The 288358-nt window shown below is 35.2% G+C and overlaps 9 protein-coding genes across 17 annotated transcripts in view; 4 read left to right on the top strand and 5 right to left on the bottom strand.

The window, feature by feature from the left end:
- LOC123528748 (uncharacterized) overlaps positions 1-987 on the bottom strand; it is a 3321-nt gene extending 2334 nt beyond the window's left edge. The window contains exon 1 of the mRNA XM_045308712.2: positions 46-987. Within this exon, the coding sequence (XP_045164647.1) occupies positions 46-514 (469 nt within the window). The 5' untranslated portion in view covers positions 515-987. The remainder of the gene's footprint in view (positions 1-45) is intronic.
- A 15080-nt stretch (positions 988-16067) lies between these two features.
- Positions 16068-49287, bottom strand: LOC123528736 (protein NEDD1-like). Its single transcript, XM_045308693.2, has 14 exons — positions 49206-49287; positions 43698-43850; positions 42781-42869; positions 42140-42256; positions 40301-40441; positions 36469-36695; positions 35858-36050; positions 34554-34650; positions 34253-34315; positions 30638-30739; positions 30113-30261; positions 26042-26246; positions 23766-24241; positions 16068-22853 (listed from the first exon to the last, which is right to left on the bottom strand). The coding sequence occupies exons 2-14, from the start codon at positions 43819-43821 to the stop codon at positions 22749-22751; spliced, it is 2088 nt and encodes a 695-aa protein (XP_045164628.2). The 5' UTR covers positions 43822-43850; positions 49206-49287; the 3' UTR covers positions 16068-22748.
- Positions 49288-63346: 14059 nt separating this feature from the next.
- Positions 63347-96056, top strand: LOC123530267 (methyl-CpG-binding domain protein 4-like). The gene is made up of 13 exons (XM_053522032.1): positions 63347-63472; positions 69798-69897; positions 70932-71057; positions 71346-72289; positions 73219-73257; positions 76100-76269; positions 77124-77286; positions 77864-77914; positions 78730-79353; positions 84709-84918; positions 85414-85563; positions 89571-89674; positions 90114-96056. Exons 2-13 carry the CDS (start codon positions 69872-69874, stop codon positions 90189-90191), a joined length of 2685 nt encoding a protein of 894 aa, XP_053378007.1. The 5' UTR covers positions 63347-63472; positions 69798-69871; the 3' UTR covers positions 90192-96056.
- Positions 96057-105047: 8991 nt separating this feature from the next.
- LOC123528737 (uncharacterized) lies at positions 105048-120194 on the bottom strand. 5 transcript variants are annotated; one of them, XM_045308696.2, is made up of 3 exons: positions 119885-120194; positions 112843-113091; positions 105048-107617 (listed from the first exon to the last, which is right to left on the bottom strand). In XM_045308696.2, exons 1-3 carry the CDS (start codon positions 119974-119976, stop codon positions 106042-106044), a joined length of 1917 nt encoding a protein of 638 aa, XP_045164631.2. In that variant the 5' UTR covers positions 119977-120194; the 3' UTR covers positions 105048-106041. The 5 variants fall into 5 exon arrangements, with proteins under 5 accessions (XP_045164631.2, XP_045164632.2, XP_045164630.2 ...); XM_045308697.2 differs by lacking the exon at positions 119885-120194 and adding an exon at positions 117098-117311; XM_045308695.2 differs by lacking the exon at positions 119885-120194 and adding an exon at positions 114408-114684.
- A 4458-nt stretch (positions 120195-124652) lies between these two features.
- LOC123528747 (sulfotransferase 4A1-like) lies at positions 124653-134825 on the top strand. Of its 2 annotated transcripts, none has more exons than XM_045308710.2 (8): positions 124653-124840; positions 127179-127346; positions 127638-127766; positions 128224-128321; positions 129021-129150; positions 131002-131096; positions 131813-131996; positions 133088-134825. In XM_045308710.2, the coding sequence occupies exons 2-8, from the start codon at positions 127190-127192 to the stop codon at positions 133192-133194; spliced, it is 900 nt and encodes a 299-aa protein (XP_045164645.2). In that variant the 5' UTR covers positions 124653-124840; positions 127179-127189; the 3' UTR covers positions 133195-134825. The 2 variants fall into 2 exon arrangements, with proteins under 2 accessions (XP_045164645.2, XP_045164646.2); XM_045308711.2 differs by having other exon boundaries at positions 124655-124816.
- Positions 134826-146143: 11318 nt separating this feature from the next.
- On the top strand, positions 146144-189877 carry LOC123528732 (zinc finger protein 184-like). The gene is made up of 4 exons (XM_045308687.2): positions 146144-146253; positions 171095-172458; positions 173384-174882; positions 176756-189877. Exons 2-4 carry the CDS (start codon positions 171207-171209, stop codon positions 177440-177442), a joined length of 3438 nt encoding a protein of 1145 aa, XP_045164622.2. The 5' UTR covers positions 146144-146253; positions 171095-171206; the 3' UTR covers positions 177443-189877.
- Positions 189878-192782: 2905 nt separating this feature from the next.
- LOC123528731 (uncharacterized) lies at positions 192783-202606 on the bottom strand. The gene is made up of 2 exons (XM_045308686.2): positions 195550-202606; positions 192783-195240 (listed from the first exon to the last, which is right to left on the bottom strand). Exon 1 carries the CDS (start codon positions 202458-202460, stop codon positions 195558-195560), a length of 6903 nt encoding a protein of 2300 aa, XP_045164621.2. The 5' UTR covers positions 202461-202606; the 3' UTR covers positions 192783-195240; positions 195550-195557.
- A 27124-nt stretch (positions 202607-229730) lies between these two features.
- LOC123528733 (myosin light chain kinase, smooth muscle-like) lies at positions 229731-259369 on the bottom strand. 4 transcript variants are annotated; one of them, XR_008366824.1, is made up of 21 exons: positions 259194-259369; positions 251380-251525; positions 249511-249655; positions 248551-248735; positions 247925-248271; positions 247310-247433; positions 244835-244970; positions 243490-243665; positions 242766-243020; positions 242026-242269; positions 241662-241744; positions 240602-240640; positions 239005-239140; positions 237496-237677; positions 236859-237061; positions 235701-235827; positions 235052-235187; positions 234271-234443; positions 233338-233745; positions 230129-230739; positions 229731-230095 (listed from the first exon to the last, which is right to left on the bottom strand). XR_008366824.1 is itself a non-coding variant. In XM_053522030.1 (20 exons), exons 2-20 carry the CDS (start codon positions 251519-251521, stop codon positions 230702-230704), a joined length of 3279 nt encoding a protein of 1092 aa, XP_053378005.1. In that variant the 5' UTR covers positions 251522-251525; positions 259194-259369; the 3' UTR covers positions 229731-230701. The 4 variants fall into 4 exon arrangements, 3 of the variants coding, with proteins under 3 accessions (XP_053378005.1, XP_053378006.1, XP_045164623.2); XM_053522030.1 differs by having other exon boundaries at positions 229731-230739; XM_053522031.1 differs by having other exon boundaries at positions 229731-230739; positions 251380-251522.
- Positions 259370-272127: 12758 nt separating this feature from the next.
- On the top strand, positions 272128-287630 carry LOC123528745 (OTU domain-containing protein 5-like). The gene is given in 12 exon segments (XM_053522029.1): positions 272128-272710; positions 274384-274477; positions 274814-274878; positions 275531-275687; positions 277021-277069; positions 277071-277133; positions 277135-277168; positions 278786-278845; positions 279752-279883; positions 280967-281156; positions 281720-281836; positions 282259-287630. Coding segments are annotated over 12 exon segments (1554 nt in total). The 5' UTR covers positions 272128-272284; the 3' UTR covers positions 282426-287630.
- Positions 287631-288358: the final 728 nt, after the last annotated feature.

The raw sequence follows: 288358 nt of genomic DNA, 5'->3' as shown, positions 1-288358 counted from the left end.
GCTATTTAAAGATGAAAATTTTAAAAATTATAAAGATTAACATACTGTTGGACAGACTGGTTTCAGGGTTGCTAGTGTTGTCCTTTGTCAGGTTCTCAAACTTCTCCGTCAACTCTGAATACAGATTACTTAGAACAACAAACTGCTGATTCAAAAGTTGATGATCTGAAGTTAAATATGTGAGAGTACTCTGCATTGCTGAAAATTCTGTAGATATATTTTGTAGTTGTTCACGAAGTTCTGTATTTTCTATTTTGGTATTGGCAAGTTCTGTCTCAACCAATGTGCTGGTCTGTGTCAGGTTTGCTAGTTCCTTCTTTAGGTTGTCGTTTTCAAGTTTTGCAGTGTTGTAATCCTTCTGTAGACTTGCTGCTTTGACAGATAAACTAGCTATTTCCAATTTAAGTGCTGTATACATTTCATGTAGAGAGGCATTTTGAACAGGTTCCTGTACTATAAATCCAGTTATAACCTTGATCAGTGTAAGGGTTATATAGCTTCTTGTTAACTCCATTATCAATATATGATTTAAGTAAAAGGCTCAGGTTTGCTCAAAACGATGTTTTGTAATTCAGTTAAGATATAATAATAAATACAGTTGACACTCGATATCTGGTATCAAAATGGATCGGGAATTTTGCCTTGAGATAACCAGAACTCAACTAACTTGTTCAATGTAAAGGCCTAGGTTTAGTTTTATATATACAGTTGAAACTTGGAACCTCAAATTTTAAGGAATCTAGTGATATCTGAAATTGGACTTAAAATGATACTTTGTGCACATGTTTTTGGGACAAGGCTTGAATATGTCTTTGAGATAGCCAAAATTTATAGATCAGCGAGTTTGAGATATTAAATTTCAACAGTATGTACAAGCACACATGAAATACATTCATGTTTTTTTAGCTCACCTGTCACAAAGTGACAAGGTGAGCTTTTGTGATCGCGCGGTGTCCGTCGTCCGTCCGTCCATAAACTTTTGCTTGTGACCACTCTAGAGGTTACATTTTTCATGGGATCTTTATGAAAGATTTGGTCAGGTGAACGTTCAAATGCATATCTTGAAATTGATCTCTAGGTCAAGTTCGAACACTGTGGTCACGTGCCATAAAAAACTAGGTCAGTAGGTCAAATAATAGAAAAACCTTGTGACCTCTCTAGAGGCCATATTTTTCATGGGATCTGTATGAAAGTTGGTCTGAATGTTCATCTTGATGATATCTAGGTCAGTTTCGAAACTGGGTCATGTGCGGTCAAAAACTAGGTCATTAGGTTTAAAAATAGAAAAACCTTGTGACCTCTCTAGAGGCCATATATTTCATGAGATCTTCATGAAAATTGGTCAGAATGTTCACCTTGATGATATCTAGGTCAGGTTTGAAAGTGGGTCACCTGCGGTCAAAAACTAGGTCAGTAGGTCAAATAATAGAAAAACCTTGTGACCTCTCTAAAGGCCATATTTTTCATTGGATCTGTATGAAAATTGGTCTGAATGTTCATCTTGATGATATCTAGGTCAAGTTCAAAACAGGGTCATGTGCGGTCAAAAACTAGGTCATTAGGTCTAAAAATAGAAAAACCTTGTGACCTCTCTAGAGACCATATTTGTGAATGGGTCTCCATAAAATTGGTCAGAATGTTCACCTTGATGATATCTAGGTCAAGTTTGAAACTGGGTCACGTGCCTTAAAAAACTAGGTCAGTAGGTCAAATAATAAAAAAACCTTGTGACCTCTCTAGAGGCCATACTTTTCATGGGATCTGTATGAAAGTTGGTCTGAATGTTCATCTTGATGATATCTAGGTCAAGTTTGAAACTGGGTCAACTGCGGTCAAAAACTAGGTCAGTAGATCTAAAATTATTAAAATCTTTTGATCTCTCTAGAGACCATATATTTCAATGGATCTTCATGAAAATTGGTCAGAATTTTTATCTTGATAATATCTAGGTCAAGTTCAAAACTGGGTCACATGAGCTCAAAAACTAGGTCACTATGTCAAATAATAGAAAAACACGACGTCATACTCAAAACTGGGTCATGTGGGAAGAGGTGAGCGATTCAGGACCATCATGGTCCTCTTGTTTTAGAAAACTGAAATAAATCCATCAATGTACAAATGTTACAACTGTTTTCTTGATTATGTTTTTAGTTGTATTTGTTAATATTCTAGTTGAAAACTTGACTTTATACAGCAAAACATACATGGAATACAACACACTGAGAATTAACAGCATCTGAAATGACATACTGAAAGAATTGTATTATTTCACAGAAAGAAATTTATGTAAAAATGTAATTAGTCTCTTACCATGTTTCTTAAGTTGAAAAAATACTTCACTGTGAGGCTTTTAAAGCTACACGCCCACGGTTTGAGTGAAATTTTCCAACATGTATATAGTATATATGACACTGAAAGCTGGTGAAAATAAAAGTTAGATATTTGTTTAAATGCAAGAAGAATGTTCATTTTCTACATTATTTCAAAAGCGTTGTAAGGGTTTACTATAACCTTCTGCACAATATTTTTGGTTAATTATAAGAATATCTTGCAAAAATCTTACGGCAATAAGTTTTTACGACTAGTCACCTTCAGAGTACTAGTACTCACTTTTACAGATTTTTCGGAGAAATTATTTTTCGCCTTAAATGTGTGGGTAAGTGCGTGCCTATGTATTTGTCATTTTTCATTTTATGAATTCAATGCCGATTAAAAAGGAATTAGTATCACTTCTTTATAACACAAAATCACTGATTTATACAGAATCAGGTCATGTTTGAAAGCCTAAATATTTTCTGGATCACCACTTCTAGTCAAGCAACACTTTTTCACATCTTGACTAAGATTAAAGGAAATCAATTGATAGAAAACGAAATTTACTTTGACATAACCAAAGTCGCACTATGCTTAACTTGCTTGAAATGGAGTCAAAGTTGCAATGAATTTTGAAGGGACATCAGAATTTGTTATATATACAGTCAACCTTTGTTTGCTCAAACTTTTTGGGCCTGGCAAAATTTGTTTGAGTTATCAGTAGTTTGAGCCATCTAACAAAATTCATTATACAGGGACTTCTTCAAGACCTGACAATGGGTCCCGGCGTGGGGCAATGTTCGAATTATCTGAGTTGGAGGAAACAAAGTTTGACTGTAACTCAAATTTCAAGACAAACCTGATCATAAGTCACCCAGTTACAGCTGTATAAGTATACTGTTATTTGTATTAAACTGATAGTTTTATCTAATCATCAAGATTTGAAGTATCAACATATAGACAAACAACATTTTGAGGTTATTTCACATACATGTTGTAATGCAATTTCTGTCGTTATTATGCTTCCAGAAGGAAGATATGTTGCTTTGTCCACTCTTTCTTCTGTGCTTTGGTCTGTCATACTGTCATTGTCCAGAGCATGGCTCTGACAGTACTGAATTTTTAGCCCACCATCATCATGATGGTGGGCTATTCAAATCACTCTGCGTCCGTGGTCTGTCCGTCCGTCATTCCGTCCGTCCGTCCGTTAACAATTTCTCGTTATCGCATCTCCTCAGAAACTACTGGGGGGATTTTGACCTAACTTTGTCAGAATGATGTATTGGTACCCTAGTTCTGTCTCCCTGAAAATCAGACTGGTTCCACAATTGTTTAGTGAGTTATGGCCCTTTGTTTATTTCTATAATTTACATATATTTATATAGGGAAAAACTTTGAAAATCTTTTTGTCTAAAACCACAGAGCCTAGGGCTTTGATATTTGGTATGAAGCATCATCTAGTGGTCCTCTACCAAGATGATTCAAATTCTTTCCCTGGGGTTTAATATGCCCCCCCCCCCCCCCCCGGGGGTCACATGGGTTATATAGACTTGTATAGGGAAAAACTTTGAAAAACCTCTTATTCAAAACAACAGGGCCTAGGGCTTTGATATTTTGTGTGTGACATCATCTAGTGGTCTTCTGCTAAGATTGTTCAAATTATCCCCCTAGGGTCAAATATGGCTCAGCCCTGGGGGTCACATGGTTTACATAGACTTATATAGGGAAAAACATTTAAAATCTTTTTGTCCAAACCACAAAACCTAGGGCTTTGGCATTTGTAATGTAGGATCATCAAGTGGTTCTCTACCAAGTTTGTTCAAATTATCCCCCTAGGGTCAAATATGGCCCCGCCCTGGGGGTCACATGGTTCATATAGACTTATATAGGGAAAATCTTTTTGTCAATAACCTACAACATTCAAATTTGGACCACATGTATGGTTTTGAGAGGCAAGATGAACCTTGACATGAGTTGACCTTGATTTTGACCTAGTGATCTACTTTCACATTTCTTAAGCTACAGCCTTCAAATTTGGACCACATGCATAGTTTTGTGCACTGAAAAAAACTTTGACCTTGACATTGACTTAGAGACCTACTTTCACATTTTTGAAGGTACAGGCTTCAAATTTGCATAGTTTTGTGTTCCTAAATGAAATTTGACCTTGATTTTGACCTAGTGACCTACTTTCACATTTTTGAACGTACAGGCTTCAAATTTGGACCACATGCATAGCTCTGTGTTCCGAAATAAAATTTGACCTTGACATTGACCTAGTGACCTACTTTCACATTTCTTGAGCTACAGCCTTCAAATTTGGACCACATGCATATAGTTATGTGTACCGAAATGAACTTTGACCTTAAGATTGACCAAGTGACCTACTTTCACATTTCTGTAGCTACAGGCTTCAAATTTAGACCACATGCATAGGATTGTGTACAGAAACAAACTTTGACCTTGACATTGACCTAGTGACCTACTTTCTCATTTTTGAAGGTACAGGCTTTAAATTTAGACCACATGCATAGATTTGTGTTCTGAAGTGTAATTTAACCTTGATTTTGACTTAGTGACCTACTTTCACATTTCTCAAGCTACAGCCTTCAAATTTGGACCACTTGCATAGTTTTGTGTACCGAAATAAACTTTGACCTTAAGATTGACATAGTGACCTACTTTCAAACTACAGCCTTCAAACTTGATGCACATGCATAGTTTTGTATACAAAGAAGTTTGTTCTTGAAATTGATCTAGTGACCTACTTTCACATTTCTCAAGCTATAGCTTTCGAATTTGGACCACATGCACAGTGTTGTGTACGGAAATGAAATTTTACCTTGAGCTAGCCAAGAAGTCTTGAAATTTGGAACACTCAAAAATGGCACATTGGTGGGCGCAAAGATCACTCTGTGATCTCTTGTTTTTATTGAAAATTGGAAATTTCAAAGAATTTAATTAGAGGAAGTATAGAAGACAACAACATAACGTATCTAAAAAAGGAGGGAACTAAAACTAAAAACAGAAATATCTTTAAATGACTTTTTCCTTTGAGTTACTTGGCAGATTTTTATTAAATTTTGTCCATAACATCCTTGAAGGTACTCTCACATTTTTTTTTCAGATGGGGGCACTTGACTTATGTTTTTTTTATACATAACACAGATATAACCATTTATTATTCAGGTATCATAAATATAATCAAGATCAAATAGTCAAGGTCAGGTGAGCTACTTAGGACCACAATGTCCCTTTTGATCTTATTGCAAAGAGCACATGTTTCCTTAGTGGCAGCATGCATTAATTTTAAGTGTTCTATATATATGTATCCTACTTGGGCTGCAAGTTATGGAACATGCTGCCTCCCCACATAAGACAATTGCCCAACATATCTAGTTTTAAAAGGGCGGTAAAGGACCACTTTCTTAAAGATAAGCTTCATTGCTGAACTTATGTGTTCTTTCTGTTATCTAGTCCCTGGTTGTAATGCATTTTTTTAAGAAATTATATTTTTACAATGTACTGTGATATTGATGTGATATTGGTGTCTATTTATTCATATGTCTTTCATTTAATTAAGAATCATAAATTGAGCAATTATAATTACATATGCATAACATATACGTTATTTTATAATAATGAACTCGGTAATTTTTTTATATATATTCATGTTAATGTTTCATGCCTCTCTATGTCAGACCATTGGTACCAAGGACCACAATGGAAATAAGAGATTTTTTTTCTCTTTCTTGTGTCATCCTTGATATTGATGTGACTGACATAGTTCATAACACATTACTTCATATGACAACTTTTATATGTGATTATAAATTTTATTATATGCATGTATTGTAACTATGTTATGTTTGCTCAATTATCGAAATAAATCTATCTATCTATCTATGTAATTTTTTTGTACAATATTTTTGTCGCTGTGGTCGAAAATGGAAAATATTGTTTCCAAACGTTGTATTGCAGTTTCTGCTGATGTAGGTCCGATCTTTTCCACAATAGGGTAAGGAGAATAGTCATCTGTAATGACCAATAAGTAATCCCTGTTTGGAAAAGGTCCACAAAAATCACAACTGATTTCCAGGAACACTTCCTATGGTAGTGGAGTTGGTTTAATAGGATCAGGAGTACTATCTGGCAATGCTGCTTGGCAGCCAATACACAGCCTGCATACACCCCCATCATTTTATCCATGTATGGAAACCAACAATATTCACAGAGTAACCCTTTGCATTTTGTTTGTCCTTGATGGCCTTCATGTGCAAGTGTCACTATACATTTTTGTAAGGACTCTCGTATGCACAGCTGTGTACCACATAATAGAATTTGTCTTTGATCCATAAATGCAATAGCAAGATCCTGATTCTTATTCAAGTTTTCATATAACCAGAAACTTTAATCTTTTTGACATTTCTGATTTTTCCAATCATTGGTTTGTATTGCATTTATAACACAATGTAACAAGCAGTCCGTTTTTGTAGCTCATGCTGCATCAGACAGCTATATTGCTGCAGGTACAGCATTATCAGTGATATCAAATTTGACATAGTGCTCTGCTACTGTGTTTGTTGCAAGCCTTGGATGTGATTGTCTAGAAATTGTAAACCCTTGAGATCGTTAGATTGCCTGGTCAGTAAATCTCCTTAAAATCATATGTTTGGAGCTTCAAACATGGTGATTGTTATTTTTTACTTGGTTGAAAATGGACTGAAGTGAAGCATAATCTTTGAGTTTGAATTGTTTTCTAAACAAATGTAAATGGAAATGATCAATCATAATCACTGCACCAAGGCATTCTCTCTCCATCTGACTGTATTTCTGCTGAGTTGTGCTGAAAACTTTGCTTCAGTATGACACAATTTTGCCTTTCTGGGTAAGTATACCAGAACAACCTACTGGGCTGCCGTCTACCCATAGTTCAGTATCTTTATTTGGATCAAAATATGTCCCAACTTTGTCGCTAGATAGAGCTTGTTTGAGTGCCACAGATGAATTCACATTCTGGTGTGTAAGCCTACGAAGTGGTTCTGTCAGTGTCAAATAATTGTCAATAAAGTTCGACAAATAATTCGTAAGACCCAGAAAGGAACAGATTTCTGATACTGATTTTGCTTTGGCCATGTTTTCTCACTGCTTCAATCTTAGAAGGATCTGGTGAAATGCCATTTTCTTAGAACACTTATCTGTAGAACTTTATTTTGTTTTGTCCAAATGAACACTTGTTTTTGTTTAGAGCAAGGTTCTTTTCTTGAAGCCGGTGTAGAAGTATCATGTTCGTCACATGTTTTACCATAGCATACTTTATCATCGGCAATATTCAGAATGCCTTTAAGACCCAGAAGTGCTTAGCGTAGCTCATTTTCATGATTTTGGAAAATAAATGGTGCAACTGAAACTCCGAAATTTGAACGTTTATAGTGCCAAAATCTAGTATATGTTTGAAATGTTGTCAGAATATAGGAACTTTAATTGAGTCCTATTTGATGGTACTATTTGATAGTTTTGAAATTTTGATAAATTTTTTTTAACAACAAACATGTTCATTGTTTACACAATTTCCACAAAAATACATTCAGTAATATTTAGGTATTGGTAAAAAGGCAAAAGGTTGGTTAGCTGTTTTGTTCAGGATAGGTCATATGGTGAATTTCCAGCTTTTGATTCTGGAGGAAGACCACATGTACCCCTTAGGGCGTAACATTTCATAGCAGATGGGCACCTGGGTAGGGCCACCAGTCTTCAGTAAGTTGCTGCATGGACATTGATAATGTGAAGTAATTGATATTTGTTGAAGACTTACGGAAGGCCAGTGCACCATGCTAATTGCCAACAGCTAAATGTCAATTACTCTATGCTAAATGCTACTTAGATATGTCATATGTCATGTACTTAATAGTGCCAATTATAATGACCTGTTTCTAATTTGTTCAAAACATATAGTGTTTTACCAGTTTGATTTGAAGCAATATCATGTATCGGTGATGGGAACATGGGACCGAAACACTACTTTAAAATGTTAAAAAAAAGTTTTTAACCGAAACAAAGTTATGTTATGAAGGCCAATGAATTTTAAAGGATGCATTCATCCATTGATATATTTAGTTCTTTATTTGAGTAAGCAGTTAGCAATAGGCATTTTGCATACATTGCTTCGCATTTCACAATTAACATTTATCATTTGACAATTGTGATTAGAAAGTAAATATTTGACATTAAGCATTTGGCAAATAGCATTTTGCACCAACTTTTTGGCATTTAGTATTTGGCAATTGGCAGGGCACCAGTCTTCCGTAGAAACTAACCTTCTTGTATTTAATTTAAAAAAATCCAACCTAAAAGTAAAATTCCTGTTCATTTTATGTTCAGATTTTGTAATCAACAAATTTTAATATCCCCATGAAATAGTCATTTTATTATTTGTTTACCATGAAATTAGATGATTTCACAGTATATTCTAGTTGTTTCTGCTGTATATAAATTTTCTTTTTATCAATAAATGATTATAAATGATAACAAGTTTTAGTGTTTTTTTCTGTGACATCTTACTGAAAATTTTGACGTCTCAAGGTGAAAAATTGTGATCGCTATGTGTCCGTTGTATGTTACTACTGTTAACGCAATAGAATTAATAATTTTCACCCATTGATTTTAATAAGACTTTGGTCTGAATGTCTTAAATAAATCTAAGTTTGGTTTAGAATTAGGTGATGCAAAGTCAAAAACTAGGCCACAACTAGGTCAAGTTGTTAACACTGGCCATAGCTTTCGCAGAAGCGGTGGTTCCAACGCAGTGACGTGGAGGATTTGTTGCAGAAACTGGATAAATATGGCCAGGTGAATGTAATTCCAGTCATTAATTAGTTTTCTAATGAGTTTTATCTTCTTTTTTTCACATTTAGCTGGAAACAACATGTGAGACAGGACTCTTCCAGTCACAAACACTTGTTCAGTGCAGTTCTTTGCCATAAAATTAAATGTAAACACTTCTGTACAGTTTGATGAGGGACTACAGTTTTGGAAGAATTTTGATTAAAAATAGTAGAATTTTATCGAAAACAACTCCGGTTTAAATTTGCACCATAGCGTAAGTATGACACTTGCATATCAAACAACAACGTCATCGTAATCAGTGAACTGTCATTGTAGGAATATAAAATAATTGACTGAAAAATGATTCCAAGGCAGAGGTGGTGGATATAATTGCAATGCATTAAAGGTTCTAGACTTCTGTTGTGTCAAAATGAATGCTGTCCATAGGCAGCAGCCAGCAAAATGCATGTTCAAATTTGTAACATGACATTCAAACATAAAACTGCTGTTTTTGTAGTTTTCAATGGAGCAGGGAGATTAACAGGAGAGTCAATGTGTGTTATCAGAGATTCTCACATTTTACATAGACGTGTTTCATGGCAAAGCACATATGTATTACTGCCCTACAACAGATAATCCAAAAGATGACATCAATGTTATCAAACAATGCTGACTTCCCTGCATATTTCATGAACATGTTAATGACATGTACAACATTCTCATTTTTAGCTCACCTGTCACAGAGTGACAAGGTGAGCTTTTGTGATCGCACAGTGTCCGTCGTGCGTATGTGCGTGCGTCCGTGCGTGCGTCCGTAAACTTTTGCTTGTGACCACTGTAGAGGTCACATTTTTCATGGGATCTTTATGAAAGTTGGTCAGAATGTTCATCTTGATGATATCTAGGTCAAGTTCGAAACTGGGTCATGTGCCTTCAAAAACTAGGTCAGTAGGTCTAAAAATAGAAAAACCTTGTGACCTCTCTAGAGGCCATATATTTCACAAGATCTTCATGAAAATTGCTCAGAACATTCACCTTGAGGATATCTAGGTCCAGTTTGAAAGTGGGTCACGTGCCATCAAAAACTAGGTCAGTAGGTCAAATAATAGAAAAACCTTGTGACCTCTCTAAAGGCCATATTTTTCATGGGATCTGTATGAAAGTTGGTCTGAATGTTCATCTTGATGATATCTAGGTCAAGTTCGAAACTGGTTCACGTGCGGTCAAAAACTAGGTCAGTAGGTCTAAAAATAGAAAAACCTTGTGACCTCTCTAGAGGTCATATTTTTCATGGGATCTGTATGAAAGTTGGTCTGAATGTTCATCTTGATGATATCTAGGTCAAGTTTGAAAGTGGGTCACGTGCCATCAAAACTAGGTCAGTAGGTCAAATAATAGAAAAACCTTGTGACCTCTCTAGAGGCCATATTTTTCATGGGATCTGTATGAAAGTTGGTCTGAATGTTCATCTTGATGATATCTAGGTCAAGTTTGAAAGTGGGTCACGTGCCGTCAAAAACTAGGTCAGTAGGTCAAATAATAGAAAAACCTTGTGACCTCTCTAAAGGCCATATTTTTCATGGGACCTGTATGAAAATTGGTCTGAATGTTCGTCTTGATGATATCTAGGTCAAGTTTGAAACAGGGTCATGTGCGGTCAAAAACTAGGTCAGGTCTAAAAATAGAAAAACCTTGTGACCTCTCTAGAGGCCATACTTGTTAATGGATCTCCATAAAAATTTGTCAGAAACAGGGTCATGTGCGGTCAAAAACTAGGTCAGGTCTAAAAATAGAAAAACCTTGTGACCTCTCTTGAGGCCATACTTGTTAATGGATCTCCATAAAAATTGGTCAGAATGTTCATCTTGATGATATCTAGGTGAACTTTGAAACTGGGTCACGTGCCGTAAAAAACTAGGTCAGTAGGTCAAATAATAAAAACAAGAGGACCATGATGGTCCTGAATCGCTCACCTCTTCCCGCATGACCCAGTTTTGAGTATGACGTCGTTTTTTCTATTATTTGACATAATGTCTAGTTTTTGAGCTCATGTGACCCAGTTTTGAACTTGACCTAGCTATTATCAATATAAAAATTCTGACCAATGTTCATGAAGATCCATTGAAAAATATGGTCTCTAGAGAGGTCACAAGGTTTTTCTATTATTTGACCTATTGACCTAGTTTTCGAAGGTACATGACCCTGTTTTGAACTTTACCTAGATATCATCGAGGTGAACATTCTCACTAATTTTCATGAAGATCTCATGAAATATATGGCCTCTAGGGAGGTCAGACGGTTTTTCTATTTTTATACCTACAGGCCTAGTTTTTTACCGCACGTGACCCAGTTTCAAAACTGACCTAGATATCATCAAGTTGAACATTTAGATTAATTTTTATGAAGATCCATTGAAAAATATGGCCTCTAGAGAGATCAAAAGATTTTAATAATTTTAGACCTACTGACCTAGTTTTTGACCCAGTTTCAAACTTGACCTAGATATCATCAAGATGAACATTTAGACCAACTTTCATACAGATCCCATGAAAAGTATGGCCTCTAGAGAGGTCAAAAGGTTTTTAGCTCACCTGTCACAAAGTGACAAGGTGAGCTTTTGTGATCGCGCGGTGTCCGTCGTCCGTCGTCCGTCCGTGCGTGCGTGCGTGCGTGCGTCAGTCAGTAAACTTTTGTTTGTGACCACTCTAGAGGTCACATTTTTCATGGGATCTTTATATAAGTTGGTCAGAATGTTCAACTTGATGATATCTAGGTCAAGTTCGAAACTGGGTCACGTGCCGTCAAAAACTAGGTCAGTAGGTCTAAAAATAGAAAAACATTGTGACCTCTCTAGAGGCCATATATTTCACAAGATCTTCATGAAAATTGGTCAGAACGTTCACCTTGATGATATCTAGGTCAAGTTCGAAACTGGGTCACGTGCCGTCAAAAACTAGGTCAGTAGGTCAAATAATAGAAAAACCTTGTGACCTCTCTAAAGGCCATATTTTTCATGGGATCTGTATGAAAGTTGGTCTGAATGTTCATCTTGAGGATATCTAGGTCAAGTTCGAAACTGGGTCATGTGCGGTTAAAAACTAGGTCAGTAGGTCTAAAAATAGAAAAACCTTGTGACCTCTCTAGAGGCCATATATTTCATGAGATCTTCATGAAAATTGGTCAGAATGTTCACCTTGATGATATCTAGGTCAAGTTCGAAAGTGGGTCACGTGCGGTCAAAAACTAGGTCAGTAGATCAAATAATAGAAAAACCTTGTGACCTCTCTAAAGGCCATATTTTTCATGGGATCTATATGAAAGTTGGTCTGAATGTTCATCTTGATGATATCTAGGTCAAGTTCGAAACAGGGTCATGTGCGGTCAAAAACTAGGTCAGTAGGTCTAAAAATAGAAAAACCTTGTGACCTCTCTAGAGGCCATACTTGTGAATGGATCTCCATAAAAATTGGTCAGAATGTTCATCTTGATGATATCTAAGTCAAGTTCGAAAGTGGGTCACGTGCCATCAAAAAGTAGGTCAGTAGGTCAAATAATGAAAAAACGTTGTGACCTCTCTAGAGGCCATATTTTTCATGGGATCTGTATGAAAGTTGGTCTGAATGTTTCTTGATGATATATAGGTCAAGTTTGAAACTGGGTCAACTGCGATCAAAAACTAGGTCAGTAGGTCTTGAAATAGAAAAACCTTGTGACCTCTCTAGAGGCCATACCCTTGAATGGATCTTCATGAAAATTGGTCAGAATGTTCACCTTGATGATATCTAGGTCAAGTTTGAAACTGGGTCACGTGCCATAAAAAACTAGGTCAGTAAGTCAAATAATAAAAAAACCTTGTGACCTCTCTAGAGGCCATACCTTTCATGGGATCTGTATGAAAGTTGGTCTGAATGTTCATCTTGATGATATCTAGGTCAGGTTTGAAACTGGGTCAACTGCGGTCAAAAGTAGGTCAGTAGGTCTAAAATTAGAAAAATCTTTTGACCTCTCTAGAGGCCATATTTTTCAATGGATCTTCATGAAAATTGATCTGAATGTTCACCTTGATGATATCTAGGTCAGTTTCGAAACTAGGTCACGTGCGGTCAAAAACTAGGCCAGTAGGTATAAAAATAGAAAAACCTTGTGACCTCTCTAGAGGCCATATTTTTCATGAGATCTTCATGAAAATTAGTGATAATGTTCACCTTGATATCTAGGTAAATTTCAAAACAGGGTCACGTACCTAGGTCAATAGGTCAAATAATAGAAAAACCTTGTGACCTCTCTAGAGACCATATTTTTCAATGGATCTTCATGAAAATTGGTCAGAATTTTTATCTTGATAATATCTAGGTCAGGTTCAAAACTGGGTCACATGAGCTCAAAAACTAGGTCACTATGTCAAATAATAGAAAAAACGACGTCATACTCAAAACTGGGTCATGTGGGAAGAGGTGAGCGATTCAGGACCATCATGGTCCTCTTGTTTTATTATTTGACCTACTGGCCTAGTTTTTTTAAGGCACGTGACCCAGTTTCAAACTTGACCTAGATATCATCAAGGTGAACATTCTGACCAATTTTTATGGAGATCCATTCACAAGTATGGCCTCTAGAGAGGTCACAGGTTTTTCTATTTTTAGACCTACTGACCTAGTTTTTGACCGCACATGACCCTGTTTCGAACTTGACCTAGATATCATCAAGATGAACATTCAGACCAACTTTCATGATGATCCATTGAAAAATATGGCCTTTAGAGAGGTCACAAGGTTTTTCTATTATTTGACCTACTGACCTAGTTTTTGATGGCACGTGACCCACTTTCGAAATTGACCAAGATATCATCAAGATGAACATTCAGACCAACTTTCATACAGATCCCATGGAAAATATGGCCTCTAGAGAGGTCACAAGGTTTTTCTATTATTTGACCTACTGACCAAGTTTTTGATGGCAGGTGACCCACTTTTCGAACTTGACTTCGATATCATCAAGATGAACATTCTGATCAATTTTCATACAGATCCCATGAAAAATATGGCCTTTAGAGAGGTCACAAGGTTTTTGCTATTATTTGACCTACTGACCTAGTTTTTGATGGCACGTGACCCAGTTTCAAATATGACCTAGATATCATCAAGATGAACATTCAGACCAATTTTCATACAGATCCAATGAAAAATATGGCCTTTAGAGAGGTCATAAGGTTTTTCTATTATTTGACCTACTGACCTAGTTTTTGAGGGCACTTGACCCACTTTCGAACTTGACCTAGATATCATCAAGATGAACATTCTGACCAATTTTCTTGAAGATCTCATGAAATATATGGCCTCTAGAGAGGTCACAAGGTTTTTTCTATTTTTAGACCTACTGACCTAGTTTTTGACAGCATGTGACCCAGTTTCGAACTTGACCTAGATATCATCAAGATGAACTTTCAAACCAACTTTCATACAGATCCCATGAAAAATATGGCCTTTAGAGAGGTCACAAGGTTTTTGCTATTATTTGACCTACTGACCTAGTTTTTGAAGGCATGTGACCCAGTTTCGAACTTGGCCTAGATATCATCAAGATGAATGTTCTGACCAATTTTCATGAAGACCTTTTAAAATATATGGCCTCTAGAGAGGTCACAAGGTTTTTCTATTTTTAGACCTACTGACCTAGTTTTTGATGGCACGTGACCCAGTTTTGAACTTGACCTAGATATCATCAAGTTGAACATTCTGACCAATTTTCATGAAGATCTTATGAAATATATGGCCTCTGGAGAGGTCACAAGGTTTTTCTATTTTTAGACCTACTGACCTAGTTTTTGAAGGCACGTGACCCAGTTTCGAACTTGACCTAGATATCATCAAGATGAACATTCTGACCAACTTTCATAAAGATCCCAAGAAAAATGTGACCTCTAGAGTGGTCACAAGCAAAAGTTTACGGACGCACGCACGGACGACGGACACCGCAGGATCACAAAAGCTCACCTTGTCACTTTGTGACAGGTGAGCTAAAAACCTTGTGACCTCTCTAGAGGCCATACTTTTCATGGGATCTGTATGAAATTTGGTCTGAATGTTCATCTTGATGATATCTAGGTCAAGTTTGAAACTGGGTCAACTGCGGTCAAAAACTAGGTCAGTAGGTCTAAAATTATTAAAATCTTTTGACCTCTCTAGAGGCCATATTTTGTTCAATGGATCTTTATGAAAATTGATCTGATTGTTCACCTTGATGATATCTAGGTCAGTAAAAAACTAGGCCAGTAGGTATAAAAATAGAAAAACCTTGTGACCTCTCTAGAGGCCATATTTTTCATGAGATCTTCATGAAAATTAGTGAGAATGTTCACTTTGATGATATCTAGGTAAAGTTCAAAACAGGGTCACGTACCTTCGAAAACTAGGTCAAGAATTTTTATCTTGATAATATCTAGGTCAAGTTCAAAACTGGGTCACATGAGCTTAAAAACTAGGTCACTATGTCAAATAATAGAAAAAAACGATGTCATACTCAAAACTGGGTCATGTGGGAAGAGGTGAGCGATTCAGGACCATCATGGTCCTCTTGTTTTTAGCTTTTTACATGCTCTATGGCATGCTATGACAGCATTAACACAGGTTTGTTGAAAGTTTTAAAATTTCTTGCAATACATTGGAACTCTCACCCTATTTGGCTGGGACATCAACCTATCCTAGAGGATCCTGCAGATGTTGTAACAGGAAAATGTGTATGTGCTATCTGTACATGATATAACAACAAACTGGCCAACTGAGAGTTCAGACTTCTGGAATATTCAACCTTTGGTCAAAATATTTCAGTGGAACTGGCAATAGCTGTGTACAGGTTCACAACTGAAATGCATCTGGATGGGTTAATATTTCAAAATGAAAGTGGTAATTGACAAAAAATACAAAAAGGAGTTTTTCACTGTTTTAAGCTTTAATTTCATTTTAGTATAAACAGTAACAAAATTGTAAAAAGAGATTATTTCATATAAATGCATTCATTCAAGTATATATCCTTCAGAAATATCAAGTGTCAGCACAAATCTGTCTAATACTTTAAACGGTAAGTTGAAATCTAGACCTCCATATTTCATTTGACAGTGTAGATCTCATTACCAGCTGACAGGATGTAATAAATACCTTAATATTCTCTGTTATAAATACTATTGTAAACTGGACAAATAAACTATGTATTAAAGCACAAAAAAAAATTGTGCATAAAATTTTTGTGTTTTTGACCAAAGCAGCTATTTTGTGGCAATATAAATCCCTGGGTTTCAACTTCTGAACACAACATAAATTTGAAATTTATCATTTGGATCTGATTCAGTAGATTCATGAAGGCCACAAAAATTAGTTCCCTATAAACATTGCCAAATTCACAGTAACTCTTTTTTGTTTCAAGAATTTTCATTGTAAGGATTCTTTTTTTGCACACCAGAGGTACTGGTCTCCGATGCATATATGATCTCTGATGGGACAACAAAGGGACTTTTACTGCATGAAAACTTTTACATTTCAAATTCTGTAGTTCCCTTAATTGTAGGCTGACATTACTGAAAACTTCTAAAAATACAAACAGAATTACTGAATATATATTATCCTAGAATTAAATGGAAAAAAGTGCTTTTTACATTTTTATAGCATTTTTAAAATGTTTATCAAAAAAAACAAAAAAAAAACAAGAGCTGTCTCCATAGGATGACACATGCCCCCCGATGGCACTTTAAATGAATAGTTATGGCCGATGTTCGAGTTTAGGACCTTTGACCTACGGAGCTGGGTCTTGCGCGCGACACGTCGTCTTACTGTGTCACACATTTATGCGTAGTTATTTTAAAATCCATGTATGAATGACAAAGATATGGACCGCACCTGCCCATCAATGCACTATCCCTTAATGTCTAAGTGTGACCTTGACCGTTGAGATACGGACCTGGGTCTTGCACGCGACACGTCGTCTTACTGTGGTACACATTCATGCCAAGTTATTTGAAAATCCATCCATCGATGACAAAGATATGGACCGGACACGCCCATCAATGCACTATCCCTTAATGTCAAAGTGTGACCTTGACCTTTGAGCTACGGACCTGGGTCTTGCGCGCGACACGTCGTCTTACTGTGGTACACATTCATGCCAAGTTATTTGAAAATCCATCCATCGATGACAAAGATATGGACCGGACACGCCCATCAATGCACTATCCTTTAATGTCTAAGTGTGACCTTGACCTTTGAGCCACGGACCTGGGTCTTGCGCGCGACATGTCGTCTTACTGTGGTACACATTCATGCCAAGTTATTTGAAAATCCATCAATGACAAAGATATGGACCGGACACGAAAAATGCGGACAGACTGACAGACCGACAGACAGACGGTTCAAAAACTATATGCCTCCCTTTGGGGGCATAAAACAAGAGGACCATGATGGTCCTGAATCGCTCACCTATCCCAACATGACCCAGTGTTGAACTGAGTATGATCTAGTTATTTCTATTATTTGACATAGTGACCTAGTTTTTGAGCACATGTGACCTAGATATCATCAAGATAAAAAATTCTGACCAATTTTCATGAAGATCCATTGAAAAATATGACCTCTAGAGAGGTCACAAGGTTTTTCTATTATTTGACCTAATGACCTAGTTTTTGAAGGCATGTGACCCACCTTTAAACTTGACCTAGATATCATCAAGATGAACATTCTCACCAATTTTCATGAAGATCTCCTGAAAAATATGGCCTCTAGAGAGGTCACAAGGTTTTTCTATTTTTCGACCTACTGACCTAGCTTTTGACCGCACATGACCCAGTTACGAACTTGACCTAGATATCATCAAGCTAAACATTCTCACCAATTTTCATGAAGATCCATTGAGAAATATGGCCTCTAGAGACATCACAAGATTTTTCTATTTTTAGACCTACTGACCTAGTTTTTGACCGCACGTAACCCAGTTTCGAACTTGACCTAGATATCATCAAGGTCAACATTCTGACTAATTTTCATGAAGATCTCTTGAAAAATATGGCCTCTAAAGAGGTCACAAGGTTTTTCTATTTTTAGATCTACTAACCTAGTTATTGACCGCACGTGACCCAGTTTCGAACTTGACCTAGATATCATCAAGATGAACATTCTGACCAATTTTCATAAAGATCCCATGAAATATATGGCCTCTAGAGAGGTCACAAAGTTTTTCTATTTTCAGACCTACTGACCTAGTTTTTGACGGCACGTGACCCAGTTTCAAACTTGACCTAGATATCATCAACGTGAACATTCTGACCATTTTTCATGAAGATCCATTGAGAAATATGGCCTCTAGAGAGGTCACAAGGTTTTTCTATTTTTAGACCTACTGACCTAGTTTTTGACCCCACGTGACCCAGTTTCGAACTTGACCTAGGTATCATCAAGGTGAACATTCTGACCAATATTCATGAAGATCTCATGAAAAATATGGTCTCTAGAGAGGTCACAAGGTTTTTCTATTTTTAGACCTAGTGACCTAGTTTTTGACCCCACGTGACCCAGTTTCAAACTTGACCTAGGTATCATCAAGGTGAACATTCTGACCAATATTCATGAAGATCCCATGAAAAATATGGCCTCTAGAGAGGTCACAAGATTTTTCTATTTTTAAACCTACTGACCTAGTTTTTGACCCCACGTGACCCAGTTTCGAACTTGACCTAGATATCATCAAGGTGAACATTCTGACCAATTTACATGAAGATCTCATGAAAAATATGGCCTCTAGAGAGGTCACAAGGTTTTTCTATTTTTAGATCTACTGACCTAGTTTTTGACCGCACCTGACCCAGTTTCGAACTTGACCTAGATATCATCAAGATGAACATTCTGACCAACTTTCATAAAGATCCCATGAAAAATGTGACCTCTAGAGTGGTCACAAGCAAAAGTTTACGGACGGACGGACGGACGGACGACGGACGCCACGCGATCACAAAAGCTCACCTAGTCACTTCGTGACAGGTGAGCTAAAAAATAATGACCTAACAGAATGCATTATGGAGGTCAAATTTTGAAAATAACGTTTGTAATGCCCTTGAACGGGTTAAGATGAGTGTTTTAATCTAATATGAAATATTTTCTTTTTTACATCATTTAATTCCTTACCTGGTATTTAAAAAAAACCCACAGATTTAACCATTTTTGTTGATTTTTTTGACAAAAATTTAAGATTCATCTGAATTGTTATAACAATAAATATCCTAAAAGACTCAAAGGAAATGCAACTTTCAGTGATATCTGTACCTTATATTCATCATATTTACATCACCGTAAAAATTCTGTTGTTAGTAAGTCTTGGCACTAAAGATATTTATCATTCCATTATTCAATTTCTGCTGTTTTTCTTCTAGAATTGTTATTATTCATATAAACTTTTTTCTGAACTTCAAAGTTACTACAACAATTTACAACAAGCTGAAATAAAGAAGAAAAAGCACAGAATTAAATATAATCTACCTAATTCCAATTAATCATACATCATTGTTCCTGATCAAGACAAGCATTTATTTAAGCAAAGCAAAATAGAATTACATTCTGTAATACGTTTGGACTATGGGATGAATTTTACTGGCCTGAAAATTATGAAAATACTGTACACATAAATCCAGCAAAGCATTTTGATATTTGACTTAAATCTTAAGTATGACTGAAAGATGATACCATTGTCTTAAATGTTATACCAGTACATATCAAACATAAAACAGGAGAACTTCTTTCATCTGAATGGTATTAATAGTTATAACCTTGACAGAACTAGAGCAGCAAATCAACTTAATAACAGAAGAATTCATTTTAAATTATCTTATATTGAAACAAGGAGCTGCGTTCAATAAACGCTTGATGCCCCCGGTGGCATCCTTGTCGATAGATTTTGCACCTTATGGTTCAGGTAAGTCTAAGTCCAAAATGAGGTCAAGGTCAAGGTCAAACTGAGGTCAGGTGATGTCTGAAGATGAGTAATGGTCACAGGTTACATCTGCATTAGTAGTGGATGGATAGCTCAGTGGTTTACACACTGGCCTTCCAATCCTGAGGTCGGGGGTTCGATCCCCGGCAGCTACTCAGGAATTCTCAGAAACGCTTTTTCAGTGTTTCCCACCCAACTAGAGGTGTACTGGTCAGGAACCCAGGCAATCCTTGCGTGTATCAGTGCTATACACTGGGCACGTTTAAGAACCAGGCTGTCTATTCGCAACGAGCTAGGCTAAGTTAGCCGGACAAGCCTGTATCTGATTTCTGATCTCTCTGTCATGGGGGCTTTGTCTCACTCTGTCCCTCTGGTCAGATCGCTCTGTGTCTGTACTAGTAGAGGAGGAATTATACGCCCTGTGTGGCTGCATTTGAACTATGTAAAGTGCCTTTGAACGTGAAACTGATCATGAAAAGGGCGCTATATAAATCATAATAATAATAATTAGTATCAAGTCATTGTAGTAAGGGGTATTGATGCTAGACGAAACGGTCCCATTTGGTTAACCAAGAGATGGCCGATATAAAGCAACCTAAGTCCAAAATGAGGTAAAGGTCAAGGTCAAACAGGTCGGGTGTTGTCTGAAGATGATGAATGGTCACAGGTTACATCTGCATTAGTATCAAGTCATTGTAGTAAGGGGTATTGATGCTAGATGAAACGGTCCCATCTGGTTAACCTCGGATGGATGGACGGACGAACGAACAGGACAATCACTATATGCTTCCCGCATCAGTAGATGCCGGGGGCATAAAAAGATTCTATAACAAGTTCCGGTAAAGCTACCTCTACGTAATAAATGCATGACTGGTTAACATAATGCGTTAGTTAAAGTGTGGTGAGATTCCACTAAGTTAGTACATGAAGTTATGCTAGGACTTCAAATCTGAGACAGATCTTCCACTATGATTTATAAATTTCTGATGATAGTAAACAACAGTGTGCACTGAGGTCAGTTGTTCTTCTTTCTATTGTGGGGCACCAAGAGGAAATCATCAAGTATTTTACCAATCATCACACGAAAAATATAGCAGACCAAGAAGTAACAAATACATCTCCTATATATAAACTGAAGTCACCCAATCCAGTGACAAGACTCGCTGCAACTGTTCCAGATTATTACTGAGGACTAGTCTACATTTCAAATTGAAGCTGTCCAGTGCTAACCACTATATCACCTTAATTTACATCAATGCACAAAGTAGTAGTTATTCCCTAAACTAATTAAATATGTATCTCTGATTAAAATTGTGTCATCGTAAAATGGTTCCTGTATCCTCATTCCCCCTCCCATGTTTCCATAACCCTATTTGACTTTGCTGGTGCCTGAACAATAATTTGTCACTGCTGGAACCCTGTACCATAAACACGTGTAAAACATTCAGACATTTTATGACCTGAAACTATTGCTAATCTGAATTACACAAATAATAATCCATAAATATCTAACTGACAACAATTTCAAAAGATGAAAGTATGAAAAAAAAATAATATCCTGTTACTATACGGTATTAATATCACAAATCAATTAGCAAGATGACAATCAACAATGTTCACTTATAGACTTGTACTAAAACATCAACAGCTCTTATTTCTACCTTCCAAATGACCCTTTGAGAGGACATTTAAAGAATAGTGACTGAAGCTTTAGTCATCTGCCTATTATACTTTAATGTCTGATTCATAGTACAAAAACATTTTACAGTTTGAAGACTGTGGACAATGATGGTCTGATCATTGTCCCTTTTCATTTCCATTTCATTTGTACATATATTCTTCTACAAAAGCACCAAAAAAATAATCCTTGTAAGGCTAACCAATGTATATAATTCTATATTACATCTTTATTTGTAACAGTTGCTAGGCCAACCAAAATATATACTTCTGTATCACATCTTAGTTAATCGTTGTTAGGCCAACTCAAGTATGTAATTTTATATTAAAACATATACTTCAACTTTACACCAGCTAACTACTCTTAGGCACTTTTTAACAACCTTTACCCAGTGATAGCTAGTACACTTACTGGCTATATTTATCATAATGAACGAAGAGTTTGTTATATCAAATGCACACACTAGCACCATTTGGCATATAAAAAGCTGAGGGGACTTTTTGTAAGATAATCAAACGGAATGTACAATATAAGAAATAAATTTCCTCAGAAGTTATTTTTACAAAACACTGTCTAGTCTGTTACCAAAAGTGCACTGGCTGTTTCTACTTGAAACAATAACTTATCCCTATCTTTTCAACTTTCGTAAAATAATCTGCCCTCTTGTTCATTCACCAAAAATGCAGTATCTAACACTGGAAGCCACATATATATTGCAATGTAGATCAAGTATATTGTCATTAATGAACAACACATTCTATATTGCTTGTCTTTGTGTAGTATATCTGTTCAATATAGATCTGCGCCATAAGAAAACCAACATAGTGCATTTGCCACCAGCATGGATCCAGACCAGCCTGCGCATCCACGCAGTCTGGTCTGGATTCATGCTGGTCGCAAATGCACTATGTTGGTTTTCTCATGGTGCAGCTCATGAATTTAATATCATCTAAAGATCGGCTGATGATCAGAAGTTCTTTTTCAATCTCTTCACTTCCTCCTGTAATCTCTGAACTTCACATACAAGATCCTGGTTTACCGAGTAACGTTCCAGAAGATGTAACATCTCTGTCTGTGAAGATAAAACGGAATGAAACTGAGTAAAGGAATGTATCTGAATAATACAAAATCAACAAAATAAAAACATCTGTTTTTGTGAACACACATTTCTGAGAACAAAAAACAAAGCTGGACAGAAAAGAAACTGTGTTTGTGAACTTAATGCAAACTAATTAATGTCAATGAAGACATAAATATTAAATGTCTCTGTGAACATGAAGCAAAGTTAGATAGAAAAATATATGTGTTTGTAACTTAAAAGCAAAATGTCAATGAACACAACTTTTAACATCTCTGAGAAAATACAAAAGATTCAGACAAAAGAAAAACTTCTGTTTGTGAACATAAAAGTAATTTGTCACTGAACTTGTGAACATTTAGAAACTTTAACTTCTCTATGAACACTAAAAGTAAAATTTTACAGATGAATTTTTTCTAAAATGTTCTGATAAGAATTGTGGTGACCATATATTTTAATGAGACTGATTTGAAGGAATTTGGTAATCTCCTAATCTCCCAAGAAACATTTTTTGTGTGAAATTATTAGTATCGGGCAGTGGTTTCTGGTGTCAAAGGAGATTTTACAAGATTTTCTTTTGGTTGAGTTGCCATGGCAACCAGAATGTTGCAAAGATACCTAGATATGAAGAAATTTGAAAGAGGATCACCCAAGGAAGATTCCTGTAAAGTTTGGTTGAAACTAGCTTTATGGTTTAGGAGATGATCTTAAATAAATTGTGGACAAGAGATGGATCAGAGAAAATAACTATCCTGAAAGTATGGCATGAGCACAGGTGAGCTAAAAATCCAAAAGTCAGAAAGTAGTGAACTTTATATCATTGCTAATTACTTTTTGAGTAACCCACCACATGTATTGACAGTTCAGAAATTTTGTAATTTTAGACTATTATATGTTAATTCTCACCTGGTGAATTTGAAACTGTATAAGCATTTCTGCCTGTAAGTTGATAATATCTCTATGTAACTGATCCACCATATCATCTACCTCGTCTCTCATCACACATCTCATATCCTTCTTAAAGTCTGATAACTCTTCCTGAACTACACTTCTAATTATTTCCGCTAACTGACCCATATCTCCACTTAACATTCTGGAGTTCGTTTTTCCATCATTTTTCACTATTCTGTCTTCTTTTCTGCCACTATGTTGGTAGTCAATGTTATTTGGCACAGACGACTGAGCGTTCACACCGTCTGGTGTTCGGGCACTACCATGAGCACTTCCTGGAGAATCATCGAGAGGCATGCTGGAAAACTGAGGTGAGGCACTCATACCCACTTGGTGATTATGGGCTTGTCTTTGACGTTTGAGCTCTGGGCTTTGAACACCATTAGCTGTACTGGAACCACTTTGGGCGAGGAATGAGTATTTTTCTTGGTCTGAAATGAAAATACATTTAAATAGAGGATACTACCCAGGTATCTATTTAACAAGTTGAATAAAATAATAAAATGCCAGGCTCTGCCAAGCATTTAATCAATTTTATTCAACACGTTTGAACAATTCAATTTGGAAAAACACAAATGTTATATTCTTTTTATGACCTGTAAGCTTTTCCTGCTAAAACATCAAATTTCTCCTTTCTTTACCTCTAACAGACCAAGTCAATTCGACCAAAGTCTCCTATACTTAAAACGATGTCAGTGTCAAAGCTTTATTACACTACAAAATGTAGTGTATTATCAAAATTATGTTACGGCTTTACTTCACTCCCATAATGTCAATGATGTGACAAAAAGATTTTAAGCAGCTGAATTCTATTTCTTATGTAAAAATCAAACTATGCAATATGGAAGTGATGAACAATTTGAACTCCATTAAAAAAGCCTTCCTCAAACCTGGGAGTCAAATGAGCTGCGCCATGAGAAAACCAACATAGTGCATTTGCGACCAGCATGGATCCAGACCAGCCTGTGCGTCCACGCAGTCTGGTCAGGATCCATGCTGTTCGCTTTCAAAGCCTATTGCAATTAGAAAAACTGTTAGCGAACAGCATGGATCCTGACCAGACTGCGCAGGCTGGTCTGGATCCATGCTGGTCGCAAAGCCACTATGTTGGTTTTCTCACGGCGCGGCTCAAATAGTTAACAAAAATGTCCGATTTTGTGTTTTCAGAAATTTTTTTCTTAACTTTAAAGAAACTTTGGATGAATCAAAACATAAACAATAAATTGGAAAAGACAACAGAATAGTAAATATTCACACGAAAATAACTGCAGCTGGTGTTATATTTATTACTGTTTACAATGCATTAGTTGTGTTTAAAGCATTACACTTTCATTGCACTTCTAACACATACAATAACAAGAGGGTCATTGACCCTAAAGCGCTCATCTGTGTACAAGGCTTCAAGTGTGTTTGTATAACGTAATAATACAAGTAAAGTGCAGAGTTACCGTAGGTTTCTTCTATGATAGCCTATATTATATACATGTCACACACATTTGTTAACCCAAGGCAATAATTTGAACAATTACAGTAGACAGTACAACTCTGATATCACACGCCAAATATCAAGGCTCTAGCTTTCATTGATTATGAGATGAAGACTTTCAAAGTTTCTTATATATATGCATATAGTATTAGTAAGTACATGTTACACACTGGGGTGTGGCCATTTTTGACCTTAGGGCAATAATTTGGACAATTATGGTAGAGAGTCACACTCTTATATAACATGTCAAATATCAAAGCTCTAGAGAAAAAGATTTTTAAAGTCTGATAATCGAAAACCTATTTTTAACCAAAAAACCCAAATGTTCAATGAACCAGAACCATTTGAACAACTTTGAAAGAGGGCTACCCAGAGATCACTTGTATAATGTTTCATCAAAATTCATTCACTGGTTTTGGAGGAGATGTTGTTTAAAGAAATTGTTGATGGAAAGTGACCACACCCTCTGGCGGCCATGTTTTTTGACGGATGAGAAAAATTTGAACAGTATTTGTAGAAGTTCACACAAGAACAATTTGTGTGAAATCATTTTAAAATCGGTCTAATAGTTTTATACAAGGAGATTTTATAAGTTTATACTATATACATATAGGGAAAAGTTGACGAAGGACGGACGACTTGATGGAGGCACACACGACGGACACAGCGTGATCACAACAGGTCACCATGAGAACTTTGTGCTCAGGTGAGCTAAAAATGCAACAAAAAAACAAAGTAAGTGTACCTGTTTCAAAGGCAACATGTTTTTGACTGGATGATATATTCTCATTGGAGGAGTGACTATCTGACAGATGTAAATGTTCTCTGGGAGAGGTTTCATTTGTTGTATGATCTGATACTGAGTGACTGGACATTTTATTGTAAACTCGGCTGGAATCGTACTTTTCCTCAACACTTGGATGTGTTACTTTCAATGAAGGTATGTTATTCTGTAAAATAAATTAAATCAAACTAGCTTATACCACTGGTACCAGACCAGAAAGAAAATAACTACAAAACATAGTGTACATGTGATATATAAAACCTTATGATATACTCAGTAACGGCCTAAAACACAATCCATTTAAATAGCTTGTTGATCACTTTGTGTTATATCCTCACATGCACCACCCCGGTCAATGAATTCAATGTTTTCTTCAGTCAGTATAAATACTGGTCTTTTTTCTCTTACTTTTTACAAATAATTCGAAAGCTGTTTTTCCTCTCTTTTAACATTCCCCTCCCCCCTTACCAACAGGTTTTAAATCAGTATGATAAAATATCAATAAGCATTCGAAAAATTATTATGAAAACAAGAGATCACAGAGTGATCTTGGGGCCCACCACTGAGCCATCTTTGAATGTTCCAAACTTCAAGACTAGCTCAAAATCCTTAAAGTAGGTAACTTTGTCAGAATCCAGGTCATCAGTCCTTGCATCCAGTTGAGAACTGTGAAAGTAGGTACTAGGTAAAAAACAAGGACAAATTTCAATTCAGAACACAAAACTATGCATGTGGTCAAAATTTTGAAGTCTGCAGCTTGAGAAATGTGAAAGTAGGTCACCAAGTCAATCTCAAGGTCAAAGTTCATTTCGGTACCCAAAACTATGCATGTGTTCCAAATTTGAAGGCTGTAAGTTGAGAAATGTGAAAGTAGGTCACAATGTCAAAATCAAGGTGAAATTTCATTTCGGTACACAAAACTATGCATGTGGTCCAAATTTTAAGCCTCTATCTTCAACAAGAGGGCCAAGACGGCCCTAGGTTGCTCACCTGAGAAACACACCATAAGTGTAAACATGTTTGACTTTCATGGAAACAAATATTCTGGCAAATTTTCATTAGGATTGGACCCAAAATGTGGTCTCTTGAGTTTAAACAAGTATTTTCTTTGATATGACCTAACAGACCTAGTTTTTAGCCCCAGATGACCCATATTCAAACATGGCCTAGACTTCATCAAGGCAATCATTCTGACCAAATTTCATGAAGATCAATTGACAAATACAGCCTGAGGCTGCCTCTATTGCATACACAAGGTTTTTCTTTGATTTGACCTAGTGACCTACTTTTAACCCCAGATAACCCATATTCGAACTCGACCTAGATTTCATCAAGGCAATTATTCTGAGCCAATTTCATGAAGATCAATTGAAAAATACAGCTTCTATCGCATACACAAGGTTTTTCTTTGATTTGACCTAGTGACCTACTTTTTGAACCAAGATGACCCATATTCAGCCGCAACCTAGATTACATCAAGGCAATCATTCCGACTTAATTTCATAAAGATCAATTGAAAAATACAGGCTCTATTGCATACACAAGGTTTTTGTTTGAATTGACCTCCTGACCTAGTTTTTGATCCAAGATGACCCATATTCGAACTCGACCTAGATTTCATCAAGGCAATCATTCTGACCAAACTTTATCAAGATCAATTGAAAAATACAACTTCTAGTGCACACACAAGGTTTTTCTTTGATTTGACCTAATGACCTAATTTTTGATCCTAAATGATCCATATTCGAAATCGACCTAGATTGCATCAAGGCAATTATTCTGACTAAATTTCATGAAGATCAACTGAAAAATACAGCTTCTATCACATACAAAAGGTTTTCTTTTATTTGACCAAGTGACCTACTTTTTAACCCAAGATGGCCCGTTTTTGAACTCGGCCTAAATTTCATCATGGCAATCATTCTGACCAAAGTTCATGAAGATCAACTGAAAAATACAGCTTCTATCGCATACACAAGGTTTTCTTTGATTTGACCTAGGCAATTATTCTGACTAAATTTCATGAAGATCAATTGAAAAATACAGCCTCTATCGCATAAACAAGGTTTTTCTTTGCTTTGACCTAGTGACCTAGTTTCTGATCCAAGATGACCCACATTCGAGCTCTGCCTAGATTTTAACAAGGCAATCAATCTGACCAAATTTCATGAAGATCAATAGAAAAATACAGCCTCTATCGCATACACAAGGTTTTTCTTTGATTTCACCTATTGACCTAGTTTTTGACCCCAGATGACCCATAATCAAACTCTACCTAAATTTCATCAAGGCAATCATTCTGACTAAATTTCATGAAGATCAACTGAAAAATACAGCTTCTATCGCATACACAAGGTTTTCTTTGATTTGACCTAGTGGCCTACTTTTTAACCCAAGATGGCCCATTTTCGAACTTGGCCTAGATTTCATCATGGCAATCATTCTGACCAAATTTCATGAAGATCAACTGAAAAATACAGCTTCTATCGCATACACAAGGTTTCCTTTGATTTCACCTAGTGACCTACTCTTTAACCCAAGATGACCCATTTTCGAACTCGGCCTAGATTTCATCAAGGCAATCATTCTGACTTAATTTCATGAAGATCAATTGAAAAATACAGCCTCTATCGCATACACAAGGTTTTTCTTTGATTTGACCTAGTGACCTAGTTTTTGATTCCAGATGACCCATATTAGAACTCGACCTAAATTTCACCAAGGCAATCATTCTGAACAAATTTCATGAAGATCAACTGAAAAATACAGCTTCTATCGCATACACAAGGTTTTTTTTTATTTGACCTAGTGACCTACTTTTTGACCCAAAATGACCCATTTTCAAACTTTGCCTAGATTTCATCAAGGCAATCATTCTGACCAAATTTCATGAAGATCAATTGAAAAATTCAGCCTCTATTGCATACACAAGGGTTTTCTTTGATTTAACCTAGTGACCTAGTTTTTGATCAAAGATGACCCATTTTCGAACTCAGCCTAGACTTCATCAAGGTTATCATTCCGACAAAATTTCATGAAGATCAGTTGAAAAATACAGCCTCTATCGCATACACAAGGTTGTTTTTTTATTGGACCTAGTGACTTAGTTTTTGACCCCAGATGACCCGTTTTCGAACTCGGTCTAGATTTCATCAAGGTAATCATTCTGACAAAATTTCATGAAGATCAGTTGAAAAACACAGCCTCTATCGCATACACAAGCTAAATGTTGAAGGACAGACAGACGACAGACGACGGATGCCGGACATCGAGCGATTACAAAAAGGTGAGCTAAAAATGTGGAAGTAGGTCACTAAATGTGGAAGTAGGTCACTAGGTCAATGTCAAGGTCAACTCATGTTGAGGTTCATCTAGCCACTCAAAACTTTACATGTGGTCCAAATCTGAATGTTGTAGGTTAAAAACAAAGAAGTAGGTCACTAGATCAAAATAAGTGACCTTGGCCCAAAACAAGAGAGATGACATCATTAATGAGTTATATGAAATTATCATTTTTTTCTTATTATGGAAACAGAGAATGCACCATTAATGAGTTATATGCAATTATTATTTTTATCTTATTATAGAAGCAAAGAATGCACATATTATTACTTATAACTAATAATTAAACCCAGAAATCTGAGTACCAAACAAATTAATCATCAATCTATTAGGGTAGTCCATCCACTGCTGAGGTGTAACAGGAAAATAATGAACAACTTGAATCATTATCTCATTAGTGTCTGCAGACTTTATGACCCTGCTACAGGTAAGGCCATAAAAAAACCAATTAACTACTTGGAGGGCCACTGGATATAAAATTATATTAGAAATCAAGATAAACAATGGGCTATAACTCATTTAAAAATTGTTGAACCATTCTGATTTTCAGGGGGACACAACTAGAGTACCAATGCATCATTCTGACAAAGTTTGGTCAAAATCCCCCTAGTAGTTTCTGAGGAGATGCGATAACGAGAAATCATTAACATCTGATGATGGTGGGCTAAAAAGGAAATGTTTTCAGTATACTTGGCTGTTCATTCTGTTGTAATCTAAGATTCCAGGACTGTTTCTGTTCTGCTCTGACAGGGGATACCCAGAGTAAGTCAAGGGAGATAACCCCACTCCACTTCCTGACCCTCGTCCTATAGCTTCATTTATTGGGGAAAATACTCCACCTAGAAAAAATAATACATGTAATTTTCATAAATTCAAAGTCATACTCAGTAAACTTTTAACATGATCAGATGTTCTCTTTGATAGACCTACAAATAATTATTTAAATTCATGAGAATGTTTCAAAGACTTTGTTATCCCTAAGAGTCTGGAAACTTGAAATACATTCGTGGATGCACAGGCTGGTCTGGATCCATGCTGGTCGCAAACGCACTATGTTGGTTTTCTCATGGCGTGGCTCAAGTGTTGTTTTCAGAGCAAACAATGATACTGTTGAACAAGTATGGCAGAATAAAACTTTTTTACTGAAAAGGTTAAAAGAAGTACAGTTTATTTTTCAGTATTACTTTTTCTGTCTAGTATATTTCATAAGATTACCTGAATAGCTGTCTCCTGCACTATTTCTTGCATTCTGGTTACTATTGAGAAGACTACCATTGGATCTATAGTCCATTTCCTCGCTAGATTGATCCTGGTATCCTGTAAAGTTTAACAACAATAATAATACTTGACATACAGTGAAACATTGCGGGGACTAGATGCTGTGATCTTGTTCAATTGCACCTAACATCTGTGTGAAGTTTCAACCAAGTATCAACATCAAATTTAGAGACCTAGTAATTTCCAAGCAAGACTTTAACCTGCATTTCCCAAATCCAACTAGAAATGTGTCCATGGGACACAGATGCCCCTGCTACATGACAACGGACACAGATCAGCTTTGGGAAAACAATATGTTGCTATTTAAAAACAAGAGCTGTCACTAATGGTGACAAATGCCCCCGCAGCACCTTGACCTTTGACCTTGACCTTTGACCTGGTGACCCCAAAGTCAGTAGGGGTTGTGTACTCAATAAGTACTATCAGCTCATGAAGTTTGAAGGTCCTGGGTGCAGTGGTTCGCGAGTAAAGTGCCTTCATGCAAAAAGTTAACACTGGCCCCTGTGACCTTGACCTTTGACCTGGTGACCCCAAAATCAGTAGGGGTTGTGTACTCAATAAGTAGTATCAGCACGTGAAGTTTGAAGGTCCTGGGTGCAGTGGTTCGCGAGTAAAGTGCCTTCATGCAAAAAGTTAATGTTGTGACGAATGAACGTACTAACGAACGAACTAACGAAAGGACAGACAGTTGAAAACTAATATGCCTCCCTTCGGGGGCATAAAAAATGCAAAAAATAACCATATATAATGTACAAATAAACATATATGCTTTCTTGAGATTTTTAGATACCTGTCTATCACCACATACATTAAAATACATTCCTAGGTCAGGGGCCATAACTCCTACAATACTGAATGAATCTGGATGCGAAACCCCAGGTGCACAACTGCACATGCTGACCAACATTCCTGTAAACTTTGGTGACTCTAGGTCAAATACTTTTGGAGCTACACGCGACACAACATTAAAATGACCAATCTTTAACTAAGTCTGGGGCCGTAACTCCTACAATACTGAAAGAATCCGGACGCGAAACCCCAGGTGCACAACTGCACATGCTGACCAACATTCCTGTAAACTTTAGTGACTCTAGGTCAAATACTTTTTGGAGCTACATGCGACAAAACATTAAAATGACCAATCTTTTACTAAGTCAGGGGCCATAACTCCTACATGACTGAATGAATCTGGACGCGAAACCCCAGGTGCACAACTACACATGCTGACCAACATTCCTGTCAAGTTTTGTGACTATGTCAAATACTTTTGGAGCTAGGCGCGACACAACACTAAAATGACCAATTTTTACCAAGTCAGGGGCCACAACTCCTACAAGACTGAATGAATCCGGACGCGAAACCCCAGGTGCACAACTGCACATGCTGACCAACGTTCCTGTAAAGTTTTGTGACTCTACGTCAAATACTTTTGGAGCTAGGCGCAACACAACATTCTCAGACGGACGGAAGGACAATGGCAAATCTATATGCCCCCCCACAAAGTTTGGGCATAAAAAGGGACATTACTGTGCCAAAATACAATTCACAGTTGTAGGACATGACCCCTGAGGATGATCCATCCAACTCTAACTTATCAATATCTGCACTGACTTTGGAGAGAGCAATTTGTATGCAAAATGTCAATCTTACATTTTCTAATAAGAAGTTTTAAACTTCATGTTATGAGACTTGATGCCACAACCTTGTGTTAATAGCTGAAAGTTCAGACTGAAGTATTAATTCTGCATCTACAATGTAGAGATAGGCCCTAAAATTTTCAATGATAGAATTACATTAAATAAAGTCTAGAAATTAATTTCCAAGTCCTTGAAATAACCAAAAATGATTTCACAAATGTGAAGTTTATGATAGTTTTGTTAATATCAATAACAGAAGTTTTATTTTTTAATTTAAAGTTGTGATCCACAAAGAATGACAACTCTTGCCTTGGGCTAGTACTTATAAGTAAAGATCTATTAGTTTACTTCCCTTGCAATTACACAATTGAGTGGAAAATGAAAACTGTTTAAGACACAATATCATACTTTTTTGCACAACAAAATCATTAAGGATTTATTCATTTGTGTTTGATTTACCCCTCAAGACATGGTTCCTACGATTCTGTCAACTTATATATGGTAAAAAATTAACTTTTAACAAGCCAATAATAAAACGAAGTACCAGTAGGTAAATAATAGTGCAGATAATACAGTTTTGCTTGTATCAAAATGTCACAATAGATCCACTTTTGTAATACAGAACACCTGGTAGGATTAGTAAAGGTGCAATTATATAGATCTCTATTTCCTATGCCTATACAATGGTTAAAAACATGATCTGTACACTGAAATACTTTAATACCCGCTTCACATCTACGATTTTTCATATGATTTGCGACGGATAGCACAAAATCGTAAAAGTTCACCGATTCCCCACATTAACAAGCTATTTAAGAGCTGTTTATGATCAAATTGCAATTTATTCCGAGTTATAACGATGCATTTACGACTAAAAGTACCGATTTGTTCCGAGTAATTACGGATCAATACGATCGTTTTACGAGCTATTTACGAGTTATTTACGAGCTGTTGCGAGTGAATTACGGAATATCATGATTCACCAAAGGCTTTACGAGTACATTACGATTTGTTTACGATTTGTTACGAGTAGTTGAGTGTTAGATATGAGTATTTACGAATATCATGATTTTGCAATTTAAATTTGCACGAAGGCGAGCGTGCTCTCCTCTTCTTGTTGACTATCTTCTTTTTAGGTGGCATTATTGCAGATATGATTGATGTCTCACTCCTCTGACAGCAACTGAAAGGAACTGTTCGATTTGGCAGCTTTTATACCTCTCATAAATCGTAAAGCAAACGTACGTTCTCGTAAAGTACTCGTAAAGTGCCCGTAAGAAATCGTATACCCCTCGTACCGCATCGTGAAAGAAATCGTAAGAACTCGTAAACACATCGTATTTAATCGTAAAACAAAGTCTTTACGATACATTTACGAGCGCTTATGAGTGGTTTACGTGTTGTTTACGATACTTACGACTTGTTACGAGCTCTTAACGAGCTATTCACCGATAATTCAAATAGCGGACGATCGTAAGAAATTTTTGACATGTCAAAAATATTACCTCAACGTCCACGATTGCTTGCGATCGTCTGCGAGTAGTGCCGAGCTATTTAGGACTACCCACGAGCTATTTACGATTGCATGCGACTGCCTACAAGTTGGCAAATTGTAAGGAATCGTAAGAAAAAATCGTAGATGTGAAGGGGGTATAACCAAAATTTTAAGTTAGAACAGGGCATATCTCTAAAAGTCCTGCAGATAAAGTTATGCGTCTTGTCATACTAATGTACATTGTCACTATGAGCAAGAATAGCAAATTTCAATTGAATATCTTAAGTAATGGAGATGATTTTGGTCTTATTAAGAAACTTTAACCAATGTAGACATGGACGTCTTGGCGAGTGCATTAGCCCCCTTATTCTTCGAACAGTCAAGCTTATAAAATTAAACAAGTAAAATGATATTCAATACCTTCTCTAAGAGGAGAAAACACATCCTCTCCTATTCCTGTTTCTGGCATGGGTGCTGTGTTTTCTGCAATATACAATTTAGCAATTACAACCACAATAAAGTATCTGCAATCTGGCGCATTTATCTCTATCTGTATCGGAAAATCATATCTTTTTTTCTGATTTAAACTTGAATAAGTCTACATAGGCTTCCTGGAAACTATCAACTGCTTTCATACCTTATTTTTTCAGACCAATTTAAAGTTAAGACAAATACATGACAAAACATCTATTACTATACTTAGGCAATGAATTCTGCTCACCTATATTTTCTTTTGGCATTGTAGGAAGTTGTCTCCCTTTATTTTTGAGTTGCTGCTTGGCTGCTACAGAAGTGGACTTATTACTGGATGGTTCAACCTGTAACAAGTGTGTTTAACTTATTGAAAATCAACTGAAATGATGACTTGCATATAAATGTTGCCAGTAATAAACAAGAGAAAAGGGAGTCTCAATTGTTTCAATCAGATTCTGTGAAATCTTACAAAGCAATTAATGTAAAGTAGATCTAATTAAATTTTGTACTGCAAAACTGTACTTGGATAAATCTGATAAAGTCAATAATAGGTGATGTTAGAAAAAATGAAGATGAAATCCAATCACAGACTAGAAAAAGTGCTATTAATTATGTTATTTTCCTTTTCAATTTTCCTTCTTTTGGCTCAATGACTCATTTAAGCTGCAGGGCAGTACTGTCTCAGCAAAAGTAGACTGGAGTAAGCTTGTAGTAACTTAATTCAAGGATCATCTGTATTTTCTTTCCAGAGATACATAATCTGTATCTTGGATGATATTAAGTTTTTGGGGACTTTTATGCCCCCGAAGGAAGGCATATAGTTTTTGAACCGTCTGTCGGTCCGTCGGTCGGTCTGTCAGTCTGTCCGCAATTTTCGTGTCCGGTCCATATCTTTGTCATCGATGGATGGATTTTCAAATAACTTGGCATGAATGTGTACCACAGTAAGACAACGTGTTGCGCGCAAGACCCAGGTCCGTAGCTCAAAGGTCAAGGTCACACTTAGACATTAAAGGATAGTGCATTGATGGGCGTGTCCGGTCCATATCTTTGTCATCGATGGATGGATTTTCAAATAACTTGGCATGAATGTGTACCACAGTAAGACAACGTGTCGTGCGCAAGACCCAGGTCCGTAGCTCAAAGGTCAAGGTCACACTTAGACATTAAAGGATAGTGCATTGATGGGCGTGTCCGGTCCATATCTTTGTCATCGATGGATGGATTTTCAAATAACTTGGCATGAATGTGTACCACAGTAAGACGACGTGTTGCGCGCAAGACCCAGGTCCGTAGCTCAAAGGTCAAGATGAATTATCTCATTTAACCTTTGCCTTGCCGAATTTTCAAAATCTATCTTTCAATTTAGGCAGTACCATTTATTATTCGACGGGGAGTTCACTGAAAATTTACTGACCGAAGACCACTGGTTGCAAAGGCAAAATCATTTGACATCAGTAGGCTAAAGGTTAATCTGATATGCTACTATATGTGAACAACCAATGAACGATTCAAAACTGGGAAGACAAATTCTTAATACTGATATATTACTTTTTGTTCTGCCTGGAATCTGAGACACTGTACAGACGACTTGTGGGCATCTAATGTCCTCACTGGCATAAGACCCATTCTCAAGTCATAGTGATATATCTTTCCTCTTGTAGAACCTACAGCTACTGTGACCCCATCACTTTTTGTGTCAATAGATGTCAGAGGGCTCTCTGCAGTCATTATCTTCACAACCCTAAATCAAAAAATAAATCTGATGAAAAATTCTAACAATACCTGAAAAAAGTTCAGGCTGTTTATACACGAGTTTTTCATACATTCTTTGCAAGAGAATGTATACAGAGTAGTTTGATGTTGTAAAGTTTAAACCTCTAAGATTTACATAAAACTATTATCATAGTGTAGCATAAAATGTATCACCTTACAAGAGAAAAAGCAGATGTGAAATAAGGAGTCAAATATGTTTGTGGCATTCTGCTTATAGGAAAAAGTGTTTAGACTTTTGAAATATTTTGTATATTACAAATGTAAAGGAATATCTATGCTTATTTTCAAGATGAAAATTATTGTCCAATAGTCTAAGGAAAATTATTGTCCAATAGTCTAAGAAACACTTTTTTATTCCTTTATAAAGTGCAAAATATAAACATTACTTTTTGGTCTGAACATCATGGCAGGCTATCCTTTTATCAAGGCCAACAGACATAAGGAATATATCGTTGATAGGTGAGAAGCTAAGGCCTGTGGTCGGTGCACGATGGCATGTGAAACTGTGAATAAGCTGCCGGGTGTTAGCGTCCCAGAGATTCACACAACCATCATCAGATACAGACCCAAACAATGATTTTTTGTAACGGCTGAACTGTATCTGCTTTATTGCCTACAAATATCAAATAATAATGCTCTTAAAATTGTTCAGTTAAATACCGTATTTTACGTACAAACATATAAAAACTAACTTTAATTTTATGTTTCCTGTCTGTAAAAACCACTTTTAAGCAAAGAAAAAAATGCAATTTTCATTCATTTTAAGGCTGAAACTAGAATGTGTCTGTAGGACACAGGGTGTGCCCCCCCCCAACCCCCACTGGCACATTTGTCACAAATAAAGGGCAATAACAAATGTTTGCAGTCTTAATGGGGTATAGCCTCAACAAACATTTTATGAAAAGAATTCATTATTCTAGGCCCTATACTTTTTGAGCTATGAGCATCACAAACAAAAAATCCACTATTTTGGCTATTTCAAGGGTCATAACTCTGTGATAAGAGCTAAGAGTCTCAAGAAGAATGCCAAGTGTGCAAGGTCACATCATGTAAAGACTCCAGCAAGGTTTCCTGAATTTACATCTAATATAGGCACATAATTAGGTGAAAAAAGTGCATTTTTTTACTATTTCAGGGGCCATAACTTTAAAAATTGGGAGTGGAGCCAGCCAAAAAATTACAGGTGTGCAAGTTTATATCATGATAAAGACTTATGCAAGTTTTCAACCATTTATATTAAATACTTTTTGAGCTAGGTGCGTCACAAGGTGAAAATGTATGTTTTTATTTCAGGGGCCATAACTCTAAAAATAGGGGGCAGACCCAAATGAAAAATAGGAGGTGCGCAAGTTCATATCATGATTAAGACTCATGCAAGGTTTCATGAATCTATAACAAATACAGGCTGTCTAGCATACCCTGACAAAAAATTAGGGCTAATTTTAGGGCAATTTGTACAAAAAAAAGGGGCTAAAATTAGGAATTTGGTACAATTTTAAGGAAATTTTAGGGCTAAATTTAGGAATTTTCAAATTAAAATATGGACTTTAAAGACCATGTAATGTGCTTACCTTTATGTGACTGACATAAAAGTAACTCACAAATAGTGCTTTATTTACAGAAAAGACGTCTACCACTGGTAAACTGCTTTGAACTGTGCTAAACTGTTTTTTTCTGAATTAGAAGAACTTTAAAACAACATTTAAAACATTTTCTCTTTTTGATCATTGCAAAAAAGTTAAAAAATTAGGAATTTTAGTGAAAAAACAGGGCCTTTTTAGGAACTTCCTTTGATTTTAAAAAAAACAAGAGCCATGTCAGACATGGCTAATCCCCCCACCGGGCATATCATAATTGAAGGATGTGGTCCGCATCAGGGGTTTTAAGATGTGGAAGAAAGAATAAGTCAGTAGTGAGGTGGTTTACTGCTAAATTTTATTAAGTTTCATGAAGAGTATAGCTATGATGTTTTTCTATATGGCTACTGTAAAAAGAAGGAATGGAAAGCTAACAGGGAACAAGAGTGCCAGAATGTCACAATATATGCCCGTCAAAGCAAATTTCTTTACTCTAGCAGCTGTATTTGCAAATGGAATGTTAATTTTGTGGTTGTTTAGTAATCATTGTAAGTCTTTTGTTTTTTAAAGTCCACAAAAAAACTCCTTACTAGGTAGAGATACCTTATATATAATAAAATTAATAAAATACACCTAAAACTGGAGAGTAACATCTATGCTGTACCACAGAAAAGTGGTCTTGTTTTTTCCCTAGGGTCAATTATAAAAATGTTACAATATAAGTTATTTATAGTAACAACTAAGGGAAGTTAATCTTTATAAAAAAAAAAAAAAAAAAAAAAAAAAAAAAAAAAATTGCAAGTCCACACAAAAATCTTTATCAGGAAGAGACTGGTCAAAATACACCTCAAAATTGGATTTAGCATGTTTGTTGTACTACAGAAAAGTGGTCTCGCTTTTTCCCTACGACTAGTAATGAAAAAGTTACAATAAAAGCTATTTAAAGTAACAACAAAGGGAAGTAATTCTAAAGAAGGGAACTGCGCATGACACTTCGTCTCATGATGGTGTATAATTGTGCCAAGTTACATCAAAATCCCTCCATGCATGAAGAAGAAATGCTTCGGACAAAGTCATTCTTGTATCTGACCTTTGGCCTCTAAGTGTGACCTTGACCTTAGGCCTAGTGACCTGGATCTTGTGCATGACACTCCGTCTCGTGGTGGTGAACATTTGTGCCAAGTTATATCAAAATCTCTCAATGCATGAAGAAGAAATGCTCCGGACAAATTTTTTTAAGAAAATATGATAAAGGGGAATAACTCAAAAAATAGGCAAGGTAGAGTTATTGTTCTTGCACACTGCACTTCCTCCCAATGTGTTCTATCAGTGTATGAAGTTTGAAGAAAATCCCTCCAGTACTTTTGGGGTTATGCTCCGGACAAAATGTTTTAAGAAAATATGATAAAGGGAAATAACTCAAAAAATAGGCAAGGTAGAGTTATTGTTCTTGCACACTGCACTTCCTCCCAATGTGTTCTATCAGTGTATGAAGTTTGAAGAAAATCCCTCCAGTACTTTTGGAGTTATGCTCCGGACAAAAATTTTTAAGAAAATAAGATAAAGGGGAATAACTCAAAAAATAGGCAAGGTAGAGTTATTGTTCTTGCACACTGCACTTCCTCCCAATGTGTTCTATCAGTGTATGAAGTTTGAAGAAAATCCCTCAAGTACTTTTGGAGTTATGCTCCGGACAAAGATCGTTGCGGACGCACGGACGGACGGACGGACAGACGGACGGAGAGCATTTCTAATATCCCCTTCACCTTTGGTGGGGGGATAAAAAAATAGGAATTTTAGCCAAATTGAAAAAAAATAGGAAAAAATAGGAATTTTAGGGACACTAGACAGCCTGCAAATACTTTCTGAGCTAGGCATGTCACAAGGTGAAAATGTGCATTTTTGACTATTTCAGAGGCCGTAACTCTGAAAATAGGGGGTGAACCCAAATGAAAAATAAGAGGTGCGCAAGTTCATATCATGATTAAGACTCATGCAAGGTTTCATGAATCTATATCAAATACTTTTTGAGCTAGGTGTGTCACAAGGTGAAAATGTGCAATTTTGACTATTTCAGGGGCCATAACTCTGAAAATAGGGGGCGGAGCCAGATGAAAAATAGGAGATGTGCAAATTCATATCATGATTAAGACTCATGCAAGGTTTCATGAATCTATATCAAATACTTTTTTAGCTAGGCGTGTCACATGGTAAAAATTTGTGCATTTTTGACTATTTCAGGGGCCATAACTCTGAAAATAGGAGGTGGAGCCAGACGAAAAATAGGAGGTGCGCAAGTTCATATCATGATAAAGACTCATGCAAGGTTTCATCAATTAATAACAAATACTTTTTGAGCTACGCGCTTCACGAACTTCGGACGGACAGATGCACGCACGGATGCACGGACAAGACCAAATCTATATGTCCCCACCACTCATTGGGGTAGGGGGCACAAAAATATGCAAACAAACTTTTTTTTCAGATACTTTAAGCCATGTTATACATGTGCCAGCTGGGTTTCTTAACCCTTTATGCTACATCTTTATTGCTGTTTAAATCAAAGTTTTAATCTCATCTGCCACTACAGGACAATTTAAAATATTTTGAAGAAAGCAAGAAGGAATAGGTATTCATATACCTGAACATTTGGTGCAAGCAAGGGTCTACAACCTTGTCCTGTAACTACATTATATATAATTATCTCCCCTGTTTCAGATCCTGAAGCAATTGCACTTGATCCCTGGTTGAATCTTGCACATGTAACTGGTCCTTTGTGGCCCTGTTAGCACAAAAAGATATTATCTTAAAAATACAGTAATAAAAATATTTGCACTGGCATACATCGCATTTAAATAAACAAAAACAAAATTATCTTGAAATACATCCATGACAAACTAAATGCTTTCATAGGAGGTTAATATTCACAGGCATGCAACAATTGAGAAACTCACAATATATCTGTATTAGACACTAGAACTTAGAAAGAAAAATACCATGAAAGTCACAATATGGTCAGTTTTAAGTAGACCAGACTTAGTTTGAGCACTTTTATTCTATACATGTATAATGACAGGGCCATGACTGTCCACTGGAGTTCCACTGCTGACTTGAAAAATTCTGGAATAGTGACAAGCAAGAAAAATACTTGTGAAATTATTTTGAAACTGGACTTACGGTTTCTGACAAGAAAAACTCTCTAAATAAACAATGTAAGAGAAGACATCACTCTTTGGTGGCTATATTTTTGAGAACCCATACTAATTTTGTATATGGTCACCAAAGGTATATTTCTGTGAAATCATTTCAATCCGATCAGCAGTCCAAACAAAGATGATGCTCATGATATTATTTGAAGATTTTTCTGTTTCTAGTTCTGCCAGTGGAATGATATGAAGGAACATATGTATGAAATTATTTTGAGATCAAGCCAGAAGTTTCTTTTAAGAAAGAAACTTTTCAACTATAGCCATCCCCTGCCCCGTGTCAGCCATCTTTTTTTAAAATAATGGAATGATTTGAAGGGAATTGTAGGTCACCTCAGAAACATTTGTGTGAAATTATTTTAGAAAAAAAGCTTATGGTTTTAGGATAGGATTTCTAAACTCTTCCAAATACCCATATACAGAAAAGTAGTCCCATCCCTTGGCAGCCATGGTTTACATATATTACAAATCAATGTAGCTTATAGAAATTTGGCAGGGCACCAACCATGTCATACTTCAGTCAAATAAATTTGAAATCAGGCTAATAGCTCAGTGGAGAATATTTTAAAAGCATTGCATATATAATCCCACTGCCTAGCATCCACGTTTTTGAACAAAATGAAAGAAAAAAAATCCTTTGAAAGGAGTAACAATTACACCCGATTCTATCTCGATTCTATCTCTAAACTGAGATCAGTATTTTAGCTAACACCAACCATCTCCACCAATTCTGCTACATGTCTGTATATAAACTACAATCTACTTCAGATATGCTATTCATCTACCAGACACATATATCTGTGTTATTTGCCAATATCATTATGCTGTGGAACTCTGGAAAACTATCCAAGGAGCAAACCCACCTCTGCTCTCAAAAGATTTTCCCTATGGTTCCCTACATGAGATGGTACCAGCTGGTAACACATTTCTGTAAATCATTTATTTATTTAATATTTATTTATTTTATTGGGTTTAATGTCATACTGACACAATTATAGGTCATATGGCGACTTTCCAGCTTTGATGGTGGAGGAAGACCCCTGGTGCCCCTCCGTGCATCATTTCATCACGAGCGGGCACCTGGGTAGAACCACCAATCTTCCGTAAGCTAGCTTGATGGCTTCCCCACATCAAGAATTCAATGCCCCGAGTGAGGCTCGAACCCACATCGATGAGGGGCAAGTGATCTGAAGCCAGAGACCTTAACCACTCAGCCACAGAGGACCGTTCTGTTAATCATCTGCCTAATATCATTATGTAACATGAAGGTCTACCTTGTATGTTTTACTGATCTTGTGTGACTTCAGATCCCATACAGAAATTAAACCATCTGAAGATCCATTGAGCAAATATCGTGATGTATCATTGACATCTATACACATACAGCCAGGCTGAAAAACATGTTTTTAGACTTGAATATTTGAGCATATTGCATAATTTGATGTAATAACGTTTCAAACTAGAAACAGTTTTCCACATGAAATGTGAGTATAAGTTTGATCCATTCATAAGATCATTTCAAAGGAAAACAAAGGGTAAATATAGTCCTATTTCATCAACTTCACAGTTTAACCCTTACCCTGCTAAATTTCTGAAATGGAATGGTCCATCATTCAATCTGGGCAATACCATTTAATATTCGAAGGGGTGTTCACTGAAAATTTACTGACTGAATAGCAAACAGTGCAGACCATGATCAGACTGCATGGATGTGCAGGCTGATCTTGGTCTGCGTTGGTCACAAAGGCAGAATCACTTGCCACCAGCAGGCTAAAAGTTAAAACATGCTTAAAACATTTTCAAAATGAATTAACTCTCTTTTAGTGTATTTCTTGAATATCTAATTTTCTTGAAACATCATCATGCGAGATTTCATTTCTTCTCAATATAAAATATATAAATGGCTTCTACTTACCCCAGTATGCAATCGCATACTTTCAAAGTTGCTCATGTTGGTAACAGCAATATCTTCAGCATGCACTGAAGCACTGGCCAGGTAACTATCTGTGTATCTTGTTAAGGTGTCTATGATTTGTTTTGTTTTTCCGTTTGCTTAGTTGGGATTAATGTCTCCTTTTAACATTCACTTACTATGATCAGAAAACTTTATTATTCTCAAGGTTACTGTGACCTTGAACTGTCTGCCCACTTAAACACCAGGGTCCATAAAGTCATTCTATGAAGTTTGACAACTGTCCCAAGGTTCTCCATTTACTAACGGGAAACTGTTTTCAGTGTCAAGGTCACTGAATTTGACCTTTGACATACTGACCCCAAAAACTAAACAGGGGTCTTCTACTGGCCACAGGTAATCATACCATGAAGTTTGACAACTGTAGGCCAAAATGTACTTCAACTGTAGACCAAAGAATACTCTATTAATTGAACAGAAACCAAACTGTCTACCAAAGAATCACCCAATCAACTAACTAGTGGAATTTTTTTGTAAATTTAAACTTTCTGTTGTAAGTTTTAATGAACTTTGATGAAAACGATGATATTCAGAATTAAATTAAATTCGTAAACATTAAAATATTGATCTTTACATTGAAATTTTAACCATGTTGCTACAAACTGTGTTACATCATTAATTTTCAGTGCGGATGTAGCAGTTCTAATTCAATGTCATAGCATAATAGCCATGACTAATAGAAAATAAAGTCTATAAACTGTACTATATAGCTTTCTTGAATTGAGGGATGAGTCAGAGTGCTAGACAGAGAGAGCCCTTTTGGGTGACAAATCTCAGTGACAGGCTTAGTTACAATAATAAATCATTTCCCACAATCTCTATCTTTTTCGTATTAATTAATACATCACTCAAAAGGATACTGTCGTCAGCCCAGCAAACGCTGGAGACATTCTGATCATGTGGGTTGAGCTGTCGTGCGAGTGTAAAGTCGCTGCTGTCCCATATCTTTATATCATCTCCAGCTGATAAAAGTTTTACATCCATCCTTGCTAGTAATGTCTTCAATCCAAATTCTGTATTAAAGAATAAAACTTTTTACATTCTTCTAATTGTAATACTTGATATCTTTATTTGCAAGGGAGGTTCTAACTCCTAGACAGTCCTCTTCAGTCTTGTCTGGAGCCAAGCATTCATACATGAGCAAGTTTTCTGTGCATTCTTTTGCTATGTTTGCAATAATTTTTTTATTGATGAAATATCAATCAAATAAACTAATAGAAAAATTGTATGCAATATTATCATTTGTTGCAGTGTTGTTTTATTATCTAACTAATTTAATGTCTAATCTATTGATTTAATATCTTAAACAATGAGCATGATGCTAATAGCTAGTTTTTCAATTACGACATACATTATGCCAAACATAAATGCTACCGAAACACCCGTCATGCAGATAATGATACTAATCAGCATGACCGTCATGCGAATAAGAAAAATAAGCGGCACAACCATCTCGCCGATAGACACTTCCAATTTATAAATACTTGGTGGGTATATGCTTTTATTTAAATTAGTTTATTCTACATTAAACAAATTGCTGTCAATGGCGGAGAAAACATCTACCTACTGAAAATAAAGTCAAGCGTATGTGTGATCCAGATGAGAGAAAAATGCACAAAAATGATAATTTTTTAAAATAACATATTGTTATTGAAACAGTTAAAGTCCCCATAGGCCAAGTGGGGAACCTACAACCAGATCATGCTGATGGAGCAGTTAGAGAAATTTTAAAAAGAGTGAAACATTAATTATGGCTAAACATTTGTCTGGAATTCTTGGATAACCCGTCTGACCGAATGGGAACTTGTCTGACCGAAAACAATGTCATAAAGAGATGTTTTGCCAGAAGTAATGTAAAATAAACAGGTGTTTCAGAAAACTGTGTTGTAAAAAACAGACTTGCTAAGGCTCAAGCTCAGTCCAATTGTTTGGGAGAAGTCACTTCTCGCTCAAGTTATCAAGGGAAAAGTGGGGAAGACATTGCACACACATATATATACATATATATCTTTTTTTTTTAATTTTACCTCAACATTGTGAAGTGATTCAAAAGATGGCTATATAATAATTTTCTTGTTTCTAGGTCCTCAATTTGATGTGAATATTCATTTTTATATTTAATCATTTCCATGCATATGCATGAATTTTTTAAATTTAAATTTGTATTTTTAATTTTTTTGTTTCAAAAGATTTTAACTTATTTTTTTTACTAGCATTGTGTAGTTCCAAGGACACAGGTATGCCCCTTACTTCCTGCCCCTTTTTGGTGACAAATTGGTTGTTTAATGACTCCAGGTTGATAATATTTTTTATAGATATTGTCTACATATCAAATTATAAGGCAACCTTAATGTGTATTATTTCACTTATGTGTTTAGCCATAACTCTGGCTAGCTGAGATAAAATCCTAAAAGAAAACACTTTAATCAAGGGGGTTATAAAAACAAATGCTCTTAAGGTAGTATTTATGATTGCAGTTCAAGTACTATTTAAGACATACATTGATAATACACAAAACTTTTTTTTTTTTGGAGGTGGAATGTTCCTGGGTACATAGATGTACTGGTGCATATGTTTAATGAAAAAACTGTAACAAAAACTTAAAATAATGATCAAGCGGGCATAACTGCAACATGCTTGATGCAGCTTCCTTAAACTGTTGTGACATCTTAGGTCAATATTATTTTGGAGAGTACCGTAGACATAACAATAACATGAACATATTTTTTTACAAAGCAGGGCCATAAACTCAACTTATTCTCACGGACTGAATGAATCCGAAGCTGAATACCGCAGAAGTGCACACAATTACCAGGCCACGACGTCAGTCGCGCCCATTATCGCCATTTCGATATTTTTTTCAAAATGGCTAAAAAATTTTGTTGCCATTTGCGACTTGAACGTGGCGAATATTTTTATTGATAGCTGCATAAAATGAGGGGGGGGGGGGAGGGGGGGGTAGGCGATTATTGGCCACCAGATAGCGTATCATGCCAGCGTGGGGAAAAATCGATAAAGCGGACTGTTAATTGCCTCGTGTATTCTAAACAGGTGTCAACTATGCCGATAACGTTGCCTAAGGCGGCAGAATGCAGACGACAATTAAACCGATTATAACCGGAATGCAATCTTACTAACCCAGCATATAAGTCACACTGAACTGGCAGGCTACTTTTTGAGAACATTTGCAAACACCGACGCAAATTTTCTTCAACTCGATAGTCGGCAGACGACACTTAATTTGTACCGGCAAATTTTTTTTTATCTTGAAAGTGAGAAAATCTCAAAGTTTTTTGATTTTCCTTAATTTGAAAAGAACGCGAATGTACATGTTGAAATATTGTAGGCCAGATATTTTTTTACCAAGATAATTTTAACATAATAAATGTCTGTTTTGCACATTAAACCCAGAAATAATCGGAAAACCCAGTCTTGTTTCTATTTTTAGTAACATGGCCGATACGGGCAAGCTAAAAAAAATCAACAAATAAATTTGCCTGCATACTGTCATTAGCGTAAGTAGAAGCGTTCTAAAACACATAAAAATATTATTTATTGAAAAAAGCCTTGGAAACATGTTGACAAAAAGCTGTAATTGAATAGTGTGCCAAATATCAGGTATTTTCGCGACCCGATTGTTTTGTACTTTTGGGGCAATTTAAGTGCAGTTGTGGTTAAAAGAATCATGGAAACACTTTTGATATATAAAAAGAAAATGTATAAACATGATTGATACTGAAAACGTTCCCTTGTGTGCAACTGTGCCCATATTGTGTGTGCACGAATGGGGTTTGAGCTATTGCCCAGTCAACAATGGCAGACATGTCAATCATTTCAGCTGCCTTATGCAAGCTATAAATATGTGTCCAGTAAATGCCTTCAGAATCCATCAGAATGTAGCATTTTAAGGTCTTATCTTTGAAAGCATTTTAGGGGGACCCCCCAATAAGAGGTAATTTTCCTGAATCCCAAATTCCCACACCCCTGTTGGGGCTACAACTTTTCAAAGCAATAAAAAAAAACTTGTTTTTTTCAATTATAAACATTACATGCAAAAGTCCGCATCAGTTTTGGCTATTATTTTTTTATAGTTTCAAAAGTTGGCTATTATTTCTTGGAGGCCGGTGTGAGCCCTGAATTGCACATGCTGACCAACATTCCTGTAAACTTTGGTGACTCTAGGTCAAATACTTTTGGAGCTACGCACAACACAACATTATAATGACCCAATTTTTCACTAAGTCAGGGGCCATAATTCCTACATGACTGAATAAATCCGACGCGAAACCCCAGGTGCACAACTACACATGCTGACCAACATTCCTGTAAAGTTTTATGACTACGTCATATACTTCTGGAGCTAGGCGCGACACAACACTAAAATTACCAATTTTACAGTCAGGGGCCATAACTCCTACAAGACTGAATGAATCCGGATGCGAAACCCCAGGTGCACAACTACACATGCTGACCAACATTCCTGTAAAGTTTTGTGACTCTACGTCAAATACTTTTGGAGCTAGGCGCAACACAACATTCTCGGAAGGACGGAGGACGGACGGACAGACAAGAGCAAATCTATATGCCCCCATCACTCATGGGGGGGCACAAAAGTTGTTTACAAAAGTTCAAGCCAACACTGTACATCTAACCTGCCGATGTTTTTTGTGCTATATCTTGAATGAAGGCGGGATGAGGTGGGGTTAATTATTAACACTGAGTCACCACTTTGGCATGAACAGTACTTGCCACTCGAAAAAAAAAAGTAGACTGTGAAAACTAAAAAAACATATTCAAATAAATCCATTGATGAAAGTCATTTTTACGTAACTGATACTTCTTACAAGCAGCTTACATGTCGTTATTCTACCATGGATACCAAATAATTGTGTATCAATACCAGTTGATCGCTTGGTTAATCAACAATTTCTTTACCAAACGTTGTTTTTGCACTTAAACTTGTTGACAATTAAATGCAAAGTGTCAAAGATGTAAATGCAGTGCTAATTGGCCAAATGTTGAATTTGAAACAGAAATTTTTTATTTGCCTTCACACTTCTCGCAAAAATCTCACGAGTACCTGAATTAGACGGAGCTTAAATTATGCCAATGTGTATTAAACACTCATTTTGACATCATGCAAATTGTCAACAATCTCCCCTGATTGGTGGTAATTAGCAAGTATGAATGAAAACAAATCTGGCAACTTGAATTTTGCTTTGAGATAACATTTGAGCTTATCCGAGCCCCGTGCTTGCTCTGTATCTCCCTATCGGACATACGGTCCGATACCCTGACTCTACTTGTCGGACATTTCCATTTTTTGTTGTACAGGTCCGACAGGATTTCGCCACAACTGTTGTAGTTGTACAGTCTGCTCAGAATCTGAAGCAAAATTTTTCTTGCCTAACCACTGACTAAAGGGTAGTCCAAATAATTGTACTCGAGAGTTGAATATCGTTATATTATTTTGACTTGTCGATATCCGCCTCCGCGTACAAACCAGAAAAGGTAAAGAATGTGGTAGCACTGTCCTCTTCTTTGCGTAAGTAACACCCAATGGAATCTGTTGGGCGGGAATTATGTTATGATAATGCAACGGATAAAAAAAAGAAATACATACACAGAAAGCCTGTAATTTTTCCTTTTCAATGATGTATATATTACCGAGATTTCTTGAGAAAAATTCAAACTATGACAGTTATTGAGTTAAAAAAATGCCAAGGTTTAACACGAGTGTACTACATATCGGAAAATGGCCGATCACCGGTAAACACATTACTACACGAAGCGTTTTCATTGGTCACGCCTCCGACCGCCATTACATGAAGACGATTGAAACATTAGAGGTTTAAATTTTTTACAACAGAAATTCTTGATAAATATGTCCTGTTCTTATGTTTTTTATTTACTTTTTATGATTTAAAACAACAGGTAAGCAGTTAGGGCTAAAGAAAAATCGTGACTACTAATAAATCGTAATTTCAATTGACCACAGTTTCCACCACAGTTTTGATTGTTTCTGGTTGAGACCTCTAGGTAGACAACGTAAAATATCAAAATGTAAAATCGGTCTGCCCGAGGTCTCATTATTTAGACTAACTAAAGGGCATTGTGGCAACAGGTTAGGTGCCTTATACAGCATCCTGGTGCGTTATCATATTCATCATTACTGCAAGTTAAATTAGACAGTGTTACAACTGATAGGCATAAAAAGGTCACTTTGAGTCAGACAGGGAAACAATTGATCAAACAGGATTTGACTAGGATATATATCTAAATAGCGCTGAAATCATGGCAAAACGAGCAAAACTTCCCATTAAAATGCAGCCAATTGTTAAAATAAAATAATCAGAAAGTTGCCTCACTAGGAAGACTGGCAAAACAACATTTCAAACAATCAAAAACAAGTAGGATTGTTTTCGATATCTCGCGCTCTGTTTATGTCGGAAGTACCTGTAAATATGTATAATTGAGTTTCAACGAAAATATTTTCATTCCCGCTATCTATCTAGGCTGAACACCACTAAATCCGGCTGCTCAGATTTTCAGAGAAGAACTATACCGCTACTTTAGTAAAACAAAAAGAAAGTCGGTGTTAATTTTTGTATAAGAAAACAATAGTTCGTTAAATACAACCCGCTGAATTTACTCCTTTACGCTTCTTTGAAATTCTCTTTTCGAGACATTTAATTCTTATCCGCCATTTTGCCGGATGTTAGTCAAAACGTCCCCTAGTCAACACCCCCCCCCCCCTCCACCCCTTTTGGTCAAAACGTCCCCCTTTTCTGGTCAAACCACCCCCCTTCCAAAAATTACCAGGTTAAAACACCCCCCTTAAAAATTATATATGTAAATACATATTATTTAAGTTAATTTGGTAAATATTATTATGTTCATTATATTGTTTTACATGCATAGTTTTTAATTAGAATGTTGTAAACCATTAGTTTTAGAATGTTATAGCATTGTTGTGAAATTATATCTGATATTTATATTGTGAAAAAGTCATGTTTCTGTTATTTATTAATAAAATTAAATGAAATTATAATGTTATGTTATAAATGAAATTGTTACAACTGCATAAGGACAAAGGGATAATGGATAAAACAAGATGTTTGTAAACAAGGATCTAAAGTTTAATGTGAAAAAAGTTATAACTATTATATTCAACCAATAATATTTATGGAGTATCCTTGCATTAAGTGTAGAAACGAAGTCAGACCGCGTCAACATGCCATTGCCTGCAACTCGTGTGGCAACTGGCAACATAGAACCTGTGACACAGGTAAGTTATATTCATGTTATTATTATTACTGATTTCTTGAATTACTTGACTTCAGTAAACAATATCTATTGCGGAATATCTATCATATTCCGAATTGTCTAACTACTTTTTTGGCAAATATGTAATTTTCTGGCTGAACTATACATTATATATACATTATTCAGATATATACAGTAAAGGCCCATTACCTAGAGTTATACAGTCTGTATGTTTACATTCCATTAGCTGACCAAAATCTGATTAACTACCTTTTACCATTTAATAATATTTTTATTTTATTTTATATATTATTGTAAAATCTGGTCAGAAGGAAATAAACAATATACAGATCATAATCACATTATAAAAGCAAACAAATTCAAATATACAAGTAATCAATGCATTATCAAGTTAATCCAATCATAGGAAATAATGTGTTATAACAGGAACATATAACAATAGGTGTTAATTCAATCAAGAGATTCTGTATATTGAATGGATTAGTTAAAACGAATGAGAAATAAATGAGAAATATTTATTTAAAAGTACCAGAATTAAAAAGAAATAATGGGCCGTTCCATGAGGAAACCTGTATTAGTGACAAAAAATCAAAATTAAGATAACAAAATATTCATTTAGAACATTCTTTTATCTTTAAAATCTTAAAATTTGAAGTAATTATCTTCACTATTTCAAGAGTTACAAATTGAAAGCATTATGACATCGTCTTGCATGGCGTGTATTTTTCAAGTCAAAAATACAACAAATTATACGTATCACGTCTAAACATCATACATCTGAATATTTAATAACCGTTTTACATGATATTACTGAAAAATAACTCGAGTGTATATTTTTGGTTTTATATTAGACCTTTTATCTAATGTAAATTATGGCAGATAACTGTTTTACAATATATTTGTTTCTAGTTTCTGCATGAATATCAGAAAAATAATGATTTTCCAGTATTTTAAGTACTTCTTATGCAATTACTATATCATGTCACTAATAGGTTTTCTCATGGAATGGCCCATATATAGATTATTTATTATTTACTTTGTTTGACAGAATATATAAAATAGTAGGTAATATCAGTAATCATTAAGTCATTTATTGCTGGTATTTCAGCAGCAGCAGACGAATCAGGGAATTCGGAGAGGTTGGTGTCGGGACTGGGCCTACGTAGGATGCAGCGGGAAAAGTATAGGTCCACACAAGCCAGGGTATTCGCAGCTTGGGACAAGTGATTATGTTCATGCTATTAGTATTTCACTGTCTTGATAAAAATGTTTCTTAATTCTATAAGGCACTTCTCTTCCAACAACAGCATGATAAGAGATTTTTTTCAGAAAATTATTTATAGTTTGTGTAAAAAGGTACTATATTTTTTCAATTACTTATGCATAATTTGTCATTTCTATCTCCTATGAATGTTTCTTATGTCTTTTACAGCTACCGCACAAGGGGTATGTCTGCAAGTTCCTTGCTAAAAAAGATGAGCACCATTTACAAACCCAGGCTCACCACAGCAGTTCAGGAGGAGGAATAATTGTGATACAAACATTAAAATAGTATAGGAGTGAATTTGACTTCTTGATATTGTGTAGCTGGAACACTGTGAATTAATATTGTGATATGATAATGTGAATTTGACTTCTTGGTGTAGAACAGTGAATGAATAGTGTGATATGTGATTTTTTTTAGTAACTATGCAGTTGTGACTGTTCTGATGTTTTATTAATGTTTTATAAATAAAGTTGTAACTCCGATCAGTGTTTTGTTCATTCTACACAAATTTCAATCTATAGAAGAAAAGATTTTCCCTGCATAAATGTTCAGACCTTATTTCTGGTGATTAATGGGCTTATGACACCTACCAATGTTAAGCCCTCAGCTCAATTAATGCAAAACATGTATAGTTGATAGGTGTTGATTGCATTAATTTAGGTGCTAATAAATCAATTTTGTGCATTATCAAAACATAATCCATAAGTTTCAAATTTAAAAGATAATAAAGTATACATGAATTAATTAAAAAGAATTAATAATGATACAAAAACAATTAGGGGCCGTTTTGACCAAATTCTAAACTGAATGGGGGACGTTTTGACCAAAATGGTGCGGGGGGGGGGGGGGTGACTAGGGGACGTTTTGACTAGCGGACGTTTTGACTTGATAGCTAAAAAAGCTAGCATGCGATAGGAACATGCCGATTTCGATAGAATGCTAAGTGATACATACTGAAACGCGGTAGTGTAAAAGAAAACACAATGCTATTGAGAAAGGGCACGAGGAAAGGGAGAAATTCCTATTTATATTTGGACTACTTGTGACTTGACCAGCGGAGGCTTACATTTGATTTGGTAGTGATATGCCTCTATCATCCAATACTGTCTAACCCTTTACAGGGACGTAGGATTGATAGTAGAAAATAAAAGAAAAACGGACCAAAATAAAAGGGAAAAGAAAATTCTCTAGTAATTTAAAAGATAAAAACATTGGTGAAGAGCAAGGTTATGGTGAAATGGGTCCAATGTTGCAAACAGCGGCATTGAACTGCTCAAGGGTTGGAAGGAAGGGAATGTCAGTGGGAATATTATTCCATAGGACTGTATAGTCCTGGGGGAAAAGGAATATTTTTAGTAGTCAGAGGTTGCAGAGATTAGCCTGTAAGAAACTGGATGATAATGGCGTTATTGCCTTGTTAGGGAGATGAGATAATCTTCCAACGGGATTGCAACTAGTTGTTTGAGATTTTATACATAAGAGAGAGAGAGAGTCGGGAGTCAATGCGTCGGAGATCTATCCTGCGCCATTTTAGGCTGTATAACATGTCAGTGACACTGGAGGTGCGACCAAAGCCCAGCGCGCTGCCCGTCTTTAGTCCGCTTCTATTTGATCTTTTTGGATTAAGTATGGAGACCAGACTTCGGAGTTATATTCCAGCCGAGTTCTGACGAGGATCTGATATGCCATGGACTTAAGGGGTTTGGAGTAAACCTTTATATTCCTGTGAGGGAAACCTGAAGTTTGATTTGCCGTTTTGGCTGACCTATTTATTTGGGTGTCCCATGAGAGATCGTTTGAGATATCCACGCCAAGATATTTTGCTGAGGTGACAGATTCTACTAGTGTATTATGCAGGTAGTATTGTGACGGAAAAGGATGTTTCCTTCTTGTGACTTGGATTACTTGACACTTGGAGGGATTGAATTCCATATCCCAGTCCAACTCCCACTTTTTTAGAGTTTTAAGATCGTTTTGGAGGGAATTCGTTTGCCTGACAGAGGTAAGTGACATGTATATTGCAGTGTCATCTGTGAATAGACGCTCTTTAGACTGGATATTTTGTGGGAAGTCATTTATATATGCAAGGAAGAGCAGGGGCCCAAGCAAGGACAATATATGCTCCAGGGTTTTGCGAAGTACGCATGTAAGGGATATGTGCCTGTAGTTGGCTGGGTCTGACCTGTCATCCTTCTTGTAGATGGGGGTTACATTTGCATTTTTCCGCTGGGAAGGTATACAGCGTTTTTTCCCTAATTTGTGCAGGTTGAACAGATCGAGAATTATACTTATACTGTAGAAATATTGTGAAATATTTGTTTGTAAACTTATTAACACAAAGTTGCTAGCGTTTACCCATATAGGTGACTCCTCCGTTGTTTTTTCCTTAAGATGTCTTAACTGAAGAGGATCTGGATGATGTTCCACTTCTTAGTGATAGGGGTTCTATTTCATTGGCCCGTTGACTAGCATTAATTAATATAACTGCATCCCTTGTAAATAAGAACTTATAAAGTTGGAAACAAATAAAGCAGCAGGTGTAGATTTAATTCACCGCTTGTTTTTTGAAGGAATGCAGCACTGAGATAAGTGATACCGTATCAAAACATTTTACGACCTCTGTAGAACCTGGTGTTTTACCAGATTCTTGCAAACACCTATTTTAGAAGGAGGATAAACATTTATGTGCAAACTATGGACTAGTGAATTTAATCTTATGTAAAGTTCTTGAATCTTTTTTATCTGCGATGGCGTTATGAAACACGTGGACACTTTTGAACTTTTTACAAAACAGCAACATGGTTTCAGGTTAAAGAATTCTTTTGTTACTCAATTACTAGACGTTATTGAAGAATGGACAGATATACTTGAAAAATGTCGTAATTTGGACTGGATATCCTTAGATTTCGCGAAAGCGTTTGATACTATTCCATACAAGAGACTTAAACTGTATGCTTATTGTTGTATCAGGTTTTAAGGGAAATTGAGAGCTTTTTAGGCAATCGTCAACAAGTTCATGTATATATAACGCTCCGCTTGAGGTTGTTCAAAATATAGTAAAATTATATAGAATTATTTGCCAGTGATACAAAGCTGTACCGTGAAATATCAAATGTCTTGATAGACAGAGTATACAATCTGACGTGTCAGCATTATCAGCTCACACAAATGGCACCAGGAGATGTAAGTGCTGAATCTAGAGAAGGACAATGTTGATACACAATATTATATGTCTAACAATTTTGGAGATTCCCCTGTTGAAAATATTAGTAATTTAAAAAATAGATCTAGGAGGTATTTTGATGAACACATCAGTAAAGAAAACATCAAACAAAAAAATATTATTATTATTATTATCATCATCATCATCATCATCATCATCATCATCCCACATTTATATAGCACCCTTTTCATGTACATACACTCGTTCAAAGGTGTGTTACAGAATACTTTGCAAACAAAACAAACATATACGTTATACATATTTAAAAGTATTTAAGTGACCCTAGGATAAATTAATTAACTACTCTACTCTGTGATATAAAAGTAAAAGTGTATTGGTCAGCTTTCGAAATGTTGTACAAAGAAATGGGGTTTCAGCAGACTTTTAAAATCAGTCAGCGTGTCAGCTTCCCTAATTTTGACGGGGAGGGAGTTCCAAAGCTATGGAGCAGTGAACGAAAAGCTCCAATTGTAATACATCACGGTTTTAGTCTTTGGCATAACCAGGGACAGTGTGTCTTGTGGACACATCTGCGGATGTCTTTAAATTGTTTTTTTTTTTTGTACTTTTAGCATGTGTAAATGTTGAGTTCTGCTCAACCCGGGGCTAGAGGGCGTGGACAGTAGCATGCATTATAACTACCGTCCATGAACAGGCTCAATCAAACCGAGCCTGCAACATTTTCGTTTTTGTTGTGTTGGGCGGCCTTTGGAGTTTCCACTTTTTCTATTTTATTATTACAGCAGCGTTGTTTGTGCCATGTGGCGGCCGTAAAAAGTCTCCCCGTACATTCAATCAGGGCTGTTATATTTCGATCTTCTCAGATCGTTAAGCACGATTTTTATGTCGTGTTACTGGTACTGTTTTGTTTCTCAGCATGAACATTTCGGCCTGGGTGTTCATAGCTTTGGGTATTGTTTAATCACCCCTTGGATATGGTGCCTGCTTTTTAATTTTGTCTTTCGGCAGTTTCTGTGATATGCAGGCTCCATAACCTCAGATCCCCTTTCTAAATTCCAGTTTGTTTAGTTCTGCTCATTGTTTTCTCGTTTAGGGCAAACCCATTATTTTAACTGGGGACCATACGACGCTTTGCATGGAATTACACGCTAGTGTAGCATTGAAGGTTCCATGTGCACCGCCGTATGAACACATCTGCGGATGTCTTTAAATTGTTTTTTTGTACTTTTAGCATGTGTAAATGTTGAGTTCTGCTCAACCCGGGGCTAGAGGGCGTGGACAGTAGCATGCATTATAACTACCGTCCATGAACAGGCTCAATCATACCGAGCCTGCAACATTTTCGTTTTTGTTGTGTTGAGCGACCTGTGGAGTTTCCACTTTTTCTATTTTGTGATCTTAGGGTTCTGACAGGTTTATACAATTCTATCGTATTCCTTATGATAGACAGGGAACTGATCATGTACAGCCTTAAAGATGTGGGTGAGAACCTTGTACTGTACCATGTATTTCACCGGCAACCAAAGGAACTCCTTCAGGACCGATGTTATATGATTCCGACGGGGCGTCCTAGTGAAAACAAGAGCTGCCGTGATCTCGACATGTTGCAATTTATCAAGTGTGCTGCTTTGAATACCACTTAACAAGTCATTACAGTAGTCTAACCCTGAGGTAGCAAGGCTATTGACAAGTGTTTTTGTGTCATCACTGGTAGCATACCGTCTGATATGACCTTTTATGCGTAGTTGTGCATATCTAACCCGGCACACATAGTTTACTTGCTGTTTCATATCCATACTTTTGTCAAATACTGCACCAAAATTCCTAACACATTTTGTGGATTTTATTAGAGTGACCGATCTTCACCGAGGCGTCCTCAATGTACTTGGAGTAATGCTTTGATGTGAATAACATTACCTCTGTCTTATCTGCATTGAGCTTCAGCATGTTGCAATGCATCCACGAGACAATTTCAACAAGACAACTCTCAATACGGCGCTAAGCCCCAGACAACTCTAAAAGCGTCAAAAAGCCTCACGTGTAGCCACATCTTCTATTGGCTTTTAAAAATGACAAGTATAATTGAAAAGCGATTTTCAGTTAAAATGATACCCTTCAAATTGATGTTGGAGTTTCGAGAGCTCTATCATAATATATTTTATATACATGTATCTTATTTTTCGGTAAGGAGGACACTCGAGCCCTAGTGCAATTGTTATTTTACCAAAGTGCGTGATAAGCTTAAAACTGACGACTACAACTTTGGAATCTAGATTCTGTGGATAAGTCAAGATACATCCTGTGATGCTAAGATGCTCGCTTCTGAAACAGGGTCTCTGGGCGCTGCTTGCTGTTGCACCTTTTTAACTTGTTGGCTTTGATACCTATCTCACAATGATAACAAATAACGAGGACATGTCTAATAAGTATGTTGTATGCATGTGCATAAACTTCTTGCAAGTAGCTCCCTGTGTTCCGTCTTGGGATTCAAACTACTTTATTGCCATTTATCTGCAGTTTAGTCTAAAAACTGTGGATTTCCACAACATGGTGTCTCGTATACTTAATCCTAATTATTGTGCATTTTGATGGATAAAGGGGCGTGTGAACTAGAGTCCTTAACGGGAACGGTATGCATTTCTTATTTACTGTTGGAACATATATACAAACACGCGGTTTTAAGTATTTTTCAAACATGATAACAAATTATAAAAGAGTTTTTCTATACCAAATTTTCCTTTAACATAAACAAGAGAATTGAAATAAAATATATAAATTCTGTTAAAAACAACAAACTTAAAATATATAAATCATGTTAAAACAATATAATACATACAAACATTTGACTCTAGATAGATTTGAAAATCCATATTTTAAACATGCTGGAATATTATTAGAGTTTTATTTCTGCAACAAATGTTCCTGGATATAAATTAATTATGTTAAAAATATACAAACAAAAAGATATAAATTATGTTAAAAATATACAAACACGTGAATATAATACATTTGAAACTAATTATTACAACATGCTAAAAGTCATAAAAGCAGTTTGATATCAAATTTCTCTTAAATGGAAAAAAACATATTTAAAAGAAAAAAATACGGTGCAAAGATATCAAAAACATGTGGATTTTAATATATTCATACATGTAGGTGTCGGTGCGTATTGAACGCGAGGGTCAGTCTTCTCGGGGGAGATCGCCTATCCGACTTACTTACTTGTCGGTGCGTATTGAGCGCGAGGGTCAATCAGAGAAGATCGCTTATCCGACTATTGTTCAATAATTCTCGTTTTAGAAGTCGGCGTCCTGGAACATTCAGCATGTTTTATTTTAACTGGTTCGGTTTTTGGTGTTCTTGAAACAGTTCCTAAGCCATTTCTTGAAACAACAACATAGCCTTCCATTTCTTTATTATTTAAGAATTTTTTCTCGCGTCTGTCGCGTATTCCTGTGTTAAATTAGCCCAGATGTCAACGTCGATAAGATGGTGGGCATATGGTGAATGTAATTTGAAGTTTCCCTTATTCCTAATGGCACGAGTTTGTTCAGTCTGTTCACTGACAACAAATTCTTCTAATATATATATAAACAATTTGAAGCTGATTTAAGAACGTGATTAGCACTTCCACTGTTGTTATTGGTCCAGTCTGGTGAGATTTTCTCCTGATTTGACGGTACAATGACGTGTTAGTAACGGCATTAGTTTTGTTTCGTAGTACTGAATGAATCTCTCTCTCTCTCTCTCTCTCTCTCCCCCCCCCCCCCCCCCCCCACCACGCCTCCACAATTCTGATCGTTTTGTATTATGATTTGACGAATTTGCGATACCCGTGTATCTAAGGTGTCTTCATCTTTGCGTACACAATACCATCTGAGCCAAAGATGCCGTTTAAAATGATTACTCTGGTGGTATTGTGGTATCCTACTGAGTCTTCCATGTACCTATTAACGTTTTGTTTCAAGTGTCTCGTACACAACACATGTGTGCTTCCGGGCAGACAGCGTTAATCGATGATTTAAATAAATACTAATTCTTTGTCTGTACCGATTGTAAGGTTTTGTATTTCAGAGTTTGATAGATTGTCTGCAATGTCATGTTAAAATGTACAGTAGCTTATACATGCTTCAATTTATGGAAGGCCTTATACGCCATTATCTTATTATGGAAGTCTTTGGAAAAGGTTATATAGCAATAGTTCATAAAAAAGTGTGCTTCCGTGGTGTAGAAGTCCCTAATAAATAGATCCTAATTTTTCCATTTTTTCGAGCATTTGCGTGTAAACAGGGGGCCAAATGGGCATTATTTCACTGGTGGATGAATTTTACATGAAATAAGACACTTTTCATGCTTATATTCGCATGCTTTCGAGTTGTTTACTTGAAACGAAAGTAGGGTGTTTATTCTGCAGACCTCTTTCTGAAATGCGACTATATGAGGGTACCTAACTTCAGTTGACTTGCATTTCACTGCATACTACACTAAACTTAATATCAATAAGACAGAAATGATACAAAGGAGAGCAATCAGATGGATATACAACAACTATTCCATATACGACAGTGTCTCAGGTATGCAAAATTCTCTAGTTTTAAGATCTTTGGAAAACAGACGAACTGATGCAAAATTGATATTGTTCATCCACTAGCAGATATTCCTGTCCCATGCTTTATGCTCGGCGTTAATACAGTGCCACTTTGACTACTCATGTTCATCCTGGTACGAAGGCCTAAACAAAGTTTTAAAAAACAAACTACAGATTATGCAAAACAAGGTTATTAGATTTATTAAAGGTTACTCTCCTAGAGTGTCTATTACAAGCGAAGACTTTGCTGAATTGAACTTGCTGAATGTTAAAAATAGAGTTACACAACTTAGATTGAATCACATGTATAAAATGTTTCACAACAAATGTCCACCTTATTTAAATGATAATTTTTTACGAAAGTGTGACAGTATAAAACATAATACTAGATCTAGTGAATGTAATTTTACTGTTCCTAGGGTCAACAGTATAAGTAAACAGACTTTTTATTACAGCGGTATAAAGGATTGGAACTCCTTACCTAGTAACATTAAATCTATTGAAAGTTTTAAGAGGTACAAATCTAGAGTTAAAGAGCATTTGATAAAAAATCTAGTAACAGAATGTAACAGTGATTTTGTATACTATTGATCTCTGTTGGAATACATATGTCTGTGATATTATTTTAAGCATACTTTAAATAATTCCGTTTTCCACGTAAGTCTTGACCCCCATCAATCTTGTCCTGATATTTTTTTGTGTTAAACGGACCCCATTGGAAATAAGATTTTAGCTTAGTGGGTTATCCATATGTCCCTAGCATTTTAATAACACAGTTTCTTTTTTAGCAATGACATTTAGTATTATCATATTAAAAGTATGCAAATTGTGATACTGTGCAAGTTAATGTAATAGAATTGTGATTTTTTGTTTTATGAAGTATTGTCTGTGATATTTATGTATTGCAATGTGTTAATTCTTTTATGCTATGACCTAAATGTAAATAAACTATAAACCTGATTTTACTACTCTTGTCTGTATCTAATACTTGTTTTCAGTCTCAATTTATCACTATAACATCTCACTGTCAATACTTTTGTATAAATCTTTCTCTTGCACTAACTGCGCATCTGCTAATAATACTCGAAGGGGAGTTAAGCAGTATTCGAAGATAGATAGTACTATTCAACGCCCCATTTTCTTTTCGTTTTCTTGAAACAAATATATGGTTATTTTGTGGAAGATAGGTCTACGACGGAGTGAAAATCTAGAAACTGTATCAAAATTGATCTGCAGTATCTGAATTTTATATGAAACCAAGAACAGTTTCTTTTATTGGTATATAGACAAACAATTTCACAACAAATTTAGTGCTCTCTAACCTGACTACGTCATATGATTAGACTCTTCCACGCGTTAGATACTACATATTAACGACTGTTACAACCCAAGAACTATGACGCATCAGGTATAAAATTAGTGAAAGATAGCAATCGCTGATTGTCTGAGTGTACTGGTTTCCCAGTAGTTTCCGGACCGAAATCGCTATTTTTTGCCAGTAACTTTCAAACAAAACATAGTAGAAATATAAAATTTTCACAGAATAAAGCTAGGTTCTTCGTTAACACCATGCAGAATTCGTATTACACTTGCGTTCATAACACAAATGTAGATGAGGCCTCAAACGGGGCAATTAATTCCATTAATATCTCAGTTAGTCCGAGTAGTTTTCCGGACCTTTCATTGTAACAGTTGTAACCTTTCTGTAAAAGCAAAGATTTCTGATTTCGTTACATATATTCAAAATTAAAACATAATTCTAAGGCGTGATGACGATTTGAAAAGTATATTTCAAGAATTTAACAAATACTAGATTTATAATACACTCATTACAGTTACGTCTAATTACGTTTGAATGACGTTTGCAACGTCACGCTAAAATGACGGGACGTATTTCGCGGACTGGTAATATTACAAAAAAGAAATTATGAACTTTAAATATAATTAACATTTAAAAAAAGAAGAAAAAAAAGGAACAAGACCGGTCTCAAAATTGGTAATGTAACGCCCTGACCACTCGGGCATAGACACTGCTGCTAAACATTTGATTGATAGACGGTATCGTATGTAAATCCCTGTCTATTTTGGTTCCTATTTTTAATCGATAATTTAATGCCGTAGTATAGTGAAAAGGTCGATTTTTTCTGACATTCATTGTTTTATTTTATTACTATCGGAATGTTTTTCCTGTATCGTCTGTAAATGGGAGCATCAGTTGGCTGATGTTTACCTTCAAGGGGCCTCAGTTTCTGCGCATGCGCACTGTAACTGGAATTCCCCTGCAGTTGACAATCTCTTGTGTAAACATTACATCGCAGTAAGTTAAAACAACCGGGATATTCAAATAATAAATAAGTTCGGTAATGTTAGGTTTTGGCTGCTATGTAAAGGCAACAAAGGTCTAGATGATATGATATTGTTACCCAGATGCTTTAAGACGGCGTAAAGTCTATACAGCACGAAATGTAAAAGGTCCGGAAAACTACTTGGGTCCGGAAACTACTGGGAAACCAGTATATATCGATGTAAACGTCACGCAGAGCTCCCTTTTATTTTAGATCTCTTTTTTTGTCGGCTGCTAGATGGAATTTACAAAAACATTAGATATTTCTTTAAAAAATAAAAAAATAAATAAAAATAAAGAAAGTAACACACAATTCAGTATCCTTAAACCCAAAAAGTTGAATGTGTTAGAAAAAATAAATGATGGAGATACATTAGTAATTTGACCACTGGATATGGAAAGTCATTAATTTATGAAGTTTTGCAGCAGAAGATTTCAATTAGAGTGGTGGAACCTATGCTCGCGGTATTCCTATGCTCGCGGTATTTCGATAAATATTCTTTCTGCAGAAGCACTGATAAAAAATATTTCATCATGCTATGTTCAACACCGGTCAGTGGTGAAATGCCTTTACAACAAACGTAGCGATAGCCGCGCGTGCCGCTCACGTGACGTATACAGCAGCCGATACATTTTACACAATCTGTATCCGTCGCACAAATCTCACACAAATATGTCAAAATCACTAACTAAAGTTAGTTTTTTTTTAGAAATCATGCATTACATTCAGATATAAGATACATTTAAGAGCAAGATGGGATGAATGTGACGCCTGGCTACACTACGATAGCCTTGCGAACCATGAAAAGATCGATGTTGATCTTAGTATTTTGACAAAGTCCAAATGGTTCTTTCTGAGATGTAGGGAGGAGTAAATTTCCTACACAAAAAAAGAAGTGTAGAAAACATTAGCGAGCTAATCACTGTCGTTGTTTGAATCTTTAATACTTAAATATTCTGTTTTTAAACAACATTATTATACGTTTTTAAGCTTTGTTCTAATAGTGACTCTATTTCTGTAAGGGAAATATACACATAGAGGCACATACTAAATTTTATCCTCATTTCTTTTGTTTTTCACATAATAAATGAGTAATGTGCTAAATATTATATTCGCATATGCTTGTTTGTTCATTTTAAGCCTGCTGAATTTTTTTTTCGTCCTTAGTTTAATCGATATTACATACCGCCAGCATAGGTTCCCTTCAGGGCCAATTTTCACCTTTTCACGTATGCCGTGTCGATAGCTCACGAGACGACCAAGTCACGTGATGACGCACATCAACAATATGTTTCGATAAAAGGAGGTTAACTTTAAGTTTTTGCATAGGCAAATCGAAATAATATTTTTTTCTTGCTTCTTAAAAAGATTATATATGTACAAAATACCGCGAGCATAGGTTCCACCACTCTAGTTATATCTAATTACAATTCTATTATCAATGCTAGATACCTGCGTACAAAGAGAATGATTTATAGTAAGTTACCAGTAGATCTAGATTTCTATACCTATTCTACAACATGGACAATATAGCTGACTGGAAGCGCTTATTGCAATGTGTATTGTTTAAACCTTCATAGTTGTAGGTTTAACTTTTTGTGTTATGTGATTGAACAATCCTTTCAGAATTAGTAAGACAATGTACTATATGCATTCAATACCAAGGTTTAACCTGAGCTACACATTTCTCTTTGGGAAAGCCTGGCAATTTTTAGATTAGCATTCGCGCGGTGGATTATGGTATTCGTACAGAAATCTGTACGTTTTTAATCGGCTTGTAACTGACTCTGTATTCGATAAGACAGATCAGTGTAACAGACTAGTCATATGATATCATTCGAAAATATTTTCGTTTACCATAAATTCTAATTTTCGTTGTTACCTAAAATTTGTAAACATGGCGGATCGCATGCCAAAATTTGACCAAATTTGAATTGAAAGTACGCTTTTACCGAGTTCACTAGGTAATATCATTGAAATGATTTGTGGCTAAGTCATTTCAAACTTCTATACTGCGCAACATTTATTCCTGTCATATTAACTAAGAAAATTAAAAAAAATTCTTTTGTTCCGTCCTTCCCCAGTTTTGAAAACTTGGCCAACTGCAATATTGCAGTGTACATGCTCGTTCTATATCTGTAAGAATTGTAACGAATTAAATATTTTTGCAGTGCATTTTTATTCTCCATTACCAGATTGTCTTATCAGGAGATAAACTCTACATGTTGGTTACAAATTAACTCTACATGTTGGTTACAAATTTTCACGATCGGCATGTTTGTAAAATTCCACTCGCGTTGGCGAGTTAAAGGTGTTAGACTTGTTAAGCGTAACATATGTAACAGTCTCAGGAAAAATGTGCAGCATTGATCGGGACTTGAAACTCGGACCTTCGGTTTAATGTGCCAGCGCTCTACCAATTGAGCTACCGAGGCGACATGTCTGATACGAGAACTGCTACACACCTTCCCTCTAATTGCGAGACATTGGCACTCCTAGCCGGTGTATATCGCAGACTGTTAACCAGATTCTGATGTACGCCCCAGCCAAACTGCTTCGCCCCGCATGGGCTCCAAGGGTGAACATCTCGGTAGAAACTCCAAATGTAACAGACTCGGGGAAAAATGTGCAGTCTTGACCGAGACTAGGACCTTCGGCTTACCATGCCAACGCTCTACCAATTGAGCAACCGAGGCCACCGGATATGAGAACTTATACACATATATTCTAACAACTAGATGACTGGCTACAAACATCTTCCAACCTGAGTATTTCTACGTTTGCTTTGTTGATGAATAATTTTCATTATACAACTTTCGGAAATAGTTTGGACTTTCGGAAATGTGTCAAGTTAGACATTTATGGAAGATAAAGAGATAGGAATTGCCAAAATCAAACTACAAACATGATTTTAGAATGGTCTTTACATCATCATGATCAACTAAATACTTTGATTAATCAGCTACAGTACAGCTAGCGCGGAACCTTCGTTTGAACACCCGTCACCGCAATTCCAATTCGCGTGTTCGTTTTACTGTCCGCCGTGCGTTGCGATGGACGGACGCGATTGTCTGTGGTGGTCGGCCGCGAGGAAACCTGGTGTTCATTCAGTACTTTTTGAAAGAATTATTCATCTCATAATTTGTAAATTTTTTTTATATAAATGCTTAAAATGTCTATGCATATACAAACTAAATATTTAGAATGTATACCTCGTCCGTATACTCGTAATCAGTCATGATGTGATTATATGTAATAGTAATTATCATATTGTTTTGTATTTTCTGTAAAATCTAAACAGAATTTCATATTCTTTATTTTGTTCTAACAGTTTTATTTCTATTTTCAGGTCACTGCAAGCGTATAAATCTTTGATCCTATTGTTCATTTCTAAATCGATTGTTGAGTTAATTTTATGTTATTCGCACCTCTTCTAACAAATACCTTACAAATTATGTTTTACTAACACCTGTTTCTTACTCTTGTTTTATTTATTACGGTACCTAATAGGCTCTTTTGTTTCGCTTCTTTGTCAGTTTTCGGATGTTTAGAAATTATTGGTAAGTTTCTTTACACTGTTCTATGATTGCTACTAATCAAATAATTATTGTTATTTGTTCGTAATATGTTTAGTAGTATAATTACTATCTTATTTGTTGACAATTTATTTTGTTAACAACCTTTGATAAGATGAATATATTTAATAGTATTTCAAAACTTTTTACTCGAGTCTTTGATTTATTATTTTCATTACTTATTAGATGAATATTTAATACACACTTTTATGATATATGAGACTTAGATACATACCTTTTGTTTTCGGAATTCCGCATATTGTTGTAATATTTACATGTACTTTTTCTGTAAACAATAGAAACAGTTGCATTTTTTTCTAATTACAGGTAAACGTAAGCGGCAAGTTTGGTGTTTGAGAAGGAGACGAATATGAAATTTTTGTTCAAATACAAATAGACAGAGTCTATTATTTTACACCCTCTTGCTCATTTATTAACTATTTAAACAGTCATAAATGCCATGTGGTGACCGAAAAAAAGTCTCCATTTATGTCGTGTCAGTGTTGTTTGTTTTTCTCTGGGCCTTCGGGTTTCTGGAGTCATTTCTGTTGTGTTTATTTTTTCTCTGGTCTTTCGGGATGCGCAAGTCGATCCACTGTCTATACATACTGTACTGTGAAGTAAAGTTCCGTCATGTGGTAGGTTTTGATGGGGTGGTGATGGTTGGTGAAGGATGTTGCACATTTCATTACCCCTCGAGCTTTTATTAGTTTACATGTTAGTGTTCAGTGTACTTAAAATGTTTTATTTTTGCTATGGTTCTACAGACATCTGTAAAATATCCATTATATAAAAACAAAACAACAATAATAAAAAACTAACAATACTAATTAATATATTGATGAAAATTCATATCTACACATTCATATCATTATAAATGACCTTTGCTACTGGATGAACCAAAATATCAATCTGAATGAGAGAAGTCTTTTGGATGTCAGGTAAGCACCTTAATTCACAAGGATATTTAGTCACAGACAGGTACAAGCTAGTAATATAGTTAAGCTGCATTAGGCAATATTTCTAAATCATAGTTGTGTATCTTTGACGTTAATTATCTCTGACGTTATATGTATCTGACTTTATTTGTCTCTGACGTTATATATCTCCGTCATAATGTATCTTCGACGTTATGCTTTTTCGGCGCAATTATGTCCTGTCAGCGCTGTTACTAGTCGTGGTGCATCCAGTTGTCGTCCCGTCGTTTTTCGTGTTCCTGTCATTGCTTGTTCTGGCCTTGCCATATATAGCTCATAATTTTAACGGTAATAAAATTAATTCTGTGTCCAGATGTCTCCTTTTTTCTCAGTTGGTCATTTGTGTCTCATCTTCCAGTTCGTCAGAGGCCCACATACTTGTAGTACTAATACCGTGTAATAAAAATGTGCCAAATATGGTAAGGACAGAACAATGACGAGAACACGTTAGGCTAAAAATGTTAAAAACTCCTTGTGCAGAAATATTGCAGGAAAAAATAATAAGACACTAATTCTTACATAGTCTTCACCTGAAAGAGACAAAAAAAACAACATTCAGAATGTGTACTCAGTACTTCCGAAGACCACTAAACTTTTCATCCAACATAGCATTTTATATTAATTCCTTAATCATGTTAATAAAATAAATTACTGAAATATTAGCAGTTTGTAATTCACACAAATGACTATTGACCACTGAACCTTAAGCAATGGATCTTTAGTTGTAAAAACAATCAAAGAGGACATATGTACACTGTTTCTGTTTATTCACTTGGAAAACTTGTGCACTTTTAAAAACTATCATGCAGACGTTTTCGAACCAAACAGAACGTTGTTACTGGCAATAAAAATTCGTTACAAAACAGAACGTTCTTTAATTGTAAAATAACTTTTTAGTCGTTAATGCAAACAAATTCATTACAAAAAGAAACCTAGCAACTTACCTGTATTATAATCTTAATTTTATGTCAAATTCATAACAAAGATAAACCGTTAAGTGCTAAACAATATAAATATTAGGTATTGTTAGTATATAAAAACACTAGATTGAAACAAAAATAAATATAACAAAGTACAAAAGTGTATACGTTTGTTGACAACGGATGTACCTGCAAAATAAATAAAAATCAATAAGTAATAATACTGAAACAATTGCTCAAATCCTCAAGCTAATATAAGTGAAAAAATAAAAACATGTTCATAACATTAGAAGTTCTAAAGTGGTATACTCTGAGATTCGCTTTTGAGATAGTATATCTTATTTGATACCATCTGATCGGCGGATTAATTATTTCTTACATGCATATGGTGGTCTGACTGTCTCTAGATTTTGTAACAGTTGAGAAAACAGAAAACAAAATTATATTCACTCAGAGATTAAAAAAAACAACTTTTATTGGCTATTTTATTTTGTTTATTTTGTTATTAACACTTATGATTACGTGCAAGCCCTTTCTATTTAAAATAAGCCGACAACGTGTCAAAATTTGACATGTGTTCAGGCAATTATATGAAAAAATCCTGTGAATGTAATCAACGTATCACAATTTGATACAATGTGTGTGTAAAACATCCCTTCACACAATTACTTACACTTTGGATATAATTTATTGAAAAAAGATAAAATCGTCAATGGCAATAAACTAAAATCAAAACAATAAAAATATCGGATGTATTGTCCAATTTATTTGACCTGTCAAAAAATGGGCCCGGCTTTCATTATATTCTGTTCGAGCCTATATAAGATTAACATGAAAGCCAGGAACATGTTTTGACAGATCAATTAAATTGTACAATAGATAAAAACAGTTCCTTTACAAAAGAAAGGCCCAATAAAGGTAGACGAGTAAATTGAATAAATGATATACATTGTACATTTATAATAAATACATTATAGATGATAAATTTAACAATTAAGTGCTACAATATACTGTTAAAAATTTAATATTAAAATAAAACGTTGACCGCGATGGTCCCTCGCGTGTGAACACTGCGAATCCTCGCGGCCGTCCACCGCGAACCACTGTGTTCATGACCGCGAGGGCCGACGGGTGTCCGGCCATCGCAACTGAACACCCGAATTTTATTTTACCCGCGAGGGTCGAAGGGTTTTTGAAGGTGCTGCGCTAGCTGTACTGTACACAGTGTTCCCATTCACATAAATATGTATGTGTTTCACACACAGATTTCACAATCTGTGTAATGAAGAAGTCTCCTCCAGAGGGTGAAATCACACACAGAAAAATAAGAGACATTATTGTCCTTAATAAATTTTCCTTAATATCACTGTCTTATACCTCTGTTGTGATTGATCACTTATTAAAATATTTATTCAATTCCGAAGTGAGTTGAAAGTTTACTTTCTTTTTTTACTGGTACTAAAACTCCATAATACTGTATCAGCAATGTACTTAAATTATTCACTTGCGCGATACAGTCAACCATGCGATTTTGACGTCACATGTTTGTCTGCAACAAAATGGCGTTGGGAAAAATTCCTGAAATGTTTGGAAATTGTCGTTACTTTAAATAGCTTATATTGTAACTCGTAGGGAAAAATCAAGACTGCTTGTCTGTGGTACAACATGCATGCTACATCAATTTTTAGGTGTATTTGGACCTATCTCTAACAGCTACAGCTTTGAAACTTTGCATTCTTGTTTATCATCATTAGGTGACTGCATAGGTCAAGAACCATAACCCTGTTATGCATTTTGTCAAAATTATAGCCTTTTTTGTACTTAGAAAATTTGAGTGTCCTGGTTAAATTTTTTGTTTAAGTCCACCTTTTCTCAAAACCTATAAGAGCTATAGCTTTGAAACTTTGCAGACTTGTTTATCATCATTAGGTGACTGTGTAGGGCAAGAACCATAACTCTAACCTGAATTTTGTCAGAATTATGGCCCTTTTTGTACTTAGAATTTCTGAACTGTAACACTTTTCATACATACTGTCCAGCACCTTCAGACGAGCGATGGCACTCGTAGGCGGTGCTCTTCTTTATTATTGGCCATATGGAAAAATCAAGACCACTTTTCTCTGATACAACATACATGTTACTTCCAGTTTTTAAGTGTATTTGACCTATAGCTACTAGGGGTGTCACGATAAACCGGTATACCGGTATATTGCAATATGCAGCCAGTACTGTATTGCACCGCTATACACAACCAACATACTGGTATTTTACAGTATTTTCTTGCATTTATTCTTTGTCAAATGCATTTCACGAAATGCCATTTTTTTCATGGTTCATTCGATTGAAATATAAGTACCAAAAATGTAATCTAATAGATAAAGCATTCTGGGTCATGCAGACGTTTAGAGCAGTTGATTTACAGCATGAATCAATCTTCCTATGACAAGGATTAAATGTAAACAACATGGCAGACAAAAGTGCAAGCATTGAAATTGTCACAAACAGAAAGGCAAAGAGTGAAATCTGGCCTCTTTTCAGATGGAAATGCCAGATCATGAGGGTGCTGTAACTTTACTTGTATGGAGCTTTTATTTTTAATTGGCTGAAGTATTTGTGTCAATAAATCATGGGCTTGACATAGTTGCTTTTTGGGCATCAACATTCTAGCATTAAGTTGGTATATACATTACAAGTATATTAAAATGGCTGTGTCAAATACAGTATTGCTTAGTTTAATAATACTGGATAAAGTGGCAATTTCAATGCAAAACATCAATACATAGATTCATCTCTGAACGATTTTTCCTTCCTTTACAGGTTTTAACAGTGGAAGAAAAATATTGTTGAAGTGCAGATTGCAACTGAGCGTAGCAGCTCGCTAGTCTGGCACCATGGCTACAGAACAGCCTCAACCAAAGTAAGTTAAGGCATGGTATTTTATTTTTTGTGTTTTATAATAGCATAGGATTAATATACTGTGAAATTGTTTAAATTTGCTGGCATGAAATTTCGCACAAACGTGAAAAAGGTCTGTTTTGCGCAGGCTTTAATTCGCGGATTTTCAATTTTAAAGATGAAAAATAAAAATTAAGAAATATTAGCGAGGTCTTAAATTCGCGCATCGGTCCTAGTGCGAAATACGCGAAAATTCGTCCTACGCAAATAAAAGTGATTTCACAGTAGTCTAGTTTGACACTTGTTACCTTTTTTGAGTGTGAAGACTTTGTTAATAATGTTTATAGTTTACAGTAATTATTGCATTGTAGTAGGAATATGGTACTTTTAGTAAGGCTGCAATTGATGGCCAATACTGTTTAAATATCATTAGATCATGTAGATCAACTGAACATCATTATTTCAAATTTATTTATACTTACATGAAAATATGTTTATTGTTGATTATTATGAATCAATTGCTCATTGTCTTTCTGCCTCTTAGTCTGTCTGTCTGTCGATAAACCGTTTGGTTTCTGATCAATAATTAAGAATGCTTCGGTTTACAATGTACAGTGGTCAAACTAATTAGGATGATTGCCAGTAGTAAGTAGATTGTACTACTAGATGACCACTATGGTTTTGGGGGTCATAAGGTCAGCTTTATGTAACAATGACCTTTCTTCTGTGACTATTTCACCATTTATTTTCAACGAGTGTATAGATTTCTTTGTTTGCCTTGATTTTTCCAGGTTAAAAAAATATTTTGTATTCTTTTCATCTTCTTCACAATGTATTTTATTCTTGATCTAATCTGTGCGCCTTTAGTTTTAATGTCATATAATTCTTGTATTTTAGATTCTAAACTTTCTATTTCTTTTTTTATAACAACAGTTTCTTCTTTTTCGAGTAGTAATTTCAGCTTGGTCTCTAATTCATCATTTTTTTTTTTAGTAGATTATTGATGTATTTTTAATTTCAATTTTACAAAACTCCCATGATTGTTTTGACTTACAGAAGTGACCACACCTATGATGTGTCGCCTATGTATGTTGATCCCTCCTTACCTGATGGCTGGAGCAGGGAAGTGAGGCAGCGAAAGGAGGGCAGGTCAGCTGGCAAATATGATGTCTATATTTTCAGGTTGGCATTTTCGTATTCTGAATGTAAATTGAATTTTTAAGACAGTATGCTTTAGTAAATATGTAGATATGTATAAATATGTTTAAAACATATATGCCCAAAAATACTAACATGTGAAAGAAATGAATACTAGTAAATCAGGCAGAACTAATTTTCCTAACACAAACCTTATGACATATTTATGTTAAGTGCTCATTGTGAGTGAAAATAATATATCTTGTATTCACTCAGCAAAAGATATTTCGATCTTGCGCTGAAACAAACAGATATGTTCTATTTCTTTTTCAGTCCAGATGGGAAGAAGTTCCGCTCAAGAACAGAACTGGAGAGATTTGTTCAAGATACTGGCATGGAGGTTGATCCTCAGGCTATAGACTTCACTGTAAGAGGGAAAAAGTTTTCTGGTGACAGCAGACCAAAATCTGTGAAAAAGAAAATTAAACCGACTGTAAGTGTAACTTTGAAAGATAAAAGTGACAAAAAGATATTTCCTAGTCCAAAAAAAGATTTAAAACAATCAAAAAGTCCAAAAAAGACAAATAAAACGCTGTCCCAGAAGCTTGTAGTGAAGATGAGGTTTGCATCGCCATTCAAAATGACCAAATCGAAAGACAGTGGAAAAAGAAAAACTGTTGATGAAGATAATATTGCAGAGGAAGAATTTGATGAAATGGATATTGCAGAGAATGAACAGTCTGATCTTGAAGACGATTTAGTAAAAATAAAACAACCACCTCCACCTCCACCACCAGTGGACACTAAGAAACAAAAAGCTAAAACGTCAAAAGCTTTGAAACATGGTGATAAAAATGAAGAGATTGAGAATGATCCAGATTTAAGTAGTCCGCCTGGAAAAAAGAGAAAAGTAAGTACAGAAAAGAAAAGTGTGGACAAAACAGATAAAAAGTCAGAAAGACGGAAGAGTTCAGATGCTAAAGAGGAAAGGCGGAAAAGTTCTGATAGCAAACTAGAAAGAAAGAAAAGTACAGACTCAAAATCAGAAAGGCGGAAAAGTTCTGATAAAAGGGAATCAACTAAAACAAAAAAGAATGAGGCAGTAAATGAGTTGCAAGTGTTAGAGAATATAAGAGCTTCATCAAGAAGTGCCCGATATAAGAAAAAGCAGGAGGAGTTGAGAGAAAATAGGGCGGTGTCCGAGGAAGAACAAACAGATGAAGATGTGGGAGATGTGATGGGAAAATATGAGCCTTATGAAGATGTTGATAATGAAGGTTAGTGGATATATAGTATACATGCACATATATATAGGTAGAACTAACTTTTGATGACTGAAACTATAAATAAATCAAATTGAAAAACAAAAATATTGTAAAATATGAAAATTTATTTTAAAATACGAGACAAGTTAAATTGTAAAAAAGGAAATAATTTTTGTAACAGGTAAAAATAATTTATTAGTTGGCTAAGGATATTTTAAGAAATACATGGATATGACATTGTCAGATAATTATATTTTATATTTGCTTTATGAATAATTACGCATACTGTTTAAAAATGTTTATCTAAGCTCTTTCTGTCATTTTCAAAGGAAGTTGACTCAATTGGAAGTCTTAGTTTACCTAAAACTGTATTCATGCATAGTGAAATTAACACCTTATTAAATGTTTGTACTTCTACTATAACTTTGATGATTTTCCTCAACAGTTTTGTATAAAATAGTTCAAGGTCTTTAGTAGTGTAGTCCTGGTTTATTTTGGCCACACCAAATCATGAACAAGTGGTCCATGATGTATTTGTCAACAAAACTTTTCATCTTTGACAAATTTGACATCCAGATATTGCTGTCAAATAATCCAGCAAAGTTGCCACTCTTAACTATCTGTCTACATGTAAAATGATTTCAAAGTAGACAGAATTGACAGTTCATTAGCTTGGTGTTTAAATTCAGAAAAATAATGGTTTGTCACCCAATATGAAACAGTTATAAATGCTTTTTCATTTTTACTGAGCCAGAATTGATTAAAAGGGTAATTTTTTTGTATTGATTTATGGCTGCAGAAATATTAAGAGATTCCCAACGCTAGTCTTTACCTACACATAAAAAGGTATGAAAATACATTTGTTTAGATGAACCATTCAGATTTTCCAGATATGATTTTATGCAGACAGGATTGTAAAGTAGTTTTTTTTTGTCTTACAGATGTAACAGAGACAACTGATTATACAGAAGATGATGAAGGTTTGTAAATTTTAATTTGTAAAAATAAAGTGATGTCAAATATATTTTGCATTTGTATAATATCAGTGTTTTTTTCTCAGGCTAATTTATGGTCGAAATTTGACTCCAATCACAGTGGCAAATAGTATCAAGGTCACAGTTAGTTACTTCATTTGGTCCATTTACCTTTGTAAACTGTGGCAATCACAGCTGGTATTGTCTGCCCAAAACCTTCAGGCTTTTAAATAATCACAATATGATGGTGTGAAAACCTTGTCACCAGCTCAAAGGTTGTTGTCATGTTGCAGGACTAAACTGTGCTCATTTTGTCAATGTGTCCTGACATAAACTCAGAATTTTTGTGTCTTTACATCACATAGCAGGGCCTGTGGCCTCATTCTTTTTCTTAGCAAGAATGGGCACTTAATAAGCTTACATCATGCAGAGATATGTATGAAGGTATAATTTCATAAAAAGAATAGTTAATATTTATAAGAATCAACAAAAGCCAAAATTTCTGAAACTTCTTACAGGGTTTTTTACCAAACATTTTCGAAGAAATTCCTTTTAAGACTGTCTTTATATTACATTTCTTACAAGTACATGTAGTTGCTGCCATAAAAATAAACACACAATATAGAAAATTGAAAAAAATTGAACATAGTGTTACAAGTATTATAATTTACATCAAGCTATGTTCAGGGCCTATGTTCTTCAGGTTTTATGTCTGAAAAGGGTAATCCTTCCTTTTGGCTATCTCATGAAATTTATGGAGGTTTTCATGAAATTTTGCTTGAATGAGCATGAATGGGCTACAGGCAACTCCAATCTGACTAAAGTACATCTCCAGTTACGCTAAGCTTAGGATCTGAAGACGTGCTATGGATAGCCTCGTTCTGACTACCCTTCCGCTAGCCAATCAGAGCCTTACTTACAACATCTTGTATGTGAAAGTAGAAGTTTAAAAAATCTATATTTAGCCTGGGTTTTTCATTTTTAGCTCGACTATTCGAAGAATAAGTAGAGCTATCCTACTCACCACGGCGTCGGCGTCGGTGTCGGCGTCGGCGTCGGCGTCACACCCTGGTTAAGTTTTTCGTACCAGTCCACATTTTGACAAAGTCTTTTGAGATAAAGCTTTGAAACTTTCAACACTTGTTTACCATCACCATGTCTAGTTATAGGCAAGAGTACATAACTCTGTCAAGCATTTTGACTGAATTATGGCCCCTTTTGACTTAGAAATCTTGGTTAAGTTTTTCGTACCAGTTCTTATTTTGACAAAGTCTTTTGAGATAAAGCTTTGAAACTTTCAACACTTGTTTACCATCACCATGTTCAGTTGTAGGCAAGAGTACATAACTCCATCAAGCATTTTGGTTGAATTATGGCCCCTTTTTGACTTAGAAATCTTGGTTAAGTTTTTCGTACCAGTCCACATTTTGACAAAGTCTTTTGAGATAAAGCTTTGAAACTTTCAACACTTGTTTACCATCACAATGTCCAGTTGTAGGCAAGAGTACATAACTCCATCAAGCATTTTGACTGAATTATGGCCCCTTTTGACTTAGAAATCATGGTTAAGTTTTTCGTACCAGTTTATATTTTGTGTAAAGTGTTTGACATATGGCTTTGAAACTTTTATATCTTGTTCAGTATAATAGTCTCTATCAATAGGCAAGAGTACGTAACTCTTTCTTCTTTTTTGGCTGAATTATGGCCCTTTTTGAATTTGGAAATTGGTTCTGTTTTGTAAATGTCCATGTTTTGTCAAGACTATTTGACATATGGCTTTTAAACTTTAAACACTTGTTTATCATTATGATTTCCATCTGTAGGCAAGAGTACATAACTCTGACAATTATTTTGACTGAATTATGGCCCTTTTTGGACTTTGAAATTTGTTCAGTTTTTCTTACAAGTCAGCGTTTTGTCAAAACTGTTTGAACTGTGGCTTTGAAACTTTTAACACTAGTTTATCAACATGATTTCCATCTGTAGGCAAGAGTACATAACTCTGTCAACTATTTTGACTGAATTATGGCCCTTTTTGGACTTAGAAATTAGTTAAATTTTTCATATAAGTCCATGTTTTGCCTAACATATAACTTAACATATTTGCCATCATGGTCACACATTGCCATTTAGTGCAAGACTAATCGAAATCCACAAATACAGGAACATTTTTTGTTTAATCCATTTTTTTGTTTAGTCTGAAAATCTATGGAAATATTTTGACCCCATTCTTCAATCAATTCTTCGAATAGTCGAGCGCGCTGTCATCCGACAGCTCTTGTTACAATTCTTATGACGACCACATCGCGGCTACGCCCTTGTGTTTTGAGAGAAATCATATGTCCTAGTATGGACTTGGTCATGTAAGGTGTCAGACAGCCGGTTAGCTCAGTCAGTAGGGCACTCACTCTTTAAGCAAAGGTCCCAGGTTCGAACCTCAGACTGACTGCACATTTTTCTCACCCTTTGACAAACGACGGTATTTTGATGGTTCAGCTAAATGCTTGTCGTCTGATTGGTTCAAATAAAAATAGATTTGCGAAAATAAAAATAGCAATATGGGAAATCCAAAATATACAGAAGACAAATGTGAATGGGTCATTCTCAGATCTTCGTTTAGAAGATCAAGTACTTTAGTCAGATTGCAGACAGCTGAGAAAAAAATGTTAATATACTAGAATCATACAGCAAAAATATGGCAAATTGAATATTTGCCATATTTAAGTAAGTCTAATTTTCAGACCTTGAATATTGCTACAGGCCAAAAGTTGTATGGTAGGAATATGGCTACACTTGTCTAATGATATTTTTGTTTTATTTATTCTTTTATTTCTTTACTACTGTACAGATATAGTCAGCCCACAGATCTTTACTGGTCAGGTGAAATATGCATACATTCACTCACCACCTATGAAGTACAGTCCTGGTTCCCTGATACTGTCACGGACAGATGATGGCTGGTTACTAGAGGTGGTTCTAGATAATACAAAATCTGATGAACCAGTGGTCACAACTGTTGTAAGTAACTTATAAATATAAATAGTTCTTTTAGTTCCTGGTTGTCGAAAGGACATTTTTGGTAGTGTTTTCGTCATTTGGTTGTTTCTGATTGTGTTTGTGTCATATCTGTTTGTAATTGGGAAGATATACATGTGGTTTAGCAGTTTCTGGTAGCATGAACACAGTTTGTTGTCCAGTTCTCAAAAATTCAGAGTCCTCCACCTCTGATAATTCATGTGGGGAACTTGGCAGTTACTTGCGGAGAACAGGTTTGTACTGGTACAGAACCCAGGAACACTGGTTAGGTTAACTGCCCGCCGTTACATGACTGAAATACTGTTGAAAAATGGCGTTAAACCCAAAACAAACAAAAAACAAAAATTCAGAGCACTTGTTACTGAGCAGTAGAAAGATTTATAGTTAAAACTTGATGGTGAAATCTATCAACTTTGACGATTCTCCTTTTACGTTCCACTTTGGTGACTAAGAAGGAAGGATGGTAACCATGCTTATCACTGTGGTTTTATAGATAGCATTACAGTGCAGGGTTAAGTATATGCTCGGACCTAACTAATATTACCATTATTTTCCAATATTTATGTAATAAAATGATTATGATATATTAAGTGGTAGTTCATATATGTGTTTACAAGTTGCACAGAAGGTAACAACACATAAGTGCCTGTTATATCATAATCTTAATTTTGATATTTGCGGTGTAAAGCCTGAAATTAATAAATGATATTTTAATGCATTTTAGCTTATTGGGATCTTTGTAACATGTTTTCACATTTGGTATAGACTAGATTACTTGTGTACTTTTGGCAAGAGGTACCAGTTTATTTAATTTTATTATTACTGTATTGTTTCAGCTCACAAGCAGGTCTATAGAGAAAGTTGAGATCACAGATCGGTTTTCTCTGGACATATTCTCGCCGGAGTCCGGGTATATCTCGGTACAGTTGAAACCAGATGCTGAAACATCGATCAAGATGATAGAGCTTCGAGCCATTATGGATGATGCCGTCACTATTGGTATGTTATCTGCTGATTTTAAGGTATTTTAATGTTTTAGATTAGAAGACAATAAACAATTTTGGTATGGTGTTGACTGGTCTAAATGTCACACATTTATTTATCTTTATTTCTCATTTATCAGCATTAATATTAAATGTGACTTACCTGGTACATAGATAGAAGGCAAGAAGGACTGTATTTACTTTTATACTTTTATTTTGTTCATCCACTCGGCCTGTATCAGTCACAAAAATCTAGTTGCAATTACTTTTTTAAGTACAGGAGATATTTTCACCGAACTGTATTTATAAATTAGAAACAGTTTGAAATTGTAAAGTACTGTTTTGTTTGTTCAGTCTCAAAAAGATGGATCCTACAATAACTTGAAAAGTACAGATGATTTTAATGAAAACTGTATCAAGAGCAGTATGGAGAATATGCAGGCAGTTTTATTTTGCTGCTGTTTCTAAAACTGCTGCTGCTGTAGTTGCAAATGATGTACATATTTTATAAAGATATGCAGACGTAGACATCCTGTTTGAAATACCCATCCTGTAAAATCTGGTATATATTGACACTTGTACATATTTTACAGGTAAGGAAGAAGATGAGGAGAGTTTTGAAGACCGTATTGTTGTGTCATCAGGTATGTGTTGAAGCTGCCTCACTGGCTAATCTTCAAAATGTAACTTTTCCTACAGCCGCTATCATTGCTTGGTGCCATCTTACACAATGTATATTTGTGCACTTTTAATTGCGAGCAGAGAGGAACGGTTTTGTACTATGGTTGCAATAAGCACAGGAACGAGCATGATTATACTTAGCGCACAAGGTCGTTGCTAATAATTGTGTGATGTACTGATACATGGCAGGAGGATGTCGACATCGGAATGATAATGACTTTGTGTTTTAAACCAGTGATGTGGTGATAAAATGAATTTTGAATTGATGGTTCTTGATGTAAACGTCTGTGATGACTTTTAATCGTAAATATTGTAATGTTATAACACTACCCAGAAAAAAATCTAGTTCAATCTAAATCTTGGGTCGACTGTAAAAGACCATTCTAATTCATCAATATGCATGTAAAATTGTTTTTAATTAGACAGAATTGTGAACAGTGTACCACTCATTGGCGCTATGTTTGTAACCAGCAAAATATTGGATTATTTTTGTTGTTCAGGGCCAAAGAATTAGCAGAACTTTTTGATAAATTTTGGCCTGTCCGGGTCCACAGAATTAACAGTTTGGACAAATTTTGACCGTACGTGACATAACTAGTTCTTGATTTTGATTGTGATTAATAGATAATCAGGATATTTTTGTACTTATTAACCAACTTGAAAATTTTGACAGACTCCCAGCTATTGTATGCTATTATTGTATGAGTCAACATTCTGGAATAGAAAGAAGGCTGGAACATGTTTAAATTACAATAATGCATTTCCATTATGCCAATAGGTTCACAGGGGTTAGAAGATGACATACATCTAGAAAATAACAATATCCAGAAAGTGGTAGTAATGGAGAACCACGGGGCATTTCTCGATCCAGCAACACTCAGTGCTGTAGTTAATACTAACGATGAAAATGGTATCACGTTTCCAGACGACATTCATGATGACAGTGAACAGGACAACTTTGCTAATACAAGTGCTGTCAGTTTGGAATATATAAACACTAGTGATATTTTAAAAGACGGAAATTCAGATTTTACATTCACTGCGGATGAGGAAAGGGTTTTCAATGTAACAGACTCTGTGACTGTGCAGGATGCTTATCTAGCTAGTGTTAAAATGGGGCATTTTAATGGACTCGAGGAACATGCGTATTTTATGACGAATACACCAGATATATCTCCAAAACGGTCAAGAAATTCATCCCAGTCATCTTCAAGTAAAACTCCAGAGTCTGGTCATCGCAGAGCAAGTTATAGTAATTCTCCATCGTTAATACGTAGACTTTCAACGGAAGTAAACGAGTCACATTCACCAAAATACATTCGGTCATTATCCTTAGGGAATTCAAAGCCACATAATAATAGCATGGAAGAAGACATGGTTGTGCATGGATCAGACTCTGAAGGTAATATTGGTTGCTTCATCATAATTATAAAGTTGATATTTCTGCTTTGAAGGATCCCTTCTTTAAACAATTCACTTACTGCAACAAGGGAAGAAACTCTTGAAAAAGCTCAATATGGATCTGGTAGCTGTGTATGGAAAATGCACGGTTCTCACATTAGGTCAGTTGACCAGTTAATTGGCAGAAATTAACCGCTGGGAAGATTTTCATGAAGCCAGAATCAATTAAAAAAAAATTACCTCAGATGTGGAGGGCAAAACCTAATTCTGCTTAATGTTTTTAAACCACTGGCAGGATTTTCATAGAACTATCTTCAGCTGTTGGCCTTACCCAGACTGAGACAACATACAGACCACTAGGTCTAAGGTCAAGGTCACATGTCAGAGGTCAAAGATCAGATAGCTTGCAGTCATGTTTGTTCTGTATGTTCTTACCTCTGGAAAGATTTTCATAAAAGTAACATCAGTTGTCAACTCATCAAAATGGCATGCAGAGTGCACAGCCATGTTTACTAGTTCTAAGGTCAAGTTCACACCTGATGGTCAAAAGTTAAGATTACAACTTCTTCTGGCGTTGAATTGGTCATGTGAGGAAGCCATCCAGCTGGCTTACAGAAGGTCAGTGGTTCTACCCGGGTGCCCACCCATGATGAAATAATGCACAGCTGGAAAGACGCCATATGACCAATAATTGTGTCCGTGCAATGTTAAACCCAACAAAAACAAAACAACATTTTTAGCTCGACTATACGAAGTATAAGGAGAGCTATCCTACTCGCCCCGGCGTCGGCGTCTTTCCGCGTCCCCACCTTGGTTAAAGTTTTGGTGCACTTTCTCTTTTTTCAACATATCTCTGTAATTACTTGATGGATTTGATTCAAACTTGAAATACTTATTCCTCATCATCATCCACATCATCTGACATAAGGGCCATAACTCTGGCACCAATATTTCACAAATTATCCCCCCTTTTCACTTAGATTTTCAGGTTAAAGTTTTGATGCACTTTCACTCTATCTCTGTTATTACTGAATGGATTTGATTCAAACTTAAAATAGTTGTTCAACATCATCACCCACATCATATGACACAAGGTGCATAACTCTGGCACCATTTTTTCATGAATTATTCCCCCTTTTTACTTAGAATTTCAGGTAAAGTTTTGGTACACTTTCATTCTACCTCTGTTATTACTGAATGGATTTGATTCAAACTTAAAATAGTTGTTCAACATCATCACCCACATTATATGACACAAGATGCATAACTCTGGCACCATTTTTTCATGAATTATTCCCCCTTTTTAGTTAGAATTTCGGTTTTAAAGTTTGGTACACTTTCACTCTACCTCTGTTATTACTGAATGGATTTGATTCAAACTTAAAATAGTTGTTCAACATCATCACCCACATCATATGACACAAGATGCATAACTCTGGCACAATTTTTCTTGAATTATTCCCCTTTTTACTTAGAATTTCAGGTTAAAGTTTTATGCACTTTCACTCTATCTCTGTTATTACTGAATGGATCTGATTCAAACTTAAACAATTGTTCAACATCATTACCCTTATCATATGATGCAAGGTGCATAACTCTGGGGCCAATTTTTCATGAATTATTTCCCCTTTTTAGCTCACCTGAGCAATGCTCAGGTGAGTTTTTCTGATCGCTCGATGTCCGGCGTCTGTCATCCGTCGTCTGTCGTCTGTCGTCTGTCAACATTTAGCTTGTGTATGCGATAGAGGCTGTATTTTTCAATTAATCTTCATGAATGTTGGTCAGAATGATAACCTTGATGAAATCTAGGCCGAGTTCGAAAATGGGTCATCTCGGGTCAAAAACTAGGTCACTAGGTCAAATCAAAGAAAAACCTTGTGTATGCGATAGAGGCTGTATTTTTCAATTAATCTTCATGAATATTGGTCAGAATGATAACCTTGATGAAATCTAGGCCGGGTTCGAAAATGGGTCATCTGGGGTCAAAAACTAGGTCACTAGGTCAAATCAAAGAAAAACCTTGTGTATGCAATAGAGGCTGTATTTTTCAATTGATCTTCATGAATATTGGTCAGAATGATTGCCTTGATGAAATCTAGGCCGAGTTCGAAAATGGGTCATCTCAGGTCAAAAACTAGGTCACTAGGTCAAATCAAAGAAAAACCTTGTGTATGCGATAGAGGCTGTATTTTTCAATTATTCTTCATGAATATTGGTCAGAATGATAACCCTGATGAAATCTAGGCTGAGTTCGAAAATGGGTCAGCTCGGGTCAAAAACTAGGTCACTAGGTCAAATCAAAGAAAAACCTTGTGTATGCGATAGAGGCTGTATTTTTCAATTGATCTTCATGAATTTTGGTCAGAATGATAACCTTGATGAAATCTAGGCCGAGTTCGAAAATGGGTCATCTGGGGTCAAAAACTAGGTCACTAGGTCAAATCAAGGAAAAACTTTGTGTATGCGATAGAGGCTGTATTTTTCAATTGATCTTCATGAATTTTGGTCAGAATGATTACCTTGATGAAATCTAGGCCGAGTTCGAAAATGGGTCATCTGGGGTCAAAAACTAGGTCACTAGGTCAAATCAAGGAAAAACCTTGTGTATGCGATAGAGGCTGTATTTTTCAATTAATCTTCATGAATATTGGTCAGAATGATAACCTTGATGAAATCTAGGCCGAGTTCGAAAATGGGTCATCTGGGGTCAAAAACTAGGTCACTAGGTCAAATCAAAGAAAAACCTTGTGTATGCGATAGAGGCTGTATTTTTCAATTGATCTTCATGAATATTGGTCAGAATGATTGCCTTGATAATATCTAGGCCGAGTTCGAAAATGGGTCATCTCAGGTCAAAAACTAGGTCACTAGGTCAAATCAAAGAAAAACCTTGTGTATGCGATAGAGGCTGTATTTTTCAATTATTCTTCATGAATATTGGTCAGAATGATAACCTTGATGAAATCTAGGCCAAGTTCGAAAATGGGTCATCTCGGGTCAAAAACTAGGTCACTAGGTCAAATCAAAGAAAAACCTTGTGCATGCGATAGAGGCTGTATTTTTCAATTGATCTTCATGAATTTTGGTCAGAATGATTACCTTGATGAAATCTAGGCCGAGTTCGAAAATGGGTCATCTGGGGTCAAAAACTAGGTCACTAGGTCAAATCAAGGAAAAACCTTGTGTATGCGATAGAGGCTGTATTTTTCAATTGATCTTCATGAATTTTGGTCAGAATGATTACCTTGATGAAATCTAGGCCGAGTTCGAAAATGGGTCATCTGGGGTCAAAAACTAGGTCACTAGGTCAAATCAAAGAAAAACCTTGTGTATGCGATAGAGGCTGTATTTTTCAATTAATCTTCATGAATTTTGGTCAGAATGATAACCTTGATGAAATCTAGGCTGAGTTCGAAAATGGGTCATCTGGGGTCAAAAACTAGGTCACTAGGTCAAATCAAGGAAACACCTTGTGTATGCAATAGAGGCTGTATTTTTCAACTGATCTTCATGAAATTTAGCCAGAATGTTTACCTTGATAAAATCTAGGCTGAGTTCGAAAATGGGTCATCTTGGGTCAAAAACTAGGTCACTAGGTCAAATCAAAGAAAAACATTGTGTATGCAATAGAGGATGTATTTTTCAATTGATCTTCATGAAATTTGGTCAGAGTGATTGCCTGGATGAAATCTAGGTCGAGTTTGAATATGGGTTATCTGAGGTCAAAAACTAGGTCACTAGGTCATATTAAAGAAAAATCTTGTGTATGCGATAGAGACTGTTTTTTTCAATTGATTTTTATGAAATTTGGTCGAAATTTTGTCAGAGTGATTACCTTGATGAAATCTAGGCCAAGTTCGAAAATGGGTCACCCGGGGTAAAAAACTAGGTCACTAGGTCAAATCAAGGAAAAACCTTATGTATGCGATAGAGGCTGTATTTTTCATTTTATCTTCATGAATTTTGGTCAGAATGATAACCTTGATGAAATCTAGGCCGAGTTTGGAAATGGGTTATCTGGGTTAAAAAGTAGGTCACTAGGTCAAATCAAAGAAAACCCTTGTGTATGCGATAGAGGCTGTATTTTTCCATGATCTTCATGAAATTTTGTCAGGGAAAGATAACCTTGATGAAATCTAGACCAATTTTGAAAATGGGTCATCTGGGGTCGAAAACTAGGTCACTAGGTCAAATCAAAGAAAAACGTTTTGTATGCGATAAAGGCTGTATTTTTTAATCCAGGTTGATGAAATTTAGTCAGAATTGTTGCCTAGATCAAATCTAGGTCAAATTCGAATAAAGGTCATCTTAGCTCAAAAACTAGGTCACTAGGTCAAATTGAAGAAAATACTTGTTTACACTTAAGAGACCACATTTTTGATCCAATCTTAATGAAAATTGGTCAGAATATTTGTTTCCATGAAATCACTATGTCAAACATGTTTACACTGTTATGGTGTGTTTATCAGGTGAGCGACCTAGGGCCATCTTGGCCCTCTTGTTACTTAGAATTTTTGGTTAAAGTTTTGATGCACTTTCACTCTGTCTCTGTTATTACTGAATGGATTTGATTCATACTTAAAATAGTTGTTCAACATCATCACCCACACCATATGACGCAAGGTGCATAACTCTGGCACCAATTTTTTTATTAATTATTCCCCCTTTTTACTTAGAATTTTAGGTTAAAGTTTTGATGCACTTTCATTTGTCTCTGTTATTACTGAATGGATTTGATTCAAACTTAAATAGTTGTTCAACATCATCACCCACACTATTGACACAAGCTGCACAACTCTGGCACCAATATTTAATGAATTATGTCCCTTTTTGCTTAGGATATACTTATATAGTGTTTTGATACATTTTATCTTTACCACTCTTATTACTTTAAGTTGATATTTTTGACACAGACTGAGCATCTATTGTGCAATATCTTCTTCCACAATTGGAGTCATTAAACACTCCAGTGACAGCTCTAGTTTCCTCAGATGTGCCCAGTTTCACTATCCAGCATCGAAATAGTCGAGCATGCTGTCTCCTGTGACAGCTCTTGTTTCCTGTCTTTGGTATTAAAACACCTTTAGTGATAGCTCTGCTTTCAATAAGTTCATAAAAAGATCTCATTTTTGAAGACCATAATGATATATAAAGAGCCAGTTGTCTTCTTATAGACTTATACTTACTGGATAGTGTTATGAAATATATAATATTAAACTATCACGGGACTTTAGATCTACTATACAGTTTTAGTGGAGTTATAAATCTTGAGTCCGCAGTTTTTTGTTAGAGAAAAAGTAACATTTTTGAGGTTATTATGTTCATGCTAATACCAATCGTTTACTTGTGTTTTCAGAATTGGATGTACAGACCCCGCCAGCTTCACCGCCCCACCCCGAGGTGGAGAGCCAGTATTTCTTGAATGGTATATTTATTCCTCAGCCCCAGTTACACAGAGATATGCAGTGGACACCACCTAAATCACCATATAACCTGGTACAGGAAAGTCTCTTTCATGATCCCTGGAAGCTACTGGTGGCCACAATCTTTTTAAACAGAACAACAGGTATTTCCTAGCTATAATTCTTCATGCATGTTTTTTAGGACTAGAAATCTTAAAAGTTCTTTTTCTGTTGATGTCATGCATCTACTGTGTCCAAATACTGAAGAGTAGCCGAATTTCAACCTTTTAATGGCATGACTGGCTTAGATTAAAAGTGAGCATATAGTATGATAATGTATACTTGTATTTGCTCCTCAAAATACTTCTACTTTTTTTTGCAAACTAGTAATTCTTACGACACTGTAGCTATAGTAAATATATATACTGAGACTGATATATATATATATATATATATATATATATATATATATATATATATATATATATATATATATATATATATATATATATATATATATATATGCAATTATAACTTATTATTAACACTTGATATCTTTAAATAGAAATTTGCATTGCTGTGTGTGGTTAAGTTTTACACTAAAACTGTAGTTTGATGAGAGAATGACACATTGCAGATATGTCTTTATTTATCATTAGGTACTGCAGCAATTCCTTTATTGTGGAAATTCCTAAACAAATGGCCAAATCCAGACATGGCTCGTAAAGGTGACCAGGCAGCCATGGCAAAGATTTTACAACCACTTGGGCTGCATGAGAAAAGGGCACATACAATTATCAGGTTTTCAAGTAAGTGTTTGATGGTATTTCTATACTGCTGTCAGTAAATAGGAACAAACTTGTTTTAACATAGCGTACTGCTGATTGGGTAATTTTTGCATCACTTTTTAGGTTTATCAGCATACTTCATCCTATTCTTAAATAATGAAGCCACAGTTCAAGGAACTGTTACAGTTTTATTACAATAACTTTGAAAAGTTTTGAAGAAGTCCGATGCATGGCACCTGCCTGGAGAATATTTACTGTGGTAGTAGCCAGAGACTAGGATTTTGTATTCAGACATTTGTGACTGCAACATAGAACTTAAACTTAAAAGTTAAAGGCAGTATAAGGTTGTTCCATATATTAAAAGATTTAGAAAAAATCCTGGTTATTACCAGACCTGTCAAATAATTTACATAGTGGTACAATAATGCATGCACTGTCTGACTTTTGTAAGACCTATGTATTGTACTCTTATTGTGTAACATGCTATTAAATGTATAGTCAGACCTTGTTAAGCAGTCAGCCAAGGAAGTGACAGGTCCAGGCTGCTTAAAGAGAATTCCTATAGTTTTTTTCCTTTCATAGAATTTTTTTTAATTCACATATATGATAGGAAAATTTGTGCTGAAAACAATGAACAAATAAAAACAATAGGTCACCAGGCTTGTTTTTGTGAAAAATTGTTTTGAACACACCCACTGTTGCTGCAACTGCCAGCGATTTTTCAACATTTTCATAATTTTCTGTTTTTTTAGCTCACCTGTCACAAAGTGACAAGGTGAGCTTTTGTGATCGTGCAGTGTCCGTCGTCCGTCGTCCGTGCGTCCGTCCGTCCGTCCGTAAACTTTTGCTTGTGACCACTCTAGAGGTCACATTTTTCATGGGATCTTTATGAAAGTTGGTCAGAATGTTCATCTTGATGATATCTAGGTCAAGTTCGAAACTGGGTCACGTGCCTTCAAAAACTAGGTCAGTAGGTCTAAAAATAGAAAAACCTTGTGACCTCTCTAGAGGCCATATATTTCAATGGATCTTCATGAAAATTGGTCAGAATGTTCATCTGGATGATATCTAGGTCAAGTTCGAAAGTGGGTCACGTGCCATCAAAAACTAGGTCAGTAGGTCTAAAAATAGAAAAACCTTGTGACCTCTCTAGAGGCCATATATTTCATAAGATCTTCATGAAAATTGGTCAGAATGTTCATCTTGATGATATCTAGGTCAAGTTCGAAACTGGGTCAGGTGTCGTCAAAAACTAGGTCAGTAGGTCTAAAAATAGAAAAACCTTGTGACCTCTCTAGAAGCCATATATTTCACAAGATCTTCATGAAAATTGGTCAGAACGTTCATCTTGATGATATCTAGGTCAAGTTTGAAACTGGGTCACGTGCCGTCAAAAACTAGGTCAGTAGGTCAAATAATAGAAAAACCTTGTGACCTCTCTAAAGGCTGTATTTTTCATGGGATCTGTATGAAAGTTAGTCTGAATGTTCATCTTGATGATATCTAGATCAAGTTCGAAACTGGGTCACATGCGGTCAAAAATTAGGTCAGTAGGTCTGAAAAAAGAAAAACCTTGCGACCTCCCTAGAGGCCATATATTTCATAAGATCTTCATGAAAATTGGTCAGAATGTTCACCTTGATGATATCTTGGTCAAGTTCGAAGGTGGGTCACGTGCCATCAAAAACTAGGTCAGTAGGTCAAATAATAGAAAAACCTTGTGACCTCTCTAGAGGCCATATTTTTTATGGGATCTGTATGAAATTTGGTCTGAATGTTCATCTTGATGATATCTAGGTCAAGTTCGAAACTGGGTCACGTGCGGTCAAAAACTAGGTCAGTAGATCTAAAAATAGAAAAACATTGTGACCTTCCTAGAGGCCATATATTTCATGAGATCTTCATGAAAATTGGTCAGAATGTTCACCTTGATGATATCTAGGTCAAATTCAAAAGTGGGTCACGTGCCTTCAAAAACTAGGTCAGAAGGTCAAATAATAGAAAAACCTTGTGACCTCTCTAGAGGCCATATTTTTCATGGGATCTGTATGAAAGTTGGTCTGAATGTTGATCTTGATGATATCTAGGTCAAGTTTGAAAATGGGTCACATGCCATCAAAAACTAGGCCATGAGGTCAAATAATAAAAAAAACCTTGTGACCTCTCTAAAGGCCATATTTTTCATGGGATCTGTATGAAAATTGGTCTGAATGTTCATCTTGATGATATCTACGTCACTTTCGAAACAGGGTCATGTGCAGTCAAAAACTAGGTCAGTAGGTCTAAGAATAGAAAAACATTGTGACCTCTCTAGAGGCCATACTTGTGAATGGATCTCCATAAAAATTTGTCAGAATGTTCACCTTGATGATATCTAGGTCAAGTTTGAAACTGGGTCACATGCCTTAAAAAACTAGGTCAGTAGGTCAAATGATAAAAAAACCTTGTGACCTCTCTAGAGGCCATACTTTTCATGGGATCTGTATAAAAGTTGGTCTGAATGTTCATCTTGATGATATCTAGGTCAAGTTTGAAACTGGGTCAGCTGCGGTCAAAAACTAGGTCAGTAGGTCTAAAATTATTAAAATCTTTTGACCTCTCTAGAGGCCATATTTTTCAATGAATCATCATTAAAACTGATCTGAATGTTCACCTTGATGATATCTAGGTCAGTTTCGAAACTGGGTCAAGTGCGGTCAAAAACTAGGCCAGTAGGTATAAAAATAGAAAAACCTTGTGACCTCTCTAGAGGCCATATTTTTCATGAGATCTTCATGAAAATTAGTGAGAATGTTCACCTTGATGATATCTAAGTAAAGTTCAAAACAGGGTCACGTACCTTCGAAAACTAGGTCAATAGGTCAAATAATAGAAAAACCTTGTGACCTCTCTAGAGACCATATTTTTCAGTGGATCTTCATGAAAATTGGAGAGAATTTTTATCTTGATAATATCTAGGTCAAGTTCAAAACTGGGTCACATGAGCTCAAAAACTAGGTCACTATGTCAAATAATAGAAAAAACGACGTCATACTCAAAACTGGGTCATGTGGGAAGAGGTGAGCGATTCAGGACCATCATGGTCCTCTTGTTTATAAATACCAAACAAAATATTCATCCAGGCAGCACAATACGGTTTTTTCTTTTTACAGATTTTATTATATACTTATTTGATATCATAGTCATATTTGTAATACTCTATCCTTACAATAATGGGTACAAATGAAAAAAAAAATATTGTTTCTCATTTACTTTTGTGAACTTTTTTCAATGAAAAATACCCATAGTGAAGAATATTTTTTTAAATTTTGAAAAAACTCTTTCATAGAATTTTTTCTTTTTCTTCTTGTGTATAGATAATTGTATTGTGAGCATAAAAATGGCTAAAAATGTATGGGTCACCAGGCTAAATTTTATGTTAAGACCGCTAGAATACAACACCTGTTCGGACGGAAATGGCGCGAACCTGGCCAAATTGATTACATGTATGTCTGCTAAAAGTTAAAAAAAAGTTTTAAAAATTCTTAATTCTTTCTATAATTGAATACTAAGTAATCTGAAAGGTGATATTGTCTTATCAGTACTAAGTCAATTATCTTACATTATATGAACAACACTGTCTTTGTACTAAAATGCGATGTGAAAACACAACCACAAAAATAGCAAGATACCTGTCAGGCATGATACTTGTCAATACAACATAAACCAGTATCAACATTTGATTATTGATATAACTTATCATCAATGTTATTTCATTCAAAATTCCTCATATTTAAGATTGTCTGTAATATGTTTCAACAAATGTTGACTTCACTTCAGTTTTCCATTGAAAGTGCCGGCTGCGCAGAAAGATGCGCATAAAAAACTATAGGAATTCCCTTTAAGGAAAGTTGAAATCGGAACAAAGTCAGTTTCTGAAGTCTGCAAATTGGCTGCTTATGATTAGTGGGTGCTTAAGACTGCTAATTCAGTTCCAGTTGAACCGGTATATACCAAATTCTTATTCACATACAACATTTTTTTTACAGATGAATATTTAACGAAGTCATGGAAATATCCGATTGAGCTATATGGTATTGGGAAATATGGCAATGACTCTTACAGAATATTCTGTCTCAATGAATGGAAACAGGTAATATTACATTTTATACAGAATCTACTTTCATATTGCATTTTATGTTGTTGTTTCTGTAGGAAATAATAGGTTGCTTCTTACAGATTTGTTGGGATATTTTTTTGGGGGGCGGGGGGGGGGGGGGGGGTAATTCTCTGACAGTTTAATTTACAATTACAGCAAGAAAGTAATGAGATTTCCTTCATTAATAAGCAGTTCAGCTTTTTTTTGGCGGGTATTTTTTGGGATGTGTGGTGGGGAGTGGGGTCCTAGATATACTTGAATACACCCCTGGTCAGGAACCTCCAAAGCAGACTTGGCCTGCACATATATTCTGGTCACCCTATGCCCCGTTATTTATCATGTTAAATCAGAAGATTGGCTGCATTTCAGGATAGAAGATGTCTGTATCAAGCTTTATACCTGATATATATTTAATCTTATTATTTCTTTATAGGTACGGCCTGAGGACCACAAGTTGAATCTCTATCATAGCTGGTTGACAGATAATGCGAAAGCTCTTGGAATAAGTTGAACTGTGTTTTACTGTGGACAGTTTACTTTTATCTGGTCTAAAACTGTAATAAAAAGCTGGACATCTGACCAGTTAATAAAGGAAGTGAAGGTGTTGCCTGTCGAGTCAGAAAAAGTATAAAGATCTTAGTGCATATGTAAAAATTTGAACATGGCTTCTTACACCATCAAGTTGTAAATAAGATTGCTTTATTACCTACTCCTCGGATTTTCAGAACTGTTTCCAATTTCAAGGTTTTGACAGATTGCAAGTGTTCTCCTTTATAACTGTATGAAAAATGATATTTTGGTATTAAGAAATGAATTTTTCAGGTTATATCTTAAGTGTGATTGCTCAGTAATACAGAAAAGCAGGAGAAAGTGATAGAAAGGTCAGATTCCTCTCTGTAGAATAAGATCCCCCGCCCTACATGCCAGATCCTTGTATATTTAACTTCCTTGTGGTTAATCCCACAAGTGAAGTAAAGATGAACAAAAAACACTGGAAATGTTTTAGATTTTTATAATAATAACAAAGGTAAAAGTGTAAATACTTTGTATCATATAAGAGTTACATAGTAATACTGTATTGCCGGTTTGTATGAAAAGAACAGAGATTTTATTCACCTGTTACTTTAAGGAAAATTTCTTTGGAAATCTTTTATATGCATGATCAGTTGTTACACTATTGTATTATAATACTATTTATATTACTGTATATAAAAGTTTGTACCACACATTGAAAATGCAAATTTTATAAGTGCTTAGACTGATTGTTACTGTTTTTTAATTTGATACTTGGCAGTGATATGATTTTGCAAGGAGGCTGTTTTTGAAGAATTTTTAGCTCAGCAGTCGAAGAATGAGAGCTATCCTGCTCACCACAGCGTCGGCGTCACACCTTGATTAAGTTTTTCGTAACGGTCCAAATTTTGACAAAACCTTTTCACATATAGCTTTGAAACTCTCAACACTTGTGTACCATCAACATGTCCAGGTGAAATCAAGAGTACATAACTAAATCAGGGATTTTGTCTGAATTATAGCCCCTTTAAACTTAAAAATTTTGGTTAAGTTTTTACGTACCAGTCCATATTTTGCATAAACTGTTTTGGCTGAATTATGGCCCTTTTGGACTTGGAAATTGGTTCAGTTTTTGTACAAGTCCACATTTTGTCAAAACTATTTGACAATATGGCTTTGAAACTTTGAACACTTGTTCATCGTCATGAGCTTCATCTTTAGTCAAGTATGTAACTATGTCAGATATATATTTAGCTGAATTTTTGTCTTTTTCAGACTTTGAATTCAGTTAAGTTTTTCTTACCAGTCCACATTTTGTCTGAACTATTTGACATATGGCTTTGAATCTTTGACCCCTTGTTTACCATCATAGTTTCCTTATGTAGACAAGACAAGGATTTTGGCTCAGTTATGGCCCTTTTTCCACATGGAAATTAGTTAAGTTTCGCGTACCACTCCATATTATGTCAAGACTGTTTGATGTATGCCTTTGAAACTTTTAACACTTGCTTTCTACCATGGTCTCAATGTGTAGGCAAGAGTTCATAAGATTTCTATTCACAACTTTTTATATAGACCATTCGAAAAATAAATAGACCTATCTTACTCATTATGAAATATTTCGACATTTTTTTTTTTTACATTCTTTGAAATTAATTCAGATATTGCATTGATACTTGGAGCTCTCCTATTGAAACAATAAGGATGGCTATTCCACTCACGCAGTGTTGAAGTCACCACTGACATTCACTTCAGAACTGCATTGCTTCTTTCATGAGTAGCACCAGCAACTTTGTGTTATTTGAATGCTGTACCAGCTTTACTGCAGAAATAGATGTATGCTTTTTCGCTTTAATTGAAAATTTGAGTTATTCACTACAGAATGAAATATTTTCATATACAATCAGTGTTCCATTATACTGCTGGCATTTTGTCTATATTCATTCACAAATCTATTGCATTGTCCATATCTGAATAATCTATATTTGTAACACTTTTCAAAGTTTTGTAACACAAAGATGCCATTCAAGAGGCGCTATTAAAAATAACTTAACTATCACCTTATGTTCACCTTACCATCCAACATGTTGAAATCCAACACAAGCCATGCTTCTGTGCTTCTGCAATATCCCTACAATATCATTACACATTGCCGTATCGTGCAGGACTTATCCACTTCCACAAATACAGGTATATTGTTTGTTTTATCTATTTTCCTTCTTTTGTCTGAAAATCTCTAGTAATATTTTAACCCCATACATTCATAAATTCTTCGGATAGTTGAGTTAGCTGTCAACAGACAGCTCATTTTTGTCTCGACAGCTCTGTAAACGTCATACAAGTAAATGTAAGTATTCATTTTTAGCTCGACTATTCGAAGAATAAGTAGAGCTATCCTACTCACCATGGCGTCGGCGTCGGCATCACACCTTGGTTAAGTTTTTCGTACCAGTCCACATTTTGACAAAGTCTTTTGAGATAAAGCTTTGAAACTTTCAACACTTGTTTACCACCACCATGGTCAGTTATAGGCAAGAGCACATAACTCCATCAAGGATTTTGGCTGAATTATGGCCCCTTTTGACTTAGAAATCATGGTTAAGTTTTTCGTACCAGTTCATATTTTGACAAAGTCTTTTAAGATTAAGCTTTGAAACTTTCAACACTTGTTTACCATCACCATGGCCAGTTATAGGCAAGAGTACATAACTCCATCAAGGATTTTGGCTGAATTATCGCCCCTTTCGACTTAGAAATCTTGGTTAAGTTTTTCGTACCAGTTCGTATTTTGACAAAGTCTTTTGAGATAAAGCTTTGAAACTTTCAACACTTGTTTACCATCACCATGTCCAGTTATAGGCAAGAGCACATAACTCCATCAAGGATTTTGGCTGAATTATGTCCCTTTTTGACTTAGAAATATGGGTTAGTATTTCGTACCAGTTCATATTTTGACAAAGTCTTTTGAGATAAAGCTTTGAAACTTTCAACACCTGTTTACCATCACCATATCCAGTTATAGGCAAGAGTACATAACTCCATCAAGGATTTTGGCTGAATTATGGCCCTTTTTGACTCAGAAATCTTGGTTAAGTTTTCCATACCAGTTCATATTTTTTGTTAAGTGTTTGACATATGGCTTTGAAATTTTTATCACTTGTTCAGTATAATAGTCTCTACTGTAGGAAAGAGTACATAACTCTGTCATCTATTTTGGCTGAATTATGGCCCTTTTTGGACTTTGAAATTGGTTCTGTTTTCATACAAGTCCATTGTTTTGTCAAAACTATTTGACATATGGCTTTTAAACTTTGAACACTTGTTTATCACTTTGATTTCCATCTTCAGGCAAGAGTACATAACTATTTTGACTGAATTATGGCCCTTTTTGGACTTTGAAATTGGTTCATACATTGCCATTTAGTGCAAGACTTATCGAAATCAAAGAAATACAGGAACATTGTTTGTCTAATCAATTTATTTCTTTTGTCTCAATATCTGTGGAAATATTTTGACCCCATGCTTCAATCAATTCTTCAAATAGTCGAGTGCGCTGTCAGCAGACAGCTCTTGTTTGTTAGAGGCAATAAACTGTTGCCTGAACCTTTTTTGCAAAATAGTTTGTAAATATGAGCAAACAAAATAGTTTGTAAATATGAGCAACCCCAGGATGGCCCGATCTTAGTTGAAAATATTAGTGGGAGTAAGAGATTTGGTGAAAAGATGTGTGTGTTTTTTTTTTGTTTTTTTGTAATCAGAGAAGCAAATTACTGGTACATAGAAATTCTTGATCCAATTTTGAGTATCTGAAAATAATTTGTAATTTATTTAATCATGCAGTTGTAATGTCTTTTTGAGAGTAAGCAAAATAAAGTTCTTCTGTCATTATTGTAAATCAAGAATATCTTGTATACCACAGAAGTTAGCTTAAGTGCTTGCGTAAAAAAACCCAAAACAATGTTTACTCTCCTTGATCAGGTTTAGTAGTGAACTTTGAAATATTGAAATTTTCTGTTACGGTTAGAAACACCAAAATGTAAAGATCTATTAAAATTGTATAATTTGTAGCATTTAAAGGAGTAAGATATTTTATCCAGGAGCAATAAGGTTAAACCAATTAAAATATCAGTGTATAAAGGCTATTTATTGTGTACAGTAATATTGTGGTGGTGAATTTTTCATCAATTTCATATTTTAAATTTTTTAGGTACTGTCCAGTTCATATACATGTAGTTGAACTTTATGTTTTATCACCTGTACTGAATGGTAACAGGTGTTTGATAGTCCATCTGACATGTTCATCCAACACTTGAATATCAGTGTGTTAAAGTCTTGTTCCCTTATTAAACCAGTTGTACTCCAGCATTGCAGCACCATCTAGTGTACATGTTGGTTCAGTGTGACTTTGTACGCTGTAATTTGACAGTCTGCCATCGAAACAAACCACATGTTTTAAGGTCTAGATTAATTAGATATAAACTCGCGCTAATTTGAGCTTACAACAGGTTTATACATCGTTGAATATAGATTCTGACCTTCCAGTCTACTAGACTAAAAAGGTAGTGCACATTACTGTGAACTTAGAGATCAGAATTTGGTAACTCATTTTATGAAAGTACATTAAATGGCGATTTGATAGAAGACAATATATGAAGTCCCAATACCACTGATTCATGTGAGGAAGTTACCAGTTACTTAGTTGTGTCACCAGACGCAGTTACATTTGTAAAATTACAAGACTGCAGTTAAAAGAACTGAAATACTGCTAAAATGGTGTTATAACTAAGTTAAAGAAATAAATATTGAACCGAGGTTTTCATCTTATGTCTTTACCCATTTTTTGCATTGTATAAATGTGCTTGTGCCATTACATCTTATTTATTTCTCACCTAAGCTGTGTACAGTGTTGCAAAACCATTAATTTATTTATAGCAGTAAATTATCACATTTTAAAATGGGTTAAACATGTTACATATAGAAGGAAACTTTTAAATACTGAGCTTATTTTAGTGGAATTGTGTACCTGACTTCTAATTATGTTTTATATATATTTTACAGTAGTTCTCTGGCTTTGTGGAAAAAAAATGTGCATTTGCTATCACTGGAGCCGTCTACATACTTTTTGAATTGAACGTCTTACAGTGCTTTAGTTTTCAGCTAAAGTTCTTGGGTCACATTATTTTAATGTTAAAATGTGTATTTTTGTTCCTATCTCAAGTTTCACCATATTTTTAAGATAATTTAAACTGACTGTTAACACAAATATTTTTTATTGTATATAGGTTTCAAGAAAGTACCATTATATGAAATTACGCAAAATTTTAAGATTTCAAAAATAAAGAGAAATAACTCTTTCCCTGAATGACTTAAACCATGACCTCTGTCACTTAGAAGTTACCAATGCATTGTTTTATGATTTTTAGAAAGATTAAGAGTAAATAGCTGCACTATTGTTTATTTTTGTGTTAAATTATGAGTGTACCAATCTTGTTGTTATAGATAAACCGATGACCTATAGAAGTCCAAGAAGATCTTGCAACCCAAAGTTTGTTAATTTATATCATGATTAATTGTTTTTAAATTCACATCCAAGGCAGTAAGTGTGCCAGATTGCAGTTTCAGATTTTAATTACAAGTGTTAATTATGTGTTGTATCAGTGCATTTTGTTGAGTCAAAATTTATTTCTATATGAAAAATTACATGTATATTTTAAACACTTTGACAGTGATAAAACTTTTATTTGACAGTGATAACAATGATTTAAGATACCACTAACAAACCAGGCTTTATTTGTTATTTTACATGTCTTGTAAATAATCTTTAAACATACAAATACATGTAGAATAAATTCATACCATAAATTTTCTGGCTTGATATTTTATGGTGCCTTCAGCCTTACTTACACTAAAATTTTAATTATTACTCTTAAGTGTACACATACAGAATGTGGACTTGTTGTTGGGAGTATTTAGTTTTACAATTGCATTATGAAAAATTTCACTTATTTAAGCAGGTCTTTGCTGACACATGATGTACTGGCTGTCATAAACAATATACTGATGTGTAAAAACTACAATGAATGCCAGCATCACTACTTTTCCTAATTTTTCACTTTACCTGGTCTGATTTATGAGAAAAAAATCTACGAGGTATTGGTTTCACTTTATTTGTGTCCACATTTTCCCAAATTTATAGAACCTTTGGCTTTGAAACTTTTTACACTTGTTTATCATTATTAGTTGAGTAAAATACTTAAGGAATAATAAATCACACATGAAATTGGAATTTCTTTTGTCAACTTTCTGATTTGTTGAAACTTTGTACACTTGTCTATTATCATTTTGTCAGAACCATAGCCATTTTTAGCTTGACTATACGAAGTATATGGAGAGCTATCCTATCTGTAATTACTTGATGGATTTGCTTTAAACTTAAAATAGTTATTCATCATCATCATCCACATCATATGGCACAGGGATAATAACTCTCACACCAATATTTCATGAATTATCCCTCCCCCCCTTTTTAGCTCACCTGAGCAATGCTCAGGTGAGTTTTTCTGATCGCTCGATGTCCGGCGTCCGTCGTCCGTCGTCTGTCGTCTGGCGTCTGTCGTCTGTCGTCTGTCGTCCGTCGTCTGTCAACATTTAGCTTGTGTATGCGATAGAGGCTGTATTTTTCAATTAATCTTCATGAATAATGGTCACAATGATAACCTTGATGAAATCTAGGCCGAGTTCGAAAATGGGTCATCTCGGGTCAAAAACTAGGTCACTAGGTCAAATCAAAGAAAAACCTTGTGTATGCGATAGAGGCTGTATTTTTCATTTAATCTTCATGAATATTGGTCAGAATGATAACTTTGATGAAATCTAGGCCGAGTTCGAAAATGGGTCATCTCGGGTCAAAAACTAGGTCACTAGGTCAAATCAAAGAAAAACCTTGTGTATGCGATAGAGGTGGTATTTTTCAATTAATCTTCATGAATATTGGTCAGAATGATAACCTTGATGAAATCTAAGCCGAGTTCGAAAATGGGTCATCTCGGGTCAAAAACTAGGTCACTAGGTCAAATCAAAGAAAAACCTTGTGTATGCGATAGAGGCTGTATTTTTCAATTCTTCTTCATGAATATTGGTCAGAATGATAACCTTGATGAAATCTAGGCCGAGTTCGAAAATGGGTCATCTCGGGTCAAAAACTAGGTCACTAGGTCAAATCAAAGAAAAACCTTGTGTATGCGATAGAGGCTGTATTTTTCATTTAATCTTCATGAATATTGGTCAGAATGATAACTTTGATGAAATCTAGGCCGAGTTCGAAAATGGGTCATCTCGGGTCAAAAACTAGGTCACTAGGTCAAATCAAAGAAAAACCTTGTGTATGCGATAGAGGTGGTATTTTTAGCTCATCTGATTTTTTGAAAAAAAAATGGTGAGTTATTGTCATCACTTGAGCGGTTGTCGGCGTCGGCGTCGGTGTCGGCGTCGGCGTCGGCGTCTGCGTCGGCGTTGCCTGGTTAAGTTTTATGTTTAGGTCAGCTTTTCTCCTAAACTATCAAAGCTATTGCTTTGAAACTTGGAATACTTGTTCACCATCATAAGCTGACCCTGTATAGCAAGAAACATAACTCCATCTTGCTTTTTGCAAGATTTATGGCCCCTTTTGTACTTAGAAAATATCAGATTTCTTGGTTAAGTTTTATGTTTAGGTCAACTTTTCTCCCAAACTGTCAAAGCTATTGCTTTGAAACTTGGAATACTTGTTCACCATCATAAGCTGACCCTGTACAGCAAGAAACATAACTCCATCTTGCTTTTTGCAAGATTTATGGCCCCTTTTGGACTTAGAAAATCAGTTTTCTTGGTTAAGTTTTATGTTTAGGTCAGCTTTTATCCTAAACTATCAAAGCTATTGCTTTAAAACTTGCAACACTTGTTCACCATCATAAGTTGACCCTGTACAGCAAGAAACATAACTCCATCCTGCTTTTTGCAAGATTTATGGCCCCTTTTGGACTTAGAAAATATCAGATTTCTTGGTTAAGTTTTATGTTTAGGTCAACTTTTTCTCTTAAACTATCAAAGCTATTGCTTTGAAACTTGCAACACTTGTTCACCATCATAAGCTGACCCTGTACAGCAAGCAGTGTAACTCCATCCTGATTTTTGCAATAATTATTGCCCCTTTTGGACTTAGAAAATCATTTTCTTGGTTGAGTATTATGTTTAAGTCAACTTTTCTCATAAACTATCAAAGCTATTGCTTTAAAACTTGCAACAGTTTTTCACCATCATAAGTGGACACTGTACATCAAGAAACATAACTCTATCCTGCTTTTTGCAAGAATGATGGCCCTTTTTAGACTTAGAAAATCATGGGTAGGACAATATTTCTATTACACAAAAAAAATCAGATGAGCGTCAGCACCCGCAAGGCGGTGCTCTTGTTCAATTAATCTTCATGAATATTGGTCAGAATGATAACCTTGATGAAATCTAAGCCGAGTTCGAAAATGGGTCATCTGGGGTCAAAAACTAGGTCACTAGGTCAAATCAAAGAAAAACCTTGTGTATGCGATAGAGGCTGTATTTTTCAATTCTTCTTCATGAATATTGGTCAGAATGATAGCCTTGATGAAATCTAGGCCGAGTTCGAAATTGGGTCATCTCGGGTCAAAAACTAGGTCACTAGGTCAAATCAAAGAAAAACCTTGTGTATGCGATAGAGGCTGTATTTTTCAATTCTTCTTCATGAATATTGGTCAGAATGATAACCTTGATGAAATCTAGGCCAAGTTCGAAAATGGGTCATCTCGGGTCAAAAACTAGGTCACTAGGTCAAATCAAAGAAAAACCTTGTGTATGCGATAGAGGCTGTATTTTTCAATTGATCTTCATGAATTTTGGTCAGAATGATTGCCTTGATGAAATCTAGGCCGAGTTCGAAAATGGGTCATCTCGGGTCAAAAACTAGGTCACTAGGTCAAATCAAAGAAAAACCTTGTGTATGCGATAGAGGCGGTATTTTTCAGTTGATCTTCATGAATTTTGGTCAGAATGATTACTTTGATGAAATCTAGGCCAAGTTCGAAATGGGTCATCTGGGGTCAAAAACTAGGTCACTAGGTCATATCACGTAAAAACCTTGTGTATGCGATAGAGGCTGTATTTTTCAATTGATCTTCATGAATTTTGGTCAGAATGATTGCCTTGATGAAATTTAGACCAAGTTTGAAAATGGGTCATCTGAGGTCAAAAACTAGGTCACTAGGTCAAATCCAAGAAAAACCTTGTGTATGCAATAGAGGCTGTATTTTTTAACTGATCTTCATGAAATTTAGCCAGAATGATTACCTTGATAAAATCTAGGCTGATTTCGAAAATGGGTCATCTGGGGTCCAAAACTAGGTCACTAGGTCAAATCGAAGAAAAACATTGTGTATGCAATAGAGGATGTATTTTTCAATTGATCTTCATGAAATTTGGTCAGAGTGATTGCCTTGATGAAAACTAGGTCGGTTTTGAATATGGGTTATCTGAGGTCAAAAACTAGGTCACTAGGTCAAATTAAAGAAAAATCTTGTGTATGCGATAGAGACTGTTTTTTTTCAGTTGATATTTATGAAATTTGGTCAGGTTGATTGCCTTAATGTAATCTAGGTCGAATTTGAATATGGGTCATCTGAGGTCAAAAACTAGGTCACTTGGTCAAATCAAAGAAAAAACTTCTGTATGTGATAGAGGCTGTATTTTTCAGTTGATCTTCATTAATTTTGGTCACAATGATTGCCTTGATAAAATCTAGGTCGAGTTTGAACATGGGTCATCTAGAGTCAAAAACTAGGTCATATCTAAGAAAATACTTGTTTTATTGCAAGAGACCAATTTTTTGGTCCAGTCTTAATGAAAATTGGTCAGAATATTTGTTTCCATGAAATCACTAGGTCAAACATGTTTTACACTGTTATGGAGTGTTTCTTAGGTGAGCGACCTAGGGCCATCTTGGCCCTCTTGTTACTTAGAATTTCAGGTTAAAGTTTTGATACACTTTCACTCTAGACTGACTGGACCAGTCCTCGCCCAGAAAAGGCATTAAAATTGCAATATTTTTATTGTAATATTATATATCAACTTCTTTGCCTCGTCAGTTCTACCCAGGCATTGCCCCATTGAAATGACCCAAATTTTTAGTAAACACTTAAATCCGGGACTTTGAAAACGGGCATAACACCACTATACTGTTTCCATCGTTTTTCCAAGTGGACAGGACCCATGCTCGCCCAGTGGTATATTTTTAAAAGAAAACCATTTATGTATTAAATGACAAGATAAACATTTAGTCTAATCTATCATTATTCTCAACAACATAATTACTCCCGCAAAAAGCATGATAGTTATACAATAAAAGTTATCAAAACGTATTTACTGTAAAAACTAATGATGCAGCATTCTTACCCAGAAGTTATGAGTAGGGTGCAGACGAATCACAAAATTGCATAAACAACATATTTTTAATTACATTTAAATAAACTAGATGTGAAAGATGATGGTAAAATTGTCTGTAATTGTTTTTGCCCTGGAAGCAGCATTTCGAAAACAATTTTGACAGCCCGGAGTCGACGAATATTTGCTGATATAAAATCATTATTTGGTCTGTTAGTTTGAAATAAACTGCATAAAAAGTTCATACTATGTTTAACCTTTAGTTTTGCAACAGTTTTTAACCAATGTTTTTTTTTTTTTAAAATTACTTCAAGTCATGTTTCTTTTTGGCCACTTTCACTTTTGGTTTCACTTTCCTTTTTATTTTCGTCTGCTATCGACCTTGACCGGAACCGGAAACTCTTCAAAAGTGAGGACAGAAAGTGGGACACAACGGGTACAAAAAATAAACAACACATCTGATAAAAGTTTGCATCTTTATTACACAATCTGGCATCAAATTAAAAAATGGGCGAGCATGTGCCTGGGCGAGCATAGGTCCAGTGACTCTATCTTAGTTATTCCTAAATGGATTTGATTCAAACTGAAATTAGTTGTTCCACATCATCTCCTCCATAATATGACACAAGGCCCATAAGTCTGGTACCAATATTTAATGAATTATCCCCCTTTTACATAGAATTCCAGGTTAAAGTTTTGATGCATTTTCACTATATCTTAGTTATTACTAAATGGATTTGATTCAAACTTAAAATAGTTGTTCAACGTCACCCACATCACATGACACAAGGTGCATAACTCTTGCACCAATATTTTATGAATTATGCCCCCTTTTTGCTTTGAATAACACTTGCATTGTGTTTTGATACACTTTATCTTTACCTCTCTTATTACTTAACATTTCTGACACAGACTCAAGCTATTGTGCAATATCTTCATCCACCATTGAGTCATTAAACACTCCAGTGACAGCTCGAGGTTCCTCAGATGTGCCCGGTTTCACTATCCAGCATCGAAATAGTCGAGCGCGCTGTCTTCTGTGACAGCTTTCGTTTATTTAGGAAACTGGTGTTTCTTGCCTATTTTTATATGCACTTATTTTGAACTCAGTCAGTAGAAGGCCAAGAATCTTAACTCTACTTGCATATTGTGTTATGTAAAGCACTTCTCTAGTTCTTCCAGTGATGTAAATGATCGCAACACGGAGCATTACGGCAAAGTTGTATATGTACAATGTCAAGGTTTAAAAACAAAAATACCCAAAATGTCTACGGCGCTTAAGCCATTGAAGCCCTCGAGGCCTTGGAGTGTGTACACTTGCTCTGGTAGCTGGTTTTGCAGTGTTGGCTGAGGGGAAGTAGAGAGTGAAGTACACGTCGGAAGCACATATTTTACGGGTTACCTCAAGTGTTAGAGGCAATGTGGTGGAAGAAGTCTACTTTCCGTATTTTGGCCGGCTTATGACGAATGCATAATGTCGCCACAAGTTTGGCGTTTGTGGGGCGTTCATGTATGATCAATACGAGTTAACACTTCTTACGATGGCGCAGTATAATTAATTAAAAATATCTATAGTTCGATACAGAGGAGACAGCCTTCACTTGTTTCCTGTGGACTCCCACACAGCATACTTTAGCAACTTGACCGAAAAAAGAATTTATTTCAGTTAGAAACGCCGGCTGATCGATCGGCACGACCGCGTCGATTTATTTGACCTATTTTTTTTTCAAAGCGCTAATAATCCATTTGCCGGTCAATAATCGCCTTTTCATAATCTCATCAATTGTAACTTAAACCAATTTTGTCTTAATTTGGCTATACTATGTTTCGCCACCTTGACTTAACCAGGTGACGATATCAGCATATAGGGTAGTTAACAATCGGATCAGCGAACTCGCCCAGTAAAATAAGCACCGGAAGGTTCAACCATCGTCCATCAGTTTGCTGTGGCTATTACAGTCGATTGAACAATCTTACCTTGCTTCCAATGATTTTGCATTATAACCTTCACCTGAATTGATACAGGTTCTTTACTTTTTACCGAGATATATCGAGAAATATACACGGGTTCTGCAGTGGAAATATTGCGCAACTTTAGGAACCCTAAGACACGCAGTAACATTCCGCTAAAGAACGAGTGCATATTTCTCGATGCAAAGCTATATACGTATCTACATATATAAAAATATATAAATGTTAAGTATTTGTTCAAAAGCCTGAATAAAATTGACAGTACTGACCTTATTAAAAAATAATGCAATGACATAGATGGAAATGACGTCACGTACCCAATATGAAATTCAGACGTCAAATATGGAAACATTTTATTTTTGACGTTTCCAGTTCCATTGTAAATTAACATAGAATAAAAGCGAGTATTTAATAAAACATATGAGCCGTGCCATGAGAAAATCAACATAGTGGCATTGCGACCAGCATAGATCCAGACCAGCCTGCGCATCCGCGCAGTCTGGTCAGGATCCATGCTGTTCGCTAACAGTTTCTCCAATTCCAATAGGCTTTAAAAAACGAACAGCATGGAGTCTGACCAGACTGCGCGGATGCGCAGGCTGGTCTGGATCCATGCTGGTCGCACACCCACTATGTTGGTTTTCCCATGGCGCGGCTCATCTCATTATGCTGTCTCGTCTCCAAAACGTAGACTTGTTTTTCAACATTTTCTTATTGCTAGACCTATACAGTTGTTTCACAAAATGAACAACTGGTCCACAATTTAATTCAATTCAATGTTTTATAGCATATGAATATATACAGTTTCTCGCTATCATTCATTCATAGCGTGACAAGTAACTGAGAAGAGTAGGACAATATATAATGATGAAACATATATTATTTAACACTGTACATTGATAACTTTAACGATACAAATTGTACGCACACAACCTTATCTGCATACGGCTAAATTTAATGCAGCGATGCAGCTATAGTGGTTTTAAATAGGGCTAAGTTTATACCTATTTTACTTACTCCAAACTGCAATTTATTTGCCACAGCATGTATACATTTTTTTGAAACCAGCTGCAGTTGCAATATTTCCAGTCTTGTGGTGAAGGGGAGGCTCGAAACTATGAGAAAGAGGTGCGCATATGGCAATTCTATGCCCATGCAATCTACTGACCCAATTCCTAAAACATTCCAGAGGATATCTACGTTACGTCATCAAACACGAGATAAGTTGCATTTCAAAAGATTCAAAGAACTGGTCCCGTATACGTCAATCATATGTAAGTTTGAATCTTAGACTTTTCACCTTGCGCTGGCATTGTCAAATATGCATTGCTTTGCTGGAATCTTCATTTGATAAATTCATAAAATTCAGTCAAATGAAAGTTCCGGCAATTTAAATACTTTCAGACTTTAAACATTGTTGACTATGGGCCCAGACGTTGCCCTCGAAACACGTGTGCTGTGATGCGACACATTATTCTAACATCTGCCGTTGGTTTCAAAGATTTGTTTCTTCAAAAAGTATACAACACCGGATCAGTAAAATAATGTGAAAGAAAAACATAATCATGTATTTTATATCCAGATAGAAAATCCTTAATCTTACATTTACCGAGTTATTTCTACATGAGCATAGTATAGAATTACATTTTTGTGTTTAAAATACGCAAGGAGCTCCAGCGGAATATCATTGTGTTATAGAAACTTTGCATTTTTAAAAGTGGCGAATTAGATTTTGGTTAACTAATGGGTTTGTTCAAAATTTTAAGCAGCTGATCATTTCCACTTGTTTGTGTTCACCGAGTTCTTAAAACACGTCAGATTTTCCCTGGAAGTATTTTTGAACCTTTATTTTCCTATCCCTTTTGCCCATCAAAGCGTTATTTTGGCAATCCTTTATTTATTTATGTTAAGGAATAATATAGATATAAGTATTACTGTATTAAAGTGTCAAATATTTGCATTGACAGGTACATATTTGCCAAAATTAATTAAAAACGCAAGTTTATAAAATTATTACCTTTGTTTTGCCTATCTAGGTTGCGCGACCAAGATATATTGGAAATAGATGAATTCCGAAGCCACACGTGTTTTAAAAACTTGTCTTTTGTTTTAGGTAGTTGAAATATCCCAGTAACTAGAAATTATAATTGAAATCAAAAGAAATAAAACACCAAGTTTTAAATACTTCTACATTTAAGGGAGGTAACTACAAGATTTCATATAAGGTAATAAAATATACATTTCCAATAGAAATCTAACCCTATGTTATGGGCCTTTTTGTTCCTTAAGTAGACCTCTGTATGAAAACTGAAAATTCCTCAAACCTGATCGAACACCTCCAAGTCTAAGTATTAGACTGGGAATAACGATGGACACGGTAATGCACAATACGTTTCCACACGTTTTTGGAAGGGTAAAAAGCATTCAAAGACAACAGTTATTTATGACAATGTATTGCACAACACCAGGCAAGAATAACATTACATTTAACATAGTGCAGACACTTGAACATTATAAATAACATTAAACATGAAAAAGTTAACATATATTTTGTTTGGTAACAAGTGTGACAAAAAGATGAGAATGAGTGAAAATTTATGTAAGATGAAATATCCTATCGTCAACATTTTAATAAACAAATGATCCTTTTCCGAAAAATGATATGAAAGTAGAAGTGGGTACCCTGGATTGAGATGCAAGTGATATGCGATAGTACTAAAAAGGAAACACAACTATGATTTACGCACTGGCTATAACCGATCTTTTTTCAGTACCGAGGACAGAACTGCTCGTGTTTGACCTAACCGATTTCCCTTTGGGGCGCAAACTGTTAACACTCCTCTATCGACGGCGGAACGTTTCGACGACACTCTTTGTAAAGATAACATACATAAAGTAAACATTGTCCGGCTATTCACCAACAACACTTAGTCGTTTGGTAATAAATTACTAAAACATCAACGCCTGATTTTGTATTATGGTCCTGCTCCAGTTTATCAATATCAGCTAATGCACTTTTCATCTTAATAAATTTAATTTAACAGTTATCATGACGTTGTATTTCCAAAAGGTCCATGAATGGTCTTAAATTGCTTAATATAATAAAACGATAAACGTGAGGTCGAGGAATTGTGTCTCTTTCCACTATCCCACAGTTTAAATAAATCTGTAAGAAGATCCTGTAATAGCCTTTATGTTAATGTGTTAGTCAGTTTTGAAAAGACATCCATCGGTCCGAAACCCTGATCACGCGGATAGTTGCTATAAAAGCATTGTTGCACACGTAGGCAGATTCAAACACTTAGCTGTGCATCATGTAGCTGTAATTTGATAAATATGCGATGATTTGATATACAATAAACTTGGTAGTGCGGAACACGGAATATGTGCCTTTAACCTCTATGGATCTTACATCTACGTCATTTTCTCCGCTATTCTGCAGTCTGATCCATTTCATCAAGCGCGTGTTTATTATTTTCAGTTTCCAATTCGGCTTCGTTTTCATCTTCTTCAACTACCGATTCCGTAAGAACAAATCTGTCTGGATATTGTACTTTGTGTGTAATAAAGCCATACTGATTTGTGGTCATAGCAATATTTTTTGGTTTAATTACTTTCAAACCATCGTCCGTTTCTTCCAAACGTGGGCTTAAATCGTTTTCAATTCTTGTTGGATACAAAACTTTATCTGTACTTTCATGACCCTGTTCAGTTTGCTGACCATGGCCGTCATTTACGGAGGACTCTGCTTGTTCAATATTCGGAAGTCTTCTCTCGCGTGCTCTTTCATTCTCTAGGTCATCTCCACCGTTCATGCTCGGATCTTTTGCTTTTATTTCAACACGAACTGATATATTGAAAGGTTCTTGTTCATCAACTGTGTTTTCATGTCCTGTTATAGGCCGTTCGTCATTTGCAGTATTTCTAGACTTCGATTTCACACGATCTTCTTCAGGTGATACTCGGTTCTTGTGAATATTTTTCGATTTCACATCATCATTCACATACAGTTTTGATCTCTTGCTTTTAACAGTCTTTTCAGACCTCTCTGAACACGTGAGGTCGTCACCTCCGACAGGTCTGCTTGTTTCTTCTGTCAAAGTTCCAAGGGCGCTGTCGTCTTCTACAGATGCCATTGACAGACGGTAGCCACCTTCTTTCTGCATAACATTTCCATTTACTCCAACAAAGGGGGAATTACCCGTACTTTTGATAGTTCCGGGAACGAAACCGACAGGAACCGTAATATTTTGAGTTATTTCAATGTTCCGTTTGACTTGGTGTCTTCTCGGGATTCCGTCGACAGCATGTGGATGGTGCGCCGGCGCCATTGGAATGTCCGTTTCGTCCGGATGGTTGAAACGCTGTACAGACATTATGGCGAAAATATCACGACCGTCCGTCGGGTCGGACTGAACTGATGGAATATGTCCAATAGGAGGAAGTTTATTTCTTTTGTATAATCTTTGACCGCTGATATAATTAGAATGGACGAAATGAATATGTTTATTGAGATCAAATACCTTTTTATACCGTCTTTCAAATTCAAGTTCGTCATATAAACTACCAAATCCTTTCGGTTTAAAGGTGCTTGGTTGATTATGATTTTCTTTAGAATGTGTTGCCTTCTTTTTACCAAATTTGTATTTTAAGTTTGTTGATTGGCTTTCGGGACTTCCCTGGAATCCTTGGTGATGCACGAATTCTTTCGACAATACGACGCTGTCCGTCGTTTCCGAATTATGAGATGAGCAAGTCTGTTTCCGCTCATGCGCATTGGAAGCACTTATTTGATTTCCGTTTCGATTATGAGGCTGTTGTTGGCGTGTTGAATCTCCCGTGCGGTTTACATGGTCAGACTGAACCCAGTGTTCAATATTTTCGTGCCAGAAATTATCAGGATGATGTTTTCCTATTCGAAATTTTCTCTCACTGGACTTTGCCGAGTTTTCTGTACCCACTCGCCATGGTTGCTTGGGTGAAGGTTTTTCTGGATAGACCATTTGGCTGGAATGTAAAAAATAAATGTAAAAAAGTTGTCAAGTTTGACTAAAATATGCAGCTGACTTAAGTTTGCAACGAGTTCACATTAAAATTTATTAAGATACACTCAAATGAAAGCCGTTTCAATGACTTCTGTAAAACAGAAAAAAAAACTGCGCGACAATTTTTTGTCTATTGAATTTATTCGAACTCAGGTCGGCCAACCCTTATTGTGACTTTTCGGTATCGTTCACAAATGGAAAAGCGCTCGATTTATGTAACATGTTTTGTTCGCATTTCCTTGTTACTTGGGGGATTTTGATGAAATAAGAAGCGTAGAAGAATGAAAAAACGTGTAACCTGTCTTCAAACACTGCGCCCAAAGTCCATTGTGTACATTGCCTACACATTTGGTCCGTGAAGTACCATTTAGGCGAAGTGTTTGAGAAAAGAATCAAGAATGTCTAGCAGACGCCTTGTAGCGAGGAAAACACCCGCTTTCCTGTCTTGGACGCTTTTTATTTTATCAAAATCTGTCAGATAGTAAGGAATTTATAAACAAAAATCTTAAATCAAGAGATTTTCCCCACGTGTACATTACCAAAAAGTCACTGGCATGAGCTTGCCCTTCTGGAACCGGCGGTATCCAAATTCGTGCAGAGGTTTTACAAATATATTTTTATAGTCGGTATAATTCAGCCTACTCTGTAAAATTCATGGTGTGATGTTTAGAAATTTACAGATGCAGAGCAAGGGGCCTGGCAAGACTTTCAGTACATCATTAAATTTTAAAAGCTTACAAATTTTCAAATAACAATCTGTTATCTTCTTGCTCCATCTAATGACAGACCTGATCAATTTTGGAGCGATAAGAAAACATTCACCTTAATGAAGTTTCTCGGGATTTTTTTACCAATCGTGAATGAATGAAAGAATATCGACGGTAATTTAAGTATGAAACAAGATAATAAATACTTTTTTTCACTGAATCACCTTGATCTAAGTTCCATTCAAGCACCTGTCGTCATAAAATCAATAACCTTGTCACTTGAACTTTATTTTCAATATTAAACAAATAGATCTCTTTATCACCCAACGTGCACAAACACTTGATAAACCCGTCATTTTGCGCCTTTATGTTAAGTGTTATTAATGTATAAAATGATACGATTTTACAACAAGCTAATATGAAAAATTGATAATAATTATGAAACTTTGGTCGTAAAGAAGGACACCAATTTATACTTTGAACTTGGGACATTTAATCTTCTCTTTAAAATGATTTACAGATTATTTTAACTCTCAATGGGTCCTGTTTCTAGATGCACGTCTTATTTTTTATTTGCGTTGACAAATAACAATATATACGAAAAATAAAAAATCATGCACCAAATATGATATATATTCATCAAAAGATTAATATTTTATTAAAATGACAGCTAAATTTAACCTAGTCTTCTGTTGCTTACTACAAACCTGTTCAAAGGTTTTATGACTATAAATACACAATGTACATAAAGCATTTGAAATTCACTGAAACTTTCACTGAAACTTAATTAATAATATATTCTTACTTTTATTTACAAATAATAGATTTACTAAATAATAAATAATGCAGTATATATTAAGGTGTCATTTATTTTTGTTGACGGACAACAACATAATATGAAAAATAAAAAATCATACACCACATACCATATTCATCAAAAGATATGACAGCTAAATTCAGCCCAGTTTTCTGTTGCTTACTACATAAGTGTTTAAGGTTTTATTTTGTATTCATACATCATTTGCAGTTCACTGGAACTTAATCTAATTTTACATTTTTTACAAATGATAGCTAACTAAATAACAAATAATGCTGTATATCTTGAGGTACCATTTAATTAAAGAGATACACAATAACGTTAATGAAAATGTACAATTATTAAAGATTACCTTATACCAGTTGGGATTTTAGGAAAGAACATAATTTCCAAGTTTATTTGCAATGTCCTAATAAGATGTAGTAAAACGTGAATATTCCATTTTCGAAATAGGTCAGGCGTCCATTCTATACTTCCAAATTTGTTCCGTTTTGACGACTTTTTAAGAAGAACACTTTGATCTCGAGAACATTTTCATTAAACTGTGTCAGTTTTGAAGTCATTCTTTTTCTCTTTAAAATGAATGATATATCGATAGTCACTTGCTGATAGTTTTTTTTAAACTCCTGACATACGTTATGCATCTAGTTATACTTTTATTAGTGTGTTACAATACTTCACAAAAATATGTCATCTTGTCTTTTAAAGTACACATATTTTAGGCTGTCTTAAGGTTTAATCCATGGACATGTTCTTTCCTTGAAATCTTATTAACATATAAGTATTAACCTTATTTGCAACGCTTGCGGTTCAGATCTGCACACGTTCGCATTATTATAACATTGCAAGTTACAATGTAATCCTTATGGAATTATTTATTCCAGCCTAAATTAACTCTTGAATGTTCAATTTTATGAAAGAAGTGCCCAATCCACTGCTTATTAAATTGTTCAAATACAGTAATCTAAACCGACTATATTAAATAAATACGATAGCAATAGAAAACATGTCACACTGGAATGTAACTAGGAAAAGTAATTTCTGTTTTAATAGAATTGTTTAGAAATGTATCAAAATTAATCCGCCTGGTAAATTGCTTGTTATCATTATTCATGAGGAGAAAAATAGATATTGATGTGTACAAACACACTATTTTTCAGTTCGAACTATTTCTCATTATTTCTGTAAAACTTTTTCCTACCAGATTTTTTTCCCATTATTTCTCAAATCCATGTTTAAGTTCATTATTTCTGACATGCATGTTTCAATCCGAAACTATTTTCTCACTATTTCCTTCGGAACACTACGAACTGAACACTTAAATCTTTTAGTAAACTAATGTACTTTTTATCAGTATTTCTTAATGATATTTTCTTTACATGATATGTCCGCCTTGTTGCATGATCGCATTCATTAGTTCTTTATCACAAATGAACTATTCATACATGCAGAAAACACCGTTTTTTAAATCTTATCTAGAGCACATAAACAATCCGAATACTTTATAATCAGTAGCACTTATCTGACAATAATGAGGGTTGAAAATTGTCAACAAAAGAAGAAACCATTTTAAAGCTCATTTATTCTTAAAAGCAAAGTTCGCAATCCGATCGCGCACCTAGAACTGACTCGTTGTACGTGCAAAATACCGATTTTAGCTTCCTGAGGATTTCATTAAACCCTTAAACGTTATTTTCACATATTGTTGCAAAATAGGCTGAAAGTATATTGTTTCAAAATAAAGTACTTATATATTGATTTATTGAGCAAATTACGGCCAAAAAGTAATAAACTATTGAAAAACTTAAAGATTTTCTGTCGGCTATCAAACATCTTCATTTACCGGATCTTGATAAATCGTGTTAAAGGTCTGACATGTTAGACCGTTCACTTAAAAGAGCAATGGCCTTAAATTACCATTAGTTATTATAAAAAGTTATTGAATTCCAATTTTGTTAAAACACTTAAGATATAATTGGTCATGCGGACAATATCATGTTAAAGGCCCTGGCGTTTTTACGTTAAATGGTAGCGGCTTTTATACGAAAAACATATTGACTAAGCTAATGTATATAAAATATAAAAGGGACTGAGGCTTTGTGATTGCATGAGTACCTGTACGCCTGTACGTGTACGCATTTTTATCATGTACATTTTGACAAGCGCCTTTACTTTAGAAACCGCATGTGCGTTGCAACGTTGCAACTTTGGCAAAAGTTAGACGTACTCACGTGTGTAGTACGTGCCTGTAAAACCTAAACTGTGTTAACAAACATTTCCGTGATGTAAGCCAACCAATTGATCATTTGGATCTTTGAGTACTTACTTTTTTCACTACACGTATGCATGCAGTACATGTACACATTAAAACTAGAGAGGTACGTGTATGTGTGTAATCTAATTTTTTATTTTTTTATTTGTCACTTTGTTGACATGAAAGGATTTTTTGAGAAAAATATCAATATTTTTATACCTTAATAAGATTTCATTTAATGCGAGTTCCCTACAAAGCCAATATATATGCAACTATCCTTCAATAATAATAATAATAATAATAATAATAATAAATAATAATAAAAGCAAGGAAAACATTATCAAAAAGGAGAAGAAATGCTAGCGTTTAACTTAAAAACATTAGGTGAAAGTAAACTACATATTAAAGATCTAATTGTTTCAAGTATGCGAAAATTGATATGGAAGAAATAATATTTACAGTACAACCTCTCAAGAGTGGCCATCTCTTAAGCAAAAACTTCTCTATAACAGCATCATCAAAAATTCCCTAAGATAAAATATACTATCAAATTTACCTCTCCAGAACAACAACCTCTACATAACGGTCAATATTTTTATCTCCCAAATGGTGTTGCTCTACAGAGGTTGCACTGCCATTGGTTTCAATTTACTTATTTAGTTCTTTGGACTAATGTATTATAATGATAGATAACATGTACATTGCTGTTTGCATAACATTTTCCATCGCACGCTGGTTTACATCCAGTAAAAATATTTGATTCTTACGGTTGTTCAATGCGCAAAACATCGACACTATTTTTTTTTTTAACATAAAAACAATCCTCTACCTAATTTTAAATTCGTTTCATTTTACAGTCTATGTTGTGGTTGGTGGGGATGATGGGTGAGGAATGCAATTTATGTCCTTAAAAGTTTGTAAATCATTACACTCGGATATAGTGCGGCAATATCTCGAGGTCTTGGGCATTTTTCACTTTTTAACAAGACAGGGTATTGCATGGGTATAGTGTAGGATTTCTTTTATCGTTTCAACAAGCGTGAGATGTCAAAATCCAGACACAATTCATTCAAAATGTACAGGCTTGTAAAACTTAATTCTGAATACTTACATGAAGCTAGCACCAGGACGCTTAAGGGTTTTCTAACAGTAGGCTTGCACGTCTTGAAATCCCAACCACTTTATAGTTAACCCTTATCAAGCTGTACACAACTGATTCTGCCTTTGCAACCAGTGCAGATCTTGATCAGACTGCACGGATGTACAGGCTGATCATGATCTACACTGTTCGCCATTCAGTCAGTATCGTCACAGTTTGGTAAGCACCCCTTTTAACTGTTAATGGCACTGTCTAAATTGAAAAGTTCTTTATAGAAATTTAGCAGGGTAAGGGTTAAAAAGAAACAAACCGAATAACTATTGGCAAGTTGTCAACACATTCAGCAAGAACTTCTTGGTTCCGTTCTCGTTCCTTCTGTAGTTTCTCTAGGTAGCGTTTCGATGCGTTCTTGTTGGTCAAACCGATGAGCTGCTCTTTGTTTGGGTGGTGTGCCACCTGGGCAGGAGGCGCTCGAAGTGACTGCACGTGCGGTATTGTAGGATGACCTATGACTTCCAGCCATTCTGGATCACTCATTGTCCTGATACCGCGATCATGGCTGAAAAATAGACAAACAAAATCAAGAAAAATAAAACAAACTACAACAAAAAATAAATGAAATAAAACATTTTCTCCCGAATAGATTTAGCAAAAGGATCGAGTCCAGTTATATTGGACAGGCTACTGTCAGTTGCCAATTCACGTGCGCTATCCCACTACTGTCCAACACGGGAACTTTTGCCTGCTGTGTTTCCACCCTGGGCCGATACGTTCCTCCTTAGACAACCTGGAGCACCCAGGCTCCCCCGAGTGTCCCATATTGATGCCGGGCTTAGTGCGGACGCCCGATCGACACTGACAGGCTGACAGCAGGGCTCCCACCCTCAAACCGTCCTCAGATCCCGGCCTCCAAGTAGCTGGATTACAGGAGTACGCCAACACTCCCGGCCGATTGTAACTCTCGCTAATTTGACTTAAAACCCTTCAATTGAAACATTTCTTTTATTTATTCATTTCTATTTTTGTTAAATTTTGTCATTAATTCGTTTTTATTTTATCTAATAGATAAGCGTTGCACAATTTTTTTTTCAAACGAATTAAATTTTATAAAATATTTATAATTGATATTGCCACGTGTACATAGCCATTTCATATACGCAAGATTAGATTTTGACAGGCCAAATGAAAGTTTGCTTTGATTGACAGATACACAACAAACTGCATATCAATGACCGGTGGCTACCGTATGCAGTGAATAATTACTGAATTTCATTCTCTTTTTACACTTTTTTGATGTTTTGTGTCACTATGATTTTAAATTCTTTTGTTTTTGATTTGGAAACAGTCTTGCCTGAGCATGTGAAACTTTAAAAATATCATACGCATAAATATTTCTGGCATAAATACAACTTTTACGGCACAGAATCAACAGATTACACTCTAAAACAATATTTTTATGTAGTTCGAATAATTACAACCCGATATCTTTCTCTTGGGAAGGAAGGTCGTATATTTAGGACTGAATACTTTTCTCTTGATAGATAAATTCGAAGTCTGTGTCGTCTCTCTTGTATGAATGTTAACACCGGTATACAACCACGCTAATTGACTAACTTGACCACTTCAATGACTGACTGAAAACTAACCAGCTGAGCAGCTCGAACATGTCCGGGAGGGAACAGACTGATACATTAAAAATGAGGAACTCGAACATTTCCATGACCTAGACATAGACTAAACACCAACCAGCTGAGAAAATCGTATAAACTAGCAGACCATCAGAAGTCATTTCTGCATATTGAAGATTAAAGCACTCAACAACTGAGTTAACGGACAATTTGGACGCATCTAGTGATTCAGTCTAAAACAACTCACCAGTTAAGTAATTCAACCATTTCCGCAAGGAAATCGTCAATACTGTTTTCCCGGGTAGGGTAACACATATTTCCGTCATCAGAAAATGAACACATTTGCAGAGACTTTGGGATCCTTCCTGTGTTATTCCATCACAGAAAAAGTGACAGACATCAACTGAACATTTTATAATCCTATTTCATGAAGACACATTAAGCGGTATTTTTCTAATCCAGGACGCAAATTACATTCAAAGTGTGTCAAACGTCCATTTTCGGACACAATCCTGTACCGTATAGTCACATAGTCAAGCATTTAAACATACAGAAATGCTCTTAAGTACATGTAATCGCATTAAAAGATTCATTTTAAAAGGTTACAGATATAGAGAAGGGCTTTTTATCAATGATTTTAATAATTTGATCTTTTTGGCAATACAACAATTATTACGACTATCCGAAATTTATAGTAAATCAGTATTCATTTGTTTTAATACAAACTTATCTTTTTTAGTCAATACTGCACATCTATGAGCTGATCTTTTTTCAGTCGCATTTTAGTTTAATAAGTGCGTGAACATTTTGATAAAAATCTGCTAATTGGCGATTTTAATGTGTTGTGAGATAGCGTTACATTCGAAAATACAGCTTGTTGAAATATTATAGATGTGTTTGAGGAGTAGGGACAGATAAAAAATTCTGGTTTTAAATTATTCTAATTGTTCATGAATGCATTTTACTGGAAGATTACATGAAGATAATGCTTTTCATAATATCACCACTGGAAAATCATTTGCAAATTTATAATTCTATAATATAAACTTAATTCTAATTAATACTCGAGTACTGTATGATACATTGTGTCGTAAAATACAGTCAAGATGTCGTAATTTGTAGGTCTTTATTCAAACGTTGGAGTACACTGCAGACGTAAAATCGAAAATTGAACACATGGTCTTTCAAGTAGATGGTCATTTTAAGCACAGGTTTCACTGTAATTGAAACATGTATAAATCTGGTAACTTATTTTTTGTTCACTGATACGGCATTTTTTATCTTTTTGAATTTTGTAGCTAAAATTTAATAACAAATAAAGTACTTTGTATATTCTTAATTTTTTTAAGTCGTTTTGTATTCAAACATGCAATTTCCCCTGTGTCTGGACATTAAAAATACATTTAAAAATCACAGAAGTCATTAAGTCTCTAAACTCATTAAACTGAAAGGAAATTCGAAATGTCCCAATGTCGGAATTAAGATAAGATAAGATAAGATTCAGTAAACTTGTAAAGTCTCAAAATGTGACAACGTCTGAATGTATGAACTCGAAGAACTAGAATATACAGCTACTTTTTAAAGTCTCAAAATGTCACAATATCTGAACTCAAACGAGGGGAAGTAAGCTTTCAAAGTCTCGAGATGTCACAATGTTAGCTCACAAAAATGACAAGATACACGTGCCCTTTTAAAGACTCGAAATATTAAAGTGTATGAACTATCAGAAATAGAAGATATAGTTATCTTTTTAAAACTAGGGATGTCACAATGTACGAAGCCATAGAACCATAAGCTACGTTATATTTTATAGTCTCGAACTGTGACAGAGTCTGAACTGACAAAACTACATTTTCAAGTCTCGAAATGTGGCAACGTTTGTACTCATAGAATCTCACAGAACCAGAAGATAATGTTTTTAAAGTCTGAAGTTGTCACCGTGTCTGAACCTTAAAACCCAAAGATACGGTCCAGAAATATCACACTATTGGAACTCATGGACCCAGAAGATACAATAACCCTGTCAAGTCTCATTATGTCTTCTTTGTATGCTATATGTTATTAGTTATAAATTACCCGTATCTCATATACTTTCATAGTGGGAACTTTTTTTTCTTCATACATTGTTTGACCCTCGGATGACAATTTGCACAAAAAGAACGTAACTTTTTGATTCACTCGGTGTCTAACTGATCAGCTGATCTACATACCATATATACAGATACGGGACCTTTGAATACAGTGGGACTGGAAATATATCCATGTAGCTAATAAAATAATTAATTTCCCTTCAAAATGGTTAAGAGGGACGGTTTCCTTATCTTGCCCATAACATTTTGTTGATTTTTAACGAAGTTAACGACCAGTTTACAGCCAGTATGACCAGTCTTCCATTCAGGATAGTCTTAACATACTGATATACTAAAAAACGTAGGAGGCGTCATACGAGTAAGTCGATCCATACTCGTGATTCCATTCAGATCTTTCAGGTTGCGCAGCCGACGCCTTTATCTCTATACCTCTCCTTATAGTTAACTGAGATATGTCCCAAGTAAGGCAGATTAGAGAATGAAGTATTATCAGTTCTGAAAGGTACAAACTTGTGATTTATGTCATCTTACCATCTTATATCTTAAATTACTTGTTTTAATTTTCAAATTTGAATATGGACACGAGAACGCTGAAGTGAAAGAATGTCAAGTAACCAGATATTCTATGTTAACGTATTCAGTGAATGCCGCTTTGACATCTCAATATATTGTATAAGACTAAAGAAAATATTATTTTTATACCTACTTATTCAATATTTTCTGCACATTTACTTGTCAGATAGTCGACTTCAACAAAAAAGTGTCAGTGTATGAACTGCATATATATTAGATATTATCACATATTTAAGTATATTTATAAAGTTTGAAATGAGGAAAACAAACTTACATATTACAGCAGATACATATGGCTCCGACAGACCGTTTCAGACGTTCAGACATGCTTCAAGTCTCCACAAATTTTATCACTCTGTTTTGTAGGTAATTTCTCCTTAATTGCTTATTAGATTCAGTTTCATTAGGAAATCAAGTTTACTGGCGTTAGATCTATATAGAGTCCATTGCTACATGGTCGTGTTTTCATTGATTTGTTTTGAGATAAACATTATGGTTTCTTTAAAACAAAAAAAAAACTGGTCGTCAAAATCAGTGAAATGTGTCACTTTTAAAACAATAAAGAATGTGAGATTTTGAAATTCGAAACCCTTTGACATAAATAATCGGGCAAACTGCTCACTGACCCGCTTGATTCCAAACTATGTTGATTTCAAAAGTTTAAAAATCTTTGTCAATATTAAACGTCTTTCATTACATTCTTGTTTTCTACTTTAAATTTCTGTAAAAGTGCAGTGAACTTAAACATTAATTTTTATTTTTTTCTCACGCCTAGCAATTATCACGTCTAATAAACTCCCAGAACCGGAAATTAAATCCATGCAATAACTCAAGTTTGCCATTTTTTCTCTTCTCGAAAACACGCATAGTTTAGGTTCAAAGTTTTATTTCTCGTATTTGTGAAAGGGATAGCTAGAAATGTTAAATGATTTAATTTTAACATATCGTGAGTGTTTGCAATTCTTTCATTTTACAAAGAGGAGTGTTTACTCTCTAGAAATCTGTTTTTGAAACTTTCAAAATTAAAATGTGTTATTGTTGTAGTAATACTTCCTTTGTTTGGTTATCTCGATTACTGAATAAGGATCATAGATTCAAAAGAACGGCAGCCAAGAACGGCGGCTTCTCATGATAAATAAGGCTTATATTCAAACAAGGTAGACAATTCTTTATGACATTGAAACGTTTACTAACAAGGTTATCTACAATTAAGCATGAAGTTCTGTACAGGTCTGACACTGCTAGTTATTTGTTAAGGCATACAGAAACTAAATAGAAAAATGGCGCGAAAAAAAAAATGGTAGTCGTATAATGGCGGATACAAATAGTCCTCAGTTTTTTTTTTTTTGCTCTATAGAGCTATTTTCCTTATTTTCTTTGCATTTTTTTTTTGCTAAAATCACATGACAGATCTATGCTTGACATGTAGGTAGCATTTTCAAAATGAATAACAACATGACAAAATTTTTCATGGAAACGTAGATCATACACCACCAGTATAATTTGGGATCTCATTTTTTAGCTGATTTTGCAGTTTGTGTGTTTGACTGAAATTATTTTTCTTGCATCAAACATGACCCCCACTTTTCTATTGATTTTTAGTTAGCACTGACAATATTCTTCAAGAAAATGTAAGTTACAGACATTTAAAATGGGTCCTGATGTGTGCTGTAGTCATTGGAAATAGGCTAATTTTATAAGATGACATTGGTAAAAAATGAAATCTGGCCATGGGCTACTTTGATTAGAATTTGATAGAAAATGACAAATTAAATGCAATTTTGTTGAAATTGAGGATAAAACATAAAAATATCACATTTTCACTGTTTTGAGTGTATTTTTTTCAAAAACTGCATATTTATAGGCTACTGATTGCTATTTTCTGGCCATCAAAGGTAAAAGTGAACATATTTAACAGTTTAAATGTGTAATTTGCATGCATATCAGAGTAGAAAATGTCAAAACAGGGCAAAACAAGGCTGCATTTAGGGTAACTGCTTCAAAATTATGTCGCGACAGCTATTTTTGACAAAATCTGACACTTTGTCTTATGGTAGTGAAACTGTCGTAAAAACTTGGAAACTGTTGGTATCAAGCTAAACCTTGTATTTTTTCATGCATTTGGGTTTCTTGTACATTTCAAATGAAACTGGCACAGTGTCAGAGAAAAAAGTATTTCTTAATAGGCTTACATTATATGAATTGACCATGTCACATACCCACAAAACGGAAGGATGACATGTGATTCTATGTAAGACACCATAAACAGCAGTTTTATGCAGACTCATTTTCATTGATTTTACAATTTTTCTTCGAAAACACGTCACCCCTTCAAGTCGTTAAATGGCATACACAGGCCAAATGCACACTGAATTCCAAAACATTACCTATTTATCCAATTAGCTCATATTTCACAATCTGAAACCGGTTTCCAATCAATGAACAACATACCAAACCTACAAGTCTGATGTCATAAGCTTCCACAGTGAAGTTATCATAAATATACAACTTTCACTAAAATGAATTCGCTCATGTCATAATTTTTTTTTTTCGCTAAAGCTAAGTTGAATTTGTACAAGTAATAGTTTTTTTTTGGAGCGTACAGCTACATAATAATGAGCGCACCAGAAACAAATATGCATTTGCGACCAGCATGGATCCAGACCCGAGCCTGTGCATCCGCGCAGTCTGGTCAGGATCTATGCTGTTAGCTAACGGTTTCTCTAATTGCAATAGGCTTTGAAAGCGAACAGCATGGATCCTGATGCGCAGGCTGGTCTGGATCCATGCTGGTTGCAAATGCACTATGTTGGTTTTCTCATGGTGCTGCTCATTTGTTTTTAGCGTAAACTTTACATGAAATATGAGGTAAGTTTTCAAGAAAAGTATACTTTCAGAACCACGCTTATTTTTTTAAATGAAATTTAAAATCCCACAAGTTTGTGCATATATGCAAAAGTTAAGTATAGCAAACTTTCTCATGATATTATTGGTGTTTCGCTACTGATGAGTTACAAAAATCTAATGTCAAGGATGTTTCTTTATCTTAATGTATACATACCCTTGTGATGTGTCTATAAGATAACATGAACAAACACTAATCTCCATGTCAGGTTCACCACGAATATGCTCTATGATTCTAGGTGATATCATATTAGTCACAAAGTATGTCACACAAAGCACCAAATAAATTAACGATACCCGGCTATTCTTATCCGTGGTTCTAAGACTTCTCTAACCGTCTCACACTCAGTCGCAGTTTTTAAATCTTCATTTCATTTACCACAACGATATTATCTGAGACCCTCCATAAATTTAACTTTCCCGAAATTCTTTTTAAACAGATTGTTAAAAAGTCACTGATGTTTCTCTTTTCTTAGATCTCATTATATCTTAAACTCTTCCCGTTATCTGAATCTGTTCATATCTTTAGACCAAGCTATTATTCCAGTGGCTATTTGGATTCGATCTGTAATCAGTTCATTTGTTTAAACAAGTAATATGACAATATTATTTGTTTAAACAAGTAATTTGGCAGTTTCATATTTCTTACTTAGCATGTTTGACATGCATCTTATTCAAATAAAACATAGTTTTCAAATTAAAAGTATCGTTTTCATTCAGTCTAGATAATTATTCAAATTTACACACGGTCATACTTGCTATGTATCAGGTAGAATGGATATCTATCTGTTCCAAATAACAATATAAAAAGATCGTACGGCCTGCCTCAACAAAATTTTGAGTTAATTCATATGTTTCACGAGTACATTTAATGACAAAAAATCACATAGCACAAATGATATTTTTAATTCTTTAAGGATCCATGAAAAATCCGAAATTTCGTAGAATACAATTGAGTAGTCAGCTGATGAAAAGTCCATAAACTGTCATGAAAACACCGATGGTATATATTTATATGAGCCGTGCCATGTGAAAACCAACATAGTGGCTTTGCGACCAGCATGGATCCAGACCAGCCTGCGCATCCGCGCAGTCTGGTCAGGATCCATGCTGTTCGCTAACAGTTTCTCCAATTCCAATAGGCTTTAAAAGCTAACAGCATGGATCCTGACCAGACTGCGCGGATGCGCAGGCTGGTCTGGATCCATGCTGGTCGCAAACCCATTATGTTGGTTTTCTCATGGCGCGGCTCATATGTGTTTCGTATATTCAAATTTTTTTCTTTCATCCCTCTAAATGAATAAATGAAACTATAGATTTGCCATTGTAATTATTTCTATGATTGATATCCATCAATGAAATCGTTCCGGTGTATTTCCTCTGTATTATACTTCAGTATGAAAAACAGTGAGAAAGTGACACGGGGGTAGTTATTGCAGTCATGAACACAGGGCGTAGCTGCCGGATGAATTTCTGACTTAATGTTGAAGTGTTTTTAAGTAAACTCCCGCACTTTTTGCTTGTATATGCAACACCTGTCAGTCCCATTATCGCGCGACGTAAGGTTTCCTTCGAAAATATGTAAAGAATGAAATGACCACTTTTGTCATGAAACTGCTCAGACAATTCTTAGAAAAACTATTTGTCATGAATATTAGTTATGTCAAACACTTTCAAATTACGTAACGACACGTTTCAGGTGTATAAATACTTTTTTTTGTAGTTGAATTGTACCTTGAATCTCTGCCACGAAAGTCCTTAAAAGATGGTTTTATTTTTACTTTTAAACCCTGGCAACTGTAATACTCACAAATATACTGGTTTTAGATAGATACTTTGGGAGCTCCTGTTATTTTTTTGTCGGAAAAGGTGCTACCAAATTGTATTTATCAAATGCCATGTATGCTACGCACATGCTTCAGAATGCAAATCGATACACTGTATACAAAATCAAATCGACACTATTGACTTCTTTATTATAATCACACTGGTTGGATAAACCATGTTTCTCTGTAAGAAAGTAAATAAAGGATTCATTGGCAGGATTAATAATGAAACTGGTCGATTTCACTTAAATCCCTAATTTGTGATAAACTGAGTCAAAGGATCAAAATATTTTCATAATAAGAATTCTTATTGATATTAAAACTATTAATATGTATGAAGTCTTTCAATTCATGTTACCTTTACGCACATTAGAATTATCAAGGGTATAAACTAGGTGAGAATAATTGAACTTTTCCCAGGAGTTCATCAAGTTTGTTCCTACTAAAAAAAAAAAAAAAACAGCCAGCGGTGAAAAAATATATTCTTTTGGAAGTATACTAGGTGCCGACATAAACATTATTGAAACCTGTCACCTACCATCAACAGGTGGACTGAACAAAATAACGAAGTTTCATTCATTTTTTTAATATGGTTAATATTACACGTGAGTTGCCTTTCATTGGCCACTTCGTTCATTTGACTTTTTCAGATGTGTATTTTTCTATATCAAATTCTTATCAAGCACTGTACTGGGCTCGGAACATCAGTTTTGGCAATTTCCCACCTTTTATCTTTTGTATAAGTATGGTATCATTTCTTTTGTCTCTAACTGTTCATTTGAACTCACAGTTACAGTATATGAACAATTTCTTATCTTTCATGAAGAAATGAAGAATTGGACCATTTCTTTTTAAGTCGAGCCTTCCAAAATATACTTCTGCAGGAGTTTCCACCCAAGGCACCTCTTCAGCTTATTATTCCAAATGTTCTGATAGCTCCATGTCTGGCCAGCCCGATTAACTCCAATATTCTTAGTTGAGTTTATACTAATTTGTTTTTGCTCGATTGTGAAGAATCTCAAAACTTATTTTTACCACTATCGAGCTCGCTTCCTGAAAAAAAAACCCATTGTTGGTGCCATGTGAGAACGTGTGGTTGAGATACCATTTTAGATGAACGACCGACACCCTAACCACTAGACCACCGCTTCCAATATATTTTCGTACTTCAGATATCATACAAAGATTACAGAGAAGAGGGATGGAAATTTACGATGTTGATACGCGTATTTTCTTTTTTAAAGAAAGAGCATAAATCTGCTGTGGAATAGTTTGAATAAGTTGTGATTTCCGAATTCTTGTACAATTTGTTAAGAGTTCTATATTTCTTTACCAGATGAATCTACCAAAACTGGTCAGTCATACTATATATGTTTTTCGTTTACAGCCAACTTTGCTTCTGCTGAAATCAATCAACAGATTATAGTCGTGCAGTAATATGCTTCAATAGAGCTTCAGAGATGCTCCCGAGCGTCTTGCATCTGACTGTGAGGTCATTACTGTTTTCTTCCGAGGAAAAGATCTTTGCTATATACCAGCCAGGATAAGTCAGCCGGGCATGCCTGTATCTGATTTTTTTCAATTCTTTTGGTTTTCTCTTGCACTGCACCTCTGATCGCTCTGTGTCTGTACTGGCAGACGAAGAATTTTGCACCCGGCCTGAGTGGCTTCTTTTGTATGTAAAGCATCTTTGAACGTATTTGATAAATCTGGTATAATTTAATTTATTTATTCCACATCGGTTACAAAACTGAGACGCAGTTCAGTACTTATTCTTTCCGCGCCAATGATGACAGTTCAGATGAAAACCGTTGAATCATAATTATTGATTAAAATATTTTAAACAAAGCCATTCGGGAAAAATCTATTCAAATGTTTACAAATAAACGAAAGTAGACCACGTTTCCGTCGAGAAATGGAGAGAACATATTCTCTTACTTTTACGGTTTGGTCAGTACCAGATTGTTAAGCATGTTTATTATTGCTATTATTATCATTTTGTTTTCTTGCCGGTTTGATGCATGTCGGTTCCGTAAAAGAAGCCAAGTTTTCTATTAATTCTTTTTTTAGTAAAAACAACCTTGGTGACCTTGACCTGACCCCAACCAAAAGAATTCCCTCAAGGGAAAGTATGAAGCCAATACCCCTTACTGTTCAAACGTTAATTAAAAAGATAGGAATGGTAGATTATTTCTATTTTTAGAAATTATGACCTTCACCTTTGAAGTAGAGGTCCGGGTTTTGCGCATGCCACATCGTCTGATTATCGGGATCATCTGTGCCAAGTAATATTAAAATTCCTTGATGAATGACAGAGTAATGGACGGGTATGAAATTGCATAAAGCCCTGTTTACATATGACCTCCAAATGTGACCTTGACCTTTGAGCTAAGGGTCCGAGTTTTGTGCAGGGATTATGGGAATGAAATAAAGATATTGCAAAATTAATATGACTGTATGTCAATCGTTACAAACCATCTGCAATACATCTCTTATATCTAGTTTTCTATTTACAAGACCTGAATTTTGTGTTCTCTCGGTCACGGAAACAGATGACGAAAAAAGCTAAATTTGCCGATTTTCAAATCGCTACAGAAAATTCCCTGCAAATGATAGCCCCAATGAACTGCTACACGGTTTCACACTCCGGTAACACTGTAAAATCTGAAAATAAGATCAAATCTGCCATCCCCGTACCGTTTTTCACTATTCCAGTTTTCCTGAGGCCCCTGCTAAAATGACAACTCCACTTTAAATTAGCTCAGCGAAGGCATGTATTCGCATCTGCAAGTCATTACGTCATAATTTCAAGATCAAGGCTACTCAACTAATTTTCTTCCAATAGCTGAAACTCAGTTCTTGCCACTGAAACTTCAATTCTAGCAATTATGATTATTTTAAAGTACAAATATGCACTTCAATCCGTAAATTGCCTCTTATTTGGCCAATTCGACACAAAGTTTAAAAGCAACGTTCACATAATACGATGTGTGGGTTAGTCGCTTCAAAATCAACGAGAAAACAACAATCGGCTGCTTCTTTTCGCGTAGCTGAATTAGTAAACTCGCATCGCATATTCAAACACAAAAAGTAAATTCTCATTGTAGAGATAGCACACTGTTTTATAAAATATGCACCTAATGTCTATATCTAGTTCATATCTGCATGAACTTAAATTGTGTTAGAAGTGTATCACTATCTGTTCTCGGATGTTATAACTGAATATTTCTCGGCTTAATTGATTTAGAAAATCAAGATTAAAGGTAACATACTGTTACAACAATCAAGTAAGTGTTAGGTTCAATGGTTTATTTGATGTTTTTACCTCTCATCTACAGTTCGGTTACTAGGTCATATGTGTTTACACGTTTTCAAACTAATATTTCTCTACTTACAAAATGACCTTTCTACTTCTTGATTTATATGTTTTGTTTTAGCTTAATTGAGTTCCCGTTTTTCTTATACAACCCACATTAAAATATGGAACCTTGAGTTTAGGTTGCAAAACGCAATCTTTAATGTTTACAAACATGATATTGTTGAAAACGAACTGTATCTAGTACATTTTCATTTTGTATCTTGTACTTCCTAAACAGTTAGACTTTTTTATCATTGTTTTTAAATGTTGTTTTACTATCGTTTGGAACTGAATTACTTTGTGAACCGTAGGGTTAAAATGTTATTGAACGCTAAAGCTGTCTTATGTTAGAGGAATCTATAGTAGTATCTTCTCAAAATTCCGTTATGACTCGTTAATTACTGTGTTATCATGTTGATTTCATCATCATGTCTAAGGTATGTACTATTTTACCAGAATGACATATTATTTTGTTAAACGACCATCGTATTTTCTTAAAGCAACATGCTATCAGGTCCAATGAACATACTATCATCTCAGAGTGACGTACTATTTTTGTGAAACGACCATCCTATTTTCTCAATGTAACATGCTATCATGTCCAACGTATACATTATCTTGTCAGAGTGATGTATAATTTTGTTGAACGACCAACCTATGCTATCATGGCCAGTGTATCTTCTCAGAGTGAAGTACTATTTTGTTAAACGACCATCCTATTTTCTCAAAGTAACATACTATTTTGTCAGAGTAATTAAAGGTGTCCACAGACGGTAGGTTCTAGTTGTACAACACCAATTATCTCAATACTGTTTTGTCAGAGTAAAGGTGTCCACGGACGGTAGGTTCTAGTTGTACAACACCAATTATCTCAATACTATTTTGTCAGAGTAATTAAAATTGTCCACAGACGGTAGGTTCTAGTTGTACAACACCAATTATCTCAATACTATTTTGTCAGAGTAAAGGTGTCCACAGACGGTAGGTTCTAGTTGTACAACACCGATTATCTCAATACTATTTTGTCAGAGTAAAGGTGTCCACAGACGGTAGGTTCTAGTTGTACAACACCGATTATCTCAAAGATGTACAATTTTAAAATCGTACAATTTTATTCCACTCCCTATAAATCACGGAGTTTACCTAAAAAAGTACTCCAAAATGGATCCAATGCAGGATTATAGATGGAATTATTGTATTTATGTGTGAAATTGTGATTATGCAGCAATTAACCTGCAACAGAGAGATCGTTTTCGAGGTAGACAATGGGTTCCTCTATAGTCTTTCTTAGAATAATTCGGATTTTCTATGTCCCACAAATCCGACTGCGCATGATACAAATCAATTAACTTTTCATTCATCAATGTCTCCTTTTTCCATTGTGCATTGGAAGCCATTTTGTTTCAGAGTTATGTTTATATTTTGGACAATTATTTCTGGAATTTCAATCACTTGCCTCATTGTCAGCTAATAATTCATTAATTTGTTGCTCGTCAAGTGGTTGGTTCGTAATGCAAAACTTACGAAATAGAACATGTTGTATTTTGCAAGTCAAGACTTACGGGTTACAAAAAAAAATCACAGAAATCAAGGAATACCATTGCGCACATGATAATATTTGACTGTATATCTTACATTTAATTGGTGTTGTACAAGTATATCCTACCGTCTGTTGAGGCCTTTAGCGTACTGTTTTTTTACTAACTTTCCCAAGTAATGGCCACACAAGGCAGTATTTCTATATCAGACGCTCTGGTGTACTTTCCGAAGAGTCACTGTCTGGTATTAATGTTGCTGCAGCACGGAAGGGCAGACTATATCATCCGCCCTTTTACTGGATCTTGCTGCACTTTATCTAGAGTGTTAGTCGTTTGTGGACCTTGAAAATGTTGCTGTGGCTATTTGCTGTGTGCTGCTGCTACCTCCGCCGATCTGGGGTGCAGAATGAGGGATTTGTCTTCCAGATTCTTACGGATTTTCTATGTCCTTGAAGCAGATAAGATAACATAATGTGTTTTACTTTGTTTTTGAAAAAAAAAACTTGAGCAAAACAAACAGACACGTCGCAGTTATTGTTCTTGGTTTTATAGACAATCACGTACACATTTTAACTCACCTGAGTATGACGTGCTTGTAGTGAGCTTTTAGGGTCATTGGATGTCCTTTGCCGGTTCGTCCGTCTGTCATCAGTAGTCAGTTATCTAGCCAACAGTTCACTCAGATATATTTTTAAAAAATTCAGTTTCTATCATAATGTATTTCTCTAGACCTTAAAACAATGGCCGAAACAAGCAAGAATGAAGGTGAAAAGGAAAATTTGCAATTGAGAAGAGCTACTTATAAAGGTATTGCAATGTTTGAATGTGAAATAGATGATATAGAGAAGATGGACACAAGGGATGACGATATATGGGTTTGCAGTTTTCCCAGGTCAGGTAGGTAGCAGTTCTATACATAATGTAAGATATTCACTTTTTTCGTAAATACATGACACATTCGTTATAAAACAATAAAAAAAATGTCAAATATTTTTGTAATAAACTGAACTAAGCACTTAGGGATCTCACATTGTACTTTCAGATATATTGACTTTCAGACTGTTTGTTGATCATGAATGCGAGCTTAAAATTTTAAAGGTATTTTTAAATACTTATATAAAGTTTTTATCAAGGGATGGTCATGGTGCTTATCAATCTGAATTTAAAGTTCTGTTGATTTTTCCACAGGAACTACACTTGTACAAGAACTAACTTATTTAGTACAAACATTAGATTTTGAAACGGCTAGATCTGTCCAGTTAGATGCACGGTTTCCACAGTTGGAACAGAAAGACGACCGTTTCCCTTATTACAAAGGTACAACAAAGTTTCCTTTTTTTCCTAATAAATAAACAATCTATTGGAAGAGCTTTTTCATCTACTATGCACTATGCAATATGCTTTATTCAATTATATTGACATAGGAATTTGGTCTCTATTTTAACAGGTAATATTCAGTTCTCTTGACCGGGGTCTTCCTCTATTATTCAACTATTTGTGTGTTTTCTGCCTCCTTTAACAGTGTGTTTTCTGCCTTCTTTAACAGTTGTCCTAGTAGTTATTCTTTCGTTTTTTTTATTCTATTTAGCGGTCGCATCCTGAAATTTGACTACCTCCACCTTCCACTTGATTTGTGTTTTCTGCAATAATTTCGTCAGCAGTAGCTTTTAAATAAAAAAATCTAAGCAGTGTCGTATTTAAGATTGCCATGATAGTGTTAGCTTGTTTAAAGTTTCTGTGTCCTTAAAATGTCTCAGTTCTTCCTTGTTTGAAGGTGTAAAATACGTTGAAGAAATGAAATCACCCAGGATGATCAAATGTCATCTTCATCACTTCATGCTTCCTGTGCAGCTACAGAAAGGAAAAGGCAGGGTAAAACCCGTTTTCCTCCAGTATTTCTTTTCAAGTTTTATCATTTGCGAGTATTTTTTTAAATTATGCATTTCTGCTTCAATACTTTTTTCTAGGCAATTGTACAAAGTATACTTTGTAATTGTTAACTCTGACTGAAATCTTCTCGTACTGACATATTTTGATAAACTTAAATATCATTATCCTGTAAGAAAGGAACGTGTTGATATTACTTCCACAAACAGACAGATGGATGGACGTACATGATGAATCGTTTGTATAGCTTTTTAGTATGCACAAGCAATGTGCTGAATTGAGTAGATCTTTATGGAATGCCCATGATACAGAAAACCAAAAACTTTTAATTTTTCAATAGTTTAATTGTTTTGTAACAGGGTTTTAGAAATGCGTCTCACCAATTTTGGGGAATCGAAGGCGTCATGAAGAGAAGTTATTTTTCTATATTTTTCTTTTCTGTCGAGCAATCCAGTCAAACAGATTTGAGGAAGGTTTATGCAAGCAACGATGCTTCTGGCTAAGTTAGGTGAACATGCGTCAGTACTTGAATAGCATAGTTTAAATTAGAGCATTAACGATGTATGATGTTCGGCTAAGCTATCAAACCTGTACAAAAAGCCTCGACAGGAACAAGTGGTTTAAGCTTATTAATTTGACTGAGAAAAAGATCAACCACAAATAAATATTCCTTCATCACTTCAGATTATTTACATCGTCAGAAATCCAAAAGATATAGCAACATCGTTTTACAGATTGTTACAATGGGGAGGATTTGTCTTGGAAAATGATATTGCCTTTGAAGTATTTGTTGATGAATTTGTCAACGGTACAGGTAAAAGTATATATTCATGTACACGTATTTACATGTGGCCGTAGAGGCCCTTCCTATACAGAATAAACTTGAAAGTTGATTCCTAGTTGGATATTTTAAACGTGTGTTTTAATGAAATTTTGTGGAGACTGTCAGATTCTGTAACACGTCCCGAACCTTTTTTTTTCAGTCTAGCTTGACAATCACTTGCTCTCGATTGAAGGACTTGGACAAAATACAAAGCTAAGGCCATACCAAATTGATAAATAGTTCTTCGGAAAATTTTCAAAAAAAATTGGAGCGGGCGAGCGAAATTTTTATTTTATTTTTTTTTTCTCAATTTTGATTTTTTCAGAGGCGGGTAGATTTTACATGGAGCGAGCGGGCTTTTTTTATTTTTTTTCCCAGCTTTGACCCTTGAGGAGGCGGTTATGATTATACATGAAGTTAACATTTCTTTAGAAATAACACAGAAATCAAACATTTACAGTGTGGGTAACACAGTATATAGCTTTTCTATTATGTTTAAAAGACTACATGAATGATTTTGCAAATAAATTCTTGCTAAACCTCACTGAATCACTTTGTTTTTTTTTAGTTATAATTTCTAAGGGATGAGTGTCTTATTTTTAATTTTGATTTTTCTACATCATTCTGAAGGCCTGCCTATTTAACGGCACAGCATGAGGAATATTTAAGACAAAACAGGCACATGTGTGGAATAACATTTCTTCTGAAGCACAGTTAAATGGCTTCGGCACATGAACAACTTTGTGCCCCTAGTGGAACTCCAACCCATAGAGGTGAAGGGAACAAACCACTTGACCAGTGAGACCAAACAGAGTTGGTCATACAGATGCTTCGACATTGCTCGAATCCCTTTGGAATAATTTCTTAACAGATCAGGCTAGCTTATGTTTTTGTGGTGGAGATTCATTTCAGGCAAAAATGATAACAAGACTGACAAAGAATGATCCCAATATGGCCACCCTTAAAGTGTTATATGGCCACCCTTAAAGTGTTGTTTGTTTTGCTTTGACTAAACTAGACATTTAGAGTTGGGGAGGTCTGTTTTTTCCAGTTTTTTTTTTCGTTCTATCAATTCACAGCCAAGTAATAGACAAACAGGCAAAATTGGGGTTACAAAGGACAGATTGTATATCTACACTACTTATTTGAAAAGCTAAACAATTTTTAAATTGACTAAATGTGTTTTGATAGAATATCTGACTGCTGTACTAAAGAAAGTATGTTCAAAAAGATTTGGCCTAGACAATGTGATAGGTCGGTCAGGATCTGTGAACAAACATTTTTTTAAGATAGTAGTCGGCCTCAGGTTTGGGCTCTAGATATAACATACTGAACTAAACAACTGATAACAAATGGTTTGAAAACTATATCTGAACAATATTTCCAAATATTTTTAACTGCATCCCCGTGCACGTCTTACAAGTCGTGCTTCGTTCCTTTCGCTGTATTGAACAAAAGTAGAACGTGCCTACTTCATAACCTACCGACACATCGAAGGCCATGTGTGGCACTAGCACAGACACTCCAGATTTAAAACAAATGATGAACAACACCATAATTCCTGACTTTTTGAGTTTTGGTCATCAGTAACATGTATTACGGATGCATGAAATCCGATCAATATCACTTTGACGCATTAAAACAGCGATAAAACCTGCTTTGCCGTTATTATTCCGGACCGCGTAATCGGGAAAAAAAATTTTTTTTCGGAGATTTTTATGTACGTGCGTGCGGGTGATTTTTATTTTTTTTCTTCGGGAATGAAATTATTGATGCGGTAGTTCCGACGAACGACATATCAATTTGGTATGGCCTAATCAATTAAATAATTGTATTCTTCAGGACTGTTTTGCCCTTGGCCAAGACATGTATTGGAATTCTGGGAAAGACGGATTGATAAAAATGTACTATTTCTCAAATACGAAGATGTTGTAAAGGTAAGAAAGGTTCATGATACGTGCAATAAAGACCTTAACCATTACAAAAGTGATAAAGAAATGACCATTAACTAGACATTTCAAATATTTCGTCAAGGCTGAACAAATGAAAGTCAGTATCTACGTCTAAAGTCTCGTATTTTTGTAGCATAAAAGTTGCAATCTAATCCATACTGAGTTTTGCAACTTTAGTTACCAATATCTCTCCACATAAATCTGCCCTAGCTAGCTATGTGCTCAAACGCTTACTTCCTACCCTTTTTCGCTGATAACCGTCCGTATATTGAACCGCACGTAACGTGTGAGTGTTTATGTTTGGGAATCATAATCATTATCAAAGAATCAGAGCGGTATTTTTGTCTAATTTCTCAACTTCTTATTAGAAATGAGCATCACTTGTTAAAATATTGCATCTGGTGTTCACTCGTGAAAGTTATTTCAATCTTACACTGAAACAAACAAATACCCGTTATATCTCTTCATTGTACGTAGTGCTGCGGTAAAATTACAAGTATTTGGCCCGTGTGCCTTGGAAACGAAGCGCAGGATCGCAAATATTCTATGTGAGTTTTACTTTTTTTCTGAATTTGTTTGGTTATTCAAAACAATGGTAAAAGTCCAGTGTTTTTACCAGACTTTTCCCTTTGCTTCAGTATCTCAGAGAATCATCTTCAAGAACAATACAATAGTCTGTCATTGATTTTCTGTCGTTGAAGGATAAACCGAAGACAGCAAGACAAATAGCTGAATTTCTCGGTCGGACATTGACAGAAGACGACGTCGCGAAAATATGTGACTACTGTTCAGTGGACAACATGAAAAATAATCCAATGTGTAACATGTCATACTGGAGGGACATCAAGAAAGTGTATGATGGAGATGGAGGGTTTATTAATCAGGGTAATGTTAGTTACATAAAAGTTACAGTATGCTTCAAAATGGAACGTTTCCAGAATTACACCAGGCTCAATTTAGTTTTTTCTTGAAAACAAATGAAAGTTAACCGAGTTCATGTGTCATAGACATTGATTATTAACTGAATAATGACTTTTAACTAAAACACTCGTGTAATCTTTGAAATATGTAAAATATGCCCAAAGGTTTGGTCATACAATAGAAATCGTCACCTCATTCTTTTTTTTTTCAATGCAGTCAGTAGTGGCAAAGCAATGTTATGTGAAATAGAAGTAATGTAGTATGTTATCACAGGTTTTTCAATAAATTATTGAAGAATCAATGTAAAATTTATCAGAAAATTATCAAATACATTCTTCACTGGAGGGAAAGTATAAACACATGCACATTTTGGTTTAAACCATTGAAAAACATGAAATAAAAACCTTGTTTGTTTTACATTCGCAATCAAGTATATTTCACTAGTTTTCTTCATGTGAATTGGAACTATTATACCCCGAGATATAAAGTACAAGTGTATATGGGAGTGGGGGGGGGGGGGTGGCTTTATTTCTGTCCGTTGGTTCGTCCGTCGGTTCTGTCTATATTCTTAACCGTTAGAAAATGCTGACCTTATAAAGAAAATACATAGAGCGCACAACCCAGGTCACTAGGTCAAAGGTCAATGTCACACTTGAAAGTCAAAGGTCAAATAACTAAACTTCTTGCCCGTTCTATATTGTCTAAACCGCTTGGAAGATTTTCATAAAACTAATGACCTTATCAAGACGACAAGCAGAGCGCACAACCAAGGCACTAGGACCAAAGTCAATGCCACACTTGTAGGTCAAAGTTCATATAGCTTAAATGTGTGACTGCTGCATATCTTCTTAATCACTGAAAGGATTCGTCAATTGTTAACCTCATCAGGTCGGCACGAAGAGTGCACAACCCAAGTCACTTGGTCCAAAGTCAGGTAAAATAGCTTAATTTCATTTTTCTTTCCCTGTACTAGAGCGGTATGTGGATATTAATTGCCTTCAGTGATAAGCTCTAGTTGTAGTGATGGCTATCCACAAACTTATTTTATATTTTAGGAAAAGCCGGTGCATGGAAAAGTTTATTGACACCAGAAATGGCAAAGAAAATAGAAAAACTCCTGGATGAGATTAAAGGTTCAGGGCTTAACTTGGATGACGAATAGAGCTTGCAGTTTCTTATGCAACGGGGACCTACAATCACTGATAATGGATTGCATAACATAGAAACAATGGTGTATGCTTTATTCTTTATATAATCAATTGCAACTGACTTAATGTCTGTGAAAACACTATCTGATGATTCAACCCTTAATGTGTTAGGCCAGACTCTTAATTAAACTACAATCTTAAAAATGGTGTTTGTAAGGTAATTATGCATAGGAAAATAACATTTGATCATTTCTACAAACTACTTACCCGATACATATGATATGTCTTGAAAGCACATAAACACCAGTTCAGTAGAGTTATTTTTATATCTTTCTAGATTTTTTTCTCGGTTTCATGCATATAATTAACGTATGAATTGTACAGAAATAAATGGGAATGGTACAGATGTTATCAGTATAAGTGAACCACATCTGCAGCAGTTAAATTATCGGAAATCGGGTATACACACAACAACAGCAATATGAAATTCTACTGTCTGTTTTTTGAAGCCGTAAATAGAACATACTAAAAGGCAGAAGCACAAACAACAATATTCTGTCTTAATTATAAGGTATAAGGAATTATATCACATGACTCCTTGTACAAACCACCAGTCCATAGTGTTTTGCTGTAGACGTGTTCATAGTTAAACTCTAAATTTTGCTGAGCTTAAGTCAAAACTTGAAGAGAATAATTATGAAAATTTATTTCTGATTTCATGTAATAAAACACTAATTGAATGGCGTGCCGGTCAAAAGTCAAAACTATCCATCGGCAAGCCATTCATTAAGTGTATAACAATACCGGTATTGTCGCAACAATGGCACTGGCATGTTAAATGTGACCCTGTTCAAAGAGTTAAGTTATATGAAGAAAATAAACATAAAATCTTATATTTTTATACATTTATGGAAAATTGTAGTTAACTACATTGTGGAATTATAAATTGTCATTTCAATTTGCATGAGCCAGTTTTAGGTGTTTAATTAATCTGCTCTCGAATTTCATTTTTTGCAAAAGTATGAGAAAAACTATATGAGTACTTTACTGATATGCGTGTAACTTACTCCGGACTCAATATTCGCATCATGTTGGAAGCTTCAGAACTGAAACTAGAAACGTTTATTTTATTTTTAATAATACATGTCTACACTTAATTGATGTTTTCTCTTTATATTTAAGCGTGTAACATGAGATATAATACCGAAAATAATCCCTTTTCAGTAAAAAACTAATCTCGTATCAAATGCGCGATTTTCAAGTATACTTTATTACTCACTTATTCAGTTTGTACTTAGCTTTGTTCATTATTCCTAATATTCATTGTTTTAGTTTTACTCTGATTAATAATCCCTTATAGATTTATCAACATGTACTCAGTATAAATGACACGGTTTCAGACATTCTTTTAAACTGAAAAATAATAATGAAAAACACCCTTAGTCTTTGAAATAAAAAGTTTTACCACGCAGTATTACATGAATTCTCTGTGATTGTTATATTGTGTAACGTATGTGATGAAATTGACATGATATAGTCGAAGATATATCTTAAGGCAATCAGTCGACTTATTTGATAAAATAGCCAAAGTATCATGTGCGCAAGAAAAAGTTGGGTGTACCAAATAAAGCTGTTAACTTCTTAATCTTCTAGATCAGTTAAGCCAATTCTAAGGCCAGGAAACAGGTTATAATTATATTCAGTGACACACTTTTCTAAAAAAATCATTTTATGATTTAAAGACACTAGATAAAATGCTCGGTACACTGTTCTTGGCCTTAGGTATCAAAACTTTAGGTACCATCTATACAATCAGAGTGAAAATTCTACACGTAATTAGTATCCCGTGATATAATCTCTGAGTGTGTCGATATTTTTGAGGTGATATAGGTTAAAAAGTGTTTCATTGTAGACAGTTTTATCAGCGAACGATCACTGTCTGACTAAGAAACCAAAGGTCGTGAGTTAGAGCTATCGCTCCTTCAACTAAAATTACTAACATCTGGACAAGAATATCGTGTATGAGTGTTTCTCAAGAGGCATGTGAAAGAACACTAGAATCTTCTGTTATTGAAGCGTCTTCTATTATAATTAAACTTACTAAAATATTCTGGAGGTGTCGCTCATATGGCGACAAAATAATTATAACAGAAACAGCGTTTTTTTTTCTCTCGAATATAGTCACTAGGCGAAAACATAAAAAAAATCCCTCACTTTACAATATTGTCTTATACCCATATATATAAATGGTGCTATTTTCGTGAAAACACATATATCACAGCCACTCAAGACGCGGTGTTCATATTCGACAAGTACAGAGACAGGGCGATCTGACCAGCGGGACAGACCAAAACGAAGCCATTAGAACATATATATAGGAAGTTTTAGATACATAAATGCATGTCCGGCTAACTTAAAAACCGGTTTAAGCTCCCCAGTGGTGTTTTTGCCACTGACCGTTCCAAGGCGGTGCCCCATTTATTCCTTTATTTGTTCGTTTTGTCCCCGTGTGTTTGTTTGTAGTGTGCGCGTTTGCGTGATGTGGGTTTCTTTTTGGAGAGGCTGCATTTTTGGAACATGGCATTTCCTGTTTGATATTTGTCTTTGTTTTTTTAGCCTAGTTTGTTTTAAAAAGACAACCTGGGTCTTTAACGTGCCTACATCGACACATGCGAATCAACTTTGGAAAAAACAGTACCGACCTCTAACACTTTACAAATTCATTTTCTTGCAGGATCGAAAAAATAAAATTGCTGTAATTTAGAGAAATGAATGCGACTTAGATTATGTATTAAAAATTAGCACATTTCTGAAATAAACATTGCAGGAAACAATATTTTTTGTTTGATGAAAATTTAAGAAAAATTAATAATTGTTTACATGGAAATTTCATAACTCTGATATTACAGCTTTTTGCGTCTTTACTAATAGCAGAACATTTACTGATCAGAGTTTGTAAATACGTTCACTATATGTATATAAAAGTACATACATACATAGAAAAAAAAACAACAAGGATAAATATCAAACAGGGAATGCCTAGTCTCAACAACGCAGTCTCCCAAAAACAAAATACACAGCACGCAAATGTACATACTACCAACACACACACACTAACATACAAAGCAATCACACGAGGACAAAACGAACAAATAAAGGAACATAGAAGGGCACCGCCTTGGAACGGCCAGTGGCAAAAACACCACTGGGGAGCTTAAACCGGTTTATGATGCGTACCCAATCTCACTCTTACCCCCCCCCCCCCCCCACCATGTTCCAAAGTCACGGGACAATGTAAATAAAAGTAATCCTCTCCAGATGAATCTATAACACACGCTATGGCATGGCATGTAAAACACAAAAATGTTCCTGCATAATTATATAAAAAGCAAACTTAAAAACCGAAAACATATGCACATGCCTTTGCAAAAGACAGAGCTTCAAGAAAAACATCCTTAAGGGCCCGACGAAGCAGGCCAGAAGGCAGAAATCAAAAATGTTTAGTCCTGGTGGGATTTAAAAACTGCTTATCACCGAGTCCTCCCCCTCTTTCGTAAGACACAATCAAAGAGGGAAGCGTAGTGTCCAACTGTAAACGGGTTTAACACTAAACATGCGGTATGTCTCAACGTTTTATAATTTTACCAAATACAGTTGAGAAAATACCATGACCCAAAATCATAAGAAGTTTGTAAATCACATCCCTTATAGAAATCGGGTTTTGAAATACCTTCTCACAGAAGTGTAATTACTACTGAATTTTGAAACCAAATCAGAATTACGATAGTAAAATTTAGCAAAATATTTACACAATTTGTAATAACGGTAGCCATGTTGAAGAAGTTTATTTGTAATATATTGATTACATTCACTGAGATCCTAAACATGACTACACGCTCTGGCAAACCAAATTATTTAGAAATATTCCATAAGATGTAGCCTGAGGTAAACCCCACCTCCAAATGGGGGATTATATTATTTACAATACTAAAATTAAAATCCCTCTTGTCATAAATTTTGGTATGTATAATATTATCATAAATAGAGAGATGTAAATCTAAAAACGAAGGATCAGTATCCGAATTATTGATAGTTTTATTTAACTGGCGCTCCCGTGGAAAAATAGTATAAATAGCAAAAAAAACAAGAACAAAACAAAAACAACAACAACAACAACAAAAAAACAAACAAACAAACAAACGTATTATCCATAATAAGATTAATTGCAGTAATAATGTCTGTCTGTGTATCTGGATAAAGGCTCAACATAAAGTCTCTTTCATAATAAATCTGCGAGAAGGGGTACACAATTTGTTCCCATAGGAATACCAATTACTTGTCTGAAAACTGCATTCCCAAACCTGACATAAATATAGGGCTTTACAAATGTTTAATAATGCAGCTAGTAAAAAAGGTTTTACAGTGTTGTTGTACTTTCAGTGTTGTTATATTTTCTGGTCCTTCATTGATTTCAACTCATTTAGATTGAAGATTGAATGCTGCTTAAGCCGGTGCTGGGGGGGGGGGGGGGGGCGTGGGCAGTGTTGCATTTCCCATTATTGCACATGAATAGACTCAATCAAACCGAGTCTGCAATTTTCACTGTCTTGCTCTCGGTGCTTCCGACTGATCTACTGTTAAGATTTTATTTATAGAAAAATCATATGTACTGACTGAAGCTATTTTGTAATTATTAATTTTAAACTTATCCAAGATTTCGCCAGAATTTTTAATCGACCAAAATAAGTGTTTACCAGAGTTTTCGTAGACTTTATCTTTTCACGTGGGCTTTTACAGTTAGGCATGATGTTTATAGCTTTGAAATATTTGTAGTGGAATAAGAGCTTGAATTAGCGATGAAGCGAGCTTTATATGGTTGTTTATGCAATTTAGGAATCCAGTACATGATTGGAAGTTTAATTTGTTGATCAGCTATACGAGCTTTCAAATTAGAAACTTCAGTGATGTGATCAGTGACCAAATTTTGTACAACCGAAGGAATCAGTGTAAAAGCTTTAAATATACAGTGCTATTTAGTTCGTATTGTAAAACATTGATATAATGTAGGCGTCAACTAAGACATACTTAGAATGAAAATCTTGGATTTCCTTCTTCAGATGTCTTTAAGTAAACTTGGGTTTTGGTGGAAGTTGGTGTTCATTTGTTTAATAAAATATAGGATTTTTATGGAACCTAAATAAGAAAGGAGTGAGTAACTAGCACTTGTAACTTGATATGTGTTGGATGAATAACTCTGCAGTAAAAACAAAAAATTTTGATGAAACTTCCAAAAATTTGAAGTAATAATCAAGGATTTATCTCCGCCTTTGACAAAACAGTTTAGAAAATAATCCCACTTTCACTGGTTATACGTAAAGTTCCCACTTGGAATGACCTAATTCCGTCAAAGTGAAACATGTCATGGCCCTATGACAATGCGTAAAATCTACCTTCAAAAATAAGAAAATGTAGAGCACTAAATAATCGTGGTGTGAATTTTAAGGGTTTATTTTCGTTTCATAAAGAACATGTTTCACAATAAAATGAATATAAAGCTACACAATATTCTGGATTAAAGGAATAGCAACATGGCAGTCCCTATATGGAAGAAGCACACACGTGCAAGTAACTTCCTTTATACGTGCTGTCCTAATATCTCCCAGCAAATGAGATACTCTATAAATTCGCAAATCAGGTGAATGCAAAGGATCTGTACATGTATAGACGTTTTCTGGATTACTTCTAAAGCACTCAACAAACAAAACCTTTTTAAGCATATCCTCATCTGGTCTTCCTCATATTATAATTGACCAAACTGTTTTGCATAATCACAATATGGCCGATGCAAGAATTGCCTTGCCTTGATACAAGTGTGAAGTGTTTGCATATATTGGCGGAAGAATCATGTTTTTAAACAACTGGATCTGTATTACAACAGAAACTGTCGAAATACCGAAGTCTTCCACCTATCAGTTTCTTGTAATGTCCTCTCTTTTCTCAGGAATTCACGTGACAGGTATGACCTTAGATCTTTCAAATGCTGTGAAACTTGCCGAACAAATGTAACCACCCTGCCTACAAAAAGGGAACCCCTTATCCATAAAAACAGAAGTTTTTCATCTAACTACAAATGTAAGTACATGTAGCCTACAGAAACTGTGATAGTATTCCTACGAACAGAACATTAAATGTTGAAGGGCCATGTTTTAAGTTTTCAATCTTATTAAATCATAAGTCAATTCGCAAAGGTAAATCTGTCTTGAAAAAGTTATTTTACCCTGTCATTGGCCTCGTTGAGAACATTTATGACAACCATAATATTATGTATGACCTTTAGTCTGTCTGACAAGGGCACGTGATGGTGCATCACAAACTACACGAGAAGTTTTTAATGTGAAAGGATATTGTTTATCAAGAACATGCACACCCGTCTCCTGCAGTAAACTCATTTCATCTACGAAGTTTCCCAAAACATCCTAACATTTCCTAGCTTATGATCCCCTTAGAATAGCCCAATAACGAAAGGTTTGGACACATATTGCTCAATTATTCTGCCCAAAATTGGTCAGAAATGAAAACTCTTTAACAATGGGAGGACATCTATATGTTTATTCAATTGATATTGAATTTCATCTATATCTGGTACTGCTACAGGTGAACTTACTTCTAGCTCCTTGAGGATACTATCATAAATACCAAAATGGTAGTAAGCACCCCACCTACATTTACAAAATTGTAAATAGGTCTTGTCTTTAGTAAAGTGCTTGGGTCTTTCGGTAAAAAATCACTTTAATATCTTAATATAGCCAAAATCCACTGTAGTGTATTGTGTGATATGTTGAACATTGAAGGGCAAGAACGTAGTCCCTCAACAAAATTGTCTGCTTCAATTTCTTAATTTGATCTGAACTGCTTGACGCTGAGTAAGATATTAAAGTATCAGAATCTGTGTCATTCATTTCTCCTTGCAGGCTGACGGAATGTTCAGAGTTCGACATTTTTTGTCTGATGGACTGAAACAATCCTGTATTTAGCTTGTACTCTCATCAGTTTCAATGTTTAATGTTTACGGATTTTTTTTTTCGCTTACAGTGCCAGCATTGGCAACATAATTCGGCGGTTCGTTGCCTAGATTTTCATCATTTAGAATTTTCCTGTACGATTTCCAGTAGGATTTTTCTCTGCCTAAGATAATAATGATAATAATAATAAAGGGGCTTGAAAACCCGTGAAATTAGATATACACTTGTTTATTCCATACTATTAATCAAAGATATCCCCTATACATTTATTTTAAACAGGAACGATTCGTTAGATATTGTTTTATAGACACGTTTATAAGTGTAAAGAAGTGCCAAACAGTTCTTGCAAAATGGAGCTGCTAATACCGTTTGAATTTGCCGGCCGGTTGTTTTGTCTTCAAAAATTGCACCAACTTGAGTAACGGTACTTATTTTTTTGTGTTTTGTGATAAATATTATTAGCCGTTAAGTCTGTGTTAGCTGAAATGATTTAGTCTTAGGGTGGACGGATAGCTCAGTGGTTTGCACACTGGCCTTCCAAACCTGAGGTCGGAGGTTCGATCCCCGGCAGCTACTCGGGAATTTTCAGAAACGCTTTTCAGTGTTTCCTACCCAACCCAGGCAATCCTTGCGTGTATCAGTGCTATACACTGGGCACGTTTAAAGAACCAGACTGTCTATTCGCAACGAGCTAGGCTAAGTTAGCCGGACAAGCCTGTATCCGATTTCTGATCTCTCTGTCGTTGGGGCTTTGTCTCACTCTGTCCCTCTGGTCAGATGGCTTTGTGTCTGTACTAGTAGAGGATGAATTATGCGCCCTGTGCGGCTGCATTTGAACTATGTAAAGCGCCTTTGAACGTGAAATTGATCATGAAAAGGGCGCTATATAAATCTGGTATAATAATAATAATAATTAATGATCATCAAAATATTCCTAAAATGATCAAAATATTCCAAAATGGTTGAAAAATAAATAAAAATTAAACTATTTGACACGGAAATTTGTGGTGCTACACGTAACAGCAATTTTAAATGCGGGATCGATATGGGACCCTAGCTACTTCGAATCAGAAGCGAAGGAAGTAAACAGTGTAGAAAAGAATTGTTCAACTTACTTTTGTTGCTGCTTCTGCTACTGCTGCTCCTGCTACTCCTTAGAACCGCATATAGTTTATTGTTTTCATTCTATTAATGATTGTATAGCTCTTCATGTCTGGGATCTTTTTTTACTTTAAAATATTTGCTGCAGTAATCAGCTTCAATCATTTAGCTTTTATTCTCCCAGGTGAATCTGTACCAATGATTTGCCTTAGATAATCAAACACTTTTGTAGGCATCACTGGCTCTCTTAGGATGTGAGTCCCTATGCTGCAGACAAATGCTGCAATTAAGTACCATGTTTGTTATGTTTGCAGAAATACCTGGCTAAAACATCACATCAGCTTCCTTCCTACGACATTTTTCTACCCACATATGACTTAAGTGAACTAACTCTAAGATCTGCGATCTCATTACCTTGGGCATGATTATTTTATTGCCCTTCATTATTAACCCATCAACTAAAGCTAACTCATCTCTATAGTTCCAATAAGCATGAATTTGTGGTGAACACTGATTTCTGGCTTATGGTCAACCCTGAAGTATAACAGAATGCTCTGAAGTTAGCAAATGACCAAAATTGTCAACATGGGTAACTCCTGCTACTAGTTTATCTTCACTGAACCTAACATCTTTTTCTAGAGATATCTGCAAAACTAACCTAAGATTACTAGATGTTCTTCCCTAGTTTTCTCATACACAAGAATATCATCCACTATGGCAACTACCTACCTTAACCCTTCATAGCATTCATCAATCTTACGGATGAATTCATCCCAAAAGGAGGGAAAAGCATATGGAAGACTGAGGTAATGATATCTACCAAACGTAGTATTTAACTTATTAAAGAGGAATGATCGTTCAGTGAGTTTAAATGCTCAATAACCCGATCTTGCATCAAGCTTTGTAAAATATTTAGCACCTGCTAGTTGCGACAGATTCCGTAAAGAGTTCTCACAGGGTAAAGAGATCGGAGAATGGCTTTGATCAAATCGCTCTGGTCAAGACATGTTCTTACAAGACACCCATTTAGTAATTTTGCAAATCTGTTGAAATTTTCTGTTAGTATAGTGATCGATATGTATTTTGTACTAATTTCTATGTTACAATTCACCTAAAAAACAACAAGAAAATGCCATACAAAACAGAACACTGAAAAAGCGACAGCATCGAACATTACACATCTGCCGTTTGTCGTTTAGTTTATACATAATTTATTTTAGGTCGATTGTGAAGGAAGTTCTACAACTTATATTAATCACTCTCGACACCTCATTCCTGATGGAATCCATCGCCACGAGGGTATGAGAGATGAGGCCAGTTTCCCTTTTAATGCTGAGCGCCAAGGAAGGGAGCTACTGGTACCATTTTTCACGGCTTTGGTATGACGCGGCCGGGGATCGAACCCACGACCTCCCGCACTCGACGCTCTACCACCAGGCTATCGAGGCGGTTTGTTGTTTTATGGGTGTTACTGCTCGGTCTGAAAACATAAAGAAGATGGTTAACAAAGCAAATGCCGCCAAAAACACCTTCACTTGCGCAACTACTATGGCAAGCTAACCTGGAATATCAATTTTCCAATAAATTTGAGATCGAGTGAATGCATTGTGTAACTGAGCGAGATATAGGTTTCTTGACCCGTGGACAAGGACAGGGCGGGACGTCCCGCTGCGTCGCTATAGAAATAACACTATGAACAGTTATTAACTCTTATTATAAAATTTCGTCCTGTTCATGTACATGTTTTGAGTTTCCCTGTATGCTATTATATAATTTTGGAAAGTGTTTTATCAAAATCACCTCCTCTATGTAACCGCGTAGAATTTAATTAGGAATAGACTGTCTCACAACATTTCGTATCTATCCGCTGTAGTTCAATGCGGAATTATTTACCACCTCTGACGTCATTATCGTTACAGGCTCTATCAATACCTTTGAGGCGTACGTGGACTTGATCACAAACTTACAAGTACTCATGCCAAGTAAAAAATATTTCAACATACTTTGAATATATACCAATAGAGCAGTAATTTACTACGAATAACTATCGGCTGCATGCCTTTTACTTTACAGGGGTTTGAATGCACAACTGTATATATCACAAAATCATATTGATGATATGGTTATGTATTGGGTTCCTTAAGCGCTGTTAGCGCTTGCGCCATTTTTGGAATGGATTCTTTTCATACACGTTCTAACATAACTATCAGTACTTTGATTATTGCCGTGTCTTTCAGTTTATGCTTGCATGCAGTTTCTTCCATCCTTATTTTGTATCTTTTATTTATGCTTATGCATGTACTCCTGAGTTGCTGTATTTATATCCCAACCAAACATGTTTGGGGGGAAGGGTGGGGGTGCTGTATAGGAGTCAGTTTTATTCCGTCCTGTCCCGTCGTGTCGCGTCCCGTCCCGTCCCGAAATCTATAATCTCAGTTATTACTAAATGGATTTGATTCAAACTTAAAATAGATGTTCCACCTTATCACCCGCATCATGTGACACAAGGTGCATAACTCTGACACCAATTTTTCATGAATTATGTCCCCTTTTACTTAGAATTTAAGGTTAATTTTGATGTATTTTCACTATATCTCAGTTATTACTAAATGGATTTGATTCAAATAATAATAATAATAATAATAATAATAATAATAATAACTTTATTTTAAGAAGGTGACATATTAAGAGTACATAGTATACATACAACTTATTTCCAGTATGGCCTTCTACATAAATGTTAAAACACAGTATCTACAACAATAATAGTATCAGTAGCATAATTTTAACGACAAACACACTTTAAAAACAAACTTAAAATAGGTATTCCAACTCATCACCCACATCATGTGACACAAGGTGCATAACTCTGACACCAATATTTCATGAATTATGTCTCCTTTTACTTAGAATTTAAGGTTAATTTTGATGTATTTTCACTATATCTCAGTTATTACTAAATGGATTTGATTCAAACTTAAAATAGATGTTCCACCTTATCGCCCACATCATGTGACACAAGGTGCATAACTCTGACACCAATTTTTCATGAGTTATGTCCCCTTTTACTTAGAATTTAAGGTTAATTTTGATGTATTTTCACTATATCTCAGTTATAACTAAATGGATTTGATTCAAACTTAAAATAGATGTTCCACCTCATCACCCACATCATCTGACATAAGGTGCATAACTCTGACACCAATTTTTATGAATTATGTCCCCTTTTACTTAGAATTTAAGGTTAATTTTGATGTATTTTCACTAAATCTCAGTTATTACTAAACGGATTTGATTCAAACTTAAAATAGATGTTCCACTTCATCATCCACATCATGTGACACAAGGTGCATAGCTCTGACACCAATTTTTCATGAATTATGCCCCCTTTTACTAAGAATTTAAGGTTAATTCTGATGCATTTTCACTATATATTATTCTGATTGGTTTAGAGCAAAAGGGAAGTAACCTTTTCATAACTTTTGTACTGAGTTACGTCCCCTTAAATTCCAAGAATAAGTCTTTTTTTTAGAAATTCTATTTTTAGATTTTCAATATTTCAAGTATTTTTCTAACTTTTTTTACTATTAGTCCTATGTAAAAAGTAAATACATTTTTCTGTGGTAACATGTGTCGGTAAGACATTTTCTTTTGTATTCACTTTTAGTGTATCTCTAATAATAGAGATTTTTATATTTACCTCATCCCTCATCCTGGGCACATATACTAGTATTACTTATATGTGCCGTTGAAGCACAGGATGAAGTACTCCAAAGACAAGTATTTTTTTTTTAAGTATTAAGTTTTTTTTTACATTTTTATATTATTCTAAGTATTTTTAAAATTTCTTATGTGACAAGACCGTAGTGTGGGGCAAAGAAGTATAAAATACACAGAATGGTAACTGGCTGTAATCTCGCGTGAGCTCGTGTCATAGCGTGATTCGGCGTTATCTTACTAAAAACAAACATCAGCGAGCATGGAGTTACAATGTGTACCTTTAAAACTACATTTAAAATACACGTTAGCTTCTAAAACAAAATTAGTTTAATGTGAAATGGTACACGTTTTTTTTTTGCCATCGAAAGAAGAGTGGTCATACGGTGATAATTATTTTACCGATGAAAAATTGCTTTCGCAAACAAAATGGCGCGTGGAGAAAGCGCCACTTCCGGTAAACGAGATCTCGTTTTTTTGTCACGGGAGGTTGGCGAGATTTGCTCTATATGCCTTTCAAGTTGCCAATCTATTTATTTTTATAGCTCTTTGTGTGGGGGTATAAGTCGACGTCACTCCTGTGACTGTTCTAGTTTTTCCCTGTAATTGTATTTCCTTGAATTTTGCTGTCGTTCAGTTCACCTCAAGTCTGATCCTGAGATGATAACTTCATTTAGCTTTGTTTTAAATAATGCATTTCGTGTGCTTTTTTGCTGGTTCAGTTTTTTTTTTATATTTCTCTGTTATGGTAGTTTTTAGGTCTTGATCTAGAACAGCAACTACCACATGGTTTTTAATTTATCATTATCACATTTAAAATTGTTGTTGCCATGTCATCTTATGTTCTGTTATGTGCTAGAAATGTTTTTAAGTTCGTCTTACAAACTAGATCTCTTAATGCTTGTACTCCTCGTAATCATTGTCTTTCTTTTACAGCTTTTTCACTTTTGTTCCTTATAAATTTGTTAATACATATAGTCGGTTCAAAAGCACCTGGAGTGCTTTTGTTGTATTGTTACTTGTCTTGGAGACTCAAAATAAAGTTTATCTTATTTTTTTCTGCTGGTCGCAGATTGACCGCAAATATATTCTCTTGGTCGCAGAATAGGGCTGTACACCACCGAACACAGTTACTTCCCTTGCCTATATTAACGCCATTTGTCATAAATCGATTCGAAAAATAAAATAAAAAGAGAAATACGATTCATCTGGTTGGTGCAAAGTCCTATAAAGGTTATCCATCTCTTTGTATTAACTAATGTTGTTTCTTTATAAAAGCTAAATCCATATTCCTTCTGTTAATTATGGAAGACTATGTGAGAAAGGTGGAAGTGAAACAGTTTTCGGACATTGACAAAGCGGATTGCTCAGAATTTTGTTGAATTAATATGAACTAAGGCAAAGCCTCAAAGCGAGCTCAAAGAAATCGGATTTATCTAAAAAATATTATGCATCATTTATTTGTCACAAAGAAACTATTCACTAGTCACAAGAATTCAGGAGAACCTATTCACTTGAAAGTCTATATTTAATGTCACCATGCCTATAACAGTGAATATCATACATTGCAAAATTTATGGGAAGCCGGTGACACGGTGACGTCATTACCGCGTTCCCGTTTCTTTCTGCTTATTAATGACATTTTTTCCATTTTCTGGCCGATGCTTGATCTTTTAAATGCAAATAATATTTTTTTCAAACAACTGGAAATCATTCTTTCATTATTGTTGAGTGATGAATAATTTTAGCAATTGAATGAAGTTCTGTATTCACTCCGGAAAGAAGTACTTCCTGTGAGCACCAGTCCGCTAGGGTGCGCTTTTTTAAAACTTCCGACGAAACTTTTCAAATCCATCACCAAGTGTGAAAGTATACTTGCGTTACCGTAAAGCTCGATTCTCGAGCAGGCCCTTTGGGCCTGCTCTTCGAGCTCGCTATAACTTTATGCTTATGTTTAATTTGAATTATTTATCTATTTAAAACGATTTTACATATATTCAGTATCACCATTTTGTAAGCATTTTAGGCAGTTTTTTTTAAGGAAATGTAAAGGGATAAGGATTGACCTTGTAGTACCTTAAGAATCAGTACACAGAATCACTAAAACACACTTGTATCACCAAAACACACAAGAATTTAATTGCTGGGCAGTTCTGACTGATTTACAGCTGTTGATCACTAATACTACCTGTTGATAATTAATGTAGTATATTTGAGATAATAATAATAAGATAATTTTAACTTGATGGAAAGTTTTACAATTTAAACAATTAATTTACGGAAAAAATGCAAAAACTAAAAACTTGTGCATACTAGGTCAAAATAAAAAAAGTGTGGTTCAGGGAACCAGACTGACCCTAATTTTACCCACCGACTCTAAGGCCTAATATTTTTTTCCTGATTTTTTTCGGTACAAATGTTTTAGTTTGTAACATTTATGCCAACAACAATGTTTGTATCGGTAGGGATAGCAGGGCTTTTTCAGGGGTTTTTGGGAAAAAGGCCCCTGGTCAAATTGGGAATTTTTATCGCGGTAAATTGTCAAAATTGGGAAAATGTGTCGACAAATCAAATGATTTCTTAACATATAATTATCAAGTTTTACTGGAAGACATTCAAATGAATTACAAATATAAAGTGTCCCCTTGAGAAATTGTGAGAATTTATTTTTTTCAGAACTGTTTTCCAATATTGCCAAAAAATACAGTAACTCTTCATTTGTCATCTTTAAAACTTTCGTTTACAGTTTGTTTTCACCACATTCATAACTGAATTTTCCAAAAAATAGAGTGGCAAAGTGGGTGTATGCTCGAGTGAAAAAACTGGGTCGCGAAATGAGGTGACAATTGATTTTAATGGTATAACAACTATCTGTCAACATGTTTTGGGTAATTTATTCAACTAATATTGATCTTTTCTTGTATTCTGAGAGTTTTTTGCGTACATATCATACATCTATTTAGCAAAATTTGTATTTAATTTTTGCCAAGGTTGCAGACGTCATGTTACTAAAAACAGGAACGAGTTGGTTTTTCCAACATTTTGTTTGATTTTCTTGGCAAACAAAACTTACTATGCAAGAATTATCTTTGAATAACAAAAAATAATTGATTTCAGTTGGGTAATCTTTCTTTAGATTGGGATTTTTTAGCTCCAGATTGGGAAAAATTGAGCATATTTGGCATTGGGAATGGGGCCGAATATCGGCCCCGTGAGACAGGTTGAAAAGCCCTGGATAAAGTGCGAAATAGACTCCATTTCGCGAAATGGACTTTACGTCTACGAAATGGACTTTTATTATTTGAATGACGGCTTTAATTTCAATGATATCTGTATTTTCTTAAATGAATATGATAGATAAGAGTTAAACCTACATGCTGTTTATTTTTTATAATATTTTTATCAGGTTTATAAAAGAAATTTTACGATTTATCAAGACCGCGCCCTACGAAATGGACATTTTAAATGCAAAAACTTATACAAAATGGACTTTTATTTTTAGCTCATCTGATTTTTTGAAAAAAAATGATGAGTTATTGTCATCACTTGAGCGGTTGTCGGCGTCGGCATTGCCTGGTTAAGTTTTATGTTTAGGTCAGCTTTTCTCCTAAACTATCAAAGCTATTGCTTTGAAACTTGGAATACTTGTTCACCATCATAAGCTGACCCTGTATAGCAAGAAACATAACTCCATCTTGCTTTTTGCAAGATTTATGGCCCCTTTTGTACTTAGAAAATATCAGATTTCTTGGTTAAGTTTTATGTTTAGGTCAACTTTTCTCCTAAACTATCAAAGCTTTTGCTTTGAAACTTGGAATACTTGTTCACCATCATTAACAGACCCTGTACATCAAGAAACATAACTCCATCTTGCTTTTTGCAAGAATTATTGCCCCTTTTGGACTTAGAAAATCAGTTTTCTTGGTTAAGTTTTATGTTTAGGTCAGCTTTTATCCTAAACTATCAAAGCTATTCCTTTAAAACTTGTAACACTTGTTCACCATCATAAGCTGACCCTGTACAGCAAGAAACATAACTCCATCCTGCTTTTTGCAAGATTTATGGCCCCTTTTGGACTTAGAAAATATCAGATTTCTTGGTTAAGTTTTATGTTTAGGTCAACTTTTTCTCTTAAACTATCAAAGCTATTGCTTTAAAACTTGCAACTCTTGTTCACCATCATAAGCTGACCGTGTACAGCAAGCAGCATAACTCCATCCTGCTTTTTGCAATAATTATTGCCCCTTTTGGACTTAGAAAAATCATTTTCTTGGTTGAATATTATGTTTAAGTCAACTTTTCTCATAAACTATCAAAGCTATTGCTTTAAAACTTGCAACAGTTTTTCACCATCATAAGTGGACACTGTACATCAAGAAACATAACTCTATCCTGCTTTTTGCAAGAGTGATGGCCCTTTTTAGACTTAGAAAATCATGGGTAGGACAATATTTCTATTATACAAAAAAAATCAGATGAGCGTCAGCACCCGCAAGGCGGTGCTCTTGTTTAATTGCGGCATTAATTTCAAAGATATATGTAATATCTTGAAAATATGTATTAAATAATAGATAAACCTTCATGTTTGTTATTTTAAATGATATATTTATCTTATTTATAACTGAAATATTACAGTTTTGTAAGACCGCGTCTTACGAAATGGACATTTTCATGCCAGACTTTTACGAAATGGACTTTTAGTTTCTTTATTGTTACTTTAAAGTCGATTATATTGGTATTTTCTTTGACAGATTTGATAGATGGGAGTTTAACCTACATGTTTGACTCTTCTAATAACATGTCGATCTAATTTATAAATGGAATATTACAATTTATTGCAACCACGCCTCTCGAAATTGACGTTTTCTTGCCAAACTTCTACGAAATTTAATGGACTTATATGTTTTTAATTGTTTCTTTAATTGCAATGATATTGGTAATTTCTTAAAAAGATGTAAAACATAAGAAATAAACCTATATGTTGATTATTTTTTATTCACGCAGTTTGTATCAAAACTATATTTTATATGTAAAGTTTAGTTTTAATATCAAGTATATCACTTTTACCGTAATTAAAAACAGATTATCACCTCATATGGTAAAGTCCACATATTTCAATGAATTAAGGCCACGCCATACGAAATGGACATTTATTTTACAAAATTTTGTACGAATTATTGTGTTGTTGTGGTTTTAATTTCAAATATCCGTATTTTATACAGAACATATTTAGATAAGAAATATAAGACAGCTTAGATAGTTTAAATAATGACTTTATTTTTTATGACATCGAAATGTCCATTGAAAGTTACAAATAGATACTTCCAAACAGGGCTCCGGAAATTTTGATAACTCAATCGGTCCGAAACCAAAATCCTGACATTGGCGCTACCCCTCCCACCGCATTCCCAATATTACATATTTTGTAAAACGTGATGGGGTAAAGAAATAAGCATGTCATGCATTAAAACTGAGTTACCAGTCACCGCGCATTACCATACAATGAAGACAGTTCTTCAGTGTTATGTGTGATCGTTACTTTGTTTAAATTTCGATGTTTTTCCGAGATAATACGAGGCATTGACACCATGTGCATAACTAGTCTAAAAGCCAACGCACGTGACTTCGATACCGTATACATGGCAGATACTTTGTGATGTTTCCTCATTCTTTGACGGAATTCTATAGAATACAATGCGTCAAAGTGAGTTACACGACACATATTCTCTGCTAAACAGCCTCAGTATTTAAAGGATATTTCATTTCACTTACGTTGTACTTCAATAAGCAACTACATTTTATAAAGTTATATGTTCTCTTCTGATGTAAACAAAATTTCATTTTGAAACGTTTTTTAAAAGACCGATTTGATAAACAGTGCCACTCCGGTTTTCTTTATCATTCGTGGTTGCCCGTCCATTTTTTTTCTTTTTTGTAAAGTTGGGTTGCAAAGACGATTTTCTGCATTTGTTTCAACTGGAGCCCCAACAAAGGAATCATGTAATTTTTTCAAATCAAGTAATTATAAAAATTATTTTTATCGGTTTTCCGTGTGATGTCTCATTAAATCAAAGACCTATAATGTACAATTATAGCTCTTTGATTAGATGCAGCGACCATTTGTTTGTTACCGTGATCAAACATAGCCTTTTGAAATAAACCATCCGTCGGATTCTAAATTAAAGAAGTGGATCCCTGTCGAAATGATTTGGATCCAGTCAGAAACGTTAGGAAACTAGTCAAAAATGTTAAATACACCGCAGTCGGCTGTCTGCAAACATTAAAGGATGTGCCGCGCGAGCACTGATTGCGTCACGCGTTAATTACGGACCGACTATCAAAGTGACAATCAGACCGGTTGACACGTTTATTGATTATCTGAAGGTGCAACCAACAATTTCCTACTTGGCAGGTGATCGTGTATTGAGATATTGGTATTATATTGTATTATTCCCGTTATGGAATTCAAGCTTTATTGTTTATCAAGCGATGTTGAAAATTCGAAACAATAATATTAATAAATGATGGTACAACGCGCGTTTATTGTGTACGTGTATCAAGATTGATGGTAATATTTAATGTAATGAAAGGCACTGATCTCCAGAAAGTTGATAAACAAAACTCATGTTCTAATATTATATTTCGAGATTGAAGTAGAATATATCTTGAAACAAAAATATTATATTTTTTGAAAATTGCGCGTAAACTGTTTGTGCATACTTGTTCACATGTTATTGGAAAATGTAAGTTTTGTAATCTATGTCTACAATTAAAGATCTGGGGCCGTATTCATAAAGCATCTTAAGTATAAGTATAAGAAATTGATTATTTACTTAAGTATTACTTAATTAAGAAATTTATTTTACTTAAGTATATTTGTTATTCATAAAACAACTTAATAAGTAATTCTTGGCTTTTATTGTGGACGAAACATTAAAAAAAAAAACATTAATTTCAGACAGATACACAGGGCTTCCATTAAGATTCAATTTCATGGAGTCATGACTGCCTGACATTCAGATTTTGGAGTCCCTCTTAAATTTTCTTGGAGTCCTAGTATTACTTTGTACGCTGACCCTTAATATCATCATCATCATCATCATCTTCATCATCAGACATCGTCATATTTAAAGTACCACTAGAGTGATGAGAAAACATTAGATTTAACAAAATCTTTTTATTGTTTTATTATATGGATAGTTACCATCAGCATTTTATCAAAAACAACACATATGCTTAAAACAACAACTGATCAGATATGTAAAAATGTTTTTTTAGTTTACATCTGCAACATTTCTAGTTCAATATTTTGCACACTATGATATGAAATACATGTACAGTACATAACAATGTGAATACCAAAATAATAAGTTATTATTTTAACAACCACATAGCAAAAAGTAAAGATAGGGTGTTTTTAGTTTATATCTGCAACATTTCTAGCTAATATTTTGCACAACATGATATGAAATACATGTATACAGTACACAACAATGTGAATACCACAATGTCAGTCACATAGCAAAAAGTATTGATCAGTATGATTTTCATAGCAGTGACAGTGTGTGTGAATGTTCCAACATTTACTTAGTGACTTTGCTTGGTGCATAAAGTCTCTGCAGACGCCTTTTCTTAACCTTGTGCCAGTGCACAATTGCTTTCTCATATGGAAATTGTTCAACAGTAGGACCACATGACAGTTTCATAAGAGTCTCTAAATTTTCAGGGGCAAGGGAAGTTCTGGATTTTACTTTAATTCTGTTCTGCAAACTGAAACCTCTTTCACAAGATACACTTGTTACAGGAATACAAAGGGACATGTTACAAAGTTTACTAATGATTGGGTAGTCAGTTACATGGCACTTCATCATTATTCTACAGAAGTCCATAAAGTTCTTTTTCTTGTAGGCACCTTGGAGGAGACACTTGACACCTGCATATTCAAGTTTCAGTTCATTTAAATCAATGTTGTATTTCATGGCCAGACATTTCAGATGTTCCTCAGTTTCGGTAGCAGACAGCAGTTCATTGGTGATGGGTTCAAGAACACTGAAAGCCTCAAGCACTGGGGTGTTAGTTGTCATCCGTTCCTCAATACAATCACTTACACAGTCAATGTAATCTTTTTTCATTTTTTCAACACTGCTTTTTTTCATTGTTATGAGTCAGCTGGATACCCTTGTAGTACACCTTATTTCCATTTGTGCTGATCTGAGACTCAAACTCTTTCATACATTCTCCATTCACAGTCTTAAGTCCATTTAATTTACCAACAGCGGAATCCTTCATTGGTGTGAACTGGCTTAAATCCATTGACTCAGCTTGGAGTTGCTTTGACAATACGCCAAGAACCTGTAACGCATCGGCCAATATAGCTGTGAATGCTGGAAACTTATAATGTAAAACTTCCCTCAACAATCCCTCTGCGATCACATCACCAACTGTGTTTTTTCCCTCGTTTGACTGGAGATATGTAACTATTGAACCATAGCACTTATGAACAGTCCTAACAGCATTCTCCATGGCCAGCCAGCGAATGTTAATGGGGTCTTTCAGTTTTAGATTTGGTTCTTCCATCACATTCTGCATCTCCTCTAATTTGTATGTCCTTGTCCCTGAACCATTCACATGGGTGTACAGATTCTTAAGTATATTTTTGTAATTTTTCAAGTAGGGGATTGCTTTGGTAGCATCAGAGCAAGCCAATGCCAGTCTGTGAGCAACACAATGAACATGGGTCATCATCGGTGAGTCCTCTTGTAATTTAACACCTACACCCCCTTTTCTTCCAAACATCACTGAAGCACCATCACTCCCTAATCCAACCAAGTTAACAGTTTTCAGTCCAAGAGTTCGCAATAATTTCCGCACTTCACACACAAGAGTGTCAGCTGTTCCATCTGGGATCCGAATATCCCCTACAAGTTGTGACTTCACTTTCATATCCGAGGGACACACATAACGTATATAAACTACAAGTTTTTTGTGCACAGACAGATCAGTACTTTCATCCAGAATTAATCCATAGTATTTTGCTTCTTTCAGTTCATCCATCATTGCTTCATCTAAAACAAGCAAATTCGATGAATTGGTATCCCCCGCCGAAAGGGTTTGTGGTGAGGAATGGCAAATAGATATATCCGGCAAAAAGTTAAGGATGTTAATAAGAAGCAAATAATTTCATTAGTCAAAAATTAATCAATTTAACAGAAAACAAATGTTTAATTAAAGAGTACATAATAAATGTATGATACTTTGATCCTGACTTAAGAATTTATTTTGAATGGGATATGCTTACTGTAATAAGCTTAGCTTTTAAAATTAAATGCAGTTAATTGAAATGTGAGCTTGAAGTTTAACTGGAATGAAATATTGTCTTTGAGTGGTTTGGCACCAGGTGTTGCTGTTTTACATGTACATTTGAACTTAAAAGATCAGATGTCCTTAAGAGAACACAGGTAAGATATCTTGAAACGGCTGAGGGCAAGGTTTGTGCAGTCACAACTTAACATGTTGAAGGTTTGAACATTTAAAAAAAAAAAAAAAGGAATGGGAATATATATATCTATATATAGATATATGTATATATTTATTTTTTTAGGGGGTGGGGGTGCAGGGGAATGGGAGAGGAAACAAAATTTCACATGTTGATTATAAATATTGATTGAAAATTAAAAATGAAAAAAAAAAAAAGGTAAAAGGGTGAAGTTGGAGTGGGGGGGGGGGGGCAGAGGATGCATGATCAGTGGTGGGCATGACTGGATGGGGAAGTGAGGTGGGGGAATGGTACAACTTAGAAGGTTTGAAAAAAATCTAAAATAAGAAATGAAAAAAAAAAAAATTTTTTTTTTTGGGGAGGGTGGTGGGGGGGGAGGGGTGTGACCAAGGCAAGTGGGTGACCAGGTGTGGGTGCGCAACTTCACATGTTTATAATAAATGTTCACAGAAAAGAATGAAAGAACTTTAATAAAATTCTACCAAATGGTAAGTTTGTAATGTACAAATATGTGGATTTTTAGACAATTAAAGGGCAATAACTCTGAAGTTACAAAAAGAAATCCTTACAAAATTGTCTGTGCACAACCACATTATAGTGCTCTAAATTCTGTTAAAGTTTCATAGTTCTAGGTCAAATATGTCAAAAGTTATGATGCAGAAATTGGCATATACCCTATATAGTTAACACTAGAAACTTCTAAGGGCCATAACTCTGGTGTTACTTGGGCAATCTGTTTGAAACTTGATGGGCCCAATAACCTCATAGTGGTGAACATGTATATGAAGTTTGTTTGAAAAAATTCTAAAATAAGGAATGAATTTTTTTTTTTTTTGGGTGTGTGGGAGGGAGGGGGGGTCAGGGGATAAGGGGGGAGGTGTGTGATCAAGGTAAGGGGGTGACCAGGTGTGGGTACACAACTTCACATGTTTACAATAAATGTTCATGGAAAAGAATGAAAGAAATTTAATGAAATTGTACCAAATGGTAAGTTTGTTATGTACAAATATGTGGATTTTTATACAATTAAAGGGCAATAACTCTTAATTTACATATAAATCCAAATGAAATTGTGTGTACACAACCACATTATGGTGATCTAAATTCTGTTTAAGTTTCATAGTTCTAGGTCAAATATATCAAAAGTTATGATGCAGAAATTGCCATATTTATAGTACCCTATATAGTTAACACTAGAAACTTCTAAGGGCCATAACTCTGGTGTTACTTGGGCAATCTGACTGAAACTTGACGGGCCGCAAGAACTCATTGTGGTGAACATGTATATGAAGTTTTAAATAAATATTCCCAACCATTTCCTAGATATGGCTCCGGACGGACGGACGGACGGAAAGACGGACGGACGGACGGAAAGACGGACAGAAGGACGGACGGACGGACGACGCCAAAACTATATCCCTCCGACTTTCGTCGGGGGATAACAAACAAGAGGCTTTTTTGAATGTCTAGAATGGTATCACTTGTTAAATCCTGATAGTTTATTTGAACCCCACTTGCTTTAAGTAATTCCAACAGTTTGTTCACTGATGAATTTGGTTGATTTTCCTTTGCAGCAAAGTATACAGCCCTGAACAAATGTTTGTCTGCCTCTGAAACTTTAAGTTCTTCGTTGTCACTGACTGTGATAGTGTCTTCAACATTGTAAAGTTGTTTCCTCATCTGATGGGTTTCTACAGCATCTTTATGTTCTTTTGTGTCATTATGCTTGGTCAAGGTTGAGTGTTGAAGATTTCCTAAAAACAGAAAGAAATTTCTATTTATAATAGCAGATAGAGCGGGGACGGGTATTACCGAACAATTAAGCCAATAATTGTATTGTTCGGTAATATATTCACATTTCTTGAATTGCTCGCAAAGATTTAAATGAATAAAGAAACATTTAAATTTTAGGGTTAAAACGATGTATATAACGTTAAAAGTAAAGGAGTTACGACACTTTAGTACCAGGTACACTACTGCTCTCATTACCGACCAAGGCTTCTAATTCCGATTACCACTGCTTCCTTTTCCGAACATTTTTTATTTTTAAAAAAACAAAACTGTTTCAATGCTGAAAGTCATAAAAATGCATTTTATTTTTATTGTTAGTGTACAAAAAATTATTGAACAATTGAACACAAACAGAGACTTCATATCTTTAAGCAATAATTGTTTTTAAAATCATGACAACTGTCAAAAATCCGTTACGCCTGGTTCAGTTTAACATTTCAAACATTCAGTATAGATACACTGAATCAGATCTTTTCAACAGTATTTACACTCGAACGGCAAACCTTCAACATTCAAGTAATCATCATCAACACATTCAATATGAAATCTTCGAAAACAAGAGACACATTCAATAAAGTCTGTTGTGTATGCAGAGTCACATGTGTAGCATTTCCTTCTGTCGATCGGGACGGCGTTATCATTGTCGTCGGAGCTACTATCCTCCAAGACGGCTCTTGCTTGCATTAATCTCTCGCGCATTTCACGCCTTTGCTGCTTTTGCTCCTTTTCTTGAGCATTTCTCTTTCGTTTGGCTTCACTTTCAGCTTTCTTCTTAGCAAGCATCTCTTCTTTAAGCTTTCTCTTCTGCAGCCGTTCTTCTTTTCTTTTTTCTTTTTCAAGCGCATCTTTTTCTCTCTGTGCTATCTTATCCTGCATCATCTTGCGGTATGCAGATCCAGTAATTGCTTTTGGTATACTTAATCGTTTGACTACCTTGGACTTTGCTGCTACCTTTGGTGAAGGAATACTCAAGTGCTTTGAGAACGGAGAGGCTGTCGAGGTATTCTTTTTCTCCTTAACATCTTCAGGGCTTTGTCTAATATTCCTTTCTTTCATTTCTAAGTCAGTGTTCGGTATTTCTGTCTTAGATGTTTCAGGGTCAATATTTTCATGATCACGCTCCTCTGTATCTTCCATGCGCGATTCTTCAATGGTTCCGCTGTCTGTGCTTGCATCGTTTTCTGTTTGTTGTGGTTCTGCAAGAGGTTCTCTGCCTGTACTTTTGATTTCGTCTTTGTCTTCTGTACTCGCATTTGAAGCCATTTCATTACTTTGTTTCTCCTTTGTGGCTGAATATTGATTGTCACTCAAGAACATCTTACTTGGTTCTATTTTCACCGATTGTGTTACGACAGTAGGATCTAAAGGAAACAGTCCTGCTTCAGCAAAGCCTTTTACAGCAGCGTCAGTAGTTGTACTCTGTTTCCATGCAGCCTTAAAGACTCTCGCAAAAGTGACTTTTGTCACATACTCGCCAATGTGTTCTGATTGCCAGTCTCTGACAGATTGTTTCCACGACTTCTTAAGTGCACTAAACAGTCTCAGGTCAAGGGGTTGCATTACATGCGATGCATGTTCCAGCAAACAGTACAGTTCTATTCCATTCTGCAAACAAATATCAGACGCGTCCATCGTTATGTGTGTAGAATGTCCATCTATTAACAACAAAACGGGCTTTTTCACTTTTCTTTCATTTATGCCGGGAATGAAAACATTTTCTAGCCAATTACAGAAAACTTCAGAGTCCATCCACCCATTTTCTGATCTACCTAAAGCTGCTTCCTCAAATCCCTCCAAAGGGTTATAACTAAATCGCTGCCCCGGAAAAATTAGCAGTGGTGTAATATAATGTCCTGAAGCACTGCAAGAAGCCATTATGGTTAGTTGGGTTTTGTCAGAATTCCCATAATGGTATACCACTGGTGCCCCTTTCAAGCCAATCACTTGATTACCTTTGGTACAAAGACTTACACCAGTCTCGTCAGCATTGTAAATTCTTGACGGATCGTTTAGCAGGTCTTTGTCGCCAACTTCCTCTTCAATATAGTGCTTAAAATCCTCGAACCACTTGGACACTTTTTCAGGGGAGATGATAGCCCTCTCTTTCCCTAACTGAATTGTTGTTCATAGTGAAAGGTCTGGGTGTCTCTTGAAAAATCCACTTAACCATTCTTTCCCCGGCCTATTGTTTTTAAAGGGATTAGGCCTTCCATCTTCATCTAATATCTTTTTGACAGTGTTCAAAAGTTCCTGGCGTGTGCGACCATATCCAATACGTGCCATATGTGTGGCCCAGTTGGCAATTCTGGTTTCCTCTTGGTCTGTCAAAATTGTTTTATGACCAACCTTATGACCACCATACTTGTTGTGCACAGCGTTTTGCAATGTAGTTTTAGGCAACCCATATTGTTTGGCCGCTTGGCTGAGACTAATTGTCTTTGCTCGTACCAAACCAGCAGCATGTTCTAGAGCTTTTATTTCATATTGTTGTCTTCTCGCCTTTGCAGGTGTTGCGCCTACTTGTCTACTCATTCTGAAAAAAAAAGAAAACATAAAAAAAAAAAAATCTTGTCTTCCATTTTTGATGAAACGTATAACAAATTTTAAAAGGTTAGATTCTAAATACTGATCTATTCTGCAAATTATACACTGACTATTATGAAATATGAAAGAAAGTATACGGTTACTTTATTACACAAATGGTTTTCTTATTTAAAGTCACTAGAGTTAAAAAAGACTTGATCTATAAAAAACTAACGCGTGATAAACAACATATTTATAAACGCGCAAGGTCATTAGATAACAAACATCATTGGAAAAGTGTACTTTAGATCAGTTCAAAAAAATAGTTTCAACTTTATCAAATGTTCGGTAATGGAAGCACAAGTACCTCATTTGCTTCAATTTCCGAACACCTGCTTTACCCACACCTACTGAGGAAATATAGGACCTTTACTTATCTCCCTTGAAAACGCCACATATAAACGATAGATATTTACATATTATCGAAGATCTGTCTTAAAAAATGAAGTTTTCAGAATCTTACGAAGTTAGCCATCTGAAATTAATTTATTCGAAAGAATCACTCACCTTTGAAGCGCTTTTTCTTCTAAATCTGTTTTTTCAAAAAATAAACATGTTGTTTTCATAAAAATATGGCGAACTTCTAGGAAAACTTGATGACGTCATCGGTTCACGTCATATTCAACTACTGTGTAACCGAAACAGCAGTAATGTTGCATTAAAATATTTGGTCGGAAAAACAAGCATGTTCGGGAATACCCGTCCCCGCTCTAAATTGACAAAAAACATCATTGAAATTAATTAACAACAAGGTAATGAATGTTACTAAAATATATATGTATGGTCTTTTTTGCTATTAATGGAGATAATATAACAATTAGATCTATAACCACTTGCAAAAATTTCACAAATATGAAATATTAAACTGATTGTTATTGTGGACGCCAACAAACACTTTTTTTGGTCTTCCAAAAAGCACAGTAAAGTATATGTAAAAAAAAAAAATAACAACAAAAATATGAAGCTGCACCATCTTTAGCAAAGATATTACTATTCTTGGCCACACGACAGTAAGTGCAGTACATTTTTTTTGAGTCTGCTTTAAACTCCAACCAAAGAAATTCACGTAACCATTTTTCATTGAAGTTTCGTTGTTTCGTAACAGATTTGCATTCAGAACTAGGTTTTGATTTTTTTGCAACAGACTCGGTGCATTCAGACTCGTCATTACGTTTGCGTTTATTCTTGTCTGGCGTATTTACGCCGAAATCAAAGAGAGTACGTTGTGCCATAACAACTGAAAAACAGCGTATAATGCTAAATTTCCTTTTCCCTTCTGTTCATCAACTTCTATTTACTCACCAATTTGCAAACAAATAATTTACAAACAAATCTTTTTTTGTGCTGAAATTGCCGATATAATTTCGACAATTAGTTGTATTGTCTTCCGACTTCGGAGCAAAAAACTTACCAATTAAATCCGGGCCGATTGCATGTAATATGTTTAATTATCGGCTATTAGTACCTTCTCAAACATGTCAAGGTTTACATTAAGAGACGTTGTCTTTATCAAACACGATGCTTTCACACACTTCAAACATGACATCTAAAGAAATGCCGACAGCCTTCACGAGGCTGTCAATCATCAAAAGTTAACCGCGATGATTAGTTACGAGGCGGAGCTAATAACATCATTCTCACGCTTCAAGCATGACATCTAAAGAAACGCCGACAGTCTGTACAAGGCTGTCAATCATCGGGGCGGAGCTAATGAAATCTTTCTCGGGGAATCGTAGTTACTGAAAAAAATTGAAGGTACGTCACGGTGTATTGATTTTGTTGTCCTTTGAAAATATCGGAAGTCCTTTGTACGCCACTAACTTTGTGTATTGGCATACTGATCACAATTTTCGGCGTATTTTACGCCGGGACGCCGCTTAACGGAAGCCCTGGATACAACATGCACAATTATGTTTAAAGTGCTTTTATCTGAAAAATAACACTTTAATCGTACTAACGACGCTATTTTGTTTTCTGACTTAAGTCATTTCTTACGTATCTTAAGTTTAAGCTGTTTTATGAATAGGACTTAAGTTTTTACTTAGACTTAAGCTGAAATCACCACAGACTTAAGTAAAATCTTCAACTTAAAACTTATACTTAAGATGCTTTATGAATACGGCCTCTGCTCTGTTCAGTTGTGATCAAAAGCTAATTGTGCGTAAACTGTTTTGTTTAGTACAATTTAAAAGTTATTAAATTAAAATGAAAGTCCATTTCATAGAAGTTTGGCACGAAAATGTCCATTTCGGAGGACGCGGTCTTAATAAATTGTAATATTTTGGTTATAAATTAGAAAAATATATTATCAAAAGTGACCAGCATTTAATATTACCTCTAATCTATCATATCTATTTATAAAAATACAAATATCATCATAATTAAAGCCACAATTAAGAAAATAAAAGTCCATTTCATAGAAGTCTGGCACGAAAATGTCAATTTCGGAGGACGCGGTCTTAATAAATTGTAATATTTTGGTTATAAATTAGAAAAATATATTATCAAAAGTGACCAACATTTAGTATTACCTCTAATCTATCATATCTATTGATGAAAATACAAATATCATCGTAATTAAAGCCACAATTAAGAAAATAAAAGTCCATTTTGTAGAAGTCTGGTGTGAAAATGTCAATTTCGGAGGACGCGGTCTTAATAAATTGTAATATTTTGATTACAAATTAGAAAAATATATTATCAAAAGGACCAACGTTTAGTATTACCTCTAATCTATCATATCTATTTATGAAAATACAAATATCATTGAAATTAAAGCCAAAATTAAGAAAATAAACGTCCATTTCGTAGAAGTTTGGCGAGAAAATGTCCATTTCGGAGGACGCGGTCTTAATGAATTGTAATATTTTGGTTATAAATTAGTAAAATATATTATCAAAAGTGGCCAACATTAAGTTTTACCTTTGATCTGTCATATCTATTTATGAAATTACAAATATCATCGAAATTAAAGCCAAAATTAAGAAAATAAAAGTCCATTTCGTAGAAGTTTGGTGCGAAAATGTCCATTTCGGAGGACGCGGTCTTAATAAATTGTAATATCTTGGTTATAAATTAGAAAAATATATTATCAAAAGTGACCAGCATTTAATATTACCTCTAATCTATCATATCTATTTATAAAAATACAAATATCATCGTAATTAAAGCCAAAATTAAGAAAAATAAAAGTCCATTTCGTAGAAGTTTGGCGCGAAAATGTCCATTTCGGAGGACGCGGTCTTAATAAATTGTAATATTTTGGTTATAAATTAGAAAAATATCTTATCAAAAGTGACCAACGTTTAGTATTACCTCTTCTCTATTATATCTATTGATGAAAATACAGATAACTGTTAAATTAAAGTCACAATTAAGAAAATAAAAGTCCATTTCGCGAAATGGAGTCCATTTCGCACTCTATCCCTACCCATTTCTGTTATTCGCCAAGTCACATCCCTTCCGTGAACAAAACAGCAACTTTGCTGGCCATTCAATTGCTGAAATGCAAGCAGGGTAGTCAGCGTCAGTTGATGAAGGTGGTGCTACACAGTTCTTGTATCTAGACCCATTTCTGTCAAATGTTGAAATGAGTATTTAGAAATACAAATACTGCAAGAAAGATACCATCATTAGGGGATTTCCCGGACTTATATATCTGTCCAAGCCGTGAAAAAGTGGGAAACGGAGCTGAACATTAAACTTTTATATGAAACCAACAGTCAGGCGTGTAACTGTTTTAAGTTATGTAACCTATTTCAGTTACTTTTTCAACATAATTCAAGCATTTTATAACCTGTATAAGTTATGAAATATAGTTAACTCAGGTAAGTTATTCAAAAAAAGTCTTTTTGCTGTTCTCACAAAGTGACCTTTAAAGTGAAATTAGTAGCAAACTGTGGTTAATCCAATTCTCTGGATTGCAATTTATTGTGGTTTCCCTTATTTAATACCAGGAGATGGTACATGGTCGGAATATGTCTTTTGTGGACTCTGTGTGCAGGTTAACAAACAGTACATAATCTGACAACAAACACCACAATACCACATGCTGCAAGTTACAATTTAATGATCTGGCTCCTCTCAACATTGTCAGAGTACAATCTTTAAGCAGCACACATGAAAATAAATTGCTTTCAAAAAAAAAGAAAAGAAAATACCTACCTACCCTCCTAACTTTTTTTTGCAATGTTCCCAGAACCACATTTTTTTTTGGCCCTTGTCAGATGTAGGTGCTACATGTATGGTCATCAGCTGATGTAATCATTTTCAACAAAGTAAAAGGGTATAAATTACCTTTTAAATCTGTGTTATTTGTCCTAATAAATCTTTCATAATTATCCTAAATTTTTTTCCTCATCACTTGACAATATCCATGTGTTACTGACTTGTGTAACTGACTTAGTTTTATAATTGACAGGCAGGACAAGTTGTATAAAATCAATACTGTCAGAATAAAATTCACTATGTAATATGCAGGAGCTTTTGAGAACATGTTGTTGTATAGTTTGGAAGAATCAACCTTTGATATAAGGGATCAAAAGAAATTGTCGAGTTAATATTTTTCTGTGATTTTACCTCCTCCCAAGTAGATACAATTTCTGTTTCAGTTAATTCTTGTTTTGTTTGTTAGTTACAGTGTTTTTTAAGGAAGTGTCTAGCTGTCCGGTAACCGGACGCCTAGCCTGTGTTGTAACCGTCCGGTAACTGGACGCCTAGCCTATCTGCTAATACAGGTACCCCATACACATTTAACCCTTTGTCATGTATTTGCAGAATATATTTTAAATATTTGTTTTCTCAGAAACTATATTCCAAGTGATTGCAAAGTATTTGCATCAGACTTTCGCAAACAGTCTGCAAAACGTATCACACTGAAGCAAAGGGTTTGCAAATAAACACTTAGATAAATTACAGACTGCAAAGGTTTTGCAAATAAATACTTTATTAAATTAGCAGACAGCAAAGCATCTGCAAATAAACACTTAGCTCATTTACTTCGCAAAGGTATTGCAAATAAACACTTTGTACAGAAATGAAAGAGCAAAGCATTTGCAAATAGTTAACATAGATGAACTTGCTTTCCTGGTAGACTCTAGGTACAGGAAGTAATTAACCATTCTGTTTTCTGATTGGTCTGTATTCAAATGGCAGGATTTTTGAAAATATTGTGAGGAAATGTTTACACATCAGTTAGTAGAAATATTTTGGTGATGCAAACTTGTGTTAAACAGATTATTTATATAATATTCTAATTATTTTTTCTGGATATAAACTTTGTTGAATAAGGATAATGCAATACCATGTTGTTAAGCAATAAGACTTCCAAGAACCAGAGGATATTGCAGCATGTAGAAAGGTAGTAAATCAATGATAGTTATATAAAACACTTTTTACTCAAGCAATTGTTAAAACTTACATTATTACATGATGTTAGTTATTGTTACTGAATGATCACTGAAATGATTGACTTTTAATATTTATTTAAACTGCAAAATTTTAATGGTTTTGTGAATTTACATTCTGTTTTTCAGATATTAAAAAAATTCTTTTCTTTGAACCGCAGAAATTCATTTTATGCTGTTTGTTACGTATTTGCGAATACTTTGCATATTATTTGCATGCAAGTTGCAAATACTTTGCTATCACTTTGCGATTACTTTGCTATCACTTTGCGATTTATTTGCCAAAGTTTCAGCTGCGAATTGTAAATTGTTTGCGAAGTATTTGCATTCTGTGTGCGTTGTGTATATTTGCAAAAGCTTTGCAGAATAGTTGCACGTTTCGTTCCATTTCTACTCGTCTGCGGAATATATTCAGCAATCATGTGCTGCAACTGTTCTGCAAAGGTTATGGCAAATATTTGGCAAAGGTAAAAAGTATATTCTGCAAAGGCCCTGTTTTTGCATGGGACATACCTGTAGTTTCTCTGATCTATTTTCCTTCTTTTGCATGAAAATCTCTGGTAATATTTTGACACAATATTTACATGAATTCTTTGAATAGTTGAGTGCACTGTCAACAGACAGCTCTTGTTAACAAAAGGAGGAGTCTAGATTTCTCCAAATGATTTGATTAGGGTTACAATAATAAAGTGATATGGGTGGTTTTGAAAATAATGAGGTTTGTCCTTTTCTCTCACCTTACTTTAATTCAGGTCAGCTTAAGAAAGTGTTTCAGCTCAGCTTTAGGAAGTGTCATGAGAAATTGGTTTGAATATTTCAACATCTATGTCACACTTTTACCTCATTATTTTGAAAACCACCCATATACATAAAAAGGGAAAAAGGCACTGAAGTAACATGCAGAAAATAAGAAGACTTAATTATTCCAGTTAATTAGTCAATAATTGATTGCATAGGACATAACAACAGGATAATTGTGCTGAAAATATTATTAAGCCATTATAAACTAACTGCTACATTATCATACATTGATTCAAATATTTCTTCAAAAGGGGAGGGAAAGTCAAGGGGCGTATTATTACATTTTTTCTTGCATGGCCCTTTCTGTTATGACATCATCTAGCTGGTTAGATTATCTTTCATATTTGTATTCATAAAATATGTTTGTAATGTAGTTAAGTATGTATTAGTCAAATTAAAAGATAATAAAACAGCAGCAATGATAACAGAAGGAAAAAATAACAACAATATGATTACAAAGCTTCTGTTTAAGAAGATAAAGGGTAAATAAGGGACTGGCCGGAATGATAAATCTGCTGTTTATTACCAAACCTTACAAAATTAAGAAACATCTTGATGGACCTAAAGTCACCTTATTATTTTGTGGAGTAAAAATGTCAATATACATGTAACTATATGTATTTAAAAGTCATTAATCATATTGTTAATGTGCGTCCGTGTGTGGTTTTTAGCTTACCTGAGCACGACATGCTCATGATGAGCTATTGTGATAATGCTGTGTCTTTCATGCAATTGTCCGTTCGTCATCAACAATTTCTTTTAATAACATCCCCTCCAAAACCACTGAATGGATTTTGATGAAACTTGATCTTTTTTGGGTTGTTCAAACTGTTCTGCATGATTGCACGTAGGGGCCGCCAGAGCTAAAAACAAAAATCTTCAAATGACATCTCCCCCTAAACTGCTGGTCTGATTTTTAGCTCACCTGTCACCAAGTGACAAGGTGAGCTTTTGTGATCGCGCGGTGTCCGTCGTCCGTCCGTGCGTCCGTAAACTTTTGCTTGTGACCACTCTAGAGGTCACATTTTTCATGGGATCTTTATGAAAGTTGGTCAGAATGTTCATCTTGATGATATCTAGGTCAAGTTCGAAACTGGGTCACGTGCGGTCAAAAACTAGGTCAGTAGGTCTAAAAATAGGAAAACCTTGTGACCTCTCTAGAGGCCATATATTTCATAAGATCTTCATGAAAATTGGTCAGAATGTTCACCTTGATGATATCTAGGTCAAGTTCGAAACTGGGTCACGTGGGTTCAAAAACTAGGTCAGTAGGTCTAAAAATAGAAAAACCTTGTGACCTCTCTAGAGGCCATATTTTTCATGAGATCTTCATGATTATTGGTCAGAATGTTTACCTTGATGATATCTAGGTCAAGTTTGAAACTGGGTCACGTAGGGTCAAAAACTAGGTCATTAGATCTAAAAATAGAAAAACCTTGTGACCTCTCTAGAGGCCATATTTCTCAATGGATCTTCATGAAAATTGGTCAGAATGTTCACCTTGATGATATCTAGGTCAAGTTCGAAACTGGGTCACGTGGGGTTAAAAACTAGGTCGGTAGATCTAAAAATAGAAAAACCTTGTGACCTCTCTAGAGGCCATATTTTTCATGAGATCTTCATGAATATTGGTCAGAATGTTCACCTTGATGATATCTAGGTCAAGTTCGAAACTGGGTCATGTGGGGTCAAAAACTAGGTCAGTAGATCTAAAAATAGGAAAACCTTGTGACCTCTCTAGAGGCGATATTTCTCAATGGATCTTCATGAAAATTGGTCAGAATGTTCACCTTGATGATATCTAGATTAAGTTCGAAACTGGGTCACGTGCGGTCAAAAACTAGGTCATTAGATCTAAAAATAGAAAAACCTTGTGACCTCTCTAGAGGCGATATTTTTCAATGGATCTTCATGAAAATTGGTCAGAATGTTCACCTTGATGATATCTAGGTCAAATTCGAAACTGGGTCACGTGGGGTCAAAAACTAGGTCAGTAGATCTAAAAATAGAAAAACCTTGTGACCTCTCTAGAGGCCATATTTTTCATGAGATCTTCATGATTATTGGTCAGAATGTTCACCTTGATGATATCTAAGTCAAGTTCGAAACTGGGTCACGAGGGGTTAAAAACTAGGTCAGTAGGTCTTAAAATAGAAAAAACCTTGTGACCTCTCTAGAGGCCATATTTCTCAACGGATCTTCATGAAAATTGGAGAGAATGTTCAGCATGATGATATCTAGGTCAGGTTTGTAACTGGGTCACGTGCCTTCAAAAACTAGGCCATTAGGTCAAATAATAGAAAAACCTTGTGACCTCTCTAGAGGCCATATTTTTCAATGGATCTTCATGAAAATTGGTCAGAATTTTTTATCTTGATGATATCTAGGTCACATGTGCTCAAAAACTAGGTCACTATGTCAAATAATAGAAATAATGACGTCATACTCAGTTCAACACTGGGTCATGTGGGGATAGGTGAGCGATTCAGGACCATCATGGTCCTCTTGTTTAAATAATTTCTCTCAAATGATCCTTACGTAACTTCCTACCAACATTGTTCAAATGATTCAGATTTGTGACAAAAACATGGCTGCCTGGGGCCGTTGTCACTTTTCCCATTATGTATATAGTAGAATCTTTAAAAATCTTATTGTGTGAAACCGCTGGCCAGATTTTAAAATTATTTTACAAAAATGGTCCTTGTGTGACCCTCTACTAAGCTTATTCAGATTATTCAGATTCATTTAAACATGGTTATCAGAGGGCGTGGTCACTTTCCCTGTATGTATATAGTGAAAGATTTAAAAAATCCTTTTGTGTGAAACTGCTGGCCCAGTTAAAAAGAATTCAGACAAATGGTCCTTGTGTGACCTTCTACCAGGATTGTTCAAATTACTTTGATTCGTCAAAAAACATGGTTGCCAGAGGGCATGGTCTGACTTTCCCTAAATGTATACATTAGAAAACTTAAAAATCATCTTGTATGAAACTGCATGCCTGATTTTAAGATAATTTCACACACATTTTCTTTGTGTGACCTTCTGCAAAGATTGTTTAAATTATTCTGACTCATCAAAAAACATGGCCTCCAGAGGGTGTGGTCACTTGTTCCCTTCATGTATAATATATATTGGAAACTTTAACTGTCTTCTGTAATTATTCAAAGTATTGCCTTAGGTTAAAAAATGTCTATGTCCATGTGTGTGACATACTTTAAATATATAAATGAAACTTTGAAAAAACCTTTTCTGAATCCATAATAGCTAGAGCCTTGATATTTATATAAACTTAACTCTGTACGTTATACAAACACACTTGAAGCATTTTACACAGGTGAGTGCTTTAGGGTCGGTGACCCTCTTGCTTTGTTTAAATAAGTTAATGTGTTTTTTCCTGTTTTAGTTATTTTAATACATATACTTTGCTTTACGGTATAGCGGATCTTAGGATATAAAGGATAGGTGTATAATTTTTGCATTTAGACTTACATTACTGTACTGTTGATTTACTTGCTGAAAGGTTTAAATGTTTGCTTTTTTGGTGTTATTTTTCACATGTAATCGGATGAAAATCAAAGCTATCATGTACTGACTAAAAATTAAAACAGAGAGTTAAATGCATCTGATGGAAATTTGAAAAAGTTGTAAAAGATCAGTGTTGTTTTATATTATTTTATAACTTTTGAAAAGCTTTTTAAAAGTTTCATTATATATATAACTAAATTTCTATTTCCTTTCATACATACTAATGTATAGCGAAAATACCACCTACAGGTATTATTAGCACTTTGTTTTGAAGCTTTGGGATTGAGCTTTTTAAAATTATCCCTGTGTATCTATGCTTTACGTTGGGCATGTAAAAGAACCAAAAGAACTGCTTTAGTTCATTTGTATCTCAAAAATTCTTCGATTGAAATTATACGACAGCGACTGAAATTTACGATTGCGTAGATTTATCTAACAACGCTTGTGCAAAATTTATCTATTTACGATCGAAAAATATGTGTATTTGACGTGTCATTATTTCCGGCATTTTCTCGGTCTCAATTACTTCGGCGAATCAGATTGTCATTAAAATAACCTGTAAATTTATCTGCGTTTTTTGCATCATAAAAAAGGTGGTGCATTAGACGAAGCACGCAGCTAATATTTCGTTTCATTTGCTTTCGTGTAAGTAGGCGGGGCTAAATTTGGCGAATCAGATTGACTGATAATCGTTCTTGTGTGGAAGAAAGCTCTAGTGACTCAGCGAAGTTTTAAATTATGCCCCGAGGTGTAAATCGATATTGACACATTGTGTATTGTCTTCGTGTAGGGTTAAATATCGGATAATCCGTTATTGCGTCCTTGAGAAAGATCAGAAGATCAGATCGACGATTATCTTGTAGGCGCCGATGAAATTCGCCAATTGAAGATTTTTAGCGCCAGAATTTACATTTTGTCGCATTTGGCGCCATTGGCGACCGACAGCGGGAACCCTGAAGTCTGATGTAATACTTATCCTGGATACTTGAAAAATGGCCAAAGCTATCATGTACTGATAAATAACTACTGGTGGAGTAAAATCACCGGAAATTTTGTTAGTACAGTATATGAATGCGTTTCAATGTACATGTATATAATATATATTTTCCATCTGATCTGTAGTAAGAATTGTTAGATTTATCTTCTTTTTTTTTAAATGGGAAGCTGGGAAACTTTGTTATCTATCCTTCATACCAAAACAGCACTGCATACAGTTTCATATGAAAAAGAAATGTACAAACTATATCTGATATATTTTATCTCATGATTTAACATTACAGTCTTGGAAAAATAAAAAATAAAATAAAAAACAACAAAAAAATCTTTTGGGGCGTCCGTGGCTGAATGGTTAAGGTTGCTGACTCAGAATCACTTGCCCCACACCGATGTGGGTTCATGCCTCACCCAGGGTTTTTAATTTTTCAAGTGAGGAAGCCATCCAGCTGGCTTACAGAAGGTAGATGCCCGCTCATGATGAAATAATGCACAGAGGGGTACCGAGGCTCTTCCTCCTTCATCAGAGGTGGACAGTTGCCATATGACCTATACTTGTGTCGGTGCGACGTTAAACCAACAAAAACAAAACAAAACTTCTTTCTTTATATGCAAGTTTCGGGGTATTACTGTACAGCATATCATCAATTAATCATTTATAAAAAATAAACAATTAGACTGTATTAACCCTTGGCCTGCTGGTGGCAAGTGATTCAGCCTTTGTGACCAGTGCGGAACATGATCAGCCTGCACATCCGTGCAGTCTGATCATGGTCTGCATTGTTCGCTATTCTGCAGAATTTCTAAAATGGACTCCGTGCTGAAGAGCAGTGGTCTTGAGGTTAAGGTGTCGGCCGCTCATTCCAGGGGTCGTGGGTTTGAGCCCCACTGGGGTCCTGAACATGACTTCTCATATAACACCAGTACTGGTTTTTCCAGGAAGCAGACTCCATAGTGCTTCCAATAAGCTTGAAGCTTTCATCGCAGTCGAGCTAAAACAAATAAGTACTAAACTTAAGGCAGAATCACTTACTGTCAGCAGGCTTAAGGTTAACAAGCATATCAAACTGTTTTTAAAATGAATTATATTTGATATTTAGCTGAGAATAAACAAATAGAATGGTAAAACAAACTTAATGATATGGAAAGGCACATGCACCTGTTTATGTTGTTATATCACCAGGACAGAATAGTTAGTTTTATAATGAGTTAACCAATACCGTAGATAGATTGTTAGTGAAGTCTTCCCTTGTATGTTGTAAGATTTCATAGATAGTTTTTGTAACAATCCATCAGCGTTATATTAAAGCAAACAATTTGTTGTGCTTGTTGAGTGTATCATTATAATTATGGACAGGCTACAGTATAAAGTAATAGCATAATACAATATTTAAGTTGGTTGGGACATACACAGACAACATAAGCTATGTACCTATAGCTATTGACAAACATTAAATTATAATACTGGTTCTTTTTTCAGGGCAAGTCAAGCAGATATTGAACAGGATGCATTCAAATCACTTCTTCCTATAAATCAACAGAATACTTCATTATTCTATCAGGGAAGGTTATACAAGAGTTCAGATTAAAAAATGGAGGGCCAGGGCAATTTTAGACCAAACTATAACTATACTTTCAATTCGTATGATAGAGTGTCAGACATAGGAGTACCACCTGATGATAACCAGGCAATATTTCCAACAGATAATCGCCACTACATAGGGTATCCAGTATTCCCCTCCTCAGCAGATATGGTAGGGCCACATTTTACAGCTAACAGACCGCAGTCAGATTTTTTTGGTATGAATTTTACTACAGAAAATTTTTGTGATCAGATTAATACTCCAGTTGACCAGTCAGGGAAGACTGACAAAGAACCAGATTCAGAACATATTATGGGGAATATACATAATCCTTTTGTGCAAGACAGAAGTTCTGCAATGTCTGCCTTTAGTGTTCATGACATTACAAGGTCTTCAATATACGAAAAAAGTGTTAAAGAACATTTTAGTGAAACCATTTCAAAAGAGAAGGCTGATGCTGAAGAAAATATATCTGCGACAAAAGACAACACAGAGACTAAAGGTGTTAAAAGGGAAATAGAAAATGATGAAGAAGAAACAGAACAAAACAAGAAAAGTAATAAAGATGATTCATCTGGATATAAACATACAGATAACACAAATGAAGCTAATGTTCTGATTAGTGCTATTAAAGAAGAATCTATAACAGATGATGAAAATGATGAAAATCTTGAAGGTGGAGAAAGTGATGTTTCTGATGCAAGTACTATCATTGAAGATGAGGATGAAATTGTTGACAAATTAAAGAAAAAACAAAATAATCTAGTCGTCAAATTACAGGATAAAAGCACAAGGAAAAAACCTAGGAAACAAAAAATGCCAAAGCCTGTTTTACCCAAGGACAAGAAAGAATTCACATGTGAAACCTGTGCTAAGGTTGTGCTGTCATTACGAGCACTAATCAAACACAAAAACCTTCACACTGAAAACTTTAAATGTAAGGAGTGTAACAAGATATTCAATTCAGAAGAATCTTTAAAGAATCATGACAAAGTTCATTCTGGATTCATTGGCAACGAAGTATGCAATGTTTGTGACAAGACATTTTACGACAGAAGTTCACTGAATAAGCATACCCTGTCAGTTCACATGGGGATCAAGAACTTTCAGTGTGAATACTGTCATTTGTCATTTTTTGCTCGTAAGACGTATGAGGAGCATGTGCGAGTACACACAGGAGAGAGGCCATACAAATGTGAACACTGTCCAAAAGCGTACAAACGGATTTCTGATCTAAATCATCATGTGAGACTTCATAAAGGTTGGTAAAAGGGCATTATTTTAGCATTGGGTTAAAAAAAATATCTTTACTATTATAAAGCATATAAGCATAAATAGGTTTGTAAAGTTTTTGTTTTTGTGAAAAATATATCTCTAATAGTCCTCATTGTTAAACTCAAAATGGCTTAATTTTGTATAATGAGCTTTAAAATACAGTTCCGATTGGGCTTTTGATACTGAATCATTAGCTTATCAGAGCATGAAGTCCACAGACACCATTTAATTGAAATATTTTTATATGGGGTGTTCCAGGAGAAAACCTGTATAAGTGACAAAAATTTCAAAATTGAGATAACAAAATATCCATGAAGAACATTCTTTTATCTTTCAAATCAGAAAATTTGAAGTGATTATCTTCACTATTTCAAGAGCTTCAATGCTTTTAAGTAACTCACCGAAGGTATTTTAAGATGTGACGTTAAGAACGTCATGAAAGCAGTATGACGTTGTTGTGCATGGGGTGAATTTTTCAAGTCATTAATTGAACAAATTTTGCATATCACTTACTTAACATCATACATATGAATATTTAGGAACAGTTTAAAGTGATTTTACTGAAAAATTACTTAACCGTATAGGTTTGATTTCATCACGGGCCTGTTATCTATACACCTCTATATTTTCATGAAGCATGGGAGCTTTGGAATTTCTGTTGCCATGACAACTCAAACAAAATTTATTGAAAAATATGATAGAATTTGATTTGCCTTAGATGACTGAATTACAATAAATTAGTTTCTAGTGTCTGGAACAAGGTAAGAAAAACAAAGATTTTCCAGTACTTTAAACTACTAATTATGCAATAATGATATCATGTCACCAATACAGGTTCTCTCATGGAATGGCCCATATATTTATTGCTTGTTGTTTATAAAACCTAACTTGTTTTAATTTTGATATTTTAGGTGAAGTGTCTCATACATGCGAAAAATGTGGTGAAGGATTTCGCAGAGTGTCGGAGCTGAATCGTCACATGACAACAAAGCATGTGGGTGATAAGACAGAAGTTACTCCAGTTTATAAATCGAAAAGCTGCAGTTGGTGTGGGCTAGTGTTTAGTACGGCTAAGGCTTTAAATCAACATTTTAGTACGCATATGGAAAATATAAATGCAAAACAAATTGGTGGACAAAATCTTGTTGCTTTTCAGCATGATAAAATGAAACTAGTTGAAGAGATGGTTCAGGAATTTGGAACTAATTTAACTGGACCTGGAATCTCTGAAGTGGTTGCAGAAAGTAGCTTTTTATCTAATGGACCTAATATTGCAGAAGGCTGGAATTTTCAAACCCAGCCAAGAATTACTATGAATCAAGGCATAGATATGACCTACAAAAGTATGGTAAAGACTGAACCAGCAAAAAATACTGATTATATGTATGACAGGAATGACTTTACAGCAAACAAATCAGAAGAAGTATTTAAACTTGATAATAATAAAGCCCCTGAAGAAGTTAATTCCATAGATGTGGAAAAGGACATGAACAATTCACCAATTACAATTGTTGAACAGTCTGGAGTTGAAGCACCAAGAGAAAAGGGAGAATACAATGAATGTAATGATTCAACTAGTACAGAGGGAAAAGAAAGTGATGTTGTTGAGAGCCAGAATGATTTTGTGAAGTCTGAAGTCAATGACTTTTTTGATTATGATGATGAAAATGATGATTATGGTGGGGATACAGATGTAGAAGATTATAATTATGTCATAAACAGTACAGATGTTATGGACAAAAAAGACATTCAAGAAAAACTAGGTGAAATGGTACACATTAAAATAGAAGCTGATGATGACAGCATAAGTGATGTTGATGGAAAATATAATTCAGAAGCAGATGTTAGTAAAGATCCTGATTTTGTACCAGCAAGTGAGAAAATAAGTAAACGGAAAGCAACAAAGCCAAGAAAGAAAATACCAAAAAAGAAGAAAATTAAAAAGGAAACTGATGCAATGGACAACACAGAAACTAGTGGGAAAGAAAAAAAGAACGAGAAACAAAAATCAAAGAAGCAAAGGCTAGAAGAGGAAGATGGATCCATGGATCTTGATGCTTTGAAATGCTTACAATGTGGAAAATATTTTTCCAAGAAAGTAAGTTTGGTATTACACATGAATCTCCATCGTGGTACGCATTCTTGCGAAATATGTGGAAAATGTTTTGCAACCAAAAAGTCTCTAAAAACTCATATAGATAATCATGAGGGACGGAAAGTGAATACAGCAACGTGCAATGTATGTGATAAAGTCTTCTATGATGCCAGTTCGATGAACAAGCATGTTAAAACAGTACATATGGATTACAAACCATTTCCATGTACAGAGTGTGACAGGAGGTTTTCTGAGCATAAAACTCTTAGCGAACATCTTAGAGTTCATACTGGAGAAAGACCTTTTGCATGTGAGGTGAGTTGTTTTAGATATTGTTGTGGTTGGGTTTGTAACTTGGACCTCGGGATTGGTGTCGTAGCTTGGGAGATAGATGTTTTGACTGGGGATAAACATGGAATTTTGATGAAGGTGATGACGATTCTGTAGTTTGTGACCTTTTATCCAAAATTTTCGTGGTTTTGAAGTACCCTGGACAATGTCAAATTAAATGCACATATCTTAATTCATGCATTACTGCAGGACTGCAACTTAAAATTGCTAGTGAGAACCCTGGTGCATAATGACACCTGCTGGAATGACAATTTGCTGTTAAAACAATATGGGAAATCAATATTCAAAATGCATAAAATGGATCCACTTAATTGGGCCCAGTTTATACATGTATATATCTCTGGATCCTTACCAGATTCTTATAACAACACTTACCCTCTTAAGAAGTCTTGTATAAACACATACTTAGTGAAACTTAAAGAGGCACCACAGGATAACTATTCTTATGTATCTCCATGATGGTAATTACACACGATTTGCATGAATAAATTGAGAAATACAATAGTTACAAATTGACAGTGACACATATTAAAGGTCCAATACTAAGGAAAGTGAACATTTTAATTTCTTTTTAAAAGCACAGAAACTATTTCATTTTATTGGAAAATGAAAGTTGGTATGTAGAAATTCGAAATAAATCGCAGTATATGTACAATTATTTTCTGTGAAGTATGAAGAAAGTTAAAAAGACCTGGGGGGTCATTCTGTCGATTCATTGAAATTTCAACATAATACACATATATTTCTTTGAGTTCCAAAGACCTTCTGTAAATTTTGACCTGCCAATTTTCATTATTTAGTGTCTTGCAGAAGTCTATGCACTGGCTATGAAAAAAATTGCCAACTCACTTTCCCTTAGTAATGGACCTTTAATGTTGATAAAGCTATACTAAAAAGAGACTGACTAAGTTTGCAGACTAAATTGTGAAAACACTTTTATTCAGGAACGGCCTGAATTGCCCACCTGTCACTTTGTAGTATAGCTGCATTATAGCAGTATTATCAGGATGATTTTCACGAAGTTCATGTGGGAGGAAAAAGTAGGTCACAAGGTTGGGCTGGGTCTTTAAGCATTATAAAATACAAGATGCTATAAAACTGGACTCTGTATATATATATATTTCTGGATCCTTAACTGGTCTTTGTAAAAACACTGACTCTCTATGATGAACCTTGTACATGTTTAAACAAAGTGATTTCTTTTGAAAAATTGAGAAAAGGGGAGGAGCTTGCTGTCAAAATATGCAAATTTGGTATGGGGCTTAAATTAATGTATGAAATAATAAGTCGAAATAATTTTATGATCCAGGCTCATGCTAGTTATGATGGCTTCACTGTTGTGTAGGCCCTTAAATAGGGTAAATTTTGTTTTCTGAATTATGATTATTTCATTAACAGATGTATCATGGCAATGAATCACAGATATTTCAGGTAAATGTACAGATTATTGTACAGGGTCCAGGGTATTTTTTTTTCAAACTCAGAAAGAACCAACATTTAAATATTGTAAAGGTAATAGATAAAGTTTCGTGAAATGATTTACAGCAATGCACATATGTCTATATGTCATGTATGTAAAGGTCTAAAGCTGGTCTAAAGAATAGATTTAGGAGGACACACATATATATATAATTTACCAGTGCATTCACTCGTCTGCCATTTTCAGTTCTCTTTTGGCAAACAATTTCTTGTACTGAAACATGCTGTCCTTTGATAGCTTTTGTCAGTTATAAGCAATTCTTGATAACCTTGGCATATCTGTAGATATGGCAAAGTGTAATCATAATTTTTAGGGATAGTTGTTTATCAAGTTTATCTTTGTTGTTTCCTTTCATAGGTTTGTGGAAAGACCTACAAAAGATCTAGTGAATTGAACTTTCACATTCGCAAGCATAGCGGAGAGGTAAATTTAAACTGCCCAGAATGTGGGAAAGGGTTTATAAGAATGGGTCAGCTGCGTCAACACATGCTATTGAGACATGACAAAGAAAGGCCTTTCAGATGTTTCCTATGTGCAAAGACATTTCCAACACATCCTATGCTGAAAGACCACCAGAAAATGCATTCTATCCAGAGGAAGCATGTGTGTGAAAAATGTGGATATAAATTTCATACAAAATCAAAATTAGAAAAGCATTTGAGAAGAAAAACTGACTGCCAAACTGATTGTGGTCTTAATGCTAATGGAATGTTCGTTTGTAAATATTGTTACAGTGAATTTTCAACTGTTGAAGAAAGATATGCTCACCTAGAGGATGTTCATAAAAATGATAAGAGACGTACATATCCTTGTGAAGTATGCGGAAAGCAATTTCGCAGAAGTCAAGCTCTGAAGATTCACCTTAAAATTCATTATCAGGTACGTGACTATAAATGTACAATGTGTAGCGCTGCCTTTATCCAGCGTCATCACTTAACACAGCACATAGCTACCCACACTGGATCTCGTCCATATCAGTGTCATTTATGCCTGAAAAATTTTGCCCATAGTGCCACACTTTATAATCATATGAAACATCATTGATGAATGTCTAGTGCTACGAATACCTTCAGTTTAAGTCCCCAACTACTGTATCACTAGATAGAAAATATGGTGTTTCCATACCTGGCTCACCACTTGGCACCATCCTTGCCCCGAGTACTTTCCAGCAACTCTTGGCTGATTTTCAGCGTAACTTCATTCGAAGCTGCACTTTCAAGAGGAGATGCCCATATTATCTTGATGTTTCAGTCTTATGATTTTTCAGTGAGTTATTGACCTTATATCATTCAACATTGATATGCTATAGCACCATTTCTTCTCCGTAATATTCCCCAGCCACAACTGGCTGGAATTCCTTGAAACTTAACAGAAAGCTTAACTTTCAAGTGGAGATGTGCATTATTGTTCCAGTTCAATAACTTGTCACTGAGTTTTTTCTCTTTGATTATTCAGCTTTAGCAAAATATAGCACCATCCTTGTTCGGATTATTTCTCAGCAATGTCTGGCTTATAAACGTCACAGGAAGCCAAACAAACAAATCAGAACAATATAAAAAGAGAAACTATAGGGAAAGTACAGTATATGGTTTAAATCAATGACGCAAAAGCATGAATAATGCACAGACCAGTGCTGTACCACCGGACCTCCATATAGATTTACTGATCACATGCACATTCCAAACAATCAGTTGTAAACAGGAACATTAACCAGTCCAATTTTTTAAGTATATTCTGCACCTTCAGATCATTTGACTGATTTTAGGGGCTGCAAGAGCTTAAAATAGAAAAACCCCTTATTATTATACTAAGCACAGTATTGTTTCTATCATTCATGATTCAGTGTGTCATACAAATATTCAAGATCAAATTATTAGTTATAGGTCAACGATTTGCGGTCGCTTTTGGTCCTCTTGTTCTTATTACAGTGCAAATTAACCTTATATAAAATATTTAAGTTCATTACACATTGTTACAAATTTTTACAATGTACATTTTGCCCAGTAGATGAATTCAGTTTTTGTGCTTTTTATATGCAATAATCATACTTCGGGGAGTATTTATCGGTTTTACCGATATTTTCTTGTTTCTTAAAGATGGAGTGCAATATAGAGAAAATGCGTTTTGTTCTGAAACAAAAAATGTGGCTATTTTGTCAAAAAGTAAAGATGTAGTTCAAAATTTAATGAAGTTTTGATCCTTCAGTAAATTCAAATGGGTAAGAGTTCTTTTCTATCGACTTTGGGACATACTTGGAAAAATGCAAGTCTTTTTATCTAGTTGCAAAAGTAAAGATGTTCCATCGCCACAGATAGTGAAATACAACAATAAGATGATGCCAGGGAAAGCTAGGTGAATTTATTTTGTAGCTTTGATATACAATGTTGTTGGAGGTGAATTTTGTATAGGCAGTAGTATTGTTTTCTGTTTTATTTCTTTGCTGTTGTGTACAACGAATTTGTAATTTATTTGCTCTGTAATTAATATGTATCGATGTAGTGTCAGGATCAACATTTTGAATTGGTGTTCATTACTCTAAATATAATTAAGAAACATGGCCACCAGGGAGCAGTGGTCAGACCTTTAGCTCACCTGAACTTGGTTCAGGGTGAGCTATTAGTATAGGTGGACGATCTGGCCCCCTTTATCCTGCATCATCATTTTTACTTAAAATTATTTTGAAACTAGTCAGAACTATATAAAACTTGATTAGAAGCATCCTTGCATGGACCTGTCCCAAGTTTTTTTTTTCAAATGGTTCAGCTTGGCCCCTGTTAGAGGCCACCAAAGCTAAAAATAGAAAACCCTGTGAACAACCTCTCATGGATCGTAGTACCTGTGTAATGTCTTCTCTCAAGTTCTTTCCCAGTGTTAGAGCTTGGTTCCTTTCGGTGGCCATAGAGCTAAAAGTAGAAGAAAAAACTTTTAAAAACTTCTTATGAACAAGTTGTTGGATCTTCACCACACTTGTAGCATTCCTGTATGGTTCAGATTGTTCAGACAGTGCTGCCTGGCCCCTTTACAGGGCTGCCGGAGCAAAAATTAGGAAAAAAATAATGCAACTTCTGTTCATGAACCTGTTGATCGGTCCTCACATACCTTGGGTTGTAGCATCCTTGTTAGGTCATCTGTCTGTTTTATTGAAATGGTTGGGTCGAGTCCTTTTAAGAACGTACGCAGCTGAAAACAAATTTCAAACGATTTTTCTCGAACTGCTTGGCCTTGGCCTGTGAATGGTCTCTGTTGATTTTGTTCATATGGTTCTGCTTGGACTGCCTATGAAGCAATAAGAAGAAAACCTTGAAATGATTTCAACTTGAGAACATTTATGAACCTTCACCGAACTTTATCTCTATCATAATTCTGCGGACAGTAGGCTTAAATGGGAGAGGGAAAACATATGAAAAGTATACTGATCCTTTGCATGTGATCACGTGCGCGCGTGCCAACGTGGTGCAGTGTCCCCAAGCATATTATGCCACGTGTTAACCCGATGTTTCGCCCATGTACCTTTGTTATACTACCTGACGCATAATGTGTGATACCATGCGTCATACCACGTGTTATAAACTATTTGAAGAATAAGTAGACCTATCCTACACACTACGGCGCCGGCGTTTGCGTCAGCGTCACACCTTGGTTAAGTTTTTCGTACCAGTCCACATTTTGACAAAGTCTTTTTGAGATAAAGCTTTGAAACTTTCAACACTTTTGTACCATCGCCATGTCCAGTTTTAGGCAAGAGTACATACCGGTAACTCCATCAAGGATTTTGGCTTAGTTGTGGCCCCTTTTAACTTACAAATCTTGGTTAAGTTTTTCGTATCAGTTCACATCTTGTGTAAAGTGTTTGACATATGGCTTTGAAACTTTGATCATTTGTTTATTATAATAGTCTCTATCTGTAGGCAAAAATACATAACTCTGTCAACTATTTTGGCTGAATTATGGCCCCTTTTGGACTTTTGGTACAATTTTTGTACAAGTGCATGTTTTGTCAATACTATTTGACATGTGGCTTTGAAAGTTTGAACAATTGTTTATTATCATGAGTTCTATCTGTAGGCAAGAGTACATAACTCTGTCAAGGGTCTTGGCTGAATTATGGCCCTTTTTGGACTTGGAAATTGGTTCAGTTTTTGTCCACGTCCCTGTTTTGTTAAAACTATTTGACATGTGGCTTTGAAACTTTGAACACTTGCTTATCATCATGATTTTCATCTGTAGGCAAGAGTACCCAACTCTGTCAAGTATTTTGGCTGAATTATGGCCCTTTCTGGACTTTGATATTGGTTCAGTTTTCATACAAGTCAACGTTTTGTCAAAGCTATTTGACATGTGGCTTTGAACTTTGAACACTTGCTTATCATCATGATTTTCATCTGTAGGCAAGAGTATATAACTCTGTCAACTATTTTGGCCCTTTTTATATTTTTTTTGAAAAACGGGACGTATTATGGGAACGCCCCGGGCGGATGGGCGGGCGGCGTCCACACACTTTGTCCGGAGCATATCTTCTTCATGCATGGAGGGATTTTGATGAAACTTGGTACAATTGTTCACCATCATGAGACAGAGTGTCGTGCGCAAGAACCAGGTGTCTAGGTCTGAAGTCAAGGTCACACTTAGAGGCCAAATGTCAGATGCAAGTTCAGAGCTCCAGATAAGCTTTTGGTGCAATTGGGTATTTACCCATCACTTTTTGTCTGAATTGGGTATTGGTAAATTTGAATTGGGTAAAAATAATATCATTACCCAGCCTTTTCAGAAGTCCCTAGGTCTAAGGTCAAGGTCACACTTAGAGGTCAAAGGTCAAATTCAAGAATGACTTAGTACGGAGCTTATCCTCTTCATGCATGGAGGGATTTTGATGTAACTTGGAACAATTGTTCACTATATAAGACAGAGTGTCCTGCATAAGAACCAGGTCCCTAGGTCTAAGGTCAAGGTCACACTTAGAGGTCAGAGGATACAAGAATGAAAACTTTGTCCGCAGCATTTCTTCTTCATGCATGGAGGTATTTTGATATAACTTAGCACAAATGTTCACCACCATGAGACGGAGTGTCATGCACAAGAACCAGGTCCCTAGGTCTGAAGTCAAGGTCACACTTAGAGGCCAAATGTCAGATGCAGGTAAAGAATGACTTTGCCGGAGCATTTCTTCTTCATGCATGGAGGGATTTTGATGTAGCTTGGCACAATTGTACACCATCATGAGACAAAGTGTCATGCGCAGGTCCCTTCTTTAGAATTACTTTCCTTTGTTTTACTATAAATAGCTTATATTGTAAGTTTTTCAATACTGGTCGTAGGGAAAAAGCAAGACCACTTTTCTGTAGTACAACATGCATTTTTACATCCAAAATTGAGGTGTATTTTGACCTATAGGGAAAAACCAAGACTACTTTTATGTGGTACAACATAGATGTGTTACTTGCAAGTTTAAGGTGTATTTTAAGGTATCTTTACCTGGTAATGAGTTTTTTTGTGGATTAAGAAAAACAAAAGAATTACAAATAATTACTACACAACCACAGAATTAAAATTCCATTTGTAAATACAGGTGCTAGTGTAAAGAAATGTGCTATGACAGGCGTATATTGTGACATTCTGGTATTCTTGTTGGACTTGGAAATCAGTTAAGCTTTTCGTACCAGTCCGTATTTTGCCTAGCCTGTTCATGGCTTTGAAACTTTGACCACTTGTTTAACATCATAGTGTACATACCTAGGACAAGGTCTTAGCACAGTTATGATCTTTTTTTTGGACATAGAAATTAGTTAAGTTTCGCATACCATTTGATATTTTGTCTATTAACTGTTTGATATATGACTGAAACTTTGAACACTTGCTTACTATCATGGTCACACATTACCATATAGTGCAAGACTTATCCAAATCCACAAATGCAGGTACATTGTAATTTGTTTGTCTTATCTATTCCTTTATTTTTGTTTGAAAATCTATGGTAATATTTTGACCCTATACTTCTATCGATGCTTCGAATAGTCGATCGCGCTGTCAACAGACAGCTCTTGTTAGAATAAACTTTCAGTAATTAAAACATTAATAAAAATTACACGTTAAACAAAGCTACCCTAAATATTTTAAAAATCGACCAGGGGCCTTAATTCTAAACTGTTCCCCTGCCATCGAAAGTTTTTTTATGTCATTCAAAAATGTTCAGTATGTTATATTTTACAAATTTGTTCTATTTCCAATGTAATAAAAGAGAGAAATTTTGTAAAATTATCAAAACTAAGCAACAGCTTTTTTGACAGTAGAAAAACATAATAATTTTATTCAAATTGACCATTTGCACTTAAAACAATGATTACAGTATCGATTTAGAGCATTAATAGTCTTGCAGTGAAACATCCTCAGTGGCTGTGCCATAATAGTCACCAATCCCTATAGATAAAAATTTCACAATTATGCAAGGGAGGCAATTCAGAAACCAAAAGTATTGTTCATATCCTCTCCAGGTAAGAAGAGACAGCTAATGAAACAATACATGTCATCTGACACCAAATTCCTTAGATTGGCACCCACTTCGTGATAATATACAATATTATGTGCAAGTTTTTGTCTGAATTAAAAGACTGTCATTAAAATTGCCCTAAAATGAAGAATATTAACAAAAAGTCTGCACGTGGATACAACTGTGAGTAGAAGTCAGAGGGTAGAATTTTTTTTAAAAGGACCATAAGCCATATAATTATATGCAAACAGTCATTGTATACGTGAAGAAAGTAAAGAGGATTCTGTTATTGTTGCTGGGTGTTCAAGTGTTCACTCGCACCAAGACGGTGTTAACTGTAACAAGACTCAGTGCCTCTGCGGCTGCAGATGTTCTGATCGCTACCAGTACTGCTGACTCCGATGTGACTGTTCCATTGAAGCTGAGACCTGCTGCACCCAAGAAGCCACCAGAACACGTAAATGTATAGCATTAATCTAAATTCAATAAGAATGAGATGCAAAACAATATAAATATAATCGTGAATCTGGATATACTTAAATGTGCACTCGAGACTGTTTCAGGACATACTTGCCCAGCACCGGACATTACACTAGCACATGCGAACGGGAAAGGTTTGCTTGTAGAAATGGAGACTTTGTGCAGAAACTGACTACCACACAGGTCTTATGCCTATGACAGATCCAACCATAATTCTGAAATCCAGTATGATTAACATTTCTCTACTGCTGCCTGTCATGCTCACAAAACTTGTCATAGCTGCGTTAAATATTCAGGCTCCTGACAGAAGAGGTATGCAAAGGATGTTAAACGACTTGGCAGATGAAGTAGAAAAACTTTCCCGCAAACAACTAACCAGAAATCAGGAATATGTCCAGCAAATTGAAAAACTCTCCTCCAAGTCAGATGGTACTGATGTGGAATATATATATCATACGGCAGGCAATGACACAGCCAGTCAGTGCTCGGCACCATTAATTGAAAAAACTAGACAGCAGTTACCAGTAGACAGCCAAATTGGAAACAAGCTAAAAAAAAACTGTGATCATAAATCTGATAAATGCAAAAAAGAACTTTGACATTGACACTTCAGTAACAAATGCAGAGTAAAATCCATAGATAAATCCAATATTATTACACTAAACTCTGTAACAACAGACATATGTCAACAAATCTCAAAAGTTATTTGAGAAATCAATGCCTGGCGGAAGAAAAAGATCCCGCATAACAAGTGCTTTGTTCACAACATGTGAAACTTCCATCGACACCAGAAAATGATAAGATCAAAGCACCAAGCGGTCAAAATCGAAAAGTATTTACCATGAAACTTGCTTCCAGTCTGCGTTTGAGAATTCGGTTGGAGCTAAAATGTCTGAAAACAATCTGCAAAGGTAGGCTAGTTTCATCCATAACGCACATGCCTTCGTAAACACTGGAGTGCTTCCACGACACTCTGTCGACAGCAATCTGCAGTGTGTACTGCACATCTAAAAAAAATCCCACCATGTCACTTTTACCATTCAGCAAGTGTCTCAAACTTTCATGTAAAGATTAGCAGATAGTAATGTTATTTATTATATACCTATATAAATTCTGTAAAAAAAATCGGCTTGTATTTCACAATTAAATATGAACAGACAGACAAAAATTCCGTATTGTACCATTTAAATTCCGTATTATACCTTCCGTATTGTATGCTGCCGGACTATTTTTCATAAATATGCATAACCCGACACATTTCTATAAATAGCGCACATAAAAACTTCACTAAATTCCATTTAATATCGATAAAACATAGAAGATTTCGTTCAAGAACCGGGCAAGAATCAAAATGGTAAAGGTATAATAAAAGGGTCATTATAACAGTAGCTAAATCTGGGACTTTGTATTCGGCTCTCGTGGATTTTGCAAGGTCGGATCACACTCGGCGCTTGCGCGCCTCGTGAGATCCGGTTTGGCAAAATCCACTCGAGCCGAATACTGCATCCCAGATCAATCTACTGTTATAATAACCCTATTGTATTGAAAAATACTGCGGTTAAGATCAGCTAAAGCATTCTGCAGAGTTATACACTTCAAATAACTGTGAAAAGGTGCACAGCAGATTGTTTTCATATGCACCAAAAAGTACAGTTTGGAGTAGAAACTTTCTAGGTCTAGGCCACTCTGTCACACTTGGAGCAAGTATTGGTCGTTGAAAGTCTTTGCTCCAAATTGTACAACATCTAGGTATACCGTTACAAATTCGGGATCCTGTATACAAATATGCTATTCAAGCAGAAACTTTTGAATATGAATATGGGTCGTCATCATATCCATGAAATCTAACATTTAAGTAGATCGAGTACATTAGTCAGATTTCCTCTTTCATTAGATTCCAACAACAGTTTACGTGCATGGAGAATCTTTCCACTATTTAGCAGTCTGAATCGCGCACGTATCTCTCGTACAATGGCCTTCTAAAGGAAAGCATCTGCTTATAATAGGTCTTTAAAGCATGACAAGTTCTTTGACACGTGGTATGGCGCATGGTATCACACGTTATGTGACACATAGTATGACACAAGTTCGTAAAACAAGGGGTTGACACGTGGTATAATACGTGGTTGGAGGTACGGCATCACGTATGAATGAGATCACGTGCAAAGAGTCAGTATACTTTTGGTATGTCTTCCCTCACCCGTTTAACCCTACTGTGGACCTGTCTCACATTTATTCGAATAGTTTAGCTTGAAACTTTCAGGAGCTACTACAGTAAACGATATGATAACCTTTAAATACCTGCTTAATAGATGTTCTCCAACCTTGCTCAGAAGCATAGGGTCACAGTCCTCAGGTGAGCGACAAGGTGAGCGACATAAGCCGATTTGAGCTTCGTGTTTTTCTTATGGTGCTATAGAAATATGGCTTTCAAAATAATATAGTATTTGTATACCACGGTATGTCTTAGCTCATTTACAAACTATGTTTTATGATTCTTTCTATTTAATTTTATTGTACCTGTATGCAGATAGACATTTTAAATCGTGGACTGACTGCCTTACCCTTGCATGATCGTAAGAGGCGACTAATAGGGTCTTAACACTTGGTTTTGCTGTAACTGTGTGATTCCAGCAGGTATGCAAATTTTGAATCCATACCTCATGTTTTTATTTCGATGTAAATGAGATGTGAAACCAGGATTAGTAGTCCTGTTTGGCGCCATATAACCTATATTGTGTTGGCGCGCCGTAAAACCCAAATTTTGTAATGGTATAAAACTCAAGAAAAAGATGGAGATGGAATAGTTTCGCGCTCAGCGCTCGAAATCAAATTATATCAAAATTATGCTTGGTCAAATGAAATCAGCCAGAATTTGTTATCCTGTTTGGCGCCGTATAACCTATATTGTGTTGGCGCGCCGTAAAACCCATATTTTGTAATGGTATAAAACTCAAGAAAAAGATGGAGATGGAATAGTTTCGCGCTCAGCGCTCGAAATGCAGTTATATCAAAATTATGCTTGGTCAAATGAAATCAGCCAGAATTTGTTATCCTGTTTGGCGCCGTATAACCTATATTGTGTTGGCGCGCCGTAAAACCCATATTTTGTAATGGTATAAAACTCAAGAAAAAGATGGAGATGGAATAGTTTCGCGCTCAGCGCTCGAAATGCAGTTATATCAAAATTATGCTTGGTCAAATGAAATCAGCCAGAATTTGTTATCCTGTTTGGCGCCGTATAACCTATAATGTGTTGGCGCGCCGTAAAACCCATATTTTGTAATGGTATAAAACTCAAGAAAAAGATGGAGATGGAATAGTTTCGCGCTCAGCGCTCGAAATGCAGTTATATCAAAATTATGCTTGGTCAAATGAAATGAGCATACTGTTTTCATTTTGTGATACTTTTGTAGAATTTGTTGGAAATGAAGGTAGGGAGAATGTATATTTTATAATCTAACATTATTTTGTTTTTATTTTTGACTTAGTAATATCTTTTGTAAATATATGCAATGTTCTAAGTCATAAAATTGTCTTTTTCGGTTTGCTTTGTCTAAATGCCTTTACTTGTATTTAACTTTCCTGATGTTTTGCCATATGTTCCAATATCCAGTAGTGAAAAAGTTGTTTGACGTCTTCAGACATAAAATGTGACAGACCTAGTTGTTTGAAATTTTCATAAATAACAAGTTTCATTATGATTTTACATTGTAAAGCAGAATTTGATGTTGTCTTTTTTATTGAAAGTATACATATATTAGTTTAGTTATAGAATTTTATAAATGGAGATCAATGTAGTTTTCCATGAAATACATGTATACTATTTAACTTAGCTAATTTTGTAAAACAAAGTAAAGAAGTCAATGTATAAATCAGTATTTTGAAATATCTGGAAGTAAATGTCTTACAAATTGTCCAGTTAAAATGATCCCTTCAGAATCAAATCTTACTTAGTTGGATGTAAAATTTAGTAATATTGCAAAATCAAGTTCTTTTAGATGTTTTATGTAATATCCCGAACTAGCGAACATAAGAAAACTACAAACACATATCATCTATATATATGTCTGTATAAGTTCCATATATATATATACCAAATATACATTTCTGCAAAGTATGTAACTTCAATTCACATTCACAGCGATCTATACTATTTATCCTTTCAACCTTTTCCTAACTCGCATTTAAATTGAGTTATAGATTGATAACTTTATTAGTAATATTCAGTGCATGTTCCAAACGTTTTCGCTGTATGTCATAGTTAACTTCATCATGTTAAGGCTGTATGCTTAAGATTTATTATGGCGTCACATTCCAATTTGATGTTATATTGTTTGGCACTTGCCAGTCGGAGTGTGATTCCAATCGACGGCTGGTCAGTTATTTGAGAATGAAATATATTCATAGTTTCCTCTGAAAGCCTCGCCCCTTTTTAATAGTGTGTAAATTACATAACATTCAGCTAACTTATAATGCCAGTTTCCTTGAATTTCGTATCGGTACATGTACAATACCTCAGTGCCAAAGCGTGTTATATGTACCTCTTGATATGGCAAGTTCAGCCTTTGCAAATTGCATGTCCTACTTGGTGCTACATTTAAGGATGTTCGAGCGTTTTTTTTTCAGTATATCCGCCATTTTAAAAAATGTTTGTTCGAATATTTTTCTAACATTTTTTGCCAAAAATTAATGCTGAATAATTATGGTATGGCTAATAATGTACCATTTTACCAAATATATTCTACTTGTTGCGATTTTTTCTCCCTTTATTTTGGCAGGCATATGCCTAAAACCGATGTAAGCTATACAATGGGGTAGGGCTCGGTTATTTCAAATCAGATCAGGTTTGGTTCTGATATTTTTCTGACTGATATATATAATGATAAGCTACAACTGAAATAAAAACTTTCAACGTAGCACTTTATATTTTCCAGGAGATATAGATTAAAACAAAAAGAACTCAAAATATAAAAATTAATCAGTTTTTTTAAAAAAATCTAAATAAATCTCTTAGATGCACAGTGACCTCAATTTTTTTCTTTCCAGTTTGAAGCATTTTAGCGTGTCATTTAAATTAAGCTGCAAAATAGTTTTAAAATTTTAACGTCAGAATTTTTATGTGTAGATTTAAATACGTTTATTCCATTGAAAATAAAGTGGGTGGAGTAATTATGTCAGCATGTAAAAATGAAAGAGATTTGTTAGAGACATTTATGCTTATATAATACTGATATCACCTTGTATTCATAGTAACCGGCAAGATCTGAAATCCCTATAACATATGTTTTATAAGTACCACAATTCTTTTCAATTTTACAAAACTTCAGAAATGCTTAAACAGTGTGTGAAGAAATGCCCTATAAAATTAAAACGAGTGACCTATGCATTTTCATCTCTTTATTTGTCTGAGAAACTAATGTCTTTTAAGCTCAAAGAGTATGAAAAAGTTCTTAACATTAGAAAAAAAACGATCCTACATACTTAATTCTTCTTATTTCCGGATTTTGCAGTCTTTTGCAATCTGTACTTGAACTGGTTTTAGATACACATAGTACTTGTAGAACAAACACGCATTTGGGCATGAGATTGATTTAGCTAACGGAAGGTCGATGGTTCTACCAAGGCGCCTACCTGTGATTAGATAATGCCCGGAGAGGTGCCTCGAGATTTCCTCCACTATGAATAGCAGGAATGTCGCCATATGACCTGTAACTCTGTCAGTGTGACGTTAAACCAACGAAAACAAAAAAGAACAAAAATATTTGTTTCATATATTGTTAATATCTTTTTTCCTTGTTTATATCTATCTGCATTATTTTGACTTTTTGTAGCGACAAGGCTTTTGAATAGTCGAGCGTTGCTATTCTTTAGTAGCTTATAATACAGACATTGACTGTTAATTACCAGATATCTGTTTAAGTACGCAGTGACTTTTTGACTGTTTTGTCAATTATTAGTCCTTATATTTTTGTAAATGATTCTGTCAAAGAGCAGGTGATATTAGAAATGAAGGTTAGATTTTACCATACATTCTATATAATCTGTTGATGTGTTTGTCAAAGCTTTGTCTGCTATATTATTTTACATTTCATTGTAAGAGCTCTATGTCCAGGCACTCTACTTTGCAGAAGAAACATTGTTAAGAGTTACCGCTCTGTTTCGTACTATTTATTACTAGACTTAACGTGATATGCATGTATTAATGCGAGAATAATGAAAGGCAATGGCAAAAAATTAAATTGAGAATATGGATTAACATGGAAATGTAGTCTCTTAATTGTAATTTATATGTATATAACCTCATAAAATATATATTCAAAACACTCTGGCGTAATATAAGCTTAACTGTTTATTTGTTAAGGGATGTATAAACTTGATGTTGGTTTTCAGCAGTAGTTTAAAGTACTGAAAATACATATAGTACTTGTATGTAAACCGTCTATTGGTATGTATGCGTTACTTGTAAAAATGTATAGTCATAGTCATGTAGTGATTAAAATGATTGTAGCCCACACAGATTCCTTTGTTGTATATCTTTGTCATCTATATATATATATTATTTTAGGAAACTATACGGAACATTTAGAAACTATTTCGGCTAAGTTTTACCACATAACTCGGGTACACCCGCTGGTGGCGATCTTTTTCTTTTTCGAATGAGATATTTTCAATATTTTCCTATTCTTTATATTGATATAATCTCAATAACTTGAGAACCACTTGACCCAGAACGTTGATACTTAATCGGATTGTTGGACATGCAGAGTTGATGTCCCCTATTGATCTTGGGGTCAGTAAGTTAAAGGTCAAGTTTACAGGGGCAAAATAATGCAAAACCGTTTCCGATCAATAACTTGAGAACTACTTGATCCAGAACCGTGACACTCTACAGGATAATTGGACATGCAAAGTAGAAGACCCCTATTAATTTTGGAGTCACTCGGTCAAAAGTCAAGGTCACAGGGCCAGAACATGCAAAACCATTTCCAGTCAATAACTTCGGTACTACTCTACCCAGAACGTTGAAACTTCATAGGATGATTTGACGTGAATGACCCCAAAAGATTTCAGGGTCACTCGGTTGAAGGTCAATAACTTGAGAAAAACTTGACCCAAAAAGCTGAAACTTCGTAGGATGATGGGACATACAGAGTTGATGACCCCTATTGATCTTTGGGTCCATCTTTCAAAGGTCAAGGTCACGTGGGTCAGAATATGGAAAACCTGGTGAGAACCAGTAAAACTACCCACTACATATCATTGCTTTAGAAGAATAAATATAAAAAAATGTAGGTATTAGGTACGTTGACATGATAAATGAAGAGTAATTATGTTGTAAATCTAGGTAATGATAACATTATTATGAGGAATGAGAGCAAGTAAGGAATATAATGGTTTCCACTTGATTACGTTGCGTTGCGACATACTCCGAACTACTTTGCGTTTGGTTTCCGGACAATTTTTCATAAACAAGCACGAATAACTATGAAAATACGCATGATTTGTCTTAAGAAGTAATCATTTGGTTTAAAAGAGTTTACATGATTACTTGATCCCGAAAATGAAGTGTTAAAATCATGTATTGATCCCGATAAGCGTTGCATATGATGCGATATTCTTAAAAACTGACCCCGTCCGGCTGTATAGACGACACAGACCTTAGCTAAATGAGTACAAAATGGACTCATTTGAGTTCATGGTGCACCTACCATATTCATTGAATCGTAAATAACAGATAGAGATTCCTTAAAATCATACTTACAAGACCAGACATTTGTCATTTCGCCTAACTGCTATGCGTAAAATTCACCAAATTGTTAACTGTATGCCGATATATATATTACTCAAACATTTCGGTAAGTGTCTTGTAGAGAAAATAATCATGAACAAGAAATATTAAACAGTTGAGATATTATTTTTAAAGGCTAAATGGAAATTCACAATGACATTTATCCTGTTTACACTCGGGTTTTCAGATGATATTTTTATGCCCCCGAAGGGAGGCATATAGTTTTTGAACCTTTCAGTCTGTCGGTCTGTCCGCAATTTTCGTGTCCGGTCCATATCCTTGTCATCCATGGATGGATTTTCAAATAACTTGGCATGAATGTGTACCACAGTAAGACGACGTGTCGCGCGCAAGACCCAGGTCCGTAGCTCAAAGGTCAATGTCACACTTAGACGTTAAAGGTCATTTTTCATGATAGTGCATTAATGGGCGTGTCCGGTCCATATCTTTGTCATCCATGGATGGATTTTCAAATAACTTGGCATGAATGTGTACCACAGTAAGACGACGTGTCGCGCGCAAGACCCAGGTCCGTAGCTCAAAGGTCAAGGTAACACTTAGACGTTAAAGGTCATTTTTCATGGTAGTGCATTGATGGGCGTGTCCGGTCCATATCTTTGTCATTCATGCATGGATTTTAAAATTATTGGGCATGAATGTGTACCACAGTAAGACGACGTGTCACGCGCAAGACCCAGGTCTGTAGCTCAAAGGTCAAGGTCACACTTAGACGTTAAAGGTCATATTTCATGATTGTGCATTGATGGACGTGTCCGGTCCATATCTTTGTCATTCATGGATGGATTTTAAAATAACTACGCATGAATGTGTGGCACAGTAAGATGACGTGTCGCGCGCAAGACTCAGGTCCGTAGGTCAAAGGTCCTAAACTCTAACATCGGCCATAACTATTCATTCAAAGTGCCATCGGGGGCATGTATCATCCTATGGAGACAGCTCTTGTTCATGTATGCATCTCTGGTTGTGAAAAATTATCTGGTCAAAATGACATGTGTAAGATAAATAATTGAGGTTATCGGAATCATCAACTTTTCAGAGGACTCCGTTTTCTGGAGGGTCCGATTTTTTTCGCAGCTTTAACTGTAGATGGGTAGATGGTGTATTTTCTCAAAATTCAGTTGATCATGGTCTGCACTGTTCACTATTCAATCAGTAAATTTTCAGCAAACATCCCTTTGAATAATAAATGGTGTTGCCCAAATTGTATGATGTACCAGTCCATTTTACAAATTTAGCCGCGATGATGGTAAACAAAGAGGATAACACAATACTATTTGGATTTATTTTTTCAAAGAAGCTCCCTTTTTGTAAATTTATAAGTCTCTACTTTTTGTGCCTGAACAATATCTTTGCGACTTTCGAAAATGATTTAATAATATATTGATAGATGCAAATGATCGGAAGTGCAAAACCATTACTTTAGTTACAACTATTTCTGGTTTATTTCCCTTTCCCCTGTAAAATACTAGTAGACTGCTCTTTTTACTATAGCATGATCAATTCGACCAATAATTTAGCTATTTAGACTCATTTTGACTCATATCTCAACCAATGAAACTGATTACTTTTAGATACAATTCAGTGAGGATGTAAATTAATATTACAAGTTGTTAGTCAGTGACTATCTATTTTTCAATCTCATATTTATTTTAATATATTTTACACGTTACCAGTATTTACATAACATACGTACATAATGATATCTGTATGGATACAACCCTATCTATGTACATTTAAAATATATCTTGACAATCAAAAAATATAATATACTTAATACATCCCAGTTATATTTTTTTTTCAACACACAAATCCATATAACTACATATATGTATACATATACACTTTTTATTACTTCCCTTTATATACAGTGAAAATATAGTAAGGCATACCCGATATTTCACACTTAACTCCGGTTGCATGTAGGTTGAAATCGAGTCTATTAGAAATGTTTTTTGGATATATTTTAAAGTGGATCAAGCTTATTGAATGATTTTTACTACATTATTATTATCTATTATTATGATTATACCAGATTTATATAGCGCCATTTTCATGATTAATTTCACGTTCAAAGGCGCTTTACATAGTTCAAATGCAGCCACACAGGGCGCATAATTCATCCTCTACTAGTACAGACACAGAACGATATGACCAGAGGGACAGAGTGAGACAAAGCCCCCACGACAGAGAGATCAGAAATCAGATACAGGCTTGTCCGGCTAACTTAGCCTAGCTTCTTGGGAATTGACAGCCTGGTTCTTTAACGTGCCCAGTGTATAGCACTGATACACGCAAGGATTGCCTGGGCTCCTGACCAGTACACCTCTAGTTGGGTGGGAAACACTGAAAAGCGTTTCTGAAAATTCCCGAGTAGCTGCCGGGGATCGAACCCCGACCTCAGGATTGGAAGGCCAGTGTGCAAACCACTAAGCTATCCGTCCACCCGTCTGAAATGGCAATACGTAAATCGTCCATCTTTATCAAAGTCGTCTTTGAATAAGACATATGAGAAAATACAAATATTTCCGAGCAGAGTAAATTGATTTGAAAAATATCAGGATGTCTTACAGGGCATTCGTTCCGGATGAACAAAGATTTGTCATTACTTTGGCCGATTTTCAAGACTTCAGAAACAACCTACCCTGTTAATTTGCAGTTCACCATTCATTTAAAGTATATTTGACGGATCGAAACAGTCAGCCCGTGTCTGTACTGGAGTTAAGGGTGATTCTTGGTGCATGCTACGACACAGTTGCGCTTTGACAGCAGATATTATCGTTAGGACCACCAGGAGTTGTAATACTCGTTTTTTTCAGTCATCAGCATAGATCATTTATTTGTATATAAACAAGCTAAATTGCTGGTTTTAGAATGATCAGCAGAGACACTTCTAAAGATCAGTCAAGACTGTGAATTTTTTATTTTTAGTGAAAGTTGAAGACTACATTCTTTCTAGAATTTTACTAGAATTAAAAAAAAATCACACTAAAACTTTAGAACTCTCTGAGACTGATTTTCTCAATATTTGATATTAATTTCAAAAAATTTGAATTATACTTAACAGGGGTTATCAGTTTGAATAAAACCACTCAACTGGCGTCCTCAAGATACAATTGTATAACAAAAAAAATCTATAAACTATCAGTCACCATAATGTTAAAATATACATACAATTAAACGAAATGTACAAACGTTAAAATATGATACAGGAGGTCTCATAAACATTTAGTTATATTCTTCAATATGTGCACGTTACTGCAAAATCTCTGCAACATTCAGCTTTGAATGCGAGCTTTTAAACACTGGCAATAACGTTGCATTTTTGTTCTTATTATTTGACACAAGAAATCATACACTGTTTTTTAAATATACTCCCACTCTCTCTTTATACGTATGGGAGATGTGATTTTGCCGGAACTTTCATTCATCCGATTTGACAGCCTTAGAAAACTATCGGTTGGGTAATTACTACTCTCCAAGTATAGAGGGGAAGCTCAAAGAAAGGGACAATAACCTGCATCATATAAAATTATTCATGAAAATGGAAGATATTTCTTGCTGTATCCAGTGTGTGATTAATACATTTTTTGTTAAGATACATGTCCGCAATCAATGTTATATCGCAATAAACGGAACAAAGATACCTACTGTTTAATGCATTTACAGGATCCAATATCAAATCTAGGCTCAGAAAACAACAAATGTTAGAGATGATGTAGTTGTTGTAGAATATTATGATTATGACTATGATATAGTGTAGGTGTAGTACGAGAAAGCATCTGTTAAAATTGACCATATAGATACAAATTACAATATCATGACGCTCATTTAACTGAGGGAATTTCGTGGAGATGTTAGTTATAAACGACGCCCAGACCTAATTTCATTGTCATGCAGAACGTCATAAATTACACATGCTGCAGGTTTCCATCCTTCCCGTGATAAATTTTGAAATACCTCACTGTATTGTATTTCAATACATCAATGAAATACAAATGGAATGTGATATAACATATAACGGAATATAGCACTTTGCTAACAAGATGTCATTATTCTTTACCATCTCTGAAAATAAAATGAAAATTGTCCTACTGTACGTATTAACATAAATAACACAATGCAACAAAGCTAGTACCTGTTCTGCAGAAACTATAGGAAAATTACACAATACTGGCAATGACCTCAAACTTGTATCATGCTTATTATATAATACATATATATAAATGTATATACATATACCTAGAGATATAACCCCCTTCTCCTTGCCTATACTTTACGTTTCATAACAAGCTTACACGTGGCACAGATTTTATTTACACATGGAAAAATAATAGTAAAGTTATGTTAGTTATTGAAAACTGGGCAAATACACACCTTAGTTACTACCATTCGATTTCTCCATATTTCTTCCGTACGTATTTACCACAGCATATGGCTTCCGATGGTGTATAAACAAATTTTCCGCAACAGTAGGACTTGTCCCCATACGTCTTTGGTTTGATTTCACCATCACAACACAAATACAACTCTGAATTGTAACTTCTGTCATTACAGCATTTAGTATGTATACCTCCGCATTTACCCTGCACCTTGCAGTTACAGCAAATCTGACTAGAGCTGGTGTACGTTTTACCACAACAACAACAGTCATCATATGGTACCCGTACTTTCTCTATCATTGTTCCATTACAACAAATGCCTTTTACTGGATTATAACTTCTGGTTCCACAGCAACGTGTCTTAAATCCCAACCACGCATGTTGCAATACACCCTCACAGCATATGTCTACAGTAGGATCGTAGCTGACGCCATTACAACATCTCGTCACCTTCTTAATCTTTACTGGTTGTGGTACATCATCCGGTTCTTTTGGACAACACACTTGTGTTGCTGGATTATACGTGTTCTTACCACAACACCAAGTGTCTCCTGGTTTATCCTTTTTACTCATGCGACCGTCACAACAAACATGTGTCTCAATATTATAAGCCTCATTTCCACAACACCTTGTATTTCTGAGTCCTCCTGGTGCATGCATCTTTTTACCATTACAGCAAACGTGAGTCTGTATATTATAAGACTCTTTACCACAGCACTGAGTGTCTTTCGGATCAACTGACTCTATTTGTCCTGTTTGCATGTCGCAGCAAATTTCATTGGCTAAATTAAATGTCATGTTCCCACAGCAACAATTATCATCTTCACTTGATTTCTTTAGTATCATTAGGTCGTTACAGCAAATTTCAGTTTTAGGGTCGTACGGTCTTCTTCCACAGCACATAGAGTCAGGACCAGCTGGTCTATCACTTACCATATCAATACAACACATTTTTGTAACTGGATTGAATGTTCTATTTCTGCAGCACATGTCATCATCGTCTTTATCTTTATTAACTATACGATTGTCACAACAAACTTTTTTTGTTTTGTCATAACTCTCTGTTCCGCAACATCTTGTGTTTGCTCCAAATTTAGGAGCAGGTGTTTCGTCACAACACATTTGTTTCCTAGTATTGATTGTGCTGTTTCCACAACACCAATTATCATCTTCAGTTGTCTTTTCAATCAGCATGTTTCCATCGCAACAGAAATACTTATCACCATCAAAACTAGTTGTCCCGCAGCACTTCGTATTTTCACCTCTCTTCAGCTGTGGTTGGTCATTGCAGCAAACTTCCTTTTTCGTGTTAAATGAAAATTTTCCACAACACCAGTTATCGTCAGTACTGTTTTTAACCATTATCATTTTATCGCAACATAATTCAGTTGCAGGATTATAGCTCTCAGAGTAGCAACAGCGTGTGGTCTTACCTGCTTTCTTTGGTTGTGGAATATTACCGCAACAAACCTGCAAATTAGAGTCCATTGTTTTTCTACCACAGCAACAGTCGTCAGTCGCGTTATTCTTTTGTTTTACAATACCTTCACAACATATTTCAAGCTGTGTGTTCATACTTTTATTTCCGCAGCATGAACCATACTTCATATCTCCGCCTGGTTTACTAGGTAAACCATTACAGCATATCTCATCTTCAGAGTTCATTGTCGTTTCACCACAACAGCAATCATCAGTTCGTCTTCGTTTCTCGACTAGTTCCTCGTTACAGCATAAATGCTTTCTAACGTCGTAGCTTTGTCTCCCACAGCAAGAAGACAATTTACCTCCTATCTTTTCCTGCGGAGTTCCTTCACAACATAGTTTATCTCGAATATTTAATGTTCTGTTTTCACCACAACACCAATTATCATTTTCATTTTCTTTATCTACTAGTCGTATTCCATCACAACATATCTTTTCCATTGGCGAAAAACTTTGAACTCCACAGCAAAGTGTGATGTTATCAAGTGCTGGTGCTGGTATCCCATTACAACAAATTTGTGAATTAGTATCAAGTGTTTTCGATCCACAACACCAATTGTCTTCTGCTTTTTCTTTTTCTCTCATCTCTCCATCGCAACAAAGATATCTGGTAGCATCATAGCTCTGTTTTCCGCAACATTTGCTAAACTCTTTGTTTGTTAGTTCCTGAGGTTCACCATCACAGCAAAGTTCTGTTTTCGCATCAACAGTCGTTAATCCGCAGCAACAATCGTCCGCTGGCTTACGTTTTTTCCTGACTCCCTCCCTACAACAGAGATGAGTGCGTTTGTTGAAACTTTCATTGCCGCAACATGAAGTGAATTTTGTTTCATTTATAATTTGTTGTGGAGTATCAATACAACATATCTCAGTTTTTGAATCTAATGTCGTACCGCCGCAACAACAATCGTCTTTAACATTTTTCTTTTGCACTGTTTTTTTATTACAGCAAACATAGTCCTTTGGATTAAAGCTTTTGTTTCCACAACACTCAGTTGCTTGTCCATATGTTGGTTGAACAACGGATCCGCCACAACATACCTGTGTTTTTGAATTCATGGTATAATTTCCACAACAACAGTTATCTTCCATAGAAGATTTCATTCTTATTTCATCGTTGCAACATATATGTGTGTCTGGATCATAGCTATATATTCCACAACATTTTGCTTTCTTTGGATTGCCAAATGCCGGTTGCACCATCTCGCCTTGACAGCATATTTCAGTCTTGACGTTGAACGATCTCTTTTTGCAACACCAGTTGTCTTCTATTTTTGTTTTATTAATGACTTCGCCATCACAGCATAGTTCTGTTGAGATTGCATAGCTTTGTTTCTCGCAACAACGTGTGCTTGCTTGATCTCTACCTTTCAAAGGTTGCGGGGTATCTATGCAGCATATTTCTCTTATTGCGTCTAGAGTCGTATTTCCACAACAGCAGTCATCTGCCTTCTCACGCTTTTCTCTGACTTCTCCATCGCAACAAAGTTCGTTGCGTGTGTCGTAACTCCTGTCTAAACAACACGACATATATATCCCTCCTGGTTGTGGTGTTTCAAGGCAGCACATCTCTTCTCCTGCAGTTACTGGATGCTTTCCACAGCAACTATCATCACTATCTTTCTTTTTCTTGAATATTAGATTGTCACAGCAAATATGTGTGCTAGCGTCGTAACTTATTTCTCCGCAACACTGTGTTATTTCACCTTTCTTGTTTTGCCGTGTTTTACCTTGACAGCATACTTCAAGCGCTGTATTCATTGTTGTATTTCCACAACACCAGTTATCACCCGTGCCTCGTTTCTTTCTGAGATCGCCAGTGTCACAGCAAAAGTGAGAATCAGAATCATAACTCTTTGTTCCACAGCACAGTGTTCTTCGTCCCGCTATTGCAAGCACTGGCACGTCGTTGCAGCAAATTTCACTGGCAGTGTTGATTGTTGTAGACCCGCAACACCAGTTATCTGTAGTATTTCTTTTTGTTATCATTATACCGTCACAACATAAAGCAGATCTTGTGTCATAACTTTCATGAAGACAGCAATCCGTGAATTCGTTTCCAACTAGCTGTTTTGGATTTCCAGAACAGCATATTTCTGTTTTAGCATCTACAGTTGTTTTACCACAGCAACCATCATCTTTGGTATTTCGTTTCTTCCGGACATCTTCATCGCAACATATGTACTGTTCACTATCATAACTAACTGTTCCACAACAAGATGTCATAGGGCCAATAGATTCCTGTGGTACACCGCTGCAACATATCTGTGAAGCGACATTCATTGTGGAATTCCCACAACAGCAATCATCTTCAGAACTTACCTTGTCTCTTAGCTTCCCATTGCAACACATTTCCTTTGACGGGTCGTAACTAAGTTTCCCACAACATTTTGTTTTTCTTCCTGCCAAGGCTGGTCTAGGGAACATTCCTTGGCAACATACTTGGTCTTTAGTGTTAAATGTTTCATTTTTGCCACAGCACCAATTGTCGTTTGTTTTTTTCTTTTCCACTACAGACATATCACAGCAAATACTTTTATCTGAATCATAACTCTTTTTGCCACAACATCTTGTTTGAGGACCATAAAACTGCTGGGGCACTTCTGTGCAACAAATCTGAGACTCGGTATTTATTGTTGTATCCCCACAACAACAATTATCGCCTTCCTTATTCTTTTCTCTTACTACACCATTACAACAAATTTCTGATCTTGGATCATAGCTTATTCGTCCGCAACATCTTGTAAATGGGCCTTTTTTGCCCTGGGGCATATCAATACAGCAAATCTCAGATTTACTATCAACTGTAGTGTTTCCACAGCAACAGTCATCTTTCCTTTGTTTCTTATTTCTTACTTTACCATAACAACACACCTGGTTGTCTGTTTCGTAGCTGCTGTCTCCGCAACAGGTTGTAGTATTTTCATATTTTGGCCTAGGTTTGTTAAGACAACAGATTTGCGTTTTCGCATTCATAGTTGTATCTCCACAACAACAATCATCTTCAATCATAGCTTTCTTTCTGATGCTACCATTGCAACACATGTAAGTTTCCGAATTATAGCTTTCAGTGCCACAGCACTTCGTATTCTTACCTACACGCTCCTGTGGAACATCATTACAGCAAATTCCATTTCTTGTATTAAATGTACTGTCACCGCAGCACCAATTATCATTATCGTTAGCTTTCTTCCTAAGTTCTCCCTTATTACAACATATCATTTCGGAAGGATTAAAACTTTTCGTGCCACAACACTGAGTTTGTCTTCCTGCTTTTCTTTCTGCAGGTTTGTCATTACAGCAGATTTCATCTCTGGTGTTTAGAGTGGTTGAGCCACAGCACCAGTTATCTTCTCTGTTTCGCTTTTCTGTCATTTTTCCGTCACAACATAAGTTTTTAGTAGTATCGTAACTTCTCTTCCCACAACAGTCACTGAAGTATCCGCCTATTTTGAGGACTGGTTCCCCTTCACAACACAGCTCTGACTTTGCATTCATTGTAGTATTTCCGCAACAACAGTCATCTTTCCTTTCCTTTTTAATTCTTATATCACCTTCACAACAGATCTCTGACCGTATGTCAAAGCTTTTGAAGCCACAACAAGATGTTAGACTATTTTCTTTTATATTTTGTACCGAACCAGAACAACAGATCTGTAATTTGGAATTCATAGTTTGTAACCCACAGCAGCAATCGTCGTCGTTATTGGTTTTAGACACGACATTTTGGTTGCAGCACATGTGTGTTTTGGAAATGTAGCTATCATTGCCGCAGCATTGTGTCCGTATGCCATCGATTTTAGGTCGCGGATAGATTCCTTGACAGCAAATCTCTTCATTTACATACATTGTTGTATTTCCACAACACCAGTTATCCCTTTTATCACGCTTTTTTGTAATCATTAGATCACAACACATGTAGTTTTGAGAGTCATACGAATTACTTCCACAACATCGTGCCTTCGATAAACCTCCCACAGCGGGCCGAGGAACTTTTCCATCACAGCAAATGTCAGTTTTGGTATTGTACGTAGTGTCGCCACAACACCAATTGTCTGTTTCACGGCTTTTAGATCTAAGACTTCCTTGACAGCAGATATGCATTTTAGGACTATAGCTTTCTTTTCCACAGCATCTCGTCTTTACACCAGCAACAGCTCTCTGTGGTTCACCATCGCAACATATATGTGTTTCTGAATTTATTGTGGTTTTACCACAGCAACAGTCGTCATCCAAAGATGTCTTCTTTCTGATTACTTTATCTTCACAGCATATGTCATTTCTTGTGGAATAGGTTTTATTACCGCAACATGATGTGTATATTCCGTCCAATTTACCCACTGGTACACCATGGCAACATATCTCTGTTTTAACTGTAAGGGTTGTTTCACCACATACACAGTCATCGTCTTCTTTTCTCTTTCGAACAAGCTTCTTAAAATGACAAAGTAATTTACTTGGATCATAACTTTTTTTGTGACAACAATGAGTTTTATCTCCAACGATCTTTGGCTGAGGTTCTCCTTCACAGCAGATTTCATTATCGGTGTCTAAAGTCGTTTCTCCGCAACACCAGTTGTCATCTTTGTCTGTTTTCTCTGTGATAGTGGTCCCGTTGCAGCACAAATATTCATTAAAGTTGTAGCTGGTGGCCCCACAACATTTTGTATTTTTGCCAAATTTTGGTTGTGGAATTTCCATACAACATATCTGAGTCAAAGTATTCATTGATGAGTTTCCACAGCAACAATCATCGCTTTTCTCCTTCTTAGAAACTATCTTTCCATCACAGCATATTTCTTTCAAAGAATCGTAACTATCTTTGCTACAGCATTGAGGATATGTCATTCTAAAAGCGTTCTGTGGATTCCCTTCACAGCATATTTCTTTCTTAGCATCTACTGTTGTTTTTCCACAACAACAATCGTCCTCCGGTTTTCTCTTCCTTCTAATAGTACCGTCGCAACAAATTTCGTTCTTGATATCAAAACTGTTTTCTAAACAACAGTCATGTGTTTGTATAGTACCATCCTGGGGTTTTCCATTGCAACATATTTGAACTCTAGAATCAATTGGGGTCATTCCACAACAACAATCTTCGCTACCTTTCGCTTTTTTAACAAGCAAAGAATCGCAACACAATTGATTTCGAGGATCGTAACTTTCAAGTCCGCAACACTGTGTATCAGGTCCTTTCTTCTGTTGCGGTTCTACTCCATCACAGCATATATCTTCTCGATTGTTAAATGTTGTATTACCACAGCACCAATTGTCAGATTGTTTTGCTTTAACAGTCACAATCATATTACAGCAGAGTTCCGTTTTTGAATTATAACTGTACTGACCGCAACATCGAGCAAGTTTACCACCTCTGGCCTCTTGAACATACTCTCCGTTGCAGCAAATTTGTTCCTCAGAATTCATAGATTTTGTTCCACAACAACAGTTGTCGTTTGTATTCGTTTTTGAGATAATGATTCCCTCACAATAGATCTATGTTGTTGGGTTATAGCTTTGATTCAGACAACACTGAGTAAAAGGTCCAAACGAGTCTTGGGGCATGCCGTCACAGCAAATATGCGTTTGCGCATTAGTTGTTGCTTCACCGCAACAAACATTGTCGTCTTCATTTTCCTTTGTGATTACTTTGTTATGACAACACAGCTCTTTTTCTATATTATAACTTATATCACCACAACAAGAAGACATTCCTGTCTTATTACTTGGTTTAGAATTACAACATATTTCAGATTCTGTCATTATTGTTGTTTCTCCACAACAACAATCGTCATCATTGTTTCTTTTCCTATTCATTTGTTTCTTATCGCAACATAAGAATTCGTCTGCATCGTAACTCTTATTGTGACAACATTTAGTATTCTTACCCTTCTTATCTTGTGGTGTTCCTTCACAACATATTTGTTTTTTGGTGTTCATGGTGAAATTACCGCAACACCAGTTATCCTCTTCCTCAGATTTGCCAATAAGCATGTCTCCATTACAGCAGATACTTTTATCAGGATTGTAACTGCTTTTCTTGCAACATCTAGTACTTTTACCATAGGACATCTGAGGAGTATCCATGCAGCATACTTCAGTTTTTGAATTAATTGTTGTTTTGCCACAACAACAATTATCGCTGTCTTTTTTCTTCTTTCTTACTGTCATATCACAGCATATGTGTGATTTCCGATTGTAACTTTGTTTTCCACAGCAGTCAGTAAATCCGTCTTCGAAAAGAGCTTGAGGAATACCCTCACAACATATCTGTTCATGTGCATTCATTGTAATATTACCACAACAGCAATCGTCTTGTTTATTTTTCTTACGTCTTATGTCTTTGTTGCAACAAATCTCATTTTCAATTCTATATGATCTGTCCCAACAGCAGTCATGAGTTTTTAAAGACCCAATTTGTGTACTACCTCTACAGCAGATTTCTGACTCTGTGTTAAACGTGTCCGTTTCACCACAACAACAGTCGTCTGCTGATTTATTCTTTTTTCTTACCTTGCCATCACAACAAATGTAGTGTACCGCATCATAACTTTCTTGTCCACAGCACCTATAATTTTCATTCTCTTTTGGTTGAGGTACGATACCATGACAGCAGATTTGTGTTTTAGTATTCATTGTAACATTTCCACAACACCAGTTGTCATTCATATTGCTTTTCTTTGTTACTTTCAAATCACAACACATTTCTTCTTCTTGATTGTAACTCATTTTTCCGCAACAACGCGAATCTCTCTTGCCATTTTTGGACACAACAAATTTGCCTTCACAGCAAATTTCAGTTTTAGTATTAAATGATTTCATATCGCAACACCAATTATCCTCGTTTTCAGTTTTGTTTATGACTTTGCCTTTGCAACACATTTGTGTCTCTGGATTGAAACTTTGGTTTAAACAACATTGTGTGTTTTTACCGTAGGAATTTTGTGGCATTCCGTCACAACATACCTGTGTCTCTGTATTAATAGTTGTTTCTCCGCAGCAACAATCATCATTTTCGTCGGCCATTTCGACAATATTTCCATCACAACACATTTGCTTTCTTGTATTGAAACTTTCTGTCTTGCAACATGATGTGAACTTTCTACCCACCAAGAGTTGTGGTGTTCTGTCACAACATATTTCTGTTTGGGCATTTATCGTTGTATTACCGCAACAGCAATCATCTTCTGTCGCTTTCTTTTTATTCAGCATTTTCTTTTCGCAGCATATGAATTCATCTGCGTCATAACTTTTTCTGTGGCAGCATCTTGTATTTTTACCTTTCATGTCTTGGGGAACTCCTTCACAGCATATTTCCCTCATAGTATTAAGACTCGTATTCCCACAACACCAGTTATCATTTATGTCCCTCTTTATAACTAACATAATTCCATCACAGCACATGAACCTATCAGGATCATAGCTTCTTTCATTACAACATCTTGTATCTCTACCAAATGAAGGTTGTGGCACATTGTTACAACATACCTCTGACTTTGCATTGATGGTTGTGGCTCCGCAACAACAATCGTCGTCAGAATCGTTCTTTTTTCTCACATAACTGTCGCAACAAATGTGTGTCTCAGGATTATAGCTTTCTCTACCACAACATTTAACTTTACCACCTAATGAGCTCTGTGGTGTATCTGTACAACATATTTCTGTCCTAGCATCTACAGTTGTATTTCCACAACAACAGTCGTCCATTGGTTTTCTCCGACGCCTTACATTTTTTTCGCAACAAATATGTGTTTTAATGTCATACGACTCATCCATACAACAATCATGCGATTCAGTACTACCTTTTTGCGGTATTCCGCGGCAGCATATTTGTGACGTCGTATCAAGAGTTGTATTTCCGCAGCAACAGTCATCCTTCCGAGAGACCTTTTCTACAACATTTTCTTCGCAGCATAAATGTGTGCCTGAATTAAAACTAACTGGATTACTTAGACCACAACACATTGTTTTTGGACCTACGTTTTCTCTTGGTACTTTGCCATTGCAACATACTTCACGTTTTGTACTGAAACTTGTATTTCCGCAACACCAGTCGTCCGTTTTATTCTTTTTCTCTGTTATACCCATATCACAGCAGAGGTGTGTTTCACTATCATAACTCTTCTTTCCACAACATCTGAAACTTTCTTTAGGCGCAGGTTCAACAACAATGCCTTCGCAGCAGATTTTATTTTCTGTATTCATAGGTTTGAAATTGCAACACCAGTTATCTTTATCATTGGATTTTTGAATCACTTTACCATTACAACAGAGTTGTTTTGCGGGATTATAGCTTTGTTGTAAGCAACATCGTGTGTCTGGTCCAAAGTTGCCTTGGGGCATTCCGTCGCAACAAATTTGAGTCAATGCGTCAATAGTTGAACTGCCACAGCAACAGTCATCTTTTTCGTTTGTTTTGTTTCTTACACTGCCGTCACAGCAAATTTGTGACTTCAAGTCAAAGCTGTCTTTACCACAGCAGGATGTCAAGTCTTTGCCTACCAACAACTGAGGTGTACTGTCACAGCACAGCTGTTTAAAAGAATTCAGTGTTGAATTTCCACAACAACAATCATCATCTTCAAACTGCTTTTCATTTAATTCTCCCTTCTCACAACAGAGATATTTATCTGCGTCAAAGCTCCGTTTATGACAACAGTGTGTATTTGAACTAATTATGGGTTGCGGATTTCCCTCGCAACAAATTTCTGACTTTGTATCCATTGTTTTGTCACCGCAACAGCAATTGTCATCAGTCTTATCTTTTTTACGAACTGTTATACCATCGCAGCAAACTGACACTTCCGGGTCATAGCTTTTCCTTAGACAGCACTTTGTGTTATCGCCATATGACTTTTGTGGCGTGTCCATACAGCAAACTTCATTTCTCGTGTCAAACGTTGTTTTTCCACAACACCAGTTATCAGATGTATTCCTTTTAATTAATATGGTATCATCGCAGCATATATGAGTTTTCGAGTCATAACTTTCTCGATTGCAACATTTCGAATATTTGTTGCCTTTTATTGGTTGGGGAATATCTTCACAACAGATGTGCGTCTTTGAATTAAAAGTAAGGTTACCACAACAACAATTGTCATTTAGATTTACCTTTCGTCTGACTATGTTATCACAGCAAATCTCTTTCAGTATTTCATATGATTCATCACCACAACAATCGTGCGTGTTAAGTGTTCCAGATCTTGCATTTCCGTTACAGCATATTTCCTTTTGTGCGTCAATGCTACTTTTTCCACAACAGCAATCATCCTTCGGATTCTTTTTGCTTATAACTTCACCAAGACAACATATTTCGTTTTTTGCATCAAAACTTACAAGATTACAACATTTTGTCCGTTCGCCTTTCTTTGGTTGTGGTATTATGCCATCGCAACATATTTCGGTATTTGTATCATAGGTTGTATTTCCACAGCAACAATTATCATTATTTCCATCTTTAGCCGTTATAACCATGCCGCAACATAATTCAATATCTGAATCATAACTATTTTCTCCGCAGCAACGTGCATTCCTACCACCTTTAGCGAATTGGACACGTGTTCCTTCGCAACATATCTCATTTCTTGTATTGAAGGACATATTTCCACAACACCAGTTGTCATTTTCGTTCGACTTGTCAACAATCATGTTATCGCAGCAAATCTGTTTTTCTGGATTATAACTCTTCTGTAGACAGCAACGCGTGTTCTTTCCGTAAGACATCTGTGGCATTCCGTTACAACAAATTTGATTTCCTGATTTCATTGTTGTATCTCCGCAGCAACAGTCATCAATCTTCTTCTTTTTATTTCGAACCTCTCCATCACAACACAGGTCGTTCACCGTGGAAAAACTTTCATTCCTGCAACATGACGTAAAGTCTGCACCAACTAATGGTCTTGGTGTTTCATCACAACAAATTTCAGTCCTTGCATTGATAGTTGTTTTACCACAGCAACAATCATCTTTTGCTGATCTTTTTTCAACAATTTCGGTGCCCTTCATTAAACAGCATAGGTATTTTTCCGCATCGTAGCTTCTTTTATGGCAACATTTTGTATTTTTTCCTTCTCTTGGTTGTGGTACTCCCTCGCAGCACATTTCTTTATCTGTATCCATTGTCGTGCTACCACAACAGCAATTATCAGTATCATTTCTTTTTTTGACCAAGGTCTCTCTGTCGCAACACAAGTATTTATTTGGATCGTAACTCTCTTCTGAACAACACTTTGTGTTTGGCCCATAAACTCTTTGTGGAATGCCATTGCAACATATTTCGTGTTTTGTACTCATAGTTGTATTTCCACAACAGCAATTATCGGTGTTATTGCGTTTTGTTTTGATTCCCATACTACAGCACAAAGAATGTTCATAATCATAAGAAAATGTACCACAACATTTCCAATTTCCAAGTTTTGGCATGGGTTGAGAATTACCATTGCAACAAAGATTTGTATCCGAGTTAAATGTTGTTTTCCCACAACAGCCGTCATCTTTCTTATTTTCCTTCATATGCACTTTACCATTACAGCATAGCTCATCTACAACGCTAAAACTTTCTTTTCCACAGCAATCTGTTAGAACTCCGCCTTTCCTTCTCTGGGGAATTCCAGAACAACAAATTTCGTTTGCAGCATCTATTGTTGAATTTCCACAGCAGCAGTCATCTTTCCTGTCCTTCTTTAAAACAATTTCATGTTCACAGCATAAGTAGTCAGATGGGTTATAGCTTTGCATATTACAGCAAAGAGTATTTTCACCTTTCTTTGGCTGTGGCATATTTCCATCACAGCAGATTTCGTTATCTGGATTGTACGTAAATGTATCTCCACAACAACAAGTGTCGTCGACACTTGTTTTGGTGCGTACTCCATCACTGCAACATATTTGTTTTTCCGGATTGTAGCTTTCTTCAAGACAACATTTCGTTTCATTTCCTTTTTTGCTCTGAGGTTTGCCCATGCAACAGACTTCCGTGTCTGTGTTCATTGTCATATCTCCACAACAACAGTCGTCGTCTTCATGTTGTTTTTGTACAACCACACCATTACAGCAAAAGTGAGTATCAGGGTCGTAACTTCTATCGTTGCAACATTTTGTTATCTCCCGTTGCTTCGGTTGTGGATTTCCATTGCAACATACACGTGCTTCTGCATCCACAGTTGTCATTCCGCAACAGCAATCGTCGTTTGGATTAGCTTTCTGTACCATATTTCCATCGCAGCATAGATGATTTAATGTACTCATGCTTTCGTTTCTGCAACAGGTAGTAAATTTTCGTCCATCTTTGAGTTTTCTAGGTTGCCCCACGCAACAGATCTCCGTAGAAGCGTCTATTGTGGTTTTGCCACAGCAACAATCATCTATTGGATTTCGTTTTCTAACCAGTAAGCCGTCACAACATAAGAATTCTCTTGGATCAAAACTTGCTGTTCCGCAGCATTGTGTTTTGGGGCCATAAGATGTAGCAGGCACAGAGTCGCAACATATTTCAGTTTCAGTGTTTATTGTAGTATTGCCACAACAACAGTTATCGCTTTCATTTTTCTTATTAACGAGACGTTCTCCGTCGCAACAGTGCATTTTTAGTGGATTAAAACCCTCTGTCTTACAACAGAGCGTTCGTCTTCCTGCCACAGCCAGTGTAGGAGCATCGTTGCAGCATACCTCTTGTTCGGTGTTAAATGTCGTGTTACCACAACACCAGTTGTCTTTCTTATCCTTTTTCTTTCTTACTTTCTCGTCACAGCATATTTGATTCTCTGAATCATAAATTGTGTCTGAGCAACATTTGGAAAACTTTCCATTACGTATCATCTGTGGGGTTCCGTCACAACATAATTCCTTCTTTGTATTCATAGTAGTGTTGCCGCAACAACAATCATCTGACTTGTCTTTTCTAGATATAATTTTACTTTCACAACAGATCTGATCCTGTACACTGAAACTTCGATCTCCGCAACAGTCAAACAATGGTCCCCCAGGTTGGGGGTTTCCTGCACAACAAATTTCCTCGTTAGTATCAACAGTACTTGTACCACAACAGGAGTCGTCTTTTTTATTTTTCTTCTTTCGTACTTTACCTTCACAACATATATCTTCATTGCCATCGTAACTCAGGTTGCCACAACATTTAGTATTTTCGCCTTTTTTAGGTTGGGGGATTGATCCTTGACAGCATATTTGGGTGATTGTATTGAAAGTTTTGTTTCCGCAACACCAGTTATGATTTTTATTCTCTTTTAATATTGGAAATTCATCTGAACAACAAATGTGTGTCTCTGGATGATAACTTGTATGTCCACAACAACGGAAAAATTGTCTACCAGGTGCGGGTTGTGGATTATTCAAACAACAAATTTCCTCTGCTGTATTGATCGGCTTACTTCCACAGCACCAGTTGTCAGTCGTATTTCTTTTTGCAACAACTTGGTCATTACAACAAAGTTCATTATCTGGGTTGTAACTGGCAAACCCACAACATTTTGTTACAACTCCTGCTTTCTTTGGATTTGGTTTTCCATTACAACATATTTGCAGTTTTGCATTGACAGTTGTTAAGCCACAGCAGCAGTCATCATCTGGATTAACTTTGTCTCTCATCTCGCCATCGCAACAAAGTGTGTTTTGAGTGTCATAGGCTTTATCTTTGCAACAGGTTGTGAATTTTCCACTTGGTGCTGTTCTTGGGTTACCTTCACAGCAAACTTCAGTTTTAGCGTCTACTGTTGTATTACCGCAGCAACAATCATCCTGCTTCTTACGTTTTTTTACTAAAGAAGTATTGCAACAGAGTTTATTATCTGGATTATAGCTGTGCTTTCCGCAACACATAGTTTGTCCTCCTTCTTTTTTATCATTAGGATTTCCCTCGCAACATATTTCAGATGTCATATCTATTGTAGTTGATCCACAACACCAGTTGTCTACCTTTTTCCGTTTTTCAGTCAGTCTTTTTCCATCGCAGCAGATGTACTTATCTGGATCATAACTTTTTTCTTTACAGCATTTCGTTTCTCTGGTTTTATCCCTTGGCTGAGGATTTCCATTACAACAAACTTGATTATTTGTATTCATAGTAGAGTTTCCGCAACAACAATTATCATTAGTGCCTACTTTTTTTCTGACAATTTCTTCACAGCACATTTCTTTTACAGAATCGTACGCGATATGACCACAACATTTTGTGTATTTCCCATTTTCCAATGAGGCCGGATTTCCATCACAACATATTTCTGTTTTCGAATCAACAGTTTGGTTTCCACAGCAACAGTCATCATTTTTGCTATTTTTCTTTCTTAACATCTGATTCTCACAGCATAGATGAGATCTTCTGTCAAAGCTGACGGAACCGCAACAATCAGTAAAATTTTCGTACAGCACATCTGCCACCCCACTGCAACAAAATTCATTTTGTGAATTGACTGTAGTATTTCCACAGCAGCAATCGTCTTTTCTATTCTTCTTCATTACTAAACCGTGTTTACAGCACATAAAGTTGTCTATGTTGTAGCTTATTTCTCCACAGCATTTTGTTTGTCCGTTGCGTTTAGGTTGCTTAGTTGTGCCTTGGCAGCATACATCCTTTTCCGTGTTAAAAGTTGAATTGCCACAACACCAGTTATCTTCCGTTTCGACCTTTTTCACTAACATTTTATCGCAACAGATATGAGTTTCTGGATCATAGCTTGTTTTGTGGCAACATTTTGAAAGCCTTGGGCCAACAGGTGCTTCTTGTACCACCATGTTGCAACAAATATCTTTCTTTGTATTCATTGGACGCATTCCACAGCACCAGTTATCATTCGTGTCGCTTTTATTTACAATTTTGCCATCACAACACAGGGTATTCTTAGGATCGTAGCTTCTGTTTTTACAGCATCTAGTGGTCGGACCATACGAGTCCTGTGGGTTTCCTTCACAGCAGATTCTAAGAGCAGCGTTGATTGTCGTCAATCCACAGCAGCAGTCGTCCATTTCATGCCGTTTCTTCACTAAAGTCTTATTACAACACATATGTTTCGTTCTGTCATAGCTTACGTCTTCACAGCAGTCGGTTGTAGCACCATATCTTTTATTGGGAATTCCAGCGCAACAAACCTCATTTTTTATATCTAATGATTTATTTCTACAGCACCCGTTGTGTGAATCTTTTTCCCTTTCCACTAGTTTTCCTTTACAACACAAGTGACTTTTGGTATCAAAGCTTTTATCACTACAACACATGGTATAGTTTTCAAATTTAGGCTGTGCCATTCCTTTGCAGCAAATATGAGTGTGCGTATTCATTGTTGAATTACCACAGCAGCAATTGTCTTCAGTGCCATTTTTCTTACGAAGTTCTTTTCCATCGCAACACACCTCTTCAGCTGGATTATAGCTCATTGTAAGGCAACAGTTTGCTTGCTTTCCAGCACCTTTCCTAGACCTGACTGTATCCATACAACATATTTCTGTCTCAGTATTCAAAGAGGTAATTCCGCAGCACCAATTATCTGACTCATTTTTCTTCGGTTTTACCATATTGCTGCAGCATATCTCAGATTTGTAATCATAACTGACACTTTTGCAGCATTTGGTAAATTTTCCATTCTTTAAGATTTGCGGATTCCTTTCGCAACAAATTTGAGTTTCAGTATCTATTGTTGTATTTCCGCAACAACAATCGTCTTTTTGTTTGTCCTTTGTAACAACTTTGCCATCGCAGCAAAGCTCATTACGAGAATCGAACCCAACATTTCTACAACACATTCCATACTTCACATCATCAACTTTGGCTGGAATGCCATTACAGCACATTTCAGTTTTCGCATCCACTGTAGTTTTGCCGCAACAGCAGTCATCCTTTGGGTGTTTCTTATCCCTGACTCTTCCATTGCAACACATTTGAAAAATTCCATTGTAACTCTCTTTTCTACAACAGAGAGTGGTTTGTCCTTGCAGAGGTTGGGGAGAACCACTACAACATATCTCTGTCTTCGAGTTCATCGTAGTTTTTCCACAGCACCAGTTGTCCCCTGTTTTATTTCGTTTTACCAGATTTTTACCGCAACAAACATACTCGGTTGGATCATAACTTATTTTCCCACAGCAAGAAGATTTCGCACCACGTTTCGGTTGAGGATTATTATCACAACAGACACCATCCATCGTGTTGAAAGTGCTTTTTCCACAACAACAGTCATCTTGACTATTTTGTTTCTTAACTATATTGACACCATCGCAACAAAGATATACTTTTGCATCGTAATGATTATTGTTGCAGCATTGCATGTCAGTACCGTTTTCTTGTAAAATGATTTTACCATTGCAACATATTCCCGTTGAGATATCATAACTTTCATCACCACAGCATTTTGTTCCCTTTGCAAATGCAGGGCCCGGTCTTCCTTCACAACACACTGACGTTTTAGTGTCAAATGTTTTTTTACTTCCGCAGCATGCATCATCGGTAATGTTAGTTTTCTTTCTAATTTTCTTATTACAACAAATAAACCCTGCTGGGTTATAACTTTCTTGCCCACAACATCTTGTATTTAATTTTCCTAAAAGTTTTTGTACCTTTCCGTCGCAACACAAAGACCTCGAAGAATCAAAACTTTCCTTGCCACAACACTGTGTACCTTTTGCGTATCTTGGTTGTTTGTTATCGTTACAACATATATGTTTACCTGGGGAATATGACGTATTTCCGCAACAGCAAGTGTCGACTGATGAAGCGAGCATTACAAGACTTTTGTCCTCGCAACAAAGTTCTATATTCTGGTTATAGCTCTTTTTACCACAACATCGTGTCGTATTAACATTATCCATCGGCTGTACCACATCATCACAACATACTTGTGATTTTGGATCCAAATTCGTATTACCACAACATAATGAAGTATCCCCAGCAGTTCTGTCTTGGATCATTTTACCACAGCATATCTTGTCCATTGGATCAAACGGCTGGCCGTCGCAACAGCATGTGAGATTTCCGGCAATCGCATCAAAGTAGTTTCCATCACAACATACCTTTACTTTATCGTTAAACTTTGGAACTGCATGGTTGTAATTGCATTCGTAGCATTTTGGATGGTAGGGCTCGGGAAAGAGCATATCTGTATGATTAAGAAGATTTAATACTTTATTTTCAATAACATACTTTTCTTAATAACACGTGCTATTCACTTGTGTTACAAACGAGTAATTACTCAAAAACGATAAACGTTTAGAAGGAAAAGAAATTACAAAAAGTACCATTCTAACATTCCTATATATTTATTTATGGCATATGTAAGTTCAAGGTAGGATATTACGTTTTATAAAATTTTGTAGGAATCATAGGCTTGTATCTTTATTTTATTGTGCATAAACCGATGTATTGAGGAAAATTCGTTGAAATCTCTAAACCGATAAAACATAAATGATTATGCGAGCAGTTGTTTGGCTGTCTTTTATTTCTTTTTTTTTAAGCTTTGTCTTTTGTTAGGGGTGCCCGCTTGGAGTGTGGGATGTCACTCGTTCGCTCCCTGTCCGTGTCATACCAAAGACGTGAAAATGGTACTAGTAGCTTCCTTGCTATGCGCTCAGCATTAAAGGTGAACAATCACATTTGAGCGTCATTTTATCACATTTTTAAGTATATTCTGTTACAGATTCTTTTTATGAACTAAAAGGCCAAAAACAAAGAGTAAGAAAAATGTAGGTTTTATCATTTTCATGAAATTATGTAATTACTTCCCTTTAATATGAAAGTATTCAAAACGTGGATTTTTTTTTTTTTTTTTTTTTTTTATTTCAATATGATTTCGAATCTTACATTTGCATTTGATAGCTATTTGTGATATTTTAGCAATCTGGACCAACAGGCAAGTTTTAAATCAGTCTGTAGCTTCCGAATTCATTTATTTGAAATCTATCGTTGTTGCGCAATCATGATAGGTAAAGGGAGGTAATAATAATTTAACAAACTTGCAATTCTAATGAATTTTGGCTAAATATATATTCATCAATGTAAGTAAGTCGGAATGCCACGTAGTATCTTTAGCGTGTAAAACAACATCAACCCACACAAAGATTTGAAATCTAGATAATTGGATTATGTTGTAATGCTCTTGTTTGTCGGTAATAGCACTATGTGGTTTAAATTCCAACTACAGCATGTGACCAGATGTTACAAAAATTAGCTGATTAAGAAGATTATGTTGTTAATTTGATTAATTCTGGAAAATAAGACCACACATACACGCCTTTTGAGGAATTATAACTGAACATGCCCAACCCCCCTTGACTAAAATGCTTTATGAAATCTTTTTATTCAGCAAAGCGTGAATGATACGTATTTTTTACTGTTTGAAGGCAACAGGTTGGTTCTCGAATCCATAGATATTTTTAAAATACACTACTAATCAACTATTTTACATTATAACTCTGCACGACTGAATTTCTAATGTTTGCATGATATGAGTCACACATCTAAATTCTGCGATAATGACAAAACTCGGTCATGATAAAAATAGTATCTGCCATGATGAGAAATAAGTGCTTAGATTGGCTAATCAACTCGTCCATTGTGAAATATGTATGTCTCCCCCAGGAGACATATTGTTTTTGCCCTGTCCGTCCGTCCGTCCGTCCGTCCTTCCGTCCGTCCGTCCGTACGTCACACTTCATTTCCGAGCAATAACTGGAGAACCATTTGACCTAGAACCATCAAACTTCATAGGGTTGTAGGGCTGCTGGAGTAGACGACCCCTATTGCTGGGGTCACTCCCTCAAAGGTCAAGGTCACAGGGGCCTGAACATTGAAAACCATTCCCGATCAATAACTAGAGAACCACTTGACCCAGAACGTTGAAACTTCATAGGATGATTGGTCATGAAGAGTAGATGATTCTTATTGATTTTGGGGTCACTCCGTCAAAGGTCAAGGTCACAGGGGCCTGAACATTGAAAACCATTTCCGATCAATAACTAGAGAACCACTTGACCCAGAATGTTGAAACTTCATAGGATGATTGGTCATGAAGAGTAGATGATTCTTATTGATTTTGGGGTCACTCCGACAAAGGTCAAGGTCACAGGGGCCTGAACATTGAAAACCATTTCTGATCAATAACTAGAGAACCACTTGACCCAGAATGTTGAAACTTCATAGGATGATTGATCATGAAGAGTAGATGACCCCTATTGATTTTGGGATCACTCCGTCAAAGGTCAAGGTCACAGGGGCCTGAACATTGAAAACCATTTCCGATCAATAACTAGAGAACCACTTGACCCAGAATGTTGAAACTTCATAGGATGATTGGTCATGAAGAGTAGATGATTCTTATTGATTTTGGGGTCACTCCGACAAAGGTCAAGGTCACAGGGGCCTGAACATTGAAAACCATTTCTGATCAATAACTAGAGAACCACTTGACCCAGAATGTTGAAACTTCATAGGATGATTGATCATGAAGAGTAGATGACCCCTATTGATTTTGGGATCACTCCGTCAAAGGTCAAGGTCACAGGGTCTGAACATTGAAAACCATTTCCGATCAATAACTAGAGAACCACTTGACCCAGAATGTTGAAACTTCATAGGATAATTGGTCATAAAGAGTAATTGACCCCTATTGATTTTGTGGTCACTCCATTAAAGGTCAAGGACACAAGGGGCCTGAACATTGAAAACCATTTCCGGTCAATAACTTGAGAACCACTTGACCCAGAATGTTGAAACTTAATAAGATGATTGGTCATGCAGAGTAGATGACCCCTAACGATTTTGGGGTCACTCTGTGAAAGGTCAAGGTCACAGGGGCCCGAACATTGAAAACCATTTCCGGTCAGTAACTTGAGAACCACTTGACCCAGAATGATGAAACTTCATAGGATGATTGGTCATGCAGAGTAGATGACCCCTAACGATTTTGGGGTCAGTCTGTTAAAGGTCAAGGTCACAGTGGCCTGTTCATGTAAAATCATTTTTTGGAAATAACTTGAGAACCACTTGACCTACAATGTTGAAACTTAATAGGATGATTGAACATGCAGAGTAGATGACCCCTATTTATTTTGAGGTCACTTGATCAAAGGTCAAGGTCACAGGAGCCTGAACAGTGACTTGAGAACCACTAGGCCAAGAGTGTTGAAATTTAGCGGGATGACTGGACATGCCAAGTAGATGATCCCTATTGCAGCCAACCATCAGTGTCTCTTTGATTTTTGCTCCTGACCCCTATTGACTTCTTGCCTATAGGACTTTGCATTGGGGGAGACATGCGCTTTTTTACAAAAGCATTTTCTAGTTTTCTTTGAATTTCATATATGAGGACATTTTGTGTTGTATTCCCACTGTTAAATAGACTACCAAAGGAAGAATTATTTGTCGACTTCTGAACTTATTTGCAATTATCACAATCGAAATGACTTGAAAAATTAAACGTCGTTTTGTGACAATTTTGCAATCAGAATAAGGTTTTGTGAGGCTGCAGTTTCAGAAGCCAACAAAAACAAAGAAGTAGAAAAGTATTTTCGAACATAATAACTTAATACATATTAACTTTTGTAATTCATATTACAGCAATACGAGACGACAGTCTGTGGTATCTAAAATCACTTAATTATTGACATTATAGTAATACCACTAATTGTTCACGTCCATTCAATGTCTTTATTTGAAAATTAAAATATGGTTACCATGGCAACATAATTGTGATCTAGGGTCGAAACTGGAATTTCCACAACAGTAAGTGTAATTTCCTGCAGACTTTGGCTGAACCTGTCGAGAAAGACAGTAATAAATTATGGTCTCTTTTTTTACTCGAGAGAATTTTGCCGTATTTTGCAGTAGAATTTCAGCTAATATTTCAGTACTTAAGCTCAAACATATAAAGCTACTTTCAATGGAACAAATAAATTTCGTTACAGAAAAAGTTATAAAAAAAAAGGCACAGTTTTCCTCGGCGCATGCGCAAACATCAATTTCCGGGTGTAATAATCCGTAAGAAACCGAGACAGAAACGATTAACGATTCTGTGGAAAAATAATTGACACTTCGTAAACCAAAACATACAAGTTACGGTCAAATTATTTTACCGAAATCTCGGAACTACTCCTTGCAGTCGCCATTGGTGATTGTTTACATCCGGTATTTTTTTTTTAGATATGGAAAACCGGCGAAAATGCTAGACTTTCAAATTTTAAAAATAGGTTTCGGTACTCCATGAAATACAAGCGATTATAAAGTGACAAAATGAAATTTTAATTTAACAATTGCTATGTGCATAAATGATATAAATGCTTAGAATTTCATTGAAGGTAACTTTAAACATTATGTGCATGTTAAGTGCAGCAGGTTTGTTGGTGGCTATTTTTGCGGCCATCTTAGATTCAATAGAAGACTCCAAATCGGACAAAGCACGGATATTTTTTATACTTTGGTCTTGTACTTTTGCCGTAGCAGTAGTTACAAATAGATGAAATACAAAGATTAATTGTCATTAGAGACAAAATAGGTATAATTCACACTCTAACTTTTTGTCTAAGCATCCAAAAAATCGAACTAAGCTGCATTGTACCTCAAAGAATCGCGGAATGTTGTGCTTCTTAGTTCAGTCTAGCTTATGCTTTGTAACAACAGCCATCATCAGATCATTTCATGCAAATGTTTAAAAAAAAGCAACTGCAACGCGGGAAGTCATTAATAAGAACACTTTTAAGAGAAACGAGACGAGGCGGTTAAGATACTTTATGAACTTTACCAAATGATTTAACTTACACTTCCTAGGCAACAAATGGATTCTTCTGGATCGTAGGATTCATAGCAACAACATTTAGTACTGTCTCCACCAACACGAGGTTGTGGATGACCGTTTTTACAGCATATGTGTGTCTTCTTGTTAATAGCGTGGCTTCCACAGCACACGGTGTTATTGCCATAAAGTATTGGGCTTACTGCCCCCCATGAGCAGCATATTTCAATGTTTGGATCGTACACGTTGAACCCACAGCGTTTCTCTGCCATTGGAATAAATGACTCGCAATTATCTCATACTATTGACAGGCAAACAATCTTGGTGATAAATGAAGAATACTTCGACGAGACAATATGAGAGATGAGGTACCAGAAAACTCCATAAAATGAACAGTATAGTTTTAAATGCCTGACAAACTTTTGCGAATAGTAACAGGTTAAATTATACACACTGTTCAATTTACATTTCATATTAAACCTAATGCAAAAAATATATTTGTTAAAGAAATAAAATTTGTTATTTTTCAAACTTTCACGATCTAAGTGACAAAATAAATGTGTACTAACGTCACATGTTGGCGTACATCGCATATCGTGTACTTATCAATTTTAATCCAAAAAAGGAAAAGACATTGACTATTTATACCTTATTTTAACACTTGTTTTGAAAATCTTTTCAGATACAAAATGAAAACTTAACTGTTTAAAGAAATTGTTTTATGATAAACGAATAAATGTTAGAAAGATTTCGTCATTGTATGCATAAAATAAATCCACCAATATTTATCACAGATTACGATTAGGACGTTTGTGCTTCAAACTTGATGCAACTGAATGAATAAAACTTGTAATAAACTACAATAAAATTAACATAATTAAAGATAATTAAAATAAGCTTACCCGTTGATGGTGGAATAGGACGGTCTGGCGAAAAAAAAACAAGATTTCGAATATAGTTTCGTAACATAATATTATTTTGTTTAGATGTAAGTATTCATTTTATCAGATTATAACATTAAATAAGCAAAGACTTTTACTCCAAAGACTGGTATAATAATCTACAAGCTGTACAATATAGGTCGTTATTCATCAACGTTAAACTACAAAATATAAAATATCCAACGATACGTCTCTTCTAAATAATTTCAATAGATAATAGCTCCTGTGAAGATTTATGAAATTCTGTGCTCTTTAAACAAAACAAAGACAAATCAAAATTTTAGCAATTTAAATCATAGTGAACACAATTCTGAGTTGCCATTTTATGTGGTATTTATCTTACCATTACATATAGTAGTAAAAAGGTTTGCCGTGATTTCATTTAGTGATATGTTGAAGTCTTGAACCATGAACAGGTTATCTTCTATCGGTTTAGAGACCACTTCTTCCAGTTCATCCTCTGGGCCGTCAATATTTACGTCTGCATTATCTATACCTATGCCAATAATACGGATTCCATCGTTCCTAAAAATGACTACAATTACTAGAAATGTGTCATGTATCAACTGAAACATTAGTGTTTAAAACATTTAAGGTTCCGTGAAATTACGTAATCTCCTAATGCGATTTCACCATTATCCGACTGGTTGCTAACATTAGCAAAATTTGCAGTAGAAAAGTACCATACTGGTCGTTGTATTATTATAATTTTAATTACTATTATTCTGATAGAAATAACTTATAATATTAATGGTTTGTATATGGACTTTATTGGCGTATATGTTTCTGCTGACTTTAACGTGGCAATGTTTATAAGATATATTTACTTTTTACTGCATGACTAACGCAGTAAACAGCTTTCCTGGACAGTTTACGACTATATGAGTCTTTATGTAAATAAGTATTGCATATAACTCATTTAATCACTTTGAATATACCTTTTGATTTATAGTATAACAATTTTAAGCCGGCAATTTTTTTTACAATAATCAAAAATAATTTGAAACATAATAAAGCTAAGATGATATACTATATCGTGCTGTTATTCCGCGTGAAGTTTACACTTTTATTCATAGTTATTCCTCGTTTTTTGTTGTTGTTGTTTTTGTTTGTTTGCTTTGTTGTTGTTGTTTTTTTATTACACAATCTAAAATGATTTGAAACATAATTAAGCCGAGGTGATATATTGTATCGTGATGTTATTCCGTGTGACGTTTGTACATTTAGTCGTGTTTACACAAATGAAAGCACGCTTCTGCTATGTATGCAAATGTTTTATTGAAAATACGTACTTTGCAGCGGAGGCCGCAGCTATTGTTGCAGTGACATTTTCTGACTCCCCGTCGGTTATCATTATAAGCACATCTTTAACATCTGGTCGGTCACCATTCTCAATCTGAAATGAGTTTATGTTATTTTTCTGATCAATATAAAGTTAATAGTTATCATTGATGAAATATTTGTATCAATATGAAGACAATAGTTTTGTCCAATAGATATGAAGTTAATTAAATTAAATCAGATCCACTGTTTCAATTAAGAAAAGATACTAAGTGCAACACCTAGAAATGAAAATGTTTTCAATATTTAATGAGATATTTGACATTTTACAGAAATATATTACCAATCAGTATTTGCCAATACAGGTTGACAATTAATGCTTTGGATATGTGTCTTAAAGGAGTATTGGATAAGGACATTTACTTCCATCTAGCACCAGGATATGCTAAAACAAACATGCTATTCAGAAAGGACTGCAACTCTGCTACTGTGATAAAATTTACATATATTGTAATCAGATGTACTCAAAATGATTACTGCTAATTGTTGCAACGATTAAATTTTTCAAAGTCTGATTACTGGTTATGCCTGACAAAATGAAAGACTGCTGATTGCTGATTAAATTGAATTACATATTATGATTATCCCGTGTCTGGTACCAAGAATTTTCAGCTCCAATATTTTATGATGAAATTACGTTCGAAAATGCAATTACTTCAGAAGATAACTCTTACAGTGAACATTTCTTGGTGAGCCCGTTTTATTGCTTGTACCCTGTCAATATTGCCTTGTACATAGGATATCTCCATAATGGCGTCCTTCACATCATCCATGGAAGAAAACCCGTTCAGATGAAAAACAATCGTAGAATTTTCTTGGTATGTCATTAGACCGAACCGAACACTTGAGTCATCTACGACACCTGATTAAAGAAGTGTATGAATATGTAAAAATGCTTTTTAAGTATTTGTCGTGTCGATATTTACAAATGCAGACACGACAGAGTGGAAATATTGATATCTTCAGGAATAAATGGTGGCTCTAAAATAACCATCTAGGTACAAAATACACAGGGCTGTTTAACTGTGCGGATGCCGAAGGCCCTCGCGCTTTATACCAAAGGTATTGTATATCCAGATGTTAACTACCTATTTTCAACATTGTTTTGTTTCCTTTTCCACCGATTTATCAGTTAGAAACTGTGTCTTACCTTACCTTTTATCTTTTACTACATATTAGATGATTAATCATGTTTTTATCTAGTTGCGGAGCATAATTTCTAAAGTATGGTGGTTAGATAATGTTTAAGATTTTAATCCAATAGCGACAAATATCTGCCTTTGTAAAGCGATGTTTGTTGTTTGAAAACCTCAGTAAAAGGTTACTCTGACTTTTTAATGCATGGACGATCTGCTTATATCAGGGTTTTGGTATGAATGCTACATTTTAAACTTCTACTGATATTCCGTGAACAGTTCACATAAAATAAAGGAGAAAGTACGAGTATTTGCAAATGTGATCATCTTGGTACCTACCATCCACGAGTCCTGCCATAAGCATTCGGAGATTATGCCAGTTGTGTTCTTTAATAGTATGACTATAGTCTGTTACAAACACAATGTCAGACTTAGCTAGACCACATGCTGAAATTTTTAAGGAAAATGATATATTGCTTCAAACATTTTGCCTCCCTGCAAACGGTGAACAGAATAGATAATGTTGGTAGAATTATAAATGACAAACAGAGGACAAAACGGGCAAACCTGATAGAATCAGGGAATATAGATGATATTGATAGAAAGAGAGCAAGAACATTTAGACAATGCTGATAGCAACAGAGCATATACATGTAGATTATGTTGATAGATACCGGGCATATAGATATTGCTGACAGAAACAGAGTGCACGTATAGAAAATATTGCTTAAATTAGAGCATACTAATGCTGGACAGTATATGCCATTAAGCTAGAAACAAGGAATACCAATGCTGGAAAGTATAGGCCATATTGCTAGAAACGGGGAATACAAATGTTGAAAAGTATAGGCCATATTGCTAGAAACAGGGAATACCAATGCTGAAAAGTATCGGCCATTAAGCTAGAAACAAGGAATGCAAATGTTGGAAAGTATGGGCAATGCTGCTAGAAACAGGGAATACCAGTGCTGGAAACAGAGCATGCAAATGCTGGAAAGTATAAAGGCAATATTTCTAGAAACAGTATACCAACATTGGAAAGATTAGGTAAACTCGCTAGAAGCAGAAAATATGTATAGGTGAAATTCCTGAAACAGAGCATACCACTGCTGGATCGTATTGATAGTTGATCGAAACAGAACATAATTATGCATATGAGGTATTGATTCAAACTGAGCATAACAAAAATGGAACGTATTGAAAGTTGATCGAAACTGTACATAATTATGCATAGGCGGTATTGCTAGAAACAGAGCATACCACTGCTGGAACGTATAGATAGTTGATCGAAACAATACATAATTGTGCATAGGCGGTATTGCTAGAAACAGAGCATACCATTGCTGGAACGTATAGATAGTTGATCCAAACAGTACATAATTGTGCATAGGCCGTATTGTTTCAAACTGAGCATAACAATGATGGAAAGTACAAGCAGAACGTAAGTAAAAGTAACATTGATAGAAACAGAACATGTGTACATTCGTGTAAAAATATGTATTGTTGTTAGGATTAGAGCACTCTTATCATTGCCTGTATAAACAGAAACAGAACACAAATACAGTAATATTTCCATTTATTAAATAACTCCTTATATAAATTGCTGATGTATAGTCCGCGCTACGGCCTTGTCTATAGTTCAACAAAGTAGTGCTGAACTACAGCCAAAACTTGACGGAATAAAATCTGTGAAAATGTATTTTTATGTCTTCTTATAAAACACTTTCTAACTGTCTTGTCGGGCTCCGGGCAATAGTTCTGACTATTGACCGACAAGCTATTCAATAAATGTATAATATGTACAATAATATGTGCTGAGGAAAGGTAATCATATCGATGTATTTTTAGAATAAAGACAATCTTTGTTCCATGCATGATTATGACTGAAAATGTTTAGAAATGTTAATTTGTTAATTTTATTTTATACTTACAACAGCAGTCAGTGTCCAAGAATATTCCCGTTCTGTCTGTTATATTGCCTTCACAACATATCTTCGTCTTTGGGTTGAATGTCCCTTTGTCACCACAACAACACGTCTTCTGTCCGGTCCGAGGAAACGGCTGACCGTTACAACAAACCTCCGTGATTGGATCCTGTCCACAGGCTGTTTATAGTACAATAAAGTGCATTCTGGAATATCTTTAATGTATGCACAACTTCAAGCTTCTGATTTCTGTATTATGAATATAATTTATTTTTAGCATCTTATTATGCCCTTGAACGCATAATATAATACAAAATAAATCATAATGGTAATGATGATGATGATAATAATGATAATAATAATAATAAAGAAGAAGAATACTTTAAAATATGTAATACATGATTAGTGATTATCTTATCTTATCCAAATTTATTTATTCGTTTTATGCAATTGATATTGCTATTTAACAGATGTTCTACAATAATAAATTCATAAGTCATGTAAAACCATGGATAAGTCTTGTTTAGCCAGTCGACAGAAATGGTAGCACCATATGTCTTTGCGAAGAAATATTGAAAATGGATAAAACCTGTTTTCCATTCAAAATGCGTGTTTTATAAGTAGAAAGTTTTCTTTTTGTTTTCAAATATTGGAATATGACATACATTGTTATAAAACACATCAAGGTAAAAAAGGAAGATTTTATTTACTCACATTCCTCGCCCGAACCTCCAGCCTCTGTAAAGAAGAAAAGGAACATGATGTTTTGTGTTTGATGTTTGTAATAACAACACAGCAATAAGTTAAGAAAACATGTTGAAATTGTTGCAGTTGCACGCTTTGCATTGCCATCATGACTGGCCAATGCAAATTGTAAATCTTATATGACGTCGAGCAACTTGTTTCAGGCGTACAGTTCCTTTACACGTTCAAATTTACACTTGTGTTTATAATCATTAACCATTGTTTACATGCAGCTACTTTTTACATAAATGTCCCTTTTCTGTTGAAAAATTCTAGTACTTAGAGTCTTCATATGGGTGGTTTTCAAAGTAATGAGGCAAAGGTGTGACTTCAAGCCTAATCTGATGGTGGTCACCTATTTTATATGATAGAAATATGCAAAAACTTCTTTCAAATTACAAGGAAATAACTTTGGGAAAGCGTTGAGAAATGCCAATATCTGAAAATCAGCCTTTAATCAAAAGTGCAGCTATTTATCAGTAAGATGGATGATACATGATACACTGTTTTGTGACAAGAAAATATGTCTAACAATATTTTTTCTACATATATGATAAATAATAGGTGTAGGTATATGGTTTGAGGCATATTTAATAAAATGTTCGTGAACATTTTTTTTTAAATCACATTATCTGCACAAATCTGACATGAAAATAAAACATAATCTATTTTTTTGTTAAATGAAAAATAATTAACAAATTATTTCAAAATATACCTTTTTCTCACATTCTACATGTCTATAAACCACATGCCAAATTTCATGAATGTAAAGATAATTTAATTGCCAAACTTTTCCACTTAAAATTAAGTACAAGGGCATTAAGGATACATATTGAAAATTGACAGTGTTATATTCATTCATTATTAGTTTTCTAATAGTTTAAAAAGATTATTTCATAGTATTTGTGATCAACTGAAAACTTATCCAACCAAACAAGTTGGTTATTCCATAAAATGACTACAAAACTGAAACTTTTCTCTACTAAAACATAGCTTTAAATGAAAAATAAATGACGTAAAGCATAACTAAAACATTGTTATCACTTACTTTGCAGGTATTGCTTCAAACAAAGCATAAAATGACAAAATCGCATGAATGGTATTAATGAAATAATAAAAGTTCTTTGTGATATTACTGAAGAGTTGCACAAGGGAAAACTTGTAACAAAACATATGAGCCGTGCCATGAGAAAATCAACATAGTGGCTTTGCGACCAGCATGGATCCAGACCAGCCTGCGCATCCGCGCAGTCTGGTCAGGATCCATGCTGTTCGCTAACAGTTTCTCCAATTCCAATAGGCTTTAAAAGCGAACAGCATGGAGCCTGACCAGACTGCGCGGATGCGCAGGCTGGTCTGGATCCATGCTGGTCGCAAACCCACTATGTTGGTTTTCTCATGGCACGGCTCAATTATATTTCTAGAATATGTTCATAATAGGTAAAATTCTGTCAATACGTTACATTTGCTAGTGAACATTTACACGAGTAAGTAAACTTAAGCACTTAAGAAGCAATAAAATTAGACGTTTAAACATTTTAATATGAACATTGACCTCTTCAAAAAATGCAAACAATGAATTTTATATTGTCCAGTGTTTCCAGTAAAATGCTACATTATCAAGTAATGCCAACATTTTGTGCACACATTGCTTAGAATATAGAACTGCCCTCTTATATAACAGCGATGCCAAGGTAATTGACGAAGTCAAAAAAGGGTGCACATGGCACATCATTTTTTGGCTTTGTGAATGTTTTATTGTCCTGTATATATAAAGCTGAAAGCTGCTTTTGTTTTCCTTGCAACGCCCTTGCCGGGAAAATAAAGTAAAAAAATCATTTTATTAAAGAATAAAAGAAATCTAACACTTAGCAACTGAAAAGGTGCACAGGGAACATTTTGGGTCTATAGACATGAATTAAGATTTTGAGAAAGTCAGTGTATTAAACAAAAATGCATTTCGTCTTCAAAGCTGAAGGATTGAAGGTCTAAGAAAAAACATAAGGACATTAGAAAAGTAATGCAGTCGTGAAGTTGTAGTGTTCAACATTTAAATTTAAGTATTTTTCCGTTATTTTCCGTGAAGAGGGTTCCATCACAAGATGTGAAATATTGGTTAGAATAAGATGCAATTTATAGAAAAAGTATTTTGCTTAAAATTTGTAGAATAAAACTTGCATATAGAATAAAGGTTTGTAACAATAAAACTTGGTTTGAAAAATAAAGCACAGTTGAAAACAAGCATTCATGCAAAATGTCACACTTTTTTAGATGCACAGGGGACAGATTCAGCTTTAATATAATATACTGCTGAAAGTTCACACACTTATTAACTGCATTGATTTGGGTATAAATTGCCCCCAAACAACTTTCTAAAACTGCGAGAAAAGAAAAAAACTCATTATTTTGAAAACCACCAATATACTTAAATATATTTTCTAATTAAGTGAAATTTCTCTAATATATAAGTAAGCATCTAAAATTTCTTTCAGAAACTGTATCAATCTCTATATCAATTTGTTTACAGTTGTGAAAAAAAAACTAGATATTCTTTAAAAGTACGTTATTTAAGAAAGTAGTTATTTTACATTATTTTCACTGATCTAATAAAATCGTAATATAACTTAAGGGAGGATATGAGAGTAAAATATGATAGTTCTTACCAAGACCCGTCATCACGACCAAAACTGATAGGACGCCGAGCCATATCGCTGACGCCATGACGACACCAACCGCTCAGTGAACAGTTGAAGCTGGTGTGCAGGGGAATGAATATTTCTATAGGGTTTTATAAACACAGAGTCAATTCATGCGGAAAATATGTATTAACGAGGGGTGTTCAGTCAGTATCAGTCATAGATATCCATTTCTATGAGCATTATGATTGTAATTATGGTGGAAAGTTTTTGCCAAACACAGACAAAGCTGTATTTTTCATCATTGATCAGATCTGGCCGTTATGTAAATATTTCGCAATTAGCATATTTTACTTCTGTTTCTGCAAATATAAGTATATCTAAAATGATTGTGTAAGAGTGCTTTAGATAGAAGTTTACAGCTTGTTCAAGTTATTAACAGGTCCAGATCTTAGTGTAGTGCAAATAGGAACATGTAGTGTGGTGGACCCTCCCCTGAGGAAATTTAAATTCCCACAAATCAGATGGTACATTAAGTCATTTGTTACGCGAACGTGCTGTGATTAATGTTCTTATGGGGTTCATGATTTGTTTTTTTTTAATTGTTTTTATTTGGTTTAACTTCGCACCGACACAATTATAGGTCATATGGCGATTTTCCAGCTTTGATGGTGGAGGCAGACCCCGGGTAACCCTCCGTGCATTATTTCATCTGCACCTGAGTTAAACCACCGATCTATTGTTAGCTAGCTGGATGGCTTCCTCACATGAAGAATTTAACGCCCCGAGTGAGGCTCTAACCTACATTGCTGAGGGGCAAGTGATTCAAAGTCAAGGACATTAACCACTCGGCCATGGAGCCCGCCCCCCCCCCCCCCCCCCCTCACCCCACCACACACAAACACCACCACCACCACATAACAGTGAAGTAAGCGATATGTTAGCGATATGTTTTTAAAATAAAATTTAAAAAACGAGAGTATGGAATTTTTGGTCATTTCAAGGAAAGAGCATCGAAGCATAATCGAGTAATTATAAGCAATACTAGTGGTTATTAACTAACTTCTCACATTTATCAGCTGTAATATCATAGAATATCGAATCGTAGTTTGGTATGGATGAGGGTATTCATTACCATTGTTGAGGGAAAATGGCTCTTAGAGATTTTCCTCCACAATTATTCATAAAAGATAATACTCAGCACGGACTGGCGTACTCCGCATATATCTGTACATTAAAGACAAGTCGTCTATTTGTTTAGAAATAAAAATATTGTTCTATACTCTGGTTTGGTGTCTCTGTAAACATACAACAATAAGGCAAGTTTCAGTCTTTGGCGATGTTGCCGGCAGCTTAACTCTTTAATGACTTTATAAACGTCCCACTCGGATTGAGCCAACATCGTGCCAGCTATCAGTGAAAAAAAACAACGTCAAATCGCGACCTGTTAAAGGCTTAAATATATAAAAATCTAGTAAGGCATGCTTATCTACGTGATAATGATCTTAAATATATTATTTTCGCTCTGTTGAAAGCGTAAGACGGGCCGCCAATAAACAAGTATCTAACTTATTTTTGCAATAATTTTGTTCTTGATAACCGTACCGAGTACTTGATGTTCGGATATATTCGGATTTTTCAAAAAATGACCTATTAACTTTCAGATAGATTTAAATGAGGTGAAACTTTGGCAATTTAACATACATAAACTTTTCACATAGGGTTTTATTGGTTCTGTTACAGTGATGTCCTTGTTATTCAACATTGATTTTTTATTTGTTTCAAATGCAGTCGTGTTTTGGCAATTCGACATTGACTCTTTGCCTATGATTCAAATATAAAGTTGTTCTGGCAATTTGACATTGCCATTTTGTATGTTGATCAAATACAATAATGTTCTGGGAAACTATATTCTCCTAAAAGTACATATTAAAATTGCTGAATACGATGTTCGGCTGTTATATGGTACCATTTACGGCTGATATGTTTTGTGCGCCTCTACAAGCCTGTTAGATGCTTGTATATACAATGGTTTAAACAGACTTTTACAGTTATCTTGGGAGAAGTGATATATGTCCCATAACACCGTGTACGTAGTTTCTGTAGAGTTCACTTACATTCCATAAGAAGCCCGGCTTCTTGGTTGGAAGAAGAACAACAACAATGCATGTCTTATTTGGTACAATACTCCCTGAACAGGATTGTATATAAATTGGTTCTTTACTCAAGATTAAGGAAAATACACTTATTCTCTCTTTAGTGGCTCCATTTCGTCTGAATGTATTTGATATAATGCATTGATGTGAGAGATTGTTCCGCAAAAGTACACTGTGATCCTCTTATTGAACCGGAATGTGTAACAGTTGTAAATAAGCTGAATCTTTCCTAGCCAATGTGCGACAAGATTTTTGGCAAGAAAAACTAATCAGCTTTCAATTATGAGCATGAATTAGATTAGCAAGTAACACAGATGTGACCGAGTGCTAAAAGTGCATGTAATAAAGGGGTGTAAAGTTAATCTTTGAGGGTGTTCACATTTACATCTTTGGTGATATGCCCATAGAAAACAGACTTCTACCGTCAAATACCTACATTGTAATTTGTAATATATCTCATGGTCAGTAATAGAATTTTTTACTTTATTATTCACAGGAATCGCACCAAAGGAGTTTACCTTTTTATTAATGATAACCTGAATATGTAAGTGGTGGTAGAATTGTCAAAATTTAGAAAAAAATGGCCAACAAATGCCATTTCTTTCATCAACATACTCTTTTTACCTCTGATCTATAAATAATGCTCAGTGGCTGCGGATGTCTCTAAATTATATTCTGATACTTATAACATGTGTAAATGTTGAGTTCAGCTCAACCCGGGGCTAGAGGGCGTGGACGGTAGCTTGCATTTTCACTACCGTCCATGAACAGGCTCAATCAAACCGAGCCTGCAACATTTTCGTTTATGTCGTGTTGAGCGATCTGTGGTTTTCCACTTTTTTATTTAGTACAAGGAGAAATACTTATCCCTTTCCTAAACAAATGAAATGGAAAAAAAAGACCCGGGGTAGAAATAAAATGGATGGTATATTAACACAAAGTAATATGTAGATATTCAAATACTTCTTACAGGTTTGCTTAAAAATCTGTGGGCGAAACTCATTGAATGAAATGCAATTAAATGTATGGAAATAGCATTCTACATGGCAAGATGGACCAGAAATTCTAGTGAGTAATGTACGAACAATTACGTTTGTTTTTATTTTTATTCAACAGCCCGACATAACATTTATATACATAAAATCTTATGGTAAAAACAACAACACATTTAACAAAACTTAATATCAAGGAATGGGTCTTAACATTAAATATATCAATTCAATGTTCAATAAGATTCAACCTTCCTATACCTTCTACAGCATCATCTGCATAAAAAGGCATAAAGGAAGGATGTTAATTCGAGTACATACGATGGAGAAAATAAACTAAATTTGCTGAACTGAAATAAATACTCCTTACCCATATATTGTATTATTAAATAGGAATACTACCCAACCAAGGCAGATATTAAAACAAACTATAGGTTACGAAGGAACCGAAACGGTTGACAAGAGTACCTTTGATTTACCCGAAACGGTTGACAAGAGTACATTTGATTTACCCGAAACGGAAACTTGATTCCGAAAAGTTACTCGGAGAATTATTAAATTTCAAACGGCTACAAACAAGAAGTATGCAGCGACTACTGCAACTGCTTTTCTTTCCTCAAGTTCAATACCTTAAGTTGACATTGTTTAATCGAACATCATTATTTAACAGCTGAAATGCGCAACATATTGCCTGTTTTCTGTCAAAGAGATAATGCAAATAAATGCAATAGCTATGTTGAAATTATTATTCCGCAGTACAGTTTGGATCAGTCTCGTCAATATTTTAGACTCAGTCGTGCAACTTTTGAGTCAGATTTATTTCGAATCATAATCAAGTTGTAATTCGATTTAATCGGTACGTTCAAATAAACCGCTGGAATAGAAACGTGATTCTGAATCCGAATTCAAAGTTTCAGGTAAATCAAATGAACCCCACAAGGTAATGATGAATCAAACAGATTATTTGCTATACTTCAAGATGAATGTTGAATTCGGAGATCTATACCAGGTGACTTGAAATGAAAAAATCAAGTTTCTGTCTAAATTCTAAAAGTTTGCTAATCGTTGTTTTTCTCATCTTTCTCCATCCTGGACTTGGATTTTAAAGCGATCTGAAACAACAAATCATCTAATAATACCAACGACCATGTAAAATACAATTTGTCTTGTCAGTAATTAAATATAAAATATCATTGTAGAAGTTAATGAATACAAACCTGAACAAAGGGGCAGGACGTGAAGTGGTTGAACTCACTTCGAGCGAGCGAAATGGTTGCAAACGTACGAAAAAATGGCGGATAAGTGGGTTTCTACGGCATTTTGATCTCTACAGATATGTGCATGCATCAGTTCTATGTCTACGTCACACTCGGTTTCGCGTTCCAGTATCGTAGATTTCGAATTGACGAAGCCGTTGAAGGTATAAAATGGCCATGTTCATGTTTTATATATGAACGGCGTCATTTCTTGTCGGTTTTTAAATTTCTATCATCAAACTGGCCTGTTTTGGGGCCGTTAAACGGGACAAACTTACTGTGAAGAATTTTATAAAAGTTTGGTTCTGCATGTTTCATAGATGATGCTATACCCAAATCTTGTTCAAGCTCTTTTTTGTTGCAAATTTATACATCAAGCAATTTTGGACGCAAACGTTTTCTTTAAAAATAGTGTTCCACTCTTGGAGAATGTTGATTGTACTACTTGTTAAATAAACTTGTCAGAAATTATATCGGAGTTATCTTTTTTTGTAAGACAACGCTATTTGCAACAAAGCAGAAGTTTTGTTTCAAGTTTCAGAAGTTTTGTTTCAAAACTGAGTGTGACGTAGATATAGAACTGATGCACATATTCGTAGAGTTCAAAATACCATAGAAATTCACTTACCTGATGAAAAACAAGCGAACGTGCGATACTTTTAGCAAATATCCGCCATTTTGTAAGTTTGCAACCACTTCGCTCGCCTGAAGTAAGTGTGCAACCACTTCACGTCCTGCCTCTTGCTGAACAATTTCTACAATGAAACAGAGCCTGCAACATTTTCGTTTATGACGTGTTTTGTGCGACCTGTGGTTTTCCACATTTTAATAATGTCTCACAAATACAGCGAAATCAAATGATGCAATTAAATAATTTCATTCATTTAAATACATCGAACAATTTAGGAAAAGTCTCAAACTACGAATTTATATATTTGTCTTATAACTATTCCAGCATAACCCTCTACAGTTTGACACGGTCCAGGTCAAAATATTTCGAATATTGGTTACTCTTTTCAAAAGATTAATAAAATGAACTGTGTGTGTCTTGTATTTAGTACGGGATTTTTTTCTTTTGATATTTCTCTATGTCAGATATGCTTTCTACATCTTGGGCCCGTTTCATGCAATCTGGGCCAAAAGCTGTTTCACGATACCTGTTTTAACGATGCTCAAACTTAGCACAAGTCCTAACTTTAGGTGAAGTGCGACTATGACTTTGGATAAAACTAAATATGACGACCGCCTATGTTTCTTAAAACTTAGGAGTGACTTAAGAAATAACTTATGAAGATGGAAATGAAGATTTACTCAGTCATATGCGTGTATATTCAAATTAGCGAAACCTTTATTCTATGGACGCGTTGATGTAGATTATGATTTTTCTCAAAAATATACATCAAAAGTTACTTGACAAAACAATGGTGTTAGTAGAGATTCTATTATTTCTGTGTGCTGTGGAAGGGAGTGCTAAATGAGATTTATTTTGTTAAATTATTCAATATGTTTTGTGTTTGTTATGACTTTCGAATGGGATGTAGTCGTACGTCGAAAACAATACACGGTGCCTGAGATTTATTATTATGATCAAAATTGCTTTATGACATTTACAATATCTAAATGTGTCTAAATGTATATCTTATTTCAGAAATGTAGGAATGAATTAAGACGTTTGCAAAAATTAAATTAAGTGCTTCGTAACAAAATTGTTAAGTGTATGTGAAGCGTAAAAGTAAATAAGATGAAAAACACGAGGGTTTATTAAAACCAACGTTATTCACATGACCTTGACCTTTTAACTTACTTCTGACCAAATTTTATAATCATCCGTTAAACGAAGATTGAAAGAATTTCATTAAAAATACATTTTTGTCTAAGTGCATGAAGCTGAACCATTTGAACAAGCATGAAGGAGGTCAATGGTTAATTTGGTGTTATTCACTTATTGTTATTCTACCTTGCAGGCCTAGTTTTAGAAGAGAAAATGTTTAAGTAAAACTGTCGACGCCGGGCGAATTATCCACCTATATATAAGTTCAACCCTTGAACCCTCGGGTCAGATGAAATAACAAGGGACATATAACGTTATAAAAGCATTGTATTTATGACAAAAATCAGTTACCATAAGGACACGGTTATCAAAACAGCTTTATCTGGGATATTGCATTCGGCTTGGGTGGATATTGCCAGACCTGAACCGGCATGGAAAAAAGTGCTTTCCAGAGAAATGCTGAATTACTTTTATTCTATACTTCTGCCCGATTCGTTCTATTATCTGAATTGACTCCTCTCAAACTTACAAAAACTTTTCATTTACCGAGTCATCAACAGTGAACCAAGCAGAGCCATGAAACTAAATCGTATTTCTAACGTGTGCGGTAAGGATTTTGATTTCTGTAAATCGTATTTTATACAGAATATATGTATTTATACATATTTAAAAGATGTACATACCTCCAGGAACAACAAGAGTATCGTCATGATACCAATTGACCTTCATATCGGGGCTCTTTGTTATCTCAACCTCTATCTTTAAAGGAGTATCCTTCATGGACCATTGCGATAATGGGGGAATAACAAACCTTGGACGCTTTTTATAGTCAGTAAATAAACTCATTGTAGAACTTTCCATTGATTCTTTCTTGACCATTGTGGTCGTCTCTTCTTTTATTAAAGTCGATGTTTTTGAGTCTATTTCTGTCACAGTTTCTTGATGTATTTCCTGTACTTCGCAACTTTCTGGTATTTTTTCATTTGTATTTTGATTTTCATTCATTTGACCTTCCACCTGCTTGCCTGTAATGTCTTCTGTTTTTTCAGCCGTGACGCTGTCCGTTGTATCTTTAGTTTGAACAGTTTGTTCTGTAACAGAATTTGCGTGTACTATCTAATTCATGATAAAATATTCTTAAGTGGGCAGTGGATAAAACAAACTGGATATGAATTATCATTATATGAACAACTTATTTGTATTTCATTTGTTGTTGTATTGAGAGACGCCATGATGTAGAGAATTTCTCGGGATTTGTCATTTTGATAAAGGCCGTAAGGCCGAAACGTTAATAAAACAGAGTGAAAACTATATAGTGTCTTTAAACAACTTTAGTTATCAAAATATTTAAGAAGAAGCAATGAGTTATCAGGTTACCTGTCCTACTTTTTTGATTTGGAATGTGAGATAACTACTTAGCTACTAAGCAAATTGACTGGTAGTGCCGATGAAATGTCGCTTCAATGTCTATTAAATAAGAGGCACAGAGAGTCGCTTAGCATCCAACTTGTAATCATGATGAAATGCTGTTGTGTGTGTTTTATGTCGATTACGCATTTAAACATAAGTTGAGGCAAATGTCTCACTCAAACACTCGTTGTCTAGAAATTAACTACCGTTTATTTTAATAGAAGCACATGACTCCGCTTTTCCTAGAGCGTTCTCTGCTATGCAGATATATACCCCTGTATCGTCTACTGTAGTGTCTGTTATGGTTAACATTCCTTTGCCTTCATCGGAATCAACGCTAACTCTACCCTCACTGGCTAACATTATTCCGTCTTTTAACCTGGTACATACAACATAAAACATGTTAGTCAGAAAGATGATCGAAGTACAATAACAATTAAGTGCTGCACATGTTTCTGAGAAAGATTTCAAGAAATATATGTAGGTTATCTGAAGAAAAAATGAAAAGTATTGTCGAAAACTAAAGTTAACACCAATGTAGTAAATCATACTTACTAGGGGGCGTGAGAGGTGTTGCACATTTCATTACCTCTCATAAAAAGACTCAATCAAACCGAGACTGCTATTGTTCTGCTTGGTTGCATTCTATGCGTCCAATGGATCTTTTTTACAGATTTTATTATATGTGAGCCACACCATGAGAAAACCAACATAGTGCATTTGCGACTAGCATGGATCCAGACCAGCCTGCGCATCCGTGCAGTCTGGTCAGGATCCATGCTGTTCGCTAACGGTTTCTCTAATTGTAATAGGCTTTGAAAGCGAACAGCATGGATTCTGACCAGACTGCGCGGATGCGCAGGCTGGTCTGGATCCATGCTGGTCGCAAATGCACTACGTTGGTTTTCTCATGGTGTGGATCATGTATTTTTTTATAAAATATCAAATGAACATTTTCAGATTTTATATCACTTCCCGCTTACTCACCAAGATAAGGAGGGAGTCGGTGTTCCTTTTGCAACACAGTTGATTGTGGCTGTCTGACCAGCTTCTATGTTTACATTATGCAGAGGACCTTCAAAGCAAGGCGATTCTCCCTCATCCTTTCCCACAAAACATGGTTCTGTTAAAACAGGGGTTAAGAATATGATCGTGCATAATAAATCTAAAAACGCAAGTATTGGAACATAAATGATTGTTTTCTAATGGCGTTGAATAGACATAATTTGAATCTTGCCGCTTCGGAAATACGTTCATCTTATGCACATTTATAGATGAATGTCTATGAGCCAAGCCTTGTATCACCATGTATACTATTTAGGTCTTTTTTATTCATTAACATCCTCATATATTTTACATTATCAGTTTGATAATCTAATCCAAGAAGTTTTCCCATGTGTAACAATATTAGAAGTGGAAAAAATCTTGGATGATCTCATTCACTTATAGTTCGTGTGTAAAATTTCTAGTAACAATTCATGGATTCTAACCATGCTCATTATAGTAAGTCTTCACTGCTCATGAACAGACTCAATCAAACCGAGTCTGCAATTGTCACTGTTTGCCTTGTTCTCCGTGCTTCCGAGGGATCTACTTTCCAGATTTTATTGATGTCTAGTCATTTGACAAACCTTACCTTGTACAACAATATGAGCTGTCGTAGCCTCGGATCCACATTCATTTACAGCCTCGCACCTGTAACAATCGCTGTCTGACATGTGCATGCTGGCGATTATGAGTGAATGGGAACCTTCAATGCTACTCTGAAAAATAAAAAGTGTAGCTCTGTAATGTCTTGCGGTGCGCCAAATATCTTCTTCAGCAATTCCTTAGCCTTACATATTAAAGCAAGCAAGTGTTTATCCAGTACAGATGGCTGCACTGTCTAACCAGAAAATACTACGGAGATAAATACACGCATCTAGTTTTAAAGGTGATTGTTAATTAAAGCACGTTTTGTAAATAAGATTTAAGCATCCATAAAGTTATATTTATTTTTGTAAAAAAAATCACATAAAGCAGGTGTCTACTAAGATGTTATGTACAATTACATGGTTAAAAAGAACTGCTCTCAGCACACGAAGTTATACAGCTAGAGTCATTAAGGGAGGAAATCGTGAACAGAGTTTTCAAAAATATTTTCTACTATGTTAATTAGTTTTTAAACCTTTATCAAATATTTGAGAAAATTATTACGTAAAATAAGATTTTACTATATATGCCTTATACAAAACAATATTGTAACAGCCATATTATAAACAAAGGCATTATGAAATCTTACGTCTTTCAGTAATACAGAAACTGGCTTGTTACAGTTTTCAAATGACAGGATCGTATCAGGTTTGACTTGCAACGACGACTTGCAATTTATGCCATCATTATAATAATTCACAGATACGCATTGTTGTCCGTCTACACCTCACAGGGAACAACGACCTTGAATTATATACCACGTGTCCGTATATTTTTCATCCATTGTAATACAATACGAATTTGGTATAGCAAGTCAGATTTACACAATATTATGCCTCAAGAAAGAATATATGAGCCGTTCCATGAGAAAACCAACATATTGGGTTTGCGACCAGCATGGATCCAGACCAGCCTGCGCATCCGCGCAGTCTGGTCAGGCTCCATGCTGTTCGCTTTTAAAGCCTACTGGAATTGGAGAAACTGTTAGCGAACAGCATGGATCCTGACCAGACTGCGCGGATGCGCAGGCTGGTCTGGATCCATGCTGGTCGCAAACCCACTATGTTGGTTTTCTCATGGCACGGCTCATATCATAAACTACCGTTATTGTGTATTTTCCAATCGTTGGTTTGATGGGTACGTCGTTCTTGTACCATTTTACTTTGGGTGCTGGAAATCCTTCAGCAACACATTCAAGTTTTACGTCTTCCCCTTCCGTCGTCTCCTTGTCGCTCAATTTGACCTTGAACTCTGGTACAGTCTTCTTCGCACCATCAGGAGAGTCCTCGTTCCCAGTATCAACACCTGTTATAACTTTAAACTTAAGTTATGAACACCAAATTTTATATTTAGGGTAGTTAAAAACAAGTATAACATAAATACATGTACTTGAAACATATAGGCCTAAATATGCCGTCTTCTTATAACTGAAGACATTTTCAAAACATACAAGAAACAGAAAAACACTCATGCAGGCAACACTTGCATTTAAAGCAAATGCAAATTTTGTTACTATTAATTTATATAAAACACACTAAACAAAACTTGTTATGTTTCATTCGTCTAAACTAATGGTTAATTTCAATGAAACTTTTCTTCTTAGATCCTAGTAAGCTGTTTAAAGAGAATAACTTCAAGCTATGTTTGTCCACGAAATATAAACTATTTGTGTAATTGTTTCTATCTTTAGATAGTTAAATTTGTTAAATACGAAAGAAAAACATGTGTAATGCCATTACATAGTACTTGGATATCGGCTGACGTAGACGCATGTCCGCCGGATTCAGAATATGCGACGCATGAATAATGTCCGGAATCCGTTAAAGTTGCTTTCTCGATCATCAGCGATGCTATTCTGGTTTTGGGATCCATACTCCAACTGATGTTTGGCCCTTCTTCAAGATCATTTCCATCTTTCAACCTTTTACACATCATACACATTAAAATCTTATGAATTTAGATTGCATCTTTTCTAATTTTCATTTTGCAGCTACCACGATTCTTTTTATGCAATTTATTTCTGCCAATATCTTACAAGTTGCCTTAAATACATTTCTGAAATTTGGAATACGTTTTGACAATTATATTGTGAAAGTTATAACAAAATTTCAATAGAATAAATCCAAGCCATCTCGTAGTATTACTCGTTTTACGACCTCATCCAAGCTTTAAGAAGTTACTAAAATTAAACTGTTTTAAAATTTATTAAACATGTAAATTTGATTTTAATACCAAACTAAAATATAAATGTATACAAATTCATTCTTTTTGTAAGATAAAAAAAAAAGAAAATGAAATTTTTTGAGCATATTTTTAAGAGAAAAGTCAACATCTAGTCTTTGTTTCCATTGTTTCGCTCTTTTAAAAGTACTCGCATACACTTCCGGTTCGTAAAAAAACTCCAATTTACATGTTAGCGTGTTACTTGCTACTTAAAAATGCATTTTATTTACAAATTCTTTATAGGAAGATTTTCAAAATCAGGTATAATAATAAATAAAATTGTTTGATTGAAAAAATCGTTTTGTTGAACATTTTACATGTGTGTAACACATGTAAATTACATACCATACTTTATTAGGTTCAGACACTCCTTCCCATGTATTCACCAGTATATTCATTCACCAGTATATTCGAGCTCTATATGGCATATATCAGCATAGTCAGCCCGTATACCATGAACTATACTCATTAAATGTATATGATTAACTTATGTTTTCAAGGGTATATCTTCAAGGACAACATGAATTTACTAACCATACAATCTAAGGTATAGATTCTCCACTAATACATTCGAGGTGAACGTGTTCATGGACAACATTTATCTACTAACCATAGATTTTCCTCTAACTTGATATTCGAGATGAATGTGTTCACGGACAACATGTGTTTACTAACTATAATACCTTGGGTGTAGGTTCTCCTCTAACTTGACGTTCGAGACGAACGTGTTCAAGGAAAAAATGTATTTACTAACCATACTATCTTGGGTATAGATTCTCCTCTAACTTGGCATTCGAGATTAATGTGTTCATGGACAACATATATTTACTAACCATATTATCTTGGGTATAGATTCTCCTCTAACTTGGCAGTTCACGGACAACATGTATTTACTAACCATACTATCTTGGGTATAGATTCTCCCCTTACTTGACAGTTCACGGACATGTATTTACTAACCATACTATCTTGGGTATAGATTCTCCTCTAACTTGACAGTTCACGGACAACATGTATTTACTAACCATACTATCTTGGGTATAGGTTCTCCTCTAACTTGACATTCAAGATGAACGTGTTCGTCGTTTTCGTGTGGGGTCAATTTCTCCGGCAGGGCGTGGGGAAAACTTGGTGCTTCGTCGGCATCAATAACCTCAACCTCTGTTTGAAACCCAAAATATATCAAGCATGAATTTCAAATCAAATGAACAACTGTCAGTTGTTTAAAACTGCTGTTGGCAAGCGAATTTTAGTGATGTTAAAGCCCAAATTAAAGAAACAATTCAAAGATTGAAAAACAATGTAAAAAGTTTATTTAAAATGGTTACAGCGATTTAATGTTCAAACTTTCATTTGTGAATATCTGTTTATCGTGATCATGTACATTTATAATATACATACTTCTAATAAATTAACAGAATGGTGCAACATGCAAAACTATTAATTGCTTTTGTGCATTAATCTATTATGCGACCCGTCCCTTTAAATCTAATTTATACAGCTGCTTGCATAAATCTGGACAAAAGCAACACAATGACTAAACTGACCTGCGTTCATCTGCCTTTTCAATCAGAAATTTACAGCCGGGTCCACCTTTTTCTTTGATTTCAGTTAAAAAATAAGAAGAAAAAAACGACCCGTATACGTTATACTAAAAGAACAGAAGCTTTTTAATTATCAAAATATCTTGATTAGTTTTGAAGTTATCATTAAAGACATAAAGCTACTTTTACAAGGTATTTTCCATTGTAAATTTCAGACATTCTTTGAAAGAAAATGAGTAATTTTTATTTTTTTTCACATAGGTAGTACACAGGTACGGATTTTACACAGTGGAAGGTACATTTTACATCTAAAAATTCAAAAAGGTCATACTATCACCTGGAGATATATAAAGACGCAGTTTACGAAAACCATTTTTTTACGGAGCTGGGGGATCGTACAGTAGACTGAAATATTATATTATCGACGCTACTGAACATGGTTCTACGCCTTTTAAAGACATGCGATACGGTAGTGTAGATTCTAAGAGATAATAATTGAAATGTACAATATAAAGTACATAAACAAATCTTCTAGTGCAACAGAAAATTGTCAAAATTCAAAAGTGGTAATTAAGTCATTTAAAAGATGAATATTTGAATGCTGCTTAAGAAGATTTCTTATGTGCATGGCAATACATTATATCATATACATGGATATACTTTAAAAAGTACTTATAAGAGGTTTCTTAACAGAAAACATGGCCGTGGAGGAAAACCATTCTCATCCATCAGAGGTTCGTCAAAATCCCGAGACGAACATCCGGGGAACCACGGTAGACCTCTGGTATGCAAGAATGAGGAAAACACGATGGGGCAATGTGAGATGCACTTTGGAAATATACGGTACGAGCTACAGGTTTGGTTCAATACATTATAGAAGATGTTGGTAGAAATGTTGGTAAAATTTGTGTGGAACTAAATGCAGGACTTGGTTAAATATATCAGGCAAATACACATTGACGTATTTTGTGGAGAATAGTGTATACACTCTGGGCTAAGACTTGGTGAAGTGTATCTGGGGAATAGACAGTAAAACACGCCTATTGGATCGTGCTACAGGTGATATGTGATGTGATACCTTTCTCTATCATTGTTGTCCAATCAGCTTCAGTATTGCCTGTTGAAGAAATGTTTCATAAACAATAAAATGTTAGTGTGTTATAACTCTTCACTCACTCCATAAAGCAGCACATTAATTATGTCTAATAAAACAGAAATAAAGCCAGCTTATTAACATCAAACTAAGACCATGCATAACTTGTTCTGTTTTGTCCCTAGATGAAAATAGGCATTTACAAAAAAAAAACTGTCTCATCTCCTGTCCTCCTATTTTCCGTTTCTATTTCCAGTCGAATAAGACATCTATAATAACTTTATCTTATTTTGTTGCCTTAGAGGAGTAACTGGTTTGAAAAATGGTGGACTTTAAATAGGCCGCTTTGTCCCGAGGAAGACCGAGGATTGGTTCATATAGTGCCTATTCAAATTTCATTATATTAGTTAGTAATTTGTTAGAAAATTTACGTCTTTAAAAGGAAATGCCATATGTATAGCATGAGAGAATAATATAGACAAACTAGTAACGTAATTGTCACTTTCATTTCATTTCACTCCAAACGGGCCGTGAGGGGAGGTATAAAGAAAAATGGAAGAATATAGCAAATATTCCTAGCAATATTTAAGGCACTTATATACATTACATTCCAAAATATGCTATTAGAACCAATGTAAATCCTTACCTCATTTGAAGAACTATTCGAAAATTAACAAGACAAGAAAAGTAGGGGTCATGTATCTTTTAATAGAGACTTTCCTGTCAAATTTGCTTAGAGAAAAATTACATCAAAATCTCACCGCCGTAACCTTGTATTACAATTCAGACAAAAATTGATTTATTTCATCAAATACATTTTTCTCTCGCATTTGTTCTTCTAAAATTTAAAAAAAAAATTATTATCATAATAGAGTTTAAGAAGAGGGGACTTAATATAGACTTCTGTGGCCAATTCAAGTAAAAATAGTAATGTTCAACAATCTTCTCGCCATTACATGCTGGCACCCTCGCGGGTTCCATTAGTGAAGTTAAGCCAGACACAGGATATCAAAGCCTAAAGTAACAAGGAAATGAAACAACTTACACAAATGGAAACTGGGAACTAACTGAGCAATGTTGAATGTATTTCCCTCAAGTTCTGTTCTAGGAGCTGCAAGACCAGCGATTCTATACATAGAAAACATGGTACAAATTAAATACAATGCAAGTCAAGTTCAAACAACTGATTTCGTACACACGAAATTTTCATTGAAAATACAAGCTGCACAAAACAACTGTTCCGAAAAAGGTGCCAGATGTCAGGTTTAACGTGTTACAAAACGATAACGAAACTAATCTTTAAACTTTTGTATTATCAACGTGATTATATATTCGATTCATATGGTACAGGTATACTTTGTGTGCATAATGCCAACATGCTAATGATAGTTAATTTTGCCAGCACTTACACCAATGAAAGATCTTCCACTGTATCCATATCTGTCTCGAAGCTAACTTCCGTAGACACCGGAAGCTGCATTTCAGCTTTGCATGAGCACTCCAACTGTCCAGCATCGTTTTCAAGCTTCACTGTGTATGTACCAGCATCGTTGGGTCTTGCACTGGCAATCTCCAGTCCGAACCAGTCACCCACTGATAATATGTTGTAACGATTCTCATCAAACAACTGCATTCCATCTTTGTACCAGCGAACTACACAATAGCATGGTACATATCATTTAAGCATATCTCATTATTTACTTATGAAATTTTCATTCAAACAAATTGCACTACATAGAACGTTAATGTTTTCAAGCAAACTGTAGTTTTGGAAACCGCAGGGAAAACGACAATAACATTTAATAGAGTTGTCGAACATAGCTACGTACTGATAAAAATGGTAGAAGTATACTAATACAAACATATTTTTGTAGTAAATAGGTAAAATGGCTTTGACCCCGTATTAAAGTCTCCCCGAAATTGGACTATATTTCTCAGTCCATTTGGATCATGGAGTTCATTTAATTATAATACATTTCCGGTTAAGACTATGCTAGATTGCGTAAGAGGAGAGGGCTATTTACACACAGCATTACCTCTCGTGACCAAACTCAGTCAAACTAAGCCTGTTGTTATTTTGCTTGGCTTAGTTCTAAGTATTCAAATGATCTTCTTGCAGACTTTATTGACAGAACAACTGCAATATTACCATATGGTTTTGGATTTCCATTGCACCGGATCTCCAACAGGAAGCGTTGTTTACTGTGGATTGGCAGGAATGTTGGTAAACGCATTGTAAAATCAGGGACACGATCGAACAACTTGCTCTCTACATGCTGGGTATAGACTGGAGTTCTCTCTTGTTCAGTTGTTTCTATAACACCGTTTACTTCACCTTTAGCATCGGTCTCCACTATCACACCATCTAAATCCCGTCCTTTCCACAGTTCCTGTTCAAATTTGTCTGCAAAATAGGTCTAACACACTGTCTTGGCCTAATATAATGTCACTGTCGATTTGTAACTAGATGCTCGTGTTTCTCAATTTTTGTTGCAAATTATGTATAATTACCATCCAAGACATACAAAAAGAATACAGATATTCTATGGCAAGTCTCTAAAAAATCGTGAATAAACACACGAACTGAAATAATGTCATGTTACGATAATTTTGCCTAAGTTCTCGGATTAAAGCTAATAGTCCAAAATGAGGATGTCATTATTTTTGCAAATATGTGAAGGAAACTTTTTTAAGAAAGGAAATCATGGGTAAAATGACCATGACTTCCCTATAACGTTTACGTATCAGCATTAAAACTAGTTATTCGACATTTTATTGTAGAAGATCACAGATATACAACACAGCGGAGATAACAATCTGTGATTTTCGAATTTACCACTTGCCTTATGAGAGTACATTTAGGAAAACGATACCTCTAACGCTGACCCTGACCATGCTCTGAGCTCGCCCTGCCATGTTATGAGCTTCACATGTGTACAGACCAATATCCCGCACGGTCGAGTTGATAATCGTCAACTCGGCCACACCTTTTGGAAATACTTCCGTTTTAATACGATCACTGTCGTGGATTTCCAAACCGTCTTTGAACCTAAGTATGTAATCCGTAAAATATAAGACTGTTAATAAAATACCGTAATTTGTATTCGTAATTCAAATATCAGAAATATGACCAATCACTTACAGAATTATACAAACTTATAGATTCTCTAACATATTTGTAATACATTTGTATACTACATGTATTATAAAAGTCGCCATAGTCGGTGTGATATTAAACGCAACAGAATTCTACATACTCTTAAATGTATCGATACTTGCAGAAGCGGTAATTCGGTAAACATATAAGGCATCAAGTACAGCAACCATGTTAACGTCATGATACCTCATTCTGAAACATCTCTGAACCCTTACCCTGCTAGATTTCGATAATGAACTTGTCCATCTTCCAAATTGGACAGAACCATTAACTGTTAAAAGAGGTGCTTGCCCAAAAAAGATACTGACTGAATGGCGAATAGTGCAGACCATGATCAAAATCTAATCTAATTAGAGTGGAATATTGTGCAATGCCTGTTTTAAGATCTGAGATATCGTTGAAATTTGTATAAAGATATTCATGGAAGAATTCTTAACACTAACTAGATCTAGTATACTTCTTATAATAACTGCACCATCAAACAATCGTTTCGAAAATGATGATTTTGCCCGCTAGTTAGTTATGCAGGTTTCACCAAATATATTCAAAATGGTACTGTCATATGTAGGACCCGAACTCACAACCGGCAAGCCAGACATTTAAGTGCCATTCAGAGATGCACATTCTCATTAGTTTATCTATGATTTATCTATGATAGCTATACTGCAATTTACATTCGGACAAGGAAAGTTGATTTACAGAATATTCACGAGTACCACGCAAATACTTACGAAATATATAAGCATATTCAAGTATGCGTATGTGTATTATATATTACTATAAATAACAATTCCGGCAAACCGTTCTAATCCACTTTTGCTAAAAAAGACTTAAATTTCACAGCCAAAGTTATGTAGAAAATCTACGTCACTTTAATTTATGTTTCTGAAATATTTGGGTGATTTTATATTACGGATTTAAGATTTAGATAATAACATACCGCTGTCAATTGTTTTGCGGAAAAAAAATATATATATATAATTGTAATAGAAATGTTGTTAAACATTCTTGTTTTACAATTCATTATATCACCGACTAACACAACATATTCAATAACATACCATTTAAAGCCTGGTGGTGGAAAACCTTTAGCTGTCACACGAAAGTTGATAAGTTCCCCCTCGTTTACTGTCAATCTCTTTAACGGCTTGACAAACATTGGCTTCACTGGTACTTCATTTGTAAATTCCAAGGCAGCTGAATAAAATCAAGAACGATTATGTTCAACAGAGCGATATACGTATGCATAGGAAATAGAGATCAAAATAATTGCACCTTTACTAATCCTGCTTGCTTTGTATTACAAAAGTGCTTCTACTGTGACATTTTGGTACAAGAAAAAACAGTATTATCTGCATTATATAATACTTACTAGTATTTCATTTTATTATCGGCTTGTAAAAAGTTACATTTTTACCACAAGTAAGGTGACACAATCATGTGAAGCAGGTTTTAAAGGGTAAATTAATCACAATCATGAATAAATCCTAAAGTTTTTGTCGAGCAAAGAGGTATGATATTGTGTCTTAAATCTACCTGCTTGTAAGTACTGGCCTAAGGCAAGAGTTGTCGTTCTTTGCAGATCACAACTTTAATTAAATATTTAAATTTCATGTATTGATATTAACAAAACTATTATAATTTTCACATTTGTAAAATCATTGTTGGTTATTTCAAGGAGTTAGAAATCAACTTCTAGTCTTTAATGTATTTCTATCATTTAAAATTTAGTGTCTATCTCTAATGTACGTTATTTTGACATCTTGCAATGGTTTTCTAACTATTTTGAAATGCATCCACCTTTTGATGTAAAAAGAAACCAAAGATAAATATTGCAATCAAAACTTTCATGATATTGTATAATTTCATTTAAAACTCAGGCAAAAGTATTTCAGTGTGTAAATGATTTTCAGACTTAACCCCGGTTTGTTAGTTAAGCCTTGTCTGCTTCTGATAAAGAATAAATGAGCCGCAAATATCCTCCAATTTGTAATTTTAGAGCAGTTCATAGTACAATTCCATCTTGAAATGAGTTCCTTGCCATTATATCAATATGTGCGTTTTCTTAAACATGATGCTTTTCATAATATTTTGTAAAGCCCAGTGCAATACCCATTAAGGTATCACTTATCATCAGCCAACACTTTTACAAATGCCAGCAGCATTCAGAGAATGTCATAATATAGCTCGGTCTAAATATCCAGTCAGCTGCCACAGATTGTCACATTTTAACTCACTTCTTGGTTTATTACGTCAGGTTATACTAAATTCATTGTAAAAACTAGAGATGTTTTTGAGAAAAGCGCATGTCTCCCACAACTGCATAATCAGCTAAATAGCAAGTCAGTTTTTATATACTGTTTACTTAATCCACATGTGCATGCGCTTTCTTGACACCAAAAGGACGCCGGTTTGGGGGCAAAACTGAGCAGGAAATCGGAGTGTTTTTGGTAATTCAAGGGCAATAATTCCGAAGTGCCTAGGCCGATTTGGCTAGTTATCGAACTTGGCCGAGCACTTATTGGCAGACACATTTTATTGAAGTTTGGTGAAGATCGGATGAGAGAGTGCGGACAAGCTTTGTGACAGACAGACACATACACAGACTGGAGTAAATCAATATGTCTCCCACACCACTGTGTGGTGGGAGACATAATAATAATAATGATGATTAATGATAATAATAGTAATACATGTAGTTTGTTTTAACAGAAATTTGTAAGAATAGACATAAGTGCAATAAATACGGCCAATGTAATAGATCCTTATTAATCTGTACCTTCCTCACATATTTTTGTACAATTTGTTCATTTAAAGCAGCAAATTTATTCACTGAAAGTGGTACTAAATCGGATCATTACAATAACTGAACAAGTAAAATATTCTCCTTTTAGCTACTTTCTGGGAATGTAGGAGTGGTGAAAAAATGTTTATAAGTGATAATGAGAAGTTGAATTAACATGAAATTTACAATACACTAAAGCAATCTACATGTTATAATTTAATTATTTTTTATTAGTCTGTACACAAAAAGATGAATCTACACATCATGTGTAACAAATAGCATAATTTTTCGTTCTAAAATAGAAACCTTTCTAATCCGAAAACTCCTCTAATCCGAACTTTTTTCTGGTCCGAGCATGTTCGGATTAGACAGGTTCCACTGTAATAGCTTTTTAACGAGGATATCATATTTGGCTTTAACCAGTCTAACATATGGTCCTCTAACATAATGATTTTAAAAGTATATTAATGAAGTGAAAGACATGGACTAAAATAAAGTATTATGAACAATTAATCCATAGTGACATAGACTGTACGAAGAAGTTCTATCTGGGCAACATAATTAAACAGATCACTTAGCTGGAAAATAAAGGGGTTGCTAATGGGTCCCATACAATCTTCGTTATTTTAAACAATAATATTATTGATTATATACCACTCGTTGACATTGTAATGCATTAAGTCATTGCTTTTTAATTATTAACCTCATTAGAGGGCCAATAAATGACATATAACCTATACCAATTACTTACGTTCAACTTGCAGGTAACATGAAGAATAGATCTTTCCTTGTCTATTTTTAACTACGCATGTGTAGTTTCCGGTGTCTGTTGTCTCGGTATTTGGAATCGTCAGACTTAAAACACCTTGCAGGCACTGAAATTATATATTTCATATTTGGGACAAAAAAAAAATCTTTTATCGCCGATGCAAAGTAAAAACAGGCTAACGATTACAATATTTAAATATTACGGTATCGGGTAGATAGAAGATGCGTATTGAGTACTACTCACACTGTGGTCTCATTTACTAAGACAATGACATGCTTCAATAACTTTGTGTCTATAATAATTTAATTACAATTGGCATTATTACAAAAGTTTTTGTCGTCTATCGAAAATATCATAAGTAACAGCATCCATTTGTAACACAACTAGCTAATGAAAATTTACAGTAAAGGCTTAAATGAAAAAGGCTGCAGTGATGAAAATTTTGCTTTCGACTGCTGCGCAGCCTTTTCCTATGACGCAACTAATCATATTTTTAAATATGTCTAATATCTTTGAAACCTTTTTGAAAATGCATTTTACTGCAGTAATCGATGAGGCTAAATATTACAAAGAAAATAAAACAATTTTGTTCCTCACCTTAATGTAATATTTAAAGCTGTCGAATATTTCTATGTTATTTTTGTACCATCTTACGTCGGAAGGATGCTTGCCTTGCATTAAACAGCTTAGAACGGTCAAGCTTCCTTCTACTGCGCACTTATTCTTCAAATGAATGGGAAAACACAGTGTTTGGTCTCTGTCGTTCTGCCATTTGATTAGGAATTTCTTCATCGTGTCCGTATCACTTATTGAACTAAGGAGAATGTCAGCTTCATTGAAGCCTCGATCATAAACCTCGAGTGCTTTCCGGGATTTTATCGAGTCTACGAGGGTATACTCATATTCGCGTGTATATTTCACAAGCTCCATATTACCGGACTGATCTGAAATGAGAAATATATTGTCCGACACTGGTATTTCAACAAATACTAACAAGACAAATGCCAATTTGAAAAGCTTTAACTGTTTTATAGCTTATTTGTCTATGATAATGTTTTTGTGATACTGTTTGTGGTCAAATATCGCCCTACTTTTAATCAATGAAGTTATCACCGAAGCAGTTCCATCTCTACCCTTGCTATGTGTAGAGTGTTTTTGTTACTTGCGTTTGAACAAGTAAATACAAAAGAACAGCAATACAATTCAAATCAAATGTTAAGTACCTCCAACGAACAATTTTGCATCACAAGACGTCCATCCCATTTTGTTGTAAATTTTACATTTATAGACCCCGACATCTCTTGGTCTAGTCCTCCTTATTTCTAGTTGTTGGACCCCTTCTTCTGACGAAATGTAATACCTTTCCATTCCCGGTTTCGAGCCTTCAATAGGAATATCATTGCGATACCTACAAATTGTGTTTAAAATTTCGCTATATTATGCACCAATTTGTACAGATTTCCATTTTTATCAGTGCTTACCTTTTTTGTTCTTTTAATTTGTAACTTAACAAAGAAAGGGTTACAAATAAAGCAGTGAGGTAAAATGACTTCGGTAGATCTAACAAATTGCTGTAACGATCAAATAAATTGAAAAATGTTTGAAAATTTATCTACCATATCAGGTTACCGTTCGGGCTTAATCTTTATGTTATGGTCAATGACACACTGGACATTTCAAAGTGAGATCTTTTTGTAAGCATAGGACGCAAAAACAAAAACAGTAACAGACTTAGTTTGACTGGGGTAATAGGTATTAAGATATTCACATTTTCTCCCTCACCCCCTCACTAGTACCGGATTCAGCAGAACTACTCTATTATACAGATACATTGAAAGAACTTCATGATCCCAAAGGCAAGATGAGTACAGAGGTATTATACGGCCGTCACAAGACACTTGTGATAGTTAGTAAAATCTATAAAAAAAAACCTTTTACAAACATCTCCCGCTATTCGACATCATGAATCATTTTTATATCGAAAAACTAACCTAAAAAAGTAAAACCCTTAACAGATAAATAATGTGATAGCACTTGTGAAATAACAATCAATTATGATACTACCGTTGCTTACAGATTAGCATCACTTTGTCTATACACTCAATACTGCACAGCGTGCTTCTTGACATTATGATATTGCTGATCATTGTCCATGTAAACAGAGCTTCAATAATATTACCAACCATTTAACATCGAAAACCTCGGCGTCTGGATTGGTCTTACAACGAAAGACAGTGTCTGTATCCTCAGTGGCAACAACATTTTCTAGCGTCTCAACAAAACGAGGCAAACTCGTTTCTCTTGAGTCTTCTTCAACACTATCTGTGTCTGCAAAACAAATGTAAGCAATGTCATATCATTGTGAATATTTGTGAGAAACAAGAAATAATTATTTCAGAAACCTGTTGCACATTTACATGAATTAATTAACTTTGACAGATAGACTGATATTACCGAATTCCATTTTGGCTAGTTTTTCTTACTAACCAGAAAACTAGTGCATATGAACAACATTCCTGAAAAGTTTTTACAACCAAACAAGAATTTCTATCTCTTGTTGTTTATGTGGTTATGTTTTCTATCCAGTTAGTCTGGTGTGGTCTGCAAATTGCTGTACGGTATATGCATTTCATTAAAAAAGGATTCATAAACACGTAGGAACATGTACACAAATTTATCACATGTTTGATGTCCTGGGAGTAAAATAACTTTCAAATCTTTATATGTTTTTATAATGACACAATTGTTGTAGTATACTGTTGTTGGTGTCGTTTTTAAAAAAACAAACAAAGAATACGTTGATTGAAAACAGTTTGTCTATAAAAGGTAATGAAAGAAAAAAGATCGAAGTACGTAAGCTTTTCCTACTCAAACGTCGATTCTTTTTCTTTCATTACCTTTTATAAACAATCAATATTACATATTGAATTTATTGAATTGGTCGAGTAAAACGATAAAATGCCGGACAGAGCCTCGCAGTTTTTTTTATCTCATTCCCATTTAATAAATTCAATACGAAATGACACACCTGTAATATCCCCTGTTTCATGTTTGTAAAAAAGTAGTCCTGGAAATCTACTATATATAGTATGTTTACACAACATACCGAAGAGCCAGATGTTTTGTTCAAATGACTTTCATGCATTCACTTCACTTAATTGAAATAATTGCATGGTATACAGTGGGATGTATACAGTCTTATTCATCATTGAAGTCGTACGTGAGAATTACATACACTTTTGTATACACATTGTATTTGACACTAGTCATGAACACGTTCCTTTGTTTTAAATATGTTTGTGTAGTGACATTATTTTATATGCTTTTAATGGTATCATAAATTGTAAATTACAAAATAGTTTATTTTAGATGGATTACCTCTATGATTGTTATTACAACCAAACGATGCATGAAACAAGAGATAGTACTTGTGGTCAATTTTCCTTGTATAACATATGTTTCTCTAGATTTTGATTAACTGAGATTAACACATACCTAAATTTTCACAGAAATATATGCATACTCCTTTTATATGCACGTGTGACAATATACTAGTAGTGGAAAAGCGGAAAACTACCACACATACAATATCGGCCTGCGCCTATCATTTTATTGAAAAGCAAAATTATAAATTTAAATCATACCCTATTAATAACGACATCGTCTGATATGAAGATAGATAATGTCTTTATTTGTAATAAGCCATTTATGGCCCATGCACAAAGCATCTATAATCATATCAAATAAAACACAATGATAATACGACAGGTCACAACATGTAAATAAGACTAACATTACACAAGTAAGCAAACATCATAGAGACAAATTTCAAACATACTTGTAAACTAACATATAAGTATAAACAGTAAAAATAATCGTCAGTGTATCGTTTAATAACCATTGTTAATATAATTTATTTAGAACAGTTAAATATTCGAAAATAGTGTTCTTCTTTCAAAAGCCTTAAAAACGTATGCTGATAATTTTTTAATTTCGCTTTCATAGTATATAGTAACATTTACGTGTAATAGTGCATGACATCCCATAGTTACCTAACACCCTGACTGTGCATGTTGCGGACGTTACACCGTGACTGTTGGTCACCTCACATTTCCAGATACCATTGTCCTCAGGTAAAGCCTTATCCGCGGACAGGGTGTAAATACACGTGGTCTTCTCATCATTAGGACCCATCCTGCTGTTGAAATAGTTTCACCATTTTTATTATTTCAGACGAAAATGCATATTCACAAAACGTGAGGTGGAAATAACGAGTTATTTTAACAATTAGAACAAGAGGACCATGATGGTCCTGAATCGCTCACCTATCCCCACATGACCCAGTGTTGAACTGAGTATGACGTCGTTATTTCTATTATTTGACACAGTGACCTAGTTTTTGAGCACATGTGACCTAGATATCATCAAGATAAAAAATTCTGACCAATTTTCATGAAGATCCATTGAATAATATGACCTCTAGAGAGGTCACAAGGTTTTTCTATTATTTGACCTCATGACCTAGTTTTTGAAGGCACCCGACCCACTTTTGAACTTGACCTAGATATCATCAAGGTGAACATTCTCACCAATTTTCATGAAAGATCTCATGAAAAATATGGCCTCTAGAAAGGTCACAAGGTTTTTCTATTTTTCGACTACTGACCTAGTTTTTGACCGCACTTGACCTAGTTACAAACTTGACCTAGATATCATCAAGGTAAACATTCTGACCAATTTTCGTGAAGATCCATTGAGAAATATGGCCTCTAGAGACGTCACAAGGTTTTTCTATTTTTAGACCTACTGATCTACTTTTTGATCACATGTGACCCAATTTCGAACTTGATCTAGATATCATCAAGATGAACATTCTGATCAATTTTCATGAAGATCTTTTGAAAAATATGGCCTCTAGAGAGGTCACATGGTTTTTCTATTTTTAGATCTACTGACCTAGTTATTGATCGCATGTGACCCAGTTTCGAACTTGACCTAGATATCATTAAGGTGAACATTCTGACTAATTTTCATAAAGATCCCATGAAAAATATGGCCTGTATAGAGGTCACAAAGTTTTACTATTTTCAGACCTACTGACCCAGTTTTTGACCGCACATGACCCAGTTTCAAATTCGACCTAGATATCATCAAGGTGAACATTCTGACCAATTTTCATGAAGATCCATTGAGAAATATGGCCTCTAGAGAGGTCACAAGGTTTTTCTATTTTTAGACCTACTGACCTAGTTTTTGAAGGCACTTGACCCAGTTTCGAACTCGACCTAGATATCATCAAGATGAACATTCTGACCAATTTTCATGAAGTTCCATTGAGAAATATGGCCTCTAGAGAGGTCACAAGGTTTTTCTATTTTTAGACCTACTGACCTAGTTTTTGACCCCACTTGACCCAGTTTCGAACTTGACCTAGATATCATCAAGATGAACATTCTGACCAATTTTCATGAAGATCCATTGAGAAATATGGCCTCTAAAGAGGTCACAAGGTTTTTCTATTTTTAGACCTACTGACCTAGTTTTGGACCCCACTTGACCCAGTTTCAAACCTGACCTAGATATCATCAAGGTGAACATTCTGACCAATTTTCATGAAGATCTCATGAAAAATATGGCCTCTAGAGAGGTCACAAAGTTTTTCTATTTTCAGACCTACTGACCTAGTTTTTGACCCCACGTGACCCAGTTTGGAATTTTACCTAGATATCATCAAGGTGAACATTCTGACCAATTTTCATGAAGATCCATTGAGAAATATGGCCTCTAGAGAGGTCACAAGGTTTTTCTATTTTTAGACCTACTGACCTAGTTTTTGACCCCACGTGACCCAGTTTCGAACTTGACCTAGATATCATCAAGGTGAACATTCTCACCAATTTTCATGAAGATCCCATGAAAAATATGGCCTCTAGGGAGGTCACAAGGTTTTTCTATTTTTAGACCTACTGACCTAGTTTTTAACCGCACATGACCCAGTTTCGAACTTGACCAAGATATCATCAAGATGAACATTCTGACCAACTTTCATAAAGATCCCATGAAAAATGTGACCTCTAGAGTGGTCACAAGCAAAAGTTTACGGACGCACGCACGGACGGACGCACGGACGGACGACGGACGACGGACGCCACGCGATCACAAAAGCTCACCTTGTCACTTTGTGACAGGTGAGCTAAAAATGCACGAATATTTCATGTTATGTAAGAAAAACGGGTGAGCCACAAAATCTATAAACAATCAACATTAGAGGTTAGGTCATTCCCACTATCTGAATAGAACTTCATTGATGCTAAAACAGAACCACGATTTAGTATTTGAGTCATTAAGCCCTTCTACAGATCGCTACATAGTTTCATTAGAAGCCAATTTAAGACGCTTGTAGTAAACGCTACCCACACAAAAAAAAAGATGGGCAAAATCAAAGTCAGCTTCAAAGAACGAAGCCGCCCAAATAGCACTCAAACAAAATTCGCAGGGGAGACAAATAACTCGTTACATTTGTGTTGCTGATGATGAAAATAATGACAATAATGTGATGAATATTCCAGCAGTTGAATGATAAATGATATGAGGATAAACATGATAATAATGAAGATTATTGCTAAAATGATGAAGATATAACCAGAGATTTGTATAAAGTCAACATATACCACACTGGCCATAGCTTTATCAGATCAAGTGGTTCCAACGTTGTTTGAGCGGTGAATTTTACGCCGATCAGATGGAGAAATATGGCCGATACTACAAATTTCCGGAATTGTAAGTACGAGTTAAAGGAATTTCTACCCGTTAGATAACGAATCAAATGAAAACGATGGGTGCACCTGGAGCGCAAATGTGTCTATATTTTAGCACATGTGTCTATTTAGCTGACATTTGTGCCGTTTATTCAAACACTTCTGTACAGTCCGGCGGGGGAAGGAGATTTTTGACAGTTTTTGACAATATCGCCTCAAATTTAGTGTTTTTCGGGAGCAAGTAACTGTTAAAACACTTTTTATGTAAAGGGCTACCTCTTAAAACAAAGCGTGTGTATTTTCATAGAATTATTCAGGGTTGTTTCTGAACAATCGGCCGAAAACCTAATACAACGCCGTTTCGAGTGGGTCGCTATGCAACGCAATCAAGTGGATACCGTTCTGTGTCTTACTTCCGAAGTCTTATTCGTCTTAAAAACAGTCATTTATTTTCAAAGTCTAACAATGAATCAATTAATTTGGAGAGTTTTATATCATCATAATGATCCCGCCATTTCTAATATATTGTACTTTTACATTTTTATGCTCACTTAACATTTCACATATTTTTGCGGACATTGTCAAAAAAACATCAACACATTTATAAACATAAAGCAAGGATGAACATCGAACAATATCATTAAGTAAATAATAGTATTAGTTCGTTAAAACAAGAACCAGTTCACGGATATTTTTCTCCTCCACGAATGGAACTGAACAGCATGCCGAAATCGGGTTGACTCTTTAAATCAGTATAGTTACAGTTGGTCACTTTTAATCCCTTAAAACCAATACATTGTGATTTCATTACTGATTTGTTGTGCATTTAAGCTGTTCATATAAAATAAATAAAGTTTGGTCCATGATAAAAGTATTGATCAGTTGTTTATATATATTTTCATTCATATTCCTGGTGAAACGTTTATTTATTTTCAGAGAGATAAATCACAGAGACCGTTAAAATTGGCCAGGGAAAAGGCAAGATTTTATTTGTCCTCCAGAAAACAGAAACGATGTAATAAAACTCTATGACCGCCCTTTAAAAATGAAAATACAAATGAAATACAGACACCAATGAAAAAAAAAGTTTTGTTGGAGACAATTAAATAGTACAACTGTAACACGTCTCTCTTAGTATTGCTAGTCCGTTTATTTTCTTTCATTGGTGTCTGTATTTCATTTGTACATTTATACATTGATACCACACCCATTAAAATCCGTTCACTTTAGCTGTGTCTATCCCTCGCTACTCGTGTATACTAATACAAAAATGGTTGGAAGAAGGTCAGCGTACGCCGTTGAAGTACGGTCCTATATTAAGAATCGTTGTACTCTTGGCATAGGGTGTAAAGACATTTTTGATGATATATGTTCTGTTTATTGGCATAATGAAATATCTTTTTCGACTTTTATACGTTGGTTTAAGAAATTCAAATGTGGGTTAGTTTCAACAGAAGATGAACCACATGGCCGTCGGCCGAAAACAGCAACGTTTGCCAAGATGGTTGCTGGAGTGAAAGAAATAGTTGCTACTGATGCAAGATACTCCGCTAGGCAAATAGCTAGTATGATTGGCATCTCATAACAGCAGCTCATACAATTCTGAAACGTAATTTGAAAATGAGGAAGATTCCCCATCTGTTGACAGATGAGCAGAAAAAGGCACGCGTGCAATGCGCAAACTTGTTGCTTAAATAGTTTCCAAATTACAATGCACGATCTTTCGCAAATGTCGTCACTGGTGACGAGACATGAGTTCACTTTTTCGAGCCCAAACGAAAGATTCAGAACAAAAAATATGGGCAACAAAGTCTGGCAAAAGACCATGCATTGCAAAGCGGACCATGAGTGTCAAGAAGGTAATGTATGCCACATTCTTCACAACACTGGGTCCTGCCATTCAGGTTGCTGTTCCTAAAGGCAAATCCGTAAATTCGAAGTTTAACAAGACTAAAGTTTTTCGAAAACTGAAGAAATATTTCAAAACTCGAAGACCCGCAACTGGTTTGGCCAATGTCAGATTGCTACATGAAAATGCGTCATCACACAAGGCGTCTATTGTACAAGACTTTCTGAAGCAGGTAAAGGTTGTTGTGCTCCCTTCATCACCCTCCTTATTCGCCTGACCTTGCCCCCTCGTGGCTTCTTTTTGTTCCTTAGGCTCAAGAATACCTTTCTGGTCGAAACTTTGTGCAGCGCAAATACCTCGGTTCTGCAATATTCCAGTGTCTTCATAGTATACCTAGAAAATACTACGAGAAAGGCTTCAAGGATTGGATTAGAAGACTGAAATTTTGCAAATCTGTTGGAGGTGAATACTTCGAGAGGACCAAATAAAATTTTCATTGAAATCTATCAAGGATACATTTTTATGTGCTCAGATGCATTCATATTCGAACAATCCTCATAAAGAGTCAACCCGCTTTTGGCATGCTGTTCAGTATACCATTCGTGGAGGAGATAAATGTCCTTGAACTGGTTCTTGTTTTTACAAACTATTACTATCATTTACTTAATGATATTGTTCGATGTTCATCCTTGCTTTATGTTTTTGTGTTGATGTTTTTGACAATGCAAAAATATGTTAAATGTTAAGCGAGCATAAAAATGTATTATATATATTTAGTACAAGATATTAGAAATGGCGGGATCATTATAATGATATAAAACTCACTAAATTTATTCATTGTTAGGCTTTAATGACTGTTTTTAAGACGGATAAGACTTCGCAAGTAAGACACAGAACGGTATCCACTTGACTGCGTTGCATAGCGACCCACTCGAAACGGCGTTGCATTAGGTTTTCGGCCAATTGTTCAGAAACAACCCTGAATAATTCTATGAAAATGCACACGCTTTGTTTTAACAGGTAGCCCTTTACATAAAAAGTGTTTTAACAGTTACTTGCTCCCGATAAACACTATATTTGAGGCGATATTGTCAAAAACTGTCAAAAATCTCCTTCCCCCGCCGGACTGTACAGAAGTGTTTGAATAAACGGCACAAATCTCAGCTAAATAGACACATGTGCTAAAATATAGACACATTTGCGCTCCAGGTGCACCCATCGGTTTCATTTGACTCGTTATTTAACGGGTAGAAATTCCTTTAAATCATACTTACAATTCCGGATATTTGTAGTATCGGCCATATTTCTCCATCTGATCGGCGTAAAATTCACCGCTCAAACAACGTTGGAACCACTTGATCTGATAAAGCTATGGCCAGTGTGATATACGTGCAGTTATAGATAAACAAATGATACAAATATATACATGTATTAAGTCTTCTAAATTTCTCTCCCATCGGTACAAGAACAAAACTACTTGATTTGTTAATACAGGAAATTAACTACACTCTTGTTTTCTGCATCAGTCAGCTGTTTTTTAAGGGTGAAATTTTTTTCTTATATTGATGAGCGTGAAAATAACAACTTCACAGCAGTATACCTGGAATAATTCCAATATATTTATATTGCATAGATGAGCTCAATACACTTATTGAACACGCTAACTAACCAACAACAAGAGCATTGTATATTTTCACATGCCGAGAGTGATAAAGACAGATAGAAACATATGGTACCATTTAGCTCAGCGTTTACCTATGTTTCGGTATAAACATCTTACAGCATTTTAAAGTCAGGAATGTCTTCAGTTTTCACATTTTAACAGTTAAGTATTTCTGTTTGATACCTTTAAATTAAATATATAGAAAAAGTGTTTCCTTAAATCCTTCAGTCGTTCAATCTGTGGTACGCTATATAATTGTGCATCAAAGAGAAATTCAAACAGGTTTTTTTTATTAGAAATACATGATTAGCTAAGTCTGGATGTAAATGTAACTAATCCAAAGTATTCACAAAAATATACTACTACTACTAGTACTAGTAGTAACTGCTATATGAAAGCTTTTGATTTCTTTGCTCTTGAGATGTTAGCATGCATTAATTACATCATTTCTAAGTTGCAAAACTTACTGTGCATCGGTTAACATGAAACGTCGAAAGTTGGCAATGTACAAGATTCCATATTATATCATAAACAATACGATTATTTGCCGATTGTGTGAGTCTTTGGTTGTACAAATATATTATAGAGAGTATAAGAGTTTTGTAATTTTGGCAAATAAACGGCTTATAACACAATTTCTCGTGGAAATTTTGCTTGTACATAAGCTTATAAACGCTAATAAATAATAATTATACTAAATATTGAACGTTTGAATACATGCATAGAGTGCAACCAAAACAAAAATAATAGCATACCATCTACATAGCGCCAATGGAATTCTATATTTCGATTCCATCATGAAAAAGATCAGAAAAAGTAACAAAAAATGAGTTTACGTATACATTTAATAGCATAAAGTTAAGAAAAGAACACCTTTTTTGTAACATTACCGTAGACTTTGTTAAAATTGCTCCACATGCAATACCATAAAACGCCTGCCAAGATTGTTACTGACCTGTTATAGAACTGTGCATGTCTTTTAGTTATGTAAATTGTTCTTATCTTTTATTGATTTATTTGCTTCAAACTGAAAATTTTATTCTCTTCAAAAGCATTAAACAAAGTTGCTAAAAGCTAAAAAAAAAAAAATAACGTAGAATAATGCATGCACGTAAGAGATTACAAATTTTGAATAAATAAGAGGAAAAGAAAGCTTTTACAGATAATTTACGACTGACTTGTAGTTTTCGTCCCCCTTCACAGAAGACCGTGGTGAGATTTCATGTAGTGACTCGATAAACAACGTAATCTCTTTGCTTTGGAGCCAAACTAAATTGACATAACCTAAACTAATTAGCTATCTTATATGAAAAATGTATTCCAGTAATACAGTGTCAGACACGAAAATAACGGCAATAAATTCGTTAACGAACATCTCTACTTATACTCAAAGATTGACTCCATGTAGTTTGTTTTTGAACAGCTTGGGTATTTTGACGTCTTTTTTCGAAATATTATAAAACCATTAGATGAAATTTGGGGATGATAATCGCTATAGTAGTAAATAAATAATAAATAATAATGTTACAGTAATAGGTCAATAAAATATATCCAATCTAACGAAACTAACAAGTAGTAAAGACTATCTAAGCTTACCCTCTGTTTAAATAATATAGTTAAAGTCCGTTTTTATTCCACATTTAGATACATTGGAACCACCAGAGGTCACGACGGAATAAGCGAAATCATGCTCATATTATCTCCCGTAGGTAACCGTCTGGTAACAATCATACATTAGTACATGGCGCGCGCGCGTTCATTCAGGACTGTGTGATTACGTACATAATATGATCCTCGGGGAAAAAGAGAGATAGATATAACACTGAGTTAATTGCAATCTGTTCGTTTGCTAAAGCAATTATTTGGAGTAAAGTAGTTTGTATGTAAATATTGTATCACCAAGAAATGCGTTAATTAAAGTGGTCACAGCTGATGCTCAAAAAAAGTGTTTTTTCCCACAATATGTCCATAACAATTCTTCATGGAAATCCTTGTAAATTATGGAGTTTGGATTTAAAGTATTATAAAAAGAGGGAGACAGAGTGGCACACTCTTACATATTCAGTCTGTGTCTGTGACGTCAGTGATTATTAAACAATTAATCATCAGAGGTATATAATCAATGGAACTTACAAAATGCATTTACTTTTCATTGGTTTCTCAGTAGATTTTATACTTCTTTTTTGGTTCCACATGAAGAATGACAGTTCTGATAAAGCTGACACACGCGTAAGAAAACATATGCTTGAGACTTCATAAAGGGTGCATTATTTAGGATGTGTACTTCTATCATTAGACAAAAAATATATGTTTATTTTGGGAAACAAGATTACATCAAAGCAGTTATCCCCCGCCGTCTTGCATTATTTTGCCAACATAAGGCAATAGTTAATATTCAAATTATGTAAAAATACTCGAGCTTTTCGCCCTCTATTCTTGTGTTTAGAAAATAACTTTATCTGCTTCAAAATTCTTTTCGACCAATGTTTATAAATATGTCTAAATTAGCCAGCAAAAAAAGAGCATATAAAAAACAGAATATACCGAGTTAAAACTTTTTTTAAATGCATTTTCGCAAAACGGGTTCCGATTTTGCTGTAGACAGTTCTGACTATTTGCTTATTCAGTAAAACCTAAAACAGTTGATGCCCGTGACTTTGCGTGACCCTACAAACACGGGCTACCAACACTGAAATTTCAAGCAGAAATTTCACACAGTAAAAGAGGTCAAAAAAGGTTCTGGTAATTTACGTTTACTACTCGTGCTCCATATATGTTGACCAGTGCTACACTGTATCACTGTTATACAGACTTCAGCTGTCAGTATCGATGTTTGTCAGAAGCAGCTAAGGTCCAGCTTTAGCTTTACAATAGCCGAAGAGTCTCTCAAATGCCTATTGACAACTATTTTCCGAATACCATCTGGATGAATTATCTCTGCGTAGATAATTCTTACTTCAGAAAAATTCTTAGGCTGGACTAAAAAACATTAGCTCAAAAAATAAAAAGTAGGGTAAAATGGGGTAACTGGGACACTTAAAGAAACGCTGTTGAGTAATATTTTAGAAAGACAAAATATAAACTTGATTTATTGATATTTCAGTATGCGCAAACTATATAATATAGGACGAATATAAACTTTTACTAATACCTGATAACATGTGATTAACTATAAATTAATTAAACATTGGTCAAGTGTCCCAAGTTACCCCACCCAGTTGGGGTAACTTGGGACATTTTAGTTTTATTAGAATTTATGTATATTACAGTCGCATTTATGACAAATGAAACCATTCATGTCCACAGACCAAAAAAGAATTCTAAACTGAAAATATAGCTCAGTATTAATTACAATTTATGACTGTTTTGTAAAACAAGGATGCCTAAAGAAATCAATTTGTCCATTTCTTGCCTAAATTATGTCATTATTTGTTTCAATATATGCTTATTATATAAATCGTTTAAAATAAAAAATGTTATAAGTGTAAATAACTATGTATGAATTAAACATAAACTTGACATAATCCATTATGTACTTATATATGTGATTTTTACACTTGAAACTGATCAAAATTTTAAACAGTCTTAAAACATAGATTTTATCAAATATTAACGGGACAATTAAAATGTGTGTCTTTAAGGACATTAACTAGCTTTTTGCATACAGGAAGACTCGGGGGGGAGGGGATGAAATATGAGGGGAATGAAGGTAGAGTTAAGGAGATCTAGAGGGACACATGGGCATACGCTCTCGGAAACTATTGGCAACTGTACCTAAAACGTGTTGTCTGGCCAATATTTGGTGTTTGCTTTAGCCTGAATATTTGACACAATGTCATCTTTTAAAGGAGTAATTAACTGAAAGAACTACCATGTTGGCTTGACTGTCAGTTGGTTCCTGCGCTTCACCTAGTATAAATACTACTTCTTAATATAAGATTTGCCGGCAGTTTCTTTAAACATGAAAGAAATATCAGTACTAGCGTATTAGACTATCAAAAATTCTAAACTCACCAGATTTTACGCGGAATGAGTGGGAGGGGTTCACGGAACGATCTCCCTTTAAATAAACTTATGTGACTAAACAGTGAGTTAGATCATGTAAACTTGGTATTGGGTAGAAAATTCAGTAGTTGCACCAGAGTTAAGCTAATATATATTATGACCACGCCTGTGAACTAGTAGTATACTTACAAAATATCAGAGTTTCATCATTACTAGACTTTCTTTCCTATTTTCATTTCATTCGTGGAAAAAGATTAAAAGTTGACAATTTATAGTGGTTATGTCCAGTTATGTACAACATTTTATGTACTGTCCATTGGAGCATATCCCCCTTTTTTTTCCAGCATCCAGTTTTTTTCAAAAATAAAATCATGGAGAACTTTGTTCTTAACGACAGTGTCCCACTTGCCCCAATACATTAGGGTAAGTGGGACACTTTTGAAAAGGAATGTTGAAAAATAAAGTATGTTGTAATTTCTCAAAACAAATCTCATTGTATGAAACAGTAATGAGATACCTACAGTTTTGCAACTCTTCCCATAACTGAAGGTATCAGCACATACCAATATAAATATTTTGGACATGCCATATTTCACAAACAAGCACCTGTTTTATAACGTCGTTGTCTGACGTCAACGCAACGGTTCATGACAGGCCACTTTATTATTCAAAATGAAAGTCAGCAAAACAAATTATTATACTTTTTTTATAGAATTTTAAAAAAATAATTTCCATGTCCTTGATTTGCAATGATACATAATACGCTTCAATATTTCAAACAAGTTAAATGCGATATTACATGTATACAAGAACCAGCTTCTTGCGTCAAAATTGACGTCACATTTAAGATCAAGCCGTTACGGTACCGAAAATTAAATATGTTTAAGATCTTATTGATATACCGACCACATATAAGCAAACATATCTAGAAAGTCGGACGACTATTTCAACTGTGCGTTTCACTAGACAGGAACATAACGAGAATATTTTAATGCACCATCTGAAAAAAATAGGCATTATTATTTACAGCGTGTAATTTTATGTTTTCTTATTTTTATTTAATTAGTAATACTCTCAACATATGTCTAAGAAAATCGATTCTTAAAATATTTTCCAATCCATCGGCAGAAAAGTTTTGTCATAATAGGCTTTAACACTGAATGTTCTTTTTCAACATATGATCTTATTTAGGGAACGTAACCAATATTTACCCCAATTTACTGAAAAGTGTAAAGTGTCCCAGTTTCCCCATTGTCCCAGTTACCCCATTTTACCCTATATAAAAAATGAAGTATAAAAAAAACTTTATATTACTTTTGAAGTAGTTATTTTTAAAGTAGCTCATAAAAGAATCTCAAAATATTGCGTGAAAGCAATGCTTCAGAATCAATTTCTTTCTGTCGCTTGCACCAAACGCTTAAGATTGTCATTGTATCTATTCTGATGAATGGCAAAATTTGTTTTATTCTTGTTGTGAAGACCCGATGTGCCTCTCGGGTCATTATTTCAAACACACAGAGCATGCACCTGTGTTGAATCAACAACCGTCCGTAAGCCAGCTGAATGGCTTCCCCACATACCAGAATTCTATACACTAAGTGTGGTTCCGAGCCCACAGCGGTCAGAAACAAGTAATTCGAAGTCAGCAACTCCTTTTATTTGAGAAAACTATCATATTGAACAGCACACGCGTTTATACAATTATAAAATGTAGAAAGAAAAAGCAAAACTCCCGACAAACATTTAATCCTCTACATTTATTGAGGCCCAGACATTTATTTATTGTTTATATTTTCTGGGGAAAAAAATGGGAATAAAATATTATATTTAAATGTTTATCTATACAAATAGAATAAAATCCAGAAATGTTAAAATGTATCAATAAAACTAAATGCAAGGCTCTGGTCAGTTTTTAATATGCTATGAAACACATATATTTATTTTCTGAAATACTGCTGAAAAAATTATGCTAAACCCAAACATATTATTTTTCTAGAGAATCAAGAAGGTTATTATGTAAATGTATATATACAATTCAAATATCCCCACCAAGATTGATAAAAGAAACAAACAATGGAAAACAAATTATGATGAATAATATACCCCATATATGGTACTTTTAATTTGATCGGGACAAAATAAATGTCTACAGTTCATTACAACAGAAGCTCTCGTCAGTGTTTTTCCATGTTGCATCTCACTCATGTTTTCACCATTTTACTTGAAAGCATATATAATTACTGGGGCCGGATTCAAATCATATTATGCTCCTCGAAATATTAAGAATGATGCCGTGCAGTAGGTACACAGGTTTGTTTTAGATATCTTGGACAGCAGTTGCACGCAACACATTTCTTTTTGAGTTTAACCTTCTAACAAAGTGTAAAAATAATTTTAAATCAAAACATTCGCTGTAACAGTAGTCTGCATTTAGAATCTAAGCCTCATTCAAAAATAAGGCAAAACCAAATTCATTCTGAGAATGACATTTCTATGAAAATATAGAAAACGTACTTAGTAGTTACAAAGAATTTTATGATAGGGATGGGAGGAGCATGAAGTGTGTTGATCATGTTTTTAACTCTTGGGAACAGACTCAGTTAAACCGAGTCTGCTTTTTACATGGTTACATTTAATGCTTCAAAATGGCCTTCTTATTGATCTTATTTACAAAGTCTGCTGAGATCAGGAAATCTGTAATAAGTCAAACACCAAGTCTAGATATGATAACAATACAACATAAGCTCTGTTCAGCTTTTGAACGGACATTTTTAGCAATTTAGTTCTTTAAATTTGATTTATTCACAACAATTTGCGTTCAGTATTTTATAACTGCATGTATATGCATATTGCTAACAAAAATATACACGAGCAAAAATTATGACAAATAATGTGAATGATAATAATACAACAGCATGCGTAATTCTGGATCATCTGTTAAGAGAACAATAGCATGTTATTTTTAAGACAGTTTTAATGCAAGTTTAATCCATAAAAGATAAAGATCTATCTGATGAAATGCTTGCCATTGCATACAATACATAAAATACAAAGCTACATAAATGAAACATAAAAAAAAATTTAAGACAGTTTTAAAGCAAGTTTAATCCATAAAAGATAAAGATCTATCTGATGAAATGCTTGCCACTGCATACATTACATAAAATACAAAGCTACATAAATGAAACATAAAATGAACCAGCTCAACTAAATGACGCAAAATAAAAGCTAAAAGAAACTCTTACTGACGTATGTGTGTCGCCTCGTGCAAATAAAAAAAAGATAGAAGTGGATTGTGGCTGACAAAGAAACATGTATGCAGAACACAGATGAACCGGGATCATAATGTGGATATAAAAACATTTTAAAATAGTCAATATCGAAAATAGCTATAACTGGTGTGACTGACAAGAACAGGAGACTTTTAAAAAGCAAATTATTTAAATAATACAAATAATAAAATCTGTATAAACTTGTAAAGTCTGCAATATCAATATGTAAACAGAAAAACAATCACACAATATGTTACAATTATATACATAATAGCAAAAGCAAGAACTAACAAGCAAGTAAAAAAATATGAAGCAAAACAAAAAGAGCAATAATTACTTATGTAATTGTAGAAATCATGATAAGACAAATATGACAGCAATTAAGCTTGATAATTAATGGTTTGTTGTTCTTTCTCTTTATTTCAAACCAGAGATATAATGACACTTCTGTAAGCTTTGTATTAGGTTTTTGAGTTGATTGAAATTTTCAGACTGCCTGGACTCGTCTGTCATCGTGTCATAGTCTGTCTTTAAACTGATGTCAAAATCTCAGCTTCACTCAATCAGGGACATTGTGCGTATAATTATACTTAGGAGATGTCATAAGAATACGTTGTTTTCAAAAGTATTGAAAGAGTGACGTCAAAGTGCAAAAAAATGAGAATGAAACACAAAAGTATTAAATAAACAAACAAAGAGTTATTTAATCAGGTTAAAAATACCTTTCTGCAACTAACTGTATACAATATTATTATGGCATACTGCCTGCTCATGTGGTTTACTTAAAAGATTCGAACGTACAAGAAAACCATATTGGATCTAAAGTTATTGCTAAGAAAAAAAAGACTTTAAAAAATGAAAAATTATCATAAATAGCCAGTGTATGAATTTGTCTACACGCTAAAGGGGATGTATGACGGGCCAGTCCTGTGTGTCTTTCAAAAACAGCTGGGTCAGGATTAGCTGCTACAATGGAAGTTTTTATAAAACTACCGATTGAGGATCAGTTCGTCTGTTTCCAAAGGTATTGAAGCAGATGAATTCTTCATATCTGAGACGCTGTGGAATAGCTGTTGAGTCTGACACACAAGTTTCGACAGTCTTTTCATTTGATCTTTGTTTTGAGTTTGGATGTTACGGTTTATGAATCAGAGTGTTCTATTTGCTGCTGTACCCATGCTGCCCCTATATTCACAAAATATTTATCTTTTTTCAGTTGAATTTGACGGACCATCGGTACTGGATAGTCATTTGAAAATACTCATAAATATAACATTTTATTTTTTAAAAAATACAAGTTAGATATAAATGAAAAACAAAAATGAAGTTTCTTTATCGAACACAGACGAGACTGAAATGTTTTGTGAACATAAGGCCAACTTTGGTTGAAATTAGTTATAAAAGGGATCGTTTGCTAATGTTTTCACAAAGGTTTTTTGCGTTTGTTACATTATGTCAATGATCTAACAATGCTATATGCATGTAAAGTCATGTTGTAATTTATTTCTATACATGTGAGATATTAAGAACCTGGAATTTACTAAAATTCAAAGCGTAGCCTAAAAAGAGAGGAATAAGGTCCAAGGGCTGGCCTGCAAAAAGGTTCTAGCAACAGTATCTGTCAATTAAAATGGAGCTGTGTTAGCGTCATATGCAGTCTTTCAATTTGTGATGTATGATATGTTCAATCACTTTACATAGAATATTCCCACCATCATCTGGCCAGATTTCATTTTTTACCAATGTCATCTTATAAGATGACATTGGTAAACAAGAGGACCATGATGGTCCTGAATCGCTCACCTATCCCCACATGACCCAGTGTTGAACTGAGTATGACCTAGTTATTTCTATTATTTGACATAGTGACCTAGTTTTTGAGCACATGTGACCTAGATATCATCAAGATAAAAAATTCTGACCAATTTTCATGAAGATCCATTGAAAAATATGACCTCTAGAGAGGTCACAAGATTTTTCTATTTTTAGACCTACTGACCTAGTTTTTGACTGCACGTAACCCAGTTTCGAACTTGACCTAGATATTATCAAGGTGAACATTCTCACCAATTTTCATGAAGATCTCGTGAAAAATATGGCCTCTAAAGAGGTCACAAGGTTTTTCTATCATTTGACCTAATGACCTAGTTTTTGAAGGCATGTGATCCACCTTTAAACTTAACCTAGACATCATCAAGGTGAACATTCTCAACAATTTTCATGAAGATCTCGTGAAAAATATGGCCTCTAGAGAGGTCACAAGGTTTTTCTATTTTTTGACCTACTGACCTAGTTTTTGACCGCACATGACCCAGTTATGAACTTGACCTAGATACCATCAAGCTGAACATTCTCACCAATTTTCATGAAGATCCATTGAGAAATATGGCCTCTAGAGACATCACAAGATTTTTCTATTTTTAGACCTACTGACCTAGTTTTTAACTTCACGTAACCCAGTTTCGAACTTGACCTAGATATTATCAAGGTCAACATTCTGACCAATTTTCTTGAAGATCTCTTGAAAAATATGGCCTCTAAAGAGGTCACAAGGTTTTCCTATTTTTAGATCTACTGACCTAGTTGTTGACCGCACGTAACCCAGTTTCGAACTTGACCTAGATATCATCAAGATGAACATTCTGACCAATTTTCATAAAGATCCCATGAAAAATATGGCCTCTAGAGAGGTCACAAAGTTTTTCTATTTTCAGACCTACTGACCTAGTTTTTGATGGTACGTGACCCAGTTTCAAACATGACCTAGATATCATCAAGATAAACATTCTGACCACTTTTCATGAAGATCCATTGAGAAATATGGCCTCTAGAGAGGTCACAAGGTTTTTCTATTTTTAGACCTACTGACCTAGTTTTTGACCCCACGTAAGCCAGTTTCGAACTTGACCTAGGTATCATCAAGATGAACATTCTCACCAATTTTCATGAAGATCCATTGAAAAATATGGTCTCTAGAGAGGTCACAAGGTTTTTCTATTTTTAGACCTAGTGACCTAGTTTTTGACCCCACGTGACCCAGTTTCGAAGTTAACCTAGGTATCATCAAGGTGAACATTCTGACCAATATTCATGAAGATCTCATGAAAAATATGGCCTCTAGAGAGGTCACAAGGTTTTTCTATTTTTAGACCTACTGACCTAGTTTTTGACCCCACATGACCCAGTTTCGAACTTGACCTAGATATCATCAAGGTGAACATTCTCACCAATTTTCATGAAGATCTCATGAAAAATATGGCCTCTAGAGAGATCACAAGGTTTTTCTATTTTTAGATCTACTGACCTAGTTTTTGACCGCACCTGATCCAGTTTCGAACTTGACCTAGATATCATCAAGATGAACATTCTGACCAACTTTCATAAAGATCCCATGAAAAATGTGACCTCTAGAGTGGTCACAAGCAAAAGTTTACGGACGGACGGACGGACGCACGGACGACGGACGACGGACGCCACGCGATCACAAAAGCTCACCTTATCACTTCGTGACAGGTGAGCTAAAAATGAAATCTGGCCAGATGATGGTGGGAATGGGCTAGTTTGATTAGAATTTGATAGAAAATGACAAATTAATTGCAATTTTGTTGAAAATGAGGATAAAATCCAAAAATATCACATTTTCACTGTTTTGGGTGTATTTTTTTCAAAAACTGCATATTTATAGGCTACTGATTGCTATATTCTGGCCATCAGAGGTAAAAGTGAACATCTATAACAGTTTAAATGTGTAAGTTGCATGCAGATCAGAGTAGAAAATGTCAAAACAGGGCAAAACAAGGCTGAATTTAAGGTAACTGCTTCAAAATTATGTCGCGACAGCTATTTTTGACAAAATCTGACGCTTTGCCTTATGGTACTGAAAATGCCATAAAAACTTGGAAACTGGTGATATCAAGCTAAAACCTTGTATTTCTTCATGCATTTGGGTTTCTTGTACATTTCAAATGAAATTGGGCACACTGTCAGGGGAAAAAAGTTTTTCTTATAGGCATACAGACATAAATAGAAAAATGGCGCGAAAAAAAAATGGTAGTCGCATAATGGCGGACAAAAAATAGTCCTTAATTTTTTTGCTCTTGTGGCTATTTTCCTTATTTTCTTTGCATTTTTTTTTGCTAAAATCACATGACAGATGTCTGCTTGACATGTAGGTAGCATTTTCATGATGAAATAACAAACATGACAAAAATTTTCATGGAAACTTAGATCATACACCCCAGTATAATTTGGGGTCTCATTTTTTAGCTGATTTTGCAGTTTGTGTGTTTGACTGAAATTATTTTTCTTGCATCAAACATCACCCCCACTTTTCTTTTGATTTTTAGTTAGCACTGACAATATTCTTGAAGAAAATATAAGTTACAGAAATTTAAAATGGGTCCTGATGTGTGCTGCGGTCATCGGAAATAGGTCAGTTTTATATAGAATAAAGAACAACAACTATTTAGTGTGTTATAACCTTAAAGCCTATACATTGCATAATCTACTATGTACATGGTGAAGAAACAAGAGAGTTAGTACTGTTAAAAGATAAAAGCATATATGTACTGTCTAGGGGATGTGTGGTAACACAGTCAGTCCCGACTTAAACACAGCGTTTGAGTCAGCACTGACTAAGTGCACCGGCAGTGAGTTTCATTCAACTATTGTCCTAGGGAAAAATGAGTACTTTATGTAGTCAACTGATGAGTGTGGTATATGATATGCTAGCTGATGGTGATGTCTGGATGTTCTTAATAGTGGATCCATATATTGTAATGGTATTATGTCAACAAGCCCATAATGTATTTCATGGAAGAGGCTAAGACGGATGTTCTGTCTTCTGCGCTCTAAGGACTCCCATTGTAATTGCTGTAGTAATTGTGTTACGTACAGTACCCGGCGACTTTGAATAGTTGTTGGTAACATACCTAGCGGCCCTCTTTTGTACATTTTCTAATTTCTGCTTGTCATTTAATTGATAAGGGTCCCAAACAGAAGCACAGTATTCCAAGGAAGGTCTGACTATTGATTTGTAGGCTGCTGCTTTAGTTTCAGGTTTGGCAGAATGTAGATTTCGTTTTAAGAACCCAAGATTTTGACTGGCCTTGTTTGTTATTTTGCTAATGTGTGGAGACCAAGAGAGATTAGATGAAAGTTCCACACCGAGATAGGTAGCTTGTTTGACCTCACACAAGGGTTGGTTGTGTAGAAAGTAGTCAGTCATGACTGGTTTAGATCTAGGTGGGGTAATGTGCATGATGTGGCATTTGTCTATGTTGAAGGCCATCCTCCACTTCCTCTCCCACCCTGCCAGTCTGTCCAGATCTGCTTGAAGGGTCTGTGAGCCCACAGCTAAAAGTATTACTCTATAGATGATACAGTCATCAGCAGACAGTCTCACATTCGAACGAACACTGGCAGGGAGGTCGTTTATGTAGAGAAGAAATAGAAGAGGCCCTAAAACGGAACCCTGGGGGACACCAGAATCAACTGTGGCTACAGACGACATAGCACCATCAACAACTACTTTCTGCGTTCTATTACTGAGAAAGGCTTTTATCCAGTGATGAGCATTGCCTCTGATACCATAAAATTTAAGCTTGTGGAGGAGTCTTCTATGGTCTACTACATCAAAAGCTTTACTAAAATCCATTATAGCGACATCAACCTGGCCTTCCTTTACAGACTTGACAAGATCATGAACAAAGCCCACAAGTTGGGTCTCACATGATCTACGTGCTCGAAGCCATGCTAATTGTCAACTATAATATCATTTGCATCCAGATGATCAAGGGTGTTACTAACTACAATGTGTTCAAGTATTTTGCATGCAATGCATGTCAGTGACACTGGCCTTAGTTGCTAGGTTTAAACTTCTCCCCCTTTTAAAGACGGGGTGACATTTGCCTGATTCCAATCAGATGGTACGAGTCCGGACTGTAAGGACTTATTGAAAATGAAAGTGAAAATTGGTGCTATTTCATCAGCACACTCTTTAAAAATTCTAGGTTTTATGACATCGGGGCCCAGCTGTTTTATGGGATTAAGTCCTTTAAGTAGTTTAGAGACGCCTTTTTTCAGAAACGGAAATTTATTTTTCATATCGGGTAAGGACTGTTTCCAAGGTCTGGGAGTACAGAATCATCTGGTTTGGTAAAAACAGAGGAAAACTGATGGTTTAATATATTTGCCTTTCACGAGAACTGGACTTTAGTATGCCATCTTCTCTAAGGGGTGCAACACCACAGGAGTCTTTCTTAAGGCTTTAATGAAACTCCAATTTTTTGGTAGTTCCATGTTTTTGTTCAGTGGGATCACATACAATGTTGTTAATGAAAATTCCAGTGGGCTTTTCTTGTTTTCTTTTGTATAAGTGCTTTCAGTTTCTAAGTTTATCAAGGAACTTTCCTTTTGGACTTTTTGAACTTGGCATACAGTCTATCCCTTTTTTAAGAACTTTTTTATTTCAGTGTTTATCCAAGCCAAGTGGTGTTTCCCATTTAAAATTTTTAAAGATGGTACATAATTATCTGTCAAACCTCTGTTTAGACGTGAAGTTATCCCAAAACTCCTGGACATTTAGTTTATCGGACATTTTTTTTAGTTCTATTCCAAAATTTACTAATTCTGATTTAAAACCAGCCCAATCAGCTTTATAAAATAAAAGTATCTTTTCTTTTTTCTTTGTAATTTATTCGGGGGGTAGCTGTTATATCAATAAAGGGATACAGTGGCCACTAAAGCAGGAATGACTTTGATATTGTCAAACTAAGGTGGATTTTTTATAAATAAAAGGTCTAAGGTATTTTTAAATAGTGTCTGTAGTTCTAGTTGGCTTATGAATCAATTGCTGAAAGCCAAAGGAGTCTGCTAAGTCAAGGAGTTTGTTACTTTCATCTGCATAGGTAGCACCAGTATCAACTGTAAGAGATTGCCAATTAACATTTCCAAGATTAAAATCTCCCCAACTATGATGGTGTTGTTACTACTGTCAACAAGTAAGGTGGTACGATTTATTTCATCTATGCAACTAAGGTCCTTGTCTGGTCTGTAGGCACTACAAACATAAAGATCTTCAAGAAAATGTAAGTTACAGACATTTAAAATGGGTTCTGACGTGTGCTGTAGCCATTGGAAATATGTCAATTTTATATAGAATAGAGAAGAACAGCTATTTAGTGTGCTGTAACCTAAGAATGGCCGGATTTAGTAGTATTCAGCCTTTAATTGTAACAGGTGGCGCTCTTCATCAAAATAATACATGACGTCACAAAATGGCTGTCGCCAAAGTCGAAGAAAACTGACATAAAAATACCCTAATTTAAAACGCAAAAGTTTCTTTAACAGTTATCAATATCAACAAGTTACTACTGCAAGAATTGAGTTTAAAGATTGTTCTTTTGCAAAATGACAATTTTACCGAAGAAAAAGGTCTCCAAAGAGAAAAATGAAGGCGAAAACGTTGACCATTCTCTACCCCATCATAACCATTCTCGTCACCACCCGTCGACGTCAGAAACTCGTCATGACAAGGTAGCTAGGGCAAGAAATGCTTTACCAGCGAGTAATAGGGAGGATGTCCATCCTTCCCATGAACCAGGCAGTACATATGATCAGCTTGAAACTGCTTCTGGGCATAACAAACGGCGCCATAGATCTTCACCTCATAGAAACCATTCGAGGAAGCACAGAGGGGGGCACAGTGCTCATGCACATACCCCAGTATCCACACCAAATAATCCGCAGCAGAGTGTATCTTATGAAGACGATGATGCCCGACATAACAGTGATGATGAACATGTGCCACCAGCTCATCCAGAGAATATTGAAGAAGTAAATTATACACATTTTCATTCATTTTTTTATCAAAGAGATTTTAATTTGCAGCAGTTCCAAGTTTATGTTCTGACCTATCAAGTGTCACACTTTCTGTGAAAGTTGCAAATTAGTCAGTTGCAGAAGCTGATAAGAGCTTTAGTCCAACAAATTTGATGCGATCCTAGGAAGTATTCTGTCATACATTCTAATATGACTAACAATGCTTTAATCATCACAACGATATAATGTTGACGTCACGTCGACGTGATATTTAGCGCCATGTATACATCTTAAAATAGCGCTTTCAAATTTGATCAAATGTTTTACTTAATAGCATGTTTAAAACGCAAGTCGTACTACCATTTACAGTCCTGGCGTGCATAAACAAAGGAGCGTGACGGCCTAACAGTTGGCGCCATGCATGCCCAAAGAAACAGTTCTTTAATATTTGGTCTAAATTTAACTGTAAAATTCATATTAGAATCGAAATAATTTATAGCAAAACGTTGTTTTAACACTATATACACTCTGGTGGTTATACATCGTTCAAAATAATTAATTCAGGCTGAGCCCTCGTGGAATTATTACGCCTGTCGTATAACTGCCCATCGTGTATAAATAGTGTTAAAGCACTGTTTTGCTTTAAATTATTTCTTAAATATACCACTAAGGGGGCACAAAGGATACAAAAAAGACCCTGTGAAAAAAATCTTTTAGAAGGAAAAATGCTAAAATAAAAAAGATATGAGTGAATTATTTCAAGTATTTTTCCGCTAAGTCAGCTGGGAAAAAATTAAATATAGATAAATTTGCTTTTTAATAACTTCATACATGTCATAATTATGGGCAATGTTCCCGCTTGCGTCAAATACTCGAAAGACCAAAATAGTGGAGGAAATTTCCGATGAAATTTTCATTGTTGCCGACACTTACAGTCTCTAGGTTTAAATGCTGATTATGTCACGAATTGACCATAAATTCAAATAAAACTTACACATGTTACATGTATGGATAGGGGATTCAGTTCTTCATTGATTTATATATAAATGTAAAAATTATCAAATTATTTCCAAAACTTGATTTGTATCATAATGAGGTCCATTAACAAATTTGTTCAATTGTAGACACTTGGGCCCCTTTTAAGATCTGCTAGACATGCTAGAGTTAAAAATAAAAATACCTTGAAATAACTTCTTCTCATGAACTGCCTGAAGGGTCTTCATCTAACCATGTTTTGAGCATCATTATAAGGTCAAAGTTACCAGTTTGTTCAATTGGGGGCACTCGGCCCCATTTTAGGGGGTACTACAGCTTAAAATAGAGATAACTTTAAAGTAATTTTCTCATGAACGACTTGATGGATCTTCATCAAACTTGGTCTGTAACATCGTAATAAGGTATTATGCCAAATTTGTTCCCTTTTAGAGGCCACTAGAATTAAAATAGAAATACGATTAAATGATTTCTTCTGAGGGTTAGGTGGTTTTGGTGTGTGACAGCAAAATATAGTAAAAAAAACTTTAAAAACTTTTTTTAATGAACAGCTTAAAGGATTACACCAAACCTAGAAGCAAAGTCAGGTGGTTAACTTAAGATTCTCTTAAGTGAGCGACTTAGGCCCAAATGGGCCTCTAGTTTACTTTAATGACAAGTTTATTTTAATCAACATCTTATGTACTTACTTTCAGCTTGAAAAATGGTTTGAAAATGCCATTAAGGAAAAGAAAGGTTTCACAATAAAGAAGATGGGAGAAGATGGTGCCTGCTTATTCAGAGCTGTTGGTTAGTATATCAAGATATTTTTTTACTGTTCTCTGCTAGGCAGGTTTGTCTCAGTTATGAAATGTAGGTGCTCTGGAACTTCATATCTATGTCCTAGAATGGGCAGAAGATAATAAGGGCTTATGCAGTACACATATATCAAGGTCAAAGTATACAGAATGAAGTTAATACCAGGGCTATCACAGTTCTGTGGAATCATTTACAAATTACTCTGTGGACACAAAAAAGCTATTTCATGGGGATAAGTTGGGTTTTTTTTGTGAGTGGAGTGCTTCAACTTTTGAGCATAAAATTAATGTACAAGACTAGTGTTAAAGTGAACAAATTTGATTTCAGCTGATCAAGTGTATGGTGATCAAGAGATGCATAGTACAGTCAGAAAACAGTGTATAGAATACCTGGTAATGATTTATAACTTTATCAAATATTTTTTGTAACAGATTAGTGGCAAAGCTCTAGGCATTTCAAAAATTTCAGAAATTAATGCATTCATTCTTGGATAAATTGGAAATTATAATTTTAAACAGAAATTTGATTTTAGATAAAATATGTTCATTTAAATGATGCTCAGGGTCTTTTGAGTATTTCCTACAAGTTTTGTGTAAAGATTTTGATAAAAGTAGTTTGGACCTATATAGATAACACCAAGTCTTATCATCACAATGTTTTATCCAGTGTCTGTCCCAAACTTTTCATAAGTAGGTTGTTTTTCACAAAGAGGGATTATATACAAGCTGGAATAAATGATTTACTGGTTTGATTGCTGGTTAAATTGTACTAAGTCATACACCAGTTTTAACCCTTACCCTGCTAAATTTCTATAATGAACTTGTCCATCTTTCTATTTGAACAGTACCATTAATGTTAAAAGATACTGACTGAATGGTGAACAGTGCAGATCATGATCAGACTGCACAGATGTGCAGGCTGATCATGATCTGCACTGGTCGCAAAGGCAGAATCAATTGTGTCCAGCATGATAAAGGTTTTAAGATAATGATTGATGTTGTGCTGTTTTGTTATATATGTTATGATAATTTGTTGTCTTGTTAGGCAAAGAATGCAGACTATTATTCACACTATGTGACTGAAGACTTTACCACATATCTCAATCGTAAAAGAATGGACCATTGTCATGGCAACCATCTAGAGATTCAAGCAATGTGTGAGATATACAATAGACCTATAGAGGTGTATCAGTATAGTATAGGTGAGATTTGTCTTAAATTTTACGTGTTGTGGTTATTATATCTAATGACATAGTTGTATTCAAGACAGTGTTTGATAGTTTGAGACATGACTTTAAATTCAGGCCTCAGCAGAATGCTGTTTTCATCTTTGTATAACAGAGGCTGCTATTCAGCCACTTCCCAATTGAAAACAAGGTTATTTTTCCCTGTATCTGATTTTTGATCTCTCTGTCTTGGGGACTTTGTCTCACTCTGTCCCTCTGGTCAGATCGCTCTGTGTCTGTACTAGTAGAGGATGAATTATGCGCCCTGTGTGGCTGCATTTGAATTATGTAAAGCGCCTTTGAACGTGAAATTGATCATGAAAAGGGCGCTATATAATTCTGGTATAATATATAATATAAATGTCTCAGAAAAACTTCAAAAATTAAAAAAAAAAATTTGAATTATATTTCACAAGTGAAGAAGTTAGCTCATTTAGAATGAGAAAACCACCAGTTTCTTACTCTGTTACAAAAATGTTCCAAAATGAGCGATTGTAGGCTAATTTGGTCTGCACTGGTCCCAAAGGCAAAATCACTTGTCGCAAGCAGGCTAAAGGTTAATAATTGTGTTTGTTTTGCTTTAAATCTTCGTGAATTTTCATTTTTCCTTGTTTCAAGGTCCCCATAGTGCATAAAGATGCTTTATTTTTAACGCATCAGGGTTTTTTCTAGCTAATTTGGGAACATAGCCTATACCGTCAAAATTGGGAATTTTGACGCGTAAATGTTTCGAATTGGGAAATATTTAGTCCCATAGGATATAGTAAAGATGTGTTTAAGCACTTTCTCATACACTTGTTTCACATTGTAATTTGTACAACCTCTTTTAACATACTTCCATTACAAAATTGTCCATAATTTGGTCAATGTTTGTGCAATTTTGATGAAACTTTTTTCAGAATGTAGATTGGGAATTTTTGCACTCCTTTTTAGAAAAATACATACTTTTTGGCATTGGGAATATAGCCGAATAACAGCTATAAAAACATCCGAAAAAAACACTGCGCGCATTATTGATAGAGATAAGTAATTTGGATATTTTCTGACTGCATAGATGTTATCAAGAGTACGAGGTTATGATAAAAAAAAAATGTTTATTTTTGCAAGGCCATTTATAATTATATATTTAATTGAGTATTTACACAAATACGCAGCTTCTCTGTTGCTCTGGGTTTGTATTATAAAACATATAACAATTCTCAAGCCTGTATGAAACATTTTAGAAAAACATAATAATACATAGTTTACGTGTGTATTGTTCAATAAAAATATATTTTATTGTAGTAGTTATATAAATATATTTTTTCAGAACCAATAAATACGTTCCACAGTTCATACAAGACAGACAATGAACCAATCGATTAAGTCCCATAGCATGTCCATAAATGGAGTGATAAAACCGTACAAACAAACTATTGGAGTGTCTAGGATTACCAGTTGCAAACTTCCAACCTGGGGTAAGAATCTGCATTCAGTTGGAACTTTGATCCTACATCTTTCTGTCGCCAAATTTATTGATATGTGACGAGGCCTTTCTTACAATTAGATCATTTCTGACTTGAAATGAGTCTGACACTGCTTTTGTAGAATGTGATGCACAGTTGGGAATCATATATGAGGGGGTTCTTTTGATCTATGCACAATTCCTAGTATCTTTTTAGTTATGGAATGTTAAAATTTTTTAATCACCAGACTCGTGGTGGGGTCTTCAAGTGGTATAAGTGTTGTATTTTCAGTATGTGAGATAAATTATAAACGAATCAGAACATGTAATGTTCAAAGTAAGCTATCAAGCCATTTACCTGTCATTTCATTATTAGCTCTCTGTTTTTTGAAAAAAAATGATCAGTTATTGTCATCACTGATCGTTCTGCGTTGTCTGATTAGTTTTATGTTTAGGTTGCTTTTTTTCTAAAACTTCAAGCTATTACTTTGAGACTTGCAACACTTGTTCCTATCATAGCTGAACACCAATCATGAAGACATAAATCCATCCTACTTTTTTCAAGAATATTGCCTTTGCTTGAAATCATTTTCTTGGTTGAGTAATTGTTTAAGTCAGCTTTTCTATAAACTATCAAAGCATGCTTAAAACTTGCAACACTGTTCACTATTATAAGCTGACCAGTACTGCAGAAAACATAGCTCCCTGCTTTTTGCAAGACATATGCCCTTTTGGACTTGGAAAATACCCAGATTTCTTGGTTAAGTTTATTTTAGGTCAGCTTTTCTCCTAAACTATTCAAGCTATTGCTTTGAAACTTGTAACGTTGTTCACATCATAGCTACTATTTACATCAAGAAAATTATACTAGTCTGCTTTTTGCAAGATTATGGCCTTTTTGGACTAGAAAATCTTTGGTAGGACAATTTTCTTTATACAAACAAATCAGATGAGTAAGTCAGCCACCCCAGGCGGTTTGTTATATGTCTGTTGCAATTTATGTCCATTCAATTATTTAAAATTCTCTGACATGTGATCCTTAATAGGCACATTGTTTGTGGGTATTGGATGTCCCCTATTGATTTTGAGGTGAATGGGTTAGAGGTCAAGGTCACAGTGATTATTGGTACAAAAATGGTGTGGACTTAATGACTTAAGAAAACCTTGACCTACACACTTAGCAAGCACATTGCTGATGAGCAGTGCATAAAGTCCATTGATTTTCAGGTCAGTGAGTCTAGAGGTAAATGTCAGAGTTGCAATTAGTGCACAAATTTACATTCACATTGCCCATCTTTGATTTTCAGGTTAATAAGTCTGGACACATCTGCATGTTGTCAGATGAATGTAATTGATCAAGCTGGTTGTCTAACTATTTGTTATGTATTTTACTCTACACAGCAGTGATCTTGTTATCAACACTATCAGACTGCACTCAGCAAACTGCTGAACATCCAGTTTAAGCAATTCAAAACCCTTACAGATGATTACAGATAACAGAACTAAAACATATGACCAAATATAACTAAAGCATTACAGATTTGCTGTTAATGGTATGATAACACAAACTGCAGAAAGACCATAGTTGTTATTATTTATAAAATGTTAAATTAAATTTTTAACATTTCAGCTGGCAGAAAAAAACCTTGTTCATGATGCAACCAGACAGTCAGAGGAACTACTATTGAAAGTACATCTGAAATCCTGTTTCACAGAAAATATAAACTCTTGTCTCATATGTTTATAGTACTGAAAATTTGATTTGCGATCAAATAGGTATGTAAACTTATACTCATGCAAGATGGTTCTGACTCAAATTCCAGAAACCATGGAAATTGTGACCTTAAAAATGGGTTTGTATATATAGTAAAACACTGATCGCTTGAAGCCAAAAGGGGATGGGGAAAATGCTCCAAGGTTATTGAGCTATATATACATGGAAAATCTAAGTAAAACAGCTGTTAACCACATGAATTGCTGGAGCAAACTCAAATTTATGTTAAAGCAATGGGTGTTTCTCTGTATATAATTCTAAAACCTCTTGTAATTATGCCTGCTTCGTATTGCTTTTCACATGATGGTTGCATCTGTCGGTCGGTATGTCTGTCTGTCACTAGAGCGAACAATTTCAACTTGATATCTAGCATATTTGGATTATGAAGTAGATAACCCCTATTGTTTTAGAGGTCAAAGGTCAAGCTTACAGGGGCCTGAACCTTGAAAACAGTTTCGGTTCAATAACTTAAAAACCACTTGACACAGAACCTTCAAATTTGATAGAATTTTTTAGCTTATTAACTAGAGAACCCCTATGGTTTTAGGGGCAGTAAGTCTGTTGCTTGTTGGAAATTACAAGTTACTAATAGGGAAAAAACAATCACAGTAAGAAATCTTGAAACTTCTCTTAATTTACAGCTGTTATAAGCTGTTACTTATAAACTTGGAAAAAATTGAATCAGGACTTGATTGTACAAGCAGGGACCTATATATGTATGCTCGGGGTAACTAAATGAAATGGGTACTTTAGAATCACATACAACATTGTTCTGGAAAGTTTTATTATACTCGAGATAAACTATTGTCATTTGTACTGTAGGCAATGTTGGAGGACAAGTTACGAGAGACTGACTGGGAAGTTACACAGGAGACTATACAAGAACAAGTGGCTAGAGAATCTTACCTTCAGTGGCTCCGTGATAACGAGAAAAGAGTTCGCAGAAATGATAATGTAAGCATTTTTCCCTTTCAAATGTAATAACTGCAGTCAGCATGGTTTCTGTATCAGATGAGCAACTTTGATCACATCAATAGTTCTATGGTAGAGTGTCCGCTTTGAGTGTGGGAGTGTGGGGTGGGACAGCATCATACCAAAGACATTAAAAATGGTACTGGTAGCTCCCTTGCTTGGCACTCTGACAGCATTTAAAGGGTTGCACATAGGTATGTAACTTTACAGGCTACCTAGTTTGTTGCACAAGAGCTTGTTAGCCCCTATTGTCTTGTGATTATATGCAACATTAAATAAAGTTTTTGCTTTAACTTCTGGCAAGATGTATTATTTTACTTAAATGTTGTATCCAGTCCACTGGTCAGCTCATATAACTGTTGTCTGTATAGATATTCCCATTGATTGTGATCTTATAATTGACTGTAAAAGATGTTTGAATGACAAATGTCAACCTTGGATGAAAATTAGTGATTTGTTAGAAGGAACGTCTTTATCCATACAGGGTTTGAAGTCCTAGCTTCTAAACTGAGGAGCCAACACTAAACTCTATAACATTGGGGAGAAAAATGTTGGGAAGCATAAAATGCACCAAATCAAATTAATAGCAGTTGCAGTTTGATTGAGTCTGTTCATTAGAGGTAATGATCAGAGTATTTAAAGGAAAGTTAAGTTGAATGTTCCAAAAGGGCCAGAAAATATAACAGTGACCCATGAATCAAAGTGAAACCCTAATATGACACAAAATGATTTACATTGTAGTACAACATTGGGACCAGTTGCAATATTTCTTTCAACTTTTTTATCACTTCTTATTTTAAATCTGCAATATTGATATTTGCTGCTACATGTATTATAGTGGTGAACATTTTTGGTCAAAGTACAAAGCATGTATTAATTCTGAATTAGTGTTTATGGTAACATAGCAATCGACAAGGGTACTGCTGTGGAGGATAAACGTCTCCATTTGCAAAGGTACCCACCAGCTCCATTGGTATGGGATATTGATTTTAAATATCTGTTTGGCGTAAGGCAAATACACTGATATTGTGTAAATCTATAATATTGGTTGTTTGTGTTTTATAGAGGACAGCTAGTGCCACATGTAGTTCATCAAGTGAGTACGCTCAGTTCCTGGAGAACTCTGCTTCACCAGAAGCTAGACTTGGACGGTCCCCGCGCCACAAGACAAGTACACCAAACTCTGTACAGAACAGTCCACAGAGAGTGGAACATGTTGAACTCCACAACTCACCACATATCACTGAACTCAAAAGTTAGAATGATTAATGATGGAATTCATCTTAAAATAGAACTGTTTTTAACTCACCTAAGCTGGAAGTTCTGAAGAGTGAACTTTTGTGATCACCCTTAGTCAGTCTGTAGTCTGTCTGTCTATCTGTCATTCATCAGTCAACAGTTATGCGTGTAGGAGTTCTGATGAGTATTATCCTTAAAACGAACACAATTTATATATGGGCACAAGTATATTCTAATATATAATAGAGTTATGTCCCTTAACTTAGTAAAAAATTGTTTATTTTTATTTGCTTTAATGTATGTATCAAAAACAAGCTATTCCTCATTTCTTTACTGTTTGATACATTACAGATAAGATCTTTTACATAATTGATCAGAATACCAGAGGCTTTAGCAGGTTGCCTTGGCTCCAGAAGAACGTTTTTCTGTAAGAGCATGTCTTTAGCTCACATGAGCACAATGTGCCTGGGTGGTCTGTGAGCTGTTGTGATTTCTCATTTTCCAGCTGTCTGCATTGTGAATAAATGTTTTAACCTAGTTCTTATTACTGTGGTTTAAAAGTCTGTTTTTTTATGTCAGGTTCTTCCCCAAAGCCTATGCAAGTGCCACAAGGGTCTGAGGTACAGGAAGGGGCAACTGGGGGTTACGAGTTTGAAACTCACTCCCTTGTTAACCAGTACCCACAATCCATTTATGGTAAGTTAAATAGGGAGATGTTATATTTTTTCGAGGATAAAGCAAACTTTATACATCACACACTGCTTATACTTTTTTTTTTTACTTGACTGTGCCTTCATTAACTTGTATTAATGTATTTGATAACTTTCTAGATGCATGACTGATATTTTGAGAAGCAAATATTTTTGTTTGAAAACCTTTTTTCTAGTTAAGATTTAGGACTTTCTTAGCTGTTTGTATTACTCGAACATAACTGTAGCTTTATTAAGGAAATGAAGTAATTAACATAAATTAAGAGCATTTGTTACAAATGATACAGTGTTGAGTAGAAAACCTTTTTAAAGAGTAGAATATGTTTTACTGAAATCTTGAACAAAAAAAAATAGTGTCAGAAAATTGTCTTTTTCCTTATTATTGTATATACTTTATTATTTTTCCAGCTGATTTTGCAAACTACAGTGAGGAAGATATTTTAGCTCAAGTTATAGCACAGTCACAGCAGGAGTATCTGGACACTTTAAAGAAGAACGCCTCTTCATCTCCTCCTCCCGGTGATAGCCACGCCCCCTCATGTAGTAGTTATCAATCTGATGCTGGCAAGAGTTAGCAATAAACGTAAAGACTTTTAGAACAAATTGTGTAATTATTATGTGTGTATGGTTTTGAATGAACCCGATATCAGATTTTAGAAGTATGTGAACAGAAGATGTTTATTACAGACACCCAAGAATCAACTGGTAGGTTTCTGACTGTGTAAATTTGTTTCGATTAACTGTTTTTTACTTTCTTGTACATGGAGTTAAGAGAATTTGGGTCCTGAATATACAGATACTATAATATCATTTGGTGTCGTAGGCACATAGTTTCATTGTTTTGGACAAAATGGCAATATTTTAGGGGATATGAAATTGTAGATTTTGATCTTGAATAATTAAATATTATTAAATGGGAATTTTACTGTTGGAATGGGATTTGAAATGTGTTGATTGACTTCCATGAAATTCAAAAAAATAAATTCCCTGTGAAAATAAATTATTTCACAGTACTTGACTTCAAAGACTTTCAGATTTTAAAAAAAAGTTTTTACACAGTTTGTAAGAATGATATAAAGTGTTTTTTCAAAAAATGTAGACCACCTTGGATTAATTCCCTGATAAGGGGCCTGGCAGACTGAATCACTTGTCCATCTACACAGAGAGATGCACTCAGCACTCTGGTTGGAAATATCTGGCTGTTGTGCACAAGGTTAGTGATTCTGCTCAAATGCCCGCCCACTCCTGAAAGAAACAAGGTCTTCCTCAATCATTTAAAGCTGGAATGTCATCATATAACCAGAACTGAGTTGATGTGACTTCAGTGTTTAACAAAAGATTTATAAAAAAAATACAGTCAACACTTGTTTTGATATATGTGGTTTTCATAGATAATACTTTTTACATCATTTAACATAGATTTTAAACAAAAATACTAAATGAGCCGTGCCATGAGAAAACCAACATATGGGTATTGCGACCAGCATGGATCCAGACCAGCCTGCGCATCAGCGCAGTCTGGTCAGGATCCATGCTGTTCGCTAACGGTTTCTGTAATTGCTATAGGCTTTGAAATCGAACAGCATTGATCCTGACCAGACTGCGTGGATGCACAGGCTGGTCTGGATCCATGCTGGTCGCAAATGCACTGTGTTGGTTTTGTCATGGCACGGCTCAAATATGCAATATTTTTGTCAACTTACATCATATGCTTTGGTTCAAGATAGATGCTTGGATATTGTCACAGTTTATGAACAAGGATGATGGTATTGACCTTTAGCAGATATACACGTACCTCTTTATAGAATATTGATATGTTTTGTAGGAACAATAATCATGTAAGGACTCTGCTTGTTAATCTGTGTTCAAAAGAAAAGTTAGATCATATTGTAAAGCTAGCAAAAACTTGAAAGATTTTTATTGAAAAAAAAAGAAGTTACAAAAATAACGTCACCACACTAATGTCTAATGTTGAAGACTGAATAGAACATGGTTTTAATTTAAAAACCAATAGTTGAATTTTCTTTTGGTTATAACATGGTCAGATACTTTCTTATTTATGTTGAGTTGTTGAGTTGGATGGAAAGGGAAAATGTGTTAATATTGGGAGAATTCATTTGCATTATGATCATGTTTGGTATATGTTTGATATTTAGAAAGATTGCTTTTAACCTTTAGCCTGTTGGCGGCAAATGATTTTGCCTTTGCGGCCAGTGCAGACCACTGGTAGCTATCCAGTCATTAAATTTTCAGTGAACACCCCTTCTAATAATAAATGGTGCTGCCCAAATTGAATGACGGCCCAGTCCATTTTAGAAACTTAGCAGGGTACGGCTTAAAGTTTTCTGGTATATAAACATGTAGGAAATCCAAGGCTTGTTGAACTTCACAAAGTAGTAAGGCTGCAATAGTGTTGATTCTGCTTATTGTGTGCAGGGGAGATAATTCTTGCTTAGTTACAAAAAGGATGTGTAAATTAAAAGGGTTGCAGAGTTGGCTGTCTTTGTTGAAATTTACATTTAGTCAGTTGTCTGTTCTTTTCATTGCATCTAGCAATATCACAAACATCTTAATCTGTGTGATTCATTGGGAATTTATTTACAGTGTGTACATTGCTGAGTTTAAACTTTTGTATCAGAATTTCATTTTTTGTGATGTTTAGATCCTTATTCAATATACTGTGAAATCATCATTTTTCATTGGGGACTAACTTTCCTGGAAGTTTCTGGTTATTCCAGTGCACAAAATTAAATCGCAACAAACACATAAAATTCCCTTTGCAGTTTGGAAAACATGAATTCAGTGCCCCCACTTAACTGCCTTTTTTTAACTCACCTTAGCAGGAAGTGCTCAGGTTGAGCTATTGTGACCACTCACCATCCATTTTCATTCACACTTTTCTTCAAATGACATCTCCTCTGAAACTAGTTGTTGAAACTTTATCAAACTTGGGCTTGATGTTTCTTGGATTGTCCTCTACCAAATCTGTTCAGTGTATTCTGTCTCATTTTGATTGCCATGGCAAACAAAAGGAAAATCTTTAAAACTGTTCACCAAAACTACAATGGCAAGAGCATAGATATTTGGTATGTAGCATTGTGTAGCAGTTCTCTACCAAATGTTTCAGATCATGCTCTTGGGTCAAAATTGGTCCTGCTGAGGGGTTATATGTGAAAAACTAAAAATCTTTTTATCAAAAACCATAATGCCTTGAGCTAAGTAACATTGTAAATAATCCTGTACCAAGTTTGTTAAAATCATGCTCATAAGTGAAAATTGGCACCACCCTGGGGTTCACTTGTTTTACATAGACTTATTTAGTAAAATCTTAAAATCTTCTTGCCTTAAACCATACAGCCCTGAGCTTAGGTATTTGGCATGGAAAATTGCGTAGTGGTCCTCTGCTAAGTTTGTTCAAATTTGCCCTGGGCTCAAATTGGGGTTCACCTATTCTACATAGACTATTAAAGGAAAATGTTTTGCATAGACTTGTATAGGAAAAACTAGGACTTTGATATTTTGCATGCAACATTGTGTAGACATGCTATACAGGGATCATCCTAGGTCAAAATTTTAGGGAAAAGTGACTTCTCCCTCCGCAGAATTTAGTGAGAAATCAAGGAATTTAAGGAGAAGAATCAGCATATTATTCAGTTTCCAGCCTATAATTATATATTTCCACTTTCTGTGGGTCTTGCTATAAATTATAAACAGTAAATATTTAAGGAAATTGATTATTTCATTATTATTTTTATGAATATATAAAAGTATTAACATAGCTATGAAAAAGTCGCCTTAAAATTTTTATCTGAAATTTACAAGTCCGAAACTCGTAAGTTTATCAGGTGCACGATCGAAACGCCGTAAAAAAAGGTAAAGGTAAATTTCATTTACCGTCGCTTTGTGAAACAATTAATAGTGAAAATTAGCCGTGAAAATTTTCATTCATGTTTCGATTCTCGTGCTTTAATAATGCCCGATTCTTGCATCAAATTGTTCAGATTTATACATTTAATTGATATATTTATCAATCCTTTCGAAAATAGTACAAAACTCGTAGATATTGGCGGTCTTTTTACAATAATTTTGTACGGCAGTTCAGGCAACCGCGGAATCGTATTTTTTTTATCCACAGTGCCGGGGCAATTCATTCATAGAAATTGACCATATTTGAAATATTTTTTTAAGTAAGTTTTAATAAAATCAATAAATAATATACTATTGATGCATAAGATCATGCACTTGTTAAGTTTATCAGCTTTTTACATTTTCAAAATGGCGGCAGCTTACAATATTATTGATTAACTCTGTGGGATATTAACGATACGATTGGCTGAAGTTTGACAGGCGAGTAGGCAGGGTTGACTATGGATTTATCGGTAATTTAATCAAGTTTTGCAACTTTAAGTAAACAGATTACGACACTCAGAAAAGCTCGTCGATTCGGATTTCGCAAAGAGGCGATAATTAGGCGAAGTGGCCAACTTTACAGCGACGATATCACTCAGATCGCCTTGTAGGATGATCCCTGGCTATACCAAGAAATCATTAACCTATAAATTTAAGTCATGTGAGCAATATTGGATCATGATGGCCCTCTTGTTGTTGAAGGAAGCATGAAATTATATGATTCACAGTAGTGCATTTATATACAAGAGCACATGTAACAATGTACAACATGAAATGCATATCTGTTATTTGTTTCTGTATAAGGCTAGGTTTGGTTTGGATTTTCATGAGATTTGGAACATGATTCAGTTAAATGAGCCACGCCAAGAGAAAACCAACATAGTGGCTTTGCGACCAGTCTGGTCAGGATCTATGCTGTTCGCAAACGGTTTCGCTAATTGCAGTAGGCTTTTAAAGCAAACAGCATGAATCCTAAGCAGACTGCGCGGTCTGGATCCATGCTGGTCGCAAACGCACTATGTTGGTTTTCTCATGGCATGGCTCTAATTGTGAAACATTGTAAATCATAGGCAGCATATTTATCCTGTTAAATAATTCTGGAATATAAAACCTTTTAAGTTTACAAGCGTAAGATATTGCTTAGCTGTGTTTGTTTGCTTACAGTTTTTGATAGGCTATATATAAATAAATGCTATAGTTTATATGTGAACATTATACGTTATTTGATATTCAAATGTTTCAAGATCTGGTTTTGTGAATATTTATATTAATGATATGATAGGACCTGTTATTTCTTGTTATACCGAGTTGTTATAAATAAGTTCAAGTCATTGAAGGTAGTTGAACTTCATTAATGTAGTGTGTAATATAATCTGTTTTGATGAGGTACTGTGTAACATTACATGACATATTTTGTTAAAAACAAAATTACCACAAAATATGACATACAATATTAGCGACTGATAATGGAAAATGCTTTATTTTGATTTTAAAAAATGAATTATGGTTTAGAATTTTTCCTTAATTTTATGTAAAATATGCAAATATAATTTTATCCACATGAATTGACTAGTGCTAGTTAGCCTTATTTATTAGCATGCATTCAGATTTATTCTAGATAAAACAGATAGTAAGAGTAAAGTGAAATGGTAGTGTTAATTATATTTTGACAGGAATCTCTCCAGACTTAAGAATTTGGGTGTTAAGTGTGTGATTGTTTCAACACTGTAAATTTGGAATCACTTACAACAAAATTTTGAGCTTGTATTCCGTTTTATTTAAAAGAGAACAGTGACACATTTTTAGCTCATCTGATTTTTTGAAAAAAAATGATGAGTTATTGTCATCACTTGAGCGGTTGTCGGCGTCGGCGTCGGCGTCTGCGTCGGCGTTGCTGGTTAAGTTTTATGTTTAGGTCAGCTTTTCTCCTAAACTATCAAAGCTATTGCTTTGAATCTTGAATACTTGTTCACCATCATAAGCTGACCTGTATAGCAAGAAACATAACTCCATCTTGCTTTTGCAAGATTTATGGCCCCTTTGTACTTAGAAAATATCAGATTTCTTGGTTAAGTTTATGTTTAGGTCAACTTTTCTCCCAAACTGTCAAAGCTATTGCTTTGAAACTTGGAATACTTGTTCACCATCATAAGCTGACCCTGTACAGCAAGAAACATACTCCATCTTGCTTTTTGCAAGAATTATTGCCCCTTTTGGACTTAGAAAATCAGTTTTCTTGGTTAAGTTTTATGTTTAGGTCAGCTTTTATCCTAAACTATCAAAGCTATTGCTTTAAAACTTGCAACACTTGTTCACCATCATAAGCTGACCCTGTACAGCAAGAAACATAACTCCATCCTGCTTTTTGCAAGATTTATGGACCCCTTTTGGACTTAGAAAATATCAGATTTCTGGTTAAGTTTTATGTTTAGGTCAACTTTTTCTCTTAAACTATCAAGCTATTGCTTTGAAACTTGCAACACTTGTTCACCATCATAAGCTGACCCTGTACAGCAAGCAACATAACTCCATCTGCTTTTGCAATAATTATTGCCCTTTTGGACTAGAAAATCATTTTCTTGGTTGAGTATTATGTTTA

The sequence above is a fragment of the Mercenaria mercenaria genome, chromosome 13 (genome assembly GCF_021730395.1).
Source record: "Mercenaria mercenaria strain notata chromosome 13, MADL_Memer_1, whole genome shotgun sequence".
Classification (NCBI taxonomy): Eukaryota; Metazoa; Mollusca; class Bivalvia; order Venerida; family Veneridae; genus Mercenaria; species Mercenaria mercenaria.
This window is presented reverse-complemented; position numbering and strand designations above follow the sequence as displayed.

What these genes read in the sequence shown, in the direction of transcription:
- LOC123530267 (XM_053522032.1), top strand. Translation starts at nt 69,872, where the DNA reads ATGGCTACAGAACAGCCTCAACCAAA. An exon ending in CCGTATTGTTGTGTCATCAG is followed by an intron (nt 77,915 to 78,729) that starts GTATGTGTTGAA and finishes TTATGCCAATAG; the next exon opens with GTTCACAGGGGTTAGAAGAT. An exon ending in CTTTTTAAACAGAACAACAG is followed by an intron (nt 84,919 to 85,413) that starts GTATTTCCTAGC and finishes ATTTATCATTAG; the next exon opens with GTACTGCAGCAATTCCTTTA.
- LOC123528737 (XM_045308695.2), bottom strand. Translation starts at nt 114,502, where the DNA reads ATGTGTTCATTTTCTGATGACGGAAATATGTGTTACCCTACCCGGGAA. An exon ending in ATGGTTGAATTACTTAACTG is followed by an intron (nt 113,092 to 114,407) that starts GTGAGTTGTTTT and finishes TCTATTTTTCAG; the next exon opens with CCATGATCGCGGTATCAGGA. An exon ending in AACTTGCCAATAGTTATTCG is followed by an intron (nt 107,618 to 112,842) that starts GTTTGTTTCTTT and finishes TTTACATTCCAG; the next exon opens with CCAAATGGTCTATCCAGAAA.
- LOC123528747 (XM_045308710.2), top strand. Translation starts at nt 127,190, where the DNA reads ATGGCCGAAACAAGCAAGAATGAAGGTGAAAAGGAAAATTTGCAATTG. An exon ending in TTGCAGTTTTCCCAGGTCAG is followed by an intron (nt 127,347 to 127,637) that starts GTAGGTAGCAGT and finishes ATTTTTCCACAG; the next exon opens with GAACTACACTTGTACAAGAA. An exon ending in TGGAGGGTTTATTAATCAGG is followed by an intron (nt 131,997 to 133,087) that starts GTAATGTTAGTT and finishes TTTATATTTTAG; the next exon opens with GAAAAGCCGGTGCATGGAAA.
- LOC123528736 (XM_045308693.2), bottom strand. Translation starts at nt 43,821, where the DNA reads ATGGATGTAAAACTTTTATCAGCTGGAGATGATATAAAGATATGGGAC. An exon ending in GTATGCGATTGCATACTGGG is followed by an intron (nt 42,257 to 42,780) that starts GTAAGTAGAAGC and finishes CATGTTTTTCAG; the next exon opens with CCTGGCTGTATGTGTATAGA. An exon ending in AGATCAGTAAAACATACAAG is followed by an intron (nt 40,442 to 42,139) that starts GTAGACCTTCAT and finishes TTGTGCTAACAG; the next exon opens with GGCCACAAAGGACCAGTTAC.
- LOC123528733 (XM_053522030.1), bottom strand. Translation starts at nt 251,521, where the DNA reads ATGGGTCCTAATGATGAGAAGACCACGTGTATTTACACCCTGTCCGCG. An exon ending in CCACCACCAGGCTTTAAATG is followed by an intron (nt 243,666 to 244,834) that starts GTATGTTATTGA and finishes TTACATACTTAG; the next exon opens with GTTCAAAGACGGTTTGGAAA. An exon ending in AGCCGATATCCAAGTACTAT is followed by an intron (nt 237,062 to 237,495) that starts GTAATGGCATTA and finishes AAGTTATAACAG; the next exon opens with GTGTTGATACTGGGAACGAG.
- LOC123528732 (XM_045308687.2), top strand. Translation starts at nt 171,207, where the DNA reads ATGGAGGGCCAGGGCAATTTTAGACCAAACTATAACTATACTTTCAAT. An exon ending in TCATGTGAGACTTCATAAAG is followed by an intron (nt 172,459 to 173,383) that starts GTTGGTAAAAGG and finishes TTGATATTTTAG; the next exon opens with GTGAAGTGTCTCATACATGC. An exon ending in AAAGACCTTTTGCATGTGAG is followed by an intron (nt 174,883 to 176,755) that starts GTGAGTTGTTTT and finishes TTCCTTTCATAG; the next exon opens with GTTTGTGGAAAGACCTACAA.
- LOC123528731 (XM_045308686.2), bottom strand. Translation starts at nt 202,460, where the DNA reads ATGAATTCTGAGGAACAAATTTGCTGCAACGGAGAGTATGTTCAAGAG.